This window comes from Gobio gobio (genome assembly GCF_949357685.1).
Source record: "Gobio gobio genome assembly, chromosome: 12".
In the NCBI taxonomy this organism is placed as follows: Eukaryota; Metazoa; Chordata; class Actinopteri; order Cypriniformes; family Gobionidae; genus Gobio; species Gobio gobio.
Window position 1 is genome coordinate 24579559 of NC_137105.1, and position 251268 is coordinate 24830826.

At 39.4% G+C, this 251268-nt stretch overlaps 3 protein-coding genes across 4 annotated transcripts; 2 read left to right on the forward strand and 1 right to left on the reverse strand.

Moving 5' to 3' along the window:
- The first annotated feature begins 11627 nt into the window (after window positions 1-11627).
- spint1b (serine peptidase inhibitor, Kunitz type 1 b) lies at window positions 11628-39714 on the forward strand. 2 transcript variants are annotated; one of them, XR_013817647.1, is made up of 10 exons: window positions 11628-12271; window positions 12978-13135; window positions 14130-14271; window positions 31865-32035; window positions 33389-33427; window positions 33510-33632; window positions 33733-33780; window positions 34825-34995; window positions 35079-35834; window positions 36979-38120. XR_013817647.1 is itself a non-coding variant. In XM_079831504.1 (10 exons), exons 1-10 carry the CDS (start codon window positions 11863-11865, stop codon window positions 39110-39112), a joined length of 1515 nt encoding a protein of 504 aa, XP_079687630.1. In that variant the 5' UTR covers window positions 11628-11862; the 3' UTR covers window positions 39113-39714. The 2 variants fall into 2 exon arrangements, 1 of the variants encoding a protein (XP_079687630.1); XM_079831504.1 differs by lacking the exon at window positions 36979-38120 and adding an exon at window positions 38925-39714 and having other exon boundaries at window positions 35079-35144.
- A 3178-nt stretch (window positions 39715-42892) lies between these two features.
- Window positions 42893-177270, forward strand: LOC307135245 (pleckstrin homology domain-containing family G member 3). Its single transcript, XM_079831516.1, has 19 exons — window positions 42893-43114; window positions 80221-80287; window positions 111823-112280; window positions 146190-146290; window positions 150252-150321; window positions 151513-151559; window positions 151855-152005; window positions 152627-152758; window positions 154135-154317; window positions 154433-154525; window positions 157331-157417; window positions 157496-157529; window positions 157625-157705; window positions 157793-157825; window positions 158191-158201; window positions 158609-158959; window positions 173046-173153; window positions 173389-174946; window positions 175338-177270. Exons 2-19 carry the CDS (start codon window positions 80239-80241, stop codon window positions 176258-176260), a joined length of 4470 nt encoding a protein of 1489 aa, XP_079687642.1. The 5' UTR covers window positions 42893-43114; window positions 80221-80238; the 3' UTR covers window positions 176261-177270.
- Window positions 177271-192957: 15687 nt separating this feature from the next.
- On the reverse strand, window positions 192958-206401 carry cep170bb (centrosomal protein 170Bb). Its single transcript, XM_079831515.1, has 18 exons — window positions 206249-206401; window positions 204942-205031; window positions 202534-202609; window positions 202167-202228; window positions 201931-202045; window positions 200790-200906; window positions 200186-200686; window positions 198668-199773; window positions 198194-198370; window positions 197938-198064; window positions 196137-197822; window positions 195712-195943; window positions 195432-195591; window positions 194479-194610; window positions 194219-194307; window positions 193783-193876; window positions 193643-193694; window positions 192958-193552 (listed from the first exon to the last, which is right to left on the reverse strand). Exons 1-18 carry the CDS (start codon window positions 206351-206353, stop codon window positions 193377-193379), a joined length of 5097 nt encoding a protein of 1698 aa, XP_079687641.1. The 5' UTR covers window positions 206354-206401; the 3' UTR covers window positions 192958-193376.
- Between the last annotated feature and the right edge of the window lie 44867 nt (window positions 206402-251268).

Below are 251268 nucleotides of genomic sequence, written 5' to 3' on the forward strand. Positions count from 1 at the left end.
TTTCTCCTTTCTCTCTCACATACACTCACTCACTTTTCTGTGTGTGTTTAGGTGGCAAACTTAGGAAGAGTAGCCAAGTCTCGTACTGCTCAGATCAAGGGAAGTATTTTTAAAAAATAAATAAAAAAATATTTTGCCCACATTTGTCCCCAACACGGTATGAGGGTTAATGACTAGTGGCTACTTTAACTATTATTACATTAGCTAACTACCAGCTAACCAGATAACATTAACAAATTGCACTTCAAATGACGGACAAAATTGGAGGTTGTCATCTGGCTGTCCGTGATTTTAATGTTGCATGTCTTGCAACGCGCTGTTCGTCTTTTGCTATCTTACGAATAATTGTTGAAGCCGAAAGCGATGCCCCTCAGTACCCCTCCGGCTGGCTGACATGTTGATGTGATATCTGATCTAAGTGGGCGTGGTGTGCTTAAGGTAAGAGAGGGCATGACTGATGATAGTGTCGTGATCTAGTCATGACAACGCTATTCTCAGCCTGCGCTCCAGCTGGGTCAACGTTATTGTTTTAAATAATTTATATATTTTATATTTAAACTGAAAACATGATGTAATTAACACTCAAGTAATTTAAGTCATCGTGCCTCAAGTCAAGTCAAGTCCCAAGTCTTTAACTTCCAAGTCCGAGTCAAGTCTCAAGTTTTTTATTTTTTATCAAGTCACAAGTCATAAAAATAGCGACTCAAGTCGACTCGAGTCCAAGTCATCAAGTCACAAGTCCCCATGTCTGGAAGGCTACTGCCCCTTTAAGACCTAAAGCACGGATGTGCGTCGTCTTTCTCGACTGTATAAAGTTTACTTAAGGCATATACAGACTGTCTGCTAGAATACTCATCAAGATGGACATGTTGACATACTTTTTGTGAGTTTTCAAGAGCAAGACTTGAAAGAGAACTCAATATTTGCGCGCTGTGAGACGTGTGCGCGCTTTCGGATAAGTGCACAGAGACAAATTTTCTCACAGCGCGCCCGACTTCTCATTCGAGTCTTCTGGCACTACAGCCGGGTGATGACGGCGAAAATGACTGGTCATATTCGAACATCCGGCTGCACTCGCATGCATTGAACAACGTTTACAAAGAGAGAATTATTTGAGAAATGTGTATATATATATATATATATTATATATTTGAAGGACTTTTACACGGCACCCCTGCTCTCGTCAGACGGCACCTTGGTTGGGAAACACTGCCTTATTTAACAGTGCATGTCAGAGCACAAACCAAGCCATGAAGTCCAAGGAATTGTCTCTAGACCTCCAAGACAGGATTGTATCAAAGCACAGATCTGGGGAAGTGTACAGGAAAATTTTTGCAGCATTGAAGGTCCCAATGAGCACAGTGGCCTTCATCATCCGTAAATGGAAGACGTTTGGAACCACCAGGAGAAGGGCCTTAAGTCTGGGACACACTGCACGATTTTCAGCTGTCCCAGATGAAAGATTGCCATTGTAAAGCAATCGTGGCGATTTCTGTGATAGGACCACCGATTAGGAACCACAATGTTGTACAATGCGAGAGGTTCCAAGATGGCTGTTGTCACTGTCTTGCGACCAAAGATAGCCTACGATAATTTTCTGACTGTCGTAAATTCAGCATGGTCATCTCAGTGTGTTTGCTGCTATGGCCTACGTCTACTGACCAGCCACTAAAAATGCAACAAGAAATCAACGTGACAAACTGCTTACCTCAATATGTTTTTCCTTCCTCTTTCGCCGTGTCCTCTTTTTTTATAGCACACAAAAAACTACAACTGGAAAAGTGTTATTCATAATGGTCTTTTTGTTTACCACTAGTGCATGCTGATAACGTTTTATCCTTCTATAGAAACGGGTATCATAGCCTACGAGTCAATAGGTGTCATCATCGTACAGTCTGCATACATGTCGTACCCAAGTGCAGTGTATTATGGGCTTTAGCCAGGGAGGTCCCTCTGACAGAGCTCCAGCATTTCTCTGTGGAGAGGAGAACCTTCTGGAAGAACAACCATCTCAGCAAAATTCCACCAATCAGGCCTGTATGGTAGAAGCCACTCCTCAGTAAAAGGCACATGACAGCCTGCCTGGAGTTTGCCAAAAGGCACCTGAAGCAAAATTCTCTGGTCTGATGAAACAAAGATTGAATTTTTTGGCCTGAATGGCAAGCATGACATCTGGAGGAAACCAGTCACCGCTCATCACCAATACCAGTGAAGAATACTGTGGGGATGTTTTTCAGCAGCAGGAACTGCGAGACTAGTCAGGATCAAGGGAAAGATGAATGCAGAAATGTACAGAGACATCCTTGATGAAAACCTGCTCCAGAGTACTCTGTACCTAAGACTGGGGCGAAGGTTCATCTTCCAACAGGACAACGACCCTAAGCACACAGCCAAGATAAAAAAGAAGTGGCTACAGGACAACTCTGTGATACCTCTTTTCCACCAAGGCAGTGCTGGTGTAGTTCGGAGCCAGAGCCTAGTTTCAAATCAGTTCTTTGTCTTTCCACACCCAAAGCACCAGCTCCGAACCAGGAAAAGTGGTTCTTAAGTAGCACCAAAACATTGCTGGTCTAGAAGTAAGAACCGATTGCGTCAGGCGCTGGGGGTGGGGTTACCGTGACCAACAAGACGAACACAAACTTGTGACCGCCATTTTTTAAATAGCAGCCAATCGAGCTAACAGCTGCTGCTCGTTTGCAATCTCCGTCTATATAAATTACGGCGAGCTGCATGAATGCATTGGATTCGCCGTGTTTTGATGCCGATGTAGGATCGTAAAGCCATGTGCATCAATAGTAACGCAACGTTTGCCATTGTTGATGGAAGGCTTGTTCGAAATGCAGAGGTGCTGTGCAGACCGATCGCCGTATGACAACGAGTCCAACGACAGCATACGACTCATTATGCTTTTGATTCACTCATGCAGTGTTTTGATATCATACGCTGATCGTCTGCGCAGCGCCGATGCATCTAAACAAGCCTGGTGTGTTTTTGTTTCCCGCTGTCTCGCTAGCGTTGCTGAGAAAGATGAGACGTATACGGTGACGTAAGACCTGGCTCTGTTGTGGCTCTCAGCATGTGGAAATGCAAACCGGTTCTTAGAAAGCTTGTCAGTGGAACCAACTATGAACTGGCACTAGCACTGGCTCTGAACTAGCACCCGGTTCATTCTGGTGGAAAAGGGGTATGAATGTCCTTGAGTGGCCCAGCCAGAGCCCAGACTTGAATCCGATTGAACATCTCAGGAGAGATCTGAAAATGGCTGTGCACCGACGCTCCCCATCCAACCTGATGGAGCTTGAGAGGTCCTGCAAAGAAGATTGGAAGAAACTGCCCAAAAGTAGGTGTGCCAAGCTTGTACCATCATACTCAAAAAGATGTAAGGCCCGCTAAGATCATCCCAATGGAGGCTAACGATCCGCGGGTGAAGGTCGCTGCGCGAACGTTCTGTTTTCATCTGGGCAAAGGGATTTAAGTCTAATTCATCTTTATCTGACTCCATTTGATCATAATCTCGAATTTTGGTTAGAATGCCAATTGGTTATTTGGTAATTTATATTTAATAGTTACCACACATTTAATTATTCTGTTTAACCCTTTGTTGAAATTTTACCCGTTCATAATCTACTAGAGATAGTTAATAATTCCAGAGTAAGTCAGAATAAATCAAAATGTAACCATTTATTAACAGTCAGGTAAATGTATAACGGCAATTACATAATCAATTCAAAGATAACCCATACATAACATCAAATACTCTGAAGTAAAGAATAAAATATGGATACCTGACTTCTTAAAAGTACATAACTAGCGTCTAGAGTCTCTCTCTCATAGGATCAAAGGGATGAGTCGTTTTGAGGAACATCAGAGATGCTCTTCTCTTCCTCAGCTCTGCATATAAATTAAATCCCTGCTCCAATGGCTCCAACAAGTCTGAGTTAGATTGCACCACTGACTGGTTTATGACCAGCCAGAGTGTGTGACCAGAAGATACGATGATGGTCCTGTGAGAGCTTCAATCAGATCCTAATCAGCCAGAACCTGTAACTCACCCCTCAGTTGAGAATGGCGGGAGAATCACCTCAACACGCACATACACAAGCATTCCTCTTTATTTAGCCTATAATTAAACTATCACAGAAATTACATGTATGATGATTTCTTAAGTATATGCATGCTTCCTATATTGTTTATGTTTGTGTGATGTAAAAATCATCCTAAATGCTCAAAATGGCTCTGTAAAGAAGATGCACTGCTTTTATGCATTTAAACCAAGGCATGTTTGATGTCTAAAGGTTTCGCTTTCTTTGTCTTAGTCAATGGTGCAAAGTACATGATTATGATATGTACAGTTAGTATGTTTAGTCCTTTTGGAGTGAAACTTTACTAATTCTGGCCTCCCGCAAGAACATTCCATCGAGTAATAAAGTCCGAACAAAGAAATTCTCTCCTGCCTGAAATTCACACCAATGATTGGTCATCTCAGGGAAGATGGGCGTAGGTTAATGGACTTTAAAGGACAGTAACACAAGCACATCTTTGGTCAGTCAACTTGAAAGTTTGTCTCATCGGAGTCCTTGCTTTTCCTCCCCTCCCGTCACCTCTCTGAGAAACACCAACGCAAGCATCTTGCTTTACACAACACAAAGAAACCATGCAAGTGTGGAGTGTTATAAGTGAGGAGACTGGAGACAGAGATGCGTCGAGTCAGCTTTACTATCCACTTCAAACTTACATTACTGTACAGCGAAATGTAAACAACAGTCACACAACGTTAACCCGGAAGTGCTGAACTCAAAACCCCGCTCCCTTAAAGGTACAGTCTCTGGGTGAATGTCTCTCTGTTTAACTTGTGAGTCACCACACAAGTATCAATTCTATCGAAATTTAGATGCGTTTTAAGATATTGTACCCCTGTTTAAGGTGATAATGATTGCTGGCTCTAGTGGTTACGTTTGGGAAAGTGTCGGATCGGACTTGATCATACCCTTCTTCCCTTCCTTTCTTCTCATCCTCTTTCTTTACTTTTCGTTATTCTGTATATACATGTATTCTTTATTTAGTCGTATGTAATCGTAGTAGCCTATCAATTATTAAAGCCATTGTATCCACGTTAGATTGTCACTGTTGTCGCTCACAAAACACGAGTCCCTTAATGTCAGATCTAAGCTACGAGCTCTTATAAGTATCTTTGAATGCTTTAATTAATTTCATAGTTCGGAAAGTTTATCCTTTGTGGCCAAAGGGATAAACTTCCCGAAAATTGGGTAGAAGACCTTGTGAGAGTTGATAAGGATTGTAGGCTACTGCTCGTTTGTTAAACGGAACGGACCAGAGGAATTAATAATCCACTCCTTAGAGGTTATTCTGTGATTATTTAATATAGATATATCCGTAGTTAATTGCAATAAATTGTTGTTAACAATACCTAGGTTAGGTATTCCCCTTTTTGGGTGATTTTGGAGATTTGATTCGATTATAACCTGTTGTAATTAATCATAAATCTCTAAATATTAATACCCATAATTCCCTATTGAGCTAAATTTAATTTAATAATATATGTAACCCTAAAAAGCTACATAACGCTGAGCATCTAGGAGACACTCAACGTTATGGGCTGAACGATGTAAAAGTTTGTGCCCTGACCCTTCTGAAACATTGCTTTAAGTACTCAGACCAAGACAGAAACCTCTTTCAAATGGAAACAATGGGAATTTACATTAATCACTGTCCTATCTGCCTGTATTGACAGCGGGAGGTAGGCCATTTGGCCGAAGCCACACCCAACGTAATAAGCAAAATATCTCTTAACTTTTATTATCTTCTTGTTTACTTCTGTGGGGATGAGATCTTTGTACCAGTCGCACTGAGACATTTCAAACGATATCAAACATGTATAATACTCTATAGTGAGAATTGACATTCAACCATATAGATTGTGTGAATTCTGGAGGAGAGATTGGGGGAAGAAGTAGGTGAAGGAAAGTCGTGTACATTGAAGCCATTCTCAGATCATTCACTCAGTGGGACGTCGTCTCGGATGGGAGCGCTAACTTTATGATTGAGTTCAGATGCTAATTTCTTTTATTTTCTCAGAGTCCTTGTTCCTCAACCAGACATTCTGGCACATGCAAGTTTTTTCCAGTCTTGCAAAGACTTGAGGCTGTAATTGGTGCCAAAGGCGCTTCAACAAAGTATTGAAAAAAGGCTGTGAATCTCCATTTGATTTTAAAAAAAAATTTTTTTTTATAAATTTGCAAAGATTTCAAATAAACTTTTAATTTAGTCATTATGGGGTATTGTTTGTAGAATTTTGAAGAAAATAATGAATTCGATCCATTTTGGAATATTGCTGTAACATAAAATGTGGAAAAAGTGAAGCGCTGTGAATACTTTCCGGATGCACTGTATCTGAGTCTTGCTGTCTGGAGATAACCAGTTGGATCCATTTGTGGGGAAAGGCGCTACCAAGGTTATTTTCGTAAACGAAAACTGAAACTAAGACTAAAACTATTGGTCAAAAAACATTTTCGTAAACTGAAATAAAATTAAAGGGGCTATATGCGTTTTTCTGAAATTTAAACTCGCGACTGACACCTGTGGCCAAAAAACAGAACTGCTCTCATTTTCTGCTCGCTCTCGCAGCGGTGGTGACGTCACATCCGCAGACAGCGCGGGAAAAGACGACCCGCCAGAAAATAGGAAAAATAGGATACAGGCTTATAGGTGCACCCACTGTGAGCGGACAAGGTGTCAGTACGCTCATCAGGAGATGTTTGAGACATAAATGGTAAAATAAAAAGGCTATTGTTACGTTTATTTTGGGGAACAAGTTGCAAATAGCCCCTTTAAAAAATCATGATAAATGAAAAACTAAACAAAACTACAAACAGTTACTGAAAAACTAACTGAAATAAAATAATAATTAGCAAAAATAAATATTCATTTTCGTAATTAATAACCTCTCTTTACTGGCGGAAAATCTGATCTGTGGCGGTTGAGGGTGTCTGTTTATGGCGCTACTGCACGTGAAGTGAGCGGAGGAGATTAACCGCTGTACTGTGATGCGACACGTGCAGTGAACATTGCTAACCTTAGTCCTAAACGGCTGTTCACAAAGAATGCGTTCGTGGCAGTGAAATGGGAAATTACAGAAGGTAATGAGACGCACGTTGAACTTAAGCTCACTGCTTTTAGAACGCTGTTTCATACGCGACGAAAGACGCAGGTGCAACAGAAATTATAGTAGCAAGTATTACTGTGTGTTTGAGATTTCATGTTTGCATAATATTGACAGGCTCGAAGGTGTTATCATTGTTTTTACAAATTATTTACTACTAATAATATTATCGTGTTGAGACATTTCCCCACAAAGTAGGGAATACCAGGACACACACACACAGCATATACACTTCATTATTCAATCACACTGTCAGTGTCTTCACAACAGTTTGTGTTGGCTGTAGTCAGATGACTTTAGCTGTGGTCACACTGCTAGCCTACATTGTACTACTGAGAAATTAAAAAAGCTTTTAATTGTTTAACAATATTTCATCTTTAATATGAATGAGTTTGTCTGGAATTTATCAGTTTTACTTTTATATATTTACATTGCATTTATTTGGTTCTTTGTTCAATCTCAGACCATTGTTTGTCATATAAGTCATAGTTTGACTCTTAAAGGTGAAGACCCAACTTTGTGCATGTTTTGTAAGATTCCCCTCTCCGTTAAACATATTTTGTTGGACTGTGTATAATAACCTTGGGCGCTACATCCAATGACCAAGTTGTTGATTGCACACGTCTGCAAATCTCTCTCCATTCTCATTCATGGTTCCCAGTCCATGAGTCCCCATGACTTGCTCATATCCCTTGTTATCAGATCCAGTCTTGGCATTAAAGTCGCCCATAAGGATAATGATGTCTCTATCTGGGAATGTTCCCAGGATCTTCTGCTGTCTACTGTAGAACTGGTCTTTATCCTTATCTTCCCTCTCATTAGTCGGAGCATAGAATTGGATGATGTTCAGATGTCCTGAATGATGCTGTAATTATTATTGGGCCATGCTTCTGACAACCAGTCAGTGCACTCTGCGCCTGTTTGGACAATATGAAGCCCAGAGTACAGTAGTAGCGCTCCGGTCCTCAGTCGCCTCTTGCCCGACTGTGTCCATCTTGTATCACTTATAGCAGGGTCAGATTGTTGTTCCTCATCTCTGCTGCAACCTGCACAGTCTTACCTGACTCATACATGGTCCGTACATTCCACATATCCATATTTATCCTCCTGTTCGAAAGAAGGGAAGTCAATTTGGTGGCTTCATTATGGCTTTCCCCACCTCAAGCATCTCTGAATTGAAGAACCTTCCTTGTCCATGGAAAAAGTATCAAAAGTATCTGTTATTTCTGTTGTTGCCGTTTCTGTAGCAAACCGTTTTTATACTGTGGGGTTGCTAGCCCCACGTCCAACTCTCCTCCTTTATCCTGACTCTGAGAGACACAACTGGTGGACTTGCTAAAAACTAAGCAACAGCAATAAGTGTAACAGTGCACATATAGTAATATATTTTTTTAATTCTTGTTGCTAAGCACTATTGATCTTGACATTTTGTCTGTATGCCTTTCTTCTGTAGAACACCGCCATTGTTACCACCGCTCAGTAGTTAGCTAGAAAAAGGAACTCCAGGGAGGAGCATTTTGTATATGCAGTACATTACTTTAAATATATTTTCTTAACCTTTTTTTCAATATTTAATGTGTTTTAATAAATCTGTTAAAAAAACATTTGAATGTTTAGATTTCAAAAAACAAATTAGAATAGAAACAATTATATCATTAAAACAATTGATATCTTATTATAAAAACTTGTACAATTTAATGTTTTTACACAAAAAAATTTAATTTACAGTCAAGTTGTATTCAAGGTTCTTATAGTTTTCATTTTAAATAACTTTTTATTGTAATACATTTCCTATAAATTTCAGTTTAGTTTTAGTTAGTTTAATTAATGGTTTTGTTCATTTTTATTTTGTGAACAGATTTAGTTTAATATATTTAGTTTTAGTAATTAGCAGAGTTAACAGAACACTTCCAGTTTCCAATTTCCGCAAAGTTTAACCCATAAGAACCCACAGTGACACGGGTGTCACAAACACTGGTGATTATCTGGAAAGGTCTTTTTTAAAGCAATATCCCTAAATTTCAACTCAGGAAGTCCCTAAGTGACATATAAGTAACACCCAGGTTCAGTCATGTGACAATTTGTGCATTTTTTGTTGCCATGGCAACATTTCCAAAATGGTGGTCTGTCTGGTTAGCACATGTTGCAGTGTGAGCAATTTTTTTAACACACTTGTTTTTGTTACTAAAGGTATGTTTCAACCCATGCAACAATTCTAACATTTTAATAACTTATCATAGATTACACTTAACCTGATTTTAATAAATTTCTTAAACAAATTGATATAAAACAAGTCACGAAAATATTGTGGTGACATAGGCCCTATATGTCACATCGGGCTGTTAACCTTAAAACAGTGGTGACATATATGTCACATCGGGCTGTTAACCTTAAAACAGTGGTGACATATATGTCACATCGGGCTGTTAACCTTTAAACAGTGGTGACATATATGTCACATCGGGCTGTTAACCTGACATATATGTCACATCGGGCTGTTAACCTTAAAACAGTGGTGACATATGTCACATCGGGCTGTTAACCTTACAACAGTTGGTGGAATTTTGATGTTATGTATTTGTCATATTAAGAAAAATATGAATGAGCTGCTCAATTAATTTAGCAGATTTAATAATTTTTTTAGTGTTCTATATTTTCTCTATGTTTTGGGACTCAGACAAATGTTAACAGCACTGTTTAATATAATTAAAATATTGATTGGTATTGATCTGCGCATGATCTGCACCAAATGTCAGGAAATCATGCATACTTGGGAAAATGACAAAATGACATGCCATGGTGGCTGACAAAATGTTACGCAACTGTTTTCAGACTCTACTAGCATGTCTACATTTCACTGACAACAATGATTCTTAAAATCAGCAAGCAGGGGATAAGTGTTGGAAGATCCGTCAATGGCTTCATATGTTTTGTTAATCATTTTTTAATAATGTGCATAATTTTGATGAATGTTGTGGAAAAGAATAGAAACAGAAAAAACAGCTATTTAGCAAAAAAAATATTAAATGTTTTTTTTAAAAACTGAGAAATAAATGCCATATGACATATATGTAACATAAAAAATTTATCAAACGCCCAATGTCACATATGTGTAACATTACAGATTTTTCACAAGGAGGGGTTGTATTTCAAAAACAACTGCAGAAACATGTTACAAGTGGTCCATTAAGCCTGTTTTAAACTAAACAATTCGAAACGAAAATAAATAGTCAAGCAAAGCCAGGCGAGCATTCTCGAGTAGATTGGTACGAACGCATCTGAAAAACAGCGGTGCAGAAGGAGCTGATGCAGGGAAAGTGCATGATACAATTTGTCCTAAACATGACACATGTTTTATATTGAGGGCTTCAAAATAACTGGTAAGATATTTCACATGTATAGTTTAAAGCAGCTTGCCCTTTCAGATGCTCTGAGAGATGACAGATATCTTTACAAATAGCCTACTTGCGGTGTTTGTGGTGAGATGTGGTGTTTTCCTCAGTGCATAACTTACATTTCACATTATATTCTCCATCTGTAAATGTTAGAAAGTCGTGCAAATATGTCCATTTTGCTGTCTGGAGAGGACGAGCTTCTGCAAGTGAATCTCCGCTAAAATTCAAGCTTCCGTACTCGAGCGCCGCCACCTGCAAATAGCTCAATAATTCTGACTAAAATATACACATTTCTAAAATATTTGTTGTTGGACAGTAAATGTGCCATATGTGGAATTTTAAACCCACAAGTAAATATATTTTTATGAAAGTGACCATTATGGGGTAATCAAGTAGGCTATTCTAATGCTTTTTCAAAATTATTAATTTTGTTTTTGGCCACCGTATAAACCCCCTTTTTGCACAATGTATTGCATAGCCTACATTACATTCACTGTATTTCAATAGCAACATTGCTTTTAGGACATCAGTGGGCAGGATGTGAAATAAAATTATTAAAATAAGTACAGATTTATTGTTTCCAAATAGAAAAACTTTTTTAATTGAAATGACTGGGAAAAAAGTGTCCCAATAACCCTGAAAAAAAAATTGCTTTGTACGGCGACAATTTTGGTTGGCCCCACCAAATCTCACTCCAAGATTTTTCGAAAAGTTGGCAGCTCTGCATTGATATAGCCTAAGTGATCACCCGGTTAGATGTGGCCTATTTTTATATAAAGCGTTCACAGGCAAATTTGCTTCATGTATTTACCCATATTATTTTTTTGTAAATCAGGCACACAAACACGATTCCTGGCTGCATGTCAATATCCATGGATCACTGGATCTTTAACTGATAACAATCGTTTGTTTTACTCGCGTTTCCCCTACTAAAGTTATGCAGCAGGCTCTTTTGCCACCCAGTCCGGCTGAGGGGGCGTGTTCCGGCGGGAAAGTGACGTCAATGCATACTCTCTTTACAGGCGTAAACTACGTCAGTACTTCATTTTCTCGCTTCCACCACAGGTAAAGCAACACACCTGAGCGCTGAAGCAGGAAGAAATCAGATGAAGGTGTTTCTCAGGACATCTTTCGTCAGGAATCCCATGTACATTTGAGCGAATCGTTGTGACAAGAAACAATGATGATCTAGATTTTGACACTAAAGCTGAAGTGGATTGACGTATTTTGAGGACTGCTTGCGCAAGTAACTTATATCAGGATCCCTTTAACGTAAATCCATCAGAAATGGGTTCGGTGTGTTTTTATTTCGCATTCTTACTCTTTATTGTCGGTGTTTATGGCGGAGAAACTAAGAGCGAGATATCTGAACAAGACCAACAGTGTTTAAGCACTTTCACGATAGGTCGGGAAAACTTTGTTTTGGACACGGAAGAGTCGATCAAGGATGGGGCAGTTTTCCTGGCCAACCCGAGCGTCGCGAATATGGACGCGTGCACTGTCGCGTGCTGCAGAGTTCCCAGATGCAACTTGGCCTTCGTAGAGGACGGAAACGAGAAGGGATCCAACAACAGCTGCTTCCTCTTCAACTGCTTATATAAACATAAATATGTCTGTAGATTTATTCAAAAAGAGGGATTTACAAATTATATATTGGTTTCAGTCAATGAATATTACCTGAACGGCCGCAAAAGTGGTAAATGTTCTATTCACATTTTTCATCATGCTCATTATAAAACATTACCACCCATGCTTAAAAAGCCTAACAGCTGATTTGCTGGTCTTAGCTTGTTTACACTGTTTGGTAGATGTTGCTCAGGTCGGCCAGTTCCTCTCCCTGATCTGTTGCCAAAATACCTCAAAACAAACAATCAAACAAAAACAAAAAAGCCAAGTGACCAACTAACTTATATTTTTGTAATGTGTATAGGTGTAGCCTACATATGGCCTAATTGGATTCATCCACAAATACTTTTTGGCATGAATTCATATACTGAGGGACCCCAAATACACAATTTGGGGTCCCTCAGACTGCCACATTAGCAGAACCTTCTGAAGGATCTCTTGTCATCTTTTGAAAGTGTGTTTCATGTTTATGATACCATGGAGGAACTGTTGACTTTCTTTAGAATTTTTTGCAGGAACTTATGTGTTCCATTTTGTGACTCAGAGAAGTGCCCTTTTCAAAGGGTGCCTAGTGGTTCTCTAGAATCTAGATTGTTCTGATCTGAAGATCCCTGAAATGGTACCGTGGGTATCTTTTTATTTTTAGGTATAGGCCTATATAAAAGATGTATTATTTTTATTTAATCAAGCAAGGTGCAATTATATCAATTTCATTCTTATTGGAATCTGAGTGATTGTCATTTTTACAATAATATGACTGGCTTTTTTTTCTTCAGTTGAGAAGGACAAACCTCCCATTGCCAATGCTGGACGGGATTTGGTGGTCCAGCCTCATGAGGAGGTATTGCTGAATGGCATTGAGAGTTGGGATGATGGGAAGATCATAAATTACCATTGGAGCGTCATCCGTGGAGATGGATCTGTCCAGATGGAGGTAAGAGAATATGAGCAGATATGTTATGATATTAATGTTGTTGTTGTTTTTTTGTTATGTATATATGTTTCCAATTATGATGTTAAGATTAATTTAAAATCGTAAGGAAATGTTTCTTTGTCATCTTAAAGCAACAATATGTAACTTTTGGCACTCTAGCGGTTAATAAACAAAACTGCATGTGTCTTGTGGAAGAGCATTTTAGCCGGAGCTATTTCTCTCTGTTTATTGTCTATGACGAGTCACGCAGGTACTGTGCTACTCTGCAGCAGTGCTTTTTTTTTCTGTCCATACTGAATTCAATGGTAACCAACACATTTTGCAAAATATTATTTTGTGTTATGCAGAAGAAAAAAAATACATACATTTTGGACGACCTATCCCTTAAATTAGGACCAATGATCATTTCAGTGCAATTGAGTGGAATTAAATTCATGTTTCACAGTCAAGTCAAGTCAACTTTATTTATTTAGCGCTTTTAACAATGTAGATTGTTTCAAAGCAGCTTTACAGTGTTAAACAGGAAAATAATGCAGCATAATTTTATTCAGCTGTATAGCCATTCTGGAAAAAACGCTGATGTCATCAGTTCATTTCAATTATCATACAGTGACAGTGTGGGCTTTAGATCAATAATTCGATCAGTAATTTAGTTTAAATGGTTAATTTAGTTTATTAATTCGATTTATTTCGATGTTAAGTTGAAAAATTTAGTGTCCCCAACTGAGCACGCCAAGCCAGAGGCAACAGTGGCAAGGAAACTAAAACCCCATTAGGTGACCTAATGGAGAAAAATAAACCTTGGGATAATACTCGGGATAATACACAGTGCCTTCTCAAGATCCAGATCGGATGTCAAGTGGCAACAGACTTGCTCTTTTCTGTCACCTATAACTCACTGTTGTATTATGGCATAATAGGAATAATAATTCAATTCAATTCAATGCACAATTATACCCAACATCTGATCTGTTTCTAAACAACTTCTCCACAGAAAACTAATTTTGTGGACCAGATAAGGGTGTCCAACCTGATACCTGGGGTGTATGAGTTTAAACTGACCGTAACAGATTCAGCACAGCATTCTGATTCAGCTCAAGTCACTGTCTTGGTTCTCACTCCTGAGCAATCTGAGCGTGAGTATTCTTTTATTATGCTTTTCCCAACCACTCCCAAACTTTTACCTTTATGAATGAATCTCTTTTTTTTATGGAGTTCTCATTCCTGTGACATTTGTAAATGTTTGTGAATACCATAGTAAAATAGTTTAGCCTGTATTTTGAAATGTTAGTTGTGTACTAATCTAGTTTATACTTTAAACTTGTCATTGTTTGCTGTTATGACAAACTTCTTGTGATCCCCCTGTAATTTGTTACTCATTTTGGTTAAAAACATCTGATAATTGAGTAAATCTAAAAGGGAAGGAGATTAAGGTTTCCAGACGTCTAAATGTCGTAGGCCTACAAATAACTCTGTAATGTAGTGCTGTGTTAGGGATGACTCTGTTTTTATTGTTTGAGAGAGTTTACCGCTCCCTCTATGAATGTGCAGAACCGGTTTGACATGTTGCACGCTTTGAGTCACAGTTGTGCAGTATGGGTAACTGCTCTGCGTAAACACACAAATTACAGCAAACAGCGAAGATTAATTAACTCGTGGCATTCTCAACCTTCTGTAACCTTCACCTGACAGAGAGGCGAAAAGAGCTGAAGAGAAGCGATGGAATGAAAATGAAAAAAAAAAAACTGCCGTGTGACAGGAAAGATATATTGAAAATCAGGGCTTGACATTAACTTTTTTGCTCACAAAGTTACTAGCCACTCAGCATTTTCACTGGCCACAATTTTGTTGTTAGGAAATTTGTTGTTGGCTATATGTAAATGACCACATCCAAACCTAGTCTAGCCTAGTGAAATAAATATCCATATTTTCATGTGATTTGACAGTTTATTTTATTAATTATAAATCATCTAAAAGGTGTGCATCATACCTGACACCTAGACGAACACTTTACAGTTGGCTTTGTGCAGGGGTTAAAGGGGGACCTCAGATAAATTATGAAATAAATATATCCAGCAGTCGCAGCGCGAGAGCAGCTAGATCGTCTCACGCACAGCCCTGACAAACTCTATTGGCGCTTTCGCTGCTCTATTGAAGTGATAACGAGCGACATGCATCCGCTTTATCCATTTGAATTTGATACAAGCGCAACATCATGTGTACAGTAAAGGCTCTGTGGCGAAACTAGCTGAACCAGACCTCTAGCTCCGACCATGTGAATGGAAGAGTTGAGGTAAACTATAGGCTGCCTACACGACTGTAATCATGGCCGTAGTCAGCTACGAGGTCACCGTGGACCAGACCTCGGTATTTTTGGTGTATATAATAAATGTTGTAAAATAACTTCATCAGATTGGGTGATAAGATAATGAATGTGTGTGTATGTATTGTGAATTAATTTATTGAACATATTAGCTTAGCATTCGTAGCCTTCAGTAGGTGCGTTAACATGGAGCACTGTAATCGGTTTAAAAGTCCAATCCGAATGAAAATGCTCCATATAAACACCTCAATCGGAATAAAAATGCCCAAACTGAATGAAATTGTAATCAGTTTGAGAGGGGTGGGATAAACCTTTTTATGAACCGATCAAACGAAAAATTCCACCATGTAAACGACCTGATCCGATTACTTTTCCAGAAATAATATGCATAATTCTCTCGTCTCAGGGGGATATGAGGGGGGAAAGTACCATAATTCAAATATACTACGGGGTTTCTACTGATACAAAGCTTAATGCTAAATCACTGAAGTGACCCTTTAATTCTATCAAACCCTGCTGCATTTGCGTTCACCTAACGCCATCACAAACGCGCACGCCACACTATAGAAAACAGAATGCGGTCAATATATTGTGTCTTTTATAAATTTGGTGCTATTATGCGTAGCAGAGCAAACAATACTGGTTTACTGTGTGCACGTTGCATGAAGGCGGCTATCTGCTGCTTGCAAACAGGCTCTTTTGAGGAGACAGCGGATTGCCATTCATATGCCGCCCTGATTGCCCTCGCTATGCGCGATTTATACTGCAGGCTCACTCTCGCTCGTATTAACACTATCATCCCTTACATGTGTTTTACTGAACTAAATACATTGTCATTTAGGCCTGCTTGAAAACCAGTCTCAACCAGATTGATACAATAAGCACTTCTAAACTAATCACTAAGAACTTTACATAATCTAGATATAGAAGCAGATGTTCTGCTTTGTTGTCCATGTTATGTTGAGTGAATGTCTTTCTGTGACGTGATATACAGCGCGTGCGCCTCCGCAGCTGAAGAGTTAATTTTTCTGAGGTATTAAACTTTTTTATTTCGTAACAAGTTATGAACCTAATGTTGGAATAATGACACAGACATAGCCTGGCTACACCATCTCATCTTGACAGCGTTTGTCCTAGGCTTCAACTGCGCCTGACAGAATAATACATTTTTCTGAGCTGCATTTTATTGTTAATTTTGTTTTTCAAAATAAATTAATTGAATTCATTTTGAGTTCGCATTCATCATTCACAGCTGTTGAAATAGCCATTGTATAGGACATAAATTAGGTTAAACTACTGCATGTCCGCCCACAGAAAAATAAATAGATATAAAATTACCAACACAGAACTATTGATCCACGAACGTCGCAGTTATTATAATTGGCAACGTTACGAATCTATGCGACAGACAAACTGTGTGCGCATGTCACAAAATGATTCCGATTGAAACCATCAGCACATGTAAACACCAAATCGGTTTAGATAACGTCTCATGTAAACAGTCCACCGAATCTTTCAATCAGAATGATTTTAATCGGAATGACCAAAGAGTGCGCATGTAAACATGGCTAGTGAATTAACTTGTCTAAGAAAATGCTTTAAAGGGTTACTTCAGCGATTTAGCATTAAGCTTTGTATCAGTAGAAACCCAGTAGTATATTCAAATTATGGTACTTTCCCCCCTCATATCCCCCCTGAGATGAGAGAATTATGCATTTTATTTCTGGAAAAAATCCTCAGATGACGCAAATATCGTCATTGGCTAAAGACTACAGCCAGTAGAAGGAGTTAGTTCCGCATGTTATCAACCCGCCCATAGGGCAGAAATCTCACTCACAGAATGTAAATGCGCCCGGCCGCTCAGATCGGGCATTAATAATGGAGCGGTGCGGAACAAAGTGAGTGTTTCAACTTTTCAATGAATTCCTATGAAAGTTAAGCTTCCATAGACATGATCTGAAAACGCACCAGACTGGACACGCGCTGCACTGCCGCGCTTACTTCAGCTCTGCTCAGCTCTTCTCGGGATGAATGAAATCTGACTCCTGCTGCGTTTTTTCCGTGCCTTTCGTTCGGCTCACTCACACGTTATTGAAAAGACACGTTCAGTTTTTAATTGTAGTTTCTATTCTCTAACTGAACGAAATTATTGTATTATTATGAAGATCAAAACGACGGTGGGGGCAGTGTAATGGTGAGCAAGTGATAACCAATAGCCGTGGCTTTGGGAGTGGCCTCTTAGGGAGACAAATACATTTTCTGTCTTTTCTCAGTCTAGAAGGCACCAAATTAAAAAATAATTTCACATTTCTACTACATAAATGACCCAGACATTCATCTTCCCAGCGCTGAGGTACCCCTTTAATAAAATATAGGCTGAATATCAATTGACCCTATGTTTACTTTCTTCACTGACACAGACGAAAATGAAAAGACTATCAGCCAGAGCGCTGCTTTAGGAGGGGAAGAAACAGGGCAAAAGAAAGAGTGAAAGAATGATGGAAATGAGGAGAGAGTGATCTAAATCAGAGAGTGATGAAATGAGGAGAGAGCAGGTATTACAGATTATTTACTGCCCAATAACATGGTTTTAAAAACTTTTTTTTTTGGTTTGTTTTTTTTGGCCTTCAACCTTCTTAAAATGCACATATGTAGATAAGAGAAATCAAAAATGTCTTGTGGGACCATACCTAATATGGGACCTCTGTGGTTTTAAAACTCCTTAAGGCAGTTTTGTGCTCGAAACTTGTTTAAAGATCCCATGGCATGGCATTTTTCTATTATTTTATAATGTTTCCTGAGGTGTACTTATATTGTTAGTATGATTTTTACATAATAAAATATCATAATTTAGAAATAAAAGGCATTTTTTCTATACTGATGTTTGCCCTGTGGCTGAATGCCCTGCTTCAAGAGGCGTGTCTGCCGTGAGACTTCAGTAAAAACGCCCACTGTTGTGATTGGCTGACATCTTTGCATTTGAAATGAGTATCAGATCTTGTAGCGGAGGGGGCGTGGTTTAACGAGGTCTACGAGCAGGCACGAGCCTGCTGCCAGAGAGACGGATGGACCTGAGTTCACTTCTCATCAGTTCTCAGCACGTCTCAGTTCAGTGAACTGTTGTAGTTACTAGCATATACTTCAGGTTATTCGTTTATTTCTAGTCGGAGGGGCTTTCACTCATGTCAGAAAGTTAGTAACTTTAGTAAATTATGGATCAGCGCTGACTCGAGACACGAACCGTTTAGAACGATTCAGTCCGATGAACTGGTTCGAGCGGTTCACTAAAAAGAACCCGTTCAAAAGAATGATTCGTTTGCGAACCGGACATCACGGACCAGAGACGGAGCAATTGCTAACAAAGTTATTTATAGTAACTACTGAGTTATGAGAGCCCTGTCAGCGCGAGTTTATTTTGTTTGTATCCAAGAGTTCCGAATAAACACGAGTCCCAGTCACGCCGAGTCCGTCTTCATCATTATTCTACCAACTTTGTAACACATGTAATGTAGCATTACAGCTGTCGAGATGAACGAGTTATGAGTAAGTGTTGATTATAGCATTATTTTTAGATATTTTCCTATCATATGAAAAGCGTCAGTGACGCCGCATTGAGTACACAGCGCAAACAAAGACACAACAGCAGTAATCGAATGTAATCCATTTTATTGTGGGAATAGCTGGCTAGCCTAGCCCGGATACGCTCACGCTTACCCCCCTTCTGCTTAATCTTGCGCTGTGTATGGCGCCTCCGCTGTGGGCCAGATGCAGTACTGGGGTCGGTGATGTTGAAGGCCGACCGGTCAGTGCAGCCCGAGCTTTGGTGTGCGTGAGGTTCATCTTTAAAGATGTGGCTTTGCCGATGTTGAGCAGAAACTCACGACTGTATGCACATTTTAGAACAGATAGACGCGACGAGGACGTACACTGACTCACAAGATTGAAAACACCGTTCTGTCGGGAGAGAGAGAAGCCGCAGCGTGTGCACGAATAATACAGTTCTGTGTTAACTTGAATAATTAGCTACACATCAGAAATCACTGATCACAGAACAGAAGGAACTGAAAAAAGACTTCTGTTTTCATTTGTACATCCAAACACTGAGAAACTGCCAGCATTCGCTCGTTCACAAGCCATGATCTCTCGAGGACAAATATGGCGCTCGCATGGGCGTGCCAAATTCTCTGGGCGGAGGAAAGGGAGGTAACCGTTCCTGTTATGACGTCATAACAGAAATTCAAGATCAGCTCGTCTGGGCTGTCATTTTCTCAAAGGCAGAGAAAGACAGCCAGAATTCGGTTTACACCGATGGAAATTTCTAGCCACTTGGGGACAATATTCAGGCTAGGGGAACTCATATTAATGTTGAAAAACCTCATAAAATGAAAATTTCATGCCATGGGACCTTTAATGTGTTGCAGTCTTGAATATTATATATATATATATATATATAGTATAGTATAGGGCCATAGTAGCCGACCTTGGTGCCACAACGTTTTCTACCACAGAAATAATTCGTATTTTTAAAAAACAAAATCGTCAAAGCAAAGAGATACAATGAGTATATACCGTCTGAATATTCAATTTTAATATTAAGTATATAGTATGTATATAGGCCTACTTGATATTAAAATTGAATATTCAGACAGTATATACTCATTCAGGGTTTTTCCTGGGTCAAAAATGGTCTTCGGTGGTGGTTCACACACACACACACACACACACACACACACACACCCTACCCACGTGATCTGCGAGCGCAATACTGACAATACATTTAAAAAATGCTAGTACTTTTGATCATCTTATTTTGATATCTCATATTATGTATGATCTCTTACATCGATGTTTGTTTCTTTTGTTCCTCATTTTTTACACTATTTACAGATAATTGTTTTGGTATATAATCATATCATCAGCTAGCTAATAACAACTTTGTTCTGGTTTCACCTCACTCCAGTCTAAATGATTGTAGGCTGTTTATTTTACTACACATTGTCAACAGAAATAAGCTGAAATGCTGTTAATAATTAAAAATAATTCTTACTATCCACTCTTGCTAAATTGGGTAAGCACACTTGTGTACACATTTCAGATGCGTTCTGAGTAAATTAATAAATTGATTCGTTAGTTCAGTGTTGGACAGATCAGTTGTTCTAACCCAGTGTTTCCCAACCTTTTTTCAGTCATGACACCCTTTGAAAATTTGCTTACTTTATGCTAGGGGTGTAACGGTACAGATTGCTCATGGTTCGGTTTGTATCATGGTTTCGGTACGATTCAGTATTTGCTATGTTCAGGGAAAAAAGGACTACTGTCAAATAAAAATAAAGATAATAATAAGAACAAATAATTTAAATACAAGCAGCAGCACAAATAAATAGTATTGAGCAAAGATACTAATAAAATAAACTATGCTTTTCAGGTACGTCTAACATTAGTTTTCAGGTACAGAAATTGATCAAATATAAAATAACATTGCATATTTGACTATAAATTAAAGATTAATCCTATTAAACTTACAAAAGCTATTCAATCAAGAGCAGTGAGTGATGTCCTTGTCTTTTGTTGTTTGACATTAAACAGACAGCAGTAAAGGCTACTGCCCCTTTAAGACCTAATGCATGGATATGCGTCGCCTTTCTCGACTGTATAAAGTTTACTTGAGGCATATACAGACTATGTCTGCTAGAATATTTATCAAGATGGACATGTTGACATACTTTTTGTGTGAGTTTGTCCGTTCAAGAGCTAGACTTGAAAGAGAACTCAATATTTGCGCGCTGTGAGACGTGTGCGCGCTTTCGGATGAGTGCACAGAGACAAATGTTCTCACAGCGCGCGTGACTTCTCATTCGCGTCTTCTTGCACTACACCAGGGTGATGACGGCGAAAATGACTGGTCATATTCGAACATACGGCAGCACTCGCATGCATTGAACAAAGTTTACAAAAAGAGAATTATTTGAAGGACTTTTACACGGCACCCCTGCTCTTGTCAGACGGCACCCCGGTTGGGAGAAACTGTTTTAACCAGACGTTAAAATGATTCGGTTCAAAGGAGTCATTAGGTCACGAATCGGACATTAGCAGACGCGTTGTGTGCGAAAACCGTCTCTTAGAACATCGCAGAAGATGTCAAAAGGACAAATCAAGTCACAGTACCAGTCAATATAGGACCTATTTTGACTGGATGTAAGAATAGCCACAATATTTGGACCATCATACTTTGTTGTTGTTGTTTCTTATGTTTTATGATACAGCAAAACTTTTGATTCTGCATTTTGACATTGACTATGCAATAGTTCTATCTAGGTTGTGAATTATTTCTGTTGTAGTTGTGTCTTCAGCCATTTTGGTGTTATAATTTAATACGTTTTGGACTTCCCATTTTTATGTTTGAATTTACATTGTGAAAAACAAGGTTGTGTTCCATATTGTGGTGCTCAGCAATTTTAACATAGTATCGTCATCATATCAGTGTAGGTGTAGATGGACCAAAATAAAATCATTAAAATATCAAGTAAATAAGTATTGTGATACTTTTCCCAAAAATATGCTGCCAACTCAATATGTTGCCCCACGGTGAGTAATTTTTCCCTGTTGCACCTACACAAAATTTGATGGTTCCCCCACCTGCCAAATCCCACTTTAACCACTGGTTTTATGACTGTAAGCCACTCTCTTCTAATGCTATTGCAGTTAGAAATGTGTATACTAATGTTGTATGTAACTTTCACGAGTTCACACTTACATCAAATTAAATAGAGTAAAGATTATGCGTATTTGGCGTGCTGTCTGGGGGAGGGCTCCAGGCCCGGAATTTTGGCCCAAACCCAGAGTATCCCCCAAAAATAGAGTAAAGATTATGCGTATTTGGCGTGCTGTCCGGGGGAGGGCTCCAGGCTCTGAATTTTGGCCCGAACCCAGAGTATCCCCCAAAATGCAAAAAGCAGAGGACAGCCACCAGAAAACCCCCAAATACGCAGAGAATTGGTGGGCTGGCATTTTGATAAGCTTGGTTGCTTGACCAGGAGGGCCCGTGTTGCCACTGATGGGAGCAGATCACGGCATTGGGCAGACGGGCCCTACTGGCTGATGGACTGTGAGCAACCTTGTTTTGGAACGACCGATCAGGAAGGCTCTTGCGACATCCAATGGGAGGCCAAGGCTCACTGTATCAGACGGGAAAAGCCCTACCGGCCGATAAATGAGGAGGAGTATGGTTTGGGACCACCTGACCAGGAGGGCCGTGTTTCCTGTGACGGGAGCTCACATCGCCGGGTGGACGGGCCCTACTAGCTGATGAATATGGAGCAGCCCTAATTTGGAACGACCGATCGGGAAGGCTCTTACGACATCCAATGGGAGGCCAAGGCTCACTGTATCAGATGGGAAAAGCCCTACCGGTCGAAAGAAAGGAGAGCAACAAGATTTAAACCGTCCAACTCAGCTGGAAGCTCACAGGCTGGTGAATGAGGGCGCGTTGTTTCGAACGGCCGATCAGGAGATCTCAGGCCGCATCTGACAGGAGATCAAGACTCGTGGCGTCAGATGGGTGAGCCCTACCGACCGATAGATGGGGCGGCGCAATTAAAAAGAAACGACTGACCGAGGAGGCCCACCCAGCCTCCGCCAGGATCAGTTTCCTGGCGTCGGGTGAGTGGGTCCTATCGGCCGACGGAACGGTGAAAGAGAAGTGAAAACACCTGGCCAGGAGAGCTCTCGCCGGCATCTGACGGGAGATCAAGACTCGCTGTGTCAGACGGGTAAGCCTCGCTGGCAGATGGGTGGAAGGTAAAGCATGGATGTTCGTCCAGGAGAGCTCTTGCAGCGTCCAAAAGGAGATCAAGACTCATGGTATCGGACGAGTAAGCCTCGCTGAATGAGAAAAAGAAAAAGATGGATAGTGACTGGGAGGGCCCTCGCGGCATCCGATGGGAGATCAATACTCGCGGCATCGGAAAGGGAAGCCTCGCCGGACAGAGAAAGAAAAAGATGGATGCTGACCAGGAGGTCTCTCGCAGCATCCGACAGAAGATCAAGACTCACAGCATCGGATGGGAAAGCCTCGCCAGACGGAAAAAAGAGGGAAAAGATATCAAATGTCCGGGAGGGCTCTTGCTGCATCCAACAGGAGATCAAGACTCGCTGCATCGGATGGGTAAGCCTCGCCAGATGGAAAAGGAGATAAGATAGAAAAGGTTAGGTTGGTCCTAATGTAGCTTTGGAAAGCGTGTGACAACCATCTTCTGAGAGCTTGAATCTGCTGTTTTTTTTTGCTGCCCCTATGCGAAAGGAGTGACTTGAAAATGTTTGTGCTGAGGTGCCTGATTGCTGGAGAACAGATTGGAGCTGTTTTTTGGAACCAGAAGCATGTCATGGGTTTGTTGGAGGCATCTATGAAAAGGGGTTCAGAAGGAGATTAGCCTGAGATTTCCTAATTTGGAGGTATGCAAGAACAGTTTGGTTGTTGAAACGGGATGTTGAGATGTACATGAAAGCTTTGTCTGTCTTGATTCGTTCGATTAAGTATGATATGGTTTCATCATCGAGTACTGATAGGTCTGAGATAGTGGGGTGGATGTTAGGGTCGAATTTGGAAGTGATCGCGATTTGTGAGCATCCTAAGAACCCGAAAAAGCTAAAACAAGCGATGTTGAGTGTGCAGGCTGCACTGAGGGGCTGGTAACCTGTACGAAGGGTATGGATACATTTTGTGAGAACGTCTAGTGTTATGGGTTATCTGCTGTCGGGGTGGGTGTTCTGTGATCGCTGAATCCCTTTGATCAGGAGGGCGGTTTGTGAATTCTCTTGGGAGGGAGCGCTGTAAAACAATTGCAGAAAAATTGGATGCCGCTCAGGTAGCCTTTGACAGTATTAACAGTATTAAGGTAGGAAACAATTGAGGTGATTAAAAGGAGGGAAAATTCGAACGGCATGTTATAAGAGAAGTGGAATGCTTTAAACATCTCCAAGTGGTCACGTAGGATTGGAAGGTTCTGGGAGGGAACATCACTGCTGCGGCAGTGGAGAAAAGGTTAGCCTGAGAAACTGAGCTCCTGCGGGAGCAGAAGGAAAAGCACTGCTGCGGCAGTGGAGAAATTAGCCAGAGAAACTGGGCTCCTGTGGCAGTGGAGAAATTAGCCAGAGAAACTGGGCTCCTACGGGAGCAGAGGGAACAGCACTGCGGCGGCAGTGGAGAAATTAGCCAGAGAAACTGGGCTCCTACGGGAGCAGAGGGAACAGCACTGCGGCGGCAGTGGAGAAATTAGCCAGAGAAACTGAGCTCCTGCGGGAGCAGAGGGAACTGCACTGCTGCGGTAGTCGAGAAATTTGCCAGAGAAACTGAGCTCCTGCGGGAGTAGAGGGAACTGCACTGCTGCTGCAGTGGAGAAATTAGCCAGAGAAACTGGGCTCCTGCGGGAGCAGAAGGAACAGCACTGCTGCTGCACAGGAGAAAAGGTTAGACGGACAAATGGAGAACCACATTCGTATGAGGGAATCAGCTATGACATTTAAATCTAGCATATTTTGTGTATGAGCCCATACAGTAGCCTAGTGAAATAAATATCTATATTTTCATGTGATTTGACAGTTTATTTTATTAAATCTAAAAAAAAAAAATCTAAAAGGTGTGCATCAAACCTGACACCTAGATGAACACTTTACAGTTGGTTTTATGATTGTAAGCCATTCTCTTCAAATGCTATTGAAGTTAGAAACATGTATACCAATGTTGTATGTAACTTTAGAGACGGTCCCTAAAACCGCGGATATCCAATGTCAAGCCAGCTTTACTCCACTTAATTTCAGTAAGTCAGTCTGGCCAGTAGGAATCTTTTGATCATGAAAGCCTTTTTTTTATTATTATTATTATTATTATTTTTTATTATTATTACTGTACATCCATTAGGGGAGGTATTGTCTAAAACGAGATATTGGCAAAATATAATAAATAATTTTGCCCGCTAGGCATTTACCATAGCCCTGTAAAAATTAATTTAAATGGTTTGTTGAGATTCGATTTGCACTGTGTGGTGAATTTGCAGACGGTCCCTAAAGCAGCCTAGGCGAATACTTTACCTCGCTGAATTAGGTACAGCTCCTTTAAGGCGGAACGCATTCTCTCTCACTAACTCGCTGATGAGTGGGCAGTCCGTAGATGGAGCGCGAGCTGTGAACGTCGCATGTATGCGTTCTAAATTTCTGTTGCTCTTTGGCATTTATTTTTCTGTTCAGTAACGCAGTTGTCAGTGGAGTGTTTGCGAATTGCCCTATGTGTGCGTGGGATCGATGCTGATAATAAACCCCATGGAATGTCAGATACGTGAGTTTGCTTACACTTGGCTACGACCATTCAGGCCAGCTATCCGGCCTCTCCGTGTGATGCGTTACACCTGTATACAACATACAATATAAATCACAATTGTCATTGTTCATAAATATTCGCTTGGCATAAATGTGCACCATTCATTGATTGTGAACTGCTCTGAACTGAAGCATTGTTGTGCAAGCCCGTACAACACTCAGAATCTGAAACGTGAAGTTCACATTTATTTAATGAAATGGCCTTTGAAGTTTGCAGTATCATGATATGTTTTTCTTTCCCCAAAATATAAGATGCCTTAATAATCGTTAATAGCATGGTATACAATATAGCCTACTGTAAGGTATTGATGCTACATTTAAGGAAATGGGTGCTCCAAAATACAGTGTACAGTTTGCACACGTCTATTTTTAGTCGCAAATGTGAGGATGGTCGCACTGTGTCGAGCCCTGTGTGACCGAGCTTATGTAAGCGTCAAGTTGAGAGGTATTGAATCAAAGGCAGGGATTATCAGCTGGTTCCAACAAGTGGCTGATCGTTTGGCGTAATATGCGCTTTTGTACTGTCATCATTTTAGTGATTTAACTTTACCAGCAAGTATATTTATAGTTCATTACCACGGCAACCGCGTGGTTGTCCATGATGAACGCACTTCTCACGTGTGAAAATTATGTCTGTAGTACAGAGTCGGCAAGATCGCAAGAAAAGCTTGATGTGTGCCTGTAACAAATTATTTAAGATAATTTTCTATTGCTGTTGTAGATTATGCTATTTGAGAGAGGGCCATTTTCTTTTTTTTCTTTTGATGGTTGATTAACATTAAGGCCAATTAGAAAACAGTAGGTATATTAAACTGCAGTCACTTTAAGACCTAATGCACAGATCTTATATATTTTATCCCAATTTAGAGATAAAGTTATTAATATGATTACCTGCAAAGATGGGCATTTTGACTTCTTGTGTAGTTTGGGAACACACCAAGGTATGAATGATGAAATGCAAAATGCCTACTGAGTCAAACATTAATGTGCCCCTGTTATGCTATTTTAAAGGGGACCTATTATGCCCCTTTTCACAAGGTGTAATATACAGTGCATTTGGAAAGTATTCACAGCGCTTCCCCTTTTCCACATTTTATGTTACAGCCTTATTCCAAAATTGATTAAATTGATTATTTCTTTCTCAATTCTGCAAACAATACCCCATAATGAAAACATGAAAGAAGATGGTTTGAAATCTTTGCAAATTTATAAAATAAAAAAATCACATGTACATAAGTATTCACTGCCTTTGCCATGACACTCAAAATTGAGCTCAGGTGCATCCTGTTTCCACTGATCGTCCTTGAGATGTTTCTACAACTTGATTGGAGTCAACATGTGGTAAATTCATTTACGCAATATATATCACTTTCTTTGGCACATTTCCTTCATAAATGAAATTCGACCACACTGACTCCAGTGTTGGGTGTAACTAGTTACTAAATACAAGTATATATAATACAATAGTTGAATTAACATCAAAATTTAAAGTCTAACTTTAAAATGCATGTTTTTATGCATCCTTCTCACATTTGTAATACTTTGGTCAGTTAATAAGAATAATTTATGTAGGCTAGTTTTATATTTATTTTAATGAATTAAAAGAGCAGTTTCATGTCTATCCTTGAATCGCTTAACTAGTCGAGGTTGATATAGGATTTAGAAAGTAATTAGTAATAAGTAATTTAATTTAATTTATTAGTAAAAGTCAACTTTATTTATATAGCGCTTTTTACAATGCAGATTGTTTCAAAGCAGCTTTACAGTGTTAAACAGGAAAATAATGCAACAGAATTTTATTCGGCCGTACAGCCGCTCCGGAGAAAACGTTGATGTCATCAGCTCAGATCAATTATCATACAGTGACAATGTGGGCAGCTCAGTAATTTAGTTTACTAATTAGATTTATTTGGATATTTAGTTGAAAATTTAGCCAAGCCAAAGGCGACAGTGGCAAGGAAACCAAAACTCCATCAAGTAGCCTAATGGAGAAAAATAAACCTTGGGAGAAACCAGGCTCAGTCGGGGTGCCAGTTCTCCTCTGGCCAATTAACAAACAGTATATGATTATTATTCTGGCAACTTTACAGGTCAGGGGTCATATTGTCAGGGTTGTTGTAGGGAAAGGAGCGAGGACTCAGAGATGCAGACGAAAGGGCTTTTTAATGATAATAATAAAATAAAACAAGACAAAACAAACTACCCTGAAGGGGAAAAACAGACTTGACTTGACTTGACTAAGCTTGACTGGAGCAGGGAAACATGAGGTAAAAACGACGACGATTCCGCACTGGACTGTAAACACAGGGAGATTAAATAGGGAACAAACAAAAGAGGGTAACGAGGGAAGACAGGTGGGGCAAATGAACCAATAATCAGGAAACAAGGTGGGCGGGGTTAGACAATAGACATGTGCACATGGCACAAAGAAACACTTGACAAGACATGTACTCACACCAAACGTGACATGAACATGCAGCTAATGAAAACTCATCAGCTGCATGTTCACACAAAACATGACAACATGACGTAGCACGTAGCCAGTGAAAAAACACCAACCACGTGCTACACAACAAAAGACAAAACATAACATGAAAGCACACGGCCGATGAAAATATGAACCGTGTGCTACACAGAACACACAGACAGAAGAGCACACACTCACATGACAAGACAGAGCGCACGAGAACGAGCGAATGCTCATTCTGTGCGCTCAAGACAAAACAAACACGCGGAGCATGAATGTCCGAATCCCAACACAAAACTGAAACCCAAACTAGACAGAAGTGCTGGGATCCGAACACCATGCCCGCACACAAAACACAAGGACAGTAGAGCACGCAGCTCGAGCATGCTCAAAGCTGCGCGCTCACACAAGACAAGACAAACAATACAGGAGTGTCAGGGCTCTGTCACAAAACCATGAATAAACTAGACAGAAGTAACAGAACCCTGACACATATTAGATCGGAATATTCAAAAGATCGGAGGTAACATGCTGGAGATGGGTTTATTGAGGATTACGTATCGATTAAACAATTATTAAAGTGCAATATTCAAAAGATCTGGGTCATCACGCCGGAGACAGGTTTATTGAGGATAATTAAATACTTTTTGGAGAGAGTAATTTGTACAGTAATCCAATTACACTATTGAAGATGTAACTAGTAACTAGTAATTAATTACTTTTTTAGAGTAACTTACCCAACACTGGCTGACTCTTATGTTCGTTGGTACATCCAAAACCAGAACATTTGTAGTGTTCTTTTTGCACAGACTTTAGCTGGGTTTCCATTCAAACTTGACAGTGTTTACACACATTGTTGACACTCATCTGTGTTCAAACACTGGCATGAACAGCTTTAATCTTAAGATTATATATATATATATATATATATATATATATATATATATATATAATATAATATAATATAATATAATATAATATAATATAATATAATATATTATATTATATTATATTATATTATATTATATTATATTATATTATATTATATTATATTATATTATATTATATTATATTATATTATATTATATTAATTATATTATATTATATTATATTATATTATATTATAATATAATATAATATAATATAATATAATATAATATAATATAATATAATATAATATAATATAATATAATATAATATAATATAATATAATATAATATAATATAATATTATATATATATATATATATAAAATAATAATATTTTTTTTTTTATATAACTTTGACGTTCACAACAGACAGATATGCACAAATTGGATCTGGACTGGCAGTCTGAACAAGGCTAAATAGTCTGAAAAACGGTTTGTTTGAAGATGCAGTCTCTCTAAAGCCCTCCTTTCTGAGAGCCTACTCTGCACCAATTTGTCAGACGGACCAGTCTGTTGTCATTGGTCTACCGCTTACATCACGTGTCGGAAAAAAAATAACCATTACCATATATGAATTTCAGCTCTGGATCTTCCTCATCACTTGTATACACAGTGATATAAACACTAATGATGGTGTCGTTTTTTTTCTGTATCAATTTCTGTATCTCAAGTCCTCATCCTTTTGAAGTGAAGAAAACCGTGTAGCACAGAAAACAGCATATTCTCAACATATCGACAACACAAACCAAATCTCAGCTACAACTGCAGTGTTTGAGGGTCAAAGTAGATGTTTTTTCTTAGGCAGCCAATGAGGCAGACCATAGGTTGGCTTTATGCAAATTTGTTACGTACAGTAGGCATGTAACAGGAAGTGAGACTGGAATTGCAGTTCAGAATCAATTCTCGGGAGACAATAGATCGATTTTAGATGACAATAACTTTATTTCTTGTGCACTTTGATCTTTAAAACGTTGCAGACCTTTTACATTCCAAAACAGCTACAGTATTGTTACACACTGCATGAAAGGTTATATTTGAAAAAGCTTAATATGGCTGCTTTAATGCAAACAATCCCTTGAGCACATTAGGAACTTCGTGCACACCCCTACATCTTGAACATGTGCCAAAACCGTTGATCCCATGTGCAGGTTTCAACAATATCTTTGTTGGAACTGAAAGGAACATGTCATGTCATGTTATCCAGGTTAACAACTGCACATAAGCAATTGTATTTGCCTATACACTCATTTCTACATTTTATTTAGTTTCCTTTTATTTTATTTTTGTGTTACACATAATTACGTATGTAAGGAGTCTATTCGCATATCTTTATTTTTCTGTCCAAATAGTGTGGCTTGTTGAGGAGAGGTGTGCACTTTCCGAAGCAATTGGCTTCCGGTTTTGCTTGATGAGAGGGCCGTAGAAAGATGAAAATTATATTTGTATTGATGTTTATAGGATCTACATAATATCACTTAAAATACTACTAAAATCTACACTCACTGGCCAATTTATTAGATACACCTTACTAGTACTTGGTTGGACCCCCTTTTGCCTTCAGAACTGCCTTAATTCTTCGATGGCATAGATTCAACAAGGTGCTGGAAACATTCCTCAGAGATTTTGATCCATATTGTCATGATAGCATTACACAGTTGCTGCACATACACGATAGAAATCTCCCGTTCCACCACATCTCAAAGCTGCTCTATTGGATTGAGATCTGGGGCCTCATGTATAAAATTTTCCGTAGATTTACAACCTAAAAGTCTGCTGCACACAAGCTAGATTTTTGCGGCAGAACCCTGAGTAAAATGCCCTTTTATAAAACCCAGTCAGCGAAAGATTGCGTGTACATGCTTCCCCACCCCGTCTCCTCCTCGAAATAACCATAAATGTAGCTTACAGTGTCTAGTTTTACTATGCATAACGTCATCTGCATATAATTTCCTTGCATATTCCCATCCATGTGATGCCATGCTTAACGGTACAAGACATTAGGAAAATATAAGATGCAGTCTGTGCCGTCACATTACATTGTTAAAAATCATTCAGTATCCTTGCCTTGTTTTGGAATAAATAAATAAAAATTGTATAGACTAAAATAATTCAGAAAAAGTAAAATAAAATTTCAGAAAAAGGTTTCAAAGAATCTTTTCCGCTGGCCAAATTGTATTTTTAATTACTTTTAAGAAAATCAAATTTATTCAATATTGCCTATAAGGTAAACATATTTTATGATGTTTATATTCTGTTTAATGGAAATAGATTTAAAAAAGAAGAACAAAAAGATTGAGCAAAATTGCAAATTAACAAAACAGTAGCTTATACATGGTAAGAGATCAATAACACATACACATACAGAAGAGAGAAAAACAAAACAAAAACAAAGAGAAAGAAAATGGTAATAGATTTGTAGTAAAAGTAGTAATCATACTAATTATAATAACAATAATAATTGTAGTAGTGGTAGCATTAGTAAATTATAATAATAGTAATAGTATTGGTAGTAATAATAATATTATAAAATAAACTGACCATAGAGAATTTTGAATTGGGCCAGTGAGCAACCACCTCAATGCACAATCTAGTATTTTCCTGTTCTTATATCATGTCTTTATTCTGTTCCATTTCCCACTAGGTCACTGTTTGACCCCTAAAAAGGAGGGACCCTGTCGAGGTTCTTTCCCTCGTTGGCATTACAACGCTGCATCCAGCAAGTGTGAGCAGTTTGTCTTTGGAGGGTGTAAGGAGAATAACAACAACTATCTCTCCGAACAGGAGTGTTTAAATGCCTGTAAAAACACAACAGGTAATGCAAATGTCATTGCATTGTGGCAATGTTGTACTATAGGTTTATAGGAATATCTTCAAATGAAAACTGTCGTTATTACTGGTTCCAAACCAGTATGCTGCTTTCCAATGGAAACACCTAAAAAGAAATTAACTTGGAATCTTAATTTAGGACTAGTAACTGTCATTGTCTAGTAAATAATTGTCATCTGTCACACTTTAAGAAAAGCATCATCAAAAAATCCATACTGCTTTTCAAGTCTTCAAGTCTGAACATTTTATGAAATTGTGTTGTTTAAAAAAAAAAAAAAAAAAGAAAGAAAAAAAAGAAAAGTTGGTTTATCTGGTCACACTGTATGTACTTTCATCAAAAAATAAGTACAATGTTGTATTGTAAAACCCTTTTGCTTTTATTGAGGTGGGATACAGGTTTGGTGGTATGGGTAGGTTTAAGGGTGGGTTAAAAGGTAAGGGGAAGGCTCAACAGCGTAATTATAGATGTAATTACAGAAACTAATTACAGCTGTAATTACATGCAGGTAATCATAATAATATAAGTACAAAAACATGTATGTACACAATAAGTGCTTTGTATCATATTATTAATTGAATTGTTAGTACGCAGTAGTTAAAGACATCTAATATAAAGTGGGACCAATCATCTTTAACTCTGTTGCAGTTCTTAAATCAAATGTGAAGTCAGTGTTTCAGGTTGGACTGCAATAACATTTAACCTCTTTAGTTCTTTTATGTCTGATTCCCATACAGCGTGGCATTAAACCTGCAGAATATTTCACCTAGCAGGTCCATAAAGAAATTATTTAGTGACTTTGGAGAAGAACTTGACTGGCCTTTTACTGAACCCTTCCAGAACATTAGAGGAGCAACAACCTTAGAGCCTGATGCTTGTGTCTTGCATAGTTGAAAGTATTCATCACCCAAAATGAAAATTCTCAAAATGAAAATCATTTACTTGCTCTCATGCAGTCCCAAATGTATTTTTTATTTTTCAATAATACATTTCTGTGAGTCCATCTATTGCAAGGAAATGTGCATTTCAAAGCTGACACTTCAAAAACCATGCAGAGAAATAAACAATGTGACCCCAATTGATGAATCAATGTCTTATGAAGAAAAATGATAGGTCTGTGTGAGGAAAAATACAGGTTTTTTTAAATGTTGAAAGGACACCGTTTTCTTGAATGCTATTGTGTGTGTGGTGTGGCATTAGGATTTTTCCTCACAGAAGTCATTAGAATAAACAAACCTATTAATTAGAAGGAGGTGCCCACATACTTTTAACCTTGTGTATTCCTTTAACCTTTTTAGACATTTCCTTGATTAAATCTTCTCAAATGTTGTCTGTCTGCAGTAATCCCTGGTGGAGATTCGAGAAAGGTGGCTAACGAAGGTATGTTTGCTTTCGGTCTCACCTCGGCCAAATACTGTATATAAACGTTCCTCATTCTTTTTTTTCTCTGTGTGTGATACAGACTGTTCTTCATGTGAAGAAGACAAATTTAAATGCTCTAATGGCTGCTGTGTGAAGAAAGAGTTTGAGTGTGATGAACAGCAGCAATGCAGCGACGGTTCTGATGAGGAGAACTGTGAGCAATGTGAGACTCTGCACCATATCCACACACACACACACACACACACACACACACACCTCATGACACGCACTCAGTTTTTAAATTGACTTCTTTTACTTTTCAGTGAATAAAAGCCTGAGTCGACTTCTTCAGATTGGGGTGAATAAAAAAGGTGAGTTTTATGCAGTGCTGAGATGGCCAATGGTGAGCCATCGATGAGTATTTGTCAGGTTGTGTGGGGTTCGCCCGATTCAGTGTCAGGGCCGTCAGCGAGAGGTCACTCTGATTGGCTGTTCAGCTTGGCGAATGAGTCCGTGCACATGAATAAAACGTAAGTGATGAAATCGAGCAAAGAAGTTGTCAGTCGTCTGTAGTCTTTGCGGTGTGTTCAAGCACACACAGCTGCCACAAGGGCGACAAAGTCTGTTTTCGTCGCCACTGGTTCTTTGATGTTGGCTTGTCACTGCCTTTATGAACCAGCAGCCTTATTAGTACATTAAGGAATTATTCACTCCAAAATTTAAACCACCATATTCACTCATGTTATTTGGAAACTTAATGATTTTTCTTTCTTTCACGGAACACAGAAGAAATTTAGTAGAATCTCCAGGCTATTCTTGGCAATATATCGTAATAAAAGCTGTCAAGCTGTAATAAAAACATAAACACAGAAAGATAAAACAAGATGGTCCATACAACAAGGCCTTTGAAGCAATTTGATTGCTTTGTGTAATGATTGGACCAAATTTTCTTCTCCACATTTGCATTTGCCTACTTTATGAAATAGTGCTGTAGCAAGGTTTAAAGGCATAAAGGTCATACTTCCTTTTATTCCTCCGGAGCTCCTCCATGGGGCTCGAGACTGGTGTGATGCACCAGCTCCATTCCCACGGCTCTCGGCCCCGCCCTGCTTGCAACATGTGCCTCTAGATGCATTGAGCAAAGTTTTATGTCAAGATTGCTCAAAGCTTTTGATTCTCTCACATCACATAACTGATCATGACAGAATTTCGATGATGGGAAAGTACTGATGAGATATGGACTATACAGTATGCCTTTATTATTGCTCCTTATTACTATTGATCCTAGATAAACATGTTTTCATTTATCAACAGTTAGTTTTTTGTATTTTTGTTATCCCACCAACAGTTAGTGCATTAAACAGATTGCTTATTTCTTCATAAGCTTTAATTCTCTTCTAATCCTGTTCTCTTAGCCCACTGCACGGATCCCCCTGTTACGGGCACATGTCGAGCCAGTTTTACTCGTTGGTACTATGACCCTCTTAACAAAAAGTGTCATCGCTTCACCTATGGTGGCTGTGATGGCAATGAGAACAACTTTGAAACTACAGACAAATGCATGAGCAACTGCTCAGGTGTCACAGGTATGAATAGTGCTCAAGTCTGATATATTAGTGATTGTGGCTGAAGTATGGATTTGATGTGTATTTCTGGTGTCTGTCTGTAGAAAAGGATGTGTTTGCCAGAGGATTGTTTCTAAGGGGTAATGATGAACTAGGGGAAAGCCAGTCAGGTAATATCTAATCATCTTGTATACATATATCTGCCAAGATATTTTCCTATATATATCTTAAAATAATACTCTTGTACCTCATTGCTTTTTTTATTTTTAATTAAGCAGATATACATTTTTGTAAGGTTTATACCCTTGTGCGTCAATTAAACTAGGGATGCACCGAATCCAGATTTTTGGGGTTCGGCCGAATACCGAATCCACTGGTTAAGATTCGGCCGAATCCGAAACCGAATACCGAATCCTTCTCCCATCCTCAGTCCATTATCACAGTAAACACATTAACGAAGTAAACAACGTCCACAGCAGTGTAGGGATGCTGTTGACCATTTAACCGTTAACCGAAAGTGAGAACTTTGACCGATTAATACTACCAGTTAAACGGTTTAAATGTTTTTAGCGCTTTTTTGTTTGTTTGTTTTTTGATGCATGGTTAAGAAAAATAAGCTTTATAGCATTATTTGTTCACTCACGGAGCGCGTCGACATGTGCAACCAACCAGATATATCTCGCAAAATGAAGCAATGGAAAAGCTTACTATTCGGGTCCATTTCGACAGAAAAATACAGCAGTAGTACAAGCTCCTGACTGGTGGAACTGGGAAGCAAATGAACGGCGATTCCCGTGGCTGGCCGCTCTAGCGAGGCGTTATCTCTGTATTCCCGGGACATCAGTGCCATCTGAAGCCTTGTTTAAAGAGCACCTATCATGGCATTTAAAATGTTCCAAATATTGTTTTAGAAGTCCCCAACAACAGTTTTGCATGCATGCAATGACAAAAAAGACTTTAGTTTTCTTATAATATGCATTTATTTTTACCTGTTTTGACAGCGATTCTCAAATGATTCCTTTAGTGATTCACTTTTCAAAACCCCGCCTTTATGTGACGCTAATCTGCGGTGATTGGTCCGATGGACCCAGTCAGCTGTGATTGGTATAGTCTGTGCAGATAATTTCGGAAACGGAACGCCCATCAAAGTCTTATAGTGACAGTAATTTGTTAAGATGTGTCAGGAGTTATGAATATGAAAACCGCGTCGGTACTGTTTGATTGTAATATGAGCCTCAGCTGATCTCATTCATAAAAAAACTCCTCTATTCTCCTCACGAAGACTCGCGACAAATCAACATCCCTCAGGGCTTTTAGTTCAAAAGTGTGCAGATGAGGAGACATATTGATAGATTCTCATATGTCTGTGTCAAATTTCTAAACAGAGGAGTATTTTTTATTCAATACTTCCTCAAAATGCGCAGATAGCCTATATTCATGAGCGATTGAGTCTTATGTGTTGTTTTCAATTCATACTGGCAGACGGAGGGCGCTCTGTGCACATGTAGTCCATATATGGTACAGACAGACGAAGAAGATACCATGTGCCATAATAGAAGTCCATAATAAAAGCTTCCTGAGATCGCGAAACATACATTTGACGACTAATAAACACACAATCGCGACGATGTATGGTTTATCTTCAAGCCACTTAGTCTTCAAATGCTCATCCTTGGGCAGATGAAAAAAGTTTGCTTTTGAGTCGCACCTCAGAACACAGCGTCTCGTCGCCATGATGTTTTCTAGTTTTCACTGGCGTCTTGGAGCGCAATAAGTGGGCGTATCGTATTCAAATAACTTGACAAGTTGACGTCATCTAGTCAGAGAAAAAGCTTCGGTCTTCTAACGATTCTTAAAAATGACTCCGAGTCGACTCTTACTTTTGAAAGAAAATAACTATAAATACGGTGTACTGTCATATTTCAAAACTATGCAGGATGTTTTTGTTCACTTAGATCTATGTTACACACTACATGAAAGGTCAATTTCAAAATTCTATGATAGGTGCTCTTTAAGGCTTTTAATAGTGTGGTTTTGGTCAAGTTTACTAAAGTAAACATTGTCGCGTATGTTCTTCTCGCCGCGGTTTCCTGATGGTTTATAGAAAATCAGCCGAGGCTTGCGCGCTGCGGAGACAGAAGGATTGAGGTGCTTTTCTGCCGCAGGTCTGTCAACAGGCTGCGCTCCAGACTAACCCACATCACTTAGACATGTTACTTAAAAAACAAACAAACAAAAAACATACAAGGTGTGGATTGAGATAGCCTAGGCCTTCTATTTTTATTTGACAAAAAAAAACAAAAAACGATTCCGGTTCTTCAAAGCTTATGGATTCAGTGTATTTTCGTTTTGTCATCTTAATTTGGTAATTATTTAAGTGAAAAAGATTTAGTGTAGGCCTATGTATTTTATTCTCTTTATCTGATCTATATGCGGCTGTTTGCATGGAAAAATAAAATAAATTTTGGCTGGTGTCTCTAACACCAGGTTCACACGTACTCTGTTTGCAGTGCATATGTGGTGCGTTTTTTTTCCCTTCTATGCCCATGTTAACAGGTTAGAGCATTCACACTGCACACTGATGTGGTCCGGCAATGCGTTCCAGGAGCGGTGTGTCTGCAGCAATCTTTTATGCACCAAATCTATTTTTGCTGTGCTGCACATGCTGAATTAAACTGACTGCATTGTTTGCATAAAAATAAACTTAATTTCACCATAAATGCATATCATTTAAACTCTACTGTGTTTCACAGTCAAATGTATGACTTTTTGCCCAGGGTAAAGCAAGGAAAAGTTCACATATAGATAAACAAGGCGACATAATGGCTGGCACTCATCTCTTCGTGGAGGCGGGAAAAAAAAGGTTATGATTTAAATGCAAAAGAAAGGCATGATAGTCGGCTGTTTTTGTTAATTGTAAATTTTAACTTAAAATGTTTGTGATTTTAACATAAGTAGGCTATATTTAAATATTTTCCACTTGCTTGAACAACTTCATATATAAATCTATATAGAAGTAATTAATTGATTGTTTAAATTTAGGGCATTTAAACGTGAATACACTGCCGTTCAAAAGTTATTGATCGGCAAGATTTTTTATGTTTTTAGAAGAACTCTTATGCTCACCAAGGCTGCATTTATTTTATAATAATAATTAAAAAAAAACATTATTGTGAAATATTATTACAATGTAAAATAACGGTTCGATTCTATTTTAATATATTTTAAAATGTAATTTATTTCTGTGATGCAAAGCTGAATTTTGAATTGTGAATGTTGAATTGGGGGTAAGACCTTAAAATGCATCATTAATACATTTATTCAGCAAGGATGACAGTAAAGACATTTATAATGTTACGAAAGATTTTATTTAAAATAAATGCTATTTAAAAAAATACATTTATATCAAAGAATCCTAAGAATTTTTTTTTTTACACAACTCTTTTCAACATTGATGATAATCATAAATGTTTCTTAAGCAGCAAATCATCATATCTGCATACTGGAGTAGTGATGCTGTAAATTCAGCTTTGCATCACAGAAATAAATTAGAATTTAAAATTAACATTTTATATTACATTTTAATAGTATTTCACAATATTAGCTTTTTTTTGCAGCCTTGGTGAGCATAAGAGACTTCTTCTAAAAACATTAATAATATTACCGATCAAAAACTTTTGAATGGCAGCGTACGTTTTTTGAAAGATTGTATAATTTGTATAGTGTACAAAGAGAATTACAATGCTAAAAAGTAACAACTTTTGAAACACAAATTATGAATAAATGGTGGTATACAGCCACAGATCAGTTACACACTGCAAACGTGTCATATGTGAAAGCACAAGAGCCCGTGCTGCTTCTGCACCGCATACGCACTGCAAACAGAGTATGTGTGAACCTGCATTAGTACAACTAATGCATGTTCTGGATTGTCTTTTTCTCCCCCTTAGCTTCTGTTGCCCTGGCTGTGGTTTTGGTTGTGGCCATCTTGGCTGTTCTGGCTGTGTTGGGCTACTTTTTCCTCAAAAACAGGAGGAAAACCCAACAGCATCAGCGCGTGGCCACCAGCAGTCCTCCAGTGGCATACAGTGAAGAAGACCAACAGATGGTCTACAACAGCACCACTGCCAAAGCATGACTCCATCTTTAAAACATTACTTTCTGTAGTTCCGATCAACTGGAGGCTGGCTGCAGTGTAGGATGGGTCAAATGAATAATGCTCTTGTCAAAAGTTGACAGTAACTTAGTAAGTTACTGACCTTAACGTTAAGCCATATTACATGTTTGGTCACTGAACCAGGTCTTTTATCTCAGGTCGTAATGATCAAGGTGTTTCTTTTTAATGTGGATTTTAGAGTTAGTATATTATGTTACGTGTGCGTGTGTGTGTGGATCTTTATCATTCCTTAAAGATGGTCTTCTACCATCAGAGAATTTTATATTCTGGTTTTATAAGCACTTGACAAAAGATATTGTAATTGTATTTTTGTTTTATTTCTTACTCGCAAGCCATATGTATCATTCTAAAGATTGTCGGGGAAAGTAGATTGTCTATATAATTCTATAAAATATTTTTTTTATTACATATATTTTAATGGTGTGACAATTTGTGTATTATGTGGACTATATGTGAGATGAATTGTATTATTTGTCCCACAAAACCATGAGTTCTTGTTGCACCAAATATAAAATGTCTGCCAGCTTTTCTCTAAAGTGTTTATTAAAGAGAACTTATATGAGTGCTTGAGTGATATTCCAGTTATTGAGAAGCAGGCTTTAAAAAAAAAAATACAAAAAAGAAAACGTACTTTTTGCTTGAATGTCGTTCGGTATGGGTCAGAATTTGATGCTGATGATGACATTACTGTTTTCTGTAGAGCTGTTTTATAGCTAAATTGAAGTCATTTCTTAAGTCATTGAACTGAACTGTCTTCAGCTGAACAATGACACCGTTTTCTTTTTAGAGCTGCTTTACAGCAGAATTTAACTCCTGTTTGCATCATTGAATCATTATTTTCCTGTTTATCCCTTTAAAGCTAATTTGAAGCAATCTGTGTATTGTATAAAGTGCTATATATAAAGGTGATAGTATTCAGTCACTGGCTGACGTGGAGACATGAAGGACAAAACAACCACAGAACTGCAGCACAGTCCTGTCAATTTTCCATCTCAAAAGAAGAAAAACAAACGTGAACAAAATGAAAGTATGCAGCACCTACTGCAATTTTCAAGCACTATAAGCGGATTCATATTTTTAAAAGCTTACTTAATGTGACAATGTACTAAAACAGCATTTAGTTTCTATAAAAGTTATGAAAGATTGTGCAAACATAAATATGCAGTGATTTATAGGTTATGTTTAAGCACAATAGTGACATCCATTGGCAGTGACGAGTCTAGCACATAAGACTAGAAAAAATATGGACGTATTGTCCGTGACGCCCATGTTTCGGGAAAATAGCTAGACATGATAAAAATAAAACAAAAAGCAAAGTAAAATGTTAGACAATTGACAGAACATATGCTCTTAGGACAAGCAGGAAACATTTCCATACAAATATTAGTAAAAAATTAGGGCATAATAAATTGTTCCCTGAAAGTTGTTTGGAATCGGTCGTCTACGATGGGAACCTAATTCTTCACTGTATTTTTAATGAAATGGATTTAACATTTCTGTTGTATTTTTTTTTTCTTTTTCATTTCTGTTGTTTGTTCATACAGCTGGTGAAGCATGTTGACGATGACATCTCATGGAACCTGTTATTGCTGTTCTTAGCGCTGGTCATAATGGTTTGTGGTTATAGATGGGCATTTAAGAATTTATTCATATTGTTGAGAGAAATGTACATTTGTATGTTAGATACTTTGGAATGAATTAATTAAAACGTACACCTCAACTGTGTAATGCTGTAAAACAAAAATATGTAATACGCTAATAATAATAATAGCCTACGGTCAATGGGGATTAGTATGAGACGTCAAGCGCCCCCTTGAGGAAAATCTTCCTGCATAATTCACACCAAACGCTCTTGTCCACTTCTTGACTAGAAGACATCATTTCTCCAATATAAAAGTTATTAGCCAATCACCCCAATGTATGCTATGTATGTAGCCTACTGTATGTTGAAAGCTAGCGTTTTGTTGCAATTATTCACCATCATGTTTGTAATCATTTTTATTAGTCTATTTAAAAATATTACAGGCCCTAATCATTTTTGTCCACATGGATATCATAATGAAATTACATTAATATAATAACAAAAATATAACATGCCAGTGACCTTTTCTGTTAGCCTATGTCTTAATACTTAAGTCTTACATACTACATATCTTACTTTTTTTTTAATTTTTTTAATTTTACTTCTGACTTAATTCTTTACCTAAAATTACCTAATCAACACAATGGTTTTACACAAAAGCCTAACACCCATCCAATGTTTCCATGGAATCTGTCACTTCCAAGCAAGTCCTGACTTGTTTGGTCTTGTCTGAGATACCTTAACGAAGAAACTTGTTATTATAATATCATCACTGATCTCTCAGTGAACATACTGAATACAAAAGTAATCTTAATTAAAGGAAAATGTTTGGCTCTCAACTTAAACGTCAAGGTTAATTTATTCATTAGGAGTGGCACCTCTTATAAATGCTGTAGCCTATAACTCAGATCTGGTTGAAAAAGTTGAATTTCTTTATACAAATAAAAGTCCATGTGATGATTGTCATTCTTTTTCACCTGCTTCTCCAGTTTTCTTTTGCTTGATTTTTGTTGGCCATGATGTGAGCATGCTGATCTGTCATGAGACAGGGTCTAAGGTTTCTAAAATAACTGTTTAAGTTTACTTTCTGACTTCTACCGATTCCCTAAAATAAAGCAAAAGTGTTTTCTTTACATTTAAACCTATTTCATTGCTAAGTGTGGGATGTTTGTGTTGTGTGCCATGAGTCATGTAAGAAATAACTTTAACTTTTCATGACAGTATTTCTGTTTTTCTGGTTAAGGACATGGTGACGTGGGAACAGAATTCATATACCAGTCCTGCTGGTTGGGTTGGTTTACAAACACGTTTGTGGCATGTCTTGATTTGTTTTGTTTCGATGTTCATTTTAATAATGACATATTTGTAGACTTGTAATAATGTTATGTGAAAAGACTGTATATGAGTAAAATACTGTTGCGTAAGTAGGCTGTGATGATTGTTAAAATGACTCATGAGACATACTTCCTGAGTTGTATCTTTAATTAAAGGATACACTTTTGCATCATGCATATGTCTTAAATGTCTTAAATGTCTGTGTTTGTCAAGTTAGGACAATCACAGGAAATACTGCCATTTGTGCCTGAAAATTTCAGTTGCCACTTTCTAAACACGTCAGAAAGATCAAATGGAAATGTCACAGCCAGACAGGATTGAACTAAAGACCAAATCAATCAATCAATCAATCAACCAATCAACCAATCAACCAATCAATCAATCAATCAATCAATCAATCAATCAATCAATCAATCAATCAATCAATCAATCAATCAATCAATCAATCAAAAAAAACAACTTGAATTGAAAGCAGAATGTTTTCATTTAAAAGCTACATCCAGTTCTATTTTGATTTATGTATTATAATTAACCCATTCAAATGTAATTGTGATTAATAACATGTAAATTTACATATAGGCTAGAAAAACATTTAAAAAAAGTGAAAGTTCAATTTTTTTTTTAAATTGAAAATAAAAAAGTTTTAACAATAAAAAAAAAACAGTGGGCTATATGTATCTATAAAATATGTTTAAAGTAACTAATTACAGTTCCAATACAGTTAGGCAATTTTGTTCTTGCACTGGTAAAAGAATTTCATGAGCGCGCATCCGCACGCACGCGCACGCGCACGCACGCATGCGCATGCGCAGTCGTTCACTTTCGAAAAAAGCGGAGGGTTACAGGAGGCGAGAACATGATCAAGCTGTCATCATCATTCCAGCTACAGGCAACAAACGGAGGAGTGTGAGCAGGACAGCCTTTTTATTGTCCTTTTGTACCTCGACAACAGAGCCACAGAGACTTTGTTAACATAAATGCAACTTTATCATGGACTGTTCGGTTGACGTCTTTCGAAGCTTTTAAACTTTATTTCTCTTGTATTGGTAAGTGATTGCACGAGCTACACCAACCTTACTAAACTTGATTTTAGGTTAAATATTTAGTTTTAGTTAGCATCGTGTTTTCATTTAGTAAAAGTGTAAAACTGATGTTTTGTGGGAGGACTCTAAAGAATTTGGGCATTGTATTCACAAGCAAACTGCAAAAGTTGAAAGAGTGCGTTAAATGTATATATATGTGTGTGTATTCTTTTACCTCACCTTAGTTTAAACCTTTGATGAGATTATTTGATGCTTTGAAAAAAAAAGGGGTTGAAAATAAGGCTAATTAAAATCTTTGAATTATTATAACGTTAGACCTATAGCAGCTCTGTCAAACAAGAGTAGCCTATAGCCTGTAAGTTACACAGAGTGTGGATCAAAAGTCTGATGCCACATTGAACTTTGTAAACAAAGAAAAGTTATTTAAAAAATCAAGTATAACATAAAAATAAACGGATTTAGCAGAAAAACATCGGATGTGGGAAGACCTCTGATCTGAAGACTGGCCACATCCTATCAGTCTATCAAACAAGATAACAGTTGTTTCACAAGTTTCTACAGAGGCGAAAAACATTGTTAGGTAGTGCTCTGCAGGAAGACTTTCAGTTGTAAAAGATTGTGAAAGAGGCAGGATTTATGACTCAATCTCAGGAATGTTCTCAGTTATTAGGACATCTTTACAAATATAAAGCTCCTTCCATTCTTTGTATCATGTAATTTCAGGTTTTGTACGTTTCATCATGATTATGTGTGGAAGATGCAAAAAAACCCTGTCTTGAACTACCATTCAACCATTTCAAACTAAACGATAATTAGTGTGGACAAGTCCTAAATGTAGTGAGCTGCCTGCCTAGGCAGCATGTTTGGGTGTCTGTAGTTATGAGTAGCCAGACAGTTAACTTGTGGCAGAAAGTCTGGTCTTCATTGCAGCTTATACTGCCCACTTGACAGGAAGGGAAGCATCTGACTGAAATGTAAAGCAACCAACCACAGTTTGTTTTGGTTGTGGAGTTTATCCAGATTGTGCACTAAATGTCCGAGATCAGGTGATGCAGAGTATGTCTAAAACCTCTTACACACAATATTGTGGAAAATTTCAGGAGCAATTACACACGCCTTAAAATCTTCATGAATAAATGTCCAGTCTGAATGTAGCTTATGATGCTCCCAAATCCTGTCTAGGTAGTCAGCTGATACGGTTTGAAATACAGCCACTGATTCTTGGCACTAACAGGTTGGGGAATGTGAGAGTGTGTTAAACATGTGATAGAATTGTGGACTCACCCAGTTCCTTTTCCAGTCCTGCCCATGGCTGACTGAGTGCCAGATGGCTTCTTTCATTTCCTGATCCTAGACTGATAAGGAAAGAACACTCTGTTTAAAAAATGCACTTGTCTTTGGTTTGTAGGCAAATCTGTGCTTAAAGAATCATAGGTCTTTAATGTTGTTGAAGAGACTCAAGACTTCCAGAGTAGAAGGTAATGAGTGGTTAGAAATGGTCTAAAAGATGCAGATTACCAGTTTGTCTTTTGTATCACCAGGGCAACTTGATGTCGCTAAACAAACTCAGTTCATTGAGTAATATTTGCCTTAGCCTTGTTATTTGACTGGTAAATCTGCTGCTCTTTGAAATTCACTATCAGTCAAAGGTTTAGACATACCTATTCATTATCATCACTATTTTTCTCCTATTTACAATTAGAGTAAAAATATCAAGTCTCTGAAATAATGGATGTATGGTAATTATGTAGTGTGCAATTATTATTTTTTTTTTAACCAACGGAGTTCCCATGTATGCTGGGCACATTTAAGGCAGCGGTGTTCAAACAAGGGCGTTTATATGTAGACCCAGTTTATTTCACAGTTTACACCGTTAATTCTCAATTTCGGTTCTGCTTGGTGTTGCAGGGTGTTTCAAATTAACTCATTTTGTAAAGTGATTTTGAGATTTGAATGTTTTTTTTCTTTTTTCGAAATCACTTTAAAAAAATACTAACTACAACTAATTTCAAGCATTTACAGTAATTGTACACCTTCATAACAAAAGCTCTTTAAGATCACGAGAAACATAAATTATACTAAAGGATGGCCAAATCTTTGACTAGTGGTGTATTTATGTTTGTATTGGCTGTGTCAGGTTTTCTGAGCTATGAGACCACTGAAAAACAATCAGCGGAAGTACAAACAATAGGATGGTGTTTGGTTTGGTTTTTCTTAACCCTTCATTGTTAAGAATGGCTCTATAATGCTGCACCTCAACCACAGAGGGCTGTTTGGACAGCTTGGAACAGATGTTCCTCAGTTAAGAAAGGAATTTCACAGTACTTCAGCATCTCTTTCAAACTAAAGAAATGTTACTTTAAATGAATTTCAGGATGATAATAATGTTTGGCTTTAGGAAGAAGCCTAAGCTAGAGAAGAGTTTGTCATTGATTTTTGCTTTTTTTAGACCTACTACAGAGCAGACTTACGCGGCAACCTCTTCACAGATGGACATGTGTGCCAGTTGCAAGCTGTATTCGTCCAGTCAATGTTACTGACCTCATAAATGCACATAAGAAGAACGTTAACCTAGGATTTACAGATGTTCAGTGTAAAATCTTAAAACTTCAATACCTAATTCTTTTTAATTGAAGTATGAACAGTGTGAAACTTGAAACAAACATAAAAATTAAGTTTAACCAAGGTTTAGAACAGGGGTTCTCAAGTCTGACCCTTGAGATACTTTAGAGACACTTTCCTGCAGAATTTAGCTTCAACCCCGATCAAACTGTAGTTTTTTTTAGTATTCCTAAAGACCTTGATTATCTTGTTTGGATGTGTTTGATTGGGGTTAAAGCTAAACTCTGGAAACTGCAGCAAAGTGGATCTTGTTAACATATTAACAGTGGATACTGTTAACATATTAGGGATTTAGCAATAATAATAAAAAGTTACAAACATAACACAAGTAAATATGTAAAGATGTTTTTAACATTACTTAGAATAACAGAGAGCCAATTAAATAATTTAGGCTATAGATAGATATCCACCTTTTTCATGATCGTGGAAGTCTCGCCCGACTCGTCCGAAATCCTTCACATTTCCGGTTCCCGGTGTTTTTTGTTTCACACAAGTTTCCCGGTGTAAAACTAGTCGACAGTGGAGGCATTTATTTAATTTTAGTTTACGGTATGCTCGGTATGCTAACTGCTCTAAAGAAAACGTGAAGCCAATGTATAAAGCTAATAAATATAAAGTTAATAAGTTAAATTATTGTTGTTGTTGTTATTAAGTTAAAAGTAAATCTAGTGTTATTATTGCTGGTGCCCTGCCATGAACCCTGCCCTTCACAGCAAACAGAACAGAACCGAACCGTGGCTCCAAAACCGTGATTATGAACTGAACCGTGGCATTGGTATATCGTAACACCCCTATGATCTATTGACAGAAATGCAATATAATATACATAACTATGTTTTCAGTGGTGTATAAAGACCTTACATATTGTACTGTTATGTTTTTATTACCTTAGAATGAGGCATTTCTATCTACATACACCGCGGGTCCCCTTACAGTAAAATCGCCATTTTGCGCCGTCATGTTTCTGCAGTAGCCCTAAACGGACAAACTGCTCTACAGAGCGCTAGCTACTCTCTGCTCTCTCAGATGAAATCTTTGTCCTGTGTCGGCCACTGTAGCTTCTCTATGTGCTTCGAAAGGGAGGGGTGAGCAGTAGGTGGTTTCAATTCACAACCTCACCACTAGATGCCGCTAAAATGTACACACTGTACCTTTAAGTGTTGCAAGCCATGCTTGTTTTCTCTTGTCAGCCTTTGGCATAAAATGCAAGGCCCTGCACATTTTGGATACCCAATCCAGGTCTTTCAGTCTGTAATGACTTGAGGACTAGAATCAGGTGTGTTGGATGAGGGAGACACAACATACAATATATTAGTGGGCGGAATCGAGGAGAGGTTTGGGCAGGACTAATATTCAGCTTTCTTGGAAGCAGTGCTCATGGCTGTGTGTAATCATGCTAAGAGATGTCTATCTGTGCTTATTTTAGATTTCTGTGTCTATTTGGCCTGTGGAAATTACTTCCTCTGTTAGTTACCAAACTTCAGTGACTGGACAGAGTTCATTGGAAGCTTTGACACCCTCCTTTCATGCTTTCTGTTCAGACTGTGGAATATTAGTGAACTCTCTACATGTTGGCACAAAATAAGGAATGGTATGTGTAGATATCATGTAGCCTACACTCTCAGAAAAATGGTACAAAAGCTGTCACTGGGGCGGTACCCTTTCAAAAGGCACTAATAAATACACTTTATGTAATATACACCCTTTAGGGGTAAATGAGGTGTAAATGTTCCTTCCCTGTGATAGCTTTTGTATCTTTTTTTCTGAGAGTGTAGAAAAGGGTCATATCAAGTTTATTATACAGTTCATTTAATTTTCCCTGTGAAGTCCACTTAAAGTTTGTCATACTGTGTCTACAGCAGTGTTGGGGTAATTACTCAAAAAAAGTAATTAGTTACTTGTTACTAGTTACATCTGTAAATTGTAATGAGACTACTTTACTAGTTACTGTATTTGAAAAGTAACTTCACTACTTATTACTTTACTTTCCCATTTCTTAATTTACCGTGTAGATAATGGACAAACATCATATGGCTCTATGGCAGTGTTTCCCCAAACAAACAAAAAGGACTACTGTCAAATAAAGATAAAGAAAATAATAAGAACAAATAATTTAAATACAAGCAGCAGCACAAATAAATAGTATTGAGCAAAGACACTAATAAAATAAACAATGTTTTTCAGGTTTTTCAGGTACGTCTAACATTAATTTTCAGGTACAGAAATCAAATGCAAAATAACATTGCATATTTGACTGTATAAATTAAAGATTAATCCTATTAAATTTACAAAAGTTATTCAATCAAGAGCAGTGAGTGATGCCCTTGTCTTTTGTTGTTTGACATTAAACAGACAGCAGTAAAGGCTACTGCCCCTTTAAGACCTAATGCTCGGATATGCATCGTTTTAAGGCATATACAGACTATGTCTGCTAGGATACTCATCAAGATGGGCATGTTGACATAGTTTTTGTGTGAGTTTGTCTGTTCAAGAGCAAAACTTGAAAGAGAATATTTGCGCACTGTGAGATGTGTGCGCGCTTTCGGATGAATGCAGAGACACAAAATCTTCTCACAGCGCGCGCGACTTCTCATTTGTGATGACGGCAAAAATGACTGGTCATATTCGAACATACTGCAGCACTCGCATGCATTGAACAAAGTTTACAAAAGAGAGAATTTGAAGGACTTTTACACGGCACCCCTGCTCTTGTCAGACGGCACCTCGGTTGGGAAACACTGCTCTATGGCAACGGTGCACGCAGCACTTAAACAAATCAGATCTTTACACACAGGCAAACACGGCTTGAGTAACGCAGGAAAGCGCGTTCCTATAGTCTAGTAAAGTAGTGTAGTTACCAATATTTTTAGTGTAATGCGTTACTTTACTTCGTTACCCAAAAAAGTAATATCGTTACTGTAATCCGTTATTTTGTAACTCGTTACCCCCAACACTGGTCTACAGAACAGTTAGTGTAGATACTTGACCATACTTGCAGAATTAAACCATTCATTTTTGCTGCTGCTTCTTTAAGAGTTATATTTAAAAAATACTCTTTGCATGTAACAGTAGGTACAGCGCTAACAAGCTTAAGGTGCAGTGGTTCTCAACCCTGATCCTGGAGGTCCACATTTTGGATACCCCAGGATTATATCCCTAGCATATAGCATTTTGAAATGTGGAAATACTGGACATTTTTCTACCCCATGAGGCCTCAGGAGGCAGCTGTCAGATTTAAAAAAAATTGAAGAAAGAAAAAAAATGGAAGAGATGAGCACATTCTCAAATATACAGTAAGTGCAATAGGTACAAAGAAAGTTGTACCTTGTAGTAAAATTGTACTTGTTTAACAGGTAACAATTTACAATAAGGTTTAATTTGTTAACATTAGTTAACCACATTAGTTGACATGAACTAAAGCTAAGCAATACTTCTACAGCATTTATTAATCTTAGTTAGGTAATTTCTACATTTACTAATATTAAAATCAAAAGTTGTATCTGTTAACATTAGTTAATGCACTGTGAACTAACATGAACAGACATTTAACAATTTGTATTAATAACTAACATTAACAAAGGTATATAAATGCTGTAAAAATATACTTCTCAAAGTAAGTCTTGACTTGCTATCTTATTTTGAAGGCTGTGCCCTCCGGAGGATGCATTTATCAGCCGCATACTTCATTGATGCTTCCTTATTTTGAAACCATTATATTGCAATGTAAGAAAGAAATTACAATATCCCACACAACTTTCACACAGTTGCTTTTATCATTAGTTCTTTAAGGAATAATGTCTGTCCTACTTTGTCTGAAGGCCAGGTTTCTGAAAACCAGTGGATGTTGATATGTAAATGTAGGCAGTCATGCTGATGTTTTGGGTATCGGATCCAAACATTTCAGGGTGAGATATTTTTGTAGCTCTATTTCAATAAATTATCTTTTTGGTCTGCAACATTTTTTTATATTAAAAAAGCTCTTTCTCATTGTTTTACCATTTTGAAGATTACTGAATACTTAATTTCTGAAATGGTGTGCTTTTGTCTTTCTGAAAAGTTAAAATAATTCATTTGTCATTGTGAAAGTAATCCATATGAATCAAGTAGGCTTATGCAAGGCTTCTGAAGAGGCACAATCACTTTATATGATAAACAGATTTAAATTAGTGCTGTCAAACGATTAAAATATTTAATCGCGATTAATCGCATTAATGCCATAGTTAACTCACAATTAATCGCACATTTTTATTTATTCTAAATGCCCCATTTCTTTTTGTCCCATTATTTTTTCTTATTTTAATGCTCTTATCAACATAGAAAAGTGGATCGGCTTGCTTTGTTCAAATGTTTGTTTTATTGAAAACAACATTGGCATACTGTAGTGTTCGATTTCACACCAACATTCTCACTTGAAACAGTCATTCACACTTGGAGCAAATAATCGCTCACACAATGTAGCACTGTCCATCAATAAAAGGGTGAAAAAAATACTTTGTTGCACAAACAGCCCCTTCAACAGCCCTTTCTAAGGGATCAAAACAGGGTGATACAAAATAAAATTACAAAGTGCACATGCAAGGTAAACTAGGACTCCGCCTATAGTGCAGTTAAACCAGGGGTCGCCAACTAGTGAACTCCGGACCGCGAGATGCGTCCATCCGGACCGCGAAGCCTTTTGACGTAATGAAACAGTTAACGTTGCAATGCTCATTGTTACTACGTTCACTTCAGACCCAGACGCGCGGTCAAGCATGCAGTGAAGAAGAGACTGATGGTGCGCTCACACCGGACGCGAATGACGCGACATGCACGCCGCTTAATTCGCGCCGCAGAATGTCTATTTGCGTCTTTGCATTGACTTAAATCACTCGCGCAAAACGCTTCATTCGCGTCCGGTGTGTAGGCTACGCACCATCAGAGCAGAAAGCAGCGCTCAAGACAAGCACTTTTAGTTGAAGACCCCTGAGTTAAACCATGGCTTAATACGTTTCTCATTTCGGCATCTCACGCTTGCCATCCACGTCTACTGTTTTAATGGCCGAAACAAGTATGGGCAGCCGCAGCGTGCCTGATGTTTTGTTTCCGGTCTAGCTACACCCGGAGTGGTGTTGTAGTTTTTCTAACGTTACTAGTTGTTGCAACAGCATGTGAAAAAACTACAAAGTTTGTTAGACCAAAAAGAACGTTAATCTCGCGATAAAAAAATTAACGCCGTTAAAATAGGTTTGCGTTAACGGCGTTAATAACGCGTTTAACTGACAGCACTAATTTAAATGAGTTAATTTATTGAACTCTTTTATTTACATATAAGCATTGATCAACACCCATTCTTAGTGCACATTAAAATATGGTAAATGTAAGCTCAAAACCAAGAAGTTTTGTTCTTGCATATCACTAATCGTCACAATGTGTGGCTGTAGATAAAGCACATGACTAATAAGCACAATAAACATACAGCAATTTTTTTAAACGGAGGAGGAAAAACTCAATTTATAAAAATACCTGTGTACGTGTGGAGTTGAATCAGGCCTGATTAACACACTAAAAAAATTGAAAAGAAAACTCAGACATGACCTGAACAGAAAACATTGAAAACAGATCAAAACAAACTCTAAACAAAGTTAAAACGTGACAGTATTGTGCACATGGGTGAAGCTTGGTTTTATGTATGCATTGCTCAGTGTTCATATGTGAATAAACAGATATATTCTGAAGTCACATGCTAAACTAAAATTTGCACAATCACTTTATATGATGAACAGATTTAAATTAGTTAATTTATTGAACTCTTATATTCACATATAAGCATTGATTAACAGCCATTCTTAGTGCACATTAAAATATGGTAAACGTAAGCTCAAAACCAAGAAGTTTTGTTCTTGCATATCACGTAATCGTCACAATGTGTGGCTGTAGATAAAGCACACGACTAATAAGCACAATAAACATATAGCAAGGGAAAACACAACCACTATCACATTGACCTAAGGAGGAACTAAAATCAGAGGGATTATACACTGGAAACTGAGGAGCTAATGACACTCACCTGAAACAAGGACTCTAATTAATCAGTAACTTAGGAGACAAATTTGGGGAGGCCACATCCACACGAAGTCAGAGCTTTCCCTATCCAATCTTTTTTCCCCCTCGGCTCAAGAAATATCTCAAAACGATGTAGTATTCATGCCAGACCAGTATGTGGCGCTGTAATTCTGCCACAGAAATACACTAAAAACTGAGAAGAAGAGTTGTGGCTAGAAGGTAGCAACGATCGGTTGTGAGGCAAAGTAGCAATCAATAAATTTACCTCTTACCAGATTGTTTTATTAACGCCTACCCCAACCCTAAACCTAAACCTACCCTTACAATAATGCAAATACATTCATTCAATTATGCAATATTGATGTGCGCATGCTAGGGCTGTACGATTAATCGAAAAATAATCGAAACCGAAATTCAGAACCTCTAACCAACGTATTTTTCACATGTCAGTTATTTCGGTTTTAGTTACGTGACTCCGCCCCGTCAGTCACATCAAGTGCAGTTTGCAGGCACACACAGAGAGACGCAGGAACAGTTATCTTTGTTTATAGATGCCCAGAATCACTATAGTAACTGCATGTTTAACACAGTTTATACAGGTAAGTCAATTGCCGTTCTTATAGCCTAAGCGCTGCCACACACACACACGTGCACACGCGCGCGCAAGCCCCGAAGCCAAATCGCTTTCACTTTCATTCTCATAAAGTTTATCAAGTAAATGCGTTTAAAGGCTTGAACATTTTAAGCGATTGTGCACTATTCAAAAACAACAATACTTAAAACTTATCCGTTCAGTGCTCAGCTTTTTTCTGTGACACAGAGAGCCGAGCCGTGTCGCGCGTGCGCCCTGAAGGCAGACCTCTTTCACCTTTGTCCTGACAAAGCTTTGTCATTTGTATGTGTTTTAAGGCCTGTCAGTTTGCATATTAAATCGATTTTAGACCATCAGATGTGTATTATGTTGAACTAATGCCTGATATATTGTGACAAACGAACACTCAGATAGAAGCTCGCACATCACGTGAAGATCGCACGCAGAGAGCAGCGCAGAAACGCAGTCCTGTGACTAAAGTAAAGTCACTAAAGTAGCTTAGAAACTCAACCGTTATAGGCATATATTTTAATACCTTTGAAGTAAGTACAAACCACAGCTTCATAATGAATAGAGACGATATGACTAATTCACACACACAATCATTCTCTCATTAATGCATTCAAATAAATGTAATGTAGGCCTACTGTGTTAATTTATCTGTAACTGATGTACAACAAGCAGAAATCTGCCCCATAGACAATAACTGCTGAAAGTGAACCGTTCATTAATCATAATCGAAGTAAAATGTTCAATTAATCAAGGTTTTTATTTTTAGTCAAATCGTTACAGCCCTAGCGTATGCCCAGTGGCCGTAGCTGTATCCCTTCTAGTCTTTACTGTGCAGGACGTGATGAAATCACCGTTTCACAAAATATACGGATTGGCTGTAAAAAAAAATACCGGTTTCAGGCTCTTAAAACGCTGGATCCGTCTGGATGAAACGCTGATACAATACAAATTTTTTACGTAGGAGAGCGCGTGGCACAACCTAACGCGGGGTTAGTTGTAACACGCATGTTTTAACCCTTTCCACACATGCCAGAATGACGAAACTTAATGTTAATATGGCAACTAGTAAATACACTATTTTGAGAAAAAATTGCACCAAAATTTAAAAATCTCTGGAAGATATTACTGAACATTTATTTAACCTTAGCAAAAGTAAATTTCTTACTTAAGTTTAGTTTCATCTCTGGTTTTTGTGTTTATTTAAAATAAGACATCCAATATTATTTTAATCTTCTCTCTGTTATTTAACAGTTGAGATCGTTCTTTAATGCTGATCTAACCAGCAGAAGACACGAGCCGCGATTTAAATCCCAGTTGCGCTATTAGAAATATGCCTTTATATTCTATACTTTTATGAATTCTTTTGAGAAACTATGAGAAAAGGGTGAATAATGACTGAGAGTTAATGTTCAGAAATTATTAATTATTATTATGTTTTTAATAGGGCTGGGCAAATGAACGCGTTAACGCGGGCGATTCATTTTTTCAGCTTAACGCATTAAAAATATTTAACGCAAATAACGCAGCGTCTGTTTTTATATCCATTTTTGCCAAGCGTTACATGATCACGCTCCTATTCATGTTAATGCTTCCAAGCGCGACAAGACACAAGAGAACGCGCTGTATGTCAATGTCCTGTCTGTTTGTGTGTGTGTCAGTGTCCTGTCTGTGTGGCTGCGTCTCATGTCAGCTAATCGAGGGACACTCTGACACACACACACACACACACACACACACACACACACACACACACACACACACACACACACACACACACACACACACACACACACACACACACACACACACACACACACACACACACTCGATGCACAGACAGACTCGCCTCAGTCTCCTGCTCACATCGAGTTCTCTTTTGCTCATGAACAAATAATAACAACAACACAGAGACTTTTGAGTATTCTCATATTAGGAGTCTTAAATTAGTTAAATAACGTTTTAAATGAACTTAAAGAGTTGTGAGGAAATGACAGCGCGTGAGATCAGCGTCAAGTTCGTCAGCTGCTGTTCTTAAAGTGACAGGAGCACTGATGATGCCTGTCATTAATGTTCATCACAGAACAACGGGAACAGAGACGACTATAGCTTTAATGATGATTAATCTATATTTCATTTATTATTTATGCAGTTAAGAAAGGTGTTTGATAACTATTACATTTCTGTATATGTCTAAGGCCATGGGTAAATATAACATTTATTATAATGGGTTTATGTAAAGATTGTTTTAAGTTCACTTAAATTAAAAGTAGTTTTTTTTAAGCCTAATAAATGTTCAAATTGGGAGCTTTCAGTTATACTGTAATGTAACGTCATTAATGTTTCATAGAGACATTAGTATCAGTGATACTGGCCTTCATTCATAAAAAGATGCCATTACAACACATATTTAACATATACTGTCTTTAAATTGTTTCTACATTAATTTGGAGAGTAACTGAAATTATTACAATATCAAAATAATAAAAACTTAAAATATTAAAAACTTGCGATTAATTACAGAAAAAAATTTGATTAATTAGTTAATTTTTTTAATCGATTCCCAGCACTAGTTTTTAACTACGCTGTATATCTGTATTTAGCGATGTGTTTGTTGTCAAACTCAAAAATTAGTATATTTTTAATTATTAAAAAATGCCATTATTTTATTTTAAAAAGTTAATAATTGTTGACAAAACATTGTAGTTTGTCTTGGATATTTTTTTGATTATATCGGATAACATTTTAACATTTAGCTGTCATTTGGTCATGTTACATTATGCCTCTCACATGTTACAATGTACCCCACCTACGGGGCATGTTGTCACAGTTCACTTCCATTCTTTCGGGGTAAATCAAGAAAAAAGTATACACTGTATTAATCAAACAAAACCACACAATTGTACTAGACGTGTGCAATTAATGTGGGAAAAAAGAAATACTCTGAACCCCAAGTGGATTTACACAAACTGAGAAAGTCAAAAAGCGTTAGGTTGTGCCCCGCTCTCCCCTATACAGCTAAACGCGTCTCCGTGTGGATGGGGCCTGAGAAAACTGATACTAAGGCCCTGTCCACACGAACACAGGTATTTTCAAAACCACAGCTTTTTCTATGTGGTTTAGCCGTTCGTCCACACGCAAACACAGTATCTGGTCACTGATTTTGAAAACTCAAAATCAGTGGCCAACATGACTTTACGGTTAGGGTTATATTTCCACCTGCTGGTTTGGCATGCTCTTGACAGCTCTTCATAGCGTGTCTTTGCGTTTTCGTGTGGACACAATTTTTTTTTAAACGGAGGAGAAAAAAACTCAGTTTATAAAAATACCTGTGTACGTGTGGAGTGGGACCAGGCCTAATTAACACACTAGAAGATTGAAAAGAAGATTGAGCAGCTCATGACTGGCGTCTCAGAGCGTTTCTGTTCGCGCATCATCATCACTGCATGTGCTGTGAGTTTAACCTGCATTTTTAGACTAATCTGGACTCCTGAGTATTTCATTTAAGTTGCATACATTTTGTTCTTGCATTGATGTTAAATTTGTAGCCATTTTGCACTTTGACAGCCAGTTTGAGATATAGGCTATATTTGAGTATATTTGTGTAATGATTCTGACAGTTTTTGCTATTCAAATGACTGGAAAAAAAGTGTCCCAATAACCCTGAATTCACCCCATACTCTTTTAAATCATAATTACATTGCATTATGTTGTTTGAAACCCCAAATATTATAACATTCTTCATTAACAATTATTCAGTTATTTGTAACAATCTCATTGTAAAAAAAGAAAAAGAAAAAAGTAGTTTCAATGTAGCTAGCTACTTTTTGATTGTGACTTGTAGTGTAGCTACTTTTTCAAAAGGGTAGCTTGAATGTAACTTAACTACTTAAAGTAATTTTTACTACAACACAGTTTTTTTAAGATCAGCCATAGCAAAAAAGAGCCACACAACAGACAGAAGAGCAACAGACAGCACAGACAGAGTTTTTCCTTTTTCTTCCCTGTAAAAGTATGCTGTAAATTGATGTATAATCAGTTTGTTCTATTTAAACAAAATCATGCCTCTACATAGTGCTCGAGTCTGTGCGATCGGCTCTCTTTTTTTCTTATCAGTGCCCAAGAGACTCAAATAACTCTGTCATTTTTTATAATTCAGGCAAGTTTTATACATCATTATAATCTGTTAAGTTTCTTTTTTTTGTGTAGTCACAACAAAAACAAAATGTTTTGCTTTTTGCAAAATAAAGAAAACAAACATGATGCGCGATCTGCAGCCTCTCTCTCAACGACGTTCATTCAGATAGTCTTTAGAAAAGGAACTCAGCTTAGTGAATACTTGTCTCACAAACATGACACACATGTCTAAAGAAACATGGAAATGTCAGGTTTTAAATAATGTAAACCAAATCGAAAACAAATATTCTGTGTTAATGTAATCTGTTTGAAAAGAGATACATGTCAGTCACCTGTGAGCCACTTTATTATCCGGTAATGCGACCACGGAGCGCGCGCTCTATTGAGATTCAAATACTGAGGCAATCCATGCGTCAACGCCCACACATCAACTCATACAAACATCTAGTGAAGCGATATAACCTTACTTCAGCTACATCGTTTTGAGACGCGTTGAGGAATAATCCTGGATTTATTCTCCTCATGAAAAGCTGTTCATTTCTAAGAGCAACGGATATAAGTAAGTTTATTCTGTTAGCATCTGTGATTATTAAACGTAAAAAGACAGTTTAAATATGAATCCTGCTGCAATATAAAATGTCATACACGCAAGACCGTTTAGACAAGATTTATTTGGCTTGTTTTGGACAGATTATAATGTTTATTGTAAAAGAGCCTAGTGTCACATCAATAAAGCTTTTATTCACAAATGTCTGCTCAGATGCTGTAAGTATACCAGTCAAATTTATTTTGCTTCATATTGATGTTAAAATATTATAGCCTAATGTTATTTTTTTTATTTAATATCAAAGTTTGTGAGAAATGATTCTGGAGTTTTGTAGAAAGTGAATTGCTTTCTTTAAAGTGAATTTCGTTTTGTATAATTGTATCTTAATTTTAATAATTTATTATTTAATTTTTTAGCATGAGACTAATTTTAAAAACATAATTTTTTTTAAAAAAAGTGTAGAAAAAATGCTCTTAGTAATTTTTGTCTTGTTTCTAGTCTAAATATTTAAACTTTCTTAAATCAAGATGCATTTACTAGATAAGTACAATTTTCAACTAAATAAGAAGAGCATTTTTTGCAGTTTAGTCAAATCTTTTGATCATTTAAAATTTAATAGGCCTTTTGTTGACTACATTCTAAATAAATGATTCTGGAGTTTTGTTTTGCAGAAAGTGATTTTTTTTTAATTGCTTTCTTTAAAGTGAATTTCGTTTTGTATAAATTGTAAAATAATTTTAATTATTTATTTATTTGTTTAGCATGAGATTACTTTCAAAAACATAAAAAATAGTACAAAAAATGTTTTTAAAAAAATGCTCTTAGTAATTTTTGTCTTGTTTCTAGTCTAAATATTTAAAGATTCTTAAATCAAGATGCATTTACTAGATAAGTACAATTTCAACTAAATAAGAAGAGCATTTTTTTGCTCTCTCAGTCACATACTGAAGCTTTTAACCCAGCAACAACCCAATTGCTGGGTTAGTCCATTTTCAACCCAACTTGGGTTATTTTTAACCCAGCATTTTTAGAGTGTATAAGCAACTGAAAAATGCACAAATGTAAGAGCATGTCAAAACTTCTAAAGGGCCCCAAAACAGCTCAGACTCCTAGGGGTTAAAACTGTGTGTGTCTATAGGATATACATACAAAGCGTCATATAGATGCATTTTGTCGTAATAGACTAGGGCTGCTCGATTATGGAAAAAATCATAATCACGATTATTTTGGTCAATATTGAAATCACGATTATGTAACACGATTATTTCACATGACTTTGGGAATGTGTTGTATTTATTAAAAATACACCTTTCAACGATTCAATTGAAATTGTAACATTTGTTGTACTTTTTGAACTATTAAAATAAATAATATAACATATATTCAAATCAAAGTATAAAAGTATTCACGTAAAAATGATAATCACAAATAAATAAGATCAACAATATGGTTCGGCTAGATATGCTTTTCAGGTACGTCTAACATTAGTTTTCAGGTACAGAAATGTCTCAAATGTAAAATAACTGCATATTTGAGTGCATAAATTAAAGATGAATCCTATTAAACTTACAAAAGCTATTCAATCCGGATCGGATATGCGTCGTCTTTATCGACTGTATAAAGTTCACTTAAGGCATATACAGACTATGTCTGCTAGGATACTCATCAAGATGGACATGTTGACATACGTTTTGTGTGAGTTTGTCCGTTCAAGAGCAAGACTTGAAAGAGAACTCATATTTGCGCGCTGTGAGACGTGTGCGCGCTCTCGGATGAGTGCACAGAGATACATTTCCTCACAGCGCGCGCGGCTTCTCATTCGCGTCTTCAGGCACTACACCCGGGTGATGACGGTGAAAACGACTGGTCATATTCAAACATACGACAGCACTCGCATGCATTGAACAAAGTTTACAAAGAGAGAATTATTTGAAAAATATGAGGGGAAAAAAGGACGTTTACACGGCACCCCTGCTCTCGTCAGTTTTTGTTTCTTTATTAGATTGTCATAGGTCACTCTGTGTTTAATTTTCAAGTGGTTAAACAAATTCGTGGTGTTCCCTTGCGTTGCAGCCACTACCATGTAGCAAATCTTGCACGTAACATGTTTCTGCTCGTCATCTGATTCCTCGAAGCCAAACTGTTCCCAGACAACGGAGTTGGTTTTGCCTTTTTTGCTCACCAAACGCTGCTGTAACTGCCCTCCTTCTTCCATCTTTACTCGCGCCGAGTTTTTAAATTCCAGCGGATGATATGCACACGAGACTCCCGATCTGAGAAAGTTTGTGGCTTCGGGAGGGGCGGATGAGCGCATGCGCGTTTCATTCAGAACGCAAGGCAAAATAATCGTTTTTTCTCGATTGTACTATTTTGGTGATCGTTGGGAGGCAAAATCGAAATCGAAATTCGATTAATTGCACAGCCCTATAATAGACAGAATTAATTATCAACCTATACTTATCTATCAAAGGCAAAAAAGAAATGAACAACAATAACAAACAATGCTACCCCATTCAAATGCTGATGCGGAGAGAGTGTTTTATGTGATGTGTTTGTGTGTGTGTGTGTATATATAACATTTTTGCTTTGTATGCGGCAAAATTTTGGTTGACCCCACCTACGTTTTTTTGAAAAGTTGGCAGCTCTGGTGTGGTGCTACATAGAGGCTCTCAGAATAGGCCCTCTTGTATCTGTGCTTTGCCTTGTCATGTGATCTTGCACTGGGCTGTGAGGGGCTGTTTGTTCGTTGTTGTTCTCCAGCCGTGTGTCATTTAACCCCTATCCCTCTTTTTAGCCAAGTCTGAGAACAAGATTTAGTTTCTTATATCTCCATGTCACATCATGTCTGCTTTTTGGAGCTTTAGGAGTCACTTCAACATGGTAAGTGTCATCTGCATTTCATGGGTATGTTTTGGGAAAGTCAACCTGAACTTATAGTTGTCTCTGAATGTTATGGGATAGGTGAATGTATATTAACTTTGACGAACAATAAGAACTTTATTTTGAATAGATAGAAGCCACAGAAGCAGATTCATCTCGCATCAAAATGTCGGCCTCAACAAACCACTAGGCAAACCAGATTTCAGAGAGGAAAGAGTATATCCTTCCTCGGCCTTGGAAGCTAAAAGTAGTAAATTGACTTATGGCTTATTAATGTTGTGGCAGATTTAAAAGATGAGAATGGTGGAAATCCCCCACAGCATGATAGGAAAATGATTTGTTTTGGATTTGATTTAGATCATTATCTGTTTTAATAACCAACACTGTAGGCAAGCATTAATGACTCCGAGTAGCTACAGGCTGCAGAATGACCATGCATAAGTTTATGTTATGGGTTATGTTATTGGTTAACACATAAGTTTATTACTTTAGTCATGACACCAAGACAAGTCATGATTTTAACTGTATAGAGCCTTATTCTTTGGCATACTACTGTAAGGTCTAAATTATTAATTGAAACTTGAAGCAAAGCTTTGTGTTGCCATAATGAATGATTACAGCATAAATGTTAAAATTCTTTCTTCTATCCCAGCCTAATACCTAATAGACAACTTGAGTGTGTCATTGTTGCTGTCATTCGTCTTAAAAGCCGAGGGGTGTAATTTATGTGGTGCTAGTGGGATGAAACAGGAATTTCTAAAAACAAAGATTGTTTTCAAACAAATTTACTGAACAATCCCCCAGTCTGCCATTGGCTCGATAGACAGATAGTCCTGCCTCAGAAGGGCTCTGTTAGGCTGGTCTGGATGTTCAAACAAACAGAGCAGTGTTTTAATAGCATGACAGAGCCACAGTGTTTACACTTTCTTCTCGATTAAGCTGGGATTAAAACATGAAAATATTTTTTTATTCAAAATAATTATACACTTCACCTTTATGGTGGCTAAGGATGATGGCTTTTTGTGACAACCTATAGTACTTAGAATATCTGTCATCACTCACGTCTTTCCAAATCCATTAGACCATTGGCGTAGGAACCGGGGGGGACATGTCCCCCTCAATATTTGAAAATGCTGCATGTGTCCCACCCAAAAATTAGCCTATACCGCAGGGACAAAAACTGTACATTTGGAACTTTTATTTTGAAAGCGCGAGTGCGACAAAGATGATATTCGGTTTTGCCAACAAGTCAAAGCCAGAGTCATATGTCCCATTTCATGCTATACAGTATTTGAATAATCACCATTCGCCCACCAGCTTCATATTCTTCACTTTTCACCTATAGTCGGACTCTGAGCATCTGATTGGCAGAGAGAAGTTAACATTACACTAGGAACATACAAATACGTTACCAGTGCGCACCAGCTTTGAAATGGAATACGACTCGACTTTGTATGAGGTAACGTTAAATTAGTCTCAGTCAAGCGGTTGAAATTACAGGGTTCCTTTTAATTTAAGGCTTTAAAATGTCTTAAAAACGGACAGATTTTCATCCGAGGTCTTAAATTTCATTCAGTTAGGTCTAAAAAAAAGGTTTTATCCTTGTTCATTTCCAAAAACGCAGGCCGCAGAAAGTTATTAACGTTACACAGTAGCAAAATGGTATCGAATCGTAGACGACAAAGCGGAGCTCTAGAGTGTTTGCCGCCCTCAGAGCGTTTGTCCGGTGTGAAGTAGTTCTTTCTGGGGGATATTGATGTTGGTACTCGTATGCGGTGATAAAACCACAAATCCTGTGATAAAGGCAATTACTTGCCCGCAAAATACGTCTACGTTTAATAACGATGTATTTTGTTGGACAGAATGAGGCAGACAAGCATTGTTTTATATTATTCTATACACTGTATAGTATACAGTGGTAAAGTCTACACTCAATCACCACTGCATACCTTATTATTATGAAAATAGTAAAGGCTTGAAGAAGTCAAATTCACCATATCTTGATGCAGTCGTGTTTATTGTCTTGTTTATTTCATCAGTCAGAGCGTTTCTATCTTCTGTTTATCCTACATCGCTAGCTTCACATTAGGGCTAACGATTACTTCTCTGAGGCAAATGTGAAGTTTCTGCTCGAGGGCGCCCTCTGGCTTCAGTATGAATTAAACGTTTGGGTAACAAATAAGAAAAATAATACTCATCTCTAAATAAATCAATTGTTGATTGTTGAAAAGGGCTTTAAACCTCATCAAACGGTACCAGACGATCAATGAGGGTCTTATCTAGCGAAACGATCGATAATTTTTTAAAAAATAAATAAAGTTTAAGTTTTATAAGCACATGCTCGCCGTGCTCTGTTCAGTGATGCGCTTGTGACGTCATGTAAAACGCAATTACGTTGAAAAGGTCACGCTAGACGCAGGCGGAAGTACCGAGTCAGTGTTTACAAATGAGCGGAAGGAGGACCGTATCCACATATTCAAACGTCTTTGCGCCTGCGTCTAGCGTGACCTTTTCAACGTAATTGCGTTTCACTTGACGTCACGAGCGTGCAACACTGAACAGATCAAGGCGAGCATTTGTGCTTATAAAACTTAAACTTTATTTATTTAAAAAAAATGACCGATCGTTTCGCTAGATAAGACCCTTATTGATCGTCTGGTACTGTTTGATGTGGTTTAAAGCCCTTTTGAAGCTGTACTGAACCTCTCATTTGGACCTTGAACCGTATGGGGTCTATTGACTTCCATTATATGGAGAAATATCCTGAAATCTTTTCATCAAAAATCTTAATTTCTTTTCGACTGAAGACAGAAAGACATGGATATCTTGGATGACAAGGGGGTGAGTAAATTATAAGCAAAAGTTTATTTGAAAGTGAACTAATCCTTTAATGGAGCGACAGAAATCTCTTAGGTTTCATTAAAAATATCTTCATTTTAGCTTTGAAGATGATCGAAAGTCTTGGATGTCAAACAACATGAGGATGAGTAATGTATGACAGTTTTCATTTTTGGGTGAACTATCCCTTAAACGCAAGGGTGTTAACAAACCATTGACTGGGTGTAGGCTTCCAAAACAGTTATAGGTAAACTACTTGGCCAAAGGTATGTAGACAACTCCTAATTAACGGATTTGACTATTTCAGTTACACCCATTACTTAGAGGTGCATAATATCAAGTAGGTTTACAGTAGAATAGTATGTTCCTTTTTGCTCCCGTGAAAGTCAAGCAAGCATATACATGTTAAACGTAGCATATGGAAATAAACAAGATTTAAATTGGATGAGAAAAGAAAAGTATGTCTGAAATAGAAATATTACCTACTCTGGCAAAACTAGTCCTGTTGGAATAGGACTACAATTTTGTTTTGTTGATCATTTCTCTCTCTCGCTCTCTCTCTACCTACCCTTAAACTTAAAAAGGCTGATTTTGCTACTGTACCTACAGTACAGATGTGTCATTGTTGTATGTGATTGAGCTCATAGCTGTGGTATCAAAAACATTTTTATGATCATAATTTTAGTAAATGGTCTGGATAGACTGGAATATTTTTTTGCTAGTTAGAGGCTGAAGACATGAAGAAATTATTTTTAATTATTTTTTTTTTTTTTAATTATTTTTTCATGAAGAAAGTATTTTTAAGAATTGTGGTATGACGTTTTGCTTTGTAGATTGATGTTGACATTTGTAGATTATTTACCATTTTCATGTTAGACATTAAGCAACACGATTTGAGCGAGTTTGACAAGGGCCAAATTGTGATGGCTACATTTACATTTATTCATTTAGCAGATGCTTTTATCCAAAGCGACTTACAACTGAGGAATACAGGAAGCAATCCATCATGAAGAGAAATCGAGAAATCACAAAAACGAGAAATCACAAAAAGTGCCTAAAATACAAAGTTTTGGAGTAGTGTTCGACCGATATATCGGCCGGCCTATATATCGGGCCGATATTTGTGTTTTTTTACATGTATCGGCATCGGCCGATACAAGGCTGCTGCGTTCGCCGATATTTTTTCCCCGGGCATTATTTACAGACAGGCGTCCACAGGCAGCTCTGCGCTGCTGGAGACGCAACAGTTCATGCACTGCCCCTCCCCCAACTAGCCGAGCTAGAATCTTCCCTTCAAGAAAACGATAAGTTTTAAACTTTCAAAGCATCTTTTAACTGTTTGACTTAGTTGAAATATTGCCATACACTTTGAAAGTGGAAACACGTTGCTCTATGTGCTTGCAACTATAGCTAAACAAGTATGTACGTCCAAATGGAAAACGCAAATGCTGAATGCCTCGTCTATAAAACTGCTTGCCATTGTATTTAGGGACCTGCAAATAGCTAAATTGTAGGCTATTCGTATGCATACGGTAGCTGTTACGAACACTGGTCATGGGATTAAGTAATGCTGGCGTTGTTCCGTGGTATTTGTGGGAGTTTTATTCAGTGACCACCTGGCTGCGGTTTGGACCATAGACCGTAAAAAAATATGGACGACGCGACTTCATTGACTTCCGCTGACCATAGTTGAAGCTTTCGTAGGCCCGCTCACGGCACTGACATCTTGGGACCGAGTCTGCGTAGTAGCGATCTCGGGACCGGAGTTGCGCAGTAGAGAACAGGAAGTAGAGGCGAGATTATCAAGAGCCCGCCCACACTCTCACAGATGCAGAACAATTCATTATGTTGGTGTGAAATAAACAGTTATAGAAATGTAGAGCTTAAAGCTAAAGCTCCAATCTCCTCCCAAAAATCCCGAAAAAAGTCCGTTAGTGCCTCAGTGACAACTTCACTCGGAGAAGCCGTCAATCTCAGCTGTCAATCATGACGTCACACCCCCCGTTTTTATAGCATCAAATAACTCACTAAAACTAAACTTATTTAAAAAGCGAACACTTGAAATGAAATCAACGTAATAAAAACTGCCTAAAATGACAGAAACCATCTTTAGGAAACAATTATTTGAAGTGTAATTGAATTGTTTAGTGTGTCTCGCGTCCATTCAAATACATGGAGGGGTGGGGTTTAGGAGCTATACTGGGACTAGGACCAGCCACCGGGGGGCGATCGAGGCTCGGAAGCTTCAGTTTCTGACAGGAGCACTACAGGCTTGGTTTGGACGTGTGTGTGTGTGTGTGTGTGTGTCTGTCTCCAGTGTTTCCTACACCACACATAGACTAGTTTGCGGCAATGCGCCACAGAAGCAACACCTGCCGCGACAGATTTTTGGCAGCCACCAAAGCAAATTTTTACCGTAGAAACTGACTGTGCTGCGCTGCGCTTGTGACAGGTCGCACTCGCATGTTGCTGAGAGAACGTGCAGAGAGCGCGCTGCCCCTCCTCCGGCCGCGCGTTTGCACTCACCGTCTTCAAACGGTCTTGCTCTCCCTCCCTCGCGCATTAATCAAAATCAATTGAGAATTGAAACGATGGTAAGAGGTCGGAAGACCGAAGTTTCAAGTGAAACATAGGGAGATTTTTTTCCTGAATTACTGCTAGTGTTGCTCTACAACAGATTGTAGTTAAGTGCACCTAAGCATTAAATGGCTAGGTTGTAAATAGTTGGTTACTTTAAAATTAAGTATAGTACAGTCAGTGTGCACTTTATTATGCTGGTTGCTTGTTGCTACTGTATGCAATTTTATTTATGCTTAAATATTTATTTTCAGAATTTTTTTTCAGAACTGAACTCTTTTTTTACTTGTTCTACCTCACCTGTTTTTACTATTTGTTAAATAATGTTTTTTTTTTACAATAAATGTTCCTTTTTTAAATTGAGACTTGTAACATTGTTATCATCATGATCATTGTGTCCTTTTTATGATATAAATTGAGGGAGCAAAAGCAGTATCGGCTCCAAATATCGGCTCAAGAAAATCGACAGCCCGTATCGGTCATCGGCTAAGGCTGATGAAAAAAAATCTGTATCAGCATTGGCACTAAAAAATCTGTATCGGTCGAACCCTATTTTGGACATTACCCAGAGCAGCACAGGCTAGAATAGGGAGGAAAATAATTTATTTTATTTGAAGATGAGGTTAAATGCTCATTCAAAAGACAGCTGAAAACTCATCTCATCGCGAGCATTTGTGCTTATAAAACTTAAACTTTATTTATTTAAAAAAAATGACCGATCGTTTCGCTAGATAAGACCCTTATTGATCGTCTGGTACTGTTTGATGTGGTTTAAAGCCCTTTTGAAGCCAAATTCCCCAGATCTCAATCCAATCGAGCATCTGTGGGATGTGCTGAACAAACAAGTCCGATCTATGGAGGCTCCACCTCGCAATTTACAGGACTTAAAGTATCTGCTGCTAACATCTTGGTGCCAGATACCACAGCACACCTTCATGGGCCTAGTGGATTCCATGCCTCGATGGGTCAGGGCTGTTTTGGCAGCAAAAGGGACCAACACAATAATATCATAATGTAATGCCTGATCGGTGTATGTGAAGCTGTATGATAGATGAGGAAGCTTAATCCCACAAAAGGTGTTACAGTAAATAAGAGAAGTTAAAGGGATAGTTCACTCAAAAATGAAAATTCTGTCATCATTTACTCTCAAGTTGTTCCAAGCCTGTATGAGTTTCTTTGTTCTGCTGAACACAAAAGAAGAATGTTTGTAACCAAGCAGATAGAGCAACCATTGATTACCATAGTAGGTAAAAAATACTATAGTAGTCAATGGTTGCTCTATCTGCTTGGTTACAAACATTCTTCAAAATATCATCGAAACTCGCTGATGATGTGAACGCTGTCTTGCGAGCTCAGGTGCGCACCCGCGAACCGTACCGGAGTCTGCTTAAAATGGGTGGTCTGGGATTCGGTTCATGTGAACTCCGGTACGGTTCACTGCTGATGTGAATGCATTCGTACTAAATTGCGGAAGTGAACCGCTATTAATGACGTATGATTTGATAAAAATGTGTGTTTGTGTGTGTTTCACTCATTTTTCCTGGCGAGCGTGACTGATGTACTGCAAGCAGAGAGCTGTAGATCTCATTTCTGCTCGTCTTCAGCATTCTTTAGAGCATTTGCAGTACATTCGCGACAGACGCAAGTGCCATTACATACTGAAGCTTTTGAAACAAAACCAACGATTAAAAAACAAAAATATAAAGGTGATGTGAGCAACGCTATGCATTTTGCTGCTTTCACGTTACTAAGCAACCGGGTAAACAGCTGCTGCTTTGATGATGCAAACGCACCCCGGTTCGGACCCAAATAATATAATATGAACACAGTCCAGCAGGGGGAGGGGAGAGCAATCAAACTCGGGTTCGGTCCTGGCAATCGAACCAAGTGTGAAAGCACCCAAACATTCCCAAAACATAAAACACACACCTGTGAACAAACATCATTTGACTTTTATATTACAAGTTGCAATGCTACCTGGCAACCACAAACAATTAACTAAAACCAATGGTGGTCTGTCAGCTTTGATATTCCTGATAATGACTGACTGACTTACTGTTTAAATGTTAACAATATTTAATTTTTTTCTACATATTGTGTTCCAAAAAAAAACCCCAATTTGATTCTACTAACATTAAACATGTATACTTCAAACCACTCAAGCTCTTAAATGCTAGTGTTCCTTCACTTTTTATGGCTCAAATCTCTTTTGGCACTGGTGACACAAAATACATATACTGACTGTTGACCAGTTCTGCATAGGTCAAACAAACGACAACATGAAAGGATAAAAAAAGGATATACTGTTTGGCAGGATCATTTGTTTCTAAGGAAATGGTAACCGGGTGTGGGATCCTAATGTTTCTTTTGTTTTATGGCCTGTCCTGAACAAAAGGAAATGGATTGATTTCCATAGGTCCATCATAGGCCTAAGTTTGCTGTTGGTGCAGTTGCATAATGCTATGAAACAACTTTCTCTATATTTTCTTTAATCAACTTAATCCTTAACAAATTACTCAGTAAGAAGAAAGTAATTATAATGTCAACATAGTGTCTCTGAGTCCCAAACAGTCATAAGAAAACTATTTCAGAGTTTAGTAGCCAGGTAGGAAAGGATCTACCTCCTTTTATGGATTTTGAAATGACTATCAATAGACCAGAATTTTGCAACTGTAGTGGCTGTGATGGATTATAACACAATAAAATACTGCATAAGTACTGCTGAGCTGGGCCGTTCAAGGCTTTGTAAGCAATTTGCAAAAATGTAAAACTGATACGAAACTGGACAGGTGTAAAGAATACTGAGCTGATGTGATCATGTTTCTTGATTCTAATGGCATGTTTCTTGATTCTTCTTCTTGAACTAGCAGGACATCCACACAGTATCATTTATCATTACAATAATCTAGTCTGGAGGTTATGTGTGTTTAGCATTGTTTTTGAGATAATGGAAGGCCTTTCTATAAACATTAGCAATGTGACCATTAAAAGACAGATCAAGCATAACATCCAGGTTCTTAAAGGATTAGTTCACTTCAAAAAATGAAAATGTTCTGATCTTTTACTCACCCCCATCTCATCCAATATGTTCATGTCTTTCTTTCTTCAGTCGAAAATAAGTTTTTTTTGAGGAAAACATTTCAGGATTTTTCTTCACATAACGGTTTTCAATTGCAACCAAAATATTGAAGGTCCAAATAAATACTGTTTCAAAGCGCTTCTACGGGCTTCAGAGGCTCTGTGCGATCCGAGACAAGGAATAGGGTCTTATCTACAAAACGATTGGTCATTTAAAAAAAAAAAAAAAAAAACATTATACTTTTTTAACCTAAATTGCTCATCTTGCGCTGCTCTGCGACATGCTAGTGATTGCGCAATCACGTCGAATATGTAACACTAGACGTAGGCAGAATTACCGCCCCCGTGTTTACAAAGCGCACATGCGAAGACTAATACAAACTCCCTTTAGCAAAAAAAAAAAAAAAAGGTAAAACAACGATGTCAGACGATTTTGAAGTTGAAGATGGAGTGTTTTTTGGTAAAAGGAGTTTGTATTAGTCCTCGCATGTTCGCTTGGGGTGGTACTTCTGCCTACGTCTAGTGTGACGTTTTCGGTGTGATTGCGCAATCACTAGCACGTCGCAGAGCTGTGCAAGATGAGCAATTTTTTGACTGATCGTTGATGACCGATCGTTGACCGACCATTTTGCTTGTAGATAAGACCCTATTCCTCGTTTGGGATCGCGCAGAGCCTCTGAAGCCCGTCAAAGCCCTTTGAAACTGCATTGATTTGGACCTTCAACCTTTTGGTTGCAATTGAAAACCATTAAGGGAAAAATCCTGGAATGTTTTCCTCAGAAAACTTATTTTCGACTGAAAAAAGAAAGATCTTTTACATCTTGGATGAGATGGGGTGAGTAAAATATCAGGAAATTTTCATTTTGAAGTGAACTAATCCTTTAACTGCAAAGAATCACACAATGGTACAACCATTGAGCAACATATTATATTCTAGCCTCTCTTGTTTAGTGGCACTTAGTTCTATTGTTGATTTCACTAATGCACTTGGAGAATTGAAGAGCCTCATTGGGTCATGTAGAAATAAAAAGCTGAGTGTTGTTAGAATAGCAATGAAATATAATTCCATTGTTTCCTGATAATGTTCCCCAGGGGAAGAACAATGGAAAAGGCCTGATACTGATCCCAGTGGCACTCCATACCCAACTTGTTTGATCTGACATCTCATTTACTCAAACAAAATTATCTAAACCATCTAATGCCTGCCCTCAAATGCTAACGTGATTCTCAAGCCTATCCAAAAGAATGTTGTGTTCTATGGTATCAAAGGCAGCGTTAAGACCAAGCGGCAACCTCCCGCAGTTTCTCTTGAAGCCAATACGGAAGTGCCTCAAACTGCAATTCATCGACTGGCCGCTAGGGACAGGATCCAGAAGGGAGCAGAATCTCATTGAGTCCCATGTTAAAATGGCCAACTTTAGAGCAGAATAAAACATGTTTACAGCCTGGTACAAATTGTGCTTTTGGTCTATACGGCTCATTTTGCCCTTCATGACAACTGTGAGGGGGGTGAATTTTTTTATAACTCATTCGTTTACATTATATAAAGCCTTAAAATTCTGCATAATTAAGGGCGTGGCCATTTTGAGTGACAGGTGGATAGCCATTTATCTGCTGTATGTTAGTCATCGCGTCACTTAAGCTCCGCCCACGTCCCGCCTTTTTGCCCATTTTCTGTTATCCGTGAGTGACGCACGATGACGCACTGCCAAGATGGCTCGTCCCTACTTTGCGCTTCAGAACGGCTCATCAGAATCCTATGGGTGACGTCACGGACACTACGTCCATATTTTTTTACAGTCTATGGTTAAGACCTAACAATAAAAGGAAGATATAGCTGCAACAGATGACATGAGTAGGTCATTTGTAACTCGATCATGTGTAGTCTCTGTAGTGTGGTGGGGCCTTAGCCTGGCTTCACCCTCCTACGTACTTCCGCTCAATTTTCATTTTCCTTCAGTACTCCGTCTGGGACTGCTGTATATGCTTAGGTTTTCTCTGAACAATTTTTTTCCAATCAGCGAACAGAGGGAGTGGCTGAGAACGATGACGTTGATGTCGTGCGCTAGTTTGAGTTGTAGTTCAGTAATGGCGGCGGAGAAAGATGCGAGTGAAGCCATTCATTCCTGGCACCGCTGCCGAATATCCAGAAGTTAAAGCCAGAGCAAGAACAATATTTGCTGAGTTTTATTGGTGGCCATGATGTTGTGGCCCGGGAAAAGTTTGATTTTCCAGCTCGCTCCATTAGTGGTGAAGGAGTTGGCTGAAGCGGTCCGTCTCCCACCACCCACGTTAAAATCCCCGGCCGAATTACCTACTGTTTTAAACAAACACCAAGGTCGTGTGGTAATTTAATTGCTCTCTGAATACACATCTCTGAGTTTTCAAGAATATATCTTAGAGGTCGACCGATTCATCGGTTTTGCAGATTAATCGGCACCGATAGCTGATTGGTAGAACAATCGGTTATCAGCAAAAATCAAGCGGCAACCTCCCGCAGTTTCTCTTGAAGCCAATACGGAAGTGCCTCAAACTGCAATTCATCGACTGGCCGCTAGGGACAGGATCCAGAAGGGAGCAGAATCTCATTGAGCCCCATGTTAAAATGGTCAACTTTAGAGCAGAATAAAACATGTTTACAGCCTGGTACAAATTGTGCTTTTGGTCTATACGGCTCATTTTGCCCTTCATGACAACTGTGAGGGGGATGAATTTTTTTATAGCTCATTCGTTTACATTATATAAAGCCTTAAAGTTCTGCATAATTAAGGGCGTGGCCACTTCGAGTGACTGGTGGATAGCCATTTATCTGCTGTCTGTTAGTCATCGCGTCACTTAAGCTCCGCCCACGTCCCGCCTTTTTGCCCATTTTCTGTTATCCGGGAGTGACGCGCGATGACGCGTTGCCAAGATGGCAACGGCCACCATTGCGCTTCAGAACGGCTCATCAGAATCCTATGGGTGACGTCACGGACACTACGTCCATATTTTTTTACAGTCTATGGCAAAAATCCACACCGATAGTTTTTCCGTGTTGCGTCCATCTGGAGCGGCTGAGACAGGTGCACTGTCATTACACAGTACAATACCCCTCATGTGTATCTTGATGGGCGTTCCTCAAGTTTATCGATATGGACGTGCGTTTGAGCCAGCGGGGAATGAAAAACAAAGGACCAGCGAGAGACTTGCCCCCCGTTTCCATGTGCTCTACTTTTATTGGATAGTCGCGTCGCGTTCAACGGATTCATTTGCATAAAGATGGGATTCAGCCAGCTTTTTAGACGCGCTGCATTTGTTCAAATGCAGCGCCACCTTCCCGGAATGCTTTGCGGACGCATTAAAGCCGCTTGACGCCACCCATAGGAATAAAGTAGTAATGTCGCACGGACAAGTGAATCTGCACCTTAAGAAGGGTCTGCTGCCATTATATAGCACAAGAGCGGCCTCTAGAGGCCAAATAAAAACTCACTCACGCCTCGTGTTTACATTCACATGTGAGGCTGCGCGCGGCGCTGCACAGAGAGTGCTGACACATCAGATGAGTGACTCTGAGCAGATCCAATAGTTTTAAACTTCAACAGAGTACCCGCCTTTCAACGAAGTAAACGCTTGTCAATGGAGAGTGGCCAGACTCTCTGTACAAATGAAATGTACGAGAGTCTGGTAAGACCAGGCTAGTGGGGCCTAAATCATGACTTAAATTCGGTCAAATTCGGTATATATGTGTTTATACAGTGAGAAAAATAAGTATTTGAACACCCTGCTATTTTGCAAGTTCTCCCACTTAGAATTCATGGAGGGGTCTGAAATTGTCATCGTAGGTGCATGTCCACTGTGAGAGACATAATCTAAAAAAAACCATCCAGAAATCACAATGTATGATTTTTTAACTATTTATTTGTATGATACAGCTGCAAATAAGTATTTGAACACCTGTCTATCAGCTAGAATTCTGACCCTCAAAGACCTGTTAGTCTGCCTTTAAAATGTCCACCTCCACTCCATTTATTATCCTAAATTAGATGCACCTGTTTGAGTTCGTTAGCTGCATAAAGACACCTGTCCACCTCATACAATCAGTAAGAATCCAACTACTAACATGGCCAAGACCAAAGAGCTTTCCAAAGACACTAGAGACAAAAGTGTACACTTCCACAAGGCTGGAAAGGGCTACGAGGAAATTGCCAAGCAGCTTGGTGAAAAAAGGTCCACTGTTGGAGCAATCATTAGAAAATGGAAGAAGCTAAACATGACTGTCAATCTCCCTCGGACTGGGGCTCCATGCAAGACCTCACCTCGTGGGGTCTCAATGATCCTAAGAAAGGTGAGAAATCAGCCCAGAACTACACGGGAGGAGCTGGTGAATGACCTGAAAAGAGCTGGGACCACCGTTTCCAAGGTTACTGTTGGTAATACACTAAGACGTTAGGTTTGAAATCATGCATGGCACGGAAGGTTCCCCTGCTTAAACCAGCACACAGTGTTTCCCACAGATTAGAAACCAATTTGTGGTGGTGGCAGGCGGGGGGTGGGGGGGGTGTATGGGGGTTGGTGATTGGCACAAATATCGATTTCGATCTTGATTCAGTATCAATTAATATGTATATAGCCTACTGTATATATAAGGAAAAATAAGTTTGCCTTAGCACTATTTTAACACTATTTTAAACTTTTCTTGGGTTAAAATATATCAGTTTGCATTCATTAATATTCACTTGTGTGTGCTTGTATAAGTATCTTTAAAAATATTAGGATGCAAGTTATTAACATTTTAAAATGTCACATTTAAAGAAATCTCGTGTTTGATCATATCTAAATATGTATTCAAATGCAAAACCTAAAAATAAGTAAGGGGTTATGATCTGCAATACTTTTTTGAGCAACTAGATTAGAAACATGTATATTTATTAAAGAGCCATATAGGCACCTATAGTGGGTAATAGCATTACAAATGAAAATTATTATTTTTACAGCACAAAATGACTCTAATTTGCCTCTTTGCATTGGAATTCTCTATTTTAACCTTAATTACTACACTAATTGTAATATGAATAAGAAAAATATTAGAAGAAAAATATTTTAATTCATTAAATGATCATTAATGGACCATAATTATTGCACAAATAGTAGGCCTATTTATTACCAAAAGATCTCAAAATATTCATTAAATATTATTAAACTAAAATATTTACATTTATTTAATTGAAAAATAGTTAAGGTGTATGGTCACATTTGACCATCAATGAGTGAGGGTGACCAATTAGTAAGGAATACCTGAGGGCTAAATACAAGAATAACATTAATGTTAACAATGTTGATCTCCATCACTCTCCATAATAAAATGATACTGTAGGAAATATGGTTGACGTAACAATCAATGCACACTTTACTGTACTGTTTACCAAAAATTGCAGCAAACACCTGTATAGTGAAACTGTCTATCCATTCAAATGCATTCCCAGCGTGGGTTTGAACCACGTGACCGTGCGCGCCGCCGGTAGTGTTGTTTTTGGCGGCCTGTTTTAATTTTAGTTTTAGTCTGGTCTTTGTGTCAAGCTGTCATTTTAGTTTTTATTAGTTTTAGTCATAGTCATACTCTTTTTAGTCTAGTCAAGTTTTAGTCGACTAAAAGTCTGAGCACTTTAGTCTTATTTTAGTCAGAATTATCTATGACTATTTTCGTCTAGTTTTAGTCGACGAAAACTGATGACATTTTAGTCAAGTTTTAGTCAATGAAAATTGTATTTTAGTCTCTTTTTAGTAATGCAATTCTATTTAACCCAGTCAATATAGTATAAGTATTATAGACAAAACCAAAATCTTTTAGCCAAACCCATTTCAAACAATGTTATCTTATTATATTATTGTTACCTTATAGACTCAAGAATACATCCATTCCAGACACGGAATACGCTCTGATTTGAAGTTACAACACATTTATTTTACCAACTAAACATGTTAGAAGTACACACACATACATTTAAATAAAATAAATAAAAACATTGAGATGTCTCTTAAGGTTTGTGGTGTTTTTTCCTGTGATTTTTTTGTGGCCACATTTCTCCCCATCTTTTTCCACAACACCCGTTTTATTTTCCACTTCAATGTAATACAAGTTTTTCCAAATGTCTTAATAAGAATAAATGCATATTTAATTTAATAATAGGAAAATAATATCCAAATTGTTATTTAAATCGGTTTAAAATTAGACCCACATTATAGTTCAAATGTTTTTCTGTCTTGGATTTTATCTCAAAATAAAGGATGTAATTTTATTCCACATGGAGATGAGCGGAAATAAGTGAATACAGCCTCTCCTCGCTTATGAGGCAATCATGATGCTGCGGTTATTTTAACATATATAATTGCTGCCGTTATAACGGCTCATTTCAAATGTTTACGTGCTTTTCTTTCTTTCTTTTTTTTTGAGCGGTGATGAAATATTTTGCTCTTGTAGCTAAATACTTGCCAATATTTCAGTAATACAAGTCTAGATCTTTAAAATGCATCCAAATAACAGCGAAGCACAACCGTACGGTGCTCTCCAGTGACCAAAAAGGATATAAACAGTGAATTCTGAAGAGATATATTATTGAAAACTCAGAGATGTGCATTCAGACGACCTTGGTGTTTGTCAAACAGTAAGTTAGGTCATTCGGCCGGAGATTTTGACATGGGTGGTGGGAGAAAAACACTGATATTCTGGATTAAGACGACAATAAAATCACTGACTAGCCCCTGTAAATGATGAAAACACCTTACGACCGCAGGACAAACAATTACCGTCCGAATAGGGCTTACAAACGGCTACTGGACGCCCATCGGTCCTGTTCACTCGCCGGAGCTGCATCTTCTATAATACCGCGCGAGTGGGGCTTGAAGAGAGTGATGTCGCCTGCGTCTGCGCAGTGAGACCTGATGCAGCCCCTGAATGAGACGCACAGAAATACTGCAAAATAATAATAAAAACACGACTTTTTGTCTCGTCTCATTTTCGTCATAGTTTTTATTTTGTGAACCACATTTAGTCTCGTTTTTATTCGTCATCGTCACATGACCAGCATTTACGTTGAGTCTCGTCTCGTTTTCGTCATGTGATAAAGGTTTGTTGACGACGATATTTAGTCATACTTTTCGTTGACGAAAGCAACACAAGCCGCCGGGAGACGAGAGCATGTCGCAACTGTTTTCCAACGCCTCTGGATTGGATGCCACATTAGCGCCAAAACACTATTTATTGTTTGAATTTCGATTTAAAACTTTAAAAATGTTTCAAAGCTTAGACTTTTTCATATCAAGAGCAGGTTTGGCCATTTGAGAGCGAGAGACGTGCATGAGTGACAGAGAGACGGAGGGAGAGCAGGGAAAGGAAGTGCAGCTGAACGAATACGCTGCGTGTTTTAAATAGCGTAAAAAAAAAAGAAAGAAGAATAACGACACTTTATATGTGGCGGCCGCTGTTGATTCTGTGGCGCACCGCCACTAATTAATCTATGTGTGGGAAACACTGAGCACATGTCCAGGCCCGTCTTAAGTTTGCCAATGACCATTTGGATGATCCAGAGGAGTCATGGGAGAAAGTCATGTGGTCAGATGAGACCAAAATAGAACTTTTTGGTCATAATTCTAAACTAAATTCTAAAAACTAAACGTGTTTGGAGGAAGAAGAATGATGAGTACCATCCCAAGAACACCATCCCTACTGTGAAGAATGGGGGTCGTAGCATCATGCTTTGGGAGTGTCTTTTTGCACATGGGACAGGGCGACTGCAATGTATTAAGGAGAGGATGACGGGGCCATGTATTGCGAGATTTTGGGGAACAACCTCCTTCCCTCAGTTAGAGCATTGAAAATGGGTCGAGGCTGGGTCTTCCAAAATAACAATGACCCGAAGCACACAGCCAGGATAACCAAGGAGTGGCTCTGTAAGAAGCATATCAAGGTTCTGGCGTGGCCTAGCCAGTCTCTAGACCTAAACCCAATAGAGAATCTTTGGAGGGAGCTCAAACTCCGTGTTTCTCAGCGACAGGCCAGAAACCTGACTGATCTAGAGAAGATCTGTGTGGAGGAGTGGGCCAAAATCCCTCCTGCAGTGTGTGTAAACCTGGTGAAAAACTACAGGAAACGTTTGACCTCTGTAATTGCAAACAAAGGCTACTGTACCAAATATTAACATTGATTTTCTCAGGTGTTCAAATACTTATTTGCAGCTGTATCATACAAATAAATAGTTAAAAAAATCATACATTGTGATTTCTGGATTTTTCTTTTTAGATTATGTCTCTCACAGTGGACATACACCTACGATGACAATTTCAGACCCCTCCATGATTTCTAAGTGGGAGAACTTGCAAAATAGCAGGGTGTTCAAATACTTATTGTCCTCACTGTATTAGGGATGCATATATGCTATGAAGCTATGTTGTAGCCCACTCCAAGACATGCAGCACGTCAGACAAGATATTCGCACTAAACCATAGCGCATTTTCAAATCCATCCATTCATAAAAAGTTTACCGGGCAACTGACGAGTTCGTTTTAGCGCAGATTTTCTCGCACTTTGGACTTTTTGAACCCTGGCTAACTAGCAAATAGTGTCCGGCCGATGGGGCCACAAGCTCGTGCAGTGCTGTCAGAATCAATCCGTGCATATATTATAAAACGTTTTGCAGTTTATTTCGTAATTGTTTAAGACCATTTTGCGATTTCAATTATAAAAATATAGCTGCAAGCAGCAATACCGGGGCCAAGCGCAAATAAGAAGACGAGACATGCCAAAATGGCTGGGGGTGTCAGATAAACAGCAGCAAAGAGCAATTAAACACATTTTAAGATTATTTTAGGCAAAAAGGCTGAAAATGCATTGTAGTTTATGGGAATTTCATGTTTTGTTCTATTATAGCGCCACCAAGAGGCAAAATCCTACCATTTTTTGTGTCCTTGGAGTGAGCCCATACATGTGTGTGTCAATTTTGGTGAAAATATCTCATTCAGTTTTGGAGTTATAGACATATAAAAAAAACGCGTAAAAAATGACTGACACCTGACTTTGATTGGATTTTACTCAACCTTACTATCAATATTTTGACAGTTGGGCATATACATGTGGCTATCAGCCTATGTTTCTGAACTTCTGACGCTGGTTTCGTCTCGATCGGACTAGCGGTTTTGAAGATATCAGCTAACGTTTTATAAGCGCTAAATTACCACGCTGCACAAACCAAATGCCGAAACCTGGTAAGTTTGTTATAGTTGGACTCGGCAAGGATTCAGGAGACAAAAAAAGTTACTCCCATGAAAATAAGTTAATCACACCCAAAGTTATAAGCGTTTGAAAAAAAAATCCACTTGGTGGCGCTGTTTCGAAACTTCTCAGTCTCCTTCAGGGCATCGTGCTGATGACCCATATCGAGTTTTGTAACAATCTGTTCATGTGTTCCTAAAATACAGCATTTTAGCACATAATTCAAAATGGCCGACAGCCAAAATGGCCGATATGGTAAAATTGGATATCAGACGACTCGGCATGCCGTCCTGAATCTAACGAGACCACTTTTATTTGGACAAAAGGTTCAGAAGTTATACACCAAAATAGCCATTTTTCGTATCTCCAGATCAGTAGGTGGCGCTGTGCCGAAACGCTGCATGTCGCCTCAGGTTATGCTTGTGATTACATGTACCAAGTTTGGCTTGAATATGATAAAGCGTTGCGGAGATATAGCCTTAAGTGTATTTTTGTAACCGCTGTGTAAAATTTGTTCACGCGTTTATCGAAAACGATTTGACGAATCAACTTGAATTCCATAACTTTTTGTCAGCATTCTGAGTACAAGAAAATCCATATTTATCAAACATGCGTACACAGTTCTTATGCACATGAGTAAGCAATTATTGTTGATAAATCCCGCATGTGCGTGAGTAACCTACCATGCTCGTTCACGTTCATGGTCATTAGCATTCGGAAACGCCTCCAATAAACTGTATATGGTGACAACACTTCCCTTTAAAAATCACGTGATTGCGTTTTTTCATCACCGCAATAATGGCAAAGAAGAGGAACTTCACAAACAAAGAATGAGTTGCGCAACGATGTTTAACAACAACAAATTTGCATCACAAATGATTTGCACGTTAACATAATGAAATCCTTTTCTATTTACATCATTAAATTCTTTGGTTGATGGTGCTTTTATGGCGATGTGGATGCAGTCTATGGCTCCAATTATGTTTGGGAATCTGGCGATAGCATAAAAGCCCCATTTTATTTCGGGTTGTTGAGGATTTTGGTAAGGGAATTGGATGTAGGTTGGGTCCAAGGAAATAACTGCATCTAACATTTGTCACAGCTGTCTTTTTTGCATACTGTCTTAAATGCTTTTTATTTGTAGTGTCTGTCACGATCCCAGTTCTGGGTCTTTTGTTTAGTATGGACTTTTATGTTGAAGTGCTTTCTGTTTTCATTGTTTCCATGTTCTCTTCCTGTTTGGTTTCTGTATCTTCATTTTGTCTTATCTGTTGTTATGGTTACCTTCATTGTACACACCTGCAGTCTATTATCTACTCATTGTTTTGTGTATTTAAGGTCTTGGTTTTTCATGTATGGTTGCTAGTCGTTAATTGTAAGTCTGGATGTTCTGATCTGCTTTTACTGTTCTCTGGTATGGATCGCGGCTGTGTTCTGGTTCTGATGTCCCTGTACTTTTCTGAGGAGTCTTGGAATTAAATGTGTGCGTGCAAATGGATTCTCTCTCAGCTTCTTCTCTCAGTGATCCGTGACAGTGTCGCTATTCTACCACTAGATTCTCTGCGTAAGCATGCTCAGATGTGTGCTTATATTTACACACAAGTTGGTAGATCCCACACTTTGGGTGAATCTGTTCTTACACACTCATTACCAGTGTTGGGTAAGTTACTCTAAAAAAATTATTAATTACTAGTTACTAATTACATCTTCAATAGTGTAATTAGATTACTGTACAAATTACTAAATCTTTCGATCAGATCTTTCAAATATTGCAATTGAATAATTGTTTAATCGATACGTCATCCTCTATAAACCCGTCTCCGGCATGTTGCTTCCGATCTTTTGAATATTACGATCTAATATGACCCCTGACCTGTAAAGTTGCCAGAATAATAATCATACGCTGTTTGTTAATTGGCCAGAGGAGAACTGGCACCCCGACTGAGCCTGGTTTCTCCCAAGGTTTATTTTTCTCCATTAGGCCACCTGATGGAGTTTTGGTTTCCGTTTTCTCCTGAGCGGCTGTACGGGCGAATAAAATTCTGTTGCATTATTTTCCTGTTTAACACTGTGAAGCTGCTTTGAAACAAATGTATTGCATTGTAAAAAGCGCGATATAAATAAAGTTGACTTGACTTGAATTACTTATTACTAATTACTTATCAACCTCGACTAGTTAAGCGATTCAAGGATAGACATGAAACTGCTCTTATAATTCATTAAAATAAATAATATAAAACTACATAAATTATTCTTATTAACTGACCAAAATATTACAAATGTGAGAAGGATAAAGTGAAAACAGATTTTCATTCAAACAAGTCGACATAAACTACACATTCGAGTTAATCGTTAAAATCGATTTATCGCCCAGCCCTACTTCCATATGATGCCTATTAAAGTAGTGTATCTAAGCGCAGCTCTGCTTTGTGTAGAGTGGTAACCAAGGAAATTATATATCGCTGCTGTTCCATAAGCACCACCTACTGTCAGAGAGCGAGTTTACATGAGATGTTTACATCTTTTTTTACTCTGATTTACAGGAGTGAGGCCTCAGTGCCATGCCAGAGAAATCCCATTGCACGGCCCATGACGTCCCAATGGGTGAAGGTAAGACACCAACTCTCCTTTGTATAGAAATTATTGAGAGAAACTTCTCACAGCCAAAGCAAACATTTAACTCATTACTCCTCATAATTCAATTTATATACTTTTGGATAAGATTATCATAATTTTGTATTCCATATTTTGGCAGTACAGAAAGCAGCTATCATAAATATAGTTCATCATGAACTTCTTATAATAATTTTTTGTTGGTTAAATGATGTGTTTTGATCATTGTTTCAGCGAACATACACACCATCTTCATAAACTTAAAATTTTTGTAACAAGTATGTAGGTATTTCAGCATCACCTCTAGCATTGTGGGTCAGGTTTTTCTAGTTTGTCTAGCGTCTGAGTCTTTTTTCTGTCTCTTTCTCTCGAGTCAAAGTGTACTATACAATGTCAAAAGGGTTGATCCAAAATGTAATCCTGGAAAGTAAGTCTGGGAATTTTAGAATCATCACTTTGTTCAGTTTGCTTCGTAAGGTATGAATACAATTTATGTGCTGCCACAATAGGTTTAATGTGCCTCATTCATGAAACATGAGCCGAACGAATTTGTGTGTAAATTGTTTGTAAAGCCGCTCTGACGTAAATTTTTGGATTCACGAAAATGTTCGTATTTTCAAAATGTTAGTTGGTACGAAAGAAATTTACACCTGCTCCCTACCACGTGTAAATGGTGCGTAAAACATTTGAACGTTCTGTGTTCTAATTTAGCCTAACTGACGACATTACATTTTGATGCACTATGTACCATAATAATATTTCAAGAGTTGATTTGCCCAGTCTTTTTTTTTTTTTTTTTTTTTTTTTACTGTTCAACGTTGGGTAATAGGCAGTGCTCGTCACTGTCACTTTTTACCTGGCCGCCCAATCACAGTGGAGGAGGGGCGGGACTAAAACTACACCGACCAATCATCCCACTAGTACACCGACTGAACAACAATAATGGAGACGTTAATACTGCTTTTTACTGCATTTTTTATATTCAGTAATATTCTTCAAAATGAGATCCTAGTAACACATTACTGCCATGAATGTTCTGTATCATTTTCATAGCAATCAAAGTATATCAGATCGAAAAACGCTGCCCATGCAAAGCGCTTTCAAGCGCCACCAGCTGGCCATTTTCAGAAGAGCACCAGGCATTTTTAGCTGGCTAAAATGCTTTGACGGACACATGATAATTTAATATTTATTGCTAGCCATATGGCCAATTAGTCTCTTTAGCATTTATGCAAAATACTGGAGCCAAACCTGAGAAAGAAGTCTAGAAGATTCCACAGCGTTCCTGCACACGTCATTTGCAGTTGTAACTCATGGGCGGGGATTATGCAAATTATGAATGACAAGCACGCGCATCCTATTTACGAATGTTTAGAAATCATTAATATACACACGTTTAACTACCAAATCCGTGGTATACGAAGCGTTTGTGAATCTGGAGGAGAGTTTTCGTAAATGTCCATTTTATGCACAAATTACTCAGAATTTGCTCATATTTACGAAAGTTTCATGAATGAGGCCCAATGAGTGTAAATTATAATCTGTCAACTGTCCCATAACTCCTTCAGACTAAAATAGCATAGCATTGTGCTGACAGCCACCCACAAACCCTAGCTTTAGTTATTCAGTAGGTTTTTCCATTTAAACATGTTCTTTATATGAAGGACATGATGTCTATATAATAAATTAGTTATTATTTAATAACGTCTCGGTTACGAATGGTAACCCTCGTTACCTGAAGGAGGGAACGGAGACGTACGTTGGACGTACCGACGAATTGGGATCACTTCTGGGAGCCCCTATCAGCTTCGAGCTATATAGAACCGGCCAATGAACAATTGGCGTGCGAGATTTGCATCTCGCGCTCAGCCCCGCACTGCGGGTATAAACAGGAAGCGAGAGCGAATGCACGCTGTTTTTCACTGAGGAGCCAAACTTAGTGGCTCGACCTGCAGTGATGGTACAGCAACTGTGGCGACGGGACGTACATGGGGAACTCGACTGGAGCAGATAAGCGCACGTATCCGTCTACCATAGGGGAGAGAATGGCGCAGCAAGCCGACACTGGAACAGGCACTTCGGTGTTACTGACTATGGGAAGTGAGCACACAGGAAGATACCGGCTATAGGAGGCTATAGAATCTAGCGAATGTGTTAGGTGTCGCCCAGCCCGCAGCTACGAGCCAGCGCCCAGGAAGAAGCAACACCCCTAGTGGAGTGGGCTCTTAACCCGAGCGGGCAGGGCACGTCTTGGGACTCATAAGCCAAGACGATGGCATCCACTATCCAGTGGGCCATCCTCTGCTTGGAGACAGCCTTTCCCTTCTGCTGTCCTCCGTAACAGACGAAGAGCTGCTCTGAAGTCCTGAAGCTTTGCGTTCTGTCCACGTAAGTCCGGAGAGCACGGACGGGACAGAGAAAAGCTAGGGCTGGGTGTGCCTCCTCCGAAGGCAGCGCTTGCAGGCTCACCTCTTGATCCCAGAAGGGAGTAGTGGGAACCTTGGGCACGTATCCAGGCCGGGGTCTCATGATCACATGAGAGTTACCGGGCCCGAATTCCAGGCACGATTCGTCGACCGAAAATGCCTGCAGTTCCCCTACCCTCTTGATGGAGGCCAACGCAGTCAGGAGTATTGTCTTTAACGACAAGATTTTCAACTCCGCTGACTGCAAAGGCTCAAAGGGCGCTCTCTGTAGTGCAGTTAGCACCAGAGTTAAGTCCCAAGAGGGTATGGAGGGAGGGCGAGGCGGATTTTGTTATCCTCGCCCCCCTCAGGAAACTGATGATCAGATCGTGCTTACCTAGAGATTTTCCATCTACTAGCTCATGATTAATGGCGATAGCGGCAACATAAACTTTGAGGGTGGAGGGAGACAGCCTTCGCTCCAACCCATCTTGTAGAAAGGAAAGCACAGACCTGATCGAACATCTCCGGGGGTCTTCTCGGCGAGAAGAGCACCAATCGACGAACAGGTTCCACTTCAACGCATAGAGGCGCCTCGTAGAGCGCTGTTTGTTGATGTACGCTACGGCCGCAGTGTTGTCCGTACGGACCAGAACGTGCTTGCCTCTGAGCGGCACTTTGAAGCGGCTGAGTGCAAGACAAACTGCTAACAACTCGAGGCAATTGATATGCCATTGCAGTTGAGGCCCCGTCCACAGACCCGAAACTGCAAGCCCGTTGTACGTGGCACCCCAGCCCGTGGATGAGGCATCCGTGGAGACAACGGAGTGCCTGGACACTTGTTCTAGGGGAACTCCCGCCCGTAGAAACTAAGGGTCCAACCAGGGGCTGAAGGTTTGGCGGCACCTCGGAGTCACTTGGACGCGGAGGGATCCGCTGTGCCACGCCCATCTCGGGACTCGGTCGTGTAGCCAGCGTTGAAGCGGTCTCATATGAAGCAATTCCAACGCCGTTACTGCGGCTGCGGATGCCTTATGCCCCAGGAGCCTCTGAAAATGTTTCAGTGGTGCCGCTGTCCTGCCTTTGAACAAATTCAAGCAGTTCAACACTGACTGGACGCGCTCCTCTGTGAGGCGCGCTGTCATGGCGATCGAGTCTATCTCCATACCGAGAAAAGAGATCCTCTGTGCGGGACAGAGTTTGCTCTTCTCCCAGTTGACCCGAAGTCCCAACTGGCTGAGGTGACTGAGTCCCTGTGTTCGCACAACTGCTCTCGCGACTGGGCAAGGATCAGCCAGTCGTCGAGGTAGTTGAGGATGCGAACACCATGCTCTCTCATGGGAGCAATGGCCGCCTCCGCAACCTTCGTAAAGACGCGGGGCGACAGGGACAGGCCGAAGGGCAAGACGCGGTACTGATATGCCCGTCCCTCGAACGCGAAGCGCAGAAAGGGCCGGTGTCGAGGGAGAATCGAGACATGAAAGTACGCGTCCTTCAGGTCGATCGCTGCAAACCAATCTTGGGGACGGATGCACCTGAAAATGCGCTTCTGCGTTAGCATCCGGAAAGGCAGCCAAGATCGGTCTTAACCCGCCGCCTTCCTTGGGTACAATGAAGTACGGGCTGTAGAACCCGGACCTCATATCGGCTGGAGGGACCGGCTCTATTGCGTCCTTCGCCAGTAGGACTGCGATCTCCGCCCTGAGCACGGGGGCGTTCGCCTCCACTACAGTCGTGAAGTGAAAGCCCCTGAACTTGGGGGGACGCCGGGCGAACTGAATCGCATAGCCGAGTCTGATGGTACGGAGGAGCCACGAGACGGGCTGGGAAGCGCTAGCCAGGCTCCCAGACTCCGAGTTAAGGGGATCAACGGCACCACAGACGTACCCGCAGCGGGGCAGCAAGGCGGAAAGCAGGGATCCAGCTCGGACGGCACTTACCTGCATCCGCGGAGGGGACGTGCGAGTGTGGGGAGGCCATCTCCCGAAGAGCAGTTTCCTCCATCTCTGGGCCGCCCGTCTCAGGGTCGCTTGCGACGATGCTTGCCACCTGGCTTGGCAGCGGCCTGAGCGGGCTGGACATCCTTCCAACGGCCGGCCCAACGCCGTCGGCTGGTGTTAGGCTGCTGCGGTGCCTTGGTGGGGGCGGAGGTGGCGGCGGGTGGACGTCCTCGGCGACGAGCAGTCGGAGGCGGTGCCACTGGCGGCGGGGTGGAGGCAGCAGCGATGGCCTCCGTCTGCTTCTGGGCAGCCGAGAACTGCTGGGCAAAGCTCTTGACCGCGTTGCCGAAAAACCCAGCCGACGAAATGGGGGAGTCCAGGAACCGATATTTATCGGTCTCCCTCATGTCGGCCAGGTTGAGCCAGAGATGACGCTCCTGGACCACAAGCGTGGACATCGCCTGACCAATGGAATGGGCGGTGACTTTCGTTGCCCGGAGGGCGAGCTTAGATGTTGTATATGTACAATAATTTTATTTGAAAATTCTACTGATAATTCATTGGAAGAAAATTCTACTGATAATTCATTGGAAAAAAAACATTTTAACACCATTCATTAAATATTTGGATTAATTTGTCACAAAATAAAGTGCACAGTCAATGAGTTCAGAAATGAATGAATGATAAAAATGAATAACCTTTTCACAAAAATACAATAATTATGTAGGCATATGTATGTAATTGTGGTACTGGGAAGATAGATAGAAAATAACCTCACAGGCGCAAATATGCTAAATATGCTAACGTTGTGCTAAAGTCGCGTTTATGCTTGTAACTTCATGAAACATTATCCGATCGTTAAAAGTGGCACACCGTTAGCTAATTACCCTTAAATTACAGTCAGAACATTGCCCAGTGATTGGTATCTAGTAAAACTATATACACATATGCCCAAAAAGGATCTCATTTTTAAGTGTATCATTGGTTGAATAAATACATTATTTTCAAATATTTTCAAAAATGTTCACTCACTGGATATCTCATTTCAGATCTGATGTGATGCTTGTGACAACCAACATATAAAACATTGCCTGATTCATATTCATCTGTTTCGGATAAAACTGAAAACACTTTTTAGGCTAAAAATCTAGACGCACCCTAGCGGCAGCAAATGTAATTTGCAGCCAGGGTCGTCTAGCAGCTCTCCAGACTTGCAAGCTTGAAAAACCAAACTCTAGTCACCAATCACAGCGTGTATAGAGTCGGTGGGTGGGCTTAACATAATGATGGCAGAGTTGTGACGGTTCCGCGTGAAATTCCTGCTACTTCCCTGCTGACAAAGAACGTTACGGTTCAGAAGTCATGGTGTGTTCCCAGACCCAACATCTTGATGTGGGTCTGGCTTGTCAGGCTACACACTTTTAGCACCACTACTGGACATTTCGCAAAACACAGGTGATAGTGTTATCTCATTTAAAAGAACACATCACCAAATCTGACAAGGCACTCAAGATCCAATAAGTACTTGATATCACAACCTGTCGTAACTTCCTAAGGAAATTTGAAAGTGCGGGATTTCATGATGAAGGTTGCTAATGAGGTTGTAAATGAAGATTGCTGAGGAAAGACTTGAATTTGGTACTGTTCCTAGCACAACGCAATCAAGTGGATTCTTAAAATTTGGATTACAGCGCAAGAATAAAATGGAATACTTTTATGATAATTTTATGGTGTGTTCATGGTGTACATTTATGGTCATTTTTTATTCACAGCATTTTCAGAAAACAGAATAAATATTACATAAGTAATGGTTAAACAATGACAGAAATTGTATTGATTTAAAAATGACAAGTAAATATATGTGGTAGAACCACATTTTACGTAAAATACACACAAATACTCATGAGATCAGGTTTGTGCTGTACACTGTGATACCTTTTTTTCAGTCTGCAGCAACAGCACTCAAAACTCTGTTTGGAGAGCATTTGAGAGCATACACACATGAAAAGACAACAGGGTTAACCAATGCAAAAAAAAATCCTATATTGGGAAGTGAGCAAAAGTGCTTGTTTTGAGCCCTAAGTAGCTAAGAGTGCACATGCCTTGGGCTGTTTTTAAAACAGGTAAATGGATTAACAGACTGGATTATCTGGAGGTGAATTGAGAGACCTTACATGCTGTCTCCTCTGGTTAGTGTTAAGCCAGGCTTTCACATGTGAGGGCCAGCAAGTGGCATACCTGATAGTGTCCTATATGTGTCTAATTTTGTATGCATGTTTTTCATTATATTGAAATAAGCCATTGTTGGATATATGTCTACCAATTTTAGATATTTTCTTACTTTAAGGTAAATTTAAAGAGCAGTGTCACTTGAGAAAGCTGTGTACAGGTAACAGTTATTTTAGTGTTTTAATATTCTTTTGAAGAAAGAAATAAAGATAGTCACACGTTTTTAGTTTTCCACCAGTCTGTGTATTGAACTACATACACAGAATTGTGGGATATCATATGCAGTGAAGGACACATGCCTCCAAAAAATATTCATATTAAGGCATCTTAGTAGACAGAATGTTAACGTTGGGATGAAAAGTTGTGTGTAAAAGTGTTTGTGTTGTAACAATTTTATCAAAGCAATTAGGCACTTGAGGCCTGGTTGTATTGTGCTTTTTATATTGTTGTCATGTTTAAAAATGTCCTTTAGCCACGATTTTATTAAGTAATTCACAATTGTATCTTATTGATTAAATGTGACGCATAAATGATAAACGTTCTAATTTTTTCAAAGATTCTGCTGAGAGCTTGTTAGCATATTGTGAGCTGTATATACTCCTGTTTGTCACTTCTTAGTGTTTGTTTGTGTGCTCTTCCAAAGCAACCACCTGTTTAACTCGCTAGAGGTCTTTGTAGCACAAAACAAAAGCACGCAACAGTACAGTTCATTATAATTAGTGTTAGGTTCTTTGCAACACAGTTAAATTGTGTCTTAATGAGTTCTCAGGTGAACTGGAAGTCATCTCAGTGCTATTGTAATGCATTGCGGTGGCTGCGTGAGTGTGTCCAGGGACTCAGGCTTTGTGTGTGTGTGAGTGTGTGTGTGTGTGTGTGTGTGTGTGTGCTATAGCTGTCATTTCTGCACAGCTGAGCCGTGAGTGATCTGTTTTCTGTTCTGAAAGGGGTGGGACACCACTGCTGCCTCTAAACCCAAAGTAATTGAATAGACATTTCACTCTACGACTATTCTACACCTGCATCGTGGAGGAGACCAGGCAGTGAACATCGTAAGTTTGATTTAAGTTTGAGCATGATCTGCCATGTGATTTGTCAACTGGCAGGAAATAGTGTTTGTCTGTAGACTCCCTTAAATACATTGAGCAGGATTTTCCAGGAGTTGTCTGATCCTGGGTGTCTTTGAAATCATCAGTTTGAAAGACAAAAACTCTCTATGGTGTGTGAACAATGTTTTTGGTTGATTTTAGTTAGCTAGATAAGACAGTGTTTGAACTGTAACCTCTTTACATTTCAGATTCAAAACTAATGGTATATGAATACTGTATATTGCTAAAACAAATCTTCAGTTTTGGAGGAAATTAGATTTTATTAGGACTTAAAATGTAATTAAATTAATTCACTTGTGCTCCTAATAAAAAAAAAATTAGGAGCACAGTCAAAAATTTAGGAGCACTTTCTGATCACACACATTCCAATTATAACTTTCACATTACAGGATGATATTTGCCCCTTTAAATTAATGTCCAGGGGCATTTTTACCATTATAAGAGCAATGTTTTCTAATCTTATTAAATGCATGCATCATCTTTTGTCAATTTCTTCAATTAAAATAGAAATATTGTTTTTTAAAATATTAATTTAAACAATACATTCAGTTAGAACAATTAGACACAATCAGACTGTTACCAATCAAATGAAATCAGCATAAAAAGATCCATCTTTGCCCTGCAGAAGTGGCACAGAAGCTCTATCTGAAGTGAGAGTTAAGGCCCTTTCACACCGGACGCGTAACGAAAATGTGCGAATAGTTCGCGTCAAAACCATTCACATCAGCCGCGACGCGAGTTATCGACGTCTGTGACGTTTCAGAGCTCCAAAATAGTCACGGACACAGTTAGGTTTAGAAAAAAATCAACGAGTTTTAACTCAAAAGGTTATGATATCGTTGTCTGTAGCCTACAGTAGGCAAACACAGCTGCATCTGTACAGCTGCAACTACAACTACAGCTGTAATCTCATGAGAACAGGATGTCTGGCAAAGGTTAATGTTGATTGAATAGCTAATGACATCAACTAGACATTTCGTGACCTTTGTTTCCTTGTATGTGATTGGTTTAAGCCTTTTCTGTCGCTGCGAGTGTTAAAAAAAATCGACATTGAAACGGAAAAAATAAACATTGTTTTTTCGCCACAGCACATTCGCGTCGCGCAGTGTGGAAGCACTCATTACACAAACAGCTGATCAAAAAATATAACCATTGCGCGAATTATTAGCGCGTCAAAATCGCGTCCAGTGTGAAAGGACCTTTAGACATAGACTGTTTTATATAGACTGTTTAATGCAGCTCATGGGTAAATAATGTTTTGATGTTTTATTTTTCAGATAGTTAGTCAAATATGCAAGGGTTTTTTTTTATAGATAAACCATCTCGGTTACGTATGTAACCCTCGTTCCCTGAAGGAGGGAACAGAGACGCCACGTCACAAATAAGAATCTCGATAGAGAAGTCGATCTACTTCGAGTGTAACTAAATGAGCCAATGCACGTTGGCATGCAATGATTGCACCAGCTGCTCTGCCTTGCAGCGTGGGTACATAATGAGTAGTAGGTGCAATTAGGGATGCACCGAATCCAGGATTCGGATTCGGCCGAATATTGGGCTTTTTGACGGGGTTCAGTTTCTGCCGAACCTTAGAATTTTTTTTTAAGGAACCCTAGGCTTTCACTATGCGCGCTCCTCTGGTCAACGTAATGGCGCTGCCGTTGATTACAGGAAGGTGTTTACTAGGTGGACCGTTCAAATGCAGCAAGATTGCTGAGAAAGATTGCTGAGAAAAGTTATATTGTGCTGAGTTGTTGAGAGCGCTGTGAGCGTGAGTTTATTTTGTTTTTATCTGAGAGTTCTGAATAAACACGAGTCCCAGCCACGCCGACCCTGTCGTCTTCCTCCTTATTCTACGAACTTTGTAACATGTGGAACCCCTCTCGAATACTTTTACTATGTTTTTTTACCATTACAGCTGTCGAGCATTATTTTTAGATCTTTTCCTATCACATGAAAGGCTGCAGTAACGAGCATTGAGTACACATGCAGTGGGTTGATCGCGTGAATGCAGTGATCTCGTCATTGCAACGCTATTTCTCTCACAAAATGCTTTCACCACAACTAACAGCAATCACGACACCGATATGAATACAGTAAGAGCCTCGTTGTGCAGCATAACAGCGTCATTCGTTATAAAGGCAGTTTGAGCAAGTGTGCAAAAACACTCGTGACGTGTGATTCACAGCTCCAAACATTAAAAAGAGAGCTTTCTTTGATTGCTAATCTAGCATCTAATCACAATTTAAAAAACAGATTTGTTTCATGCTACTAAGAGAAACGATGTGAAGTTGATCGTTTAGTCACTGGCTTGATTCACGGATGCATAAACGATTTAGAAAGAAAGTATGTGTGAACTTGAATATTTAGCTACATATCAGAAATCACTGATCACAGATCAGGCATTAATGAACACTGTTACTCACTGTTTGTGGCAGTGCTGTTGAATCCATATCGTAAAAGCCTGTGCTGACATTGTGAGTAAAATAAACAATCCATTTTCTCCAAATTCTCTGGATGGGCAAAGCAGAGGAGGGGAGGTAACCTTTCCCCGTATGACGACATACAGGGAAGATTCCAGATCGACTCGTCTGAGCTCTCATTTTCTCAAAGGCAGAGCAGGATACCCAGAACTATCGAAGTTTCTAGCCACTTGGGGACCATATACAGGCTAGGGGAACTTATAGTAATGTTAAAAAAAACTCATAAAATGACATTTTCATGCCATGGGACCTTTAAAAGCATCAGTCGTTTGTGGAGCCCTCAGGTGTTCAGGGAGGGCATTCCACAGGCGTGGAGCAGCGGCACAGAACGCTCTGTCCCCAATGGTGCTGTCTTAATCATAGGGGGATGGAGCCGATGAGTGTTTGTGGTGCGAAGAGAACGTGCTGAGATCTGTGGAGTAATGAGTTCTTTAAGGTAGGTGGGAGCATTGCTATGAATGCACTGATGTGTGAGGAGGGAAACTTTATATTCGATCCAAGCGGAAATAGGAAGGCAATGTAGAGACTGAAGAATTGGTGTGATGTGTTCATATTTACACACTCTCATCAGGATCCTAGTGGCACTGTTCTGTATGTGCTGGAGTTTCTGGATGCTCTTGCTAGGAATCCCAAAGAGAAGAGTGTTACAATAATCCAGTCTCGAGGAGACAAAGGTATGAACGAGTTTCTCAGCATCATGAGGGTGAGTGAGGGACTGAGTCTGGCTATATTCTTGAGGTGACAAAAATATGTTTTGCAAAGATATTTAATGTGGCCCTCAAAGGTTAAGTGTGGTTCAAACCTAACATCAAGATTGGTGACTATGGAAGATAGAGAAATGTCCTGGCCAGAAAATGTAATACAGGTTATGGTGGATGATCTGATCTGATCTGATGAGGAGAACCAATGAGGATGGCTTCTGTCTTAGAGCTGTTCAGCTGGAGAAAGTTGTAGTTCATCCACGTCCTTATCTCTTCCAGACAGGCAGAAAGTGTTGATAATGATGATGACGATGATGATGAATGAGTGTCAATTTTCAGATATAACTGTGTATCATCGGCGTAGCAGTGAAATTAAATTCCCAAGCGACTGATGACTTTACAGAGAGGAAGCATTTAGAGATTAGAGATGTTCCAATACCCTTTTTCCCTTCCCGATTCCGATACCTGGGCTCAGGGTATTGGCCGATACCGAGTACTGATCCGATACCTGGGTGTGTATCTGTACATACAGCTGTATATACTACTAGCCCTGTATGAATTGCTAGAATTATTTTATGGTGTGCTTCAGACTTATCCCTTAATAAAACATGAACAAATACATGGTGAACTAGGGCTGAAACGATTTAACCAAAAATAAAAACCTTGATTAATTGAACATTTTACCTCGATTACGATTAATGAACGATTCTTTTTCTTTTTTTTTCTTCTTTTTTTTGCCCTCGTAAGGTTTTTGAGTAAGTTCCTGATAAGGTTTGTACTGTAAATATTTTCTACTATTAAAGGTGGAGAAAAAAAAAGTCTAATGAAAAAGTGCATTTCTTTGTGATTTTAAAATACTTTAAGGAAACGGTTCTCTTTCAGCAGTTATTGTCTATGGGGCAGATTTCTGCTTGTTGTAGGCTACATCAGATACAGATAAATTTACATAGTAGGCCTACATTACATTTATTTGAATGCATTAATGAGAGCGTGATTGTGTGTGTAAATTACTCATACTGTCTCTATTCATTATGAAATGTGGTTTGTACTTACTTCAAAGGTATTAAAATATATGCCTATATCGGTTGAGTTTCTAAGCTACTTTAGTGACTTTACTTTAGTCACAGGACAGTGTTGACACTGCGTTTCTGTGCTGCTCTTTGCGCGTGATCTTCACGTGATGTGCAAGCTTCTGTCTGAGTGTTCGTTTGTCAGAATATATCAGGCATTAGTTCAACATAATACACACCTAATGGTCTAAACTCGCTTTAATGTTCAAACTGGCAGGGCTTAAAACACATACAAATGACAAAGCTTTGTGAGGACGCAGGTGAAAGAGATCTGCCTTCAGGGCGCGCGCGTGCGTTGTCAGAGACACGACACGGCTCGGCTCTCTGTGTCACAGAAAGAAGCTGAGCACTGAACTGATACGTATTGTTGTTTTTGAATAGTGCACAATCGCTTTAAATGTTGTAACTGGCAAGCCTTTAAACGCATTTACTTGACAAACTTTATGAGCAAAAAAGTGAAAGCGATCTGGCTTCGGGGCTTGCGCGCGCCGTCTGTGTGTGTGTGTGTGTGTGTGTGTCGGCGGCAGCGCGTATAGGCTATAAGAACGGCGATTAACTTATCTGTATATAAACTGTGTAAAACATGCAGTTACTATAGTGATTCTGGGCATCAATAAACACAGATAACTGCTCCTGCACCACTCTGTGTGCCTGCAAACTGCACTTGATGTGACTGACGGGGCGGAGTCACGTGAAAACCGATATAACCGACATGGGAAAAATATGTCGGTTATAGGTTCTGAATGTCGGTTTCGGTTATTTTTCGATTAATCGTACAGCCCTATGGTGAACTACTGTATTTATTACAGTATTTTTATTATCTGACATGCATTTGACAGTAATATTATTTATTTTTCTTAAGCGAAAAAGAACTTCAAATGCAGCCACAAATCTAATGCTGCAAACTGAAAAGGGTATTTTAGTTTTACAATATAACTGTATAAAAAACAGTGCAACAAATAAATGTAGGAATATAAAAAATTATATATTAACCAGAAAATTATCTCTTTACAACAAAACAAGTGAAAAATAAGCAACCATCTAGGCATTATTATTATTAGTAGAGATGTATTGTTATTACATAGAGACGTAGCTAAATCTACTGTACAACAGTAGCCTAATATATTCTGTCAATTTTAAAAAATGTAAACCAAACTTTTATTTTGACGGGTTGCCGTGAAGATATCTGAGTGTCTGTGTTCCTTATATGGCAGTTTTCACAAATGAAACGGTAAATTCTCATGAAGTGACAGTTTATGCGTTTGTGTCCTCATATAGTGACCATAGACTGTAAAAAAAAAAAATGGACAGAAACTGGGGGAGGTTGCCGCTTGATAGTGACACACGGCAGAGATTACAAAGACAGCCTGCTAAACAGCGGACAGAGCCTACTGCTAACCTATGCTGCTAACGCGTTTTCATTTCTTCTTCGTGGTTGTTTGTGGTTGCTTGTGGCAACACAGCATAACTTCCTGTGTTTGCAATGTATTCTGAGCAGCGAAGAAGAACCGCGGAGTGTTTAGGCAAAACTCGTGGTCATAACTAGGGGTGCGTCTCAATCAGTGCCCTGACTACTGAGCTAGGGAGTTAAAGAAATTGGTATCGGATCGGTACATGGGTTCAAGTAGGCTACTCGCAGATACCGATGCTAGAATTTGTTGTGGTATCGGTGATATTTCCGATACTAGTATCAGAATTGGAACAACTCTAGTAGAGATTGAATAAGAGAGGTCCTAGATGCACATATGGGGTCCCCTCAGGGTCACACATATGGTACCCAGCCTAGAACCGGTTCTCAGGGATGCAATAGGCCTGAGCAAATCCTCGACAGGATTTGCTCTTGGCCTTGGCCTCTTAGAGCTTCTACCCGTTTGAGGTGAGAACACAGGAAGATATACACCGCTACACCGAAGATAAAAATAACCGCTCTACACGAAGGCTATAGAATCTAGCGAATTTGTAGGGTGTCGCCCAGCCCGCAGCTCTACTGATATCTGTCAGCGAGGCGCCATGTGCCAGTTACCAGGAGAATTCAACACTCCTGGTAGAGTGAGCTCGCACCCTGAGCGGGCAGGGTACGCCTTGTGCTTGGTAAGCCAAGGCGATGGTATCCACTATACCGCCCTTAAGAACCTGACAACCAGGTCGTGCTTGTCAACCTACTTATGTCCTATGGGGTTGTGATATGCAGATATTGAGGCAGCATGCACTTTGAGGGTGGAAGGAGATAGCCTTCGCTCCAACCCATGATGCCGAAAGGGAAGCACGGACCCGATCAAACATCTTCAGGGGTCGAGAAGAATGCCACTCGACGAACATGTTCCACTTCAAGGTGAAAGCGTGTCTCATAGTCTGTGCTTGAGCTGAAGCGATGGTGTTAAGTATTTCTTGGGGTAAGTCACCTAGAAACTCCACGTCCCGTCGAGGGACCAGACATGGAGTTTCCAGAGGTCTGAACGCTGGTGCCCCATCTGTGAGAAAGTAGGTCCTTCCTCAGAAGGAATCCACCAGGGAGGGGCTGTCATGAGAAGCATTCATTCTGGGAACCAGGTCCAGTCTCATATGAAGCAAACCGAGCGGTGTTACTGCTGCTGCGGCTGCCATATGCCCCATGAGCCTCTGAAAAAGTTTCAGTGGGACCGCCGTCCTGCCTTTGAACGTATTCAAGCAGTTCAGCATTGACTGTTCGACCGAATACAACTCCATACAGAGAAAAGAGATCCTCTGCATGGGGGCAAGTTTTCCGGAAACCCAACTGGCTGAGGTGGCTGAGCACCAGATCCCTGTGTTCGCACAACTGGTCCCTGGACTGTGCTAGTATGAGCCAGTCGTCGAGAGTTGAGAATGCGAACGCAGTGTTCTCTCATGGAAACAAAGCCCCCCCCCTAAAGATGCAGGGAGACAGGGACAGCCTGAAGATCAGGATTTTGTACTAATATGCTCGTCCCTCGAGCGCAAAGCACAGAAACCTGTCGAGGAAGGATTGAGACATGAAAGTATGCGTCCTCCTTCAGGTCAATCGCTGCAAACCAATCTCGGGAATGGATGCATTCGAAAATGCGTTTCTGCATGAGCATTTTGAACGGTAGCTTGTGAAGGCTCAGATTCAAAACTCGCAGGTCCAAGATTGGCCGTAACCCACCGCTTTTCTTAGGTACAATGAAGTAGGGGCTGTAAAACCCTGTCTTCACATCGGCTGGAGGGACTGGCTCTATCGGGTCTTTCACCAGTGGGACTGCAATCTCCGCTCGCTAGACATGGGCATCAACAGCCTTCACTGAAGTGAACTGGACAGTGGGGCAGCGAAGTGGGGACCGTGCCTGGGGGGGGGGGGGGGGGGGGGCTTTCTCTTGGAGGCGGCCCGCGGCGGGGTCTGAGTGTTCTATGCAACACTTACCTGGTTCCAGGGGTGGGCAGAGGGTGCATGAGAAGGCTTGGTTGCATCCTCGAACCGCCCGCTGCTGTCCTCTGGCGAACAAGATTCAAGATTCAAGAGTTTTATTTGTCACATACACAGTTATATACACAATATACAACTGGCAGTGAAATGTAAACAGGTCCGCTCCATGGACAGTGCAAATAACAGTTACAAGAAATTAAAATAGAAATAGAATAAAATTAGAATAAAAAGTATTAACATAAGTAGAATTATAAATAAATCAAGTAAAAGATAAAAATAGGAAATAAGATAAAAATAAAAATATAAAAATTAAAATATAAAAATATAAAAAAAATAAGTGGATATGATAAGTGAGAAACTGTAGACTTAGAAATAAGTGGTTAACATAAATATATATATATGTATATATAAAGAAGTATAATGTGCAAGGTTTATTACAGGTTGTTACGCGGTAACAATAGGAAAGTAAAGTGCAGTGCAATGGCAGTATGTGAATGTTAATGTTTAAACTGGATGTTTATGCGTGTGCGGGGTGAAGTGAAGTCACGTGACTGAGTTCAGGAGTCTGATGGCCTGGGGGAAGAAACTCCTCCTGAGTCTTTCAGTCTTTGCCATCAGGCTACGGAAGCGCTTACCAGATGGCAGCAGGGTGAAGTGAGAGTTTGCAGGGTGATTAATGTCTCTGATGATTTTAGTACCTCTACCTCTGCAGCGTTTGGTGTAGATGTCCTGCAGAGACGGGAGAGCTGAGCCTGAGATGCGCTCGGATAAGCGCACCACTCTTTGCAGGGCTTTGCAGTCGTGACTGGTGCTGTTCCCGTACCACGCTGTGATGCACTGAGTCAGGACACTTTCTATCGCCCCTCGATAGAACAAGACAACCGTGCCTAGTATGAGTATGCCCTAAAACTCTAAAAAGAGGTGATTGGGGCTCCCAAGTGAGACCCCATATGTCAGTCGACATAACATCTCCATTCCCTCCATCAGGGAACGAGGGTTACGACAGTAACTGAGACGTTCTCTAAAATGACATTTTGTACACCATTACAAAATAGTGCACTATATGAGGGAATGGGGCAGATTTCTGACACAGCTAGTGTTGTCTTGTTCCTGAATGAATCTCCTTTTTTTTAAATGATCTGGTTTAATGAACGGTTCATTCCCTTGTTAAGAAATTGACTCAGTTGAGCATAATTTTTTTTTTTTTTTACATTTTAAAAATAATAAGCTCTAAACATTGATAAGCACTGTTTTATTGTAACTGTATTGTTGTTTTTCAGTCATGTTTTAATTTTATGTGCATATTTTTGTTTCTCTGCTCGAGTTTGGGTGGCATTCTGTCGTTTAGGTCATTCCAACCCCACTGAGCAGCCAGTAATGTTCTGCTTTGGACACAATGCTTTTCTCTGTCTTTATTAAGCAACAATGACCAGCAACAAAGCACCACTGATGCAGAGAAAAAAAAAAGTTAATATGTCACCATTCTGGGCTCAGTAACAGCAGTTTCCCATTTTAAGCTATTAGCCAGTATTATTCTTTTTTTTTTAAAGACGTGTACACTGTATCTGTTTCTCTTTGCTCTATTACTGTTCCATTAACAGGGCAGGTTGATGGCTATGGATTGGAAAAAAAATTCAACTTATGCAAGCTATGTTAGAGAAAAGGACTGCATATCTGAAGTACTGAGACTGGATTCACAAAACATTTTTAAGAAAGAATTTAAGAAATGAGTTTACAATTCTTAAATATTTTCTTAGGAAGGTGTAATCTGATTGTATGGCCATTCCTGCTCAAGACACAGTTCAGCACTCAGTGTAACGTTTTTTTTAATGGTCCTTGTTTTTTTTTTAATCATTATTTTTAAAGAGTTTTTCTCAAGATGGATAGGTCTTTGCACTTATTGTGGTCTCTCAATAGAGTGAATGTGTCTGGTGTCTGTGTTTGTGCTGCTAGAGTGAATGTGTCCTGTGTATTGGAACTCTCTATGTTCTGATTACTGCCGAAAATGATGTTGTAATGTTTTGACTCATGTTTGGATGTTTGGTTCAGGCCATTAGGCTTGTTATAATCTTGTGTATATGCACATAGAAGATTATTCGCAAACTAATGCAAGGTCAACAAAACAGAAAGAACAATAACAAGATCAAAACAAATACACATGGAAGAGTTCTAAATGAGCCGGGCAAGTGATGTAACCGGTGTTGCGGCTAACACTGGTAACACCAACCCTCTACAATGCGAGTAAATCACTCGCATATGCAAGTAAATCTTCACTCTGGGCGACTAAATAATATCTATCATTAGCCATTGGCTAATAAGTTCTTAGATTTTACTCACCAGTGTGTGTGTGTTAGATGCTAAATTTACGTTTAGTATAGATATATTTTCACTCGCTGAACACTCTGACTGAACACTTGAGAGTTTCGCTCTCAGCTCAACGGATGCAAGCGTACCTGTATCTAATGTACCGTAAACTCTAGTGTGAAAGTGCACAACTCGCCGCCGCTTTGCTGAGCACGTTTCTCTCACACACACACACACACACACACAAAGAGAGAGCGTGAGAGTCTTACATACCACGCAAAATCGACGCGCTACATCTTAACAATATTCTTTGTTGTATTTTCCTGTCAAAGTACCAGAGTTCATTTAGAATTTTTCAGCTTTTAAGAACAGCTTTTCTGCTAGTGGGCGGGACTCATGTGCAAACGGGAATCTCATTAGCTGGCGCTCATCTTTTCCTGTCCCTGTTTTGATTTCATCAAATCATTTTGAGCGAATGCTGACAATGTGATTAATCATGAACCCAGAAGCTTATCAATCCTTAGTTCGTTGTATATTGTTATTAGTAGTAGAATTATTATTATTATTATCTTTTAATAATATAATATAATTACTATTATCTTTTTTTTTTTTTTTTTTTTACAGAAACACTGAACGATTAATAATATCTTAAGCACCACCATCAGTCCAAAGTTCAGTTAAATGACAAATATGCATTCATACATGGTTACCAAGTTTTAGTTCTAATTACCAAAGTTCTGTCATTAAATAGTGCTTGATTATCATATCATAATAGTCTAATGCTTCATTGACTGATGTTAAGAGTGTACGTTCAGATATTTAAAAAGCTGTGCCATTTTACAAAGATCACTAGCTGAATCATCTAGTGTGCGTTCAGAGGATTATAATGCAAAAAATCTTTTGAAACTGTCATTACAGTACATCTGTAAAGTAGACGTTCACAGCGCTTCACTTTTTCCACATTTTATGTTACAGCCTTATTCCAAATGGATTAAATTCATATTTTTTCCCCCTCAGTTCTACAAGCAATACCCCATAATAACACCTTGAAAGATGTTTGTTTGAAATATTTGCAAATTGATTAAAAATAAAAAAAATCATCAGGTACTGCATCTGTACTGCTGCTGTTACTTTAAGACCAAATACATAGGGAATGTGTTTATGTGAACCTTGTATGTTTTTGCAGACAACAGATTTTCCCCTGTCATCCTATTCGTAGTTTTAGAATTCTTTTACCAATATCCATTACAATAACAGGGAAATTGTTGCACATGTTATTATGCATTTGTGGTCTCCAGTTGGAGCGTTTGGAAAGCTTTTGTGAGGTTTGGCTAGATCTACATTGTTTCTTTTTGCAGCAATGTCAGTCTTAATAGTTTCCCTACCTTAAAAGTAACTCTTACCATAAAAAGATGGTCGGCTGCCTCAGATTGTTGTTGTTTAGATATACTGCACGCTAATACCATTACGTCCTTATGTAATCTTGACAAACTGCATAGCATTGAAAATGTTTAGACTGCAGCGTTGATGTTGACCACTGTGCATGATAAAACGTGGTTACTTACAGTGACAGTCATTTCTTAATTTATGTCTGGAGTTATGTCAGGAATAACATGCAAAGTAAATTAGTAGTTATTGTGCATATAGTTGAAGAAATGTTGAGATATTTACATATATTTATTACTTCATATTTCTTTAGACAGAATCATAATTTCATAATTTAGTTATAAATTTTGGCAGAAATTAAAACAAGGCATTGAGAGAAGAACTGGTACTCTTGAAACCCTTAGTATAGATATTAATGGAAAAAACTGACCAAGACCTCTGAGTCTCTGTGGCTTTACAGTGACATCTAACCCCACACACAATGTCCTCATGTCTTTTATGCCTTTAGGAACCGCTAGCCAGTTCAAAGCTAGTAATAGGTCACCAGTGACGTTTATCTTTTACCCCATTGGCTTCAGAGAAAGGTTAGTAAATGGAAAGCTTGTTTTTAACTCAGAACGGGTGAACTTTGTGTCCTAAATGCAGAATTCCAGGGCATACTGTTACGTTTTAGTAGTTAAATTTGACTATGCAAGGCATAAAAGGTGCATTAAAGGTGATTCTTTTTATTTATTTTTTTAATTTGTGCTGTGAATCGATTAAAAAAAAGAAGAACTAATAGCATTTTTCTGTAATTAATCATGATTAATCGCAATTAAAAAAACATTGGACTTTTTAATATTTTGATATTGTAATAATTTCAGTTACTCTCCAAATCAATAAAGAAACAATTTCAAAGTCCAGTATCACTGAAACATTAATGACGTTACATTACAGTATAACTGAAAGCTATCAATTTCAACATTTATTAGGCTTTAAAAAATAACAACTTTTAATTTAATTGTAATTAAAACTATCTTTACATAAACCCATTATAATAAATGTTATATTTACCCATTGCCTTCCCTGTTAGACATAGTCTATACAGAAATTGAAAAAAGTTATCAACACCTTTCTTAACTGCATAAATAAAAGGGATGTGCATTTCAAGTAAAAATTATTTTCGATGATCGCTGGGAATTATTTGATTCTTTTTCGAAAATCGCAACTCCTCCCCCGTATGCGCGCATGTATAGGGGGCATGCATATAAACAGAGAGAGAGAGGGTGAGAGACCATTCACGCTTTCAATCTGTATGATAACAAGCTGTTTAATTCATTAGGGAATATGCTATTTTAACTCAAGCCATATAATGATTGTAACATGCAGTAACATATGACTGTTATTTGACATTGCCCCTATACCGTAACCGTTATATGCCACGCAAGTCTACAGTGTGCGTGTGAGATGATGTGTTCTTCTTCTGTTGTCTCAGGGCATTTTTACTCTGGCAGTTTAGTTCAAAATGGGGCACGATTCGCATGAAAAATTGCTTATGTGAAAGCTTTCTTACAGAGCTTATGTGTCTGACTGGACCCCGTGTTTTTTGTTTTTTTTTCTATCCTCCCGATTACACACTACTGTTGCAGCCATTAAAATAGTTCAGTTTTGTTTTTAATGTCAAAGTAGTTATATTTCGTTTCGTTTCTTTATTAAGTTCATTTAGAAAAATGTTTAAAGCATTTTTTTGTTTTTTAAAGTAACGACCAAGCGGACTGACTTGTTTGATTCATTTATCCTCTTAAATCAACACTTAACTTGTCTTGCTTATAATACGTTTTTTTTTTTGAGTAAACATGTTCAAAAATAAATAAATAAAAAACAGGCAGGTTGTCTTAACTTACACCTCTCCTCAAAATTAATATAAATCCGATCTTCAAGTATTGCACTAGCCTATGCACATTTAACGGAGTTCACGTCAACGAAAGCAACAGATATGAGCTGCATTATATTTATCAGTCGTGTCTTGACAGTCGTGGTGTCATGGTCTCATGTTGTTTCCACCAGCGCAGCACACCTCATTGTTTCTTTTAATTAATGAATGTCTAAAATATAAAATAAGGAAAAAGCCCACGTTTGAGGTATGACGTGAAAATTGGCCTGAAGCCCGGCCCCAGTGGCAGAAATGGGCCCAGTGGCTAGCTACTATAATATATAAAAACTGGGACGTAACAGACCTGTGTGTTTTGTATCACTAGTTCATTGCCCGTTCGCTGAGCATTAAAAGCCCTGCCCGCGTGAGGCGCGCCGCTTCTCCAGATTCCAGCCTTTATTAGAGAGAAGGATATGTTCAGCTCCTTCCCTCCGAAGCTTCGAATATTGGATTTTGATTACTACCAAAGCTTCGAAGCTCAAAAAATGGTATTCACTTACATTCACTTACAGATTGTATCAGTTTTGATTTTATATAAAACATTTAAAATCTCTCTAGTAATCTTAGATTGACACAGTTCTTTGTTGCATTATTCTAAGTCTGTAAATGAACCTGTAAATTACATAGACTTGGTTACTTAGAACTGAATGTTCACATCAAGGTCTATTTTTTTGAGTCCAGCTACCTTTCCTTGTCCTTGCCCAATGTATTGTGAAGGAAGAGAGACCTAGATGGGTTATGCACTGTAGTCTTTGCATTCCTTAAAGGATTAGTTCACTTTCAAATGAACTTTTGCTTATAATTTACTCACCCCCTTGTCATCCGAGATATCCATGTCTTTCTGTCTTCAGTCGAAAAGAAATGAAGATTTTTGATGAAAAGATTTCAGGATATTTCTCCATAAAATGGAAGTCAATAGAGTCCATATGGTTCAAGGTCCATATGAGAGGTTCAGTACAGCTTCAAAAGGGCTTTAAACCACATCAAACGGTATCAGACGATCAATAAGGGTCTTATCTAGCGAAACGATCAGTAATTTTATATTTATTTTATGTAAGTTTTATAAGCACAAATGCTCGCCGTGCTCTGTTCAGTGATGCGCGCTCGTGACGTCACGTAATACACAATTACAATGAAAAGGTAACACTAGACGCAGTTTCTCTGTGGATTTCCTTTATCAGCTGATACACGGGGAACTAAGCACAGAGAATTTACAGCATTCTATTTCCATCGTGTTCTCATTATAATGCTATGTAGGCTATGACAGATTGGCGCTGCACATCTTGCACTAACCATTCAATGATCACAGTGATTCCAGACATCACTGCAGTGCACGCCTCAGTTTCACTTTATTTCGCCACGGTCTGGAGGCGTGCTGTATAACGCTAACCAATCAGACTTCAGGTACCGCGCAAAATGACGCAATAACCAATAAAAAAGAGACAAATATATTTTTTTAAAGTCAGGGCGATCATCGTTCTCATGATCGATGGTCTCTGTCACGTTCGAGTACTCGATTACTCGACCACTGTTGCCCATCCCTAATGTCAGCCAATCACAACAGTGGCCGTTTTCACTGAAGTCTCACATCAGGCACGCCCCTTGAAACAGAGCATTCAAGACAGAGGGCTAATATCAGTATAGAAAAAATGCTTTTTATTTCCAAATTATGACATTTTTGTGTAAAAACCATACTAACCATATAAGTACACCTCAGGAAACATTATAAAATAATAAAACAATCCATGCCATGGGACCTTTAAGAGTATTTTGAAAGATAGATGGTGATTTAATCTCAGGTTATGAGATGATTTGGTAAGTCTAGAGGCTTCTCTCTTCCCCTCTGTTGGCTTTTTTGCCCTGAGTCATTTTGAAGGTGTTGGATGACTTGGAATTTTCTACCTTCAATGAAAATGATTGAATGATACTGCTTTCAAATCTTCAAGTTCTCTGACTAGTGGTCATTTAAAAATATAAGATTTATTGAAGACTTTTTTGCGTTATTGGGTTTGTTTTGGTACATTCTTAACTATCCTTTAAGGCCGGCAGGTAGAGCACTGCAGTAGTCCAGTCTTAAAGGTCCCATGGCATGGCATTTTTCTATTATTTTATAATGTTTCCTGAGGTGTACTTATATTGTTAGTATGATTTTTACATCATAAAATGTCATAATTTAGAAATAAAAGGCATTTTGTCTATACTGCTGTTTGCCCTGTGGCTGACTACCCTGTTTCAAGAGGCGTGTCTACTGTGAGACTTCAGTAAAAACGCCCACTGTTGTGATTGGCTGACATCTTTGCATTTGAAATGAGCGGAGGGGGCGTGGTTTAACGAGGTCTACGACGCACGAGCTGCTGCCAGAGAGACGGATGGACCTGAGTTCACTTCTCATCAGTTCTCTCAGCATGTCTCAGTTCAGGGTGAACTGTTGTAGTTACTAGAATATACTTCAGGTTATTAGTCTATTTCTAGTCGGAGGGGCTGTCACTCATGTCAGAAAGTTAGTAACTTTAGTAAATTATGGATCAGCGCTGTCTCGAGACGCGAACCGTTTAGAACGATTCAGTCCGATTTGGTGAACTGGTTCGGTTCACTAAAAAGAACCGATTCAAAAGAATGATTCGTTCGCGAACCAGACATCACGGAGACGGAGCGATTGCTAACAAAGTTATTTATAGTAACTACTGAGTTGTGAGAGCGCTGTCTGTCAGCGCGAGTTTATTGTGTTTGTATCTGAGAGTTCTGAATAAACACGAGTCCCAGTCACGCCGAGTCCGTCTTCATCATTATTCTACCAACTTTGTAACACATGCAATGTACCATTACAGCGAGATGAACGAGTTAGTAAGTTTGATTAAAGCATTATTTCTAGATTTGTTCCAATCATATGAAAAGCGTCAGTGACGCGCATTGAGTAACTTACACAGCGCAAACAAAGACACAACAGCAGTAATCGAATGTAATCCAGTTTATTGTGGGGAAAGCTGGCTAGCCTAGCCGGATACCCTCACGCTTACCCCCCTTCTGCTTAATCTCACGCTGCGTTTGGTGCCTCCGCTGTGGGCCAGATGCAGTACTGGGGGTCGGGGATGAAGGCCGAGCTTCGGCGTGCGTGAGGTTTATCTCTAAAGATGTGGCTCTGCCGATGTTGAGCAGAAACTCCCGACTGTATGCACATTTAAGAACAGATAGACGCGACGAGGACGTACAAAAACACTGACTCACAATAATAATAATAATAATACATTTTATTTGGCCGACGCCTTTCTGAATACCCAAGGACATCTTGCATAGATCAACAGTCATAAAAGAAATAAATACATTAAAATACATTACATTCATAATAAAATATGTACCAAATAATATAAATCTGATTAGCGCTAAAAGCGCCAAAATATAATATTTAAATAAAGTGTCAGGAGGGTTACAAGGGCGCTGTAATACTAAATTGTTTTAAAAATTAAAAGCTTTCTTGAAGAGATAGGTCTTTAACAATTTTTTAAATGAATTGACTGAGTCTGCCTGTCGAGATAGAAAACACGAAAACACCGTTCTGTCGGGAGAGAGAGAAGCCGCAGTGTGTGCACGAATAATAAATAATTAGCTACACATAAGAAATCACTGATCACAGATCAGAAGGAACTGAAAAAAGACTTCTGTTTTCATTTGTACATCCAAACACTGAGAAACAGCCAGCATTCACTCGTTCACAAGTAATGATCTCTCGAGCGCTTGCATGGGCGTGCCAGATTCTCTGGGCGGAGGAAAGGGAGGAAACCGTTCCTGCTTGGAAGTCAAACCAGGAGACTTCAGGATTGGCTCATCTGGCCTGTCATTTTCTCAAAGGCAGAGAAAGACAGCCAGAACTCGGGTTTACACCGATCAACATTTCTATCCACTTGGGGACAATATTCAGGCTAGGGGAACTCATATTAATGTTGAAATACCTCATAAAATGAAAATTTCATGCCATGGGACCTTTAAAATGACAAGCTTGGACGAGGAGCATACTCTGATAAGAATGGTCTGATTTTTCTGATGTTATACAGCGCAAATCTACATGACATTACATGGTGTTAGTGTTGTAAAACCAAGTTGTCAACTGTCGGGCCTGCAGGGATTACAAGGAGCTCTGTATTCGCATGGTTGAGCTGGCAAGATCAGTCATGATGTTGTCAGTCATCTTATCATTCTTTCTTACATTTACATTTACATTTATGCATTTGGCAGACGCTTTTATCCAAAGCGACTTACAGTGCCCTTTGTACAGGGACAATCCCCCTGGAGCAACATGGAGTAAAGTGGACACACTGGTGGTGACTGCTGGGATCGAACCAGCAACCTTCTGCGTATCAGTTCCATGGTTTAACCCACTGGACCACCATCTCAAAACTTTGAAGTATGGGTAGAGTTGTCTAACTCAAAACTTCTAGCTTCAAACTTAAAAGTCCTTGGACCTGCATCATCAGCCAGGGATGTCGTAACCCGAGACCAGTCATTCTGAAACCCAAACCAATATGGTGGCAAGCAACTGGTTTATATGAAAAGCCTGCGTGTGAACCTCAAACAGATGTGGTTCCTACACTGTAAAAATGCGTTAAGCTATCAAGTGGGACTATTAAATCATTTCTCAATTATATGGTCTTACTCCAAATGTTTCAAATGTCGCAGTGATTTGACCCAAGCTCTTTTAAGTATTTCTGGCAGAGATAAAGTCTGTTCCAGATCCCAGTGAGCTGCTTTCCGGCATAGACAGCAACTCTGTGTGCCACACATATGTGCCCCTTAACAGAAGATTTGACTAGCAATTGATTCTATTGGTGTTCCAGTGCCATGAGACTCTAAGCATAACATGTGTAGTGTAAATTATATAAGATAAAAAAATATCAAATAAGATTAAATAATTTCTTATCAATACTTGATTTAATTATTTCTTATCAATATTTTTCTGTAATATATGAATTTATTTTTTATATAGTATTTATCTCAAAATGACCATCATCTTGGAATTGTTTTTTGTGAGCCTTAAAATAGTGGCTAGGTAGCAGATCTGTAAGTTTGGCATCTAGACAAATTATCATACTTCATAAAAGAAAAACTAAACATCTAGTTAAGACTTTTTACAAAATAGGAGTTAGTTTCAAACTGTAGGACATTTATTCACACAAAGCATTTGGCTCAAGAAATGTTTAAAAATTAAGCCATAATATTTGAAAGTTTTATTAAAGTTTTGTGACTGTGTGGCATTGTTTATTTATAAATGCTTAACCATTTCCATAGGTAATTCTTTTTTTACTCACACACACACAAACACACACACACACACACACACACACACACACACACACACACACACACACACACACACACACACACACACACACACACACACACACACACACACACACACACACACACACACACACACACACACACACACACACACACACACACACACACACACACACACACACACACACACACACACACACACACACACACACTCTCACACTCTCACACAATATCATTGACCACCCTCCAATGGTTTAGAGATATAGAGGTGAAAGTCCAGCGCAAGTAAATGGGATGGGCTGGCAGGAGACGCCAGTGCTGTTGGAAAGTGTTTACTTTCAAAATGCTTGTATGGAAATGAAGGGCGAAAAATTAGTTTCCTCCCTCTGTCCTGCTGTTGACCTGGAGTTCACTTTTCTAGGCTGGGAGACACCGACTCTGAGGAAGTACGGGTTTATTGTTTGTCTGTCTTTTGACAGTTTTAATGAATCCTAATTTGGACCTTAAGAAAGTGCTTTTAAGAACATATCTGTGAAGGCTGTAATTTAATGAGAAACTCTTCGTCACATTTCCTAAGGACAAAGGAGGTACATATTGAAAATGTTCTTTATAATAAATCAAGGTTATATTAAGGTAAATACACCATTAGCTAAAATTATTTTGTTATTATTATACATAAAGGTGGCCTTCCGCTGGTAGATCTTCACAGATTGGTTTCTTTTTGCAATATTGTCCTTTTGTTAGGTTCAGTTCTGATCAGTTCTGCTAGTTGTGAGATCATTCCCTAGCTGGTGAAAGTCTATGTTAATGTGCTTTGCATTATTACTTTATCATATACCAAGAACTCTTCTTGTTTCTAATCTTTTGACAAAATATGATTTTCCAAAGGCATGCATGCATTCCTGTCATATCAACCTGAAAAGTAGTTTTGGATGAATGTCTATTGTGAATTTCTGATCACAAATGTGCCTCTTTCTTGCTAACAGACTTATTATGTGCTCAGTTTGGGAAAGTATGAGTAATTTCATATTTAACCAGATACCAACTTCAATAAACAGGACTTTCTTAATACTCCTTATTTAATTGATCTTTCAGGTAACCCACTGCCTGTTAAATTTTCCAGTCATGGCAGTATGTATATCTGTAATGTCATCTCTTTGAAATCCTAGTATTGATAATCCCTGTTGTGCCATTTAGTTTAATCACTAAGTACATTTTTTGTTGTCTTGCTTAATAAACTAGCTTTTGAGCTATCTGTTGTGTATTTTGTGTAAAATATTACATAATAGCTAAATGATACACAAGTCTTCTACAGCTTTAATAAGATGGGTGTGCAGAAAACGTCTCAGTTACATATGTAACCCTCGTTCCCTGAAGGAGGGAACGGAGACGTACGGCGGAACTGACCGACGAATTGGGGATCTGATTTCAGAGACAAATCTACTTAGAGTGTTTAAAAACGAGCCAATGAAGATTGACATGCGATTCACGCATTCTCGTGGAATTTCTATGTTAATGTGGCGCGGGTATAAATAAGGAAGTGGAATGCCGAATCATTGTTTTCTGCTGAGGAGCCGAACTAGTGTCCGGCCCTCTAGCGGAAGCATAGCACCTGGCGACGGGACGTACGTCTCCGTTCCCTCCTTCAGGGAACGAGGGTTACATACATAACCGAGACGTTCCCTTTCAGTCGGTCATGTTCGACGTACGTCAGAACTGACCGATGAATTGGGGATCCTACCAACACGCCAGGATGCTGGCCCTTCCAGCGTCCTGCTTGAGCGCACCGGAAGTCAGGGCTCCAAGCAGGGAGGTCAGTCACTGCTGTTTCTGCAAGACCCACTCAGTGTGACTTGAATAACGCTGGGAAAGCGTGCCCGTCTCGGGAGATGGTACGCTGCGGAGCCACGTCCTTCACTGGAAGGAGCGGTGGCGGAATACACATAAGGACTAACCTGGCAGGGTAGTACAATATATGGCAGTTTCTGGGGTGGTTCCAACCTGGTTCCAGGGGGGAAAGAACACCGCCAGAGACGACAGAGCGGGCTCTGTCATGGGAAAGACACGGGGCTAACCGAGTAGGGTAGCGTGGAGGATACACATATGGCGTTGCCGTGAGGGAACCGCTACATGTAGAACCCAGCCTACACACCCGTTCCACAAGCATAAGGGTGCAGGCCTGGCGTCAGACGGCTGCAACGTCTGGCACCGAAGGGGTGACGGAGGAGCTTGACAGGGTTAGCCATTTCTGGGGAACACAACTGGAGACAATAGACGCATGTACAGAGGGCGGGAGTGGCGTTGCAAGCCGACACTTAGAACGGGCACTTAGCGCTACTGGCCACTGGGGGCGAGAATGCAGGAAGATACCAGCTCTACACGGAGGCTATAGAATCTAGCGAACATGTTAGGTGTCGCCCAGCCCGCATCTCTATACATATATCTGTCAGCGAGGCGCCTTGAGCCAGCGCCCAGGAGGAAGCCACACTCCTTGTTGAGTGTGCTCACAACCCAAACTGACAAGGCACGTCTTGGGACTGGTAAGCCAAGACGATAGCATCCACTATCCAGTGGGCTAACCTCTGCTTGGAGACGGCCTTTCCCTTCTGCTGGCCTCCGTAACAGATGAAGAGTTGCTCTGAGGTCCTAAAGCTTTGAGTCCGGTCTATGTAAACGCGAAGAGTGCGGACGGGACATAACAAAGCTTGGGCTGGGTCTGCCTCCTCCAAAGGCAGCGCTTGCAGGTTCATCACCTGGTCCCGGAAGGGAGTGGTAGGAACCTTGGGCACGTGTCCAGGCCGGAGTATCAGGACAACGTGAGAGTTGGCCGGCCCAAATTCTAGGCACGATTCGTTGACCGAAAAGTGCATGCAGAGGGTATGCAGAAGTCCCAAGAGGGTAACGAGTTTGGACGAGGAGGATTTAACCTCCTCGCACCTCTGAGGAACCTGACGATTAGGTCGTGCTTCCCTAAGGACTTACCTTCAACTGCGTCGTGACACGCCGCTATTGCTGCGACGTACACTTTGAGGGTGGAGGGAGACAGCCACTGCTTGTGGTAGACCACCTAGAACCTCTGCATCCCAGAGGTCTGGACGCGGATGCCATAGAGCGCCCCGTCCTTCCTCAGGGGATTCGGCCAGGGTGGGGCTGTCGTGAGGAGAGTTACACCTGCTCTAAGGGCACTCCGGCCCGTAGAAACGAAGGGTCCGACCATGGGCTGAAAGTTTGGCGGCTGTAAGGAGTTACTGGGACCCAGTACTTGCTGCTCTGCCACGCCCACCTCGGGACTCGGCCATGAAGCCAGTGCTGAAGCGGTCTCATATAAAGCAATCCGAGCGGCGTTACCGTGGCTGTAGATGCCATATGCCCCAGGAGCCTCTGAAAAAGTTTCAGTGGGACCGCTGTCCTGCCATTGAATGAATTCAAGCAGTTCAACACCGACCGGACTCGCTCCTCTGTGAGGCGCACAGTCTGGTTGACCGAATCCAACTCCATGCCGAGATAAGAGATCCTCTGCGTGGAACAGAGTTTGCTCTTCTCTCGGTTGACCCGAAGACCCAACAGGCTGAGGTGACTGAGCACCATGTCCCTGTGTTCGCACAATTGCTCCCGAGACTGAGCCAGTATGAGCCAGTCGTCGAGATATTTGTTGAGGATGCGAACACCGCGTTCTCTGAGCAGAACAATGGCTCCGCAACTTTCGTGAAGACGCGAGGCAACAGGGACAGCCTTTGTAATGACTTTGTACTGATATGCCTTCCCCCTCGAACGCAAAGCATAGGAACGGTCTGTGCCGAGGAAGAATAGAGAATAGAGAAGTATGCGTCCTTCAGGTCGATCTCTGCAAACCAATCTTGGGGACAGATGCATTCGAAAATGCATTTCTGCGTTAGCATCTTGAACAGGAGCTTGTGCAGGGCCCGATTCAGGAAACGCAGGTCCAAGATTGGCCGTAACCCACCACCTTTCTTGGGTTCAATGAAGTAGGGGCTGTAGAACCCTGCCTTCATATCGGCCGGAGGAACAGGCTTGATCGCGTCCTTCGCCAGTAGGACATCAATCTCTGACCACAAGACCTGAGCATCGCTGCTTCGCACGGAGGTGAAGAGGATGCCCTTGTACTTGGGAGGCCGGTACGCGAACTGAATTGTGTAGCCAAGTCTGATGGTACGGATGAGCCTGCGAGATGGTCTGGGGAGCTGTAGCCAAAGCCCCAAAGACCGAACAAGTGGGACCAACGGCACCACAGACGCACCCGGGGTGGGGCGGAATAGACAGACCGACTCGGGAGGCCCGGAGGCGGCCCGGAGTGTTGTCTGAGTATTCTAGGGTGGGGCAGAGTGTGGGTGAGAAGGCCCGGGGGTGTTCTTGAGCCACACACTGCTGCCCCTGGTGAGGGGAGGGTAGGAAAGGAGTGACAAGGCCCGGAGGCGTTGCGCACCGCTAACCTGGCCCTCTTGGGGCCCAGGGAAATAGGAAACTGCTCTTTTATTGAAAATGTGGGTACCGCTGGACTCCGGAGAGCCAGCAGCAGAATGTTGTAACCAGTCGGGGCCCCCCGGTCATCCTCCGGGGGGTGGGGGAGGGATGCGGACACCATCTCCCTCAGAGCAGCTCCTGATCTCCCTGGGCTTCCCGTTTCAGGGCCGTTTGCCCTTCCGCTTGCCTGTGGACTTAGCGGGGCCCTGAGCGGGTTGGGCGCCTCCCTTACGTCTGGCACCCTGCTTCCCAGATGGAGGCTGCTGCTTGGGTTTCGCAGGGGCGGAGGCAGACGCAGGGGGACGCCCTCGGTGACCAGATGGTGGAGGCGCTGCGGTCGGCAATTGGGTGGATTGGGTCGTTGGGGCAGGATGTTCTTAATCGCCTCTGTCTGCTTCTGGGCCACCGAGAACTGCTGGGCGAGCTCTCGATGGCGTCGCCGAAGAGGCCGGCCTGACAGACAGGGGCGTTGAGGAACCGCACCTTGTCTGTATCAGTGAGGACGGAGGAGTTTTCTTATTCAAGTCCTAATTGCTTACACCAGCTTATTAAGATTTATACTTGAATTTTAATAAATGTAAAATACAGTACATTAATGTAAACATAAATACTATCCTGCTGGTTCTTTTTTTTGCCTAAACCAGCAATTAAACTAAAAGAGGAACATATCAACTACTCTTACATTCTCGCACAAAATACAGTATATACTGTAAATATATACTGCGTCTGCTAAACGATTAAATGTAAATGTGTGAGAAATGCATTGCGATTGTTTTTGATGTGCAGATAAATCACTCTGTCTATTTTTTGCCGTTTCTTCTTTAGAATCACCTCGGTTGTCCACCGCCTCTGTTGGCAGTAATGACCTGGCCTCCACTGCTACGCTGTCCGATTGTTCTGACTTCACGGATGTCCAGAGGCCCGTAAGCGGGGTCTCCACCATCTCATCCGGGTCTGGTTCCTCTCGGGAAGGCGTTCTCTTGTCAGGTATCCCATCCGCTGGTGTGGCCATTGAAGACAATGTGGATCTGGAGTTAACGCCTGCTGCTGATTCAAATGAGACTCAGGGCACTAATCTCGCCCAAGCATCCAGTCACTTTTTCCAGCAGAATAGCAGCAACACTGTTAACAACAACAACAGCTCCTCCGTTTCCAACAGTTTCTCTCCATTTGCTGCCAACACCATGGCACCCAACCCCGAGCTCACCTACTTGGACCGTGTGGTCATGGAGATTATTGAGACGGAGCGGATGTATGTGAGAGATCTGCGGAGTATCGTAGAGGTCAGTAGAAGTTATGCCCCTTTTTACAAGATGTAGGGGAGAGCGGGGCACAAACTAACGCTTTTTGACTTTCTCAGTTTGTGTAAATCCACTTGTAGTTCAGAGTATTTATTTTACCCACATTAATTGCACACATGTCTAGTACAATTATGTGGTTTTGTTTCATTAATACAGAGTACACTTTTTTTCTTGATTTACCCCGAAAGAATGGAAGTGAAATGTAACATGTTAGGGGTCCATTGTAACATGACCAAATGACAGCTTAAAATGTTATCTGATATAATCAAAAAAAATCTGAGACAAACTAAAATATTTTTTCAATAAAATACAATTATTAACTTTTTTTAAAATAAAATAATGGCATGTTTTAATCATTAAAAATAAACAAATTTTTGAGTTGAGACTACAAACACACCCCAAAACTATACAGCATAGTTAAAAAAATTATAAAAATTAAGCATTTCTGAACGTTGACTTTATTCCCCTTTTTCTCATGGTTTCTCAATAGAATTTTTAAAAGTATAGAATAGAATAGCTTAGTTCTAATAAGGGGCTCATTGTAACGCGGTGTTACAACATGCCCCACCTGCACAACTGGTATTTAAACCCGGCTTGTCTTCTGCTGGTTAGATCAGCATTAAAGAACTATATCAACTGTTAAATAACATATATAAGATTAAAATAATATCAGATATGTATTATTTTAAATAAACACAAAAAACTGAGATGAAAAATTAACTTAAGTATGAAATTTACTTTTGCTATGTTTGAATAAATGTTCAGTGATATCTTCCAAAGATTTTTTTAAAATCTTTGATTTTAAATTTTTTGACGCAATTTTTTCTTAAATAATGTTGATGTGGGAACTAGTAAATACACTAAGTTTCGTCATCCTGGCATGTGTGGAAAGTGTTAAACCATGTGTTACAACTAACCCGGCGTTAGGTTGTGCCCCGCTCTCCCCTAAAATAAGTCTGTGATGTCCCCAAAGTGTGTAGTGAAGTTTTAGCTCAAAATACCCCACAGATAATTTTTTTATAGCATGTTATGAGGGTGAGCAAAAATGCGCGATTTTCGTGTGTCCCTTTAAATCCAAATGAGCTACTGTTCGGCCCCTTTCTAGAAGAGGGAGGAGCTTCAAGATCTCGTGTTAGCAGCTCTGATTACCTCACACAGACATTCACTGAAAAAATCTGAATCTTTTCAGCCTTTTATGTTTAAACCGGAGTCTGACAATGATGAAGAGACTCATTGACAACATGTAGAATGCAACATGAAGTTTCTGAATGGTTAGTTGATTAATTTATGTAGCTGATGTGGAGTTTACTATCTTCAAGTCATTGATCAGCATATTCTGTCATGATAATCTATAAATCGCTTGTGTGGGAACTGTTGTAAGATGCTTTCAGAGCCAGAGAATATGTGCTACATTAGGATAGAACAGATATAGTTTAGTTTAATTACGTTTATAACTTATGTAGTCATCTTGCTTTTATGACATGCTATTGCTATTGCATTTGTGTTACGTACTGTATTGCAATAAATGTGAAAAGACGGATGCGACAGCTTGAGCAGACTCCCAAATGTGTTCTATTGCAACAACTCTTCCTCTTCTCTAAAGCAGCCCAACATGCATGGAAGATTTGGATTGCTTACCCCTTTGCTGTGTGTTCCCGGGGCAGGGTTTATGTAAATTTTAGGGTTTGTGATGTCTCCCTTTACATTGAACTTTGAGCGTCGTAACTTTGCAGATGTTGTTGCTGTTTGAGCAGCAACATTACACACTATCAAGGACCCCTTTAAAACTTTCCAAACATTTACAAACACCTTCTTATATTCAATTGTCAATCGTATATAAAATGTGCAAGAATGTAATTAATCCATAATATCTATATTACATGACAAGGCTCGAAATTCCGACTATTTTGGTCGCATTTGCGCCCGAAATTTAATTTGTGCGACCTCAAAATATATTTGGGAGCATTTGTGCAAGTGCAAATAATTGTTGAGGTGCAATCGGTTTTCATTTCTCTACAAAACGTTTGCTAATTACTGCACAGTATGAGCCTGCTGAGAGCTGATACAGTGGCCGGTTCACCGTCAATCACTAACGTTCACTGCGCTCCGTTGTCACGTGACAGGGAGCTGACTAGCGTGCAAAATGTAAAGAGCTGAAGAGAGACAGACTTTTTGAAGGGGCAAGTGACAGGAAATTTTACTTGCCCGCCCGACAAGTAGCCTAATTAAAACGTCAACATCAAAAAATAACTAGGGAATCACTAAAACGCGAGAATGTGTAACGTAACTGTTCCGAGAGACAAAGGTTGAGAATCCAAACGCAGCTTTATTGAAAGGGTAATCCACAATCGTAGTCAAAAACAGGCAACAGGTCATACACAGGCAAGCAGTCCAAACAGGCATACAAGACCGGAGAGACAGGCAAAAGGGTAATCCACGGAACGGGCAAGCAATCCAAAACCAAGAGACATGAAACCAGGGAAAACGCTCAGAAATGCAGTGTTACACAAACAAGACTTCGCAATGAATGATAGACATGACCAGGGTTATATAAGCTGTGTCCCAATTCGGGGGCTGCATCCTTCAAAGGCCGCATTTGAAGGCCGATTGCGTCACCGCAGCGCGACGAAGGCTGTCTCAATTCGAAGGAGCCTTCAAATGCAGCCTGCCGTCCCTGTTGCCAAGTCCCCGTTTTTTCAGCCGAATTAGACCACTTTTAAGTTGTTGCCGCGGGTGAAAAATTATTTCCGCGGGTTTGTTTCTACCCCATAAGTACGATTTCGCCGCTCCAACACCCCCAAACGTACAACTGCAGTGGAGAATTCGGCCGCTCGATGGAGAAAATCGCATTGGGAGTTTTGGACTACTTTTGTTGCAGAGACCTGGCAACCCTACCCACCGTCTTTCTCCCCGGCCGCGAAGGATAGAACCAACCAGAACAAGTGGATCCTTCGCAGTGTATTCCTCTGCCCATCCCGCGGCCGAGGAACACTTATACATGTAAGTAGCCTGTTGTGTTTTAATTTACTAAAATAACCAACGAAACGTTTTAAAAGCCGGTGGTCTTTATTTCTGTGTTACCACGGCACAGCTTTATTCGTTAGGTGATCTGATGTAATATTTCGTTTTGTTATGGATCAAGTTACTTTTAGCAGCTTTATTAAAATGAGGCAGCAAATTAGTATTTATTTACCAGGCCGGAAAAATCGAGAATATAGAATTTGAGTATCTATAAATATGATTTCTGGAGTATTTTGTATGTTTGTAGGCTACTGATGCATCATATTTTTAATTTTTCTTAAGATTGCACCCCTGCCTTGCAGGTAAAAAAAGTAAACTTATTACAACTTAAAAAATAAATAAAAAGTATGCAAGTTAATAGACACATCTTTTCTGAAATGTATTGTGCTGTTGTGTTTGTTGTTGACAGACATGTTTGTTTTCTCTGCCTTAGGATTGAAAGTGTCCTGGGACAGGTGAGGGAGTGGGGAACTTGGCCATGGTTTGTCTTCATGATTGAGGTGTTGGGACAACCCCACTGTCCTCATTGCCTCCATCCCTGAGGACACACCAGGGCCAAGTTCAGCAGTGGATGACCAAGATGAGGAGCAACTCCAGCCAAGAGGAGACGAGACGAGAGGATGAGCTGATGGAGAGACTGAAGGAGGACAGGAAGTTTCAGCGAGAGACAGAGGACAGCAGGGAGAGAATGGACTGATTGTTTTCTCTTCTTGAGAGATTGTTGAGAACTAAAATTTTGGTTTTGTAAATTAAAATGTGTAAATGAAATATTACCGTTCTACACATTATTTTTGTTATGCAAGTTATAATTTGTTAATAAAATAAATAATTCTGTACATTTATTTTTGTCATGTCAATTAATTTGTAAATGAAAAAATAAATTGTTCTATACATTTTTATTTACAGTACTTTTTACAACTATTTACATAAGTTATGTTTAAGATTAGAAAAACTAAATACATTTTAAAATTAACTGTACATAACAGATGGAAGAAAATGTTTTTCTGTAGTCTTTTATTGAGCTGGGCTTTATTGACCCTGGTGAAGCCTCTGTCAGCGGGACATCATCTGGATCAGTGCATTTTCCACTGTCTACCAACAGGTTTGCAGTGCTGACTTATTCGACGGCTGCCATGTCGCTAAGATGTTTTCAGAAAGAGGGAAGAATAAATTAAATTAACTCACATCCTCAAAGCAAACAACAAAATATTTTAACATGCATAACTGTTCTATGAGCTGAACTCTGCAGGACAGCGGCCCTCCAAGACCAACGGTGCCTATCCCTGATCTATAAGACATATTTCTAGTGTATTTTATTTTTAGATTCTTTTTTAAACGATAACTTATATCAAAATGTAATATCCATGTGTTAAAAGTCAGTTTTTCATAAAACCACAATATTTGCCTCTGAGATGAAGTTGAATAAAAATCTGAGGTACTTCACAATTATACTCAAATACAGAGTAAATGTATTTCGTTACATTATTTGTAATATTTAGCAACTGTTGACAGCTGCCATTGAAGAGAACTGAAATGAACATTTATACTGGACTTTAAAGTTATATTCAACTGCCTAAAAACAAAACAGCTAAAGATGTTTACCTCGGCCCATTTATGTGCATAATAAAGAGTATAAACTATATAAAATCATATGTTGGTAACATATTAGTCAACGTTTTATTTTTATCAGTAGATACATTAGATTACTGGAGTAAATTGAAACCCAATACTTGCATTTAAAAGTGTAATCTGGCAATTTCTCTTAAAAAATCTGACGTCGCGGCGCGCAATGAATTCTGGGTTAGGCAAGGCTGCGAAGCATCCATCCAACTATCCTTCATTTCATGGGAAAAGAAGGACGCATTTGCAGGCCATATTTTGAAGGAGCCTTCGAAGGACCTACGAATTGGGACGGCCTTCGTCGCGCTGCGGTGACGCAATCCGCTATACCTTCCACTGTAAACGAGTCTCGGTGCGTCCTTTGAAGGCTGCGTCGGCCGCGCACTTCAAAGGACACGGCCTTCAAAGGACGCAGCCCTTGAATTGGGACACAGCTAGAGTGTGAGCTAACAAGGTAATGGGGTGCAGGTGGATAAAATCAATGAGTGCTGATGAGTCCGGGGCAAAGGATTATGGGAGATTTAGTCCTTGATGGAGTGACAGTCTGGGGTGGAGTGCCCTCAGGTGGTAATCAGGGGCACTCTCACTGGTGATATAATGTACTGACGCTAACGGTTGAGGCGTTGAGGTTCGCGCGAGAAGAAAACGCAACAAATGAGCACAGCTCACACAAAGAAACTCAGTTTTTATATTTTTAACATATGGTACAATTAAGCAACATCACACCAAGAGTGTTGTTTTCCTGAATACCATCACGACTGAAAATGTGACATTGATTTCATACAACAGTTCAATAAACAGTGCATATGCAATATTGACTGTATTTGTTCTGTTTCAGCAGCAAAAATAGTTCCAAACAAAGATCACAGCAGAATCACAGCGCGTCTCAATACTCTTCTGAATGATTCAGTGTGATTCAGTCAAAGATTCAATGAACCATTCGTCAAGAAACGCATCATTCTTGAATGAATCAGTTGTTTCAACGAATTGTTTGAATCAATGACTCAATGACTCACTCATTAAGATGGTCAACTTCCGCCACCTACTGGTGTTTTAATTTCTTGTTTAATAGCATCATTCTTTCCAACATTTCATATTTGCATATTCACAATATATTTAAAACAATCTCATAACATTATTCAATGCAATTTTAATCTTTCCGTGAAAATGATTTAATTTGATTGGCAAAAGCCCTATAGTGTCTTATTATTCTAATTTAATTTATTGATTAAATGTAAGAATTTAAAATGTATTCATTTCATAAGATTTGGGGGAAAATGCCCTTTATAAAGGTTAAAAAAAATGTCCTTGGGGTAAATAATACAAATATGCAGATTTAAATATGACATAGCTGATAGAACACTGGTGAGAATATTTATCAGAATCAATTATACTTACAACACAAACTTTTTTATTCTGACAATTGAATGACCGGTTTACTTGCACATGACACACACACACACACACACACACACACACACACACACACACACACACACACACACACACACACACACACACACACACACACACACACACACACACACACACACACACACACACACACACACACACACACACACACACATAAACATTATATAATAATATGTAAACATTTTAGTTGTGGTGCCTAACTTTTTGAAGTTGGGAGCACCAGTGCTACCAAGTAAAAAAGTTAATTTCGAGCCCTGCATGATTACATAACAAGTCAAAGTTAATCACAAATGTCAAGATTTACTGAGGATCCCCCAAATGAAGATAATTTAAAGCAACACATTGTAGACAAGTAAATCATTGATTAGTTATTATCCAATCATGTACTATAGTCACTATATTGTATGCATTTTACAATTTAGTTTGTCTGAGGTAGACTTATAGCCTGACAAGCTAGACCCACATCAAGATGTTGGGTCTGGAAACTCATCATTAACAGGGCTCAATCCGAGGGGCGGGATAAACGGTTGTCTTTCAAATTCCCTCTGCACGCAATTGGATAGCGCCATGAGAGCCACAACCAACCAGAGCAAAGAAGAAGGTGAAGCGGAGCTAACGTTAGTTGATGGATTAAACTATAAACTTAGTATACTCACCGACTGTATACACGATGTGATTGGCCTGACCAGAGTTTGGTTTTTCCAGCTCGCAGGACTACCGAGAGTTACTAGACTACGCTCGCGACAGATTAGATTTGCTGCCGCTAGGGTGCGTCTAGATTTCTAGGCTAGTAGACTTAGACCAACAATGACAAAATTGCAATTTGCCACTCTGTAAACATATGTAAGGATTTCACGATGTGATTTTTTTGTCTGCAATTATTCTCTGATAAAAAAAAAAAATCATGATTTCTACGTTTATCTGCAAACGTACCCTTTATGCAACAAGAAATACCCCTACAAACTCTCTTGAGTTGCAAGTTTATGGATACTGAGCGGCATATCTGGGGTAAATAGCATTATACAACATTGTTCAAGCTGTTTTATTGACATCTTTCCACGGTTGGAACATGATTACTTTAGGCATGATGCATTTCAGTAAGTTGCATCTTTCAACATACAGTCTGAAGTTCATTCATGTTTATTTCATGTGATAACTAGTAAAGAGGAAGAGATGATCAGTTCACATGCACTCCGTGTTGCTGGTCACGGCAATCTGTCATGCCACATTAAAGAGCGTCAAAACAACATTTATTGTTTGAATTTCATGATCAAATTGACAGAATTTGAAAAGCTGGGACCTTGTTCCTATCAAAATAACAAAGCACATAGCTAATTGGATTATTGGACAGGGGGCAGCACTTTTTGTCTGAATGTTTTGCATATTGGATACCCACTTCAAACACCTGAATCATTTATCAACCAAAATGCTCTGAAAAAGCTTATTTAATTCTTCCGCAGAAACAAGTCCCGGGGATCGCGTTGATCCACCATGTTTTTATTTTAAGAGTTTCATGTGCGCTGAAAGTTCACATAGAAAGTTGTGTATCTAGACAATCATTTACATTTACATTTACATTTAGTCATTTAGCAGACGCTTTTATCCAAAGCGACTTACAAATGAGAGCAATAGAAGCAACTACAACAGTCAGAGGCTACAGTATGCAAGTGCTGTAACAAGTCTCAGTTAATCTAACACAGAACACACAGGATTTTCTTTTTTTTTTTTTTTTTTTTTTTTTTTAAATAAATTAGACAGACAGAAAAATGAATAGAATGTTAAGTGCTATTCTTGATTGGTCAGGTGCTGCTGGAAGAGATGCGTCTTTAGATGTTTTTTGAAAATGGCTACAGACTCGGCTGCTCGAATTGAGATAGGCAGGTCATTCCACCAGGTGGGGGCAGTCCAGGAAAAGGTCCGTGACAGTGATTTCATGCCTCTCTGGTATGGCACCACAAGGCGTCGTTCACTGGTAGAACGCAAACTCCTGGAGGGTGTGTATGTCTGAACAAGCGAGTTAAGGTAAATTGGTGCAGAGCCAGTGGTTGCTTTGAATGCGAGTACCAGTGCCTTGAATTTGATGCGAGCGGCTATTGGTAGCCAGTGGAGTCTGATGAAGAGAGGCGTGACGTGCGCTCTCTTCGGCTCGTTAAAGATCACTCTCGCCGCTGCATTCTGGATCAGTTGCAAGGGTTTGATAGTGCATGCCGGAAGGCCTGCTAGAAGAGCATTACAGTAGTCCAGTCTGGAGAGAACAAGAGCTTGGACCAAGAGTTGTGTGGTCTGCTCAGATAGGAAGGCTCTAATCTTCCTAATGTTGTATAATGCAAATCTGCAGGACCGGGTTGTTGCAGTAATGTGGTCAGTGAATTTTAGCTGATCATCGATCACAACTCCAAGATTCCTGGCTGTCCTGGACGGAGTTATGGTTGATGATCCTAGCTGAATGGAGAGATTGTGATGAAGTGCTGGGTTGGCTGAGACCACAAGCAGTTCAGTCTTTGCAAGGTTGAGTTGCAGGTGATGCTCCTTCATCCAGGCAGAAATGTCTGTTAGGCAGGCAGCAATACGAACACCAACCGTGGGATCATCTGGTTGAAATGAGAAGTAGAGTTGAGTGTCGTCTGCATAGCAGTGATAGGAAAAGCCATGTTTCTGAATGACCGATCCCAGTGATGACATGTAGATGGAGAAGAGAAGTGGTCCAAGCACTGAGCCCTGTGGAACTCCATTGGCTAGATGATGTGACTTAGACACTTCACCTCTCCATGACACCCTGAAGGACCTACCTGAGAGGTAAGACTTGAGCCACTGGAGAGCAGTTCCTGAGATGCCCATCTTCATGAGAGTTGACAGGAGGATCTGGTGGTTAACTGTGTCAAAAGCAGCAGACAAATCCATTAAGATAAGTACTGTGGATCTGGAAGCCGCTCTTGCCTGCCTCAGTGCCTCCGTAACCGAGAGCAGGGCAGTCTCAGTTGAGTGGCCGCTTTTGAAGCCTGATTGGTTGATATCCAGGAGGTTGTTCTGTTCAAGAAACGTAGAGAGCTGGTTAAAAACAACTCGCTCGAGTGTCTTTGCAATGAAAGGCAGAAGGGATACCGGTCTGTAGTTTTCTAAAAGTGCTGGGTTAAGAGAGTGTTTCTTAAGCAGTGGGGTTACCCGAGCCTGCTTAAATGCTGTGGGTAAGGTCCCGGTGTGAAGAGAGGTGTTGACAATGTGAGTGAGTGCAGGAGTAACAGAAGAAGAAATGGCCTGAAGGAGGTGAGTGGGGATAGGGTCAAGCGGACAGGTAGTGGGGTGGTTGAAAAGGATGAGTTCGGAGACTTCAGCTTCAGAGAGCAGAGAAAAAGAGGGGAGTGTATGTGTTATGGTTGTTGAGATGTGCGTGTCGGTTTGTGGTGCGGAGAATTGGCTGCTGATGGAGGAGGTTTTTTGTGTGAAAAATGATGCAAAGTCATCAGCTGTAAGAGTTGATGAAGGAGGGGGGGGGGAGGACAGAGGAGCGAAGAGAACGTTCTGAAGAGTGCACGAGAGTCAGAGCAGTTGTGTATTTTGTTGTGATAGTATGTAGTTTTAGCAGTGGAGACGTTACTAGAGAAAGAAGCGAGAAGAGACTGATACAGGGTCAGGTCAGTAGTGTTTTTAGTTTTGCGCCACTTCCTCTCTGCCGCCCGGAGCCCAGAGCGATGTTCGCGGAGAACATCAGACAGCCAGGGGGCAGAGGGAGTGGTGCGGGCTGGCCTGGATGAAACGGGACAGAAGTTGTCTAAGCAAGATGTTAGAGTGGAGCAAAGAGTGTCAGTAGCACTGTTAGTGTCCAGTGCTGAGAACTGAGCAGGTGGAGGGAGTGAGGAGGAAACCATAGTGGATAGACGGGAGGGAGAGAGTGAGCGTAGATTACGCCGAAAGGTAATCAGCGGAGGAGTGTGTGTTGTGTTAGGAGTTAGTAGGAGGTTAAGAGTGATGAGAAAGTGATCTGAGGTGTGTAAAGGAGTAACTAAAGTGACGTCTGTGGAGCAGTAGCGTGTGTAGATAAGATCAAGATGGTTACCTGATTTATGAGTAGCTGTAGTAGATACTCGCTTAAGATCAAATGAGGTCAGAAGAGTGGTGAAGTCTGCAGCCTGGGGTTTATCAAGGTGAATGTTGAAGTCACCAAGCAGTACCAGAGGAGTGCCATCCTCAGGGAAGTGAGAGAGGAAAATATCCAATTCCTCCAGGAAGTTACCCAGTTGACCTGGAGGACGATAAATAACTACAACATGGATTTTAGCAGGGTGAGTGACAGTGATTGAGTGCGATTCAAATGAGCAGTTGCCAGATAGAGAAGGAATGGGCTCAAATTTCCAATCCTTTGAGATGAGCAGACCAGTACCTCCGCCCCTCCCAATCTGGCGAGAGGTGTGTGAAAAAGAGAAATTATTTGAGAGGGCCGCAGGAGTGGCAGTGTCTTCTGGTTTGATCCAGGTTTCAGTTAGAGCCATGAGACCGAGATGTGAATGAGTGGAAATAGATGAAATAAAGTCTGCTTTGTTTACAGCAGACTGGCAATTCCAGAGACCAATTGGAATGGACATTAATGTAGCAGAGGAAATGGGTACACTACGCAGATTAGTAGGATTACGGCGTCTAGAATGTACAGAGCGTGATTTACGGGTGTGTGTGATAATAGTAGAGATTTGGAAGCACATTGTGAATACGGGTCAGAGAAATTAGCAGATGAAAACAAGCAAAAACACAAAAGTGGACAAAGTATATATATATATAGATATACTCAAGTGCCTTGTCGGTGTCCTTGCTCGAGTGGAGTCGCGCAGAGTAGAGTCGAATGGTCTTTACACTCTTCGGTCTTCACACGAGGGCTGCTGCTTCCGCTGCCGCGGAGTACTACTCAATTTATACTCGCATTAAATGTCGTTATTGAATACAGCTGGCTACTCCCAGTGAAACGCGTTAGTTCGCACGAGGTCAAACAATAACAAACCAGACTACAACAAACAGCCAACTACAGCAAACAGACAGCGTTCTAACGAACAGCTGAACTACAGATCAAATGAGGAAAATGTAAACAGAACTCACACACTAGCTGTTTTCCCTGATGTTCGATGCTTCTCTCTGACTCAAAGTAAACAATGAACGCTCTATATAGCACGCTGGCTTATGGCCACGCCCAGTGAAACGCGTTAGTTCGCACGAGGTCAAACAATAACAAACCAGACTACAGCAAACAGCCAACTACAGCAAACAGACAGCGTTCTAACGAACAGCTGAACTACAGATCAAATGAGGAAAATGTAAACAGAACTCACACACTAGCTGTTTTCCCTGATGTTCGATGCTTCTCTCTGACTCAAAGTAAACAATGAACGCTCTATATAGCACGCTGGCTTATGGCCACGCCCAGTGAAACGCGTTAGTTCGCACGAGGTCAAACAATAACAAACCAGACTACAACAAACAGCCAACTACAGCAAACAGACAGCGTTCTAACGAACAGCTGAACTACAGATCAAATGAGGAAAATGTAAACAGAACTCACACACTAGCTGTTTTCCCTGATGTTCGATGCTTCTCTCTGACTCAAAGTAAACAATGAACGCTCTATATAGCACGCTGGCTTATGGCCACGCCCAGTGAAACACGTTAGTTTGCACGAGGTCAAACAATAACAAACCAGACTACAACAAACAGCCAACTACAGCAAACAGACAGCGTTCTAACGAACAGCTGAACTACAGATCAAATGAGGAAAATGTAAACAGAACTCACACACTAGCTGTTTTCCCTGATGTTCGATGCTTCTCTCAATCACCTAGTGAACTCAGTTATTATAATATCAGCCTCACAGAGCATCCAGGCATGGCACACAGGTGGCACAAGTAGTTGATCCCAGTCTGAAAAACTCAATTTCATTGTTTTTAAAATTTTCAAGAAAATTCCAATTTCTTACGGTTTAATAACATGACCATTTTAATCATGGTTAATTGTGAAATCAGGTAACCGTGACGTCCCTAGTGCTAGATTGATGTCTTTGGCCATTTTGTTGTTTAAGATGCCAAGTTTTTAAAATGTTTTGCTCCTTTCAGTTTTCTTTTCAGTCGAACACCTTTACTTTGCGTTAAACCTTTAGAGATTGTTCATGGACATTTTAACATGATGAATTTCTACACTTCATGAAACTGAAACTGAAAACAGTTGTTTGTGCCCCTAGTGCAGTGGTTCTCAACCTTTTTTTAGTGATGTACCCCCTGTGAATTTTTTTTTCAGCCAAGTACCCCCTAACCAGCGCAAAGCATTTTTGGTTGGAAAAAAGAGACTTAAAACAGAGCACTGTGCCATCAGTGTCTGATTTATTAAACTTTGGAACAGATAAACACATACAAAATTCAAACATTTGAAAAAAATAAACTATTTTGAACATTTTAAATGATAATAATCCATGATTAAATTTATTGCAAATATTTCTCATCACTAAAATGTAGTTGTCAGAAAGTCCGTCCCGGAACAGAAAATCTGTAGCGTTCTCTGACGGATTGATATCAGAGTTGCTACTTCCAGTAGACTGATGTGATGACAGCTCCACCTGTGTGCTCCTGATTTTGTTCAATGTTGTGCGTTCATGCGAATATCACGAATATCACAACATAACTTTCCATAACTTCATACCATCCTAATATTGTAAATGGATGTCACTGACTGCCTGACAAATGCTATTAAAGAGAAGTTTGAAGAGGATTTCCTTCTCCTGTGCCTGATTCTCTTACCGGAATCATTGTCCATAATTATCTGTCTGCAGAACTGCAAATTAACTAAGGTTGCTGGAGGTGATACCCCGCAACAGTAGTGATTCTAACTAATGTAGTGAAAACAGTGTCCATATTTCTGAAATGGAAACCAGGGACATTTCCTATTTGAGTGGTCAAAATATCACTCAAATCTCATTTGTTATTATATTTTAATTAAAAAACAGGGACAATACATTTTTTTATGTTTTTGTTGTTGTTGTGGAGTCCTATTATATTAGTATATTATTATTAACATTAATAAGTATTATGATTTAGTTTGATTATTAGGATTTTTGGTCTGGATTTAATACAATAAAAAAAACACAAAAAAACAAACAAACAATGAAAACAGTTAATGGTAAGCTAACCATTGTAAATAAGCAGTTCAAAACAATATTGTAACATGACTTGAAAGCGACAACGAGGTTTCTTTTGATATTTGATGATAATGGCGCTCTGTCTGCTCTCGACGCAGTACGTTCTTCATGAAGTAGTAGCGGCGCGTGCGCGCGACTAAGTAGAGTCAGCGTAGCAGCTGTACGTTGGTTGGGCGCTTTTTTCCCAATATATCTGCGGGTTGTTTGGAACGAGCTGTAAAACGGGGACATTTCCGGGGACAACTCCAGTCGGGGACAGAACATTAAAAACCGGGACTGTCCCCGGGAAACGGGGACGTCTGGTCACCCTATCGTTGATCCAAGTGATTGACAGGTGATGCCAGGCGGCATATGACAGGTTGGGTCAAACCATCCTGGTATGGGGGAGACTCTGGGTTTTTAGGATAATGAAATTGAATAGCCTACTGAATATAAAATTCATTTTATGAATTTATACTTATATTTTCCTGAAATATTTATTAAAGAATTATTTTTAAAGGATTTTTGCATGGATGCTACTTTTTAAATATATGTAGGCTATATTTTAAAATCTCACGTACCCCCTGGAGTGCCTTCACGTACCCCCATTTGAGAACCACTGCCCTAGTTTACAAAGTCTTAGTAATGGATTCCTTGCAGAATTTCCTGAAATGTTATGGTAGTGAAAACTGTTCAAATAGTAAGAAGTCACACATCAGCCATGATGGAGTTTCGCCGAGAAGACTTTTTAGAAAGAAGGCACATTTCTGGTGCGTTAAAACGTAAGAAACGTTCAGGATGTTGAATCTTACTGCATGTGAAACATGAATTGCCAAACTGTGCTTAATCTACTAAATTGTAAATATAAGTGAAGGGTGAATTCTTGTTCATTGCAGCGCTAAAGGACAATTCAGGTGAACTGGTTTATTTCACAGACCTGCTACACCAGGATCTTCTCAGTACCTTTCTCTAGATCTGTTAATCCAGGTACTAGACAGAAACACCATCCAGAACTTTAACCATTTCGCTGACGTCCACCAGCCACAAAAAGTCCCGCTTCAAAGTCCCACCCTCAAAGACCGCACCTTTAACTAGGGGAATATGACAATGGCAAATTTGAGCTGTACAGTGATATTTGGTAATGTATTTTTTTATTTAAGCTTATTAAAAGAGTACAGTCAGCAACAGACTCCTAATTGGAAACAGTTGAACAAAGAGTGACAGATACTTGGTCTAAAAAGGAACTATTTGTGAAGCATTGAATATTAGTTGTATCCAGAGAATGTTCATGTCATTGCATGATGAGTTTAGCTTACTCTTTCCTAATTCAGTGTTAACCAGAATGACTGATTTGAATATCGCTAGTGAGTTATTTACTTAGAGTCAGCATGAAATGAAAATGATTAGAAATTTTATTGAAATTAAAAAAGTATATGCATATGATTCATTCTTTTTTTTATTTTCAGTCATGTTTTTGACCTTGTAATTTAATTAAAATTCAACACAACCTTCGATCTACAGGATTTTCCAAACTCAAAGGAACTTTTTTTAATCAAATATAAGCCGATGCTCGTAAACATACATTATTATTTAATCACACGGTGTCAGTGCTCGTCTAAATAGTGACCAAGACACTGCAGTGTGTGTGAGACCTGATGAATAAGATCAGAATGAACATTATTTGTATTAAATATTTAGTCATTTTTCTGTCATTTTTCATTGACAATCATTTCACTGTATGTAATTCACACATTTATGCCAAAATTCTTAATATTCAAAGCAGTCACGCTGTCAACGCATTACTGTTTAAGATTAATAAAATGTTTAACATCATTACATTTCTTTATTGCAGTTACCGCTCTTTCATCTATTTTAATACTGCTCTCACGAAAATTAACCATGGTTTTACTACAAATAAAAATAAAATAAAAACATGGTATTTTTAGTAAAACTGTGGTAATACAAATGGTTATCAATCCACAAAAAAACATGGTTAGGCCTACTACATTTTTACCATAATAAAACCATGGTTAATTTTGGAAAGGGTGTTAATCAGTCAAATTCATTTAAAAATGTAAATTCAACAGGTATGAAATATGATCAGTAAGAGAAAAACAGTTAATGAGAAGACTAGCACTGGACTGCAGCAGGTTAGTTGGAAATGCACATTTGGAAGGGAACATTTCAGCAGGCTGAAGATATGAGATGTAAACATCTCTGTAAAAATTCTCTGTTTCGAAATGTCTACTACATACGAACATACTCCTACGTATTATTTTAAAAGAAGGACCTTCATCCCGCCATATCAGTCTCACCCATGCTTTCCTCTATTCTTTTAGGAAATCATGATATCTGAGGTAAGGGATCGCTGTAGTAACACCGATGAGAGGATTCAGCCATTAGTTTTGATTGAGTTGCAATTGGCCTGGAAGTAGTGGTACACTGCTTCACTTACCGGAAATAGGAAGTGTGATAAAGGTCTATTCCGGACTTCTCCAATCATTATCATAAACCCCACCCCTTTCTTACAATTGACTGCAAGCTTGCATTCATAGCCGCATCCAGCCATTCAACAACTGATAGATAGAACCATGTCCCCAGACTACACCTACACCACACAGAAGAAAATAATCTGCTGATACATCTGTTACAACGCAGCTTTAAGATGATTATTCATTAGGAGGTCAGTTCAGTGCACTGCAGTCAAGATGGGTGTGTGGTTAAATTCATCAGTTCATATCACGTCTTATACCTCATGTTTAATTCCCATGCTACTGTATTCACACTTGAATGCATTTTTTTCATTAGATGTTGAATGCATTTTAAGTGTAGGATTTGCTTATTATGACTCGTTAGCGGTCAGGCATCCAGTGCACTGGGATTATCGCGTTATATAACAACAGGTTTGACAATTGGATTGTGCCAGTTGAGTCTTCCAAGTACACAACACAATGTCACACAGCATGAAGTGAGATTACAAACAGTCATGAAACATAAAAAGCATTATCACATGCATAAAGTTGAGTTTAAAAGCATAACATGCATAAACATACATCACAAACTCATTATTTATTTAAAGTATACACTTTGAGAGAATTTTAACAGATTGTTGTTATTTATTTGAGAAAAATGTGTGGACTGATGCATGATACAGACCTGAGATCATGCAGTCCTGAATAATCTGTCCACATTTGTATCTATTATTATTTATATGTCTATTATTTCCACTGCACGAAAAAAGGTGTATCCGGACCAGTATACTCCTGTATACACTGCTGAAATTCGGAAGAATCCAGGAGTATACTGGCCAGATAGGTCAAATTCCATGGATCCGTATATGTCCGTATTCATCCGAAATGATACCAAATCGGATGTACAGGGAGTGCAGAATTATTAGGCACTTTGATTTTCTGATCATATTTTTTTTCCAGGCACATTTGACCAATTCCAAACCACAGTAATCCTAATAACTACTATTGATTTAGTATTTAATAATGTATAAGTGATATATAATTGTTCATGAAGGCTGGAAATGAAAAACACCTTATATTCAGGTGTGCAGAATTATTAGGCATGTTTTCTTTTACAGATAAATTGAGCCAAAAAAGAGATTTAACTCAGACTGAAAAGTCAAAAAGTATTAAATGCCCATGAGAAGGATGCAATACTAATGCAATACTAGACATTGCAGTTAAGGCGTGACCTTTGGACATTGCAGTTAAGGCGTGACCTTTGGACAGTGAAATGCTCGTTGGGTCAGCAGGGTCAGACAAAAACAGGTGGTGAAGAAAAGACACCTATTAACCGCAAAAGAATTAAGAATTAAAGTGAAGAATTAAGGGTGAAACCATCAGGAACCCTTTAGTCTCCAGCGCCACCATTTTCCAGAGCTGCAACCTACCTGGAGTCTCCAGAAGTGCAAGGTGTCAGGATCTCAGAGACTTCAGTTAGGTAAAGAATCCTAAAAAATGACCCCCACTAAATAAGAATCATAAGCTGAAGTGTTGTAAAATACATGAAGCCTGCTTTTTTATAGGCTTTATGGACAGATAGGTTGAGAGTGACTCTTGAAGGACCAGCACCACATCCTCTAGTACCACTGTTTGAAGAATTCATCTTCCAGAATCTGGCAGTAAGTTTTGGGAGTTCATTTTAGTCCATCCGTTTTGCAGAGATGGACTAAAAATGAACTCCCAAAACGTACTGCCAGATTCTGGAAGATGAATTCTTCAAACAGTGGTACTAGAGGATGAGGAGCTGGTCCTTCAAGAGTCACTCTCAACCTATCTGTCCATAAAGCCTATAAAAAAAACCTTCTTCATGTATTTTACAACACTTCAGCTTGTGATTCTTATCTAGTGGGGGTCATTTTTTAGGATTCTTTACCTAACTGAAGTCTCTGAGATCCTGACACCGTGGACTTCTGGAGACTCCAGGTAGGTTGCAGCTTTGGAAAATGGTGGCGCTGGAGACTAAAGGGTTCCTGATGGTTTCACCCTTAATTCTTCACCTTAATTCTTAATTCTTTTGCAGTTAACAGGTGTCTTTTCTTCACCACCTGTTTTTGTCAGATCCTGCTGACCCAACGAGCATTTCACTGTCCAATGGTCATGCCTTAACTGCAATGTCTAGTATTGCATTAGTATTGCATCCTTCTCATGGGCATTTAATACTTTTTGACTTTTCAGTCTGAGTTAAATCTCTTTTTTGGCTCAATTTATCTGTAAAAGAAAACATGCCTAATAATTCTGCACACCTGAATATAAGGTGATTTTCATTTCCAGCCTTCATGAACAATTATATATCACTTATACATTATTAAATACTAAATCAATAGTAGTTATTAGGATTACTGTGGTTTGGAATTGGTCAAATGTGCCTGGAAAAAAAATATGATCAGAAAATCAACGTGCCTAATAATTCTGCACTCCCTGTATGTTGTGGCCGTATACTCCCATGCTACAGCCATTTGTTGCCATGGCAAATAATCCCATCAAGTTTTTCCCAGGAGACATTTTCACACCTCTAAACAGCTTTGCCTTCCACCCCCTATTGGTCCTTCATCTCAAACTGGATTGGTTGTTTTTTTTTAAACCACTCCCAAAACCCAGACTGCTATTGGAGGACAGGACGCATTGAAAACCCAGTCAAGTGACTTTATTGGTTACTTCTAAGGCTAAGGGTGGGCTAGGTTTTGTAGTATAGTGACTTGATTGGTTATAGTCCAGCTATGCAGATTTTGCTCATTAATATAGCATTATAAACGAACATTAAAACAATGGTGAAACAAAAAACAAGTGAACTAAATGTATTTAAAAGGGATAAAAATGGAACAAATGTAAAAATATAAACAGTCCAAAGAACATAAACATACGTTAATATGAATTGGTAAAGAAACAAAAAGAAAAAAAAAAGTGAACAAAATGCATTTAAAGGAAAGAGATGTAAAGGAATAAAATACACAGTGTACATAAAAAGGAAAATAATAAATATACAAATTAAACAATATAAAATGAGAACAATACATTTATAAGACAAAAAAAAGTGTATATAAAATACACAAATATTCCTAGTAAACAAAATAACCAAGTAAAAAGAACAAAGAGCATTATAAACATACATTAAAGTAAATGGTGAAAAAGATAAGTGAACAAAATGTATCTAAAGGAAGGCGACGTAAGAGGAACAACAATACAAAACGTGGAGATCAAAAGAAACATGGACATCTAAAAAGGAACAAACATACAAAGTATACAATATAAAACGAGACATCTAGAAATCTATAAATTAAAAAGTGTATATAAAATATATGTAAATATTCTATATATGGGAACCAATAAAAGTATAAGTATATAAACATAGGAATAAAGAAAATATAAAATGGAACAATTGAATATTAAAATTATAAAAGAATTGTGACCAACTCTAACACAATGTTGTTTGAGTTTTGAACATTTTTTCAAACTGCCGTGATGGGCTGGTGATGTGATGCGTAGCGTGGGTCAGCCTAGTCTGGTTTGTAGTACCTAGCCTAACCATCCACACTGGCCTTCCATCAACAACAGCATCATCTTCATCTTCATCAGGTCTATAGTTGCAGTCTTCCACAGGTTCTGTGTTGGTTTTTGCAACCCTGGAACTGGTCTCCAGCAACTGCAAAACATGACAGTAAATTAACCACTAAAACTGAGAGAGGAGTATAGTAACATTCTGGGGGGAAAAAGCTTAACCACTTTCTTAACTTACCTGTCTCTTTCTCTGACGGTTCTGTGTGATGTTCTTCATAGTGTTTCTTTTCTGGGCCTTTTCAGACTGAGCCAAAGAATACTTCCTCGGCAAAGTCTCACAAAATAAAATACATCTTGCAACCTGCCAAAAAAATCATGAATAATATATGTAATGCCAATAAAAGTAAGTAAAACAATTCAATTCAATTCAAATATATTTGTATAGCGCTTTTCACAATACATATCGTTTCAAAACAACTTCACAGAAAATGCATGCGTCTACATTACAGAAAAAAACAGAGAACATTAAAATAATTACAACAATTTTTAAGATTACCTTTTACACGTTCAGGGTCAACATCTGTAAAAGTTCTTCAGGATCATGGATCCCAAAACTTCTGGATCATGGGGGGGGAATAAATATGCACACACACAAATGAATATTAATTTGTTTGATAAAACATTAATATTAATTATCAACTTACTGACATGGACTTGCAAAACGTACTCACCAGGTCCATACAAAAACTTCACAGTAGATCCAAAATCCTGGTTTGCCTATAATTCTTCGGAGTCCAAGGATGGTGGATTCCTGTCCTCTCTGCTGAATGAGTACCTGATCTCAGATTATTCATTCCAAAACTCCTTTACATTTTATTACAAGCTTAATCTTAAAACTAGCTGACAGTAGGGATGGGCATTATGGCCATGTTATTCTACATACATGAGAAATTTTATTTTACAATAACGATATCACAATATATTTGTTTTGATGGATATTTTATTAAAATGCTACAGAATAATACTGCTTTAAAAGTCTTCACTGTATGATATTCAATTAATTATCACTTGATTCTTAAAGAAGCAGAAGGTCTTCTCTATTCTTTTGTTGTTTTATTAAAATTATGACAAAGCTGCAGCCCCTTTAAGAACGGATGCACATAATGTCACGCATCCGGGTTTCCCCAAGTTAACTTGAACTGTTTGACTTTACTTAAGACATAACTGACTGTTTAAATCAAGTGAATACCTCACATGACAAGGTTTCTGAGATAATTGTGTGCATTTTACAGAAAGATAATTGATTTCGGGATCGCATGCTGTCTGGGAGAGGCTTATTTTAACACATGCATGTCCAACTCATTATTCTACATTCATTCATGTTTCCTTGTCAAAATGTCAAAAACTTTTAGTACAGTCAGTGCTGCGTTATATACGCTATATTCACATTCCGCTATATAAAAAGGTAATGTTAACGTTTAACGTACTGCAAAATCGCTAACAATAGTCAGTATCATCAGATCGTCATAACATCCAGCCCTATCTTATCAATATTACAACACAACAAAACACAGAAACAGAATATGTAAGTTAATCATGATTAGCATATGACTTTAATGCACTAACGTTATATATTGATGAGCAGTAGAAACAATATTAAGGGATTTACGTTACCTTCTGCCGTATGTTGTCCGCCATTGGGAACTTAGTCTGTTCGTATTCATGTTTTTTCGTTCTCAGTCGACATCCCACAATCAAAATTCGTCCAAAATAAGATTTTAACAGATTTAAAATGATCCATGCAATGCCATTAATGGACCGAAGAAGCAGTCCTGTTGCAGATTAGAAGCCGCGACCGCGTCCCCGCGAGACACTCCAACGACAACGGGTGTATAATTCAAACTGAAGGCGCGCACTGTCATTGGCCAGATTTCTGGATGACGTTCAGATTGACCAATCACGCTCAAAAGAACACGGAAAGACAGCAAATAGCCTTGCAAATATAGGGGGGGGGGGGGAACTTGTTTTAAACAACAGTTCGAAAATGAGTATATTTATTTTTATTTGCTGTTATATTGAATTAATTGGTCAAATGGTGTTTTGTGGTGTGGGCACTGGCAGAGGCCTGGAAGTTTCAACCTGGAGAGCAGTGCAGATTTGTACTCTTTAAAAACGATTATTGTTTGATATTTAGTTTGCTATATAGTTTGTTATATTTGTATCCAGAATTGAATGTAAAACCAGTTTGAATGTAAAAATACAACTTCACTGTAAAACAGAAAATTAAAGTAAAATATCTTAATTTAAATAAGGAAAAATCTGTAAACTAATAGGGTTTTCTCTAAAACGTTTAATGTAAATTTCTGTGAAGTTTTTTAACTTTATTTGACTTAAGATATTTGACTTTAATTTTACGTTTTTTGTTTTGCAGCTGTAGCTGCCAGTCATTTGACCGTTTTTTTAGGTTTTTATTTTTACAGTGTAAATATAAAACTAATAAGATTTACTTTAAAATGACAAAGAATAATGTTAAATTGTTAGTATGGACATAAACCTAAACCTTTAATATAATGAGCTAAATATTTTATTGCAGTTGTTAATTTACAGATATTGTTTGTAATTTTGCATGAATTTGTTATTTATGAAAACAGAAAAATAATACAGTGATGTTCCTGTATAAAAAAAATGAGAATTACTGTAATTTGTCATTAATGATATAATCCTTAAAATAACAGTCAAGTTGTTTATTTAGATATTGTTTGTAATTTTACATCGTTTTAAACATAAGTCAAAATTACAAGAAAATACTGTAAAAAACTGAAGTTTTTTCTGTAAAATTAGGATTCTTTTTATTGGTTGCCTTATTTTTCTTGGTGACCTTATTGGTTGCACCTACATCTATTGTGAGTGGTGGATTTCAAACCTCAAAACCCAACTTTTTTACAGCGTGTTAAAGTTAAGAGTCTTGGAGTGACACTTTTTGTTAACAGTTGCAGAGCTGAAAGATCTGCTTGTGTTTCTGTGTTTCTTGAGCAAGTGAATCCCTGCTCTTTTTTTATTCCATATTTTTATTTTGAGCATATCAGTTTTTGGTGTTTTTTAAAACAAACTTTTTTATATTCCACATTTCATCTCCTTTTTATTTAATGCTATTATTGCCTACAATTTGTAAAACTTTGCAAAAATTGTTTGGGGATAATCTAAAATGTTTGGTTAATTATCCTTTGTTAATTCCATTACATTTCTTTGTTTATTTCATTACATATTCAGATTTTTTTGTGAACCTATATGTTCAGTCAGGGTTTTTATTTTGTACTGTTTTTATAAAAAATATTTGATTAAGAGACTCTTTTCATGCAGTGGTTTTAAAGCCCTGACACACCATTCTGATGGTTTGACCCAGACCCAGGCAACGTGAACCAACCCCACAGTCGGCTTTAGTCATTGCTAGTTCGGTTTAATGTTTCAGGGCCTTAAGAATTATTTTTTCTGTACAAAAAGCTTGTTTGCTGTAGCCCACAGTAGACCAGAGATAATTCTCAATCCTGAAGTCCTCCCCTGCCACCCCTCCCTCTGAGAACAGCCAGCACTAGTGTCAGTCATTAACATATGAAAGGTCTTCTTCACACCTAAAGGCCTGTTCACACCGGGACGATTTTCGCACGCGTTTATCGCCGACGTTTAACGCCTCGGGACTAAACAATGGGCGCCAATGTGAGTGTTCACACCGACGCGCAAAACGCCAGGCGTAAAAGCGTCATTTTTAAAAAAACGCCTCGGGTTCGTTTTTTTATTTTGACGCGGCGCGTAAAAAACTGTCCGACCAATGAGATCCGCGCTTTTGTTCACGTGCCTGGAGCTGCTGAAGTGACAGTAAAACACGACTTGGTGGCGCTCAAGCACAAAACGGTCTTGCCGAGCACACATTGATACGACGAAGAAGTAGTAAGTAGACAAAGAAGAAGATGAACTGCTAATGCTGCTTGCCAGTTAGCAAAAAGTGTGTGAATGGTTTTGTCCATAGACATAATATATCTGTGGTTTTGGCAAGCACGTAAATACTGTCTCTCTTCTCCTTCTGTGTGACAAGCGAGTGTCAGAGGCTTAAAGTGCCGCAGCACCACCTTGTGTACCGCGAGCGCATCGACTGAATGTGCACGTTCACTCGGCGCAGCGCCAGTGGAAATCGCTTGGGTGTGAACACTCAAGACGCGCCGAAAAACGGCACGAAAAACGCTGGCGATAAGCGCGTGCGATATTCGTCCCGGTGTGTACAGGCCTTAACAGTCTTCAGTCCTAGCACACCCAGCAGTGTTTCAGCTGTATATGTCCGTGAAATTTCACGGATTCCTGTATACGTCCGCATACGTGAGGTTTCCGGGTTTTTCTGGAAATATACTGTTCCGTGTTAGTCTGATCCGCTTTTTCCCACATACATCCGGTAAACATCAAATTACACATGAGTATACCATGCCCGGATATTGCCGGATTTCAGTGTTTTCATGCAGTGTTCTCTTGATACTGTAATTCAGATAATTAATTTACATAAAATGAATTTACAATAAAATACTTTTTTGTGTGGCATTAGCATGCAATATTCTTCATCCTGCTGTTTTTATCAGTAACTACAAACTAAATGGTTAACTTAACATTTCCAAATTAAGAAGCATTAAAAACATTTTAATGAATTACACACCAAAATTGAGCAAGGCATCAATATAAGAATACATAACTCCCATTATAATCCCCACAAGACACACAGTGTAAAAGAGTTTTAGCCATGTGTTTACAAAGTATATATGCCTTGTTAATTGCAAGTGAGTGACGCAACAAATCTATAATGCTCCCTTTCTTGTGAGCATTGTTACTTGCTATTACTTAATTGCTTAGGTGTTTCCCATAAGCATGTGAAACTTATGTGAGGTTTCACTTTCACATGGCTCATGCAGTTAGTTGCCGTGGCATTTAGTCAAATTTCTCTGTCCTTGCAACAGTGAAGTCTGTCAGTATCTGCATGACAATACCTGTACATTTAATTGTCTAGGCAAAGGATACAGCTGTACTACAATATTTGAGTTTTGGAAAGGGGGGTTATTAAAGGGGCTTTTGGTGGATGAGTGTATGCACACCGGCAGCACACCTGCGCCTAGATATGACCACAATGTTGAGGCAACTTCTGCTGCCTCTGTGACCTCCTTGATGGCCCTTTGCTTACTGGCCCCTATGATGCCCAGGATGTTGTTGGCCCTGCAGAGAGACTGGCCAGCAAACCCTCTGCATCCCACCTCAATGGGCTCTCACCGCGCTCGCCACCCATTTTCCCGGCACTCCTCCACTAGCTCAGCGTATTTTGTCCTCTTCCTCTCATTGGCCTCCTCGATACGGTCCTCCCAGGGTACGGTGAGTTCCAGGAGAACGATCTGCCTGGAGGTCTCTGAGATGAGTAGCATGTCAGGCCGCAGTGTTGAAATGGCGACCGCTTCTGGGAATTTCAGTTGCTTCCCCAGGTCTACTTTCAACTCCCAGTCTCTTGCTAGCAGGCCAGATGAGGTCGCCCTGGCAGCTAATGGTGGCTTCTCCCCAGCCCGGACAAAAGCAATGGTGTTCTTCACTGGTACACTGCTTCACTTACCGAAAATAGGGAGTGTGATAAAAGTCTATTCCGGACTTCTCCAATCATTATCATTAACCCCACCCCTTTCTTACAATTGACTGCAAGCTTGCATTCATAGCTGCATCCAGCCATTCAACAACTGATAGATAGAACCATGTCCCCATTGGTCATGGCGCCAACGGTAGCGGCCTTTGCCCAGGGCCTTGTTGTAGTGAGATGTTGTGCCACTACCCAGGCCAGCTCTTCCATGAGTCACTGCTCCTATCAGTGCCCTGTGCCATAACCGTGACTGAGCCACATCCACCTCCGCCCTTTCCTCACCTCAATCTCACCCTGAAAGACCTTCGGGTCTTGTGACTCTCTGTATTGCGGCACCTCCCTGGCATGGCCCACCTTGAACTCCTCATTCAGGCTGCTGATGCTTGCTCAGTTGGGGACACTACATTTTTCAACTAAATATCCAAATAAATCTAATTAGTAAACTAAATTAACCATATAAACTACATTACTGATCTAATTTATAATCTATCTGCATTGTAAAAAGCACTATATAAATAAAGTTGACTTGACTTGATTTGATGGGGAGCTTCAGCTTGTTGTTCTGGCCATACAAAGCAATGCTGCTCAGGCTTCGAGGTAGGCCCAGCCACTTCCATAGAAACCTGCTAGCTCTCCTCTCAAAGCCCTCGATGGTGGATATTGGAACCTCATAAATCAGGAGGGGCCAGAGAATCCATGGGAGGATGCCGTGTTGGTAAATCCAGGCCTTGAACTTGCCAGGTAGGCCTGATTTGTCCACTGCAGCTAGCAAGCCTTCCAGTTCAGCCTTCCTTTCGCAAGCTCTTCACTGGTTTCTCAGTGATTGATGGTATCTGGGTCGTGCCAAGTGTGAATCGGAACTTGTTGGTAACCTTTCCTTTCTTCAACACCAGAGATATAGACTTTGCTGGCTTGAAGCACATGCGAGCCCAGGTGTTCTTCTCATCCAAGCCCTTCAGGATCCACCTGCCCCCTGGGACGTGTGTTGTTGTCACCGTCAGGTCATCCATGAAACCCCTAATGGGCGGCTGGTGAATAACGGACTTAGTGAGGGGACCTCTGCACTGGACCTCTGTAGACTTTACCAGCATATTCATGGCAAGTGCGAATAATATCACTGAAATTGTGCATCCAGTGATGATACCCTTCTCAAGCCTGTGCCAGTCTGATGTTGTAGACCCCGCAGAGACTCTCAGACTGAAACTGTCGTAGTAGTCCAGAATGAGGTCTCTAAACTTGTCTGGGATGTGGTGCCGGCGCAGGGCCTCCTCAACCAGTTTGTGGGGTATGGACCCATATGCGTTTGTTAGGTCCAACCACAGCACCACCATATCCCCCTTGTTCTCCCGGGCTTCCCTGATCACCTTCGGGATCCCTCCTTTCTTGACCGAGGTGTCAATGACGAGTTCCTCAGGAGGTAGTCCGTCAGCCACCTAGCAACGATGCTAAAGAATATCTTTCCCTCAACACTGCACAGCGAGATGTTTCTGAACTGGTCGATGGTCTTTGACTCTTCCTTCTTTGGAATCCACACCCCTTCTGCAAACCGCCACTGCTGAGCAACCTTTCCCCTCCTCCATATGACCTTCAAGATCATCGCACAGAGCCTGTGGAGTAGCTTCGGGCAGTTCTTATAAACCTTGTAAGGTACCCCACTAGGTCCTGGGGCTGAGCTTGCTCTGGCCGTTTTGATCACCTCTTGGATCTCCTTCCAGCTGGGCTCCTTCCCGTCAAAGTCCAGAGTTGGTGCAGGTGGATCAATCAGGTGCTGGCAGTGACCCAGCTCTTGCTCCCTGGATCTGTCACAGAAGGTGTCTCTGAGGTGATGGTCGATCTCAACTTTGGAGCAGGTGAGCCGGCCATTACGCTTCTTCCCAAGTAACTGCTTTGTGACCCAAAGGGATTCGCTATGAAGGCAGCCCGCTTCCTGGCCCTCTCTTTCCTCCTTCTCCTGTGTCCTGTGTCATAAGCTTCTTACGAAGGATGACACGCAACTCTGCTAGAGGACCCCTCTCTTCCTCCCTCGTCTCCTTGAACCTCCTCCTCAGACTCTTCAGCTCTTGCCTAAGCTGGTGGATCTTGTTCGCCCTGTTGTTCATAGTGTAGGGGAGGTTCACTACTTTCTTCTCCTCCATCCCAAATCTCTCAGCTGCTAAGCTGATGATGATGATAGTCATTGTCGGTCAGCGTCACCCTTGACTACTGCTTCCAAGATGGTATTGGAATCTTCGTCAAACTGGAGCCACTCCTTCTCCTTGTTAGTTTGGGGCCATTTTACCTGACGATGTTCTGATGTTCTGCATGGGTTCAGGGCTTGTGTTACTCTGAGGTTCTGGGTGCTGTGGTTTGACTCCGGGCCTAGCTCCTCCTGCGTCTCACCAGGGGTGTTCCCTGAGCGCTGTGAGACAGGATCTGCACGCAACTCATCTTGGCCTGGTGGATTTTCAGGCCATGTGGGTTTTTGCACCCTTTTCCGCAAAAGCATTGTGCACTCGTCGTCATGTTTCCATCGCTGTGTGTCGCTGTTCTGTGGTCTGTCCGAGTGGGATCCTCAATTGCACGGTTATAGTAACCCTCTGAAGTCTGAGCTGTTTTGGGGCCGTTTAGAAGTTTTGACATGCTCTGACATTTGTGCTATTTTCAGTTGCTTATAAACACATTAATGGCAAAAGTGTAAATACACTGTATTCAGCACAAACTGGGCTACCATGATATCTGAGCAACATGTATGTAGATGCTTGTATTTTTGAGAGAATAATGTTTATGCATGATTTTTTTTTTAAACAAAAAAATGTGTTTTAAAATGAAGGCTTCAAAAAACACAATAGATATGTGTTCACAAGCCCTTTAAATAATGTGTGTATTTGCCTAGAGTTTTTGCTTCAAAATGATGTGAGAATCATTGAGCCTACTCATTCTCATAAAACAATATATTTATTTACATTTTGTAAAACACTTTTTCTTTACTCAGGCCTTATGCGAGTAGGCGTGAACGAGCCATGAATAATAATGTAATCACTCCTGAGAAACAAAAGACCTGCATCTACTTATCTACTTTACTAGATAAGTACAGTAACAGTAAAAAAAAAAAGTTTTCTGTAAAATGTTTTTTACTTAACGTTTTTACTTAAAGCAATCTAAATTATCTGCCAACAAAAAGAAACAAGATTTCAATCAGAAATGTTTTTGAAAGAAGAGCTAAAAAAATAGTAATATTGTGACACTGAACCCAATTCAATGTTCAATAAATACAAATAACTGAATAATTGGTAATGATGAATGTTATAAGTAAAATATTTGGGATTTAAAACAACATAATGCAATGCAATTATGATTTCAAATAGTATAGTGTGACTTTAGGTTGATTGGGACACTTTTTCCCAGTCACTCTGATGTGTTTCAATGGCAAACATTTTCTGAAACATTTTCTTTTTTAAAAAGCTAAATAGTTCACTGCAAACATTGCGATGCCGTGTATAAGTACAACATGGCCACGACTCAAATGATGTACCACTTAAACAAAGTGCATCCGTCCCTGGTTAATGTCGGTGGCGGTGCATCCTGCTCTCAGTCTCAACCTAGCATCAAGTCGGCGTTAGCACGGACTCGAAGCTTTGATGCACAACGAGCAGAGAAAATTACCCAAGGGATCTGCAAGTTCATTGAGATGGATATTCTGCCATCTATAAGTATTACTGCCGGTACTGCCACTACATAAGTATTGTTGAGGACAATGGTTTTCGAGAACTGATACATTTATTGGAACCAGCATATCAAATTCCATCACGACGTACCATCACCAGACTGGTAGAAACTCACTACCAAGAATGAAAGCAGCAGCTGTTAAAAGAATTGAGCAAAGCTGAGAGAGTTGCTCTAACTAGAGACTGCTGGACTGTTTTAACAGCTGAGAGCTACATCACCATAACCTGTCACTACATCATTCGCCGCGTTTCCATTACAGATTTGCGCAAAACTTTTGCAATATTTTCTAAGTTGATAAAAAAACATTGCGAAATGACGCCGTTTCCATTAACTGATGTTATGCGACTAAAACTATTTTTTTCTTCTCGTGATAAGTCATTCCATTCAATATATCCCAGCCACCGCGCGCCATTATTTTAAATGGAAAGAGACGTGTGTTATCCAAGCATTGATGGCAAGGAAGGCACCTTATACTTGAGCGGTACATATGAGGTGTTATGATAAATAGTGGCATTTTATATTCTATTGTTTTTTATGAGTTTAATAAAGAATTCTGTCTCGTCTTCTGTCCAAACATACCATCATCTGTAAAGAATAATCCACTTTTACATAAGCCAGGTTAATGTGACGCATTAGTTTGGAGTCGAGTGCAAAATAATCTGTTCCCAGAATCCACGGCCTTTGCTGTTATTGTGAGTGTACACAAATAAAAGTAGACCGTTTACTGTTTATTATAATTATGTCTTGCACTTATCTGTAGTATGGCTAGAAATTATGGAGTATTGTGAGTTGTTTCACTGTCATAAAGGAAAAAAATCCATCAGAAGGCGCCGACGACTTCGTCGGACAGAGGGTTAAAGAAAACGTAGCCTATTTAGTTTCATAGTTAGGCTATTAAATATTAAATATAATTTTTTTTCATTTCATATGTTGATTATTAAAAGTGAGCAGCATGAGTAAGCATCAGATGCGCATATGTCTGGGGACATGGATTTTGAGCACTTCATTGAATTGTGTTTTCTAGAAAGTCTTTCTTTAAAGGTCCCATGGCATGAAATTTTCATTTTATGAGGTTTTTCAATATTAATATGAGTTCCCCTAGCCTGAATATTGTCCCCAAGTGGATAGAAATGTTGATCGGTGTAAACACGAGTTCTGGCTGTCTTTCTCTGCCTTTGAGAAAATGACAGGCCAGACGAGCCAATCCTGAAGTCTCCTGGTTTGACGTCCAAGCAGGAACGGTTACCTCCCTTTCCCCCGCGCAGAGAATCTAGCACGCCCATGCAAGCGCTCGAGAGATCATTGCTTGTGAACGAGTGAACGCTGGCAGTTTCTCAGTGTTTGGATGTACAAATGAAAACAGAAGTCTTTTTTCAGTTCCTTCTGATCTGTGATCAGTGATTTCTTATGTGTAGCTAATTATTTATTATTCGTGCACACGCTGCGGCTTCTCTCTCTCCCGACAGAGCGGTGTTTTCGTGTTTTCTATCTTGTGTTTTTGTACGTCCTCGTCGCGTCTATCTGTTCTACAATGTGCATACAGTCTTTTCTGCTCAACATCAGCAGAGTAACATCTTTAGAGATAAACCTTACACACGCCGAGGCTCGGGCTGCACTGACCGGTCGGCCTCCAACATCCCCGACCCCCATCTGGCCCACAGCGGAGGCACCAAACGCGGCGCGAGATTAAGCAGAAGGGGGGTAAGCGTGAGGGTATCTGGGCTAGGCTAGCCAGCTATTCCTACAATAAACTGGATTACATTCGATTACTGCTGTTGTGTCTTTGTTTGCGCTGTGTACTCAATGCGCGTCACTGACGCTTTCCATATGATAGGAACATATCTAAAAATAATGGTATTATCAACACTTACTCATAACTCGTTCATCTCAACAGCTGTAATGGTACTTTGCATGTGTTACAAAGTTGGTAATAATGATGAAGACGGACTCGGTGTGACTGGGACTCGTGTTTATTCAGAACTCTCAAATACAAACACAATAAACTCGCGCTGACTGACAGCGCTCTCATAACTCAGTAGTTACTATAAATAACTTTGTTAGCAATCGCTGAGCTCAGTCTCTGGTACATTAGTGATGTCCGGTTTGCGAACGATCTTTCTTTTGAACCGGTTCTTTTTAGTGAACCGAATCAGTTCACCAAATCGGACTGAATCGTTCTAAACGGTTCGCGTCTCCAGTCAGCGCTGATCCATAATTTACTAAAGTTACTAACTTTCTGACATGAGTGACAGCCCCTCCGACTAGAAATAGACTAATAACCTGAAGTATATGCTGTAACTAAAACAGTTCACTGAACTGAGACTGACAGAACCGATGTGAAGTGAACTCCGGTCCATCCATCTCTCTGGCAGCAGCTCGTGCCTCGTAGACCTCGTTAAACCACGCCCCCTCCGCTCATATCAAATGCAAAGATGTCAGCCAATCACAACAGTGGGCGTTTTAACTGAAGTCTCACAGCAGACACGCCTCTTGTAACAGGGCCTTCAGCCACAGGGCAAACAGCAGTATAGAAAAAATGCCTTTTATTTCTAAATTATGACATTTTATGATGTAAAAATCATACTAACAATATAAGTACACCTCAGGAAACATTATAAAATAATAGAAAAATGCCATGCCATGGGACCTTTAAAATTAATTTTGTTTTGTATAAATTGTATTTTAATTTTGATTAATGTTCAATCCACTATTTGCCTGTATATTTAATAAATAAGAAGCAAACCAAGATCGTCCGGAATGGGTTGACATGCGTAACTGGGCTGTTTCGGCGGACTTTGAGTAAGGCTGAAACTATAGAGTCTTTCTGTTTTAATACATGTCTTGAATATATGTCTTAATTACAGTAGGCCTATAGATAGTTATGATATTTGTTGCTGCACCGGGGTCTGTCATTAGCCTACTAGGTTAAAGTTACGCCAATGTCCTTATTATAAAATATATGTTGTTTTAACAACATAAGATCTCGTTATTACGACATACTTGAGTGGAAAAAATAATATGTAGGCCCTATGTGGGAGCAATGCGTGACCGTACCAGGTGACCATTGCAGTTTTGCGAAAATTTCCTTTATCGAATTGCCTGAAAAACCACCTTGTGCGAGCGTAAAAACTTTTAGCGATATATGGGAGTTTTTGCGAAATTGACGCGGTTCCATTGGGTGTATTTTCAATTCGCAATTTCAATTTGCGCAATTTGAAGGGGTTTTAATGGAAACACGGCTAGTGATGACTGGCAAATGAACTCAGCGGTCCTGTTCACAGAATGCCTGCCAGTTTTGAGTTACATGTTGACAAAACCTGTCAGATCTAAGTATTATTATGTTTTTTGTTTAAGTTATTGTGTAACATGAATCTTTTTTATTATTATTTTTTTCGAACAAATGAGGTCTCTGTTTAAGAACGCCGGCTCGCAGTTGCAGGTTCCGCTGCTTTAGAGCACCGCATATGTACGCGCATATATTTTCGGTTTTCCTAACTGAACGTAGTTTAACTGTCTGCCACAAGTTGATCTTGTAATAAAGGTCTCATCGAGGAAAAACACGCTGTATTTTTGTATTCATTGCATTTTTTAATTTTAAAAGTTAAATAACTAATTTCATTATAAAAATTGTAATGGTTAATCGATAGTCGATCATTAATTCTCCCGACGATCGACTAAGAAAATTTTATTGAATGCCCATCCCTAATTTCGAACGCAGGAACCGGGGTCTAAATAAAGTTCCGGGTAAAGATTTCCCACTCAAAACGGCCCTGCTCGCGAAGTAGTACTTTTTCAAAGTTCAGAAACTTTCTGAGGTGGGACTTGGGCGCTGAACATGCAGATTGGTTGAGCTCACGCAGCATTTTATTTCAACCTAAAAGTCTGTTGCGGTGCGTGCAGTAAGAGTTGTTTACTATTTGAATCAACAATGGAGTTTAAAAAATACGACAGATGAGCCGACGACGAGGTTCAGGCTTTATTCCGCTTATTTGCGGAGGACGAAATCCAGTGAGTCGCGCGCAGTCCTACGTCACCGGACTAATCTTCACAGTACTTTAGACTGCTATGGAAACGCAGACAGCAGCAGGTCTGAGGGAAAAAGAGCTCCTGGGAAAAAAGTTCCTGGGACAAATTGTTCCGGGTAGTTTCGGCGGAAACAGGGCTATTGTTATGGTTAAATCTGGACACAGAGAAAGCATTTTATTACTCATACTAGCTACAAATAATAGCTTCATCATTCACACATCAGTTTACTTGTTTATTTACTTATTTATTTAATAATTCACTTAATTGTATTATCAAAGGAAATGACGCACGAAATGTGAATCGTCCATCATTTTGTAAGCAATTGGGGATGAAGAAAAATTTCACGTCGAAATTATGGAAATATTTAGTGAAATGAGAAGGGAAGTTTTTTGTGTTAAACAAATTGTTTTTGAAACTGCGTTTGAAACAAAAGATGTTATTTATTTTGATTTATGACTGATTAGTCTATTGTAGTGTTCAGATATATTATAGTGTGTTAATAATTTTAATTATCTGCCTATAATTCATTGTATAGACCTGAGTGTTAAGCTAATCTTTTATTATCCTCACAGCACGTCGGTTATGCGGTGCTTTGCTATGAAATAATTGTGGGTCAAATTTATTTTAATATTAATTTAATATTAAAAGTTGCCTAATAATAATTGAATACATTAATTGGAAATGCCAAATCCTCGTGATATCGAAGGTGATGTAACATTAATCTGTCATGCATGTTGTGCGCTTTTCAATTGTGTTATTTTAAAACCTCCGTCCAGTAACATTTGCAATATATTGGAGTAAATATTTACAAAAAAACACTGAACAGAGGCCCCCTGATCATGTGTGGGCCCCTAGGCTGCAGCCTGGGTTAGCCTATGTGTTAATCCACCCCTGGGTGCGAGAATCTGAAAATGCAAAAAAGACGCAACAATCTAAGACAGCAAACAATGTGCAAAAATTTATAATAAATATAATCTATATTATTTGACATTATATGAATCTTCAAAAACATCATGGGCTAGCTATTCACCAATGGCAGATTACAAGAGGACAATAATGTGTAATCTTCTGAGTTATTCCGGGATGTATCTGAGAAATGCAATTTTTTGTTTGAAATTAAATAGCACTCCATAATGGTGGGGTGTGCCGGTGACGGTGCTATGCAAATTTCTGACGGTGCTATAGCCACGGCAAGCCCCGCCCTAGTGCCGCACTGGTCATTGCGCTTTCATGCAAGTCATAAGTATTCTTGAATATTCAAGACTGATTTTCTCTTGCAGGACTACCTTGCTCACATCATAGACACAGGAGATCTTTCCATAAAGCCAGAACAGGTGTGTGCTCTATTTGGAAACATAGAGGACATCTATGAGTTTAACAGGTAAGAACTCATTCATTATTTGCTTGTATTTTGCAACCCAAGTTACCAACACAGCACCAAACAGTCATATATAGACATTAATGCCACACCTTTGCATCATTTTGTCTACAAAGAAGAATCTTAATTTTATGACATTATGATGTTATTTCAATTTCTTATTTGATAACAGTGGTGACTAAAGGCCTGTTCACACAAAGAATGATAAATATAGAGATAAGTTTATTTGCATCTTCATCAACAGAAATGTAAATGTAAATGTGCACTGCAGTTATGTCATTTGCCGAGCTGAAGCTCATGCTCATTGCTGTGATCTCATGTGAGTGACAGGTTGCATCCTGCACCTGTAAACACGTCATCACATAAGAGAAGGAAGGGGGAAGTTATTTTGATTAAATATTACGAGGGCACATGAAAAAAAAAAAAAAGCGATGTGCTTGGATAAATCATGAATAGTCACTGTACAGTATTCCATAACATTAGAATTGTACATTTTTATTTCATTTTGACTTTAAATATGTCGTTAGACATACTTTTGTTACAAATTATAAACTTGTTTTTTGCCAAATTTTGCACACAAAAAAACAGGGAGACCAGGGGAAAACCTCTAGCTTCTCATTTGTTTTACTGTAGGCCTTTAGACGATTCTCATTACAAGATGGTTGGCCAATATGGAGTTCATGTGGAGCAGCATTTACTATAAACCGAGCCGCTATGAGACACTGAAAATGCTGGATCATGAGCTGCTCGTGTGTAAATGAACACAATGTTGCGCTTTATTCTGAAACACGTAGCATGTCAGACTATAAATGTACATAACTAAATTGCAGCCTTTGTCATTTTTACTCATGTTTACGCATTTGGTGCTTGCAGTGTGTTCATTTTGCACTCTGTATACAACTATTCATGAACTTCAGGTCACTCTAACCGTTGTGCCTAAATATGTATGTAGTAGTAATTTTTTGTGGGCTGCAGTAGAACCCTGGGTTCATGCCTAATTTTGTAGCTTTTTCCACCCATGTTATGCGTGTTCCGTCATACACACAGCAAAAAATTGCCATGTACAATGGAATTTTTGTTTACACAGAGCCCCTTTGTTCAAGCACACTCCTTGCTTAACATGTTCTAAAAAAGAGAAAAATATAAGGGAGAAACCACTATACCATTGGTCCTGGTCCTGGGGACCCACCGCTCTGCACATTTAGCATGTCTCTCTTATCTGAGGTAGCTCAGTTAATAGAGCTCTCTATTAACGAGCTGATAATCTGAAGCAGGTGTGTTAAATTGGGATGTAAAAAATGAGCAGGGCTGTGGGTCACCGGGACTAGGATTGGAAATGTCTAACCCGGTTCCCTGAGTAGGGGAACGAAACTCTGCATCCAAGTTGACGCTATGGGGCGTGTGAGCCTGTGTCTGAAGCACGTGTGAATGCATGCAATCTTGATTGGCTACCACAGTCAGGTGACGTCACAGGTGCGCCAGCCGACTATAAAAATGGTGCCTAGAGAAGATGTCATCAACTTGTAGGTAGACTTACAGGCATGGGAACGACAAAACCCCCTGTGCTGAACGAATGCCTGCCCAGCAGATTACCGTCTCTCCACCAACCAGTTTAAATTAAGTCTGGCAATGGCTCGAGTCATGCCATCCAGCAACTCATACACTGATCCTCGATGGGGGGCTGGCTGTGATGGCATTCATTAACATTCTTAAAGGTCCCATGGCATGAAATTTTCATTTTATGAGGTTTTTTAACATTAATATGAGTTCCCTTAGCCTGTATATGGTCCCCAAGTAGCTAGAAATGTTGATAGATGTAAACCGAGTTCTGGGTGTCCTGCTCTGCCTTTGAGAAAATGAAAGCTCATACAAGCTGATCTGGAATCTTCCCTATATGTCGACAAACAGGGAAATGTTACCTCCTCTTCCTCTGCTTTGCCCGCCCAGAGAATTAAGAGAAAATGGATTCTGTTTCGCAATGTCAGCACAGGCTTTTACGATATGGATTCGACTCTCTTTATAATGTTCGGATCTGTCAATCACACGTTGCGAGTGTTATACACTTGTTATACTGCACAACAAAGCTCTTACTGTATTCATATCGATGTCGTGTTTGCTGTTAGTTGTGGTCAAAGCATTTTGTGAGAGAAAACGCGTTGCAATGACGAGATCACTGTTTTCACGTGATCAACAGACTGTCTGTGTACTCAATGCTCATCACTGCAGCTTTTCATGTGATGGGAAAAGATATTAAAATAATGCTTGACAGCTGTAATGGTAAAAAAACGTAGTAAAAGTATTCGTGAGTGGTTCCACGTTACAAAGTTCGTAGAATAAGGAGGAAGAAGATAGGGTCGGTGTGACTGGGACTCGTGTTTATTCAGAACTCTTAGATACAAGCAAAATAAACTTGCGCTCACAACAACAGTACAATAAAACTTTTCTCAACTATCTTTCTCCAGAGCTCTCCGTCTGGTCTACGAGTCCGTCTCTCTCTCTCTCTGGCACTGGCAGTGTGTGCAGATCTCGCTAAACCACGCCCCCTCCGCCACAAGATCTAATACTCATTTCAAATGCAAAGATGTCAGCCAATCACAACAGTGGGCCTTTTATCTGAAAAGTCTCACAGCAGACATGCCCTTTCAAACAGAGCATTCAAGCCAGAGGGCTAATATCAGAATAGAAAAATGCCTTTTATTTCTAAATTATGACATTTTATGATGTAAAAATCATACTAACAATATAAGTACACCTCAGGAAACATTATAAAATAATAATAAAAAATCCACGCCATGGGACCTTTAACAAACTGTTACCAATTAATAAATTCTCTCATGTCAAAAGCTTGATGGAGACTTAAACACACGCCTTTCTTCATTTAACCAGTCATCAGTCATTTTTGAGCGTAATTGTCTCCTCACATATTGTCAGGTGTTGGTCTACCCCAGAGTGATACTTTTCTCCTCAATACCATACAGTAAGTGAGTGAATGGTTGATATGTTTAGATTTGTGCTTCATCACAAATGCATGACAGAGAGTGTGGGCATAATTTCCTTTGTTTGCTGTGGTGTTTGTTAGCTAACCCCTGAATTTCAAACATGGATTGAACCTGACATAGACCGGAGATTCAGATTTCTTTTGCCAGTGGCAAAGAAAAAGTGTATTTTTATCATGTTAATTGATTGAAAGGAATAAGTCACTTACCGCTGTTCATCCCAGTTATTTTACTAATAAAGGGATAGTTCACCCCAAAATTATCCCATAATTTACTTACCCTCAAGCCATCCTAGGTGTATATGACATTCTTCTTTCAGACGAAAACAATCGGAGTTATATAAAAAAAATTTGAATTTTAGTAAATTGAATACAGAAAGAGGTCTGCCGGAAGCTAGATATTTTACTTTATAACATGTTAAATATGGATATTTTTCTTACAAAAACCCAACAATTCACTTCAGACGGCCTTTATTAACTTCCTAGAGTTGTGTGGATTACTTTTATAATGAATGGGAAAAAAATGTTGGCCTTCAAATTCTGGGGTGCCATTATAATGCCAGGAAATTTTTTTAATGTAACTCCGATTTTATGCGTCTGAAAGAACAATGTCATATACACTTAGGATGGCTTGTGGGTGAGTAAATGTGGGGTAACTTTCATTTTTGGGTGAACTATCTCTTTAAGGAGATTTTAGGTGTTCCTTACACAAACTCATGGACACAGATATTGGTAAGAGATATTCTTTTCTCATTAACCACAGATAAGAGGATGACTGACTTGCAGACTGCATGTGCTGTTGAACAAACTTATGAGGTGGCTTCTTTTCTGTATCACAAGGCCTTTTGCCAGCTTAACGCTACAATGGCCTTATGGGAATGTTTTTATTTACAGTGTGCAAAGCATGTGGTGCTTTAATGAACATTAGTTTGATGTTTTGGGGTTGATTAATGTTTTCTCTTTTTTTAGTGAGCTGCTTCAATCTCTGGACATGTGTGACAATGATCCTGTGGCCATTGCCAGATGCTTTGTGATCAAGGTGAAGTTCCTTTTATGGCTTAAACTCTGATCATGTTTCAATTAAATGTTTACGTAACTAAACAGGAAATATAATAAGTGGAAGGTTTTTTGTTGTTTTTTTTCTATTCTGAATCACTACAGTACAACTATAATAAGTGTTTATATTCATACTATTTTAAACTCGGTGGGACAACACCTGCTGTGGATTAGCTCAGTACCTGTGACTCCTCATATACCCCTTTTCCACCAGCATGAACCGGGTGCTAGTTCAGAGCTAGTGCTAGTGCCGGTTTGGAGTTGGTTTGACTGGCGAGCCTTCTAAGAACTGGTTTGCCTTTACACATGCTAGAGAGCCAGGTCTTACGTCACAGTATGCATCTCATCTTTTTCAGCAACGCTAGTGAGGCAGCTGGAAACACAAACACATATGACATCGAACTACTGCAAGAGCGATTCAAAAGCATAAGGAGTCATATGCTCTCGCTGTACTTCGATGTCATACGACGATTGGTCTGTGCAGCACCGATGCATATCGAACAAGCCTTCCATCAACAATGGCGAACGTTGCATTACTATTGATGCACATAGCTTTGCGAATCTACGTCGGCATCAAAACACAGCGAATCCAACACATTCGTGCAGCTCGCCGTAATTTGTATAGACGGAGATTACAATCGAGCAGCTATTAGCTCGATTAGCTGCTATTTCAAAAACATTTGTGTTCGTCTTGTTGGTCACGCAAGCGGTTCTTACTTCTAGACCAGCAATGTTTTGGTGCTACTTAAGAACCACTTTTCCTGGTTCAGAGCTGGTGCTTTGGGTATTGAAAGACAAAGAACCGATTTGAAACTAGGCTCTGGCTCCGAACCAGCACTCAAACTGCCTTGGTGGAAAAGGGGTAATATACATAAACAGAGCTTCTGTCACAGTAGCTCCGGCTCCGGCTTCCGCAAGATGCATACAGTTTTGTTTATTAACTGCTATAGCACCAAAAGTTACATATTGTACCTTTAATCATTACATTTTTAACATATTTACCCGAGAACAAACTTGTCTACTCAAACTCCAGAAGAACAATTGGCTAATTATAGCATTTTATAACATATTATGTAAATGGGGCTTATTGCAACTGAATGTTTACATTGTGTGATGTGATTGTGTGTTGTTGAGAAAAGCCTTTACTGACTTTGTTTTTCCTCCCTATATTTAGCGTGAATATTTTGACATCTACACACAATATTGCACCAACTACCCAAAGTAAGTTGCACTAAATGAACAAAGTAACGCATAATGCCTAATTACATTAGCACTTTGGTTTCCAGCATCAAGGAAAAGCTCATTTGAACTTTGCAATCTGTAGGTTGTCTTTACAGTATGTGATGCTCAATACTGGTGTTTGAAGCATTATTTATTTCCTTTGTAAACTTTGACTCATTTATGAATGGTCAGAGGGTTATTATTTAATGTTGTATGCAAATTACTCTTATCAGTTTGTATAGTGACATATTTGTTAGTGTGTGCTGTTTTTTCACTGTTCATACTCTCTCCTTAGCTCTGTGGCCGCTCTAACAGACTGCATGAGAAACAAAACTCTTGCCAAGTTCTTCAGGGAGAGGCAAGCTACTTTAAAGCGATCTCTGCCTCTGGGATCTTATCTTCTCAAGCCTGTCCAGAGGATCCTCAAATATCATCTGTTACTTCAGGTTAACCAACTGTTCCCAGAATAATACTGTATAGAATAGTAAATGCTTCAAATCACCTGCTGTGAGCAATGCTTCCCATTATCATGCATTATCATTTTTGTTGGATTATGATACTATTTTGCATTGTATATTGTTACATTGATTGTGTTACACCTTTTCTTGTGACAGTTATTGAAAGAGTTAATAGAAAAGGGCTAGATCAGTGGTTCTCAACCAAAGTGTATCACAATTCTGTTATGATAGGAATATGGAGAACAGAATTTAAAATGCTTAAATGTTGTTTGTTGTTGGCATCAAAGACTGTGTCTCATCAAAATCTACAATATTTTAGTGCACATTTATTGATCACTTTGTAAAAAAAAAAAAAATTCACACTTTTGCTGTTGTTTATACAATGTCATGTAAATAAAGGTGCATATTGATGGGCCTATACAGTTCATGGTAATGTTAAAAGGTGTCATGACTGTTTTTAAGGACATTTTTATTAGTTTATGCAATAAACAATTTTGGTAATGTTGGCTCGTTTGAAAAATCTGGCCTTTAAAGAAAATTGTATTAATTGATTATTGCATTGTAAATAAGCAGTCAGTGGTTATTGTGGATGTGTCCTTTATATTGTAGGAGATTGCCAAGCACTTTGATCCAGAGGAGGAGGGTTATGAGGTGGTGGAGGAGGCCATATACACCATGACTGGTGTTGCGTGGTATATAAACGACATGAAGAGAAAACATGAACATGCAGTCCGTCTTCAGGTGGGCTCACATACACACATCAAAGAGTTTGCGTTATGAGCATGTTTCACAGCTCTCCAGGGCAGGCACAGGGTTGAATGGAGGAAAGTTCATTTAGGGGTGGGCGATATACTGGTAGACAGAATTAACTGGTAGAATTTTGCCAGTAGAGATTTTGGACTATCATTGCTGTGCTACGCAGTCACGAAAGCTTATTGTTAGCATGCGTTTTTAAGCACAGCGGACAGCATCCAAATTTGCTTTCTGTCATTTATTAATGCTCATCAAACAACAAAAAAGAGAAAATCTCTCACTGCTCTTGACGGAATCACTTTTGTAACTTTAATGAGAATAAATGTATATTTAATTTACACAGAAAAGACTATGTATTGTTTTGCATACATTTGATTACTTTATACATTTTATGTAGTATTTCTAGTGCTTGAGGTTTTTCAGGTAGGTCTATTTCATTTGTGTCTTTTGTTCTATTGTTTGTTTTCTTTGCTCTTTCTTAATCACTGTTTATTATTTGTCTTCAGTAAGCTTGAGAGTTTATTTAGGCTAGTATTAGTTTTTTTTAATGATATTGAAAATGAAATGCAATTTCAGTGGTATCAAACATTTTGATATCATAACCTTATTTGTTAACTGTCACCCCCCCTTTTGAAAATATACATGAAAATGCACTATCCAAACTTAAATGGTTGCAATTCAAGAATGCTTTGTAATATAGACTTAAGTTTGGTCTCATTTTAAAGAAGACAATCAGCAGATTATGGCTCAAGTGTAATCACTTAAAAAAATGAAAGTATGAAAAAGTTATGAAAGTTTAAATGTACTGTAAATCAAATGTACTGTACTAAATATTTTATATAAAATATATATGTTAAAAAATATTTTTTTCTCTAAAATTACTATCAAATGCCAAATATCTAACCAATTTGTGTTCCAAATTTGAAGTTGATATCACAAAAATTTAAGTTCCCATGAGATTTTGTTTAGGCGCTGTACCACAAATAGCCACCAGGTGTCATTGAAATTCCATTGATTTTTTTTATGCAATCTCCTGTAACAAATGTATATATTTTTGTCCAAATATCACAAAACAGCTGGCAAATATAGAATGTGAGACCTTTCCGACGATATGTGTTTTGTCAAGATTAGAAAAGGTTTGTATTATAAAGTTTTTAAAATAAATTTTGTAATATGAAACATGACGAAGCCCACTAGGGGAGGAGCTGCTAGCAGAATTTAGAGTACAGTTGCCATGGTAACGCAAAATCCGATTTGAAACCGGTTTTCACAGGATGAATCTTGAGCTCTCGTTTATGTTTTCAGCATATTTAATGAAGATATGAACCAATTTACAATATCTGTACCTCCCTTATCTATCTCAGGAAGTCCAGTCTCTGCTTATAAACTGGAAGGGACCTGATCTGACTACATATGGAGAACTGGTTCTCGAGGGCACCTTTCGTGTCCATCGTGCCAAGAACGAGCGCACACTCTTTCTCTTTGACCGCATGCTGCTCATCACCAAACGAAGAGGAGAACATTATGTCTATAAGACCCACATCTCGGTACGACAGCATCCACATTCGTAGAGAAGTACTTCATTTTTAATTCATGTCTAGTCTGAACAGTCAGCACTAATGTGAAGTTATGTTGTATTCTTGTTTCTCTTTCCTCTTGCAGTGTTCAACGCTCATGTTAATTGAAAGTGCCAAGGACTCGCTATGCTTCAGTGTCACTCATTACAAGCATCCCAAACAACCTCATACTGTCCAGGTGTGTCATTCAATGATTTGAGTCTTTACGTGAATAAAAATATTTTATTCATAAAGGGATCGTTCTGCCACTGCCATGTTGATACAAATAAACAATGTATTTTGTTTAGTGCTGTCAATCGATTAAATCTAGATTATTCACATTTTTTTTCTGAGAAAATATAACAACTTTTAATTTAAGTGAACTTAAACAATCCTCACATAAAAATAATACATTTCAACTGTGCCCTTTCTCAGTGGCGGCTCATGGGTTTTAAAATAGAGGAGGCATGGTCTGGTCTATTATTATTAGCTTAACTGCTTTAAATTGGCTTATAGACAGAAAATGTAAAGAAAATTACACACAGCTAGGTAATAGAAATATAATTTCACTCACCTAGCCTATCACTTGAAGCAAACATTCATCCCTCTTTAAATGTCTGTGTTAAAAGTGGGCATTGGCTGTCTAGTGAAGCTGACTGCTTTATCCTATATATCCAACTTAGGCGTGGAGTTTTCCTTCATTTTTAATTTGTAGATACTGTTTGAATGATAGCTTGGTAAATTTGTTGGCGATCAAATATTCAATTTCGCTACTCTCCATAATTAAGATACTTGGTACATTATCAGCGCATTGGTAGCAGTTCAAACTAATATCACGTAATTTACGTCTCTACAATGATTGGTTGATATACCAAGGGAGGCCTCCCCTGCGATATATTTTTTTTCTCAACTCTCTGAAGCGCTGACTGATAAACACTCTGGTGATTGGCTATTTTTTTACTAACTTAGGCACAAGACTGTCTAACAGGTAGGAAATATACAGAAATTGAATAAAGTTATCAAACAATCTGTACTGCATACATTATAAATTAAGTGTAGATGAATCCTTATTAAAGCGACAAAAGTACTTTAGTCAAGAGCAGTGAGTCATTTTCTCAGTTATCTTTGATTAACATTAATGACAGACAGCATTAGTGGCTGCTGTCACTTCAATCGCTATGACAATTTTTTTCAATACTTTTAACAATTTTCCTAAACTCTTAACGCAGTTAGCACAACATCTGTCTGTGTAGGCTATACTATTGTATTGTTGCTTTTAAACAAAATGCATACAGTTAGCACAAATTTAAAATGCTTGAACTTTTTTTACGCACAAGCTCAACCAAGACCAAAACACTGGATTTTTACTGCCAAATTTACCAATGCTTTAACACTTTATGTCAGAACAGATAACATCATGTTCTAAACTAATCCTTATAGGCTAAAGTCAAGATAAACAGCTGTTTTATATTGTGAAGTGAAACAAAAATATATCCCCTGTATTTTATTCCATTGGTACTGAGAAACAGCGGATTGAAGTTATGCAAATATATAAATCACAGCTGATTCCCATCTAGGAATTGTTCAGGTTTTGATGTTCTTTCACATGGCCATATGGTATACAGTAAAAGAGGGCCTCTTTGGGCTTATCTTGTGTGAAAAAAGAACAATATATAGCAACACAAAGAAAGTAAGAAAAATGCCTGCAAGAGGAAGAGGAAGATGAGTACCAGGACAAGGGCAAGGGAGAATTTCTGCAGCACAAGAAACAAAATGCATGCATTTACTAAACCCAACAAAGCAAAAATGGGAAGAGTCTTCAAAATACACACAATCTATGATCAATAAAATATACTGTCTATTGTATAAGGGCAGACCTGACACATAAAATAATGCAGTTTCTGTAATTCCATCTAGTGTTAGTGTTTTTATGACATTGTGCCATGATTGACTATATGTTCCTGTTGGAAGAGAACATGTGTTAGTGTTTTGGTAGAAATAGTTTGTTAGTGTATCATTGTATTTTGAAAATTAGTGTTGGAGTTTAGTTTACAATGTGTGATTTTGAGCATGAAATTAACCGTTTTGGCAATTGTGTGATGTAGGTGTGTTAGTGTGTTAAGAGTTTAGGAAAATTGTTAAAAGTATTGCAAAAATTGTCATAGCGATCGTAAAAAAAACTGTAAGACCTGTCGCTAGTGCACATGACGCAGATCTCATGCGTCTCATTTTCTTACAACTCTTTACGTTCATTCAAGACTTTATTTAACTCATCTATGACTGCTCTTATGAGGACACTCGACAAATTGTGGCATAATTGTGGATGTGTTATTGTTCATTCAAGCACGAAAGACAACTTTATTCTGGTGCGCTGTCTGTTCTCTACGTGTTCTCTTTTGTCTTGTCGTGCTTGAATGGTTTAAAGCATTTGTATGAATAGGAGCATGATCGTATAATGTGACGCTAAGCAAAGGATGACAGAAAAAACGGATGCTGCGTTAATTGCTTAAAATATTTTTTTACGGGTATATATATATTTATTTATTTTTTTAATTAATCGCATGTGTTAACGCGATAATGTTGACAACACTAGTTTACACAAATGCAGAACTCTTTTTAAAAAATGTAGCCCTTGCCATACAACAGCATAATAACCATGTCTTTCTAGATTCAGAAAAACAAAGAGAGTCCATTACTCTGCGCTTTGGTCATCAGAAATCATATGATAGCTTCATATATTGTAGATATTATATCAATTGACACAAGTTTAACATTATAATGTTTAGTTAAAATACATTTGACATTTTATGTCAAACTGACTGACAGTATACTATGGACTACTTTATTGGTGTTCACTTAAGGTGACTATGGACTGTCATTGTGATAAATTCCCCCTTTAGTGTTCCTCTACAGAAAAATAACATGGAATGTCATGGTTTTGAGTGAATAATGAAAGACTTTTTTTTTTTATTGAACAACTCATTTAATAGTTGTTTCTCATTAGGCTAGAACGGTGGAGGAGAAAAAATTATGGGCTCATCATATTAAACGGCTCATTCTAGAGAACCATCAGGCTGTGATACCACAAAAGGTATGTAATGATTAAACTGCCAGTTATTGGGTTTTGTATTTGAAATTCATTTGGACATTTTGGATGTTTCTCTTTTAGGCAAAGGAAGCTATCTTGGAGATGGATTCAATTTGTAAGTATTTAAAACCACCCATGAATATTTTTCATACTGTTCATCATCATTATAAATCATTATGGGCCTGTTTTAACAGAAAACATTTTTTAAAGACAAAAAGTATAGGTACAGCCCTGAGAGACTCAAAAAGTCAGAGGAGTTTTCTAACTCAAGACAAGGCCGGAGACAGTCAGGTAGGTGCCAGGTATACAGGATGTCTTGCGATTATATGACTTATAAACGAAAATCTTGAACTTATTTTTTAACTTATCTTCCAACAGAACCATCTAAAGAGATCTTGAAAAACACTAAAGGTAAATATCCATGTGTCCAGGATATAAAGATATAATTTTGATGTTTTAATGTTTGATGTTTTTGATGCTGTTGGCATGTAGTAACGATACAGTGCGATCTGACACCAACATGTTTAATTGAAGAAAAGAAAAACTGAATTTCTTAGTATTTGCAATGTCTCCCTTTTGTTTCAATGAACTCCCAAAATGCAAAACCTAAAAATCAATTTTATCCAGCATGATTTGAGAATGTTTGAAAAGCATCATGCTTCATTCTACAAAGGATGGCTAATGTCCCTAATTGGCTTTTTTCTTTTTTACTATTCTATTCTGTTCTGTTCTTTTTCTTTTATATGCCTGATCTGATGTCTGGGTAAATTCTTCAGCAATACTGAAGGTAAGAAGCTAATAAATCCACCAAAGGAATATTTAGAATTGGATGCCAACAGTCAGATGTAGTTAATGTTAATAGGAAACCAAAAGGAAATGCTAAAAAAAAGACACATTTGTCAATATCAAATGACAGGTATACAATTTGTTCCTTTTGATGTGTTGTTTATTTTGTTGTCCACAAGCTTGTTGAAGTGTTAAACAGTGGTGGGGAAAAAAGAACAAATACTCAGTAATAAAAAAAAGAAAAAAAAAACATTGAACCTACTTCAAGTAAATGTAGCATACTACCCACTTCTGGTTTTAGAGTGAGCTCAATGAAGTAGAGCACCTTTATTCCCCAAGGGAGATTCTTTCTCTGTTAGTTTGGGTCATGTCCTTGTACCTCATAAGAAGAAATCTTTGTGACTCCAGCATTCTGACAGCGAGGGGGCATTGGACACTAACAAGTGGCCTTTACAAGCCACTTCTAGTGTTAGCGCTCATGGCTTGTGTGAGTCTTCAGCTGAGAATCCTGTTGCACAAGAAGAATACTCTCTTGAAGGCCTGATTCCCAGTGATAATGAGGAGACGGTCAATAGTTCGCCATGTCTGAAGGGCAGATTGATGCAAGAAGATGAGGATGAAGCAGAAGGGGAAGAAAGTGAATCTGACGATATTCTAATGGAGGACAACCAGGTAGCTGACTTTGCCAGTTCCATGTTGGCTGCCATTTCCTGCTGGCACTATAGAGCCAGAGCTTTGCTTTCCATGGACTTCACAACGGTGAGGTTCTCTGCCACCAAGTGGATTCTGTCATACCCCAACCTGACCTGCAATTGACCTGCATGTCTGCCAGATCTCCCTACCATGTTGCATGTACTCTCACAGAATGCCTAAATCCACTAACAGCGCATACAAGCTGAAGCTAACTCTGTAGATCACCAGCACCGCTAGAGGAACTAAACTAAATTGTAACAAGGAGTTATCCTATTACAATTCATCAAATAATGCATATGCTGTACGACACTTATGAATACTTTTGTTCACCATTTACATTTAGCATAGAATAATATTTTGATAAATCAAAGATTCAACAGTAACAAGCATCTGTGTTTAGACATTTCTTCTCATGCTCCGCCCCTTTTTACTGGCATATGCAACTTTAATCATATTGCATGTTAATGAGAGGGTCGCTTTGAATTTGACAAATCTCACAAGCATGTATACAAAATATTTAACCATGTTTTATTTACCTTGTAAAATCAATGATCAATCAGTAATAGATTTTTGAAATGACAATTTCAGGTTACCCTTTTTTCAGTGTTTGTTTTAGTGTGCTACCCTAGGATTGTCCCTCTGGCCACCCCATTAAAAAATGTCCATGAGGCAGTCATTACAAAACACACCCAGTCAGAACTGTTCTCTCTGATTGCAAGCACTCGCATACTGCAGAACAACACACTACAACTGAAGAATGTAAAACTGAGAATTTTGTTTATATCGTGAGTTTTTCTTTATGATTTTTCATATGATATCCTTTTGTGATTTAAAATTTTCTCAATAAATCCACATCCGTGTGGTTAATATGCATGAGGAGCGGTACTTGAGGTCTATTGAGATATCGGAAGCACTTTATTTTACAGTACTGTTCCACATGTACACTCTATGCACTTATATGCACTCACATTTACACGCACATTTACACATTTATGCATGTAGCAGACGCTATTATCCAAAGCGACTTACAACTTGGGAGCACAGGAAGCGATTGGTTCCACAAGAGTCGAGTAAGCGCAACAAGTGCCTGAAATAATGAGACCGTGTACATTGCTCAGTGTAGCACAGGCTAGAGTAGGGAGGGAAAAAAGGGGAAGAAAGAGGAAAAGAAAGAAAGTTTCTTTTAGACATTTAGTCAAGAAAGTTATTAAGTGGTCACGGAAGAGCTGAGTTTTTAGTTGACTTTTGAATGTTGTCAATGATTCTGCGTTTCGGATGGCGGTGGGAAAATTGTTCCACCAGCTGGGAACGTTGAATGAAAATGTTCTGGAAAGGGATTTCCTTCGCTGAGCGAAGGCTTCTGGTGGGGGTGTGGATTTGTAGAATCGAGTCAAAGTATGCAGGAGCTGAGCGCGTGTTGGCTTTGTAGGCAAGCGTCAGCGCCTTAAACTTGATGCGAGCAGCGAGTGGTAGCCAGTGCAGAGAGATGAATAGAGGTGTGACGTGGGTCCTTTTGGGCTCGTTGAAGACAAGACGTGCTGCTGCATTCTTGATCATTCTAAGTGTTTGGATCGCACAAGAGGGGAGTCCAGCCAGAAGCGCATTGCAGTAGTCGAGTCTAGAAATAACCAGGGCCTGTACAGACTCTATGTACAATTACTGGGTAATAACTAGGAACTAACCCTGAACCTACCCCTGAACCTAACTTTTACCCAGTGTTTCCCAACAGGGGTGTTGTGCCGTCTGACGAGAGCAGGGGTGCCGTGTAAAAGTCCTTCAAATAATTATACAATTTTTTTATTTTAATTCTCTCTTTGTAAACTTTGTTCAATGCATGCAATTGCAGCCGGATGTTCGAATATGACCAGTCGTTTTTGCCGTCATCACCCTGGTGTAGTGCTAGAAGACGCGAATGAGAAGTTGCGCGCACAGAAAATTTGTCTCTGTGCACTCATCCAAAAGCGCGCACACGTCTCAGCGCGCAAATATTGAGTTCTCTTTCAAGTCTTGCTCTTGAACGGACAAACTCACACAAAAAGTATGTCAACATGTCCATCTTGAGTATTCTAGCAGACATAGTCTGTATATGCCTTTAGTAAACTTTATGCAGTCGAGAAAGACGACGCATATCCGTGCATTAGGTCTTCTTAAAGGGGCAGTAGCCTTTACTGCTGTCTGTTTAATGTCAAACAACAAAAGACAAGGACATCACTCACTGCTCTTGACTGAAAGGCTTTTGTAAGTTTAATAGGATTAATCTTTAATTTATACACTCAAATATGCAATGCTATTTTACATTTGATCAATTTCTGTACTTGAAAACTTGTTAGACGTACCTGAAAAACCTGAAAAGCATAGTTTATTTTATTAGTATCTTTGCTCAATAGTATTTATTTGTGCTGCTGCTTGTATTTAAATTATTTGTTCTTATTATTTTCTTTATTTTTATTTGACAGTAGTCTTTTTTTCCCTGAACATAGCAATTACTGAACCGTACTGAAACCGTGAACCTAAAACTGTGATACAAACCGAACCATGAGCAATCTGTACCGTTACACCCCTAGCGTAACGTATGCGAGGGGGTGCCACAAAATGGAGAACCTTTTCAAAGGGTGCCATGACTGAAAAAAGGTTGGGAAACACTGCTTTAACCCATGTAGTTACCTACATTCTTAGAAATTGAAATATTGTACTTATATACACTGTAAGTACATGTACAGTAAGTGCATATACTGTAGAATAAAGTGCAACCGAGATTTCTATGTCTGTGGCTCTCTAGTGCAGTCACAAAAATAGAAAGCAATACTATTTTGAAAATACTTCTAACTAATGACCATGGACCGGTTGCACCAACTTGCCCACTGCGCTAGCTTTTAGCGCTTTGGAAAGTGTCTTTAGCACGACCAGCTGTGAAATAGTGTGTATAACACGTCAATGAAATTGACCCGGAGGTATTTGTAGCCTCGGCTGGTGATGTCATCAGTGCACCTCCTGCACGAGGCTATAAATAGATGAGCCGCAGCTGCAAGCCCTCAGGTCTTTTTATCTTCAGACCACTCTGTGTTGGTGTGCAAAACCAATCTCTCTCTGAAAAATCTCTCTCTATCTTTCAAAACTCGACTTGAGATCTTTGTTAGGAGTTAGTTTTCAACTGGCTGTGTGCAGATTTCCCTCTTTCCATCTCTGTTACAAAGAAACATCAGTGAAAAGAGCTGAAAGAAATCTAATCAGTTGAAAATGAGTCCGCAGGGTAAATGCTGTGTCTCTTCATGTTCTCTTTCAAATGACAGAACTGGATACACAAGATTACTGCTGTGTGTGTTTGGGGAAGAGCATGCAGTCACTGCATTGAGTCAGACGAGTGCGAGCATTGCGAGCCTTTACAGTTAAAATGCTTTGTGCTCGTCTCGGCTACTTTCAGTCTGCACCCGTGTTGCGGGGCTCCCGAATGGGTTTGGCTGACGAGCAAGAGATGGGTCTGTCCCTTTCACTTGCTCACTCACCAAATCTACATGTTTCCTCTTGTGATCCCAAAGCGTGCACCTCCATCACTGGGCAACGATCTATAAAGTGACCTGGGTCCCCGCATGCCAACAGGCCGGCTCAGACTTCCCCACCGCCCCAGTGGCAGGAAGGGAATCAAGGGATTGGCGTGGAGAGAAAGGGGAAATGGGACCAGAGGCTGGAGAGCCCGATGCTCCGCCCTGGAGTTCCTCGACCCGTCCTCGGGGCGGACCTCGGGACTGGAACCCTCCCCTCGTCCGGGGAGCTGGCACCGGCCTAAAAGAAAGGGAAGCAGAAGGAGAGGGGAGAGAAAGAGAGAAGCCGCCGTCAGGGGTTCGCCGACCCCTGGGCACGCCACCATTTGATCCTCCGCCAGCTGGATGGCTTTGTCCAGCGACGCCAGCCTGTGGCACTGGACCCATTGCGCGGTCTTCCTGGGCAACCGCGCAATAAACTGCTCCAGTGCCACTTGATCGATGAATTGGTCGACTATCTGCGGCAGGCGTCCCGGAGCTGCTGGGCCAACACGAAGGGCCGGGTGTTCTCCCCTAGTGTCAGCGACCGGAACCGCTGTCGATGTTATTCAGGGGAGAGCACGACCCGCTGGAGAATGGCCCATCACAGGTCGTCATAAACCAGGAGGTTCTGGACTGGCTGGTTGTTGGGCGGCTAGCTGCGCCTCTCCGGACAGCAGCGGGATGAGGCGCACCGGCCAGTCCAGTCGTTGCTACCCACATGCCTCCGCGGAGCGCTCGAACAAGGCCAGGAACGCTTCCGGATCATCTTGCGGCCCCATCTTTGTGAGCTGCATGTGGGTGGGTTTGGCCGGGGCAGGTGATGTGTCCCCGGCCGGAACCTCCCGGTCGATGCAGCTCCGGAACAGCTCGCAGTCCTGCTGCTGGGCCAGGAGTAGCGCCTGGAAACGCCGCTCCTGCTCCTCCCGGATCTCCAGCATCGACTGATGTTGCTCCCGATGCAGGCCCGCAAGCGCCTGGATGACGTCCGCAAATGGCGTCGCTGACGGTGTTTGCATGGCGGCTCTGTCTTCTTCCTCCCGGGTTTCGGCACCAGTGCAACAAAGTTCGTTAAGGGACAAGGAAGAAGACAAGGGGTCTGCTTACTGGGACACAAACTCACTTTTATTTCTGGATAACTTAGATCACAAACAACGTGCACATCGCACAACTCAAATGAAAAGTTCTCTCTCTTTGTCAACGGTTTGTTTCTGGCAGTTCCTCTCTGCAGCTCTCTCCTCTTGTGTCCAAGTGTTTGTGTCTGTCCAGCTCTTCTCTCTCCAGTCCCATTTCCTGGGTGGCTTATATCCTGTCTCCCCACGGCAATCACTGAAACAAGAGACGGGTGTTTCTCATTCGGCCTTGATTCACTTACCTGCCGCTCGTCCTCTGACTCTCTCTCCTGTCACAGACTTCGCTAAACCACGCCCCCCTCGCCACAATATTATATATATATTATATATTATTTATATAAAAATAAATAAATAAAAAGAGGTCAGCTATGACTGTCTTGCAGGCTGACCTCCTGAAGGATTTGAGTGGTTTATTTGGTGACTCAGTTAACTCTGTAGTGGCCAGATTTAGAGAAGCAGAAGAAACACGAGGAAGTGTTCACTCAGTTTCTTCCTCGATGCACTCAAGGGGAGGGGCTGTCAGCCACACAACCTCTCTTCGGTCTTTCAAGATTTAGGGAGGTGAAAAAGCAGAATATGACGAGTCGCACTCTCCCTCGTAAAGACTGGGGACCGGCTCGTCGCCCTCAGCAACCTCCCTGGGCGGACCGCAGGACTATCATCAATAAAAGAAGAAGTCCTGATGGTCTGGTGCCCAGTCTGGTGCCCCCTGAAGGACGGGGCGCCTCAAACATTTGTTTGCCCCGCCCCATTACCCTCTCAAAACCACTCTGTCCCCGCCGCCTCTGGTGATTCAAGGGGGGGCAGCGGTTTTCAGTGAAATGTTAGATGTTCTGTGTTATAAATCCTGCTATCATCCAGGACATAGAACATCTAACATCCCCTCAACAGGAAGTGTTAAAATTGTTATCGCTCTCAGAGTCTGGCAGTGTGGAAACTTCTGTCAGGCGTTTCTGCATGGGTGTAAAGCACAGTGAAATTAGTAAACTAATTTATTTGTCGTCCTCCGTGTTTTAACGGCGTGGTCTCCACTTCTGTCAAGCCAGAGTTGGAGCTCGTACTGTCACAAGAGCTACAAACTTTATTCAACAAAGAGCCCATAGAACATGTTCCTCTTCTGGAGAGAGAGTTGGGCTATTACAGCAGTTACTTCCTGGTTCCCAAGAAGGGTGGGGGGTCCAATCTTAGATCTTCGAGGCTTAAACCGTACGGTTAAAGCACTCAAGTTTAAGATGTTAACTGTAGAGACGATAGTGTCACAAATTTAACATTATGTTTGGTTCGGCACGATCAATCTGAAGGACACGGGTTCACATATAAATATTGCCACTACACAGGAAGTTCCTGAGGTTCACTCTTGGGGGCAAAAGCTTACCAATTTCGGGTTCTTCCATTCAGCCATCCTTGTAACCGCACGTTTACAAAATGCATGGATGCAGCACTGGCTCCATTAGGATTCCGGGGCATTCACATTTTGAATTACATAGACGATTGCTAATATTAGCACAATCGCGTGAGATTTGGGCACGTTACTTTAAAAAAGTAATTAGTTATATTTAGTTACTTCTTACAAATAGTAGCAAAGTTAGTAACTGAGTTACATCATTATAAAAGTAACTAGTTACCAGGGAAAGTAATTACTGTGTTACTTTTTTTTTTTTTTCAAATGTTCAAATATGTCAAATAACTTGGATGCCCCCAATATTACATATGTTAAATGAATGAATTGGACACTAAATAGTATAAATTATTATTATAAAACATTGTACATTAATGTACACTATTGTAATGTTGCTGTGGGACAATGTGAGAGACACCTATTAAATTCAATACATTAGGTATTGTAAATATTATTAGTAGGCCTACTATAGTGTAAATATTGTGTAAATATTATCAGTACTATACTACTCCTTTGGTAGTGGAGCTCAAGTTATCACCTGGGTTTTTAGCCACTAATTTTGTGGCGGCATGTGATGTGAGGTGCTTCATTAGATTAGAATTACTTGCCGAGAAACTCTTTCTTCCTCGGCATAAATTGCACGTTACATAAACATTCTTAACTTTCACCTCAACGGGGAAAAAGTAGTGCTTATACTTCCAGTTTGCGAAAGCTACCTTTGAAGTCGTTGGACTTTCCATCGCTCTGACTCCTGGACTGGTCGTTGGTGTATGTGACTGTGCATATGTGTGCGTGTGTGTGCGTGTGTGTGTGTGTGTGTGTGTGTGTGTGTGTGTGTGTGTGTGTGTGACCTCAACCTATCAACCTCAACCTTGTCTCCCACCCACCAATCATCATCAGTTATGTGTACCAAAAACACGCATGGCATGCACGCAGGCCGGCATACGCACACGCACACCAACCAGAGAAAAAAAAAAGTTGCAGGTCCAACTGACAGAGAGCCTGTTCGGATGAAAACCGCTTCAGTGAGCTCAATTATAGTAACGCCGCAATTTATTCTTAGTAATGCTAACGCCGTTGTAACGGGGGGATTTTAACTGTTCAAGAGGGAAATGGCCTGTGGTAAGAAACTGTTCCTGTGCCTGGATGTTCTAGTGGCCAGTGATCGGAGTCGACGTCCTGATGGCAACATTTCAAACAGGCGGTGTCCAGGGTGAGCGGAGTCTGTGATGATTTGCCATGCTCTCTTCCTCACTCTGGAAGAGTACAGGTCCTGGAGGGTTGGCAGGGAGGCACCAATAATCCTTTCTGCAGTCCGGATTGTGCGTTGTAGTCTCCTGATGTCTGATTTGGTAGCTGAACCAAACCAGACAGTGGTGGAAGTGCATAAAACAGACTCAATGACAGCCGAGTAGAACTGAATCAGCAGCTCCTGTGGGAGGTTGAACTTCCTCAACTGACGAAGGAAGTACAGTCTCTGCTGGGCCTTTTTCACAACGGAGTCAATGTGATTATCCCACTTCAGGTCTTGAGAGATGGTAGTGCCCAGGAACCTGAATGACTCCACTGCTTCCACAGTGCTGTTCATGATGGTGAGTGGGGGGAGAGCTGGGCTGTTCCTCCTGATGTCCACTATCATCTCCACCGTTTTGAGCGTGTTGAGCTCAAGGTTGTTATAACTGCACCAGACAGCCAGCTGTTCAACCTCCAGTCTGTAAGCAGACTCATCACCGTTTTGGATGAGGCCGATGACAGTGGTGTCGTCTGCAAATTTCAGGAGCTTCACAGAGGGGTCTTTAGAAGTGCAGTCATTGGTGTATAGGGAGAAGAGCAGTGGGGAGAGAACACACTGGGGGGCGCCAGTGCTGGTAGTGAGAGTCCTGGATGTGAGTTTCCCCAGTCTCACGAACTGTTGTCGGTCTGTCAGGAAGCTGGAGATCCACTGACAGATTGAGGATGGCATGGAGAGCTGGGTCAGTTTAGCTGAGAGAAGATCAGGCATGATGGTATTGAAGACCGAACTGAAGTCCACAAATAAGATCCTTGCATAAGTCCCAGGTCTGTGGAGATGTTGCAGGATATAATGCAGTCCCATGTTGACTGCATCATCCACAGACCTGTTTGCTCTGTAGGCAAATTGAAGAGGATCCAGCAAGGGTCCAGTGACGTCCTTCAGGTGGGCCAGAACCAGTCTTTCAAACGACTTCATGACCACAGACGTGAGAGCGACAGGTCTGTAGTCATTAAGTCCAGTGATTTAGTTTTTTTGGGGGACTGGAATGATAGTGGAGCGTTTGAAGCAACAGGGAACTTCACACTGCTCCAATGATCTGTTGAAGATCTGCGTGAAGACTGGGGCCAGTTGGACAAACAGGCAGATGAGATGCCGTCTGGGCCTGAAGCTTTTCTAGTCTTCTGTTTTTTGAAGACTCGGCTCACATCCTCCACACAGACCTTAAGCTTGGGTTGGATGACAGAAGGGGGGAGGAGAGGGGGTGTGGGAGGTGATTGTGAACGTGTGAATTGCAGATCATAGCGGGTGTGTGGTGTGAGACTGGGCTTTTCAAACCTGCAGTAGAATGCATCCAGATCCTCAGCCAGTTGTTGATTCTCTACAGAACGGGGGGATGGTGACTTGTAGTTGGTAATGTTCCTCAAGCCTGTCCAAACTGAAGCCGGGTCGTTTGCTGAAAACTGGTTTCTCCGCTTTTCAGAGTAGCTTCTTTTAGCAACTCTGATCTCCTTTGTCAGTCTGTTTCTGGCCTGGTTATACAAGACTTTGTCCCCACTTCTGTAAGCATCCTCTTTGCATGACGGAGCTGTTTGAGTTTCCCAGTAAACCATGGTTTATCATTAGTGAATGATAAGAATGTCCTGGTAGGAATGCATGTATCCTCACAGAAACTTGTGTATGATGTATGATGTTACAGTATCTGTGAGCTCATACAGATCAGTGGTAGCAGCTTCAAAAACAGTCCAATCAGTGCAATCGAAGCAGGCTTCATTAGTCCATCTTTTTACAGTCCTTATTAACGGTTTAGCTGATTTCAGTTTCTGCCTGTATGTCGGTATAAGATGAACCACATAGTGATCAGAGAGCCCCAAAGCTGCCCGTGGGACGGAGTGATATGCATTCTTTATTGTTGTTTAACAGTGGTCCGGTATATTACTCTCTCTGGTGGGACATGTAAAGTGCTGTCTGTATTTTTGCAGTTCACGGGAGAGATTTGCTCTGTTTGTTCAGTTTCAGCTATTTGTTCAGCCAGCTGTTGTAGCGCCGCACTCACACACGCGTCTGGAGGAATGTAAACATTCACGAGAATGAACGAGGAAAACTCCCGCGGCGAGTAGAAAGGTTTACAGTTTATGAAGTGCGCCTCTAGATTAGGAGAGCACATCTTCTTCAGCGTTGTTACATCTGAACACCCAACTTTCGTTAATGTAGAAACACAATCCACCACCTCTCGTTTTCCCTGTTAGTTCCGCAATGCGATCCGCTCTGAACAGCTGGAAGCCCGGCAGATATAGTCCGTTGTCCGTTATGGCTTCACTCAGCCAGGTTTCAGTGAAGCACAGTGCAGCAGAGTTTGAAAAATCCTTGTTAACGCATCTGACTGAGAGTACTTGATGTGATAACGTAATGTTAGCATGTCCGTTATGGCACGTTCATTTGTGGAATATGCAGTGAACATAGCTAAAGTTACAGCACAGTAACTGTAACGTTAACTACCCGCAAATTCAGTCCAGTTAACCTTTTGAACACGGCGAACGTGTCGGCGCGTTCTGCTGGATTTTCCCTTATGACAGCGTATTAGTGTTGGTGTGACCGGTCAGACATAATTCTACTCACTCACGTAGATTTAACGCTCACATCTGAAGCGCACACATACCGTATTAACCGCCTCTGACATACAAGTGCAAAAATGAGCTCCTTCTTCCAGCTTATTAATGGTCAAATACACACAAAAAATGTCACAATGCCCATCTGGGTATTAACGTAAATACAGTCGTAAACAGTTCAGAAGAATGAGTAACAAAAAGTATTTTGATTCCACGCGTGCGTCAGGTCTTAAAGGGACAGCAGTTATTCGAACTACAAAAAGACAAACGATCACTTGTTGCTCTTGACTGATTAACTTGTGTAACTTTAATGGATTAATATGCATACATTTTTTGACAATGAAGATTATCCAATGTTATTTTAAATTTGATTACTTTGTTTTTTTTATTCAGTTTCTTACCTGAATAGGCTACTGTTAGACCTAGGCCTACCTGAAAAAAATAAAGCGGTCTATTTCATTTTTTAATGAAATTTACCATTTGAAGTCAAGCTTCCTTGTGCTGTATATAAGCTATTGCAAAAAAATTACCCCATTGTAGAAAATACACTGTTAGCAAATATTTGGGAGATAATTGTAATGTAATTGGTCAATGTTTATATGTGAAAAAAAGCTTAAAAGCTTTATCATATAAAGTGATCTCTTGAGAAGAAATTTTTAATTGCCTAGACTTTCAATAGACAGACAAAAAAAAGAAATTATATTAAAAATATAAAAGGTCAATGAGCTGAATCTGATTTACTGTCTACCTCAATGTTTGCATTTTTTATATTTTCAATAAATTAATTGAAAGTGAAGTGAACCTGTCGCAATGTCCCCTCTACTTCTCTTTCTGCTCTTCAAATAAAAAGACCTGAGAGCTTGCAGCTGGGGCTCATCTATTGTATATTTTATACAAATACCTCCGGGTCAATTTCATTGACGCGGTATACACACTATTTCACAGCTTGTCGTGCTAAAGACACTTCCCAAAGCGCTAAAAGCTAGGGCAGCATCTCATTCCGCTTTTTCAGGGAACAGGGTTACAGTCAAGTAACCCGAACCATTTTACCTGACAGACTTCAATAGTTGTATGATGATGCTGACATTTACACTTGCTTACATTTTAAAAGAGAGAACATTATGTGAATAAATTAAGTGGCTCTTCTTCAACAGTATTTATTTATTGATCCTTATTCATTTCGAATAAAGTTTCGGACTGTTATTTATTTATATATATATACACACACACACACACACATACACATAAACACACACATATATATATACTATATATATATAGTATATGTATATGTGTGTATGTGTGTGTGTATATATACAGTGTGTGTATATATATATATATATGTATATGTATGTGTGTATATTAGTGGTGGGCATAGATTAATTTTTTTAATCTAGATTAATTCCAAGATTAATCTAGATTAAAATGGCTCATTTGAATTCGGCCGAAGGCATTCAGAATATGTGTGCTCGTAAGTGATTGTTTGTCTTTTTGTAGTTTGAATAATAAACTTCTGTCCCTTTAAGACCTGAGGCACGCATGGATCCCACTGTTCCTGTGAGCTGATTACGACTGTGTTTACGTTAAAACTCACCAAGATGGGCATTGAGACATTTTTGAGTGTATTTGACCATTAATAAACTGAAAAAAGGAGCTAATTTTTGCACTTGTATATCAGAGGCGGCTTTGCTACGGTATGTGTGTGTGCGCTTAAGATGCGAGCACGAAATCTGTGAGAATTAGTAGAATTAACATTATGTGCAACCCGCGCGAAAATTCAGACCGGTCACACCGATACTAACAAAAGTCCAGCAGAACACCCGTTCGCAATGTTCAGAGGGTTAAAACGGACTGAATGAGAGGAGGCAGGTGCGTGTCAACGGAGAGGAGAGCGCAGCTGATATCTATACTGTAAAAAATGAGTATTTTATCGTTTCAGATATTTCAGTATCGATACATAGGGAAATATCGATATTTTTGACAACACTAGTAGGCATACACACAGGTTCAAAGACTCGTTTTCTCGCCCCTACAGTGCAATTCGGCTAAGTATACATACGCGCTAAAATATCAAGGTGAAAGTCATCATAGCTTGCGTAGTATAGACCCAGCTCCCAACCCAACTTTGAGAATAGATTAACGGCGATATTTTTTTTATTGCCCAATAAGAGTCGCACGTTAACGCCGATAATGGCCCACCACTAGTATATATCCAGTGTGTATATGTGTGTGTGTGTGTATATATATATATATATATATATATATATATATATATATATATATATATATATATATATATTCACCTAAAGGATTATTAGGAACACCTGTTAAATTTCTCATTAATGCAATTATCTAATCAACCAAACACATGGCAGTTGCTTCAATGCATTTAGGGGTGTGGTCCTGGTCAAGACAATCTCCTGAACTCCAAACTGAATGTCAGAATAGGAAAGAAAGGTGATTTAAGCAATTTTGAGTGTGGCATGGTTGTTGGTGCCAGACGGGCCGGTCTGAGTATTTCACAATCTGCTCAGTTACTGGGATTTTCACGCACAACCGTTTTTTAGGGTTTACAAAGAATGGTGTGAAAAGGGAAAAACATCCAGTATGCGGCAGTCCTGTGGGCAAAAATGCCTTGTTGATGCTTGAGGTCAGAGGAGAATGGGCCGACTGATTCAAGCTGATAGAAGAGCAACTTTGACTGAAATAACCACTCGTTACAACCAAGGTATGCAGCAAAGCATTTGTGAAGCCACAACACGCACAACCTTGAGGCGGATGGGCTACAACAGCAGAAGACCCCACCGGGTACCACTCATCTCCACTACAAATAGGAAAAAGAGGCTACAATTTGCACGAGCTCACCAAAATTGGACAGTTGAAGACTGGAAAAATGTTGCCTGGTCTGATGAGTCTCGATTTCTGTTGAGACATTCAGATGGTAGAGTCAGAATTTGGCGTAAACAGAATGAGAACATGGATCCATCATGCCTTGTTACCACTGTGCAGGCTGGTGGTGGTGGTGTAATGTGTGGAGGATGTTTTCTTGGCACACCCTAGGCCCCTTAGTGCCAATTGGGCATCGTTTAAATGCCACGGCCTACCTGAGCATTGTTTCTGACCATGTCCATCCCTTTATGACCACCATGTACCCATCCTCTGATGGCTACTTCCAGCAGGATAATGCACCATGTCACAAAGCTCGAATCATTTCAAATTGGTTTCTTGAACATGACAATGAGTTCACTGTACTAAAATGGCCCCCACAGTCACCAGATCTCAACCCAATAGAGCATCTTTGGGATGTGGTGGAACGGGAGCTTCGTGCCCTGGATGTGCATCCCACAAATCTCCATCAACTGCAAGATGCTATCCTATCAATATGGGCCAACATTTCTAAAGAATGCATTCAGCACCTTGTTGAATCAATGCCACGTAGAATTAAGGCAGTTCTGAAGGCGAAAGGGGGTCAAACACAGTATTAGTATGGTGTTCCTAATAATCCTTTAGGTGAGTGTTTATATAATACCTATTATGTTATTCATTATTAAGTAATATCGTTATTTATTGGAAGCTAAATATTTTACCATTAGTTACGTTAGGCAGAGTTAGAATGAAGGATAAACTGAAATTTGCAGCATTTCAAAACAACCTTTGCTCACCTATTTCAAGGCTGCTAATGGATTACTGAGGATAAACGTCATATTATACGACTGCGCATTACATTACGGAGAGCTTACGACCTACTAACTATGTTCTGCCTTAAGAACAAATGGTGCAACTGAATAGTTACAAATTAGCTAGTAGTTACTAAGCCTCTAGTGTGGAGTTTCGGTTCCAGTTTAAGAACTTAAGAAAGGCTGTTAAAACCCTACCCAGGCTAACAAAAGAATATGCATGCACAGAATCATGCAGAAAAGCCCCACCCACCATTCACAAAGTTCTGCATATCCTCAACCCCTTGTGTGGTAATTTATTATTATAGTACTTAATTTGATTTTGCCCTGATAAAAAACATTTGACAGATTTTCCTCCCAAAATCAGCACAGACAAATGTGGGAAAATTCTACTTCATCTGGACTTGCTAATGACTAATAACTTAAATTTGAACTGAGAATAATTGTCTTACTTAATAATTGTATGTCTTAATAGTATGTTCCTAATAATATTGCTTGTATAACAGTGTACATTTTATTATGCATTTATTTAAAGTTAATTGTTTTAGTGTCACACATAAATGCTAAAACATGTTTTTATGTTAGGAGGAAGAGGGGTGTGAGATCATTGAGAATAATTTTAAAAGAGAAAACAAAACATCAGTTGAAAAGGTGGAGGCATATCTTACGGATGAAAAATATATCTCAGAACAGGTGAGTTTTTTCAACTTATTTATTATATAAATGCATTAGTCTTAGCACTTGATACCAGAACTAGAATTGTACTGATTGGTTGTAAGTTAATTTAACATGTGACCATAAAGCCTAACTATGATATGTATCGTATCATGAGGTTAGTGGTGCTACCCAGCCATATTTTAAACAAACCCAGAGATCAAGGAATTCAGCTTGTAACTGTAATTTGACATTCTATTCTTACCCCCTCAAGGACAAATCTCAAAACCTGAAAATATCCTCTTACTGGGGATCCACTGAGAAAATAAAACCAGACACCTTTTGTGCTCCAGACTCCATAGAGATGGACCAACAAGTCCCAAATATTCACAATCTGGAGTTGGCGACGGAAAAAGATGATCAGAAAGGTCCCAAAGAAGAGACCGAAGAGGCCTCGTCTCTGTCTCAGCAAACCGATACCCCTGGTGATTCTTCAGAGGAAGAGGAGGATGTAGAAGAGAAATCAGACTCCCCTAGCATTCTACCATCATCTGTGCTTGATAAAGCCAGCGCCATTGCTGAACACTTTGTCTGTACTGCACGGCGTAGTAGCGTAAGTACGGATGAAATGCGCTCCTTCGGTTGTCCATCTCCACTTCTACCCAGCAGGACTGGAAGCACTCTAAGTCTGGGAGATGCCCATGGGCGTCAACACCGCCTTGCTAGCACCTGCTCATCTGAGTTACATGGCATTCCATTGACCCAGGAAGCTCTTGCATCAGCAGACTTCATGATCGGGTCATCAGGGGATGACAGACTTTTTGATGCTGATGAAAGCATTGACAGAAGAAGGGATTCAGTGCTATCCCGGCAAGATCAACTACTTATTGACAAGATAAGAAGCTACTATGAGAATGCTGAACACCAGGATGCTACTTTTAGCCTAAAGCGTAGAGAGAGCCTCACTTACATTCCAAGTGGGCTTGTTAGAAATTCAGTTAGTCGTTTCAACAGCATTCCTAATGAAAAAGGCCTTGCCCTTGAGAAGACCTCCAGTACATCTGGACCTGATAAAGCTATAGAATCTCTTTTTGTTACCTCAACTCTATCAGAGACCAATTTGAGTGCAAATTCAGCCTCTCTGGAACAACCTGTCATCAGTGCTCCCACAGATTTCACTAGGTTTGACCTTGATGAAGATGGTTTCATCAAACCTCATTCCGTCTATTACCAAACTGAGAGTCATCCGGAAGAGATTTTCCTTCCCTCCTCTGAGATGATCAAAGTCTGGCAAGATATGGAAAGAGAGGTCACTAGATGTCAAGGGGACCTCAAAGCACTGAAACCCAGAGAAAGTCCTTATTTTAGAGGAGCCAGTCTCAGTCTCCCCAGGAAGAATCTTAACCTGGGTAAAAAGACAGAAGCCAAAGGTGTTGATGGACAGGTTATATCTGAAGATTCAAATCTGACCACTATCAGAGAGGAGTCATTCACACCATCACCTAAAGAGAAGGAAAACCATGCAACCAGTGAGAATGATTTTATCAGACCCAGACAATGGGAGGATGAAGAGAGAGGCCTCAGACCTCTAGCCCCCCAAGTTTTCAGGTTGAGAGCAGAAACTGAAGATGATAGAAACGCAGGAGCTCAGTCAGCAGAAGATGCTGATTCATCACACAACAAAGTTTTCCATCTTGCAAGGAAGTTCAGTCAACGCATTAAGTGCACACAACCAATGCTGAGACAGAGGAGTCAGGAGTCTGGAGATTCATGTTTGGCCACGAGGAACCTTCTGTCAGTGGTGGAAGAAAAGCCAGAGAAGGAGACCAAAGGTAAGATGGATCAGACTTGTCTATTTGACTATAATCAAATCTTTAAAAAAAATTTAAGAACATCATTTTCAACAAATTTTTGTCCATACCTCAACATATTTTAACAGAATAAAACAACAGAATTGAGACTTTTCACTTTTTGCATTTGCAGCATTCTAGACAATCTGTGCATTAGTGGAGTATTATTGAGTAACTGAATCATTCACTCAATTCATTTAAAAACACGGATGCTTTCGAGAACGAAATTTCCACTACTGTGTGTTGCTCAGACATGCAATTTTTTAATCCGGCTTTGGCTTTTTTAGCACTGTTTTCATTTGTACTGTATATCCAAACATAAAATTATCTTATGTTTTTCTGCTCCACTTACATTTGGCATTTTAAATAACAGGTAAACCCGACTTGATGATGTCCGTGACTGCAAATGATTATGATAGAGACCAGAAATCCCAGGTTATGACTCCCAGCCCAGTCCACACTCCTAATTCTCTCAGTAGCCCAAAGGTCTTGTCCCCACACCTGTCCCATTCCATGAGTCCTCTTAGTCCTCCACCTGAGAACTTCAACTGGCCAGACGTCCGTGAGCTTCGCTCAAAATATGCACACCGTGGCAGCTCGTCTTCTCAGCCACTAGTAGGCCAAAGTCGTTCTGTGGCAGAGAGGATGTTCGATGGCAGTTCTAGAAGACGTTCTAGCTGCTCTTCTAGCCACTTAGTCACCTCTAATGGTTCCACAGACTCTTCAATTCAAACGTTTTATCCGGGAAGGGATACAGGCGAATTGATGACTCGGGCAAATCGTGCTGGTTCTCTGGACCAAAAATTGGGTAGTTTGTACTTGAGTGATCTGCATAGTCTTCAGAGTAAAAATGCCAGCAGTGGCTACTATGTCTCTGCTCAAGCTACCCTTCCAAATGAGAAGAATATAATTGTGGTTGAGAAAGTACCTGAGGTTACACCACCAGCAGAGATGGACCTACCTACCAAAGAGTGCATGAAACAAGAAATAACAACAGATGACAGTTACGTCCAAATTTGTTCGCCAACTTCTCATGAGAAGATCTCAATCATGGCTGTCATTGACCGTTGTCGGGCATATCAGGAGTCAGAGGAATACCGTCTGAGGGAAGAGGGAGGATCTAAGACAGAACAGTTGCCTAAGATTGAGAGGTGCAAAAAAATTAAGAAAGCTCCATCCCCTAGTGAACACTTAGATGATGCTGTTAAAAATGTATTGGATTCTGGGAAAAAGGCTGACGCTAGTCAACACAGCGTTGTCAAGAACCTCAGAGAAAAATTCCAAAACATAAGATAAAATCACTTGTTTTAAGGTACATGTATTTTATGTTTCAGAAATACTAGAAAGTTGTTGGCTGTGCTTCATTAATTTCTCCTTTTTTATGTCTTGACCACTGAAGTTATGGTCAGCACATATTATGCTGTAGCCAAATAAATAATTTGGCAAATTTAAACCTCAAAACTAATTACGTCTTTACATTTTGCATGCTAATTTACTGGTATTTTGGACACTGTTTAATTTATGTTGCCCACTCTTAAAACTATTAGAAACCTATGGATTTTTTTATGGTCTGAATGTCAGGCAGAAAGTGTAAATATTGTACAATCTTGTACATGCATTCATTCTGTTGTACGATTTACATCTTTGATTGTAGATATATATGTATGTGTTTGGTAGTCATTTTACATAAATGTAAAGATAATGACATTCTTCATGATTGTATAAATTTTGGCAAAAGTATTTCAATTAAGGTAATACAGTGAAGTCTAGTCTATACAGAGTAGTGTAATTCTAGTCTAGACTCAAAGTGAACAGACCACTTGAAAACGGGCTTTTATTTAACTTTAACTAAGACATGTTAAAGCTTTTTAGTAGATAGCATGCATGAGCCAAGTGTATATATGTACCTTTGTACCTAGGCTAGTGGATTTAGGAATAGCTCCCTTTTTGTCTAGGAAACTATGTTTAATGACAAGTAGTACAGTATGACAATTTTGTCTGATATTTTAGGCTTACCATGTGTCATTGTGGTGCATGATATATTTGCCACTAACATCAGACTTCACAATTTGGTAAACACTTTTGGTTTAGCAGCCCATGATTAATGCTGATAGACTGGTCTTTGCAAAATCAATAATTTTCTACATAACAGCTCTCTTACTGATCATTGTGTTTGTCTCTCTGTTATTTATTAAGATTCTATAGATTTGTCTGACTTAATACAAATGCACCAAGAAATACAGTTCATTAAGTGGGAAGTCTGGAAAATTCACTCCATAATAAAATCGAAGAAAATTCAACTTAGCAAAGACTTGCAAAGATTTTTTTATGTCTCATTTTAATGACTCTGGTCTATAGGCCTCAAATGCAAACCTTATATAGTCAAAAACATAAACCCCAGTGTCAGTTCATGGTTTGTTATTAATACAATATATGAAACAATATTTGTATATGTTCTACATGCAGAATTGCAGCATTTAAATATAAATAATGTAAAGCAAAATATGTAACAGTACCTCATACACTATTTATAGCTTGAATCCCTCACCAAGTCAATGTTGTATACATGCTTTGGGTTTACAAATGTAGCAAAATTCTAAGCAAGCTTTTGAACTAATATTTTCCAGTTCAATTAATTCTTCCATAATTTTGTACTTAGTAGAAATACTTCCACTATTTGCTCCTAGTAGGCCTAAAGATTCTTTTAAAGGCACACTTCCTCTACTATGTGATTGCTAAAATATAACTAGATTATTGGTCCAGACAGCCTTGTTCTTTTGTAAGGTAGTACTGTAACACTTATCTTATGCAACATTATATTTTTCTGAAACAAATATCAAAAAGTATCAAGTTGGGTTGTTTTACTTTAACTGTATGTGAACTCTCACTAAATAACTTGACAAGAAATGAGGATGTTTTCATTTTAAAAGGCAATGAAAAGTTGTGTCTCCACACAATGGCCGCATCTGATGCAGGGTTAACAAAAATAATAAATAATTATGTATGATAAATAATGACAAAAATCAATCTGAAATTAACTTCTTTTTTTCTTTTCTTTTTTAAATTTCCAACCTATCCTCCTAGACATGTTTGAAGCCTTTAAATATTATCTAAGAGGATTAGTTTGAAACTAATTAAAATAAATTTGTATGTTTCTTTGTATATTATGTTGTTAATACTTCAATGCAGTATTCTAGGATGAAACATAATCTTAGCCTTTCACTCTGGTCTATAGACTAGTAGTGTTCAGCAGATAGCAGCGGCACAGTGGTTGGGAAACACTGGGGCCTCGTTTATAAAATTTTGCGTAGAAACCGTCCTACATTTAATCTTACGATCATTTCTCAAGTGTACGTACTTGTAATTCAGAGAACGAACTTGCGCACAAAACCCGTGTGTATACGCCTCTCTTCCAGAAGTGAATTTATAAATTGCAAATTATTTTGTAATTGTAATTTGTAATGGTTTCAGATCTCTGCAATGTTAATGTGATTAACATTTGAAAAGATCACCATCAACGTCCAAATCCTTTACTTGAGAATGAAAAGGGAAAAATTGCTTAGATTTCCAAATACCTGAAGTACTTCCACTCTCTGCAATAAGGAAAAGTGAGTAGGCTACGTCTGCTCAGACCCTTACCCCCGTTTCACACTGCAAGCGTGAGCAGTGCGTGAGCTGCACGTCAGCGTAACTTCACCGTGACTGCAGCTGCAGACGCGCAAGAGTATTCACACTGGAAGACTGGATTCACCGAGGAGGGTGAATTGTCTGTGGACACAGACCCAGAGCCTTATCAATGCGAGCCGCTGGCTCAAACTGCGTTAACTCCCGATGCCGACGATCAGGGCCGGATTAACATAAGGGCTAGGTGGGGCTGAAGCCCCAGGGCCCGAGCACGGAGGGGGCCCGTGATTGGCCGAGAAAATGATTGACAATCGATCGGGAGCACCTAAAGTTTTCCTGTTGGGCCGCTCGCAAAACCACACCACGCCCCCACAAATTAAGCGCTGTTATTTAGGCTACTGGAGTGCTGCGAGTGCATGGGAAAATCAAAAGCCAGGTGAAGAAACGGCGCTACCTGAATAAACCGCACGCGCATCCAGCAGTGGCAGCGCGAGAGCAGCTGGGTCGTCGCTGACAAACTCGTTCGGCGCTTTCGCCGCTCCATTGAAGTCATAACGAGCGCCAGGCAGTCGTTTTATCCATTTGAATTTGATACAAGCTCAGGGCCGGCCCGTGGCATAGGCGGAATAGGCAAATGCTAGGGGCGCCACTCATCCATAGGGGCGCCAAAATGCATTAATGATACTATTTTATAAATATTAATTTGAAATATTACCAAATAAAGCGCAAAAAAACGTAACTAAGTCCCCCGCATCTTCCCGGTCCGCCTCATCAATCTCCCCCCGCCGAGCTACTTGAAGTGCGTCAGAAATAGGGCTCGGGCGTATGACGTCATTACTTTGCGTGGCGGCCATGTTGATGGCCTCATTTGCTGCTACTCGGACTACTGCGCACTGTTTATAGACGTGCTCCCTCTCAGTCGTGTGTCTTAATTTGGCGTTATTATTGGAAACCATGGTAAACCGTTGCTGCATTGTGGGGTGTAACACTAGATCACATAATCGCCATGGGAAAAAGTTCGAAAATGGATTAACTTTCCACCGCTTTCCTGCTTGGAGACGCAGCCACGGAGACCAAGTAATGTTATCCGAGGTAACAAAGAGTCGTCGGCTCGCTTGGATCGCGCTTGTAAGACAAACTGTTACCTGGGGATATGGTGTTGGCTGATCGCGGCTTTGACATAAAGGACAGTGTGTGGGACTTATGTGTGCCGAGGTAAAGATCGCTGCTTTCACAAAAGAACACTGTCAGCTGATGCAAGAGATGTGGGGAGCACAAGAAAAAATGCCCACCTCCGAATTCACGTGGAAAGGGTGATTGTAACCGTCCGCAACAAGTACACTATTTTGTCAGATAAAGTACCGATTCACATGGTGTTGCCAAGCAAGGACGAAGACATGACATTCCTCTATAAGATTGTGTATGTATGTTGTGCTCTGACAAACATGAGCCCTAGCGTTGAAATAAAATAAATGTGCATTAAATACAGCCATAAGTGTCTGTTGCATCCATACCCACAATCTTCAAAATAAATATACTTAAATCAATATAATGTGCAAAAGCAAGAAGTGTCACACAATCGCAATAACCGTATAATGTGCAAAAGCAAGAAGTGTCACACAATCAGATATTTTTCAGTGTTTATTTGCAAGTAGTGCAACCCGAGAACACAGAACGGTGCAGAATGCTTCAAGGTAAAAGGTTAACGTTACATAGGCTTCATGGTCTGCAGCTCCTGAACCCATCCATTTGTGAACTGCTAATTTCATATGAATCCAAACCGTTAATAGTTCCAATTTTGTCCATATACCGGTCCCTGGCTTCCCTATTTAACGTATCCCGGTAAATTCCACATCCTTTTCGGGATTTTAACATAGTTTTTCTTTCTCCCAACTCTGCTTCTCCTCGTTCGATTTGCTGTTTGTTTACATTCGCGAGGCCATCAACATGGCCGCCACGTCCCAGAATGCAACGCAGCGCCCGAGCCCTATACAACGCGAGATCAGTTTATCGTTTGGGGAATTTGTTGTGTGGCGTCGCCTCTCGCCGCATAACGCAGACAGGATTGCTTTCATTTTTTAGGGTGCTTGGCCGCTCGCGCCAGGTGTTGACACGGTGTAAGTTGCCTGATTATTTATGACGGATGGCCGAATTGAAGTGTCTAAAAAAAAGACAGAAGCCCTCTGATGCAGGGAAGATAAGGGAAACACTGCTCTTCTTACATAGTATTTGTGTCTTGTTTCTAGTCTAAATATCTAAAAATTCTTAAATCAAGGTGCATTTAGGCTACTAGATAAGTAAAATGACAGAAGATAATTTTCTTGTTTTCTTGAAAATAAAATCAAAATGATGTGAGTTTTTGCTTAAAACAAGCAAAATTATCTGCCAATGGAGTGAGAAAAATAATCTTGTTTCTGATTGAAATCTTGTTTCTGTCCCAAACATAAATTAGTTTATTTTTCTCACCCCATTGGCAGATAATTGTGCTTGTTTTAAGCAAAAACTCACTTCATTTTGATTGTATATTCAAGTAAACAAGAAAAATGTCTTATGTCATTTTACTTAGTAAATGCACCTTGATTTAAGAATTTTTAGATATTTGGACTGGAAACAAGAAAAAGATTCTAAATAAGAAGAGCATTTTTTGCAGTGTAAAGACAGAAGTAAAGTGATGTAGGCAAACAAATGAACAATTTATTTATTTGCATAGTAGTAAAATACTAATGTTTGCTAATTAATTCCAGTTATTTTTACCTTAAACTTTATGCAAGCAGCTGTTCCGGGTTCTCCAGAGGCCACAGCCAGTGTGATTTTGTCAAAAATAAATAATATAAAAATATTAAACGCATGTAATATCACTTTTTTAATAGCCTAATGTTTTTACTATGCAGTTGTGCAGTTTTAAGGGGGTGTATAGCAATTTTAAAATGTATTTGCCGAAATTAGTAATGATATTTATATACAGGTTTATTTAAAATAGCAACATTTTATGTAAAATTCACACTAAATATCAAAATTTCTCAGTTGAATTCCTGGTGAAAACATGAAAATGCTCATAGTTTAGTGGAAGATTGCTGCCATCTACTGGAAAACAAACACTTTTGCTAGTTCTCAATGAATAGTTTGGCAATGAATGTTAGATGCAATTACTCTTGCTATTTGTGTTTAGGCTGTAATGTGGCGTAGGTGCAATTTTTGTACAGTTTTACTATAATCAGCCTTTAAAAAATAAAAAATAATAATAATATCATGAACATAATGACGGGGTAGAATGGACTGGACATCAAAACAACAACAACAATAAAAATAAAACATCAATGCATTACAAAAATAAAACAGTACGAGTGTTTCCACAACTTAGACTGAAAACATGTAGTGCTAAACCTTGATACAAGGGGCACCAAGTAAAATCTTGCCTAGGGCAGCAAATTGGTCAGGGCCGGCCCTGTACAAGCTCAACATCATGTGTACAGTAAAGGCTCTGTGGCAAAATTGGCTGAACCAGACTGAAAAGCTCCGACCATGTCTGAAGTGTTGAAGTAAATATAGACTGCCTACACGATGGCCGTAGCCAGCTATGAGGTCTCCGAGGTCCGGACCGCTGTATTTTTCCGAGGTGTAGGCTACATAGCTAATAAATGTTGTGAAATAATTGACCACCAATAGAGTGCTTTATGTACACATAAGCTGCTGCGCGAGTCACGCGACGCTTCAGTAAACGGTGTGAGATGTAAGTAGCCTATACATTATAGCCAAACTAAACATTTCATATTTCAAACAACGTTCAATGTTAAACAACGAACAGACTATCAGCCAGAGCTCAGCTTTAGGAGGGGAAGAGACAGGGCAAGAGAAGGAAACTGAGAGAAAAAGAATGAGAGAGTGATGAAATGAGGAGAGAGCAGGTATGACCAGTGTTGCCAACTCTGGCAAGACAAATAAGCAACCACAGCTTCAAAAACAAGCCCAATATTATTATATTATTTATTATCATCAATATAATTTATTATCAGTTATTTTGTTATCAATAAATGAGCCTGCAACATTTTAAACTGAAACCTCTCTGAGTTTGAAAAGCAAAAACAGATGTGATTTTACAAAAAATCATCAAATTGCAATAAAGGGCATGAAATATCCTCCAATCAGCAGTGAACAGAAGAGGTTTGGAGAAGGAAAAAGTGACGTGAAGGCCAATTTAGTCGGAGTTAGTGCACACATATTAGGTGCAGAGTAGTGAACACGCACTACAAACTGTGAAAAAGACAAGCCCTGCATCTCAATCTGATACTATCTGCCCTAAATAGTATTGGAAATTACTAATGTCACATGCTATTTAGGATGGATAGTATGCACATTGGGATGTATGCAAGCACTAAGGGAGTGCTGCAATATAGCCACATATTTATTATAAAATAATTGGGAACCATACCTACTGTTAGTATACTAGTTTTTATTTTTATTATAGCCTGTAATGATAAATATGTTATACAAATATTTTTTAAAATTAAATGAGGTGCCTGTCCTCCCTGTTTCCTCTCCATCTCTGTTCATCTCTGCTGGTGGCATTGTTTGTAGAAATGTATACGTCTATTTACGTCTACTAACTATCATTATGTGCATTTATAATGTCACATTGAATGCAATTTTTCTTCAATGAGGGGGAGAAGGAGGCGGGATGTGAGAACGAATTACTACAGCATTTGTATCATAGCACTGATTGTCTATTAGCTTTGAGAAGACAGTGTCAGTCAATGTATTGGACAAAACAGTGACCATAAATGTAAAGAAATGAAGTTGCTTGTCATATTTCCCTAACAAGCAAACACATTTTTTAAAATAAGCCCAAAAAACTGCAACACGTGTTTTTTTTTACACGACCTGCCATAAAAAGAAGTCGCGTGTTATACGCAGACTTGGCAACTATGGGTATGACAATCTACTGCCCACCTGCATGGTTTTGAAAGCTATTTATTATTAAAAAAAATTTAGCCTTCAAACATCTTAAAATGCACATATATAGATCAGAGAAATCAAAATTTTCTTGGGGGACCATGCCCCCAAACCCCCCAAAATACCTCAAATTTGGGACCTCACAGGTTTTAAAACTCCTTAAGGCAGTTGTATATACTCAAAAGTTGTTGCTTTTTCTGGAAACCGGTTTGCTTTGACCTCATATCTGGAGTTAATGCATTTATGCATTTAAGGCCTACTGAATATTAAAATGGAATATTCAGACAGTATATACTCATTGTATCTCTGTGCTTTGAAGATTTCGTTTTTAAAAAATACTAATTATTTCTGTGGTAGAAAACGTTGTGGCACTAAGATCGGCTACTATGGGGGCCCTTGGGTTTGTCATAGCCCCAGGGCCCTACATGTTCTTAATCCGGGCCTGCCGACGATGCTAGTGAAGCAGCAGCGCAAGAGAACTGACCTAATCTATAGTCAAATCCTTACACTGAATGCCACTAAAAATAGATCAGATATCTGATATACATACGATTTTCATTCAAATTAACTGAATCAATAAGCAGCGCAGGACCAATACGTTGACCTAAAAAAGCCTATTATAAACAGATTTCCTCAAATAAGTTAGACTATAGAATATACGCCAGCACGTTACAGTATTGTTGTTCGTTACCGCATCCGCGGCAATCACTTGCGTGTCAGGGTTTGAAAGTGCGTTTACATGGTAGTTTCTTAATCAGAGTATGGTCGTATGCTGCCTTCACGTGCTATCGGAAATTTCCTAATTCCCACTTTAGAAGTCGTGATTACGAGCTTGTTGCATTCAAGTGATTTGTTGTCGGAGTGAACAGGAATCATGGTTATTCTTGCCTATTTATTGGGAAAATCTTATTAAAACCAACATCATTTGTAGTCTCCCATGCACCGACAACAAACATTCCAGATAGTCCGCGTTCTGCTGATTCTGTAATTTCAGTCAAATGCAGGCTATTTTCGCTGTGTACCAAACATGCAACACGCTTCATATGATTACTCTTACATGTAAATATGTACTACATTAATGTCAAGACAAGACGACCTAAAAAAACAATAAAACCACACATGCCACAGCAGTAGTTCTCCCCGCCACCATGTTTAAAGCTTATGACACGCCCATCTCGGGAATTGGGGTATCAAAATTATTTCCGAACTTCCCAGTGGTAAACACGACAACATGTGCAATTTTTACCTAGGAAACTCGTATTTACGATAATTCCGATAGCACGTGAAGGCAGCATAAATCAGCTTAATATGGGAGTATTGTTGTCCATGTAAACGTACTGATTGATTAACATGGGCGGCGGAAAAAATACGCGCTGCTCACGCCGCTCACGCTTGCGGTGTGAAACGGCCGTTACGTGCCGCTAAACACTTTTCCACATCAGTCAGAGATAAGTTTTTTTATCAATATGAACATTGGCGAGGAAACCAGTTACTTTATTTGTTTCAATAAAAAAAAAATTGGTGAACATTTTAACGTACGCACACTTTAGTTTAAACGTTTTAAAAGTAGTCTTCATTTGGTATTATTTTGCTTTACAACTTTAATCAATTTTATAGTCAACAATAGACTCACATAGCCTATGTCCAACAGTATATTATTTTGCTGGATCTGTATGTTTATGGAAGCCTCTCAAAATACACACTCTGCTGCTGTAGGCTAGTTCACTTCAAATTCTCAAAATTGCAAAGAATTATGAACAACATGTTTTCATCTCAAATATAGCCTATTCGCCTTCACAAAAGTTTTTTTTTTCTTCTTATTTTAGTTGTGTAATTATAAAGTAGCCTAGTTTGTTTCCAGTAAGAGCAAAATGTTTGTTAATCTTAAATAACTTTATTACAAATTAGATTAAAATTGTAATACGCTTTGGATGGTTAACAAAATTATGTCAGTGACATCTGTTAAAACTTGAAATGAATTTGCATTACTTTGTGTTTATAATAAAAGAAAAGGTAGATAACAAAATCAAATAAAAAGTGTTAGCAAAAGTTGGATTTGGATTTGAGCTGATCCCAGGATGTTTGATTTAAGTTGTTTTACAGTTTTTCTCAATAGATTTGGTACATTTCTCCAAACTCAGGTAACAGTTAACACAGTGATCAGTACACTTTGTAATTGTCCTAAACAGATAGTAAATTCTCCTTCATTTCATACAAATCACAAATCAAAAGCATAATTTTCTCAAAACACTGTGCACAAAAATCCCAAATTTTATCACAGCAGTTCATACAACCAACCAAATCTTTAATATATCAGGAAAAACATTTGGAACTTTTTCATTGTTCTTCACAAAGATCACAAGCATTTTTGTACAATTTTCAAAACACAACAAACAAAACTCTGTGAATTGTAAAATAATCAGTTGCACACCTTGGGCCCGTTCTTCGTACGTTGCTTATTACATCTGAGATGATTTGACAGATCCCAGATCTTTTAATCGTGATAACTGATCTCTGGCTAATTTGGTTCTTCAAACGAATTTGCGGATTGGATTAAAATATCTGGATTAAATGATCTAAGATCACTGCGCGTTCTTGTGTTCCCTGAAGAGGGCAGATGCATCGATACTCGAAACCACGATCAGCAATGCAGCGATTGGCTGGCGTCAAGACGGCAACGTAATGTCATCATATAATTAAAAAAGCCACCGGGCAAAAAACTTGACAAATTATACAATAAAAACCCCACGAATTTCTGGACCTTTATAAGGAAACAGCCAAACCACCAAACCAACATAAAAGTTATTATAGATAAATGATAAATGTTTTTTGTTTTTTTAACATGATTACCAATTATTTATATTCACGATTTTATACAGTATTTGTACACCCTTTACATTTTTATTTCAATGTTGTAATTTAATTTTTAATTCAATTTGGAGCAGATTTGTAACGTGACAGTATTAAAGTTTCTTAAGGGTCAAGATCAAATTATCTGCATCTCTTGCGCTGCATCAAGCCACTCCCTTAAAGGGTTAGTTCACCCAAAAATGAAAATTCTGTCATTAATTACTCACCCTCATGTCGTTGGGCACCCGTAAGACCTCCGTTCATATTCGGAACACAAATGAAGATATTTTTGTTGAAAGCTGATGGCTGAGAAAGGCTTCAGACAGGCCTCCATTGGCATTCAGTACATTTACACTTCCAAGATCCATGAAAGGCACTTAAAACGTCGTTACAAAGTCTCACCACAGTGGCTCTACAATAATCTTACAATGCGACGACAATAGTTTTTGTGCGCAAAAAAAAATAAAAATAACACCTTTTTCCAACTTGTTCTCGACTTCCGTGTATGCCTCCACGACGCATGCGCGAGAATATGACGTAGCGCCGGTGTTCGGGAATCCATGAAATACACACTTAAGCCCCATTTTGAGCACTACGCCGAGACCTAAAGCACGATCAATGTAGAATCCAACAGCTTAGACACGCGCGTCTTCCTCTGCTCGTAAACAAACCGCTTCTGGGTCATATGTCCGAACGCCGGATCTGCGTCATATTCTCGCGCATGCGTCGTGGAGGCATACACGGAAGTCGAGAACAAGTTGGAAAAAGGTGTTATTTTGATTTTTTTTTTTTGCGCACAAAAACTATTGTCGTCGCATTGTAAGATTATTGTAGAGCCACTGTGGTGAGATAGACTTTGTAACGACGTTTTAAGTGCCTTTCATGGATCTTGGAAGTGTCAATGTACTGAATGCCAATGGAGGCCTGTCTGAAGCCTTTCTCAGCCATCAGCTTTCAACTAAAATATCTTCATTTGTGTTCCGAATATGAACGGAGGTCTTACGGGTGTCCAACGACATGAGGGTGAGTAATTAATGACAGAATTTTCATTTTTGGGTGAACTAACCCTTTAATATCTGTCATCGCTTAAATTAATGCACGGCTCAGATTAACTGTACAACATGTGTGTAAACCTCCAATAAAATTATAAAGTAATTATTCCATCACAAATAAAATCGCTCAATCAAGTGGCTGTGTCTATATTATTATATACAACATTATAATATTATATACACATTCTCATACAATATAACATTTTTATATTATTATTATTATTATTATTTAAAATTATTATTGCCCCTGGTTCAGTAATGAACTCTTGTAATAAAGTAGCAGTGGCTGGGACAGATTTTAAGTATCACCTCAAGATGTAATCTATTCCTGTTTACATGAAATAAGCCTGCTCATGAGCAGGTTTAAGCTTACGGACCTGTTACTATGACAGCAAGTCCAGGATGAGCTTCGAAGAACCAAACAATCCGAGATCATGTCAAATCGTCAACAATCAAATCCAGCTAACTGAGTTAGCGACGTACGAAGAACGGGCCCCTTGTCTTCAATTAGCGCCAAATTGTTATCTGATGAGTTAGTAATCCACTCAACCCAGAACATCACCCTCCGTCTCAAAGAAATTCAGCAAAGAATAACACAGGACAATCAACTGTTCCACAATATCCACCAATGCAGATTCTCCACAATTGACCGTGTTCTAAGAAGAAATGCTATCCGAATGAAGCAAGTATACAAAGTGCCCTTTGAGAGGAACTCCTTTAGAGTGAAGGAGTTGCGATTCCAGTTTGCTCAAGTATGTGCAACCCAATTACTGCAATTTTACTGTCAACTCAAAGATATATATTTTTTCCTGAAATTTAAGTATGTGTCCATAAACTATTCCATGCTACTATATTAGGCATATCTATGTATACTGCTGCTTCAAAGTGTGAATTCAAACTTCAGCAACAATTTCACAGTAGTTGACTGCATCAATGCCAATGTTCTTTTTACTCTAGAGAATCTTGGAGTTGGATAGCAGTGCAACTCATTATGAGTACCTGTATATTGATGAAGCAGGCTTCAATCTTCAAAAAAAAAAAGGAGAAGAGGGAGAAATGGGATTGGCCATCGTGCTACAGTCAATGTCCCTGGACAACGAGGAGGCAACATCACTCTCTGTGCAGCAATTTCTACAACTGGTGTTGTGGCACACAATGCTGTCTTGGACCATACAACACAGCAAGGCTCATACATTTTTTAAACCTCCTCAATTAAATCCTCTTTCCGAAGGGTGATCAGGAGCAAATGGTGCGTAATTTTGAAGTTGTTTGGGACAATGTCCAATTCCACCATTCAGCACTAGTGCGAGAGTGGTTTGAGAATCACCCACAATTCAGGATGGTGTTTCTTCCACCATATTCTCCTTTCCTGAATCCAATTGAGGAATTATTCTCCTCTTGGAGATGGAAAGTACATGATCGCAACCCTTACAACCAAGTAAGTCTTCAAGCACTGGAAGAGGCCTGTGGAGATATTGGGGTACAAGCATGTCCCACGATGCATGACTCGTGAAAATATTTTCTGTGATGTTGATGAAATTCTCTGGCCAGATGTAATTGAGAGGCATGATCAATAAAATAATTGATTCAATGAATGAAGTACATTTATCACTTTATTTTTTTATTTACTTATGTACTTATTTGCATTTTATATATATATATATATATATATATATATATATATATATATATATATATATATATATATATATATATATATATATATATATATATATATATATATATATATATATATATATATGTATATATATATATATGTGTATATGTGTGTGGGGTGACAACTTATTGTTATACACCTGAACTCCTCATTAAAGAACTTAATGAAAAACATGTATTTTCATTTTTCTTTGTCTTCAGCTGAATTTGTTATAAAATCAACAGAGAACACACTTTTAGTTTTGATGTTAATATTGAATTTTAATAAATGCATTACTAGAATAAAATGCTGTGTTTCATTGTGCAGTGAATACTTAACGGTTTCGCCAGCATAAAAGTGTGTTTAGTTTGCTGTGTTAACGGTTTTGAGAACTGTTACCTGAGTTTGGAGAAATGTACCAAATCGATTGAGAAAAACTGTAATTAGTATGAAATTAAAAATGTCTGTGGAACCATAGTGTTCTCACAAGTTAATTGCTGTTTCTGTTAGTTAAGAGTTTGGAAGTTCTACTAGCATCACTGGCAAAGCCAGATTACATATGGCGCACATGCAATAATACCAAAAGTATTATTTTATTTGCATTTTATACCGCAAACCATTCATAACACCCAGGTTAAAAAAAAAGCTAACTGCTTGATGGTGAGCTGAAAAACCTCTAAACAAATCTACTGTATACAATCATTTCTTAGTGCAGAAAAATTTTTTTCCAAGATTGACTTGATTAACATCAGGATTGTAGAGCCTTTGAATGATAAATAGAAAAAGTGCTGTAATGGAAGATCACAATTACAAACATAAAGCAAATGCAATTCAATGGTGTAATTTTCTAAATAATGCAATGTGTTGATGGGATGCTGGTAGACAGAAAGATGTTTTGTACTGTATATACAGTAGTTGTATGGTTTACTGCACATTCACATTGTCATCAGAAGATACTGGTTTTCGCAATATTTCTATACTGGCCAGTCTCAAACTAAAATGGGGGAAGATGCCCCCTCTTAAGAACAATGTGCATTCACTTTTAAATTGTAAGCTATCAATAAGTTTAATGTGCAGGATGATAATGCATAAGCCAATGTCTTATTAAGTGAAATAAAACGTTTGCTAATTTAGTTGTTACAGCACATGTAAAATTATTCGAAGAGGCCATATGAGTTAAGATGGCCCCTACCTGGGGAAACTATGAATGTATAAATGATATCAAACTTATTATTTGTGTAATTGTAAAAGTCATCAATACTAAATCAATTCTATTTAAAACTGTGCATTCTTTTGATGAATAATTAAATAACTTATGGCAGACAACTTATGGCAGAATACCAGATAAAAGAGATTAATCTGAAAGGTAAATTTATTCCATGATTTATATACAGACATATGAATATTTACATTTTGTAATTGAAGATGTCATAATAGCAACACTATGAATTCAAATGTAATAATTTCACTCAATTATGCTATGGGTTTTATTGAAAAGTGTCTTACGTACATCTAATTAATTGATTTATTGATTTAACATTCCCATGAAGTATCAAAAAATTTAATAAAAAACACTAGTGACAACATTCCACTCTGGGTGAATTCAGGGGGGGCATCTTCCCCTTAAAGGTCTCATTTGAACTCTAACCCAATGGTTTTCAACACTGTTCCTGGAGAACCTGGCTGAGCATCTTACCTTTATAATATGTACAATTTCCTAAATTTAATATTAGTGTGACATTATTGTTGTGGAACTCATTCAGGATATTTAAACATCATTTTGATGCTTTTAAAACATTCAAAATCACAAATACATTGATTATTTGACACTTAAAGAATACACAGCTAATGTAAACGTGGGGGTGCTAGCCTGTTACATCCAGCTGTTTTTTGTTCTCACCAATGATAGCTCTATGTCATCCCAAATGAAAAACAATCACTTTTTTGCATACAATCATAAAAGCATATAATATATTGGAGCAGGGTGAAGGTAACCCGTTTTTCAAGTTTTCGTCTGTAACACACAGCAACAACACTTCACAGCATCACACATGACTCTATTATAATCTAGCAGCCGCTTACACATGTAAACTTAAACACCCTTAACACTCCAGACATATATGGTGTAGTTGCAAAACTACAGTGACCAGGAGGGGACATGATTGGTTCACTTAGTTTTGATTTGTGGGAAATCCACAGCATGTTGAGGCCACAACATATTAACCCTCTGGGGTTCTTCATTTATGGGTCACCCGAAGGGCGGGATTAAGATAAAAAAGATTTGAGTAAAATCAATGAAATATATTTTTGTTCAATAATATTTTTTCTTTTCTTTTTTTGTGTTTTGAGATAATTTTATGATTTATAATTAATATTTATGCAATAATTATGACCCATTTTTTTTCCCATTGAATATAATAAAAAATGTATATATATCATTTTTAAAACATTTTTATTAAAGCTGTATTTCATTTTAGAGTCAAGCCTAGGCCTCATGAAAGTAATTTTTTAATGAGATCGGTGCCATCCAGTGGACACATTGAGCATTTTTATCACGCAATAGCACATTTTTACCACTATAGTGGATCTTGCGTTTTATAAAAAAAATTAAACATCGTAGCTTCATTGGAATGGTCTGAAACTTGGTGACTTTATTGGTACTTGGTATATGAACACCCAAAAAAATTGGGGACAGGATTTGAAAAGTCTAAGTGGTCGTAAAAAAAAAAAAAGTCACATTCAGGACCTTCGGGTCAAAAATGACCCCCATAGGAAATGAATGGGAAATGGCAAAAATATGAAAATACACAGTTTTTTTGTGCATACAATCTACAAATCAGCCAGGATGCAGAAAAAAGGACTCAATAGTGAAGGAGTAAATCTCTAAAACATCAAAACAGACAAAAAAACACACACACAAAAACACACGCACACACAAATGAACGCATGCCATTTCAAAAGCTAATTGTGTTTTTGTGTGAGTTTTTTTTGTCTGTTTTGCACTCTTGATGTTTTAGAGATTCACCCCTTCACTGTTGAGTCCTTTTTTTCTGCATCCTGGCTGATTTGTAGATTGTATGCACAAAAAAACTAAAAAAAAAAAAAATCATATTTTTGCCAATTTCCCATTCATTTCCTATGGGGGTCATTTTTGACCCGAAGGTCCTGAGTGTGACTATTTTTTTTATGACCACTTAGACTTCTCAAATCCTGTCCCCATTTTTTTGGGTGTTCATATACCAAGTACCAATAAAGGCACCAAGTTTCGGACCATTCCGATGAAGCTACGATTTTTAAAAAAAATTTATAAAACGCTTCGGGTCATTTTTGAGGGTTAACGTGAGTTGATTGAGTGAATGTGGTTGACAAATTAATTTTATTTGTACTCTTCTTATATCATCAAAATGCGTTATTATTATAAAAGTGGCCTTATGAACCTTGAATCAAATCGCAAAATTTGTGTCAATTTCAGTGTTACCAAGTCTGTGGTTTTCCAGTGGAATTGGGTTACTTTTAAATTGTAGCCACGGGTTGATCTCATGGCTACGAGAATATGTCATTCCCTCAACATAGGCCACAACATATGAGTGGCTACTACAAAAGTGTACCAAACATGTTCCCTCCCAATCACCGTACTAAACATTTATGCGAAAGGTTGATTACTTTTAACAATATTTTTGATTACTATTAACAATATTTTGACTTGCTATATCTGGGAATTCAACAGTAGCCATATTCTCAGAAGCAGCAATATTCAATTAATAGCATTATAGTCTGATAGTATTATATTTAAAACAACTAGTATTATTCTGCACAATTATATTGAAAACATATTTTTTCTGTCTTTTTTGTTTTGTTTTGCAAAGCAAGCTAATGGCTATGCCCTTGTTGAAGGCAAGCACAAGGCATTGTGTGTTAGCCCCTTTTTTCATGCTGTAGATTTGTAGTAGCCAAGTGCATTACATGATTGACAGTGAACATGGATTGAATGCTACAATGGTTTTCATCCAATGAGACCAAAAACAGACTGCAACACAACACCCACACATTCACTCAATCATGAATGACAACATGGCATACGGACAATCATCCAATCAAGCCAATGATTACAACTGTTTAAAAGAACAATGTTTACAACCTACTTTAGCTTGTGAAGTGTGTCCGCAGTCTTAGAGAAAGCATATGAAGCATATTTGCACCACATATAGTCTCACAATACTTTTACAAATACGCCACAAATATGGCGGTCTCCAAAGAGATGTGCAGTTGTTTACTATGCTTATACTACATATCGCCCTCCATCGGGCCCTCTGGGACCTCGCTTTGCACTTGCATTGGCATTAGTAGAAGTGGGGCTGGTAAGCTCCTTGGAAGCCGATTTGGTTTTTCCCCTGGGAGAAGTTGCCACAGGGGGCATCTTTAGGATTCCTCCAGGCTCAACAATAGTGTTGATCACTAAGGTAGGGCAAAGACAAAAAACAAATGGATTTAGGGAATGTGTAGCATACATGGTCAAAGTTTAAGATCTAATGCTAATAAACTCACCCTCAAGTTGTCTCTGGACTCTTCGCAGTTCTTGAAGAATAGATGAGATTTCCTGCTTGCAAAGCAAGGTAAATAGATTACAAAATCTTTTAAATTAAAGTCTGGTCTTGGAAATTGCCTTTAATCAGAACAGAATTTACCTTATTAGATGTCTTAAGGATGGGAACCTCATTTTCAGCATTGATTTTTGCCTCTATTTCCTCCCAGACGTCAGTCTTGTTATGAAACAGAACTCTAAAAAAAACACAATATTTGTGGGACTATACAGACAAAACACCTGGACACTTTGTACAAAGCTCGCATTCAAGCTTCAAGTTTGACTCCACTGTATATGCTAGTGAACTCCTAAAGGTTGACAAAGTCAGTCTTTAGCAGATACACAGTCTCTTTGTTGTGGTAAAAATGTACCAAAATTACTGATGACTCATCCTGGACTACACATATGTTCACATATTCTCTAGGGTGAGAATCTCCACTTAACTCCCTTAATACCCTGCTAACAGCTACCAAGTGGTTTATGGTTATAATGTACCTACAGCCTATTGAACTTTAAATAGGAAATATTTTACTTCATACTTCATTTTCTCTGCTAGTTGCTCCGTGTTCTCTCTGATAGCCTGGGAGAGCTGGGAGACTGGGTTCAACATAAGATTGTCCAGAATTACCTGTGATTAAATTAAGAGTCGAAGGTTAAAATGAAAAAGTATGCAAGTGTAGTTTATCTATACCGTATCTGAGAGACACTGCCATTGGCTATGCAGGTTGTAACACCCTGAGCAAATGACTAATGGATCAGTTTATTAGTGTAATGAGCAAAAGATTTGACCAAATTTGACCTCTTCACGGTTCCAGGGACGCCGTCTGGAACTGTCATGGTCGTTCATATTTGAGTCCTGGTCTATTGGACTAGTTGAGCCTGGAGGAACCTTTTGATAGTTCAGACTTGCCTCGGGTATATGCTGTACCAGCTGTAGATTAATCAGGGATGGGAAAGCACCATTAAGAACACGTGGATATGACAATGGCAGGTTCAATTTGATGTTAACAGACAAACATCTCTGAGCTCAGTTTACAATGGAAGCTTCAGAGATAAAGATATCTGTGTGATCATGCCAATTCAATTGTGAATAGCAAAGGGTTCTATGTTCACAAACAACATAGCTACTTTGATCCTAATTCCTCAATGATATAGCTGGACAATCTCCTAAATATGAACATAACATGTTTTGTGAACATACAGCCTTCAGAGAGTTTGGAAGTGAGGTTCCATGCATTAGTGAATTCCCTCATGCAAATAAGTCAGTGAGACAGCAGTTTCAACAACAGGTTGACAAAGGTGGAAATCAGACAGCTGTTAGTACATTGGTTTTGGCTCACAAAGAAAGTATTTAAATTCTGGACAACACTTGGTGATAATGAGTGATGAGTGGTGAACTCAGCACCTGAGGTAACAGGAACCTCTGTAATGATGCATATGGTTTCTGCACAAAAGAGAAAATATACAACAAAACGTATGCAAGAATACAAAGAAAACTTTTACCTTAGTCTTAATACTTTTTGGGACACAATATAATTATTATGAGGTGTACCATGCTACGTGACTCCAAACCGAACATGCTAGGTTACCTTTGACTTTAGCATTTTATCTACAATAATTTTTTTCTCATTGTGCTAATGAGGGGAGTGCAAACATTTGCATCATGTTCTGCTTCATACTGAAAAGGTAGTGGAATGGGCCAGTGTATATGATGGGATGTCATTTAACAGAGAAAAATAACTTTAGGCCTACCTCCTCCCTGGTTGAGATAGTGGATGCAGGGGTATTTGGCATGGAGCCTGGGGAAGTGGTAGCTCCTATGCCTGAAGATGTCTGGGAGTCACCATCCCCTGCTACATCATGGATTTCACGTGCAAGAATGGCAAGATCTTTGGCCAGGTCTTGACTCAGCCTAAAGGATATAAGTATAAATTGAAAATATAAAAATTCCTCAATCTTAAATATGCACACACTACCATTTGCATTAGCATATTGCACCACAACAACAACAACACAAAGAAAATCAAATAACCTGGCAATCTCGGCACTATGAGTAGACCAATTCTGGAAGTGTTCATTCTGAGTTTCATCCTCTTCCGTTTCCAAAGAGCCACATTTTAGCCTCATTTGAACAGTCTTCTGTGGTGTCTGTGTCTGAGTTGAAGCTGAGGCATGTGAGCGTTTTTGCTTAGAGTTGGAAATGGTCTCGAACTCCTCCTCTGAGGTAGAGGAAAAGTCTGAATCCTTATGTCTACGGTGGGAACCTCAAGTTTTAAATAAAAAATAGGGAAATTGACATTTCTAATCAAAGTATCATTTTCGTAATTAGAAACATCAAAGCCACATTACTGTCAGTAATAACGATAAAGTTATGCCACTCCAGTGATCTTGTCTAGAGGAACTGTATTTAGAGATATATAGATGTATACAAAGAATATTAAATTGACAGATACTCACCAGCTGTGCTACTGTGTTTAACTTGGTTAGAGCGGGTACGGGTGGAGGAGTGTTTCCCTACTGATGCAGTCCCTTTGCTGGAAGCCTGCCTCACCTCACTTGAAGCCCCTTTCCTCGCACTGCTACTCGCCTCTGTAGGACGGTTAGAAATGCCATGCTTGCTTGAGGTGGATTCATTGTCACTTGGAACAGTGAAGGATCTAGTGCGTTTCCTAGGCATGGCAAGAATGTCCAGCCTTGAGAGTTTCTTGGCTTCAGCAGGAGTCTTACTGTGGTCGGAGCTCTGAGATGCACGGTCCGTCTCTGCACCCTCATTGTCTGAGGCCTCACCTAGTCGAGCTCGGCGGAGCATGGAGGCACGGGTAGGTCTTGGGGCTGAAAGGCTATTGGATCGGGTCAGCATCTGATGGCTTCCTTTGGTCACCTTACTGGGGTCCTCCTTCTGCAGGGGTGCAGTGAGTTTTTTGCGGCTGTTGGGCCGTGAACTTGACTCATGGTCAGAAGCAGCAGCTTCATGCCACAGCTGTTGACCATGCTGATTATCCGAAAGGTCTAAAGAACCACGGTTACCAGTACTGCGACGAAGCTGAAGCCGACGACTTATTTCAGTTTTACTGGTATTATCTGCAGAGGCATGATTTCTGCGTTTTTCTGATAGCCGTTCACGGGCTGTAGGTTGCCGTGCTTTGTCTTGAGCAGATGATGATTTCTCCTTACGCAGGTCACTTGCAGATGTGCGCTTCTTAAGTGCAATGACAGGAGCATTTTTACTGCTGACCATGCTTACAGTACTGGCGGTATCAACATCTGAGTCACCAGACAGGGAGTCCTCTTGTGCAGGAGAGCTTCCTGTTTTTGAGCGTTGACTAGATCCATTTAACTTCTCTTCTGGTGATGAAAATGATTTCTCTGCTTCTTTAGGAAAGATAAATGTATTGTGGACAGTTTCTTCTGTATCCAAGCTTCTCAAAGCAGGATGACTAGAGATATGTGGTAGTTTCTTGACTTGAATGTTGTCACTTGGCCTATCTTTGGTAAAACTCTCCTGTCGAACAAATGATGTTGAGGTCTCTTTGGTGGGCACCACATCCCTGTTATGCTCCTGAAGGTTCGGGGCTGACGAGTTGGGCTTCACTGGACGCCTAGACTCATGGCCACTCAAATGTCGTATCAAGACAGTGGTTGGAGGTATCTTAGGAGAGCAGTCTCTCTCTGGCTGCGAAAGAATTGGACTTTTGGACGCATCTGACTTGCATGAACCATCTTCAGAACCAATATAAAACGAGGTGGGTTTGGGAGTGGGTGGTGGCATCTCTCTTAAACTTCTAGAATGGTTTACATTTTCAGAAGGTGAGGGTGATGTTCCTCTCTTTTCTTGGCTCCTTCCACTCCTATCAAGGATAGAGCTGTCATCTGAACGACTGGTGTCACTTAGACTGTCTGGGTCCACGTCGTCTTGGACACGTAGCCTCTGAGTGCAGTTCTGCTGCTGTGGTGCTCTAGAACCTTTCTCTGGTGGTTCATGGTCCAAGTTTGTTTCATGCCGGATCAAGATACTGGGGGTTTTGTTCTCCAGTTTTTCTCCTGGTGGAACCTGAGGAAGTAGTCGTCTGGTCCTGGAACCCTGACTGCCCTCTGATTCAGACATATCCAAGCTTTGACTAATCATTAATGTCACTCTATCATCTTCAAAATCAAAAGAGTGAAAATAGTTATTTTGTTGGCTTTCCATAATAAAATCAAAATTTGTATTGAAATGCCTACTTGTTCAAACACCATTTGTGATTTTCTATGAAAATACCTCTGTCTGCAGGCCCACTTTGGGGTGGAATTCCCATAGATCCTTGTGTAGCCCCAGGATCACTATAAGCATCTGCTAGGCTGGCCCAGCGTGAGACCCATTTAGGCCCTCCTACACCAGGATGTGCCTAAATCACAAAGGGCAACAACTAACAATCATAATTGCATTAATTGTTCACTATTCACTGACACTGCTAAGGCGACATTTCAGTAATTAAGGAGAGCACTGTTGTCATAGCAGTACATAATTACAATACCTGCAGTGAGATGACTTGGTCCCCACCATGGCCCTGTGATGATGTCGACATTACATCAGCTGCCATACCATGGCTATGACTAAAGAATAGTTGCTCATCTTTCCCATCATCAATCACAGGCCTATAAACTCCAATAGTCTGACCACTGTATTCTGGTGCATCTAAAACACCAAACACCTGTGAAATGTGAACAAATATGATTTACCATATTTCTCAAACACTACTCAAACATTGTTCAGACCACATTGGTCAAACAGGTAGTGCACCCCAAATTCACACCAGCAGTTGAAAAAGAAATGTACATTTTGGACAACTCAAACATTGTACTCAGTACAATGCTTTGGAAGTCCCACAGAGCCACAGTTTTCCACTGTTTTATAATATCTGTATAGTAAACTGGGATTTATTACACCAATTGTAATAAACCATCTACATATTTCTTTCCAAAGAAAAATATAAAAAAGTATTTGTCACCTGGTCAATCATACTTCTAGCTTCCTCCACTTCCTTATCTTGTGACTCTGTCTCAATTGTGTAGGTACCAGCATCACTCAGACTGTCCTCCTCCTCAGTTCGTGTCACCCTTGAGCCCTTAGTTTCAACACCACTAGCTAATAGTGGTGAAAACTGCGGCACAGGTGACCCAGCTGAGCAAAGTGGGGAGGCACTAGAAACTGGACCCCTTCCAGGGGCTTGAGAAGAGAAGAAGATGGGGGAGGATACTGGAAGAGGAGACTGGGATAATGCAGGTAGTTGAGAAGGAGAAGATGGGTACGACACAGATGAGGGTTCAGAGGGATCTGCTGGGGAGGGCAAAAAAGTGTGTGATGGGGACATCATCACAGGTGGGGCAGACATGGGAGGTGGGGAAGTCTTTCCTGAATCCTTCAAGAACTCTGCCGTAAATTCCTGAGCAAGATTGGACTTCTTGCCCACACTCCCAAAAGGCTTAATGGTGATAGCTGGTGAAGAGCAAGACGAGGTCCCTAATAAAGATGTGCTGGTCCCATTGTCTTCTGTCTTCTCTCTCTTCAGTGAGCTTGATCGTTGTGAACTTCCATGGCTTGAACCTTTCAGTGTAACAGTGATTTGCTGTGTTGGAGGAACATGCCCATGCACAGAGGCTGGCCTTTCCCCATGAGCCAGACCTTTGCGTCTCTCTAGTTTGGCCTTCAATGCAGAGTAGGAGTCAGCATGCGCAGAGTTGTGGGTAAAGGACTGTGACCGCTTCTTTCTCGGATTATCATCAAAGAATTCAATAATGAAGGCCTGCTGGGTGTGAGGCTCAGGGGGAATGGGCTTAACCTCTGTCTGGTGTGGAGAGGAGGCTTCTTGTACAGGATGAGCCTCACTTTCATCAAGATCGCCTTGGTGTTTGTGTGGTGAGATTGACTGAGGGTGATGAGTTTTGACAGACTGCTGGGACAGAATTGATTCTGTTGGTTCGGATGTCTTTGATTGAGCTGACTGGTGTGACTGTACTGATGATTGTGATTGCATGGAATGATGTGACTTGCTGTGTTTTCCTTTCATTACAGGGTCTTCTGAATCACTCTGGGTTCCATCTTCATGATGGTGTCCTATTAAGATTACAAATATAATGTATATTATGTCTGTCAATCTAATGCATAAATGTAGTGCAACTTATTATTTAAACAAATATTTTGTAATAAAAATCCATGCAATTAATAATTCCTCGTAGTCATATGTCAATTATATAATGAAATGTTTCGCTAAAATCATGACAATTAAAGCTTGAAGCAGATTCTTTTTATCTATTCTAAAATCTATTTTTTTTTTGGCAAAGACTACAGCCAGTTTGCCTTGCCAAGACCTAACAAGAGTAGGCAGCACAGCCACAGATTGAGTAACAAGGTATTTACATAGGACACATGTATATATATTTTTAGAACATTATGCATAGAACATTTTGTATCAGTGTGAGTCTAACAGAAAATTTCAATTTTAAAGGTAGTGTAAGATGTTTCTTACCTTTGAGCGTCCGAATATGCATTGCTAAGTCACTTTTAGTGCTGTACACATCCTCGCAGGGTGGTCGCCTGCACATCATGCTGACATCACTCTGCACAAGCCAATCTGCCACCTTGCTCTCAGCTGACAGAACCTCTGTGGGTGTGACTGCCAGAGAATTATTGGGCTGTTGCTGCTTGCTACGTTGACGAGAGGAGAACTTGGTCACGTGATCCTTGATTTTAATCTTGCCTGGCATGCAGTCATCAAACTCAATAGTAAAAGAAGCATGACTTTGGACAACTGGATGTGTAGAAATCAGAGAAACATTGGTGTCTTTGGTTGGGATGTCGATCAAATCCGTCGCTGGGGACTTGGGTTGCATATGGAACTCCTTTGTTGGAATTTCAAAATAGCTGGGCTCTCGGTGGTACAGGTAGGGTGACTTGGCCTGGCTGTCATGGATCTCTTGAACAGAGATGTTAAATTCATCCTCAGCTGTTGGGGCCTCCTTTGTGATCTCTGTCAACAGACACCCACACCAAACTGTAAATATGGTAAAGAAAGACAAATGTCCTTATCAAAAACACATGAAATTTGGCAGTAAGGGAGGACAAGTTCTTACCTGAATGATTGTCACCTGACCTTCGTATTTCATTGTGTGCTCCCTTGTTCCCAGAGTCCTCCTCACCCCACCATGATGGCTGGCCATACAATGGTGTTGGCCGGGGTACAGGGGACTCTGAAGAGAAACACATGTAAACACAGAAAAAGAAAGAGAGGGTATGAGAGATAAACAGAGATGATGAGTTAGTTATCATGCTAAGCCCAAATTTATTCATCAAGCAATTCTTAAACACTTCATCACTGTCATAAATTTGGAGCAGCTCTTAATTCAGTTTACAATAAAACAAAATATATAGACTATCATCCTTATTCCAAACATCTAGTATACTGGACAAATTTGTATTATTTTCTAACATATAACCCATATGACCAATCTGTGTATCATATGACCTGGAACAAGTTTTCTTGTGATTTTGAATTTGATGTCCAGTATACTGAATGTTAAGTGGAGTTTTATACTCAGTGCATGTTAACATAATTACAATAAAACAAACAATAACCATGTAAGCTTATCTAGAAATGAAGTACATCATATTAAATGTTTGCCATTAGTATTACTCTTTGCATAGTCTATGCATTTTAATGTACCCTAACAAATATTATTAATTATTATTATTATATATACGTTTCTATTATTATTATTTCAATATTTTATCTAAAAACTCAAACAACCCTCATGTTGATTTTCTAATTTCAGTTTCTCTAAACTTAACACTATATTAGTTATACTGATAATATTATTTGTAATAAAAATAGATTTGACATATACTATAGGAACATCACTGGATATATTTAAAAAAAACTTTTCAGCACTTGGCTTTACAGGTTGAGTGGTCCATGAGCGTTAACAGCAACATATGCTCATTGATGTATGTGCCAATGTAGTGCCAGCAGCTGGACTAAGGCATAAGGATTATCTTTAGTATCTGTCACCTGACCAAAATCTCAACTAGGAGGGGTTTACACTGTACTGCAGTGTTACAGATAAACCGAGATTAACAAACGCTATAGACAAGAGACAGAAACTTGTTGTTAGATACCCTCTGTACCCCATGATACAAAGCATTTTTTTAATTATTTTTATAACTCTCTCACTCTGACTTTTTCTCCTGCCTTTGGTCATTCTTTATCACTCTCACCTGTGAGACTCTTGCGTTCAGAACGCTCTAATTTGACCCTTTCTTCCTGCAGGTTCTGTTGCTTGCCCTCTGCAGATTTTACACCCATCTGCAGCTGACTGGTGTACTTCTCATGCTGACACAGCAGGGGGCAGTCCACAAAAATATTATTTGTATAAAACATACATAATTAGTTTGATATGCTTTAGATAGAACATAAAAAAGATAAATACACACACAAACAGCTAGAACCATACCTTGAGGGCCTCTTCAGGGACTTTATGTTGACTCTTCTCAAGAATATACACATGTGAATGTGCTCTTAATGTTAAGTCAGTACATTACAACTTAGATGTATACAAATCTTAAAGACGAATATCCGCCTGTATCTTAAGCAGACACGAAGCTGATCTGTCTTGTTTAAGGTGGGTTAATTTGAAATTTTATAATATATCCACAATACTGTAATATATCAGTGCCAAACAAGGCCGTGTCTCATTTAAATCATAACAAAATGTTGTACGGAAAACGCTCAAGAAATTAGTCAACAGACAACAAACTGCCACAACCAAATTTAAGGTTTCATGCTTTGGCATGCAGGAAAATCAGGAAAAAGGATATCATATCCAAAACGAACAATGTCCGAAAGCTTGAGGGTTATGTATGTTTGGTCTGGAATTCTCAAGTCATTCACAAAGGTCTGAAATAGGAGAAGAAAAACAAGTAATGTATATGCCACAGTGAATGAGGGAAGGTTATGAGGGAAAATGCTTTTGCATCAGAAAATATACATTATTGCCTTTACATACACGTGAACTTTAATGACATCCCATTCTTAATCCGTAGGGTTTAATATGGAGTTGGCCCACCCTTTGCAGCTATAACAGCTTCAACTCTTCTGGGAAGGCTTTCCACAAGTTTAGGAGTGTGTTTATGGGAATTTCATGCTGTTCCCACAAAGTTGGGAGCATGAAATTGTCCAAAATGTCTTGGTTTTGCTGAAGCATTAAGAGATCCTTTCACTGTAACTAAGGGGCCATGCCCAACCACTGAAAAACAAGTCCTGGCAACCACCAAACCCAGACTTGTCCATTTGATTGCCAGACAGAAATGTGTAATTCATCACTCCAGAGAACACATCTCCACTGCTCTAGAGTCCTGTGCCGGTGTGCTTTGCACCACTGCATCAGACGCTTTGCATTGCACTTGGTGATGTAGGCTTGGATGCAGCTGCTCGGCAATGGAAAACCATTCCATGAAGCTCTCTACGCAGTTCTTAAAACTAATCTGAAGGCAACACGAACTTTGAAGGTCTGTAGCTATTGACTGTAGCATGCGGCAGTAGTTGCTGTCGTTCCCAATTGCTTCCAATTTGTTATAAAACCACTAACGGGTGACCGTGGAATATTTAGTAGCGAGGAAATTTCATGAATGGACTTATTGCACAGGTTGCAACCTATCACAGTATCAGGCTTGAATTCACTGTGCTCCTGAGAGCGACCCATTCTATCACAAATGTTTTTTGAAACAGTCTGCATTGCTAGGTGCTTGATTACACATGTGGCCATGAAAGTGATTGGAACACCTGAATTCAATGATTTGGGGGTGTGTCCCAATACTTTTGGCAATATAGTGTATATAACTGTGCTTTAACTTCAATCTGAAACAAAACAAAAACATTTATATTTACAGTGATTCATTTAGCAGATTATTTTTATATAAAGCCCCCGATATACAAGTTCGAAATATGTGACCAGCGGTATACTGTTAGTGAACATCTAATGCCACCCACACTGCTGAGAGCGACGGTTAGATGAATATGTAAATATGTGCTGCGCGCTTTCCTCTCAATAACAAAATAATGAGAAAACAGCAAGCATTTTTTAAAGAAAGCATAAAAAAAGCATCTGATCATGGCAACATGGATATTTGCAACGCACAAGCTCTGCAACTCGGCACTCCAATAAGGTCTTATCACGTTTATTTATATAATAGATTGCTTAAAATTAAGCAGCTTTACAGTATTAAACATGAAAAACAGTGTCCATGTCTCATTTCATCAGAAGTAAAACTTACTTTTCTACCATAAAGCGGCTCTCTAGTATGTTCAAGTTTTCACTCACGGATGTCTGATCTCAAAGAACTGAACATGAGAAATGAACCGGAAAATAATTCCACGTGAAAGAATGCAGAGCCACCAATTACATAATCGCCACAGACCAGAAAGAAGGTGTTCTTTCCAGAAAAGTTTGTTTTGGTAAGCTGTTTCGAACTCCCAGAAGGAACTCAAAAACGAACTTTGTTTCGGCCTGATTTTGTTCAAAATGACGTCACATCAGTTCGTTCTTCGATTATGATTGAAGTATATCGGGGCCTTAAAGCGATAAATAAGGAAATGAGGAACATCACAAGAAATTATTCAAGATTTAACAATATTCGAAGTACAGAATCTACTTTTGTGTCCCGCAGAAGAAAGAAATGCATAGAGTTTCAGAATGATATGTTCTACGAGATATTTGAGTGCAAGAGAGTGATGACAGAACTTTTGTGTGAACTATCCTTTTAAGAAAGTTTCCTATATACGTTTGTCATTGGGACTGGGTCTGATTCAAGGGTTAATTGATCCTCTCTGTACTACAGTTAGGACACCAACATTTTAAGTCTGCAACAGCATCATATTAGTGAATTTTCCATTTATTTTCAAAACCAAGGGGAAAGAAAATCCAGATAGTCTTTCAGATAATGCCACAGTAGTTTGTTAAAATGCACTTGGTGCCAATAGCTTTGTGGGCAGCACGCTGACATATAGCGTCATTGCGTTTCAGCCGACCTGAGTTTGAGTCCCAGCTTGTGGACCTTTTCTGATCCCCCCCACCCCCTCCCTCTTGCTTCGTGTCCATTCTATAGTATCCTGTCACAATAAAGGCAGAACTGCCAAAATAAATCTTTTTAAAAAATGCACTCAGATTTTTATGACAGTATTCTGAGCTTCAGTCACACTCAGCATAGTGCTTTTTGTTTCAAAAGCTTACCCCGTTTAAACTTCCTAGATCCTTGACAAGGTGCTCATCTGTGGAAGGGTTATAGTTGATAACAGCATGCTGTTTATCCACACTACGAGACTAAAGGGAAAAAAGGCATCTACATTAGGCATCTTGATGATTCTTTATATTTTTTCACTCCACCCAAATTATAATGTATATTTGATTGACGATTTGATTTAAAATTATTAAACATGCATTTTTTTAGTAAATCCTGGCTGCAAGAGCGCAATCTCATTTCAAGATCAAACTTTTGACTGTGAACAGCAATGCCAAATCTGTTTATCCCCTTTGCTCAGTGAACTCATGAAATGAAGCAACGCATGTTGCAGATTACATGTCTACTGGCAGACGACAAAAACCTCATGGTTAAATGAATGGCTCAGAGTTGTAGTAATGACATAAAAATACTGTACAAGTAATGATTGACCATTTGTGACGATACCTTTATTTTATCTGGTTGTTGTTGAAATCTGTTTTTGTTTTGTTGAAATCTGCAATTGATCATGAGTTGATATCTCACAATTCTGACTCTTTTTTTAGACATACTCTTTTTTATCACAATGGCATTTATATCTCGCAATTCTAACTTTTTCTTTAAAACTTATAAAGTATTTGTATTTTTTAACATAAACATTGAGTTCAGTGCAGCATCATTATGAGCCAAAACCACTGATGTACTTACATCCTTGACAATAATTCTGACCATACTTTACAAAAAAAAAAAAGTAAAGTCTATTCCACCTCAGAGCCTTAGACATACTCTTTTTTTATCGCAATGGCATTTATATCTCGCAATTCTGACTTTTTTCTCAACTGCGAGTTATAAAGTCCAATACTGAGAGAAAAAGTAATCTCACAGTTCTAACATTTTTATCTTGCAATTCCGACTTTATAACTCGCAATTGTTTATATCTTGCAATTCTGAGAAAAAAGTCATAATTGTGAGAAAAAAAAGTTACAATTACTTTTGTATTTATTCATTCAGTGGCAGAAACAAGCTTTCCATTTCTCCTTTATTTGTGATCCATATGTTGTTGTTTTTTTTATTTTCTCTACATAAGTCAAGCATTTACAAGCATACCTCAAGCATATGTTACATAGGCTATGAAATGTATGCACATTTGATCTTTTTTGCCTTCTAGATACAATGGTTATGCGGCATGTGTGAAAACACGCTTGTTTTCAGCTATTAACACTAAGCTGCCACTATGGCAACAGTTCTGGATGCATTCACAAATGTGGTTGAGACACACTTTTTACACTTCAAGGGAAAGAAGGGCACATGAAAACCCTACCTGCAGCATGAGCTCGCAGTCCTCCCGGCCAACAAAGATCATTTCCCGTGGCAGACGGTGACGAGTACCAGAGCTGCTGACCAGGAACCATGATGTCACACTCATCTTTGTTGCTCAGAGAAACCCCTTTGCATCCTGTAAAAGATTGTGTTTCTTGAGAAGAAATATAGGTTTTATTTAACATTTTAATACTAGAAGGGGAAAAGTCAAGTAAACCCATATGTCTTATAATGTCATATTATAGTAGGCCTACTTAATTAAACATTGACAGTTTAAAAGACGGGACAGAGTTAATTTGTTTTCATTGACCAGATTCAGTGTTAATGTCCATAAGGACACATCTCATGTTATTCAGTGGTGGAGAACAGGAATAGAAAAAATATAGACCCAAAAAGCCTCTACCACAGTTAATTTTAACATAAATGTGTTGGTCAATGCAGCATAATTATTAGCCAAAACCACTGATTTGCTGCATGTAATTCAGTTAAGCGTTCAAGAATTCACCTGAACTAACACAATTGTGCAAGACCTCATGTCACAGAACTATAGACATAATGTGTTCTTGTTTTAACAGAAGTTCGGTTTGTGCATAGCCTACGTTCTTCTCAAAATGGATGCATATTTGCTGACAGTGTTAACACGTTATTAGAAGACAGCTGTCTAGACATGTAACGTCGGAATAATATTTTTCAGATGTTTTTAGAAAAGGTAGCCTATCTGTTTCATAAGGGGGATTTAGATTTCTAAACAGCAGATAGAAAGATGTCGTTTTAAAGATGTTTTTTTTTTATATATGCCAAATCCCTGTACATTTAAGAAGCAAATGATATCTCAGCAGGCCTGCACAGATCATGCTTTCATTTGTTCGTCGCAAAGAGACGCTAAAAGCGTAAAATCATGCATGTCATACACACGCAATTGGTTATTTTCATGCTATTAGTGGACAATATGATTTAGCATGCAATATAGTTGTGTATTTTATGTCACATTTGTATTAAATCGGGCCTTCGTCTGCTCCATACGATCATCATAAGGACTGACCAGCAATGAGCAGCAATGATTTGGTGATGGAGGAATCAGCTGCCGTCGCACCATCACGAGAGAGGCGCGTTCTGCTGCCTTAATTTCTCTTTCTCCTTCTCAATTACATCAGACATGAATGTGACATCAGTACATGTGAACCAAATCCACGAATGTACGGATATTTAGCCATATTGATTGTGGTAGCTGAATATAGACATCTCCGATCGGAATTTATTCGCGTAGCCTAATTCAACCGCATATCAAACTGTCAGTAGGCTACATATGTACAATAATCTTTTTGATGTAGCAAAACATTAACCTTTCTACAATGTGGAATACACTAATCTAGTGCGCATCTGTCCTTTTATCTACAGCCAGTGATGATGTTGAATATCTTCCGACCTTACCTACTAGCCTAATCCAGATGCGCTGATTTCTCCCAGATAAACAAATGCAACGTCTTCTTTTCCATAAAATATGCGCTTCCCGGGCTACACCGTTATTCAGTGAAATCAAGTTTAAAGGTCGTGGATTCTGATTCAGTGTTGTGGTTCCATGTAGACTACACCCTCTCCTGTGCTGTCATGACATCTGCGTCCAGCGCCGCCACCGGTGCATTGTGTACAGCAGATACTGCTACACCACTGAACAAGCGCGGTTTACAGTTTTTTTTACAATCTCTATGACAATTTTTTCAATACTTTTAACAAATTTCCTAAACTCTTAACGCAGTTACCTCAACATCTGTCAGTGTAGACTATACAATTAACACATTTATTTTTGCTTTTAAACAAAATGCATATATTTTTAAATTTAAAATATAATTTTTATAAAAAATAATATTAGGCCTATTTATTATATTATAAAACTATATTTTTATAAATTTAAAATACTTGAACTTCTTTTACACACAAGCTCAACCAAGACCAAAACAATGGATTTTTACTGCCAAATTTACCATTGCTTTAACAATGTCAGAACAGATAACACCTTGCTCTAAACCTAACCTTATAATATTGTGAATTGAAACACAAATATATCCCCTGTATTTTATTCCATTGGTAGGCTACTGAGAAACAGCCGTTTGAATTTGTGCAAATATATAAATTACAGCTGATTCTCGTCTAGGAATTGTTCAGGGGATAGGTCACCCAAAAATTTAAATCCTGTTATCATTTACTCATGTTGTTCCAAACCTGTATGAATTTCTTTCTTCTGTTGAACACAAAATAAGATATTTTGAAGAATGTCAGAAACCAAATAGTAGATGGGTCACAATGACTTCCAAAGTAAGTTTTGTTACCCATAGTCTTCAAGTCAAGTCAAGTCAACTTTATTTATATAGCGCTTTTAACAATGTAGATTGTTTCAAAGCAGCTTTACAGTGTTAAACAGGAAAATAATGCAGCATAATTTTATTCAGCTGTATAGCCATTCTGGAAAAAAACGCTGATGTCATTAGTTCATTTCAATTGTCATACAGTGACAGTGTGGGCTTTAGATCAATAATTAGATCAGTAATTTAGTTTAAATGGTTAATTTAGTTTATTAATTAGATTTATTTCGATGTTTCGTTGAAAAATTTAGTGTCCCCAACTGAGCACGCCAAGCCAGAGGCAACAGTGGCAAGGAAACCAAAACCCCATCAGGTGACCTAATGGAGAAAAATAAACCTTGGGAGAAACCAGGCTCAGTCGGGGTGCCAGTTCTCCTCTGGCCAATTAACAAACAGCATATTATTATTATTATTATTATTATTATTATTATTATTATTATTATTCTGGCAGCTTTACAGCTCAGAGGTCATAATAGATCAGAATATTCGAGGCACCGGGGGCAACATGCTGGAGACGGGTTTATTGAGGATGATGTTGATTAAATAATTATTAAAGTGCAATATTCGAATGATCGGACGCAACACGCTGGAGACGGGTTTATTGAGGATGACATATCGATTTAAGTATTATTTAATTGTAATATTCGAACAATCGGAGTCAACACGCCGGAGACGGGTTTATTGAGATGCCGTGTCGATGAGGCAGTTGCAGGGGGAGTCTAATCACGGTCTCTGCAGACACTTCAGGGTCCTGTGTTGGTCTTCTCTGGGCGCAGGCTGAACTGGATACGGCCCGGATCCAGCTGACTGCAGTAAATCTCGGGATAAAACAGAGAGACTATCATTAGCGTAGATGCCATTCTTCAGATGATGTAACGAGTACATCAGGTGTTATGGGAAGTGTTCCCGGTTCCGGCTGACCTAGTTAATGCAGCCTAACAATCATTTCATTGAAAAAGTGTTTTATGTGTATGCCACAGTAAAGAGATGTGTTTTTAGTCTAGATTTAAACTGACAGAGTGTGTTTGCTTCCCGAACAATGTTAGGAAGACTGTTCCAGAGTTTCGGAGCTAAATAGGAAAAGGATCGACCGCCTGCAGTTGATTTGAGAAATTCTCGGTATGATCAACTGGCCATAATTTTGAGACCGCAGTAGACGTGATGGAGTATAATATGTTAAGAGCTCGCTCAAGTATTGGGGAGCTAAACCATTTAGTGCTTTGTAAGTAATAAGCAAGATTTTAAAATGTATGCAATGTTTAATAGGCAGCCAGTGCAGTGTTGACAGAACTGGGCTAATATGGTCATACTTCCTGGTTCTAGTAAGAACTCGAGCTGCAGCGTTTTGGACCAGCTGGAGTTTATTTATTAAGCGAGCAGGGCAACCACCCAGTAGAGCATTACAATAATCTAGCCTTGAGGTCATGAACGCATGAACTAACTGTTCAGCATTTTGCATTGAGAGCATATGCCGTAATTAAGATATATTTTTAAGATGGTAGAAAGCAGTTTTACAGATGCTAGAAACGTGTCTTTCAAACGAAAGATTGGTATCAAAGAGCACACCCAGGTTCCTCACTGACGACGAGGACTTGACAGAGCAGCCATCAAGTGTTAGGCAGTATTCTAGGTTACTACTTGTGGAGCTTTTTTGTCCAATAATTAAGGACAAATTAAGGTTGCAGGAAATTACCGGTCATCCAATGTTTTATATCAGCTATGCATTCCGTTTATCTTGTGAATTGGTAAATTTCTTCAGGGCGTGAAGAAATATAGAGCTGAGTATCGTCAGCATAACAATGAAAACTAACGGCATGCTTCCTAATGATATCTCCCAGTGGTAGCATGTACAGGGTGAAGAGTAGCGGTCCTAGCACTGAGCCTTGTGGTACTCCATACTGAACTTGCGATCTGTGTGACATCTCTTCATTTACTGCTACAAACTGATAACGGTCGCATAGGTATGATTTAAACCATGATAAAGCAATTCCACTAATACCTACATAATTTTCGAGTCTATTCAAAAAAATGTTGTGGTCGATAGTATCAAATGCAGCGCCAAGATCGAGTAACACTAATAGAGAGATACAGCCACGTTCGGATGATAAGAGTAAATCATTTGTAACTCTGATGAGAGCAGTCTCAGTGCTATGATACGGTCTAAATCCTGACTGGAAATCCTCACAGATACCATTTCTTTCTAAAAAGGAACATAATTGTGAAGACACTGCCTTTTCAAGTATTTTTGACAGAAAGGGTAGATTTGAGATTGGTCTATAATTGACTAATTCTGTAGGATCAAGTTGCGGTTTTTTGTGGTGGTGTAATAATAGCCAACTTAAAAATTTTCGGTACATATCCTAATGACAAAGATGAATTAATGATATTAAGAAGAGGATCTATGACCTCTGGTAGCATCTCTTTTAATAGCCTAGTCGGTATAGGGTCAAGCATACATGTTGTTGATTTTGATGATTTAACGAGTTTAGCCAATTCTTCTTCTCCTATAGCAGTGAATGAGTGTAATTTTTCCTCAGTGACACTACAATACTCTGTCTGATGTGATACTGTAATAGACGGCTGCATGGTTAAAAAAAAAAATCCTAATATTATCAATCTTACATGTGAAGAAGTTCATAAAGTCATTACTGCTGTGCTGTTAACAATCATCAGAAGTTGAAGCTTTATTTTTGGTTAATTTAGCCACTGTATCGAATAAATACCTTGGGTTGTGTTTGTTTTCTTCCAAGAGAGTTGAGAAATAAGCAGATCTAGCAGTTTTTACGGCCTTTCTGTATGTGATCATGTGCTCTTTCCACGAATTACGAAATACATCTAATTTTGTTTTCTTCCAGCTGCGCTCCATTTTTCTGGCTGCTGTTTTAAGGGCCCGGGTGTACTCGTTGTACCACGGCGTTGGACTATTTTCTTTAATCTTCTCGTGCAGAGGAGCAACTGTGTCTAAAGTACTGGAAAAGAAAGAGTCAATAGTTTCTGTTGCAACATCGAGTTCTTCTATACTATCTGGGATGCTGAGGAGATGATACTGATGAGGAAGATTATTTAAAAAGCAATCTTTAGTAGCGGCAGTGATTGTCCTGCCATTTTTGAAGCGAGGGGGCGGCTTTGCAACCTTAGCTAAATTAAGTATACATGATACTAAGTAATGATCTGAGATGTCATCGCTCTGCTGCAGAATTTCAACGGTATCAACATTTATTCCATGTGACAATATTAGGTCTAAAGTATGATTATGGCGATGAGTGGCTCCTGACACGTGTTGACTAACTCCAATAGAGTTTAGTGTGTCTTTAAATGCTAATTTTCCGTCTTACGTCTTTTCCGTTGTCTACATGGATATTAAAATCACCAACAATTAGTACTTTATCCACGGCCAGTACTAACTCTGATAGAAAATGAGCAAATTCTTTGATAAAGTCTGTATTATGCCCTGGTGGCCTGTATACAGTAGCTAACACAAATGTTGAACGGGTTTTTATCATGTACACCAGGGGTTTTCAAACTTTTTGTGTGTGTGGACCACTATTTGTAATCAAAAAAATTTGCAGACCACCTCATAACACACATAATAAAATATGTCTACACACAGTCCTACCTGAATAAATCCGCACCTCTAAATAGGCTTACTAGCACTAAAACTATAACTAGTCATCACATAAGTACAACAGGCTTGTTAAAAGAAAGTTTACTGCACACAGCGGCTGCCACATATTTAATTTATTTATTCTGGCTCATAGATGCATCCGACTCAGTGTCAATCTCTTAATTTTTTGTAACTTCTGCCTCTGTCTCTTTTCTCTTCAGAGAACCTGTTGCTATCCATCGATCCATAACAGCACTGAACTTGAACGTCACGGCCGAGCGCCACTAGCCTATTTTAGTAATCGGACAATAACTTGACAATTTAATACAAATGTTATATCAATATAGGCCTACATATTCTTTTTACTTTTTATTTTTTCATGGGAATTTATTGTTTTATGGGAACAAAGAGCACACCAGGTTCCTAACTGACAACGAAGACTTGACAGAGCAGTCATCAAGTGTTAGACAGTATTCTAGGTTATTATTTGCAGAGGTTTTTTTTGTCCAATAATTGGAAACTCTAACAGTGGGTCAGGATTTTCTTGTGGTGCCCCCCTCAGCACTTGGTGCCCTACGCGCTGCGCGTGATGCGCTTGGTGGGAGCGACGGCACTGACCCTAGGTATTTAATTGATACAGTGGCTAAATTAACGAAAAAAAAGCTTCAACTTCTGACGTTTGTAAACAGCACAGCTGTAATGACTTTATGAACTTCTTTACGTACAAGATTGATACTATTAGGGGAAAAAATTATAACCATGCAGCCGTCTACTACAGTATCACATCAGACAGAGCATTGTAGTGAAAAGCACTCAGTGCAGGAAAAAAAATAATTCATTCACTGCTATAGGAGAAGAAGAATTGACTAAACTCGTTAAATCATCAAAATCAACAACATGTATGCTCGACCCTATACCGACTAAGCTATTACAGTTTTTACAATCGCTTCTTTTACGCACAAGCTCAACCAAGACCAAAACACTGGATTTTTACTGCCAAAATTCCCAATGCTTTAACACTGTATGTCAGAACAGATAACATCATGTTCTAAACTAATCCTTATAGGCTAAAGTCAAGGTAAACAGCTGTTTATATTGTGAAGTGAAACAAATATATCCCCTGTATTTTATTCCATTGGTACTGAGAAGCAGCGGATTGAAGTTACGCAAATATATAAATCATAGCTGATTCCCATCTAGGAATTGTTCAGGTGTTGATGTTCTTTCAATCACATGACCATATGGTATACAGTAAAAGAGGGCCTCTTTGGGCTTATCTTGTGTGAAAAAGGAACAATATAGAGCAACACAAAGAAAGTAAGAAAAATGCCTGCAAGAGGGAGAGGAAGATGAGTACCAGGACAAGGGCAAGGGAGAATTTCTGCAGCAAAAGAAACAAAATGCATACATTTACTAAACTTCAAAAGACACAGAATCTGCCTGGACAAGGGCAAGATAGAGATTGAGGAGTTAGAATGCATGGTGGCGTACAAAAAAGGGCCAGAATTAGGGTAACTAACTGATGAAATAAGAGCTACTATCATAGACCATGTCATAAACCACAGGCTATCATACAGAGGGGCTGGTGAACGAGTACAGACAAATCTCAGCCGGGACACAGTAGCATCCATTATCCAGATTTTTCAAGAAACCAACAGGTAGGATATTGTATGCTTCTCCTACTCCAAAGTGTAAATAATTTGACCATGTGGGACATTCAACCAGAAACGTACATTTCTACTTATAAAAAATCTTGGGGGCAATTTTTTTTTTTTTGTTAAATCTGAACATTGAGTCATATGGAGGACATATTAAACTATGAGAAACACATATGCCACCTCAGCATGTTTTTATCATTGAATAAAATAATTTTTTATATGCATTGCACCCCTAAAATGTCAGGCCCTGTCACAGACAAATTTGTATATGTTAGAATGGTTTTAAATGATTTTTAAAAATATAAATAGCATTTTATTATTGGTCACATGTCCCTGATTGTATCTAACATGGTTTTGTAATTCCTATAAGAAATATAAGCAACTTTTCGGTCAACTGTATCACACATAAATCGCAGAATACCCGCCAGGCACTCATATATTTATAAAATAACTACCTTTACATAGGAGATTTTTACAAAAACATAGTAGTGGATATATACCCCCACGTTCATCTACACAGTTAAAGAGATTAATTAATCAATATTTCCTCAAATAGTAAATTTTTATATAATAATTTCCTGTGTGACAGGACTGATCGTGGCGTGACAGGACTGATGGTGCTGTGACGGGACTGACTTTTTGGATTTCATTGATGCAGAAAAAGTTGTGTTTTGCGCTCTTTATTTAAGTTTTGATAAGCATTCTATTTTAAATGATTATAATTTTAATGTTAATGTAATATTAGACTATGGTAAAGTTCAGCCCAGGACATATAATAAGGACCTAATTCATTAGAATATGACTGACAACTGATATAGTCCAAACATCTTTTTTAATTAAATAAACTAATTTTATTTTATTTCAATTTAAAAACATTTAATTTAACAATTTATTTAACAATTGTATTCAATAGGCATTTAACTGAATAGCACAATGTAAAGTAACTGTGGTACCACATCATATTACGGCCCAGTAAGAACAGGGTATTACTATGGTAATATCTACATTACTTCTTAGGAAATTACATGGTAATAATAACAGAAATTGCATGTAATTTCCTATGTAACAATATAGATATTACCATGGTATCATCCTGTTATTATCAAGCTGTAATATGAAGTGGCACTGTGAAACCAGTGCTACAGCCTAGGTAAAAGAGGGACAACATTTAAAAAAAAAATGGTCAATGAGCATAAAAAGCTTCAAATTTACAGTGTATTGTATTTTTATTCAAATAATGTTTTACTATGGCATGCATTAATATTATATGCAATAAAGGTAATAAAAAAAGAACAATGCCATTCATTTGTAAGGCCCTGTCACATGACTGTCAGGCCCTGTCACACAGGGATGTGACCAGGATGTGACAGAGCCTGATGTGACAGGGCCTGACGGTCGGCCATTTTAAACCGCCATTAATCAGCCTGCTAGCATAAAAACTGTTATCATGCAAGAAAGGGAGATCATTATCCTTTTAGACATGTTTTAGATTTAAAACATTTTCATTATTTTCTGTGATTTTTTACCGTGACAGGGCCTGACCCTTTAGCTCATCCTCCTCAAAAAAAACATACAAAAACAAGTTTAAAATCATACAATTAAATGACAGAACTCATCCTTGATCAGTGTCAGCTTCTCCTCAGTCAAATGATGTCACTTCCTCTGGGTCATACCCTTAAAGGCTTATCGCACACATTTTATGTAGAGTTTTATGTAAACGTGACAGGACTGACCGAAAACATGGGGACTAGGGGTGTAACGATTCATCTACTACATCGATGTATCGATTTATTTTCCTACGATCTAACTACATCGATCTGTGCTCGGCAAGTTGGCCTTCCGGACGACATATATCGATCTAACATCGTTTTAAAAGGTAATCAATCGATTGTATCGATCATAGGAAATAACGCATTGGATTTAAGCACGTCAGACTTTAAATGGATGTTTTTTCTTAGCACTTTTAATGATAAAGGCGTTAAACTTTACTCGATTCAGTCTGCCTATCTGTGACATCATCGCAACGCACGCACCAGCAGCAGCGCTAAGAAAACAAAACATAGCATGGCGGATGGCGGAGGAGAAGCCAACCAGCGATATTATCAAGCCACCAGGAGAAAGAGCTAAGTTAGTAACGTGTTACCTGTACTTTCAACCCTTGCTAAATGTTACCTGTGCATTCCTGGGACCAGTGTGCCAGCAGAGCGAGTTTTTAGTACTGCTGGCAACATAGTGAACGCACAGAGAAGTGTTCTGCGGTCAGATCATGTTGATATTTTTGAAAAAGAAATATGTAGAGTCATTGAAGAGTAGTTGGTTACATTTTATCTTTTGTTAAATATTGTTTGTTTATTAAACTGAGAGTAGTAGCAGGTTCAGCCAGTTTATTCAAACTGAAGAAATGTTGGTTGCACTTTATTTTTGATATTAATATTGTATTTGTATTATTTTAATGTTGAAAAACAACAGCAAAAGTAACAGGTACACCTACTATTAATTAAACCTGAAGAGAAGTTAGTTGCACTTTATTAATATTGTAATATTATTATGTTGGATAACAAAAGCAGAAGTAGCAGGTTAACCTACTGTTGAAATGTTGGTTGCACTTACTGTGCTTTTATTGAAAATGTATTGAATATTGAAAATGAGAGCAGAAAAGGTTAACTTCCTGTTAATTCAACCTAAACTGTTGGTTGCACTTTATTCAAATAAAATTTGAATGCATTTGCCATTAATTGTTGTTTACTTGTTTGTTTATATCCATAATTAATTGATACCTGATTCCCTTACAAGAAACAACAGGAATCTAGGAAACTTCACCTGCACTGACCAGTATCCAGATATTTATTTCAGTCACACAATTTTTGGCTAAAAAGTTACTGAATCGATTTCAGGTCACTGAATCGTTTCGGATCGTATCGTTCTAAATGAACCAAAATCGTCCTTGAATCGTATCGACAACCTCAAATCGTGATACGAATCGAATCGTTGTTAAAACGAATCGTTACACCCCTAATGGGGACAGTTGTAAAATAATATTTATTTGTAGAATTTATTTATAATTTCATGTTTTTAATCAATTGATGTGAATGATAACAATTTAAACTTGTTATTTATGGAGGTTTTTTTGTCATAACAAAAGTTTTTAGCATAACAAAACTATGAAAGCTGCAGCTCCAATTCGGCTGAGGACAAAGACAAGGACAGGATTTGTAATTTTAAAAAGTGTTTTTAATAAAGAAAAAAATATCTGGGAACCTAATGAAATGACATATTCCTTTACAGAACAACTCACAGAAATCAACCATCAGTCAGTTTTAGACATTTTTGGATTGAATACTTTTTATGCACTGTAAACAATTCAAGGACAGATAATGTACGTTTCTGGTAGAATGTCCCATGTATTACAGTCACTGTATGCCTCTGGTCCCTGTATTTTATCTGCCCCTGTATTTGTATGTATCTAAGGATTCAACGTCTACCCCCCTCAGGGGGCAGAGGAAAGCTCCTAAATGAAGAACAGGAAATTGTTATTGTCAACATGGTGATTGCTGATAATGAAATAAAACTGAAGGGCATTCTATAAAGCTACTCTGGGATGGGTCTTTCATTTTTTTTGTATTGAATTTCTGCAGCAAAAGAAACAAAATTCTTCTGAAATTGTTTACATAATGTGAAAACATTGTACCTATCCTGTCTTGACTTTTTTGTTTGTAGCATTTTTAATGTTGTTTAATGTTTTAATGGGGAACGACTCTTCAAATATAGGTCTATGTGAAAAGATTTTTTATAAAAACAACCCTGATTGCAGTGTTTAACCTCAAAAGTTTCACATTTGAAGCATATAGCATATACAAAATATATACGCCTGGTTCCGTTGCTGACAGGGCAAGCATTGGAGGCGTACCTGGCAATGGACGAGGAGCAGGCTGATGTCTATGCTGACCTAAAGGACGCACTGCTGGAGAAGTTCAACATATCTCCAGAGACTTACCGTCAACGCTTCCGATTGTTTACACTCCCAGCTGGGGAGTCACCAACAGAGACTTACCACCGGCTAAAGAATCTGTACAAGCGGTGGGTGCGACCGGAGGATCACTCTAAAGAGGAGATTGGCGAAGCCATCATCCTGGAGCAGCTTCTTCGGGTCCTACCCTACGACACACGCACCTGGGTGAGAGAGCACGAGGCGAGGTCAGGACTGTCAGCAGCAAGGTTGGCTCAGCAGTACCTGAATGCTCAATGAGGAAGTCTCCGTACTCAACCACTCAAAGGTACTGTACGTGGGGTTCCACATAACGCTGGGTCTGGAAGAGGGCAGGCTGAACTGTCTGACAATGCACAGGGTCCAAAGTCAAGGACCAATGACTTGATATGCTTTTATTGTCAGCAGCAGGGCCATAAGGCAGCGGTGTGTCCTGCTCGCAAAGCTAAGCTTACAGGGTTCTGTTATGTGCCTAGAGAGGGAGACTGTGATTTTGACTCTGTGGGGGAGGGGCAGAATCTATATGAGGTAATTATCAATGGACATGTACTAAAAGCACTCTTGAACACAGGAAGTTCTCTGTCAATGTTGAAATCATGCTGGGTAAATAATGCCAATTATGTGAACACTACCTCTGTTCAATGCGTGCATGGGGATGTAAAGCAGTATCCCCGAGCTGAGGTAATGGTGGAGGTACAGGAGCAACTGTACTTACTTAATGTTGCCATAGTGGACAATTTACCAGCGGATATGATTCTAGCAAGAGACTTGCCAGTATTATATGAACTCTTGCAACCCACCATCAAGGACTCTGAACATTCTGTTGCCACTGCCATTGTTGATTTGTCATGTCCTGCTCTTACTAGAGCTCAAGCCAGGGCAGGTCTGCAGCCACTACCAGACTTGGATGGTAGTCTGTTTCAGGGCGGGACTAGAGGCCCTAAGAAGTCACGACGCCAACGGCGGATTGAGAAGTTCCTGGGTACCCCAGCCTCTGGGGCCTCAGGGGGAGGTCTTGAAGTTAATGGCTGGAAGGTCCCAGGGAACATAGCACAACTTCAAAGGGAAGATGAAACTTTAAAACCATTATTTATCAAAGCTGAATGTGAACAAAACTTAAATCTGTGCAATGAAGAGTATGTAGTGCTGAAGGGTGTGTTGTATGTGAGGATGAATGATGTGACTCGTCTAATTGTACCATCTTGTTGTCGTCCTCTTGTTCTGCACCTAGCACACACGGTTCCATGGGCTGGCCACCTGGGCCAACAGAAAACATACGCACGCATTAGTTCACGCTTTTACTGGCCCACACTATACACTGACGTACAAACACACTGCAACACATGTGCTATCTGACAAAAGACGAGTGCTGTGTCTCAGCGCAGAGCACCCCGCAACCTCTCCCTGTCATCTCTGCACCTTTTAGGCGGATTACCATGGACATTGTGGGGCCGTTAGAAAAGAGCAGTACTGGACATCGCTACATCCTTGTAGTCAGCGACTATGCCACAAGGTATCCTGAGGCCTTCCCACTCCGTTCTATCACCACACCCAAGATCATCCACGTCCTGGTTCAACTCTTCTCCAGAGTCGGCATACCCGAGGAGATTCTGACAGACCAGGGAACAAACTTTACATCACAATTGATGGGGCAGCTGAACAAGCAGTTGGGCATCAAGGCCATCCGAACAACTCCCTATCACCCGCAGACGGACGGTCTGGTGGAGAGGTTCAACCAAGCCCTCAAGAACATGCTGCGGAAGTTTGTTGCGGACACAGGACGAGACTGGGTCAAGTGGCTACCGTTTGTACTCTTTGCATACCGAGAGGTACCCCAAGCATCAACGGGATTCTCACCGTTTGAGCTCCTCTACGGATGGCAGGTACAAGGACCCCTGGACCTGCTGAAGAAAGGCTGGGAGGAGGAACCTACATCCAAGACGGAGGAGAAAGGTGGCATTGTGCAGTACGTGCTAGAGATGCGAGATAGCCTGGAACAGTACAGAGAACAAGCCCGAGAGAACTTACAGGAAAAACAACAAGCGCAGAAAAGATGGTGTGACCAACATGCCAAGCTACGACAATTCCAACCGGGGCAGAAGGTGTTACTCCTGTTGCCAACTTCGGCGAGCAAGCTACTGGCCAAATGGCAAGGGCCATACACTGTGGTCCGCAAGATGGGGCCAGTCACCTATGAAGTTCATCATCCGGACAAGGGCAAGACCAGGCAGACCTACCATGTGAACCTGCTGAGGGAGTGGAAGGAGCCACCCGATAAGAGACCCGAAACATCTCTTATGGTGAGGAAGGTGGAGGTGGAAGAGGAATCGGAGGATGTAAAGAGACAGCCATCTGTGGTGAGCCTAGTACACCTAGAAGACTCCAAGAGGGAAGAGCTGCAGCACCTCCTGAGCCAGTTTCCCGCTTTGTTCTGTCAGAGGCCTGGACGGACTGAGCTGACCCAACATACCATCCACCTTTCCGATCCAACTTCTGTCAGGTCCATTAAGTCAAGAACACACATGACAATAAAAATGATTTAGAAATTTTTATTGTGTAGCGACTATGAGTCAGATAAAATAATAACTCAACGGGGAACTGAATTAAAATGAAAGACTCGAATGACACTATGTATTATAAATAATTCCGAATTAATGTTTACACCTTAACTTATTCGTCCGCCGATATGTAAGGACTTAAAGGGGGCTCTGTTAAAGGGAAACATGTATATTTAGCTCAAATGAATGAATTTAATGAATTCATAGGGAATTTTGAGAGTCTATTTTACAGCCGAGCAAATGACTCTTCTAGCGTTCATTTGAACGGGCCGTAAATATCAACTCTGCAGCGGATATTAATATCCGAACAATAGTGAAACACTATTTAACAGCCAGGTAACTTAGATCGGCAGTTCAAGACATTAAATTGATAAGCACATAACACAAGAACAGTTATCTTTGAATACAAACGGAACTTTATTGATTAATCTAACACATCAAACTAATATCTAACATAAACACACACGCTCGCACATTCACACGTTGCAGAAAGGAAGAAGGTGAGGAAAGAATAAGTTCTAAGAGAGAGAAATTATGAAATCCTAAGCAATCTATGCATTTATGAAACATGACCTGAAGAAACCATTGATCAGTAATTTAACCTCCTATCGTTTCTTAGGCAGGGTTATTACATTTGATCTAATGCACCAGTTCAGCTTGGAATCAAAAAGGCGTTACTTGCGTTTGGGTTTCGCGTGTCATCTTACAAAGGGGAATTCCCTTCTCCTGGCTGTACAGGGATTTTCCCGGATCTTTGATTCGCTGAAGGTCTGGTTGACGTCTGTGGAAGCCGAACACGTGGGGTGTTGGCGGCTGGATGAAAGTCTTGTGGGCGTTGTTTGAAGTTGGAGCGCGCTGTTAGAAACTCGTTGTTGAGAGACTTTTACGGCGAAACTTAACAGAACCCGGGACTTAACGGCAATAAAATAAACTTTAAGTAAAAGAAAGGAAAGTGAGAGAAAAGCAGATGGCCTGAATGAAATCGTTGTTAACCCATTTTCTCTGATGTTGGTCTGACACGATAGTCAGACCGTCTCCTGGGAGCTCCGTTCAGAACTCACTCTGGTCAAACTGCTAGGACTTAGATCATCTCTGAACTGCGAACAGGCCGCGAACCAGCTCGAACCGAACTTGAGCTGAACTCTGCACTGCTTCTGGTCTGAACTGTACAGAACTGTAGACAGAACTGCAGACAGAACCATACACAGAACTACACAGAACCGTAGACAGAACTGAACTTTTCGTTCGTGTTCTGAGACTAAACTCAAACATTTGCCCATCCCCTGGATGGGTTCTGGCCAATTAGGCTTCAGGGGTGACTGTGTCTCCACCCCTCCCACAAAATTGGGTTATCTATAGAATTTAGTTTCCTGCTCTTAAGAAGAGAGTAAATTTAGACCTAATTTCTTACTATAAGGACATGATCAATTCTATAAAGATTTCATTCAGCTCATCTGTTGGATTATACCCATACGAACACATCGGTATCAAACACAATGCTTTTTCATCCACTCATTCAATAGTTACATAATTGCATAAATTGTGAGTAATATACATGCCTAATAGTCTAACTAACGTGTATTAGTTGTAAACACACTAACAAGTTATGTCGAAGGCTATTTGAATGAAAGTCCAATAATCAGTTATTTGATGTACTCCATAAGCTAACAGTTTCTGTGAGCTTACTCTGAGTTTTAGCTGTGTCGTGGAGTTCATTTACCGGTCATTGCAAAGACAGAGGTCTGGTTGTTTCTTTGTCTTGTGACAACCACGAGCCCTTTGTCCTCTTTTAACTGAGTTTGGTGGCGAGTCCATAGGAAGTCAGAACTAGTAGCTCAGGGGCAGAATCAAGCCCCCATCTCCCTCGTGATGATGATGACTTCCTGGAGCTGAATTGTGCTTTGTTGAAAAGGATGTTAATTTGATCGAATCATTGGAAGATTAACTCATCTATATGTCTGCGCTGTAGAAGCACAAGGAGAAGAAGCAGACACAATACACAACAAACAACAAGACAACACCTCCATGATTGGCCACTGTACTGGTGCAGGGCCTTAGATTATTCGAGTACTAACAGTTTTAAACTTTAAACTTAAGGTTAACTTGAAGTTTACGTTTTAACGTTCCTCGGTTTATCGTGTCGACGTAATGTAGTTTAACTTTGGTGTTGTTCTAATTTGGTTCGGTACGGTGACTCTTTGACCAAATTCTGTGTTTAACTTTTGTTTTGTTTGTTTTCTTCACTTCTAAATCGTACTAGGTTGAGACCGTTGTACCTTTCTTCATGACGTGGTGACATCATTTGTGGTACAAATGAGGTGACCTCCTAATCATGGAGCTCTCTAGCTCACATTGGTTCAAAGGTGGCCTGCCGATATTAGGCGTGGTGCATCAATCCCTATATCGTGACCTTGACCCTTATGGGGTAGACAGGCATTTTACCTAATAAAAGAAGAAGGAGAGGGAAGGAAGAGGTGAAACAAAACAAAACAGTTGAGTGTCTCTAGGTCTTGCCTACAACTACTCGTGCAGCTAAGGTGTCGTGTACCCTAACTTAATGAGAGGTGTTCTACCTGTTGGGTAGATTGTGCAATGTTTCCTATGATGAGTGTAGCCGGGTCCATGCTAAGCTAGTTTCTGAAGCTAGTTTCTACCTGTGGGAAGAACATGTTTGCTGAATGTTTTCCCTGGCAGATGTGGTTAACTTCTGTATGTTAGCGAGTATGTAAGTTATGTAGTGTATGTAACGTTAGTGGGTGTATGGTCAGATCTGTTCTAGTCTGTTTTTGGTCCCCCCTTTCCTGGAAGGCGTGTCAATCAGAATCTGACTCATCCCATTTCCTGTCCTCTTCATGGCATTTGAGGGATTCTCTCAATAGCTGCATGACTTCTTGTGAGTCGCTGCTTTGCTTGTGCCCACGGCCGTCTGGTTGTTTGGATCTGGCATTGGCATGAGAGTCTTGTTCTTGGGCGTACTCAGTGCTGTGCTTGACTGAGTGGTGCCGAGGTGGGTTTTGTCGTCGCTTACCCACGTTAGATGCTCTGGAATGTGTGGGATGACGATGGTCTTTGGCATCTTTAGGGTTTCTTGAGAAGCGAGGCTGGTCCCATGGCTTTTCCCAGCGGTTGGTGTGGTAGCTGTCATGGGAGTCACGTTCTCTGTACTCTTTAAGATGGACTGTGGTGTAGTCATGCCCCTGGGTGTCGTCCAGTGCAAGGCTTGGGTCTTGGCTGACGGAGTTTGACACTGTGGATGTTTTCAAACCTTTCTTTGAGGCCATCTTTTGTTTGATGTAGGCCTTGTGTGTCAGGTCACGCAGCTGTTGGATTGTCATCGTGTCTGGGCAGGCCATGATGCCTAGATGACGACTCACTCCAGGGTGCATGTTTCTCAGGAAGATGGTTTTGAAGTTCAAATCCTCTTCAAGTTCAGGTTCGTTATATGCACCAAAGTAGGCTTGTCGGAAACGGCTGTAGTAGGCTTGGGGAGTCTCTTGTCGACCTTGTTTGGTTTCCCAGGCGATTAACAGTCCGTGTTCAGACTCAGGGCCTGTAAATTCTTGGGTCAGCGTCTCACGTAGTAGCTGGTAGTTGTACTTTACGTGAACAGGTTGCCGATCTAGAAAGCTTTGTACCTCGTGACTGGATGTGGCTCTGAGGAGGTATAACCTGTCTCGGTCGGTCACCTGAGGTCTTGCCTCTAGGTAGAAGTCAATATCTCGGAGGTAGGCCTGGATGTCGCGGCCCTCCGTGGAGTTTGGGTTGAACTGGGTGATGTTCTTAGCGAGCTTGTCGAGGTTTTCAAAGGTCATCTTTTGTGCAGGTTCGGAGTCTGCTTGGATGAGCTCTCTTTTGTTGGCCGGGACAAGTTCTGTGGTGGAGGCCGGTGACGTTTTGGGTTGCGGCCATTCACTTCTTCCGTTGTATGGCAGTTCTTGGAAGGAAGACTGTGTTCTACTCAGCAGTAGTGATGCTGAGGGAGTTCTATCCCTTCTTGGCTCTGGTCTCTGTTTAACAGCATGATTGAGTTCATATCTGACCGCGTAGAGCTCGTCGTTGGCGTCGTCTCGCTGTCGGATCAGATGGTCCATCTCAGTGCTGTACCTTTCAAGGTGGTCTTCCAGAGCATTGATTTTAGAGTTCTGGTCTTTAATATCAGCGTTGGCTTTCTCTAGCTGATGTTCAGCAGACTGGAGTTGGTTTAACAGGTGTTTATGTGCAGTCTTTGACTCTTGTTTGTCGCGTTCAGCGACTGCAAGGGCTTCTTGGAGCTTGTCAACTGGTTTCTTTGTTTCTTGCTCCACTTCGTCAGGCACTTTGAGTTTGTCTTGAGCTTTAGCCTTGAGCTGGTCTGTGCAGCGTTGAGTGTGCATCAGCTCTCTCAGGAACTCAGTGGTCTGACGCTTGAAGTCGTCCTGGACTTTCACTTCCAGCTTGTCTATGTGGTGTTGGGCACGTGTCAGCTCCTCTTGAAGGTGGATGATGTGCTTGTCGCTTAGTTTCAGCTGGGCTGTGAAGGCGTTGCTTAGGGAACAGGTGATCTTGGCTAGTTCCATGTGGTTGTTGTTCTGGCTTGAATCATGTGTCAGGAACCTTCTCAGAATCATGATTATTATTAAAAATAATAACAGTTCAATTGTCTTTGGTATGAGGCAGTCTGTAATGCCTCTGAGACAGGCGTCCACATCTTCCCCTTTGGCAGTGGGGTTTGTCGTCTGCGACGTGTTGGTACGCTGGGAGAAGAGACTGACACAGATCTGTGTGGGGTATAAGCCTATGTGTGGTGGAACAGCTAAGTGTCGTTTCAGTGATTGTACCCCAATAGTGGCGTGTTGTGACGACTATGTGTTGGTCTCAGTGTAGACAGGTAGGCTAGTGATGTGAAGGCTTTGTCACTCAACTAGGTAAGGGAAAGAGAGAGAAAAGGGTTAAAACAAATCTCAATAGATTCAAAACAATTTTCTTTTCACTTGGAGAATTTCTTTTTTTCTAAAAAGAAAATTCTATCAATGAAAAGCTGTTTCCAAATCGTGATGCAAGGACTATGTCACTCAGCTTAGTAAGGGAGGAAGAGAGAAAAGGTTAAAAACCTATTTCAATTGAAAGAAACAAAAATAACTTTCACTGGGCGAAAAAGTTCTTTTTTTTTCTATAACTACTTCCTATCAATGAAAATCTTTTTTCAAAACAGAAACAATATTATTGTTTATGTTACAGAGTAAAATAATACAATAATAATGCTGATACCTCTTTCCTTAATCTGACAGGATTGACGCCACACACCTTACAGGCGGACCGCTTACGCAGGGATGCGTTGAAGGCGACGGTGGCTCAACACTTGTCTCTGTTAAATGAACTTAGATATTTCAAAATTTTAAATTGCGTTTACAAATGCAGGGAAAGCATGGAGAACAAAGGAGGGTTTGATTACCAATCAAATGCCTACTGGTTTGTTTCTCTGGGAAGAATTATCTTTCTCTTTCTTTTAGAAATGATCAATGATTCTTCCAGGCTTGTTCCCTATAAATATGAAGAATAAAATTGAATAGAGCAGGACAGAACAGGGAAGACGTGAGGAGAAGGGAGGAAAGCAAGGAGATCCGGCCCCACAAATGGCTCTGAAGCCTTTGTCTGTCTACGAGTATAAAGTTGATAGTTGATGGTCAACTAATCACCCAAAATAAATATTTAGTCAATGAGGATTGTCTCTGATTTATTTTGAAACTCGTAGGAATCTGGCACTGTCTCCTATTGAGGCTCGGGTGTGTTACAAAAAGGGAAGTTAAATAAAGAGATAAATGAGTAAATAAAATAGAGTGGCTAAGTGAATAGCTACAATAGGAAGAGGGGATAAAGGAGGGTATAACGCAATAAAAATAATGAATAAGTGTGAGTCCAAAAGGTTTTGGTAATAGATATCAATTTAGTGGTTCACTTGAACTTCTAAAGTTCCAGACGAATACCTAAAGTAATTGGGTCTCAATGAGAAATTCTGAAAATGAGTAAATTCCAGAATAGTTAGAATAACTTTAAAATCATTTTACATGACTTTGAGGAATGAATCTTGAATTTTTTCTTTCATTAAATTCAAACTTAACAATTAATAATTGCAAACCAGTATCTTTCCTCTTCAAGTAAAATGTAGGTAAAGTAACTAACAATTGTGAACCAATATTTCCCTTAAAGTAGAGTATAACGTAATGTATCAGAAAGATAAGAGAAAAGTAAGAAAGACCAACAGTGTACATAAAGTTGAGGTGTTTAAATGGTTAAATCACTTTAAAGTGACTCAAACAGACACTGCATTTACACGTATGTTAATACGGTTGATACCTAAAACTAATGCTAAAGCTTTAGCATTTAGGCTTCAATGTAAACAACTGCTTCGATTAGCTTAGCCTGTAGCTGTTAGCTACCGTAAGGTTTGTTTACAAATATGGCTTTGACGCACTGCGCATGCGCTGAGTTTATCCGGAAGTGCTGGTTGACTTCCGTGCCGCAGTCGTGACTATGGCGACAAACAAACGCTAGCGGCAAACATGTGAATTGCAGACAGGGTAAAGTTAGGAGTAACTAGAAAAGTCAGCGCTTTTCACCCTGTAAAGTTACACATAAGTTTAGCACGTGCAATCGAGTGTATTACGTGAAACGTCGGCACATTTCATCAATGAAAATCAAAATAAGGAACACCACTCGTAGCTGGTTTTGCTCTGTGGGGCTTTTCACTCAGTTTGTTAAGAGTGAGATTAAACTTTACAGTTACAGTTCAATGTTACAGTTTTGCGCTGTAAATAGAACACTATTGATCTCGGCGGATCTATGTGCATATAGAACAACAGGTTTTCTTCTACTGTTGATTCTATCAATGTCAGCTTTACTTGGGTTCAAATCACTCTCCTTTAAATCACACTGGGACACGCAGTGTTATACGAGACGGATATACAAACCGGCAAGCTTTAACTGCTTACATTAGCACAGGGAAGATATAGCTCTTCGAATTACAGTGGAACACGCACTGAATTAATAGCTATAAATAAGGCTTTAATACATCGATCAAGGAACACGCTTGATCTGACCGCGCTGTGAGGAGATTATTCCTCGCAGGGTATTTCAATTTATGCAGTTTAAGTTCGTTCAGTTCTCTGGCTGACTGATATACGTATAACGTTAGCTATTTAATGACACTGGAACACGCAATGACATCAATTCGGCTATAAACGAGGCATTCTAGAAATTAAGGAACACGCTTAATTCTTACCTTATCGTATAGTGTGAGATCTCAGATCTTAAATTACTTTAATGCAGTTTTAGAACAGGGACAGACTTGGGTTACACAGCGTTCCTCATTCATTCAACACAGCTTTCAAATAGGCGCGCGCGCAGCTGGCGTCACGAGCGCGCGCACACACAGACAGACGCGTCTAGCGGTCTGATCTCTCAAAATGTAATTCAAAGATAAAATCTCGATTTATATGCGTATAATTTAGGTTAAACTGCCCGCATTCTCCACCAATACTGTAGCGACTATGAGTCAGATAAAATAATAACTCAACGGGGAACTGAATTAAAATGAAAGACTCGAATGACACTATGTATTATAAATAATTCAGAATTAATGTTTACACCTTAACTTATTCGTCCGCCGATATGTAAGGACTTAAAGGGGGCTCTGTTAAAGGGAAACATGTATATTTAGCTCAAATGAATGAATTTAATGAATTCATAGGGAATTTTGAGAGTCTATTTTACAGCCGAGCAAATGACTCTTCTAGCGTTCATTTGAACGGGCCGTAAATATCAACTCTGCAGCGGATATTAATATCCGAACAATAGTGAAACACTATTTAACAGCCAGGTAACTTAGATCGGCAGTTCAAGACATTAAATTGATAAGCACATAACACAAGAACAGTTATCTTTGAATACAAACGGAACTTTATTGATTAATCTAACACATCAAACTAATATCTAACATAAACACACACGCTCGCACATTCACACGTTGCAGAAAGGAAGAAGGTGAGGAAAGAATAAGTTCTAAGAGAGAGAAATTATGAAATCCTAAGCAATCTATGCATTTATGAAACATGACCTGAAGAAACCATTGATCAGTAATTTAACCTCCTATCGTTTCTTAGGCAGGGTTATTACATTTGATCTAATGCACCAGTTCAGCTTGGAATCAAAAAGGCGTTACTTGCGTTTGGGTTTCGCGTGTCATCTTACAAAGGGGAATTCCCTTCTCCTGGCTGTACAGGGATTTTCCCGGATCTTTGATTCGCTGAAGGTCTGGTTGACGTCTGTGGAAGCCGAACACGTGGGGTGTTGGCGGCTGGATGAAAGTCTTGTGGGCGTTGTTTGAAGTTGGAGCGCGCTGTTAGAAACTCGTTGTTGAGAGACTTTTACGGCGAAACTTAACAGAACCCGGGACTTAACGGCAATAAAATAAACTTTAAGTAAAAGAAAGGAAAGTGAGAGAAAAGCAGATGGCCTGAATGAAATCGTTGTTAACCCATTTTCTCTGATGTTGGTCTGACACGATAGTCAGACCGTCTCCTGGGAGCTCCGTTCAGAACTCACTCTGGTCAAACTGCTAGGACTTAGATCATCTCTGAACTGCGAACAGGCCGCGAACCAGCTCGAACCGAACTTGAGCTGAACTCTGCACTGCTTCTGGTCTGAACTGTACAGAACTGTAGACAGAACTGCAGACAGAACCATACACAGAACTACACAGAACCGTAGACAGAACTGAACTTTTCGTTCGTGTTATGAGACTAAACTCAAACATTTGCCCATCCCCTGGATGGGTTCTGGCCAATTAGGCTTCAGGGGTGACTGTGTCTCCACCCCTCCCACAAAATTGGGTTATCTATAGAATTTAGTTTCCTGCTCTTAAGAAGAGAGTAAATTTAGACCTAATTTCTTACTATAAGGACATGATCAATTCTATAAAGATTTCATTCAGCTCATCTGTTGGTTTATACCCATACGAACACATCGGTATCAAACACAATGCTTTTTCATCCACTCATTCAATAGTTACATAATTGCATGAATTGTGAGTAATATACATGCCTAATAGTCTAACTAACGTGTATTAGTTGTAAACACACTAACAAGTTATGTCGAAGGCTATTTGAATGAAAGTCCAATAATCAGTTATTTGATGTACTCCATAAGCTAACAGTTTCTGTGAGCTTACTCTGAGTTTTAGCTGTGTCGTGGAGTTCATTTACCGGTCATTGCAAAGACAGAGGTCTGGTTGTTTCTTTGTCTTGTGACAACCACGAGCCCTTTGTCCTCTTTTAACTGAGTTTGGTGGCGAGTCCATAGGAAGTCAGAACTAGTAGCTCAGGGGCAGAATCAAGCCCCCATCTCCCTCGTGATGATGATGACTTCCTGGAGCTGAATTGTGCTTTGTTGAAAAGGATGTTAATTTGATCGAATCATTGGAAGATTAACTCATCTATATGTCTGCGTCCATAATTGCTACATTGAATTGCAATCAGTTGATGAATTCTGAATTAAATTTGTTTTTGGCGGTATGGCTCTGTTCAGGGAGTCCTCTGACCTTTCATGAGCACCATGAAATAGCAGAGAGTCAGAGGACAGCAGCAGCATCAGGGAACGCTTACCAGTTTAGGACTGGGAGAGCTTAACTATTCCCCCCAAACAAACCATACCTGGCAATCCTCTTGAGAATGACACAAGAGGATGGTGTAGAAAAATGCTTATGAATTTTATGAATGAATTACTAATTGGTGCAATATGGTTTTGTTCAGATGAGTCTCCTGACCTTTCATGAGCACCATGAAATAGCAGAGAGTCAGGGGACAGAAGCAGCATTAGTGGACGCTCACGTGAATTAGGACTAGGGGATCTTAACTATTCCCCCCAAACAAACCACACCTGGCAATCCTCTTGAGAATAAAACAAGAGGATGGAATTAGACAATTAAAATTCTTAGACGTCTTATGAATGAATTACGAATTAGTACAATATGGTTTTGTTCAGATGAGTCTCCTGACCTTTCATGAGCACCATGAAATAGCATTGAGTCAGGGGACAGCAGCAGCGTTAGTGGACGCTCATATGAATTAGGACTAGGGGAGCTGAACTACCCCCCCCCCCCCCCCCAAACCATACCAGGCAATCCTCCCTGGCTCTTTCAGCTAATTGAAGAGACAGCAGAGGATAAAAAGCAATTTCATCTAGCACGAGGATGTAGCTACAGTTATTGATACGAGTAAATAAATAGTAAATAGGTGATATGGCTCTGTTCTAAATTCCCCTTCATCATCATGGGGAGCTCCACGAAATCCAAAACAGGGAACAGCAGCAGCTTCTAGGGGCAATCATCCTATTTTATAGACTGGAGAGTAGCATAAATCCCCCCAATAGACCATAACCAGGCAATCCTCCCAGGCTCTTCCTTCTAATTCGAAGAGCCACGGAGGATCCAAAAGAGTGTTTCGAGAGAAGGCTATCGAACTGAATTTAATTGTAAAGATCCAATCGATCTACGTGAAGCTAGCATGATGAATGTAGCCCGCTAATTGATAGAAGTAATTTATATACGTCGACAGCTACTGAAGCTATAATATTAAATTTCCCATGCAACGATCAGAGAGCAGCACTCATAGCTTTTCTAATGGATGGCTCGAGCATCGGGCCAGATAAAACGTTCATAAGCAGATGAAGACAATCGCATGAATGGCCTTCAAATGTAGAGACAAGAGTGGAGGAAGCTGCAGTTGTAGCAGCCATAATGCACAGAGAATGAGCCGTATAACGCTCTGAGGGAAGCTTGCGGTATGCATAGCGGCGGAGACAGGAGGCAAGCCAGGCTCTGGACACGAGCTTTCCGCACTCCAAGGCAAATAATGGATCCTGCTGACCAGCTTGTGGATGACTCCTCAGGTAGGCTAACATAGATGACATAAAAGCAGAGTCAGATTCAGAGATAAAACGCCATTCATCCCCTTTCCTATCAGTTTAGTGTGCTTAGAATTATGCTGAAGTGCTAGGAACAAATTGATACATAAGAAATGTGAGGTCATGTGACCGCAAGTAAAATGTATCTTAGCAATATATCAGGATAAGGCCCAAAACACCTCTATCAGCTTTAATAATATCAAATTCCCATAGTGCCTATAGCTTTAAGAAAAGCATATTCCCAATAGTGCCTATAGCTTTAAGAAAACGCATATTTCCAAATTTCCAATAGCGACTTTGGCTTGAAGAAAGATTTTCTGAAAGAATCTTTAAACAATTCTGAAAAGTAACTTCTAACTCTAAAGTTCGTTATAACTTAAGAACAAGTGTGTTTCTAATAGCACCTACAGCTTTTAAAACAAGCATGTTTCCAAACTCTACTATAGCTTACGATATCACTTTAAGACAAGCACATTTCCAACATCTATAGCTTAAGAAAAAGTTGTTTTACAGTAGCTATATCGCTTTAAGCCAAGCATGCATCAGACACTATAGCTTTAACAACAAGCGATTTCCAATATTTATTATAGCTTTAAACAAGCATGTTCCCGATATCAACTATTAATTAAACGACAAGCACTTCCAATATTAATTATAGCTTTAAAAACGAGCACTTCCAATATTAGTTATAGCTTCAATATTGATTATAGTTTTAAGAACACGCGATTTTCAATATTACTATAGCTTTAAGAACAAGCCTTTCACTTTTAATTAGAACTTAAGAACTAGCACTTCCAATAGTAGCTATAGCATTAAGAACCAGCGCTTCCAATATTAATTATAGCTTTAATAACAAGCACTTTCGATATTAGCTATAGCTTTAAGAACAAGCATTTCATATATTAGCTTTAGTTTTAAGAACAAGCATTTCCGATATTAATTATAGTTTTAAGAACAAGCATTTCCGATATTAATTATAGTTTTAAGAACGAGCATTTCCGATATTAGCTATTGCTTCAAGAACCAGCGCGTCCAATATTAATTATAGCTTTAAGAACAAGCATTTCCGATATTAGCTATAGCTTTAAGAACCAGCGTGTCCAATATTATAGCTTTAAGTACAAGCACTTCCAATATTAGCTAAAGGTTTAAGAACAAGCCTTTCAATAAAGCTTTAAGAACAAGCATTTCAATATCAGCTAAAGTTTTGAGAACAAGCATTTCAAAATCAGCTAAAGCTTTGAGAACAAGCATTTCAATATCAGCTAAAGCTTTGAGAACAAGCATTTCGATATCAGCTAAAGCTTTGAGAACAAGCATTTCAATATCAGCTAAAGCTTTGAGAACAAGCATTTCAATATCAGCTAAAGCTTTGAGAACAAGTATTTCAATATTAGCTAAAGCTTTGAGAACAAGCATTTCGATATTAGCTAAAGCTTTGAGAACAAGCATTTCAATATTAGCTAAAGCTTTGAGAACAAGCATTTCAATATTAGCTAAAGCTTTGAGAACGAGCATTTCAATATTAGCTAAAGCTTTGAGAACAAGCATTTCAACATTAGCTAAAGCTTTAATAACAAGCATTTCTATATTAGCTATAGCTTTAATAACAAGCATTTCCAATATTAGCTTTTTAATACAACGCTTCCAATATTAATTATAGCTTTAATAACGAGCACTTCAGATCTCAACTATAGCTTAAGACAATATCCAATAGCAACTTTAGCTTAAACAAGTTACACATTTACAAATACCACTATAGAGATAAAAACAATATCCATAAGCCTAGCATTTACTGAAAACGACTAGGTTAAGCAATGCAGATACCATTGTCAATTACGTTGCCATCTACCTGATAATTTTTTAACAGGGTTTTAAAACGAAGTTAGCTTCATGAAGACACAGATGAATGAGAGTGAAAATTGCCAGCTGAGACATATGCTTGATATACTTACCTTGTGGAGTGCAGATTTCTCTGCAATTGTTCTTGAGTCAGTCACATTAAGTTTTAAGTATAACTTCAGAGTCCATGAAAATAATGCAGCGATGCAAACTCCAAATTAGACAGTTTATGAACCATGCGACAAAATCGCAAGTTCAAGTTTACAACCTGAATGAATGTGAGGTGAACCGTGTGGGGGCGAATTGCTCGCTATAATTCGCACTGCACAAATCCTTGTTATATGATTCCGTTTTGCCTGCCGAATTCCCCATTTAATTAGCTCCTGACAAATCTTGTATTAAAGCAAAACATGCATTTGAGCAGTGAGTGATTTTAACTAATAAGACTAATACCTCGCTGACGGCCACCTCTCAGGATCACGTCCGTGACGATTGGCCGCCGCCCATCGCTGCTAAACACGCTGCAAATGGAACACGTATCCCAGAGCCCGAGACACAGAACCCAGTGAAACGTTTGCCAAATTATATAATTACAGGCTCATCAAGCGGGGTTGCTTTCATTGAGAAAATAGCTTGTAATGTTAGAACTTGAACCGGCACACTCGGATAAGCTGGAGAAAAAAAAAAATCATTCTTACCAGACAGCATTTAGTCTAGAAATAAGCTGACGAAAGTATCCAACACATGGTCATAATTATTGCTGCTCCCATAGTTATAGTATATGTCCTGATATAATTCTGCTGAAAATGCAGCTGCTGGCGTTTGTATGTAATACTGAATACTTTATTTGCAAAAATAATGCTCACATTGCATGATTGAATCATTAGCCAACACTACTATCTCACTCAATAGAACACAGAGTAAAAGGCAATGCACTTTAAAAGAGCCTTGTGTATGTTTGATGATTTGTTAAAGCAGACCGCACAAAATGCATAGTGATAAGCAAAGGAAAACCAATAATTCTTATCCTGGTTGCAAAGCAGCGAGCAGCTAGTAGTAAGAGCGAACTTGATCTGCTTTAAATAGGCACCCTGCTTTTATCGTAGCCATTAGTAACGAGGGGAGTTGAAACAGCTGATGCAAATCAGCTGATGAGACAGTGTTGTTACCAATAGCGTTAGCAGCGTCTTGACTACTTGGCCTGCCAGAACTGACGCTGACGCTCAATATCATCACGCAGACGTCCTTATCGGGTGTCGGAGAGGCTGGTGGAACCCTTGAAGGAAGAAATCAAGGTGATGAAAGAGCTAGGAGTGATAGAACCTACCACGAGTGAGTGGAGTAGCCCAATGGTGATCGTACCCAAGAAAGACGGATCCCTGCGTGTCTGCATCGACTTCCGCAAGCTGAACGCCCAATCTAAGTTCGATGCATACCCCATGCCAAGGATAGACGATCTGCTGGAGAAAATTGGAAGGGCCCAGTACATCACCACGTTAGACCTGTGTAAGGGATACTGGCAGGTATCCCTCAACCCAGAGTCCAGACCCTACACTGCCTTCCGAACCCCACTAGGACTATATCAATTCAACGTCTTTCCTTTTGGCTTGCACGGGGCACCAGCCACATTCCAGCGGCTGATGGACCGAGTTCTCCAAGGAGGTGAAGACTGGTCTGCAGCATACTTGGATGACGTGGTAATCCATAGCAACTCTTGGGCGGAACATTGTCAACACCTCCAACAAACATTGAAGAGGATAGAGGTGGCAGGATTGACGTTGAACGTTTCCAAATGCTAGTGGCCCAGGCAAGAAGCAGACTACCTTGGATATCACTTGGGCAACGGACAACTGAGACCGCAGGTGGACAAGGTGGAGGCAATTCGGAAGAGCCCTCAGCCAAAGACTATAAAAGAAGTGAGGTCATTTCTAGGACTGGTGGGCTGGTACCGAACTTTGCCTCCATCGCGACCCCCCTGACCAACCTGTTGTCCAAAGGGGTGATGAACCCTATTCCGTGGACCGAGGATTGGGAAGCAGCTTTCATCACCTTAAAAGAGAAGTTGTGCTCCAACCCGGTCCTGCAGAGTCCCGACTTCTCGCAGAGAGTACAAGTTGGTACAAGTTGACGTGTCCGCCACAGGAATTGGTGCGGTCCTGGTCCAGGGAACCCCTGGAGAAGAAAGACCAGTTCTTTACCTCAGCCGTAAGCTGCAGCCCAGGGAAACTAGATATTCGGCAGTCGAGAAGGAAGGTCTCGCCATCAAGTGGTCTCTGGACAGCCTGCGCTACTACCTCCTTGGACGAGAGTTTGATCTTGAAACTGACCATCGAGCTCTAACCTGGATCAAGTCCATGAAAGACCATAACGCCAGGGTCACTCGGTGGTACCTCTCCTTGCAGCCGTACCGTTTCAAGATACGACACCGACCTGGCAGGCTCAATGTGGTAGCCGACTACCTGTCCAGGTTTCCGGCCAGTACGCGGCTTGGAGAGGGGGAGGGTGATGTGATAAAGTGACATTAGCTACCACCGCTGGGGAAGCAGCACTGGCACACACATACGCACATACATACTGATTTCATTCATTCCCCGTCTCGTTCCTCCCTGCCGTTTCCGCTATCAGAAGCGCGGGTGCACACGCAATACTGATAGCACATGGACATTCTCCCATTTCTCCATTCTCTCATCCATATCTATGTCCCGGTCATTTCATACACTTACATTGCACCGTCTTATCGTTTCGTCCCGTATTGTTTGTCTGTGTGGGTGTAGTCAGTCTTCCCACGGGAAGCTGCGCTGGCCAAACCGAACGAGCGAGCGACGGCCACTTATAACGTCACGGCCTGAGTTGCGCTAGCGCAGTGCAACCGGAAGCTGACAAAACCATTGTTAAGTATGAATAGGTGTTTGTGTCAGTATTCAACGGTCAAGATTATGTGTAATAAATATGTATTATGTATGAAGGGATTATGTGTTTATTATTATAATTATAAATGGGGAATGGGTTATTAGTGATTGGTTATAACTGATGGCAAGTAGATGAGGTACTTGTGTAGGCATTAAATGTTATATGTACCTGTAAATGGTGTGGCCCAAAAGGGGCGGGGTTTGGCCTATATAAACCCAGGCCAAACCTAAAGACAGGACTTGTTTTACCAAGTCGATGAGTGCTACTGTGGTGCCTCAGGAAAACCTAAATCCGTCGTATACTGTGGATACCTGTTTGGATTGTAAACAGATTTATTTATTTATTTCTGTTTGTTTTGGCATTTTTTTGGACACTTGTACATATTCTTCACTGTGGACGAACCTCACTGACACTGTAAATAAATGTGCACAAAGTGCTTTTGCGAGTGCGCCATCATTTTTACATCCCTTTACGGACTCACATTTTCCCCCGAAGGCGAGCTGGTGGGCTCGTCTTAATCACAAACTTGTTCACAACTAAGCATTAGTTAAGCACGAACACACTAGTAATTAATGATTAACTTTACATGTTAAGGGTCCGTAATTATGCATTAGTTAAACTAGTAATTAATTATTTGCTTGTTCACAATTATGCATTAGTTAAGCATGGATAAAATAGTTATTAATGATTAACTTAACATTACAGTAAGGGCATATTAGCCATTATTTACAACTTAATAAGCCATATATTATTTTTTGTGTAGCGATGTAATTATATTTCTGTGCCATCCTGTTAAGTTAACTGAACAATAAGCTAGTAACCTATGTTTAATTACTGCTGATTTTGCAGTTATAAATTGCTAAAATATTGTAATAAAGACAATTTGACCCCCTATTCTGAAGTGAAAGTTTTATCCTCATTAATTATGGCACTTATTGAGTGATATTTAAGTTTATTGACCAGAATAAGCCATTAATTAAGCCTAACTACCATTAATACAGTACTAATAAAGGCAATTTGACCCCGTATTCTGAAGTGAAAGTTTTATCCTCATTAATCATGGCACTTATTGAGTGATATTTAAGTTTATTGACTAGAATAAGCCAATAATTAAGCCTAACTACCATTAATACAGTATTAATAAAGGCAATATGACCCCCTATTCTAAAGTGAAAGTTTTATCCCCATTAATTATGGCACGAGAATGTGTATTTTTATGTAAAATGTCTGGTTCTACATTCATCTAACACAACAGAGAACAGGGAACGAGACGCTGCGTCGGAATGACGCTACGGGAAACACCTTGGCGTGACAGGTGTCTGAAGCTACACTATAAAAAAACAACAACCTAATTTTAGGGAAAATAACTCTAAATTGTTCACAGTATTTTCCTGTAATTTTGAATTATGTTTAAAACTATGTAAAATTACAAACAATATCTGTAAATAAACAACTTGACCGTTATTTTAAGGATTATATCATTAATGACAAATTACAGTAATTCTCATTTTTATAAAAGAAAATTACTGTATTATTTATACAGTATTTTTCAGTTTTCATAAATTACATACAAATTCATGTAAAATTACAAAAAATATCTGTAAATTAACAACTTGACCATTATTTTATCATTAATGACAAATCACAGTCATTCTCATTTTTTATACAGGGAAATTACTCTATTATTTATACAGTATTTTTCTGTTTTCTTAAATTACATACAAATGTATGTAAAATTACAGAACTAATCTGTAATAAAATATTTAGCTCATTATATTAAAGGTGTATGTCCATACTAACAATTTAACATTATTCTTTGTAATTTTAAAGTAAATCTTATTAGTTTCACTGTAAAAATAAAATCGTAAAAAAAATGTAAATGACTGGCAGCTACGGCTGCCAAACAAAAAACGTAAAATTAAAGTAAAATATATTAATTCAAATAAAGTGCAAAAACTTTACGTAAATTTACATTAAAAGTTTTTTTCAGATTTTTCCTTATTTAAATTAAGATATTTTACTTTGATTTTATGTTTTTGTTTGGCAGCCGTTGCTGCCAGTCATTTGACTTTTTTAATTTTTTTTTTTTTTACAGTGTAGGTGTATTTTTACATTCAAACTGTAATTCTGGATACAAATATAACAAACTATATAGGAAACTAAATATCAAACAATAATCTGTTTTTAAAGAGTACAAATCTGCACTGCTCTCCAGGTTGAAACTTTCATGCCTCTGCCCACACCACAAAACACCACTTGACCAATTAATTAAATATAACCGCAAATAAAAATAAATATACACATTTGCTAACTGTAGTTTAAAACAAATTATTATTTGTAAGGTTATTTGCTGTCTTTCCGTGTTCCCTTGAGCGTGATTGGTCAATCTGAACGTCATCTAGAAATCTGGCCAATGACAACTGTGCGCGCCTTCTACCGATCAAATTTGAAAATGCACCTGTTTCCGTTGGAGTGGCTCGCGGGCGCGGCTTCTAATCTGCAACAGGACTGCTTCGTCGGTCAATTAATGGCATCACATGGATCATTTTACATCTGTTAAAATCTTATTTTGATTGTGGGATGTCGACTGAGAACGAAAAACATGGATATCAACAGACATTTAAGTTACCGATGGCGGACAACAGACGGCAGAAGGTAAATAAATACCTTTATATTTTTTCTACTGTCACATCTATATATAGTGCATTGAAGTGATAATGTTATGCTAATCGCGAATAATTTACATATTCTGTTTCTGTGTTTTGTTATGTTGTAATCCTGTTAAGCTAGGACTGGGCACTATGACGATGATAGTTACTATCCTTAGAGCATTGCACACAATTATCTCAAAATCCCTGTCAATTGAGGTATTCACTTGATTTAAACAGTAATTTATGTTTGAAGTAACGTTAGAGTTAAACGGTTCAAGTTAACGTGGGGAATCCCGGATGCGTGATTGTGCTTTCATTCTTAAAGGGGCAGCAGCTTAATAAACTGCCGTCTCATAATTTGAATCAAACAACAAAAGACTAGAGAAGACCTTCTGCGTTTTTAAGAATCAAGTGATATTAATGCATAGAATATCATACAGTGAAGACTAAGCAGTATTATTCTGTAGTATTTCTTAATAAAATATCTATAAAATAACTATATTTTGATAGTTATTGTGAAATATAATTTCTCATGTATGTAGAATAATATGGTCATAATGCCCATCCCTATTGTCAGCTAGTTTTAAGATCAAGCTTGTCATAAAAGTAAAGGAGCTTTGGAATGAGTAATCTGAGAACACTGTCATGTACACTCATTCGGCAGAGAGGACAGGAAACCACCATCCTTGGACTCTGAAGAATTATAGGCAAACCAGGAGTTTGGATCTACTGTGAAGTTTTTGTATGGACATGGTGAGTACATTTTGCAAGTCCATGTCTCTGTCAGTAAGTTAATAATTAATATGAATGTTACATTTAGTCATTTAGCAGACGCTTTTATCCAAAGCGACTTACAAATGAGGGCAATAGAAGCAGCTAGAGCAGTCCAAGGGCAACAATATCAACAATATGCAAGTGCTGTAACAAGTCTCAGTTAATCTAGCACAGAACAGATTTTTTTTTTAAATTTAAATAAATTAGACAGACAGACAATGAATAGAATGATAAGTGCTATTCTCGATCGGTCAGGTGTTGCTGGAAAAGATGTGTCTTTAGACGTTTTTTGAAAATGGCTACAGACTCGGCCGCACAAATTGAGATAGGCAGGTCATTCCACCAGGTGGGAACGGTCCAGGAAAAGGTCCGTGACAGCGATTTCATGCCTCTCTGGTATGGCACCACAAGGCGTCGTTCACTGGCAGAACGCAAGTTCCTGGAGGGTGTGTAAGTCTGAACGAGCGAGAATCAGCTGAATGTTTTATCAAACAAATTAATATTCATTTGTGTGTGTATGTTTCTTCCCCCCTCATGATCCAGAAAAAAATCTGTAAAATAACAGTGTTTTTCACTAAAACTTTTAATGCAAATTTCTGTAAAATAATTGTTTTTGCACTTTATTTGAATTAAGATATTTTACCTTAATTTTATGGTTTTTGTTTGGCAGCCATAGCTGCCAGTCATTTACCTTCTTTTTACAGTGTACTATCGAATCACGGCAAAGTCTTTGACCGACGTCAGCCCATGACGTCATCATCGTGCGACCCGGAAGTATATAAGGGCGCCGTGCCAACACAAACACATCTTCTCGTCTGAAGGGACTGTGTGGCAGACAGGCCAAAGGCATGGCATGCGACGCAGCGTCTCGTACCGTAACCTAGACCATGCTAAGGGGAGTGTCTGCCCACTGGCAGTGACAACTGTCAGCACAAGTAAATTCAACTGAAAAACCTGAGCCACTCCCCCTCAAGTCACACTGGGCTGTCAGTGACAGCATCCCCTACGGTCATAGCCCAAGCTATACGCCTAAAAAGGAGCCTTAATGCCACTGCATGAGGTCCTATCCAGACTGCTCAAAGGCCCGGGACCACTACTTCAACAGAAGGGGTTTTCTTACTCACAGAGAACTGGTAACAGGGAAGTGCCTACACTTGGGAACTTCGCCCTCACAGAGGCCCCATGGGGCCTACTACCTGATAGCAAGTTTCTCAGGGAAGCCTAGAGAGGCCTACTACCTGACATCAATTTATGCCGGCTCCTAGAGCGTTGAAGCTCCCCTTCAGTGAGCGGTAAATGCTAAACCCCAAGCAGCTGAGATCACCCCTAGGGAGACCCAGTGCGGACCTACTGTCTGATAGCAGCTCATGCCAACTGACCAAGTGACCACAATCTCGGCGCTCACCCTCAGGGAGGCCTAGTAAGGCCTTACACCTGATACCCTGCTAGGCCGCATACCCGGATGCCGTACGCCAACTCTGGAACTCGCCTCCAGGGAGGCCTGGTGAGGCCTACCACCTGGTAGCAGGTTTACAACTGCCTGCTATGAACACCTTGACAGTTAGACCACTGGCTGACTAATAACTACCCATTACACTGATGGGGACCCGCCTTCAGGGAGGCTACGTAGAGCCTACTAGCTGTTAACAAGTCTTCACAAAGCCAATGTCTCTGGGAAACATATTACACCAATTCAAAAAAATTGGGGCCGCCCACAGGCCTCTTAGGGCTAGCTACCTGGTCGCAGCTGCTATGCACCCAGACATAGAAAAATGGGCTGGCTCTGACCGCGCGACTCTCACGTGAGAGGAGGCTGATAACACAGGGATGGTATATGGGCTCAAATTCACGTAGTGAACAGCCAGAGGTGATCGTGCCTCAGTAACGCACCTCCATCATCCCTACAGCCTAGGCCAACTAAGCAGACATACCCAACTGAAGCTCCCGCGTAAGTCTCTAGTAAACACACTCTAGAAGAGACAAACTACTCTAACCTGTGGTGGCTTAGGGAACCGAAGACACACAGTAACAAACTCCAAGCGGTAGCAAACACACCATTCACCCGGAAGGAAGTTCTACCGCTAATAATTCCGCTAACATTTCAGAGGAAATGAGCGGCGGCCTACACCCTCACACCCTGAGAGGAGGCCTAAGTCACAAACATATGACACCATGAGCGGCGGCCTGCCCCGCGAAACCACAGAGGGGAAAGCCAACACACACTCACCTCCACAGCCCAGAGCCTGGCGCTGTATTAAGCCACCTACAGGGGAAAACTTCAGTTAACTCCTCCTTCCTAACGGTTGCGTAAACCCACACTCTATACAGGGAACAAAGGTCTGTAAGGAATACATATTTTAGTGTTATCACACAAAATAGACCACTCTCACCTGCGGCGTGTAGAGCGAAGACTCACCACACAGTTCTCATATGACCGCAGTGTTCTACCGCCCTTGCATGCCGGAAAGGGGCGCTCTCACTGATCAAGCCAAGGCAGGCCGCCCCAGGCCTGATGTAAGAAGCGCCTGGAGAAACGCTCTATGAAGAAAACTATGAGGGATCCTTCTTCCTACGGGAGCCCCGCCTCTTTTGCGACCTACTCCTATGAGGGGGCGCACGAAAGGCAATGCTGGCACTCTGGCCCTGTCTCCAGCCCTCGGGCCATGACGGGCCAGGCCCTCCCGCCTGCCTGGGCACGGATCCGGATCTCAGCGGTACGCAGGTTAAACGCTGCCGAACGCGCCTTCGCCTCTCCAAACTTTTATTGAAAAGTTTGCAAGGCAAAACCGGCGAATCGTGGAGAAAGCTCTTTCCTTTCTCCACGATATCCGGCGAGTTCGACCATAGATGTCTCTCCGAGACCACCATCGCCACCAACGATCAACCGATCGCGGCAGCTGCTTTGCTTGGTGGCACGGAGAGCTAGACCTGTGGTGCGGCGCAGTTCGACCACCGCATCAGGGGTTGAAAACCAACCCCTGATCGAGATCCCCAGCAGATCTGCCTAGTATGCCTGAAACACTGCCATGGTGTGAAAAAGCAGCACCTGCCTGACCTGCTGCCGTGTATGCCCTGCCATTAAAGCACAACGTGATTTTGAAAGGTATATGGCAAAGTTTGAGCTCTCAGTGTTGATGCCCAACCAAATGCGCCAATGTTCGCAAACGTTCCTCGTCAATCGGTAACATCAACACATATCCATATTCCCCTAGCCCCTCGACATCAGCGAAGTTAAAACGCTGATGTCGATGAATATTGGGCCGAATATGAATTCTTTCATGCCCTCTCAATGTCTGTAAGAAGATCAGGAAGGAATGGAAGGTTCATCTGAGCCGATGGTTTATGGCCAAGGAGAAATCGATCGTGCGATCTATCACGAGCGTTCTGTCCTCTTACGCGCCAACATGGCAACCGCATGGCAATCTTGATCCCAAATGCTCACTGTAAAACAGGCCCAGCAGGAAATCTCCTGCTGGAAAAAACCCAGAATTATTATCTATCTTAAATTTGTAAATACAATGTACTTTCTTAAATTTGTAATCCAACAATCCCATTGACTCCCATTCATTTTGGCGTCGGTTTGACAGCGAATAACTTTACATCTGAGGCGTTTAAAGACTCCATTTGTCCATTGTTTATTTCTTAAGAAACACGACAATGTATAAAAGGCTCCATTACCTTGTATTTTACACTATCGCCCCGTAGAAGCCGTTTTTGTAAAAATAGGCTAACAATTGCGTCATAACCATGCGACAACCGGTGCATAGTAGAGAAATTACCGTATAGACAGGAGGAGAAGCTCGCAGGCAATCTTTTACTGTGTATGAGGCAATCGGGGGGATGTGGAGGCATAATGTCCGATAAAGTCAAGGGAGAGGCATGGGGAGAAGCCCATAGAGAGCCAAAAGCAACGGGACAAAATATTTCAACAACGTGATTCAGATTTCACTTTGCACAACTACTAGAAGACTTGCCACTGTCAGACAGGTTGCTCACGTCACATCTACGTCGTCAAGCTAAGTCTGGGGCTGCGCAGTACGCTCAGCCATCAGGAAGTGAGTGGTTCTACGTGACTTAATTTTTTCTCCGTGAAGTCTATGGGGTCGCTGTGTCCATTTCTTTTTCTGTCTATGTGAGAAACGTGCGCACGCCTTCAAATAGTGGAGTGAAGCTTAAATTAAATAACTTAAATTCTCTATATCGCCAGAGAGGACTGCGACTGCAACACATCGTCATTTGGACTACTATTGGTACCGCTTTTGACATTTTCACAATAAAGAAATTATTGTGATTACACTTTTGTTATGTTGTTTCTTTATAAGTTAACCCTAACGTTACATACTTTTAAGAAATGGTTATGTGTAGGTTTAGATTAGGGGTCTCCACACTCGGTCCTGGAGGGCCGCTGTCCTGCAGAGTTTAGCTCCAACCTCAAATAAACACACCTGAACCTGCTAATCAGTGTCTTACAAGGCCCTAGTTAGACATTAATTAGCTGGTTCAGGTGTGTTTAATTGGGGTTGGAGCTAAACTCTGCAGGACAGCGGCCCTCCAGGACCGAGTGTGGAGACCCCTGGTTTAGAGGTTTGAGTGAGATTAGTGGCTCAACATATAATTTTAATGCTATATTGTTACTAAAATTTAAATTTTCTTAAACATTTCTGCTCATTAAGTTGTATTGTCATTTTTTATTCTCTGTTTGTTATGTTTGGGTTTAGGGATATAACATGTATCTATAAAATGGTAAAAGGGAAATTGTACATCTTTTTTATGATATAAAATATATTTTAAAGGGGTCATAGAATGACATTTTTGTACAAGTTAATATGATTCTTTAGTGTCTAAATGAAAAGTTTGTAATATACTTTAATTAAAAATTCTCATTAGTATTGTAAGAAAACACTCATTTTACCTGGTCAAAACCAGCTTAGTTTTCAGCAAGTCATTTCAGTGTATGTGACTTTAAATGATAATGAGCTTTGCTCACCCCGCCCCTCTGCTCTGTGGGGCGTTCGGTTCGACCCGACACAACACCACAACACACGTGGAGTGTTGCCTTGACAACATTTGAGGGTATATTTTCGAGAAATAATGGCAACGGGAGTCTCTGAGGACACATCTGAGCAACCTTATCATTTTGAACCGGAGTCGGACCAGGAACAGATGACGAACGTTTCTGAATGGTTGGTTAACGTCATGTCACTTTGATCTATCTTTGTACTGGCAGAGTAGCGTAGTTGCTATGTGTTTACTGATGTGTTAGTTCATTGACAGATTGATGTTATGTTATAAGATTTTTTTTTTTACATTACTTCTTAATCAGTAACAGACACCGTTATAAACCATGTACAAAAGTAAGCTTAGTGTAGTGTTCCCACGTTAACTTTATCACCCGAGTAACTTACACAGTTTGTAATAACAAACATAACGCGTTGTTCATTATAAACATGGGATTATGAATTATATTGAGAACGTCATACACAGAAAGCATGCCGTAATGTAACTTACCCTGTAAACTTTAGCCTCATTCATCGTGAAGCGTGCAAGCGATTTGCAAAGATTAATATAAAGGTTAATAAAACGTTACACTCACATCTTCCTGAGGTGCAGCAGGAACACGATCCTTTTTTCAAGAGCAGCTTATTAGCAAAACCTGCTTTATACTGACGCTCGTTTATAAAGCAGTCTGCTGAGAAATGATTTGCGCAAACATTGACGTTGATCGGGGGGAATATTCCCTTCTAAAACAAAACTCAGCAGCCACTGGGTCTTCAGCGGTTCGGATTTAGGAACATCAAAATGACTGCTGTGTTCGTTATTACACCCAACAACACAACACCACAATCGCTTAGACGCCATTCTGCTGCAGAGTATCAACAATGGCGGACTGATGACAGCTCGCTCAGGGCGGGTCTGTGTTGAAACGCTGCTGTCAATCAACAATCGTAGGGGGGGCGTACACCGTGTAACGTCACACGGTCAGACGGCTCGATTTGAGACAGGGGAAAATATATAAGGAGATTAAAAAAAAACACTGGATGTATTTTTATCATTATAGGATGGTTGTGTACAGGCACTGCCAACACACATTTCCGTATAATCAACTTGTACAAGTGCATGTACCATTCTATGACCCCTTTACGTTTTTTTTTCTGTAATACATAATACGTTTGTTTAAATGTTAACGTTACCTTTCACCATTTATCCAAATATACAAAAAAAGTATGTTTTGTGTCTGTAAAAGCTGTTTATTAACTTATAGGCTTAATTATTGGCTTATTATGGTCAATAAACTTAAATATCACTCAATAAGTGCCATGATTAATGAGGATAAAACCTTCACTTCAGAATAGGGGGTCAAATTGTCTTTATTACACTATTTTAGCTATTTATAACGGCAAAATCAGCAGTAATTAAACATAGGTTACTAGCTTATTGTTTAGTTAACTTCACAGAAAAAACACAGAAATATAATTACATCGCTACAGAAAAATAATATATGGCTTATTAAGTTGTAAATAATGGCTAATATGCCCTTACTGAAATGTTAAAGGGTTAGTTCACCCAAAAATAAAAATTCTGTCATTAATTACTTACCCTCATGTCGTCCGACACCCGTAAGACCTCTGTTCATCTTCGGAACACAAAGGAAGATATTTTAGTTGAAATCCGATCGCTCAGAAAGGCCTCCATTGGCACAATGCACGATACACTCTCAAGACCCATAAAAGGTACTAAAGACATCGTTACAAAGTCCATCTCACTACAGTGGTTCTACAATAACTTTATAAAGCGACGAGAATAGTTTTTGTGCGCAAAAAAACCTAAATAACGACTTATATAGTGATGACCGATTTCAAAATAATGCATCATGAAGCTTCAAAGCCTTATGAATCAGCGAGTCGAATCATGATTCGGATCGCGTGTCAAACCGCCAAACTGCTGAAATTACGTGACTTCGGCGATTCAAACCGCTGAATCAACTCACTGATTCATAACGCTTCGAAGCTTCATGATGCCTTGTTTTGAAATCGGTCATCATGATATAAGTCGTTATTTAGGTTTTTTTGCGCACAAAAACTATTCTCATCACTTTATAAAGTTATTGTAGAACCACTGTAATGAGATGGACTTTGTAACAACGTCTTTAGTACCTTTTACTCTGGAAGACTTGGAGTTAAGCTTTTATTTAAGAAAAGAACGGCACTGAAGTCATTCTTAAGAAAATAAGTTTTTCCGACCGGATATATAGCGAAAGTCTATCAACTAATGTTAGCTCGGCTTCACCTTCTTCTTTGCTCTGGTTGGTTGTAGCGGTCATGGCGCTATCCAATTGCATGCAGAGGGAATTTGAAAGACAACCGTTTATCCCGCCCCTCGGATTGAGCCCTGTCAATGGTGAGTTTCCAGACCCAACATCTTGATGTGGGTCTGGCTTGTCAGGCTACCTGAATAAATTAGTATACTACTTTTTTTGTATTTAAAGGTCTGCATCACTTGTAATATTTTCATATATAACTTTAAAACTTTAATGTGTGTGTGAAAAACTTTCTTCAAATATATGTAGTTAATAAAAATGTTCTTTAATAAAAAACCCCGTTGATCGTACTGTTTGGAGACAAATGTATAAGATTTTTAATTAATAAACCTGAATCTCAATCTTGAATCTCAAAAACTTGTTTCACAATTTTACATTTTTAAAGCGTTTCAGAAACACATTTTACTGTTTCTGATAACATTTTACAATGCCTGAATAGTATGTTTTTGTTTTTAACTATATGCAAGTTTTAGTTGTATGTGAAAGTGTTACATGTGTGTGAAAAATGTTCTTCAAACGCATAGTCAATAAAAACTTTCTTTAATAAAAACTCCCCTTGATCACACTGTCTACCACCCCAACTGTATGACACGACAGCCAGTGGCACTGACTCCCATCTTCAACCAGATGGAACTGGACAAATATTCTAAATGTTCCGATCTAATCTGACTTCTGCCCTGTAATGCGGCCTAAATCATAATCATGGAGAACTTCCCCCCTGACTGAGCCTGGTTTCTCCCAAGGTTTTTTTCTCCATTAGTCCATGCTGGACGATGACACCATAATGTTTTCTCCAGAGAAGCTGTACAGCCGAAAAGCGAATTTTGCTGCATTATTTTCCTGTTGTCACTGTAAATCTGCTTTGAAACAATCTGTTTTGTAAAAAGCACTATATAAATAAAGGTCACTATACACTAACCTGAAGGATTATTAGGAACACCTGTTCAATTTCTCATTAATGCAATTATCTAATCAACCAATCACATGGCAGTTGCTTCAATGCATTTAGGGGTGTGGTCCTGGTCAAGACAATCTCCTGAACTCCAAACTGAATGTCAGAATGGGAAAGAAAGGTGATTTAAGCAATTTTGAGCGTGGCATGGTTGTTGGTGCCAATACCATGCCGGTCTGAGAATTTCACAATCTGCTCAGTTACTGGGATTTTCACGCACAACCATTTCTAGGGTTTACAAAGAATGGTGTGAAAAGGGAAAAACATCCAGTATGCGGCAGTCCTGTGGGCGAAAATGCCTTGTTGATGCTAGAGGTCAGAGGAGAATGGGCCGACTGATTCAAGCTGATAGAAGAGCAACTTTGACTGAAATAACCACTCGTTACTGTCACGTCTCAAACAAGGAAACTGGTGCGAGGACTCAAGTGCGGATAAATGAATATTTATTTAACAAAATAAAACATAAACACAAAACAGAACCCACAATGGGGCAAAACACATAATCAGAAAACACAAACTCAAAACATACCAAATACGGCGAAAACAGGAATCATAGGGAAACAGGAAACGTAGACAATACAACGTACCGACAAAGACTGTGAACACATGGGAACTATAAAAAGGGGAAGAAATCAGGAGGGAACAGGTGGGAAAAAATCAAACACTAATCATATAACAAGGGGGAGGGATCAGACAGGGACACGAGAATACAAAACACCACATGTGCTACACGAGACAGGACAGGCATGTGACAGTTACAACCGAGGTATGCAGCAAAGCATTTGTGAAGCCACAACACGCACAACCTTGAGGCGGATGGGCTACAACAGCAGAAGACCCCACCGGGTACCACTCATCTCCACTACAAATAGGAAAAAGAGGCAACAATTTGCACAAGCTCACCAAAATTGGACAGTTGAAGACTGAAAAAATGTTGCCTGGTCTGATGAGTCTCGATTTCTGTTGAGACATTCAGATGGTAGAGTCAGAATTTGGCATAAACAGAATGAGAACATGGATCCATCATGCCTTGTTACCACTGTGCAGGCTGCTGGTGGTGGTGTAATGGTTTGGGGGATGTTTTCTTGCCACACTTTAGGCCTCTTAGTGCCAATTTGGCATCGTTTAAATGCCACGGCCTACCTGGGCATTGTTTCTGACCATGTCCATCCCTTTATGACCACTATGTAACCATCCTCTGAAGGCTACTTCCAGCAGGATAATGCACCATGTCACAAAGCTCGAATCATTTCAAATTGGTTTCTTGAACATGACAATGAATTCACTGTACTAAAATGGCCCCCACTGTCACCAGATCTCAACCCAATAGAGCATCTTTGGGATGTGGTGGAATGGGAGCTTCGTGCCCTGGATGTGCATCCCACAAATCTCCATCAACTGCAAGATGCTATCCTATCAATATGGGACAACATTTCTAAAGAATGCTTTCAGCACCTTGTTGAATCAATGCCACGTAGAATTAAGGCAGTTCTGAAGGCGAAAGGGGGTCAAACACAGTATTAGTATGGTGTTCCTAATAATCCTTTAGGTGAGTGTATATAAAATATATTATTTTTTATTTTTTTAAACATGGTCTAGTTTTTTTGTCTTTCAGTCAGCCTTCTGATAAAAAGAAGAAAATAACTCAAATAACTAAAGTCATGTTTTTTTTTAGAAACATTACAAAATTTTGAATGGAGAGTATCAATACAAAATGTTTCATTTTAGCAAAGTAGAAAAACAAAATATAAAAGCCAAGTAGAAAAAAATTAAAAATATAGAGATAATGATTAGACCAGCAACCAACATAATATTATTTGGAGGTTTTATTATTCAAATAGGGACCAAATCCATTCTCAGAAATGTTTGGTCAGTGCAAATTTTTGTCAGATGTTTATCTAAGGTGTAAAATGCTGAAACCTGCTTGTCATTTTATTAATTAATTCCTTGAAATGCAATTATTACATGAATTCATATACAACATTTAAAACTACATACCGGTAATACATATTGGGTACCATGTAAACAAAGATTTTTAAATTTTAAAAGAAGGCTAATAATTAAGCAGGAAGATTGCTTGACAATTTTAGTTTGTTTATGCAGTGTAACTCTTCCCTGCTATAATAACAAAACTCACATAAAGACAAACATCAGTATTGTTTCTGGACAATTGAAAGTCATGAATGTATGAATACATTTCATAGATCTTATAAATTATAAACTGCACTGGCATGAAAAATTATTTCCTTTATTACCACTAGCCGAAACCTTTAGTTCATGGCTAAATTCAAGCAAATAGTTCAAAAACAATCTGCTATACTGAATTTCTAAATGGAGCAGTTCTGTTTGAGAAAAAACCTCAATGGGTAACAATATCTTGGCAAATGCATTGAATCTTTTGAAAGATCATTCTAATAAAAGGGAATCAAAACAAACTTTTCTGAAACTCATTATACTCCAACACGAGTCTCCATCTGTAATTAATTACTTCTTTGGTATTCAGGTAATATTGTGTCCTTATATGATACAAACCATGATGCACTACATTCATATGTAAGGACCACATTTTTAAGTACAACTGAAGAGGAAAGATGAGAAGAAAGAAATTAATACAGGTTTGGAACAACAAATCTTCCATAGTGAATCCCCAGTATAAAAAAAACTATACCAAAATGTATTTAAAATACATTTATTTCATACTAAGTATACTACAAATCCATTAACATATTTACTGACATATCGAGACCTACTGACATAAACAGTGTTGGGGAAAGTTACTTTACAATATTGCATTACTCCCTTAAAAAGTAACTAATTGAGTTAGTTAGTTACTTTTTAAGAAAAGTAATGCATTACATTACTTTTACGTTACTTATTCTCACCTGGGCTGGGCTTGTTTTTTTTTGTTGGTTTTTTTTTTAAACAAAAGAGTTCTATTTTTGTGCAAATGTAAAGACCTCTTCATACCAAAATTTAAATAACAAGCCTCAACCTAAGGTAAAAATGCTAATTCACGCATGAACAGTAGAGGGCGCAGCTCTGCTGTGTGTTGCCATTCTGGATAATGGAAGAATAGGACACAGGAGAAAAAAGTTTTACCAATAAAAACAAAAAACTGAATCATCAAAGGTCAGCAGCAAGATATTGGTCAATAACAGTAGATTAAATGCATACATGTATTTGTTTTATTTAACATTTAATTATTGGAGGTTTGCATAGTACTCTGATTTTGCATTTGACTGATTTTATTCATTTTGAGGAGTACTGAATCTTTATTGTGAAAGTGAGATGAATAAATGCTCACATTTAGTCTAGAACTACAATAACCATCATGTTTACACACAACGCCTCTACACTTACTCTCGGTTTATCAAAACATGGGGACAGGAGAGCCATGGGGACAGGAGAGCTGTCAGTCAAATAAATGTGAAAAAGTAACTTGCGTAACTTTTTTGAAAAAGTAACTCAGAT

Excerpts from the sequence above, each read along its gene's own strand:
- cep170bb (XM_079831515.1), bottom strand. The coding sequence starts at position 206,353 with ATGAGTGTGACATCATGGTTCCTGGTCAGCAGCTCTGGTACTCGTCAC. Across the intron at positions 202,610-204,941 it reads ATCTAGGAAGTTTAAACGGG|ACCTTTGTGAATGACTTGAG; the intron begins GTAAGCTTTTGA and ends CTCCTATTTCAG. Across the intron at positions 193,695-193,782 it reads TCCTTAAGACATCTAATAAG|GAAATCTCATCTATTCTTCA; the intron begins GTAAATTCTGTT and ends CTTTGCAAGCAG.
- LOC307135245 (XM_079831516.1), top strand. The coding sequence starts at position 80,239 with ATGCCAGAGAAATCCCATTGCACGGCCCATGACGTCCCAATGGGTGAA. Across the intron at positions 112,281-146,189 it reads ATCTGCGGAGTATCGTAGAG|GACTACCTTGCTCACATCAT; the intron begins GTCAGTAGAAGT and ends TTTCTCTTGCAG. Across the intron at positions 152,759-154,134 it reads AACATGCAGTCCGTCTTCAG|GAAGTCCAGTCTCTGCTTAT; the intron begins GTGGGCTCACAT and ends TATCTATCTCAG.
- spint1b (XM_079831504.1), top strand. The coding sequence starts at position 11,863 with ATGGGTTCGGTGTGTTTTTATTTCGCATTCTTACTCTTTATTGTCGGT. Across the intron at positions 32,036-33,388 it reads TGCCTGTAAAAACACAACAG|TAATCCCTGGTGGAGATTCG; the intron begins GTAATGCAAATG and ends GTCTGTCTGCAG. Across the intron at positions 33,781-34,824 it reads GATTGGGGTGAATAAAAAAG|CCCACTGCACGGATCCCCCT; the intron begins GTGAGTTTTATG and ends CTGTTCTCTTAG.